At 40.8% G+C, this 288,358-nt stretch overlaps 1 protein-coding gene and 1 long non-coding RNA gene across 4 annotated transcripts; one reads left to right on the top strand and one right to left on the bottom strand.

Annotated features, from left to right (window-relative positions):
- Positions 1 to 86,567: 86,567 nt before the first annotated feature.
- PIK3C3 (phosphatidylinositol 3-kinase catalytic subunit type 3) lies at positions 86,568 to 153,810 on the bottom strand. Of its 3 annotated transcripts, XM_032095333.1 has the most exons (25): positions 153,669 to 153,809; positions 151,420 to 151,608; positions 150,782 to 150,925; positions 148,364 to 148,493; positions 144,346 to 144,432; positions 142,245 to 142,340; positions 136,307 to 136,378; positions 135,116 to 135,220; positions 134,544 to 134,636; positions 134,172 to 134,357; positions 132,712 to 132,866; positions 131,402 to 131,489; positions 130,113 to 130,180; positions 126,989 to 127,094; positions 125,993 to 126,109; positions 124,335 to 124,466; positions 122,144 to 122,272; positions 121,740 to 121,809; positions 121,098 to 121,162; positions 118,736 to 118,820; positions 117,555 to 117,629; positions 109,509 to 109,677; positions 103,885 to 103,975; positions 91,156 to 91,281; positions 86,568 to 87,299 (listed from the first exon to the last, which is right to left on the bottom strand). In XM_032095333.1, exons 1-25 carry the CDS (start codon positions 153,734 to 153,736, stop codon positions 87,285 to 87,287), a joined length of 2,661 nt encoding a protein of 886 aa, XP_031951224.1. In that variant the 5' UTR covers positions 153,737 to 153,809; the 3' UTR covers positions 86,568 to 87,284. The 3 variants fall into 3 exon arrangements, with proteins under 3 accessions (XP_031951224.1, XP_031951226.1, XP_031951225.1); XM_032095334.1 differs by lacking the exons at positions 86,568 to 87,299; positions 91,156 to 91,281 and adding an exon at positions 99,011 to 99,180 and having other exon boundaries at positions 153,669 to 153,810; XM_032095335.1 differs by lacking the exons at positions 130,113 to 130,180; positions 131,402 to 131,489.
- A 5,432-nt stretch (positions 153,811 to 159,242) lies between these two features.
- LOC116437569 lies at positions 159,243 to 202,071 on the top strand. Its single transcript, XR_004237364.1, has 3 exons — positions 159,243 to 175,140; positions 199,600 to 199,708; positions 201,016 to 202,071. It is a non-coding gene; the product is annotated as an uncharacterized LOC116437569 (long non-coding RNA).
- The last annotated feature ends 86,287 nt before the right edge of the window (positions 202,072 to 288,358 follow it).

Here is a 288,358-nt window from a genome sequence, read left to right as displayed (position 1 = left end):
AACCCTGAGAACATGGGCGGTTTTAAAGCAGGTAGTTATCTGCTTTTCCTATAGGGGTAACAGAAAATATCTTACTTAGTGCACAACACTCTTGAGGCAGGAATACATTTACTTGCCAAAAGAAGATAAGTTAAATATTTTTAGGAGGCCTTTTCTTCTCGCTTTGGTTCTTTAGTGCCTTTTCATTAGTCCAGGGATTTCAATGCATAAACTCTTGCAGTGGCAGAATCCAGGAGCTCCTGACTGGACTCCTATTATGTTTATTTCTGTTCGTTAAAAAGTGGATTTTCAGGCACCATAGACCTTACAGAAACTGATTTGCTAGTTTATTATTTAGACAGGTGTAGGTACTTTTATTCTCTGTCTAAAAAGCACAAAGAGTTTCTTTATTTGACAACCAGTGGAATGCTGTATCGCTCTAGAAAGGGAAGTTGGATCAGCAGCAGAAAAACATGATTTAACAGAGAAAAAAGGTGTCTGAAGTGGCCTTAGTTCTCCAAGAGCCATCACAGACTGGTATCACAGACCACTGCTTGTCCCTGCATTTGTCACTAGGGACAGGCCAGTGTGTGGCCCCCATATTTTTTTTGGAACTTGTGCCTGTCAGGGGAAGGGAAAGCAAAATTTAAAAGGGCAGTGGAGAGAAATAATACGAAAGAGCTTTGACAAACCCAAGGAGGTTAAACATTTCCCTGGGCTGAGGTGAAGGATGTTCCTCAGGCCGTGGTAGGAGCCCAGATTCCACAGGGAACTGTGGGGTGCTTCCCTCCAGCCCCAATGGTTCTTTACTGGTTGGGGCTCGTCCCCAAAATACTGGTTGATCCATGTTTTTGCTTAGGAGAACCCTTGTTTCACACATCCCACAAAAATTCTGTTACCGCTGGACATTGATATACCAAAGGCAAGTGCAACCTTTCTGTCATTCTTGAAATAGAAACAGCTTTGACAGTTTTGGGGCATGTTACATATTCTTTAAAAATGCTTAACAGGTTAGGCTGGGGTCAGGTCCCCAGCGCCAGTTGCAGTTTTGTCTTCCTTGAACTTCTTTTGGTCTTGTGCAGCCTCTGGTCCTTGATGAAAGAGGGTTGAGTTTACATGGCCTCCTGTGAGCCTTGCTCTGTGCAGATTAACACAGCCCATATCCCTTTTCACATGCCAGATCAGCAAAGAGAGCACTATTATTGCATGTTTTCCTGCCTAAACTACAGCTTGGGTTCCATGGCCTGGTCTAAAGTCTGTTGGACCTACTGAGGTTGCAGCTCAGCTGTGGTTCTTTCTTTCTCTCTACTGAGCAGCTCTCCATGGGTCTTTTAAAACTTGGTCTGCTCATTCTATCGTGAAGAAAGTATTTCACTCCATAAGACACCCCTGTGCAACAGTGGTTTTGTGCTAGTACCTACATCTTACAGAAGCTGTGGACGTGGCCAGTTTTATTCAAGGGCTGTCAGACTTGAAAAGCACAGCAATGATCCAGTTTGAGCCAGGTGGCCTGAGCACTGCACCCCATTCCTCTGGGCACATCACAGAGGGACTGCAGCTGTGGTCACTGGAAATCGCCCTCCTCGGCCACTTTCAAGCCACTGATCTCATCACACATCTCATCCACTTTTTTTTTGTTTAATTCGACCCCCTCTGAGCTTTTTGTCTTCCCCCCCAGTCCAAGGAGCTTCATTCACTGATGTGAAACACGAGCAGGTGTGGGAGATACTCATTACCGAAGCAGACTCCAGGTGAAGTGACCATATGCTGGTTTGTTAGCAGTGACCCACACAAACTGGAAAAGTGGATATGTAGCTACTGTGCAAAGGCAATGGCATATGGAGTTCAGCATGGCTTTGTACCCAAAATGGTATTTAAACTTTCAGCCTTCAAGCAGAGACTGCAGGCTGCATGTCATTTTGCTTCTTTCTTTCCTAATTTGTAACCAGAACCTGATTTAGTAAATGCCAGAATTCAGCTTTGAGGATGAATGAAAAAGCCTCAGGAAACTAATGACCTCCTTAATAAAAGAATACGGTAACTTCACTAGATTTAATATTTCAAGTTTCTGTAAGGATTGAACTGGAAAGATTTTTTTTTTCTTTCTTTCTTCAGAGGGAAAATGAAAGCACCTGGACTTCACAGCTGGTTTCTAGATATTATGTACCGTGGTAGAAACAGAAAGTATTGACTTTCATTACAAGTCGGAAATAGGCAGGTTACACAAAGAAGAATTTTGAAATATCTGCCACAGAAGGCCAAAGGAATATGTGCCTTTCCAGAGATTGTTCTTATTTAAATGGAGCTCAGAATTTAAAAGCAAATATAAAATCCATCCCAGATGTATTTACACTCACTTTCTGGTCCCCCATACAGGAAGTTTTAAAGAATTACTGGTTTCAGCCATCTTCTCAAACTTTTTTTGTGAAGCTGACATTGCTCCCTTCCAAACAACAAGTGAGGCTGACTCTTCAGGCACAAATCCCGATCTGTTGAAGCCCTTGGGGACTCACAGGCTAAAAGTTGCTGCAAGATCAAAACTTGTCATTATCTGATGAGGAATTTTTACAAAACTTCGTATCTACTGGATCATTCAGCTGGCTAAATTACCCATGTTCAGTGCTCAGACAGGACATAAAAATGGCTAATGTCAAAGCCAAGGAATCTCTCAAAATCTTCAGCAAAAGGGTTTTCCAGCCCTGGCACAGCTGCCCAGGGCAGTGGTGGAGTCCCCATCCCTGGAGGAATTTAAAAGCTGTGAGGATGTGGCACATGGTTCATGGCTTAGTGGTGGGCTTGGCAGCGCTGTGCTAATGGTTGTACTCAATGATCTTAGAGGTTTTTACAACCTAAATGATTCTACAGGTCTATGAAAAAGGCTTTTGTCACATACTTGCCTCACCAAAGTAGACCTGGGGTGTGTCTCACCTGGGTTTGACCACACAGAAGTACAGCATCTTGCTTGGGCAGCCACTTTGGTTTCCCCTGATTAAGAACAACACATACAGATTACAAGAACTCCTGTGGATAATTAATTCTGACCTAGAGTAGTTCTGAAATAGGTGTAAATAGTTCGTCTCCAGAGGCAGCTGTCTCCATGTATTGTCAATAAATGGAATATGCATCATTAGCTCTAACTAGTTGTTGTAACTTTTTAACAAGGTTGTTAAGTGAAGCAGCTGTTTCCTTTTAAGGTTTTACTTAATATACACTTTAAATGCAGGATAAGTGAAAATGTTTTTTGAGAAACTTACTGGAACCACATAGGAAGAATTCTGACTTGGAGTTTTCCCAGTGATTTTCTACCCTGGGTCATAAGGTGAACATAAACTTAAAACCATGGACTGACTTTGTCCACCTTAAGTCGAAGCATCTGAAGAGACATTTTCCTTTTTTTTTTTCAGACTTAGGGATGGTTTATTTTGCTTTGATTTTGTAATGTAAAGTCAGAGCAACAAAGGTGAAAATTTATGTATTTTATTTTTTTTAATTCTTCCAGAAATATAGTATTTCAATAATTTTAAAAAATCTAAACAATAATATACATCAGTCAAACCAGAGAAATATTATCAATTTAAATTTCCTAGAATTCTCTGGTGATAATGCTTTACTACAAAACTCCCAAATAGACCTACTGAATGTAGAAATATAAGAAGTATTACAGAGCATATGTAAGGAGTGTGAAACAAATGAGATCTCATCCTTCTATTGAGGCTGACTGCTATTTGTAAGATAGCTTTAAAAATTGATGATGAGAAGTTTTTGTTTATCAAAAGAGAGCCAGAGGGGACTGTTGATAATCAGTCCTGACTTTAAACAGCCCATTATCCTTGATCCAAAATGCAGACCTCGTTGCACGACACAGGCAATATCAGGCAGAGCTCCACAAGAAGTGCTATGAATGCTTCCAGGCATTTTCTTCACTGAAAGACAGCTTCTAAGACCCAGGGACTAATGAAAGGGCTTTTGAAAAAGTATCAGGTAAAGTTATAGTTCACAAACCAAGTTCACATCAGCAAGTTCACTGATGACACAAAGCTGGGAATAAGTGGCGGACACCTCAGAGGGTTGTGCAGCCCCTCAGAAGAACCTGGACAGGCTGGAGAGCTGGGCAGAGAAGAACCTGCTGAAATTCAACAGAGCAAATGCAGGGTCCTGCACCTGGACAGGAACAACCCCAGGCACCAGCACCGGCTGGGGGTGACCTGCTCGGGCAGCTCTGAGGAGGAAGGACTGGGGATCCTGGTGGACAACAGGCTGTCCTTGAGCCAGCAGTGCTCTGGGGACCAAGAAGAACAATGGGATCCTGGGTGCCAGCAGGTCAGGGAGTGATCCTGCCCCTCTCCTCAGCACATCTGGAGTGCTGTGTCCAGGTCTGGGCTCCTCAGAACGAGAGAGACATGGAGCTCCTGGGGTGGATCCAGAGGGCAACAAAGATGATGAAGGACCTGGAGCATCTCCCTGATGACGAGAGGCTGAGGGGGCTGGGGCTGTTCAGCTTTGAGAGGAGACAAAGCTTGCAGAGACACAGCCCATCCCTGTGTGTCTCTGTCTGCAGGGAGGGCTCAGAGCAGGGCCCAGGCTCTGCTCCAGGGGCCCAGCAATGGCACCAGAGGAATGGGCAGGGACTGATCCCAGGAAGTTCCACCTGGACATGAGGCAGAACTTCTGTCCTGGGCAGTGACTGAGCCCTGAACAGATTGTCCAGAGAGGGTGTGGAGTCTCCCTCACTGGGGATATTCCAGAGCCCTCTGGACACAATCCTGCGCCCTATGCTCTGGGATGGCCCTGCTGGAGCAGGGAGGTGGGATCAGATGACCCCACTGTGGTCCCTTCCAGGCTTAACCCATTCTGGGATTTTGTGAAATGGATATTATACAGGAAATATTCCCACTAATGACAATGGAAAAGCAGATGCAGGAACACCAGTTCAGGCTCTAAGGTAAGGCTATTTTTCAGTACAGCTGCACAGGTGAACTTATTTAGATGCAATAAGGATCTGCAAGGTTGGCTCTTTTACACAATTATCATTTAATATTCAAAGAAAAAGAAATTTCTCTGGGGTGAAAAAACAATCATAGAACAACTAAATAGAGAGAAGGGGGAGAAAACACCCCTCATAAAAGTATCGAAGAAAAGACTTGAGGGAGAGCAAGAATTCACACTGTTGTGAGAAAAAGTTGGAATAAAGCCAGGCTGCCAGATTTGGTAGCCCAAAGTGACCTGGAAAGAAATTACATAAAGTGCAATTTATGTTAATACTACACAAAAAAATATGTGAAAACACAGTGTTTCTGTTTTAATAGTACCTTGAACTGCATTTTTAATAGTGCCCTGTGTATGTCCATGAGGGGAATTAACAATAGATAAATAACCTGAATTTAACTAAGTCAAAGCTTTAAATTCTCTTGGGATTGTTACGACCTGTCCCTGAAGGTGAGGCTAACTCAGGTTCTTTTGCATAGATCGCTTGGAGTGGGTTAGGGTGAAAAGGCACTGAATGAACAGTGTTTGTAAATATATACAGGCAGGGTTTACTTTAGAACAATTTGGTTGCCATGGAAAGCAGGTATGTAGCCATTTTGGTTGTTATTATCTACAGAGATGGAACTACATAAAAGCATAAAAACAACACCTAGGAAATGGTATAAGGGAAAAGGAAGAACAAGAAAGAAAGGACAAGAGTAAAAAGATCTTCCCAGCTACAAGACTTGATTGCTGTTATTTCAATGCCTGTTGGTCATAGTGATGGTCACTGCCTTGATGGGTCAGGGTGGAGGAAAGCCTGTGGAGTACAAAGTTTGGTGGGTAAATGTAAGCTCAAATTTATGTGGGAATGCCCAGGTACATCCCCTGGGGAGGCAGTTTTACACTGTCCTGTGGTGGAAGGCCCCAGAGATGAGTCTGGGGGCGCCTCAGGGCTCTTTGATTGTTTATGAGCCCTTCAGATACATGACCTCTCTCTCTCACCAACATAGTCAAGCCAGTTATGGCCCATAAGAAGTCATGAAAACCTTCAGGCTTACATGGGAACATCCTGATTCCTCCCCTGGAAGGGAGTTTGACACCTGAGAAAGTTGTGTAATGGAGGACATTGCCAGGACAAAAAACACTACCTCACCTTGCAGGATCTGCTTCTTCTCGTCTTCCTCCCTTATCTGGCTCTAAACTCAGCTTCCTCCTAAACAAAGGTTGGTTTTTGCAGTCATCCTCTGTTGTTCATACACTCAGCCCTGAGCTGTTACCTTGACATAGTCAGCAAAGCAAACACTGCTTTTGCAAATCGCCGATTACTCGAGCCATTAACCATTAACAGTTCAGTCTCTCACAGGGACCTTGGGAGCTTGCCAGACAAGAGATTATCTGCTGGGGACAGGAAGAAAAAGCTGCATCTCTTGAGTTCACTTGAGACTGTGAAACTGTTTTGCTACTGGTCCAAGACAGAGCCTGAAAGTTCATGACTCTGAAGTGCAGCCTTACAAGTCTTTTGAGTCAATGAAGTGTTCCTCTCCCAAACCAGAAAAGCAATTGCATCTATTTAAGGAAGGACCAACCATATTTACACTCCTACCCCAGGCATCCACACATATTACAAGGAAATTTATGAGGAATGACACCTAGTACTCTCTTCAAAACAAAACACTTGGCAGAAGAGGTTGGTAATATTTGCACTTTACCAACAGGAAGAACAGGGCACAGGCAAGTTCAGATTGCACACGTGTGTGATGATTCTCAAATCAACGCCTTAATGCTATGATACAGTGCTTGCTCCTCAGCCTTCCCTTCTCTTTCTCTGCTTCCCAAAATCACTTTTCCATACCTGCAATCACCATTAAGTCTCCCATACCTGTATTTCATATGCATCCACTCTGATTCATGTCCTTCTTTTAACTTGCATTTTGACCAAAGCATTTGCAAATGCAGTGAAAACACATTGAGACTGAGGCCATTCTTCTGTGTTGTGTATTTACTGTGCACAGACACTGCATCCTGGCTCAGAGCTGCAGTAAGTGCTGTACAATTCATTGTTCTGCACTCATTCTTTCTGATTTTACATAACTGGGTAATTCATAGCATCAGTTTTAGTAAGGCATAAAATTTCCCTTCATTGATGTTGTGTTAGGATGGCTCTACTGTGCCTTTTCATTACAGTTGTTCCGCAGATCTGAACTTCCTTTGGATCAATAACTCATCTTATGACAAGCAAGTGTTGAATTTATAGCAGGAATTTGCTAGAAAATAAAAGGAAAAAAAAAAAAAGAAAAAAAGAAAAAAGGAGAAGATTTAGAAATACGAACGAACCAAAACACCTACTTCTGATGCTATTAGAATTTTTTTTTCGGCCATTCAACAGAGACAAGATTTTGCAATTTCGAAATTAAATAAAGTTCTCCCTGTATATTCTTCAAGTAGTGTGTCACCTGTCATACCCCATAGAGGCTGGCATCCTTACCACCTCTCTGCTTACAAACACCTTTTCTTACTGTGAGTAGATCACTTCCCTATTTCCCAGGCTGTCTGATTGCCCTATAAAGTCATAGGGCAATTGCTCTTAACCCATGTGTACCTTTCACATCTGCTGCTTTCAGTCCGGATGAAAGGCTTGGTGGCCTATTTTGCTGGGGTTTGTTTTTTGTTTTGCCTGTCTCCAACACAGCTTTTTGCCTTAATAAGACTTTTTCAGTGCTACCAACTCAGACCAGCACAGTCAGGCTTGGAGAACCGCTTTGCTTGGGGTGCTCAGGGAGGAATTTTTGGTGCACGTGCCAACTCATAGACAGACTGACACCACTCTGGTGCAGCAGAGAAGATGTCATATAGCCTCACAGCCTCTATAAAATGTGGCTTTCCAGTTTCTACTGCCACCATGAAACTGCTGAGAGGAGGGCAGTGAGCCTCATATGCTCAGCCTCTCTCGCTGGTGGTGGTAGTGGCAGAAGGGATGTGCAGAGCCTCCCTAGACAGAAGCAGAAACTTCAGGAATGCAGCATATTTTGTCAAGGACACCACTATTTACTGTGCTTGCCTATTTAACCATATGGCATTGGGTGAATTCACATCTTCCTGGGATACAACTCTTAAGGAAAGCCCTGATACTGCTGCTTGTAAAGATGCAGGCAGAATCCCCGTTGTGAGACTTTGGAAACAGAGCATACTTCTATCTAGAAATTAATACAGCAATTGGTAGTTAGAAACATATAAAGGGAGTAGTTTCTACGGACGGTGAATATTTGACAACCCCCCAGAAAACATATAGCTCCTGGTTTGTCAAAATACAGACTGATTAGCATCCAGCTGTGAATATTTAAAACTTTCTTTTCGTACACAAAATACCCTTTTAATTAAAGCAATTTAGTTGGTGGGTTTTTTTAACTGACCAACATTCTGGTTATAATAGTCTGGTTGATTCAAAATTTCATCTATAAATCCTACCTCTAAAGAGAGTTGTTTTATTACTTTTTAATAGAATTTGTCATTATAAATCATCTATAGTACCATTGTGCCTAAAGCTGTAAATGAAAATGATAATTGCATTGACTGCTATACAATTTTTTATGGGTTTTACCCTTAACTTGAAGGGGTTTCCAAAGGAGACACTTAATTCTTTACATTCATTTATTGTTTTGTCTCTAACTTTTATCCTAAGTTCGTGAGAATTGCACTGAGACTTTCTAGCTCAGTGCACGAATGGGAATGAAAGTCTTTGCTAGGGGAACAGGCTGGGAGAGCTCAGCCTGGAGAATAGATGGCTTCAGGAGGACCTCAGAGCACCTTCCACTAGGTAAAGGGGCTACAAGAGAGCGGAAGAGGAACTTTTGACAAGGGCCTGGAGTGAGAGAACAAGGGGGAATGTCTTCACAATGAAAGATGGTAGATTTAGATTAAATATTAGGAAAAAAATTCCTTACTGTGAGGGTGGTGAGGCTCTGGCACAGGCTGGATCTCACTAACACTCAGGTGATGCTTTCTGTTGCCTGAATCATATTTCTCAGCAAGTGTTGTTACAGAAAATGAGAGGTGGTTTCAGTTGCAGCCACTTCAAAACCTACCCAAAGGCAGGGTGATTATGGAAAAGGAAGCAAGCACCAGGAGATTTCTAGCTGCCACTGATTTCACTGCAGGATGGTGTCTGTGCTACTAAAGCCCTGTGACTCTGCTTCCCCATGCATGAAACTGGAATACATATCTTCTGAGAACACTGATTTCAGCTTCTAAGTGATAGTTTAGAGTCGAGATTGCTTTCTGGGCTCTGCCACCAATCCTTCGTGTGCTCCAACAAATTATTCAGGCTGCCTGCAACAAGGAGCTCTGCAGCAGTGCTTCACAGGAAGAAATGCCAGTGTCTAATGGCCTCTGTTTATCTGCTAGATAAACCAGCTCTGCATCCTGCAGTTCCTCTCCTGGGACACGATGCCATTGAAGAAATGAGGTAGATGAGCAATGGGGTGGCCGAGCCAGCCACTTCTAGGTAAAGTAAAAGGAATGGTTTTCATGTAGTGCACGGGGAAATTAAATCCATTCCCAATTCCCAGCTGATCTGCCAGCTGTGTTGTGCATCCTTGCACATGTTTGCAGAGCAGGACAGCCAGAGAGGCAGAAGAGCAGGCCGAGAATCCTGACAAAGCTTCTTCTCCAGTTCATGGCAGAGTAGAACAGCAAGAACCAAGCCACAGAAAGCTGTTATCCAGACAGCCCTTACCTTCTTCTAATCATGCCATATTCAAGGTATGATGTCGTAGACGTGTGTCTTAATGGAATGAAGTTGTGTCAGGGGAGGCTTAGGCTGGACGTTAGTAAAGGATTCTTCCCCCAAAGTGTTGCTGGGCTCTGGAACAGGTTCCCCAGGGAAGTGGTCATAGCACTAACCTCAAGAAGAGTTTGAACAACAGTGTCAGCCACATGGTGTGATTCTTGCGACTGTTGTGTGTAGGGCCAGGAACTGGATCCTTGTTGGTCCCTTCCAATTCAGGATGTTCTATGATTCCAAGGTATTTTTATAATCTCTGCCCTGTGCAGAAAGATGTTCTCTCTGACAGCATTAGCAGGAAAATCTCTTTGTTATACAACACCAGCAGGGAAATGAGACCTGTGTTTTCAGACTTACAGGAATGTTGTGCACTGAGTTCCAGCTCCTGTCTTCAGGATTTATGGTCACCTTTCTAGAAAAGTCATGCAGGGAATATCAGCAGTTGAAAGGAGCTCAGAATACTAAAAATCTGTCCCCAGAGAACAGACATAGGCAAGCTGAGTCAGAGGACAAGATAGATTTTAGCTATCCATCTTGTCCATCTACCTTAGGAAGGAAATTCATCTCATCACAGGATATGTAATACTAATTGGGCTAAATCATCCCAAACTAATAGGTGCCTACCATATTCTTCATTCAGAGTAATTTTTAATAGTCTATCTTCAGCATCTGATAGTTCAACAGATAAACAGCTGGTAATAATCAAATGGTGAGAACTGTAGTCTAAAAAAGTCTGATGGCTAAGGCAGTGTCCTTATTTCCCCTGGCTGGTGGGGAATTGAGGAACTGATGCTGAAGGCTGGATCCATCCAAGACTGAGTGTGGGACTGGGTTTCCCACTGAGGTCGATGCAAGGATCCAAACAGTGCAGCCAAGGGAGGACAGCTGGGCACTGCATTCAGAGCCTCTTCTGCTTGATTTTTAAGGTGGGGACAGGGTGGTTACACAGACTGTTTGAGACTTGCAGATGGTGGATATTACTATGAGAGAGGAGTCAAGATTTGTAACCCTCCAGCTGGGAAAAAGAAATTGAGAAAAGACTGCTTTGTTTTGCAGCATTTTGCAGATTTGAATATTGTCTCCTAGTCCAGAATAAGGAGTCATAGAACAACCTTCAGGAAAACTGGCATTTAAGACTCCTGCCAACTGTGAGCCCTTGCATTTGATGATGACAGAACAGTGTTTGCTGCACTCTCCTAACTCGCAAATCCTTCCTCTTGTAGTGTTTGTTCTTACACGTCAACACCTCTAGGCCATATAGATGTGACATACGGATGCACAGACATGCCACAGACAGACTGCTATCCTTGGATCCTCTTCCTGTTTCCACAGTAACCTTACAGAAACAGCCAGCAGTCAATAGAGAAAATCAAAGGCAGGGATAAGTCATAATTTTAGGTTAGCAAGGAACAGATCTTGAATGCTGAGCGACTGATACGCAGCATAATGTGATTTAGGGTGTTTATTATGCTAACCCAGGGCAGGAGCGTGCAGGCATACGATGTGGCAATTACAGCACACATTTGCTGCTGGTTAAGCAGGAGTGCAGAGGAGAGAGCAGGTACAGAGAACTTCATGCTCACACACTGTTTAATGGCTTAATCCTCCTGCCAAGCCGAGGTAAGCTTTGCTTTGTACCTGACGCTTCCACGCGCTCATTCAAGAGGCAACACTGAGACATTTATAAACAGGTGCCCCATGACTGCAGGCACACTTTGTATGCTAAGCTTTGTTTGGGGAAAATAACGAGAAAAGACCAATCAAATACTTTAGCTAGGAAGTGTCAAACTCTTAATATGAATTGTGCTCATTAATGTGACAAGTGTCAAATGCATTGAGTCCCTTTTTTTTGGTGGCTGTCAGTATATTGATGTGTGTTTCACAAACAGTTTTACTACCAAAACTGTTTCTCTCTAGGGAGCAGTTTAGGCAACAGTCAGATGAATTACCTAATGAAAATTGAAAGCTGTTTTTTCTATTAGTCACTCAAGGGGTAGTACTCCAAGTAAGGAGCCATAACAGCTTTATTCCATTCTCCTCCAGGCCATGAAATCCCTTCAGATTCACATGGTACCGAGCGCAGGGTCTGTGGGTATCCCAGGCTTGATTTAAAGCATATAATTCTCAAATTAAGCACTAAAATAGTATCTATTGTAGCATGGTGAATCGTGTTTACAGGACCTACACTTTGAATATTTATTTAGTATTGCTCAGTCTGGTTTTGAAACAAGATCAGGTTTCATGCTGTTTGTATTAACCTAAAGATTGCACTGTTGGCTTGTGGACATCTCCAAAAAATAAAGGGAACCATAACACTAACATAAGCTCCACTCTGTAAGAAAACTGGTGCTTTGTTAGAACATCAAAAAAGTCACATTTGGGGGATCAAAGCCTATCTAACTTCACTCAGAGTGACATGTCAAATTGGAAACATAAGACTAAATATATATTCCCACTGTTTGTCATTTTAAAATCTTATTTGTCTCTCTAATACTTTTTCTCCCTGACACCAAACAAGATAATGTTGTTTTAAGATGGATGTTGATCACTACATCAGTGCTCTCCCTGGAAGGAATGCATGTGCCTAAAGCCCGGCAGGACACAATGTCACTCAGCTGGACTCATTAGCATGGCAAGCAGTTTGGCATTTACATCTCTGCACAGCTCCCAGGGAAAGGCAGCTCCAGTTCAGAGCACAGCATGTCTGTCTGCAGCTGACAATGTAGACATGCCCTTAAAAGCCAGGCCATCCTTCAAGGAGCAAGTGAAACTGGCAGCTGTGGAGAGGCAGTGGCAGCTTTTGTTGGGCAAAGGACAAGGGCAGAGTGTGTCATTCCGGATGAAATCTCTTGATCCTTTGCAGATAGTGCTTATGGCCTTGAAAAGAGTATGTATCAGCACCTGATGCACAGAAGCACAAAGGTGTCTGGGGTTCAACTTTACAAAGAATTTAATTGCCTTAGTACACAAGGACTGAAGTCATTTAATTTCTCCCTGTCATGACAAACCAAAGTAGAAAAAACATCAGCAGGAGACTCAAAATAGAATTCCTTCATCTTTTCATGCTTAAATCTTCTGAAAAGCCTTGCCCTGCAGATGTACTCAGAACACACCTCCAGCATGCAACAAGCACTGAGCTGAGCAACCACAGCAATTTCCATTGGTAATGAGGCTGATGGGAGCACCACATCCCACTCCCAGCCAGCTCTGTGCTCTGCATGCTCAGACGGAACAGAAATGATCTTCCACACCTCTCTTTGCAAAAGGGCTTTAAACCTCGAACTCCCGTTTCCTAGAGAATGCCTAGCTTTTGGCAAGAAGAGGAAAAACAGATGGCCCATCCCTGGGAATGTTCAGGGCCAGGTTGGATGGGACTTGGGGCAACCTGGGATAGTGGAAGGTGTCTCTGCTCATGGCAGGGGGATGGAACACGATGATCCTTTAAGATGCCTTAAAAACCAAGCCATTCTGTGACTCTATGATTCTAAGAAAAAAAGAGAGGTGTGTGCCTCTGTTCTTCCTGCACAAGTGTGTAATAAAGGAAGCAAGATTTCAGGTGTCAGTGAGCAAATAAATAAATATATGTAGGGATGATTTGTTTAAAAAAACCCCAAAAACAAGAAACATGAGCTCCCAGTCAGGGATGGAATTGGAGTTGGGATATTTCAAGAAAGCCTGTCTTGACCTTATTCAGGTCTCCAGGCTTTGTCATCCAAATCCAGCAGTGGGAGGGAATCACAAATATATTTTTGTGGTGGTTGAGGTGTTCTTTCTGTCTTCAGTATCTGCCCTGACTGCCTGGAAACCCAGCTGTAGGTGCCTAACCCTTCCCACCATCCCCACAGGAACACGGAACTCTGCTAGGAACTCTGCTGGGCACAGAATGCCTAGGTGTCCTTGTGGGCTTTGCCCAGTGTCTTCTCTTGGTTCCCACATGGGATTTGGGTTTTTTTTTTCTTTATTTTACCTCCAGGGTCTGTAGTACTAGTATGTTAACAACTACAGATTCTTTGCAGTGACAGCAAGGCAGAAAGGGAAATGTGAAAATTGAGGAGTCCTTCAGCATAGGCCAAAAGGCTTTTGTGTGAGCCAATGCCAAATTCCTTAGCCTGGAAAAGAAGTTTCACATGAATTTTGTCAACACAGGAAAAGTGAGAACTTGTAATTTTAGCAGCATTTTGCAGGTTTCCCCTTTCTTGGAAATCTTTCTAGGAAATCATGTGAAGGAATAACTTCACAACTAACGGGGACTGTCCAACAGAATATGCAGTGGTGGGTGATGTTGCTAAATGAACAGTAGTGCTTCTGCTTTTTCCAACAAGGCTTAGTGAGGACACAATTGAAAGACTGGCCACTTTGCAATAAAAGGCTTGAATGAGCTATTATTCTTTTCAGTCAATCCAAGGTTGCTCTTCATGAAGGAATAAACATTCCCTCTTTGACCTTAATAAAAGCAAGGAGGTCATTGTGAAAAAAAAAAAAAATCCAGGGTTTTTATCTGAAAAAAAATGTTAAAGGAAGTGCCCAAAGTGGGCAATTAGCAAACATTAAAGCAATAAAATATTGACCCTCTTTTTTCCCATCTATCTTTTCCCTCCCATTTCCAAGATTTGAAGAAATAGTAATGGTTAACAATCAATGGGTTCCTAATGAGAGCAGCTCACACAACACCCACAAAAATTATCTTTTGAAAAATCAATTAGGAAAGAAATGTGAAGAAAAAAAATATAAAAGGTGCAAATTCCTGTATTTCTGTTCATATTCCCACTCCTCACAACTTCCCCCACCTTAGAGGCAGGGAAGATATCTCCATCTTGGACAATAATCAAATAATTAAGATGTATGAGGTGTGCATGCCTGTGACACGTGAAATGAAGTATAATGAAGGAAACAATAGAAGCATGTATAAAGGGCCTTCTCACCCTTAGCAATGGCATTTGCTACCATGAACAATATTCTTAATCGGAAAAAATACTCCTTCATAACAGTCATGTTGCATACAGTGATATTCACAACACACCCAGGACGGCGTGGCTGAGGAGGTATAAAAAATACAGAAGTAATTCTGCTATGAAATACCTAGGAGATTACATCCTGCTGTGGATGTTTCTGTTGGGACTGGGTCATCGCTGTTGATCCAGTTTTCGCTGGAAAATAACATAATAAAAGTGGAATGAACACAGAATTTCAGCCTAGTTCCATAAATATAAATTATATCCTAGGACTCCTGGGTATTACTGTGTAAATTTTGAGAATTTATGAGTCTATTTCAATGAATATCACAAACTGGTCAGGAAACAGAATATTTCCATGGCTGCAATGAAGGACAAATTTTTTTATACTACCTCTGCCTTACCCATCCTGGTGACCTTTACCCATCCACCACCTCAGCAAAAGAGTCTGTCCGTTTAATTTGAGGTTGATAGCATAAAAAGATTGGCTGCAATGAACACCTAGAACGAGGTATAAAGATTTTGAACTGAATGAGATTGGGAAATGCAGGGACTGCATTTTCATCTACAAACTACCAGGCTTGATGTGAGGGCTGTGGGGATAACCAAAGAAATCTTCACAACATGCTACATAAATAATGATGGCTATGATGCCATCTGAAGCTAGCTCAGATTAGTCCTCTTTAACATTGCCAGGCAACAACTAACATAGGCAGAGTGTCATTGGAAAAGAATTAAATCTGAGATTTCCATCTGGCTAAAATACAGGATGATGGTGGGCAATTAGACCTTATCCACCACCCAGACAAGCAGGGCAGGAACAGAAACATCCATCCAGAAAAACTGAACGCCCTCCTACTCTTACCACTCATGCTCTGCTTTAGCATCAGGGTGTCTCAGGCTTTAAATGAAATGTCAGATTTAATTTGGCTCTGGATGCACAAGATATATGATTGCCCTTGGAGAAAGTTGATAACTCAGCACACTCTGTGTCAAATGTGAATCTACCCAATAGCTCACTCTATAAAAAGCACTACCCTGCTTTCCCTCAACTGTGCAAGCCAGGCCTGCCTGCAATTTACACAAATAGGTCCATTTTGAAAGAAAACCTTCCTATCAGAAAGCAGAAATGACTTATTGAAAGTTGACTCCCAGTTAAATTTCCAAATGGCAGGGCTGTACATTACATTAGAATTCCGTGGCGGGGAGGCCGTTACCGCGCCCACTGCGGATGGCTCAGCAGCGGGCGAGGAATTATATTAAATGGCACATTTGGATCTCTGCGAGGCTCACTTTGGAAGCTCTCATTTGGAAGCATGGTGTACTTTCAGAGAGTTTTTAACTGCTTGGAATCCAAGCAGGGCAGAAAATACGGAGGAGATGTTTGTGATTATTGACAGCCTTAGCATTCTTTACAACATCTCCTGCATCTAAATCTGTGCTGAGAGAATGGAAAGAAGAGCTGAAACCATTTGCAAACCTTCTGGATAGGATTATCTTTTAAAATCAGTTATTTTCCATGTACACAAGCAAACTAATGGGCCTGGTTTTAAAAATCTATTTAGAAGAAAATAATCAGAGTATAACTTTGTTATGCGTCTGTACTTGCTGTGTTCACATGACACTGGAAAGATTTTTTGCCACTGAATCTTTTCTGCACTTATACCTGTTGTTTTGCAGTCATCACTCAGAAAATATTACTTCGGTTTAAGTATTTTGCATTTTTTTGGTGTGCTTTTGACCTCTTATGAAGCCTTTATTCGGAGCTGAAATGCATCATGTCTGTTCCTCTACTGGCATGCAAAATGCACCAGGAAAAAAATTCAAAACTTTCTACCTTGCCATTTAGACTTTGCCATTTTTGAAAGCCATGGTGGTTAAATGTAGAGTCAGTGACAGATACTGTGCAGAAAGACATAAATAGATAGGCAATATCCTTGTCACTCACAGAACATGAGAAATGCCTCATAAGCCCAAATAAAAGCTTGCAATCTAGGCTCTGTAGAGATAAGGTTACATATGTGACATTTTGTCATTTTGTTCCAAGAGCAGTGGATATCAAGTTTTACTCCTATATCTAAAAAAATCCCTTCTTTCTTAGTTAATTTAGTGAAGCTCGTGCTTGAAACTGACAAGATATTCAATTAAAACAGCAGTCTATCCTCATTTTCTTCTCTTTCTTGAACAAAGTATTAGGCCCCTTTCTGGCATTTCTCCTTTGCTTCATCTTCTTTTCTGCAGATGGATATTTTTTTTTTTTCCCACATCATCTCAGTGGTCTTTTGTGTCCTGAGCTCTCCATTTCCCCATTCTTTCTGTCCCACCTTTCCAGTCAAGCCCTCCATGAGCAGCTTAACTTTTCACACTTGAAGAAGACAACAACAATTTTCTTCTCAAATTTCCATTTTCTGATCTACCTGTGTAATTCATGGCCTTCTAGAGCCTCTGTATTCTTCAAAGTAAGAGCTCCCCGGGGTTGAAAAACTTCCAACAGTAGCTTTTAATCTCTGTTTGACTCTGAATTTAAGGATGACATGTACTGTTTAACTAGGTTGTTAGGTCTTAAAATACCTCAGGAAAATTCAATTCACTTAAGGGTAGAGGAAAGGATCGAAAACAAAAGAGAAATGTTTATAAATATCATTAATTATGTTGAATTTCATAGAAAAATAAGTTAAAATCATACTGAATCTAGGTCTCCCTTTTTTCTACAAATGCTGCCATGTATATAAAATCCATGGCAAGTCTCTGTGCAACTCTCAGGAACATTTGAAGTTGTCATTTCCACTGGCCTGCACTTTTAATTATGTGGTCCTTTTATACCAGTTCATTTATTTCTGCAAAAACAATGCTCTGTACTCCTTGTTCCTCTGCAGTCCTTCCTGCATACTTATTCCTATGAAATAATTTCATTACTTTGAAATAATAGCATCAGTGCAGAGACAAACAATAATAGGTCATCACTGCAGCATAGGAAGCTCAATCTACACCCTCCTCAAAATCTTTAACAAAATAGAAGAAAAACAGATGGCTTTGCAGCATGACCAGAAGGTGAACAAAGCTATGCCTTTTCCAAAGAGCTATAAGATTACTGTTTTTTTTCTCGCTAGGCCGATATTGATTGTATGTTCCAATTTCATTTGGATATTGAATTTGTTTTATTGGGCAAACAGCTGCAGTCTCTGTTCTCCATCCCTTACCAAATATTATTTCAAACTTCCTTTGAACTCACATTGCGTGAGTGTGACTCTGCTGTACTCACAAGAGATTTTCCATCATGTGGCCCTGGTCTGGGATCATGTATCTGGTCCAAACACAAGTCAACACATGGATTTTACTGAAATAAGCCTCTCCTGTGTCTTCCTTGCTCTGTTAAAGAGTCACACAGTGGTTCTCCTCCCATCTGCTTCACAGCACCAGTGGACTGCCATGCAAGAGAGCTGGATTGCTGTCACTAGATGAGAAAACATGCTGCCTTAATATTCTTGTCATAACAGTTGGAAACTAAAGTTTGTGTTGTACCTAAAACCAAAGGAAAGTAATCATTAAAATTAGAGGGCTAATAGTTTTCTGTCACCTCTTTGAAAAATATTGGAGTTGATCATTCTTCTTCAATCACAGATTTAATCTGCCTTTTTTTTTTTGTTTAATTATTAATTATTCAGAAATAAATGGTGTATTTAGACAGACCTTTTGAGCACCAGTTCACCTGACTTGCTTTAGTTAATAATCTCTAATCTATTCCCTGTGGTGTTTCCTCAATTTTGTTTGACACAGCAATACAGAGCAGATGTGGAACACAACGGGCATGGAGTCAGAACAGGTACAGTTCTAGGCAAACTAATGTCACAGAACTGAAGAGATATAACTCCAGCCATTTCCATTTCCATACAGAAGTGCACAGGAAGAAAGACTGCTAGGATGTGCAGTGTGGTTGTTTGAGTATTTTTGGGTTTGAAGATCAATCACGGCCATGAAGCAGCTGGGAAGTGACACTATGGAGAAGTAACACAATACTGCTCTCTGGATTTCAGTCTGTTTTCTTAAAATTATAACAAATCTGAAGCATTAGTATGATGTCTTCAAAATCATATTTTTTTAATGTTTTGAAATGTTTAGATTTCAGCCTTTGTTTAAAAATTATGATATAGAGGAAGAAGCATGGCTTTGAACAGTTTCTTCAAAAACAAGTTCAAAATATTTTACTCCAAAATGTCCCAAGAGGATGCCAAAATATTGTCAGAGCTTCATCCCTTTGTCTGACTACTCTTTCCTTGCAGTTTCTCTGAAACACTGTTGTCATAATGTAAAGACACATTTTGATTACAGTGGGATTTCAATTTTTTGCTCATGATTTCCAGGAACATTATTTCAGGAAGTTTTATTATCCCAGTCAAATGAAAAATCTTTTGAGGATGGTTGATAAAAGTTATTCCAGATCCTGTGCAAAGCTAATTCTGTGAAATACCAAGAGTGTATCAGAAACATAATAAGGTAAAAGTATATATTTTACAACCTATTCCATTTATTTTTAATTTCATTTATATGTCTTGCTTTTCTCTCTAAATATGGACTTATATCAATAGATGTTTAGGATATGTTAGAAAATATCTATGTTTTTAGAAAATATGGAAGGGTATTTTGGAATTAGAACTATTTTTTGTCTTTTATAAATCGGAACCTCTTGTTTTTAAAATTTAAAACAATGTATAGCTGAATTTCATTTTTGGTATAGTATACATTATATCAAAATTTTCCATTGATATTAATTAATTAATAAGAATAATTTCCCATCCTGCCTCAGGTCCATATGTGTGTGTTTTTGTTTCCAGGAATGATGTAGCACAACTCCACAATCACCCTAGAGATCATGTTATTTTGAGGAGAGGCTGAGCCTTGAGCAGAGAGCTCTGAGAGGGAACCCAATCCCTGTGTGTCCCTGTCTGCAGGGAGGGCTCAGAGCAGGGCCCAGGCTCTGCTCCAGGGGCCCAGCAGTGGCACCAGAGGAATGGGCAGGGACTGATCCCAGGAAGTTCCACCTGGACATGAGGCAGAACTTCTGTCCTGGGCAGTGACTGAGCCCTGAACAGATTGTCCAGAGAGGGTGTGGAGTCTCCCCCACTGGGGATATTCCAGAACCCTCTGGACACAATCCTGTGCCCTATGCTCTAGGATGGCCCGGCTGGAGCAGGGAGGTGGGACCAGATAACCCCACTGTGGTGCCTTCTGTGGGGACCCATTCTGTGAGTCTGTAAATAATATTTGGATCCTCATAGCTACATATAGGAACCCTACAAATTCTTTCTTAGTCTCACTTGTGAGGTTTCTCCAAACACATCTCAATTTTACCTTTTTCAGTATTTCTGTGTGACATTTCATTAAGTAGACTTTAAGTAAAGGATATTCTCTAGCAAAACCAACAACCAACCTAACTAACTAACTGCTTTTCTTGTCTTCTTGCCCTGATTTCTGCTGTTAATATTTTACTTTCTATAAGAAGACTCAAACTTTAAGAGGCCATCAAAAAGAATTCTTAAAAGGTCTATAGCAGAAACTGAAAGTGTTATTAGGCTATATATTAGGCTGTATAACACAGGAAAAATCCTGTATTTGAAAGGCTTTCAGTCACTAGAATACTGACAGAAAGCTAGTATACTTGCAAAATGAAACTAATTACTATGGAAATAATCAGCCAGGACAAGCATTTATAAATTACTTGCAGATGTATAACAAAACTGCAAATCTTTGCCTCTCAGTATGAAAGGGGACAGACTTAAAGTGATCTCTGTTTCCCATCACTCCCCCAGGATCTTTGTGTCTGTGGAAAAAGCACAAAGAGGTGAGCAAACCTTTCATATTCAGAGCCACCCATGGAATATGAGAGTCATAAAATTTGACAGATATAAAAATGGAGGAAATAACCATTACGTTCTGATACATTACTGAAGACACGCAAACAGAGAACAGACCAACTAGGTTAAGTATTGGTATAAATTAAACAGAAAGCACATTTGTTCTAGCACTGGCCTTTCAAATTGAGAGTGATGGCATGATTAAATAATTGAACCATCTCACCTTGCACAGTCAGACAGAATTCCAATAAGAACAGTTATCCCAAAATGGATGCAGAAGAGCAAATCAAGCTCTTCTCCAGCTAATACAGCAATCTGCAGCTTGACTTTCTTGCTGCCTTGTGGATGTAAGTGGGATAAGGATCAATGGGTTGTTTTTCTTCAATTTTGCAAATGTGTCAATTACTCCATTAGGGCTGATCCCTTCAGCAGTAATTTTCTTTCTGAAGAAAAGGTTTCCTGATTGCTCATGTCATGCAGTGCTGCAATAAGGTGCTCCTAAATATTCCTAAAAATTAATTCCCATGTTCACCCAACAAATAATTTAAAAACCAAGCATCATGTCCGTTGCCTTGAAGGCTTGTTTTTTTTCTCAAGAGCCTGTCATGAGCTCTGGGCATCGTACATGCTGTGTAAGCAGCAGCAGCCACACCAGCCAAAGGTGTCCTGTCACTGAGATGGGAACATCCCCTTTGCAGCACAAGGCTCAGGATGATCATGTGAGAGCTCATACACAGTCCTCTGAGCCACAGCACAGGTCCCTGTGAAAGTGCACAACTGAATTCTCACTTCATATAACTTATCCCTAAAAACCTCCAATGAAAAGAATTGTTTCAAGGGTAGTCTGCCTAAGTTACATCCCTTGAGTTCTGAAATGCTAGTTTTTTCCTTTTTTTTTTTTCTAAAATTTAACCTAACACACTCTTCTCCTATAGTACTTTTGTAATAACAAGTACACTTAGGAGGGGTTTTCTCTATGTACCTGTGATTACAGGTATGTACCTGTGATGGTGAGGATAAAAAAGAGGAAAGGAAGGCGCTCTGTACCTGTAATTACAATCACACAAGACCTTCCGTTCCTCCTCTTTTACCATCACCACTGCTTCTTGACTTTCACTGACTTCACAAAGCTCAATTCATATAGTTTAATGGATTTTATGGGCTGTAGTTGCAACCTTTCCTTGTAATTTTCTATTTTACCTGCTGTATTGTGTCAGGCTGGAGTGAAGTTAATTTTCCCCACAGCAGCACTCCCAGTGCTGTGCTGTGCACTGGGAGCCAGAAAGGTGTTGATGACACCCCAGTGTTTTGGCTACTCTGAGCAGCGCTGGCACAGCACCAGTGACATCTCTCCAACATCCCCCTGAACCACTATCCTGGAGATGAGCAAGATCTTGGGAGGGGACACAGCCAGGAACACAGACCCAAACTGACCCAAGGGACATTCCATACCATCTGACATCTGTTCAGCAATAAAAGTGAGGAGAAAGGAGACAAGGGGGTTCTTCATTACTACATTTGTCTTACGTGTACTGAAGCATAACTTCCCATGAAAGACAGGTTGGACAGTTAAAAATGTCAAAAAGATCCCTGGTCAATGCAGGGGGTTGGACAAGACGACCTTTAGAGGTCCCTTACAACCCAAACTTTTCTGTGCTTCTCTGATTTTGTCTCTGGACATCACCTTGCCGATGGGAAGTAAAGGATAAATTTTCTGCTTTCCCATGCTTCTGTGTAATGTTTTTTGCTTTTGCTGTACTAAAATACCTTGAACCATGATGATTTTTTGTTACAGTGTGGGTACTGCAACACGTGTATCAGACAACGAGGCCCGTGGAAAGAATATGTATAGACTGATTCTTGGTAGATATTTTCAGAGATGTTTATTTTCCCAGCTCCATGGCTGAGGATACTGAGGAAACTGCTGCAATAACGGGACCCGAGGGTCCTTGCCCGCGCAGGGGAACACAAAACAACCAATGGGGAACGAGGCTGACCAGGGGCAGGGAAACCCCGTGTCTCCCCCCCAGGGCCCCTCTCCCAGGGGTACATGGCAGGGGGGGAGGAACCCCAACAATTTTTATCATCTTATTTTCTTCCCTTCTGTCCAGCTGAGGAGGGGACTGTTTGAGCAGTTTGATGGGCACCTGGCATCCAGTCAGGATCAACCCACCATAGATATTTTTTCATAGTAAATACAGATATATTTAGTTATTCTTTCCTCATGGAAAACTAATGAATCATTATCCTTTTCTAGCTATATGCCTACTTTTGTCCTCTTTAAGCTCATGAAAAAGACTATCATTGAAGTTCTCTGCATCAAGGAGATCTTCTGATCCTGTTGCTGCTGTTCTTTCTCTGCTCTAAATCTTTCTACATTGTTGTTTTAATGACCAGTGCATGAAGAAATATTATTAACTCTTCTCCCTCTTCAGTCTCTTTTTTCAGTTCTGCAGCTGTTACTCATTCAGGGTTGTTGTTTGGTTTTTGGGTCTTTTTTGTCTCTGCTTTGGAGTTTTATGGTAGTTTTTCTTTTAATCAATCTGTACAAAGTTCTTTCTCATCCTTTCCTCTCTCCTGGTGGTCCAACAGAAGTCTGAATTTGATCTTTCCTTGTTCCTGGTTAACCATCATCTTAGTATTCATATTTCTATATCCATCTGCACCAAGCTCAGAGAGTCAGAGAGAATTGAAGTATTTGTAAATTAATTGTGGAAAATAAGTGGCCAGTGTTACTTGGTGGATTTTTTTTTTTTTATTTCCACAAGTAGGGAGTATGGACGGTGTGTTTTAGACCAGAAAAGAGGCTGAGGAGGGACCTTATTGCTCTCTACAACTCCCTGAAAGGAGATTGCAGAAAGCTGTGGGTCAGTCTTTCCCGGGTAACAAATGACACAAGAGGAAACAGCCTCAGCTGTGGCAGGGGATGATTAGGTTGGATATTAGCAAAATTTCTTCACTGAAAGGGTGGTCAGGCACTGGAACAAGCTGTCCAGGGAAGTGGTGGAATTGCCATCCCTGGAAATGTTCAAAAGCCATGTGTTTGTGGCACCTGGGGACACGGCTTAGTGGTGAATATGGCAGTGCTGGGCTAATGGTTGGACTTGATGATCCTAAAGGGCTTTTCTGACCTTAAATGTTCTACGATTCTTTGAGGACAGCCAAAACGTCTACTTTCTTTAAACCACTTATAAATATTGCCAAGATAGTTGAATACCCTGAAAAAGTAAAACAGTGTGGAATTTTTTCCTTTCTTCCTTGTTTCCCATCATTCCAAACTGAAATTATATCTTCACTCAGTGTTCTAACAGTGTGGCCTGTGCAACAGCTGCCCCCTGAGAAGAGGTGAGGACCTAAGGCTCATACCTTTCTAATTAGTTTGGAGACTATATGACAGGAAGTAAACCTGCAAGAATAGAGGGATGGGGAGAGGTAACCTTATTGTTCTCTCTTCTTCTTAAGCATTTAGGACTTTGGGATGCACTGCGCATTCCTCCTCTCTTTGTGACGCCTGTGACAGTTCCCTGGGGACACAGCTGTCCCCGTGCCAGGCCTGCAGCACTGCAAAGCAGGAACATCTCCTGCTAAGGGAGTGCCTTGGCAACAAATCGGCATGAACAGAGACTGAGCTTATTGGAGCAGTGGACTAACATGGCAAATACTCAGCTGGCTTTAAAGAAAAGGTATTTAAACTCCACAGAGGTGTTCATACTTGACACTGAAATTGCCCAGGGAACCACTGATGCATCATGGCCTTCTCTTCATAAAAGCCAATTATTTCCAAGGTTTGACACAAAGCAGTGAATAAGCTTTTGACATTTTGATCAGAATTATTGTTAAACAGAGAATTCTTTACGCTTTTGTGTCATCTTTTGTAAGCACGAACCACTCATTTGTGTCGAGCAGTGACAGTGAATAGCCTATGAAAAGAAAATGTGCATAGTAAGGGCTGCTCTTTACCTTACAGTTCACTTATGGATCTGTTCAGGGTTAGAAGAAAGGAATAAGAAGAGGTCTGAGATCAAGAATTATGTCCTTTCCCTCCATCAACTAGTCAGCTGGTAAGGGAATAAAGCATCAACTGTGGGCATTTAGAGAAGTAGCAGGTTTTGACAAACTATATCTTAGGTTCTGAAGCTCCATTTATGTTGCACCAGAGAGCAGTTCAACTCAGCAGGCAAATTAACGGTTTTCCCTCTTCTTGCACCAGGTGGTCATCTGAAACCTAACTACTAGCCCCACATGACAGTAGACATTGAGGACAGCTGGCAAATTAGGCCTTAGGGCTGCTTTTGAAACAGTGTGGGTGTAATCTTATTCCATAAAATTATTAAGACAACAAAAGGAGTTCCCTATAGAGAAGAATTACTGTCAGGATACGTACAGAAATGATTCTTAGAGGCTGAGCTCCAAGTGAGTAATTAAGTGCAACTTGTTTTATGAAACAGTAAAAAGTAACTGTATTTTTCAAAATCCTTTGAATTTAACACGCAGAAGATAATGAGTTCACAACCTACCTATTGTTTTCAAAGACTGACTCTAACCTGCATGAGATTTATTTCAAGATTAAGACACCTGAATGAGGATGTTCACAGGTCAGTGGGGATCTGCTTCGTATATTCAGTGGAGATTGAGCCATTCACCAAACTAGTGACGGTGTCAGGCTTTAGTTACCTATATGCAGGTCTCTGGGGACAGGAAACCTTTGTGGAGGATGGCATCTGCTATATGGGAACAATTCTGAAAGTCAGTTAGTCCATGCCTGAGGACATCTCAGATGGTTCTGGGTATCTCTGTGTGAACAGCTGAGTTCTAAACCACCACTGATCGCAGCAGGAGGTGCACCTGGACACCTCCATGTTCATTGGCTGTTTTAATCTGGAGCTAACTCTCATGCTATTTGGCTCAACCCCAGTGTCAGTCCAGACTGGTGGATGAACAGACCTAGAGCAGCCCTGCCAACGATTTGAGGGTGCTGGTGAGTGAGAGGCTGGACATGCCCCAGCCATGGCACTCACAGCCCAGAGAGCTAAATGTGTCCTGGGCTGCATCCAGAGCCCCATGGGCAGCAGGGGAGGGAGAGGATTCTTTCCCTCTGCTCCGCTCTGGTGAGACCCACCTGGAGCACTGCATCCAGCTCTGGGGTCCCAGCACAGGAAGGATATGGAGCTGCTGGAGCGAGTGCAGAGGAGACCACCAAGTTGATCAGAGGGATGGAGAAGCTCTGCTTTGAGGAAAGGCTGGGAGACTTGGGGTTGTTCATCTTGGATAAGAGAAGGCTTTGGGGTAACCCAGTTGCAGCCTTCCAGTACCTTAAGGGGGCTTATAAGTTAGATGGGAAGGGACATTTTACAAGAGCCTGGAGTGACAGAACAAGGGGGAAAGACTTCAGACTGTAAGAGGACAGGGTTAGATTAAATATTAGGAATAAAATTCTTGACTATGAGGGTGGGGAAGCATGCAACAGAGAAACTGTGGCTGCCACATCCCTGGAAGTGTTCCAGGCCAGTATGGATGGAGCTTTGAGCAACCTGGTCTAGTGAAAGGTGTCGCTTTCCCTGTCAGGGGAACGGGAATTGGAATTTGATGGTCTTTAAGGTCCTTTCCAACCCAAATCATTCTATGATTCTCTGATTCTATGAATTAAGAAAATAGTTAATATCACAGTTAAAAGAGCCCTTAGTTTCCAAGTCAAGAGGGTGTAGGGTATGCCCAGCCACTGCCCTGGAGGGACGTCTGCTGAGATAAGGAGATGGAGCAATCTCCCAGCAGGACCCCCCTGGAAAGGCAACCGCTTTTCAGTTATGGTGAGAAGACAGACCCCGAATCCTCTGGGAGACCCTATGTAGATCCTTTGTAGCCCATTGGCCTTTACCCTCTGACACCCACCCCCTCCATCCCTATAAAAGCTAGCCCCCCACATCTGCAAGGGCAGAGAAATGCTCATCCCTGGCTCCCCTTCGCCAGAGTACGGACCAATAAAGCTACTTCGTACAGAACAGCTACACGAGCCTCTCGTCTCTCTCTGGTCTGGTCTGGAGGCTGCCCTGCAGAGCTGAGCTGAAATCACAAGCTGACAATCACTAAAGAGCTGACAGCTTCTGCACGGGCCCTCCTAGTCAGCAGCTGAGGGAAGACACCGGACCTTGGGAAGGCGATTCCTTTCGGGACCATCTCTCTGGACCGGTCACCTCTTCCTTGGTCAGAGCTACTGACCCCTCACCAGCTGTCATAAGAGGGTGTCTTCTGAAATGTAAAATTCCCAGTGATTTAGGTTTTTATGGCTATTTCTGTGCTCTTTTAGGAGCATACAGCTCAAGTACGGTGAGATTGGATCAATCACCTCAAAGTTCACTGGCTCAAGCTCATTGCACCTCTATTGTGTGCAGAGGCAGAGCAAGAGCAGGGTTTGACCTTCAACTTTTTCTTCTGCCTTTCTACTTGCCCTCTATACAGTGCAGAATATGAATAAAGTTTAGGTAGCTCAGACTATCTGAGCATTCATGTTGGAATCAGGACCAAGAAAACACAGGAGTTTGGTGTCACGACTATTTTTCAGTTCCTCATCCACAAAGAAGAAATTCTGAGGGTTTTTACTTTCAATAATAATCTTTTTGAGTCTGCATCATCTACACATTATGTTTTTGTGCAACATCCAGTGAGAAGAGCCCCAAGCACTTTTATAAACCTTCCTCCCCATTCCACAGATGAGTCAGACACATAAATTCTCCTGGCTCCACAGTGAGCTGGTCTTTGTGCTTTGAGCAGTATCATTAAATCCCATATTAGGACTTAGCTGATTCCTCCATGGTGACTGCTGCCTCTTCTCAGGCCAAAGAGCAAACAGCCAAACCCAGTAGATGTGTCCAAATGACTGGAACTTATTTCCACATGACTTTCCCTTTAAACAGATCTATTTGCTCATTGCCTCTTCTGATTCACTTTTGCCAGCTGACCACATGGAGCTGAAGGTAACATTTCATTTCAAATGTCTTTGTGTGCTAGTTTATTCTAATGTCTGTGTCTTTACCACATGCAACAGAATGAAGTACAAACATGTTTCAAACTGTTTTGTATTTTTATGTGTGTCTACAGAAAGAGCACCTGTCCTCTGCATTGCTGTAATGCAACAAATAAATAACAGAATACAGAGATGGGAAGAGAAGTGAAAAGTTTATTCAAATTGCAGGCTTGTTATACAAAAAGAGTTCTAAATTACATTTCTTAAAATTAGGGATGAGTAGTATGATGGCATAGTATTTTCACACTTACCTGGATCTCAGCTAGTTAGTAATGCCTCAGTTATTGGATTCCATTCAGTGCATAATCAGGTCCTAAGCTATATCTCCCAGTCAGTGCTGGGGCATCAGACACAGCTGATTAATCATGCCTTCTAGCCCTATCTAAAATCACACAAGGTGTTTCTATTAGCTTGTATTAGCACATCAATGAACTGGCAGTTGTTCTTTGAACAGTTCTACAGACATTAGAAAGAGCTATCAGCACTTTAATAGGTTAATGGAAGATGACTGTCTTTCCTCCCTAAAAAAGAGCCAGAGTAGCATTTTTGCTCTTAGTAGCTTATGCACATAACAGAAATGAAATAACTGGACACATCAATTTGCCTGCACACTTCTGAACACACAGTAATGATATCCTGTATTGAAAAAAATAAAAAAGCCAATTATTTTTTTCATCTGGGTTAACTTTAAAAGTATTCCAATATTATCACAGAGTCACAGAATGGCTTTGGTTGCAAGCTCATTTCATTCTACTCCCCACCATGGGCAGGGACACCTTCCACTATCCTAGGTTGCTCCAAGCCCAGTCCAACTTGTCCTGGAACACTTCCAGGGATGGGGCAGCCCCAGATTCTCTGGGCAGCCTGTGCCAGGACCTCACCACTCTCACAGTAAAGGATTTCTTCCTTATATCTAACCTAAGTTGCCCTCTTTTAGTTTAAACACATGGTTGCTACTGCTACAGGCCCCACTAGAAAGTTCCAATGACCATCTTTCTTATTAGCCCCATTTAGGCACTGGAAGGGGTTCTAAGACCTCCCTGGACTTTTCTCCAGGCTGAATACCCCAGCTCTCTCAGCCTGTACCCAGAGGCGCTCCAGCCCTTGTGGTGTTTTATAGTCTCCTCTGGACTCGCTCCAACAGGTCCTTGGGGACCACAGAGCTGGATGCAGCACTAGAGGTGGGGCCTCACAAGAGTAGGGCAGAGGGGCAGAATCCCCTCCCTCAATCTGCTGCCCATGGTGCTTCAGATGAAGCCCAGGACATGGTTGGGGCTTTCTGGGCTGCCAGTGCACGTGGCTGGGTCATGTGGAGTTCTCATCCACCAACACCCCCAAGTTCTCCCCAGGGCTGCTCTCCTATTCTCTGCCCAGCCTTTACTTCTGATTGGGATGGCCCTGACCCAGCTGCAGGACCTGGCACTTGGCTGTCTTGGGGTGACTTTATGATGTGTATCCCCTATCACTGCCCAATGCCCAAAATTAATTTTGTGTCTTTCTGTGCCTTTAAACTGATCCTGAGGGGGGATAGGAAAAAAACTGAGCAAAACTTTTCAAAGCAGTTGTTCAAGGACACAGAGATATACACACAGACTCCTCTGCATTCTTCTAACAGCAGCAAGAGCGGAGGAAGCAGCTTGCTTGCTTTTCAGCCAGCTTTCAGCCTCTTTTCTCTGGAGAGAGAGATGGAGAGTTGAACTTTGTTTTTCCTGGGGCTTTGGTTTTTTCCCTTCTTTTTTTCTGGACTGTTTCAACATCAGAAGACATTGGGAGGATTTTTTTCATCAAGGCCCCGGAGGAGGGCCCACCCCATCTCAGCTCCGAGGAGGAGGAGAGAGACTACCTAAGGAGGGACTCTGAAATTTTCCCAGGTTTTCTCTCCACAGCAAGAAGTTTTATTTTTTAGCATTATTATCCTTTTCCTGTGTGTTTGTTAAATAAATAGTTTTTATCTCTTTCACTTTCCTTCGAGGAAAATTGTTTTTTCCTGAACCTGGTGGGGGAGGGCTGGTTGTAACCTGCCTTCTATCAGAGGATATTTTCCTCCAAATTTGTCCAAACCGGGCAAAAACACCAATGAAGTGTAGTGGTTTGGATCAAAATATCCATTACTTACTTATTTTCCTTCTGTGAGATAAGAATTAGGAGAAAGCAAAGCAGGCACAAAACTTAAAAGAATATAAAGTTTATTAACAGACCGAAAAGAAAGGGAAAAAAGTCAGACTAAACCTCCGGAAGACTTCTCCTCCCCCCACCTTTCTCCCTTCTCCCACTGACAACGTAAAAAAACAACCCTTGAGATTTTTTCAGTCAGTTTACCACCTCTATAATAATCTTTTTCAGTTCACTTAGGGAGAGGAGAGTGCTCATGCTATGGAAACATCTCCACAAGAAACAGTTGTCTCATGGCTTTGGTATCACAGCAAGACAGCTGCGTGGGTTGGTTCTCTGCTCATATGTGAAAGTCCCTTCCCTTACAGCTTTCCCCACAACTGCTTTCGAGGGTCCAATCTTGAGATACTGGGGTACCATTTTAAGGATGACCTGTTCAGAAGCAAACGTTCTCTTCACCCATCTCTGGGAGCATCTTCATCTCTAGGAACAGAGGTCTTCTTCTTCCCTGGAAGCAACGGTCTTCATCACTTTCATCTCTCTCTGTTCAAGCTTCTCATCAAATCACAGCTACTTCAACATTTCCATATTTCAGCACAGGTACTTTTGCTCACAAGTACAGTTTGAACGCTCCACCTCCCATGCTTTCACGAAATTACAATGGGTGCTCTGATGTCTCACAGTCCATCACCGCCATAGCTTTACAACAGAATTTCAGCTTCTAGGCTTGAAGTACCTCCTCTTTCTCCTCCCTCAGGGTTTCAGCTCTTCCTTCTTCCCTGACTTTGGTGTTTTTATGGTGTTTCCTTCACGTGCCTTCACTTTTCCTCTTCCTCTGACTCGGGAGAGGATTGATGTCTGCAGGCTTCATCTGCTCTGGAGGAATCTTACAGCACTAAAAGGGTTGATCTCACCCAGGCCTTGCAGCTGGAATTCACCTCTCGCTGTTGCTCACACGATCTTTGCCGGGCAGCGGCCTCAGATGAATTTCGGCTGCACTGGGTGAGGGCTGGCCTGGCCTGGCCACACTGCGGGGCCACCCGCACGGAGCAGGGCCGCGGGGGCTCCAGGGTGGCTGTCTCCTGGCTGGCCTGGCCCAGACTGAGGGGGCTGCTCCGGGTGTCCAGCGAGCAGAAGCGGCTGAGATCTCAGCCAAGCCGCCCCACGGCCGACCTGGCTGGGCCGCCTCGAGCAGGGCCCGGCCCGGCCCTGCTGGGCCTCGCCGCGGGCCCCCAGTTACCTGGAGAGAGCCTTCCTGGGCTTTGTTCGTTCTTAAATGTAGATCACAGAGGCGTGTCAAGCTTCTTAAATGGCTTTAAAAAGTTTTAATATGCAGACTAGCCATTGTTCGGTTCTATTGGGTCTGGAGGAAGCTGTAAGCATCTCTTTGCAAAGAATCACTTCCGTGGCTGATGGAGCCCTCTTTAACCAAAAACCCAAACTATGCTAAACCATGACATTGGCCTTGCTGAACTTCATGAGGTTCGCACAGTTCCACCCCTCCAGCCTGTCCAGGTGCCTCTGGATGGCATTCCTACCTTCCAGCATGTGACTGCACCACACAGTTCAGTGCTGTCACCAAACTTTCTGAGTGCCCTCGCTCCCACTGTCCATGTCCCCGACAAAGGTGTTGGACAGTACCGGTCCCAGTACTGACCCCTGGGGAACAGCACTCATCACAGGTTGACACTTGAACCACAACTTGGACACTTGGACAAAAACAGTCATTGACCGCAGCTCTTTGAGTGTGGCCATCCAGCCAATTCCTTATCCACTGAGTGGTCTATCCATCAAATCAATGTCTGTCCAGTTTAGAGACAAGCATATTGTTCAGCACACTACCAAATTCTCTGCACAAATCCAATCACGTCATGTCAGTTTCTCTTCCCTCATCCACCACAGCTGTAACCCCATCACAGAAGGCCACCAAATTGGTCAGGTGTGATTTGCTTTTAGTGAAGCCATGTTGTCTGTCACCAATTCCCTCCTTATTTTCCATGTGCCTTAATACAGTTTCCAGGATAATCTGCTCCATGATCTTGCCTGGCACTGAGGTAAGACTGCACTTCCCTGGGTCTTTCTTATTTCTCTTTTTAAAAACGGGTGCTATGCAGCCCCTTCTTCAGTCAGTGGGGGCTTCATTCGAGTGCCATGCCTTCACAAATATGATGGACAGTGGCTTAGTGATTAATTTCACCACTTCTTTCAGGATCTGCAGTTGTATCTCATCAGGCCCCATGGACCTTCTGTTTTCTCAGATGGTCTCAAACCTAATCTTTGACGATGGGTAGTTCTTCATTCTCTCAGTTCCTCCCTTTGCTTTCTGCAACTTGGGCAGTGTGTCTGGAGCACAGGCAATGAGACCTCCTATTTCTGGAGCCCTCTGGAGCACATTTTCCCTTATCTCTCTCTAATCACCAACATACCTATAGAATCTTTCCAAGTTGCCCTTTATGCCCCTGGCCAGGTTTAATTCTTCCAGGATTTATCTTTCCTAGCCTGATCCCCGGCTCCTCAGACAATCTCTCTGTATTCCTTCCAGGCTACCTGTCCCTTCTTCCATCCTCTGTAGGCTTCCTTTTTTGTGTCTGAGTTTGTCCATGAGCTCCTTGTTCATCCACACAGGGCTCCCGGCATTTTTGCCTGATTTCCTCTTTGATATTCCCAACTGAAACATCAGGGGAAAAAAAAAAATCAAAACCCAAGGAACAGAAAAAAAGAGTGCAAGATCATTACAAAAAGAACAACATGACCGGTTACAGGAGTGGAAAAAGCCTAAGGCATTAAAAACAAGCTTAGTCCTTTGTACTTGTGGTACAATGGGACTTTTTGACGGGTTATCACTATGATACCAAGTATATAGGAAATTGGTTCTATTGTAAAACTCTGAGCCTTCAGAAAACAACCCTTACAGGCACCTTTAATCTACTGAGGCACACAAAGCCTTCTTAACTCACCCGTGCAGTGGTTTGAGTAAAACATGCACCTGCAGCTGTGTTTCCTCTGAGGTCCTAGGTAAGGGTCAGGCTTTTGCTTTTGCTTTGTGACTCTGACTTTTTTGCACTTGATTTTCAAAATAAGAAAGAATTCTCAATTCACTTCATTATCCACTAACTTGGGGCATTTAAAAATAACCTGGTTAACTGACATCCAAGATAAAACTATGAAAGCTGGCAACAAGTTATTTACCTATATCACAGTTCAGAGCTTCAGTCTGGTATATAAGGGGTTTTACTCATGAAGGTGTCCTTGCACATGTCAATGTAGAGGGTTGTCTTGTATAAGTGTTACCAAGCCACCAGTGAAAAGCCATTCATTTGGAGAGTAGAAAGAAATATTTATTCTACTTTGTAATATTAGGATTCTTTTTGGGGTTGTTTTTTATTAGCTGCAATTGAAATGGTAGTAGTTAATGCAGAAATCAACAGAAGTCCAACAAATTCTTGGGCTTCCACATAACATTGTTCAATGTTAATGTAAATAGGCACAAATTCCAAGATTTTTTAAAGCCTACGTAGCTCCACTGAGTACAGTAAAAAGTAAGTTTGAGCCAAATAAGGACGTAAACTATGACAAGAAATACCCAAGTTGCTTCACATTAGTGCTGTTGCAAAGCACCTGTTATAAATGAGAGTCTGTTTCTGGAGATCCAACCCCCAAACTCACGTTCGCCTCATTCACCCTTTCATTTTATACTGCCATAAGGAGAACAAACCTCAGCCAGGACTTTCTGACATCAAAACAATGATGTGAAACTATCCTAAACTATTCTGGGGTTTTTTGTTTCATGGTTTTGGGTTTTCACTGTTTGGGGATTTTTTGCAATTAAATTAACTGGGTTTAATGTAGAGTTTTTTTGCTGTGATAGGACTAGAAGAAAGGAAACCAACATGACTAAAGGCAACTCAATGTAAAAAGGTTGAATTCTGGCTGGGTGGAGTCGAAAGGAAACCTTCCATTGGCTTCAGAAAGGGTGGGATTTCACCCTGGAACACTGTGAGAGAATGAGAAAAGAGAGATAGAAAACATATCATGACTTCTGAGACAGGGGAGACCCTCACAGGTAATTTCTTCTCTCCTTCATGCACAGAAATCTGCTCACTTAGGATCCTTGCTTTATTTGAAAGCTGCATTTAGCTGCAGTTGCCGGCTGAGAATGCTTCAGAAGATGACAAGGTAAAAAGCTCAAAACCAGAGTTTAGCATGTGGAAGATGTGCCTGAACAGACACAAAGACACAATGAGATGTGATGTGGACTTCCCAAGGGACTGAAGGGCCACCAAGTCAAGAATGCCTTTTATGCAAAATCCCTAAAGACCTATTTGCTCCTTAATCTGCTGAAAGCCCTCAACCTTCTGTCCCACACACTCCTAGAGTTTCTTCTGCACCTGGACACCTTCAATTCCTGCTCTTACTCCAAGGAACTTTTTCAGTGAAATTCCTTAATTCTTTAGCTTAACTCCACCTTCCTCTCATCAAAATTCCTTGTCCTGCTAGGGGTGGTAGAACACCTCCTCCTGCCTTCAGGCAACCACCTGCATCCCCCCCAGTGTCTGTAGCCACCAATCTTGGTCAAGAGCCATTTCCCCTGAATTTATCAAGACTGCAAAAAGATTGCATAGTACGCATCCCATTACACTTGTAAGACTCCAGCCACCAGCACTTGAGAAATAAGTAGCTCCTGTCCTACACAGAAAGTCAGAAGGCGCTGTATGGTTAATCAGCTCTCTGTTAAAACATGTTAAAGATATTTGAACAGTTAATTTAAAGTGGTTATTGGAGAGCCTGATAGTCAGATGGTGAGCTGGTGTGGCTTAATATCACTCTGGTCTCTCCAAAATGTGTTTTAATTTCTCAGTGAAATGACCATATTACATTGACTTTTTGAGTATTGAAAATCATTAGAAGTTTACATACTGACTCTTAACAGTGGAATGTAACCTTAGAAATAGTCAGGTTTATTACAATTATTTATTTAAATAATAGTCAATATTACAACCTTCTGATACAGCCTGCAGAAAGATAACAGTTATCAAATGCACCTTATTTTCTTGAAAAAAATCTGGTTTACTCATGAGACTTTTTAAGATCAATCTTTATATTCTTCATCTTAAATTTTGTAATCAGCAGCTGGGGTATCCAATATTGTAATTACATGAATGAATATTTTTGCCATTTTTTCATTACTCTAAAAGAAATATTGTAAAACACACACCATGGAAGTGGTAAGGTCTATCATGAAAGTTTGTGGAAACAAAAGTAGTGGTTGAGCTGTTGTAGCTCATGTCTTAATCATCATGTCACAGAATGGGTTGGGTTGGAAGGGACTTTAAAGATCACCTTGTTCCAACCCCTCTGACCTGGACACCCCTCACTAACCCAGCTTGCTCAGGGCAGCCTGCCCTTGTCAGAACACTTGACAAAGCCTGGCCTTGAGCACTACACACCAGGAGGTTTTAGGACTCACCTGCCTTTCTTCCATGTCAGCTGTATCCCAATTCAATCACAGTGTTTCACTATTCATTATTTACTTTCCTCAGACCTTCATAGACATATTCTTACCCCAGAGTACTTTATCTCTTAACTGCTTCAGTATGAATGACACTTTGTCCTTACGGGTCATTTTCCCTCTTCTTTTTGTCCTTGAAATGGCAGCAAATGTATTCACTTCTCCTCTGCAAATACTCACACCCACTCTTGAAAGTCCATTATTGAAATCAGCAGTACCATCAGCTACAAACTTTTCTTTTCATATTCACAGTTCTGAGACCTTCAGCTTGCAAAACAAACCAGAGACCCACCATGGCAGTCACTTATTTTATTTTTGTCTTGCAAAGTTCAACTGTTGTGAGGAAAATATCTGCTGGATCCATCACAGCAAAAATGAATTTTTTCTAGTGATTGCAGATGCATTGAACTTAATGTGAAAGAAACTGATAATCATGAGACAAAGGAAATAATATGCAGAAGAAAAACTTTCCTAGTGAGCTGAAATTCATACTGATATCAGCAGAGGTGGGTAAGGATTATGATTGCAGTGCTTTTATAAGTAATTACCCTCTCTAGATAATTGAAAAACTCAGCCTAAATGGTTAACAAGCTGCAATGCCAGTCTGCATTTCTCTAGCACATTACAGCTCAGAAGTACACAATTAAACTTCATAATATCTTGAAGAAAAATATGTGTTTGGATTAATGAAAAGATTATTAGTTCCTCAAAAGTAAACAACTTCCGGTTTTAATTTTGAAGTATGAGACATCATCCTTCATTTCACAAAGATTCTTTCCTTCCTGCTGTTTTGAGCTTAGGTCTATTTGAATTCTCTGCTAGAAGCCCTAAATGAGAGACACTTTACTTGGGCTTCCTACAACATTTTTTTTTTTTTTAAGTGACAAGCTTGGAATTGGAATTAGAAGATTCTTTAAGGAAAGTATTGGAAACACACAGAGTGTTTGCTTATAAATTCCTCTGAATTAAGGAGGATTTTATTACTAATGGCAATGAAAACATCCTGTCATTAGAGAGTGATTTTGAAGTTATTTAATAGAAGAAAAATATTTCACAATTTATTTTATGCAGTAAATCAGGAAAGGTAGACCCCAGAGCTGAGTATCAATAAAAAATTCAGGCAATTAACAAAATAAATACAGTAAATCTTTTCTGATATTTCTCCTTTTAAAAAAATGAACCAAAACTGGTTAAGCAAATAATGTAAGGGGTGTTTATGACATTCAAAGCATGTTGCCTGAGGTTACCCTCCTTTCAAGCTGGCAGCTTGCAATTTCTGACAGCAAATGACAAGACTTCAGAACTTGACTTCACCTTGAAGACTCTGGAAATCTTCATCGTCTGGAGGACTCCCTATATTTTACTTCTTTATTTCCAAATCTGATGTTTAATCTCATTCCACCCAAGCATCCTTTCTCTGCCATTCATCTTGGGTAGCTGATCTAAGACAAGCTGATCTGAAATGTGGTGAGATAGAAGTACAGTAGGTTCCATCCCATCTCTGTATCTTTGTACAACTAGTCCCAGTTCTCCCTTAAAAGCACTCTTGGGAGAGATGTCCCGCATCTTTTCCCACATCTCCTATTCCAATTCTCTAAAGGCAAGTGACCCAATACAGGAACAACCATGGGGATGTTTCAGTCCAGTGTTGTGCTGTTAAGTTTCTCTGTCTGTACTCATTTTGAAGCAGATGTGAGTCCAGGTCTTTGTATCTAGAAGCACAGGCACCAAGATGAAGTCACCAGTGTGATTAGTTGTTTCACCAGGCCGTGGCTGCAAAGTGGGGATTAAACTCTTTTTGCATCAGCAAAATTATATGAGGTGACATGGAGAAATGTGCATTATGGCTGGCTGTGAGAAGCTTAAACTGAGGGATAAAGAGCTGCAGAGGGCAGCTGAGTCCAGTCTTCCAGAAAGACTGTCAACCACAGAGATGCTAAATCACTGAAGGATGCTTAGTCTTGCTCCTGACACTCTCGACTGAATTTAATAATGGCCTCCCTCTACATATTTCTCAAAGAACAAAACAAGATCTAAATAGCAGAGTCCATTGTCACTCCATATGGTGAAGCAAGGCAAGATGGACAGGATCCAAAACACAGAGCAGATGATTTGCTTTGTTCTTCTTCCACCAGCTGCAACAAGGAAAGCAAGAGGAAGTAAAAATATGCGCAGAAGAGAAAAAATATTTGTCAGAAGACAAAGGAAAGTTTTTTGCCAAGCCTGTATTATGACCTGACTTTCTGATAGTGAAGGCCCGGTTTTATTGCAACTTCCACTGCATAGGTCATAGAATCATTAATGTTGGAAAAGCCCACTAAAGTCATCAAGTCCAACCATTCCCTCAGCACTGCCAAGCCCACCATTAAATCTTATACCCCAAGTGCCACATCTACACGACTTTTAAATCCTTCCAAGGCTGGTGTCTCCACCATCCTCCTGAGCACTCTGGTCCAACACTTAACCACCCTCCCAGTGACAAAATTTTCCCACTGTCCAATCTAATCTTTCCCTGGTGCAACTTTAGGCCGTTTCCTCTCCTCCTGTTCCTGTTCCCTGCGAGCAGAGCCCGACCCCCCCCCCGCCGGCTGCCCCCTCCTGTCAGGGAGTTGTTCAGAGCCACAAGGTCCCCCCTGAGTCTCCTCTTCTCCAAGCTGAGCCCCTTTCTCAGCTCCCTCAGCTGCTCCTGGGGCTCCAGCCCCTTCCCAGCTCCATTCCCTTCCCTGGACACGCTCCAGCCCCTCAGTGTGTCTGTTTTCCTGAGGGGCCTAAAACTGAACCTCCCAACCAGATAACACTAACTCTACTGCCTGGTGAAAGCATGGCAGTAGAACAATTTCTCTTTCTCATGTGATAATGAGCCTTTTAATGGCAACTGGAATGCCCTATCTGCCATCATGCAAGTTCACAGATTTTTAATACTTCTTGCAAAAACCTATTTCCCCACATCCATCCCCTTTAAGTTTTATTTCTTGGGGGCAATATGTTTGCATAGTCAGTTTTCCAATGGAAATATTATGAAGCCATAAATGGTCAAAGACATTTTGATTTCTAGACATGATCGAAAAGAAGTCTAGAAAACCTTCTCTATCAGTCTAGAGAAGCAATCAGTCCCAGGGGGCATTCTGTGACTGTATGCTTTTCCCTTGTCTTTTAATCAATAAGTAGAAATTTATGTTATCTATTGCACTGATACATGCAAAAAAATCCCCAGCCTAACCCAACCCAACCCAACCCAACCCAACCCAACCCAAAAAACAACAAAAAAAGAACCTTACTGAAGAACAGCAAACTGTTCAAGCAGTCAGAAGCCAACAAAATGTCATATTGAAAGTTAGAGAGCAGCACTTTCTGTCTGTCAGCTGGAGCACTGCAATTCAGGGCAGCAATGGCAGAGGGCTGCATGTTCCATGAGCAGTGTCTCAGAGATGTTACCAAGCAGGTTATATCTCTTTAGGATAAAATCTGTGCAGCAGCTGGGGAAGATGCTGTAAAATTCTTTAGCACATTGTGTATAATCCCCGTGTTTGTGGGTAATGCTTCGTTTTGTGCCACACAGTGCTTAGTGCAAATGCCAGAGATTAATGTGGCCTTGTATTAACTCCCTACATCATGACTAATAAGTCTTGTGCCAGCTACTCCTTCCTTGTTTACGTGTATCAGTGACTAATATGTTCTCACTGATATCTTAGTTTTGAGAACAGAGATAAAGTGTTGGAGTAAAGAGTGATGAGAAGTGCCTCATAACCCGACCACATAATAGAGATACTCCCAAGGAAAAAGATTCATCAGAAGGTCCAGGGTAATAAGGGGGAATTTTGAGGAATGGGATATTCCCAAACAAGCACCAAAGACCCTCAAAAGACCCTTACTCATATCCAAATAAGTTCATGGAAATAATTAGCACGTATGTAGGTACCCAAGAAACGTAATATATAAGTAATAGAAATGTGATGAACAGGTTCTAGTTTCATGAGTATAACCTGGTCTGTTAGATTGCTGTCCATGCTTTGAGGAGAATTCCCCATGCATCCAGCACTGTCAGATTTCTAACACAGCAAATTGGTTGGAAGAGTTTATTTCCCAGTTTTCAGTGCCAGACACAGTGAAGCTGTCACCTTTTCCAGATTCACTAGTCAGAGAACAGAAATATTACCCATTAAATTTTTCAGTGAAACTGGCAGTGGGTATTGACACAGTATCACCTCTGCTCTAGTGTTGCTGTGTTATTTGGTTGGGGTTTTGTTGGCTGGTTTTTTAATGCAAACATTAGGGGGAAAAAATTAGTAAAATTAGGTGAATGGAACGGCTTCACAAATTTAATTTCTATCTGTGTTTGGTTTGTGTGGCTAGATTTTGGAAGTGAGGGGGGGACTACAGGGGTGGCTTCTTCAAGAAGCTGCCAGAAGCTTCTGCCACATCCGAGGCCAAGACAAGCCGATTGTAGTCAAGCCTCTGAGATAATATGTTTAAGAAGGAAAAAAGGTTATTGCATGGATATAATTGCAGACAGAGAAGAGTGGAGTGAGAACACATGAGAGGAACAGCCCTACAGACGCCCAGGGCAGTGCAGAAGGAGGGGCAGGAGCTACTCCAGGCTCTGGAGCTCAGATTCCCCTGCAACCCCTGGAGGAGCCTGTGTTGAAGCAGGGAGACCACAAAGCCACAAAAGAAGTTGTGAACCCGTAAGAAGCCTGTGCTGGAGCAGGGTCCTGGTAGGAGTTGTGACCCTGTAAGGGACCCACTATAGAGGCTTAAAAATCACAGTTCCCTGTTTCAAACAGTGTTAAGACCACAGAAGGGCTTTGCCATGAGATAAGCACAGAAAATAGCACTGGAATGGTGATGGCTCCAGGCCTGGCACATCCTGAGTAATATACCCAGAGAATGGTCCCCACTGCAGCAAACTGTGTGGAGAGGCAGCTGCTTGCACACATTTCATTGGCCAGGCAGGGATCACCCTGAGTTATGGGACAGATGTCACCTGCAACCACCAATAAAAACAGAAGCACAACCCCTCATCCCAAATATGCCCTGAATATGGATTCCTGGAACTTGGACTGTAAGTTAAGTCAAGAAGTATTAATTCCTTTGTTTGCTAAAATGTATAAATAATGAAAAGCTCTGGACCCCCACCACTGAGAATCCCAAGGTGAAGAAGGACCAATGGAACACTGCTGGATCCATGGGTGGCGATATCTTTTCTATTTAATCGTCTCTCTCTCACCCTCTCTGTCCCCGTGTACTAGTTTGAAAACAAACCAGTGGGAGGCACTAAGTCAGAATAACAATTTAATGGCAATTAAAGAAAAGGGTAAAAAAAAAAAAAAAAAAGGTAAAAGAAAACACTGTCAAAGTGACAGAGTCAAGGTACAACCTGACACCCTGTTAGGCAGGGTGGTGGTAGCAGTCTGGTAGAATGGTGGCTGCAGTCCTCTGAAGCAGTGATCCTGTAGTAAAACAGTCTGCTCTTCCTCAGGAAGTCCAATGGTGGCTGTGTAGCTCCTGTCCTCTGGAAATCCAGTGGGAAGCCGGTGTCTCTGGTGTTCAGCCTCAGCTTATATCCACGCTGGGATGCTTGGTTCCTCCCTCTGGGTGGAGCATCTCACAATGGGGTAACAAGTCATGAGGCAGAGTGTTGATTAGGCTCATTAACAGAAGATAATCTGGAGGGAGTTATCTCTGAGTCAGGCGGCAGGACAATGATGGGCAATTAACAGAAAGATAGTCTGGGGGGAGGAGGCAAGGAAACACTGCCCCACCTGATTTTAACAGCTGATGGGGATGGTAATAGAATACACTGCAACCCATGACATTATCCACCCCTTATTCTATTACCATCTACATTATCCCAAATCAATACCTTCTTAAACTCTAAAACACACATACATATATATATATATATATATATATACACAGTGAAACCTACACACCGTTCTCACCTAAGATTAGGTCTCCTTGTGGTACACAACGAGTTTCCCCATCTTTCTGCATTACCCACCAAGTGCAACCAGGTCCTTGAGCAAAGACAATCCCACGGATGGGTTTGTCTTTGCCTGAGGTGGGATTAATCCAAACAGTCTTTCCTAAAATACCTCTCAGGTGTACCACAGGGACTCTATCTCCATCCACTGTGTGCAAGGGTTCAGACTCGGCAGGACCAGCTCGATTGATGGACCCTCGGGTATTGACTATCCAGGTGGCCTTTGCTAAGTTCACTTCCCAATTTTTGAAGGTCCCCCCACCAAGTGCCTTTAGGGTAGTTTTAAGTAGTCCATTGCAGCGTTCAACTTTTCCAGCAGCTGGTGCATGATAAGGAATATGATATATCCATTCGATACCGTGTTCTCTGGCCCAGGTGTTGATGAGGCTGTTCTTAAAATGAGTCCCGTTGTCTGACTCGATCCTGTCAGGGGTGCCATGTCTCCACAGGACTTGCTTTTCCAGGCCCAGGATGGTGTTCCGGGCTGTAGCATGAGGCACAGGGTAGGTCTCCAGCCATCCAGTGGTTGCTTCAACCATGGTCAACACGTAGTGCTTGCCTTGGCGGGTTTGGGGAAGGGTGATGTAGTCAACTTGCCAGGCTTCACCATATCTGTACTTTGACCATCGTCCACCATACCACAGAGGCTTCACCCGCTTGGCCTGTTTGATTGCAGCACAGGTCTCACAACTGCGGATGACCTGTGAGATGCTGTCCATGGAAAGGTCCACCCCTCGGTCACGGGCCCATCGGTATGTTGCATCTCTCCCCTGATGACCAGAGGCATCATGGGCCCAACGAGCTAGGAATAATTCTCCCTTGTGCTGCCAGTCCAGATCCACCTGTGATACTTTCACCTTGGCAGCTCGGTCCACCTGCTCGTTGTTGCGATGCTCTTCATTAGCCCGACTCTTGGGTACGTGCGCATCCACGTGTCGAACTTTCACGGTCAGCTTCTCTACTCGGGCGGCGATGTCCTGCCAAATCTCAGCGGCCCAGATGGGTTTCCCTCTGCGCTGCCAGTTGGCCTTTCTCCAGCGATCCAGCCATCCCCACAGAGCATTAGCTACCATCCATGAGTCGGTGTAGAGATAGAGCCTCGGCCACTTCTCTCGTTCAGCGATATCCAAAGCCAGCTGGACGGCTTTAAGCTCTGCAACCTGACTCGATCCACCTTGTCCCTCGGTAGCCTGTGCAACTCGTCGTGTGGGGCTCCATACTGCAGCTTTCCACTTTCGATTAGCGCCTACAATTCGGCAGGAACCATCAGTGAAGAGGGCATAACGTCTTTCAGTCTCCGGTAGCTCATTATATGGTGGGGCTTCCTCAGCACGAGTCACTTGCTCTTCCTCTTCTTCAGAGGATAATCCAAAAGTCTCACCTTCAGGCCAATTTGTTATAATTTCTAGAATCCCAGGGCGATTCGGGTTTCCAATACGGGCACGCTGTGTGATGAGGGCGATCCACTTGCTCCATGTGGTGTCGGTGGCATGATGCGTGGAAGGAACCTTTCCCTTGAACATCCAACCCAGCACCGGTAGTCGGGGTGCCAGAAGCAACTGTGCTTCAGTGCCAATTACCTCTGAGGCAGCTTGGACTCCTTCATAGGCTGCCAAGATTTCCTTCTCTGTGGGAGTGTAGTTGGCTTCAGACCCTCTGTAGCTTCGGCTCCAGAATCCCAGTGGTCGGCCCCGAGTCTCACCAGGCACCTGTTGTTCTGCAACTCTTAGCAGTCCCACGGCAGAGGGGTCATCTGAGAGGCCAGGCAATGTACTCAGTTGTCTGATATCTTCTGTCTCCACAGCAGCTATCCCAAAAGCCCAACGATGTCCTTTTGGGTCCTTGAAATATCCATTTCTGAGATAGTCTATGCCGAGAATGCACGGGGCCTCCGGGCCAGTCACGATGGAGTGTTTCTGCCACTCGTTCCCAGTTAAACTCACTTCAGCTTCCAGTACAGTCAGCTGCTGGGATCCTCCTGTCACCCCAGAAATAGAAATGGGTTCTGCTCCCACATACCTTGATGGCATCAGAGTACATTGAGCACCGGTGTCAACCAAAGCCGTGTATCTTTGTGGGTCAGATGTGCCAGGCCATCGGACCCACACAGTCCAAAAGACCCGATTCTCCCTTTCCTCTACCTGGCTAGAGGCAGGGCCCCTCTATTCCTGGTCATGTTGCATGTTGCTCCCTTCCGATGAATACGTTCCTGAGGTCCCTTCAAGAGGATCGGTCATATTATCATTCCGGTACCGTCTGGAGTTCTGTGTGCGGGAGACCGGAGCAATGTTGACTCTAGATGCGCTTCTTGTGGTAGCTGTCCCTCTTTTTAGTTCACGTACCCGAGCTGCTAAGGAGGAGGTGGGTTTTCCATCCCACTTACTCATGTCTTCTCCATGTTCCTGAAGGAAAAACCAGAGGTTACCTCGTGGGGTGTATCCTCTCTCCCTGGTTGGGGGTCGCCGGCTCCTAATGGCAGAGACTCTTGTTGGTTCTGGTGAGATCTGGTAAATCTCTTCCTTAAGTTCCTTTTTCAATTTCTGATGGCCTTCTTCAATCAAGCTCCGGACTTGCTCAGCCAAAAGACTTGTTTCCACGGATGAGACATGGGTGCGAAACGGGGCTGTGACGGTGTCCTCGTAAATCCTCAGTTTGTTCACCAAGACGCCCACCCTGTCCTCACCTTCCCTCCATTGCAGCGTTGCCAGGTAACGGGAGTATATCTCTGGTCCAAGGCGTGCGAACCTCAACCACATCTGTGACGTGCACTGGACACCATCTGGGCTCTTAGGAAATCTCTCATCTTCTGAGAAAATGATCTCCAGCACAGCCAATTCCCTCAGGCACCGGATACCTTGTTCCATTGTGCTCCATTTTCCTTGGTGCACCTGGAGGTCTTCTTTACAAAGGTACCTGTCCCTTACACTTGTAAGCAGTCGCCGCCAGAGGCTGAGGGTTTCTTGGGTTCTCCCGATCCCCTGGTCAATGACCACATCCCGGGACAGAGATCCCAGTTGCCTGGCCTCACTTCCGTCCAGAATGGTGTCATTGGCTGCAGCGTCCCAGATGCGAAGCAGCCAGGTCAGGATAGACTCGTTTGTCTGGCGGGTGAATTCCCTCCGCAGGTCACGCAGCTCACCCAGGGATAGTGATCGAGTGATGATCTCCGGTTCTGCTTCTTCTGCTGGGTGCGAAGGTCCTGCTGCATCCTCGTCAGTCACTATGCGGACTGATTTGCTTTTTGATTTCTTCTTCTGCACGGGGGCAACTGCAATCGGTTTAGGCTGTTCTGGTTCAGTGATGGTTTGCATGGGGACGCTGACAGTGCTTTTGGTTCCCTTCTCCTCTGTGTCAGTCTGCGTGGACATGGACACTGTTGTCTTGCGTCTGGGTTCTTTCTCCTCTGTGTCAGTCTGCGTGGACATGGACGCTGTTGTCTTGCGTCTGGGTTCTTTCTCCTCTGTGTCAGTCTGCGTGGACATGGACGCTGTTGTCTTGCGTCTGGGTTCTTTCTCCTCGGTGACAGTCTGCGTAGACATGGACGCTGTTGCTTTGCATTTGGTTCCTTTCTCCTCTGTGTCAGTCTGCGTAGGCATGGTGTTTGTTGCTCTGCTCTTTTTCCCTCCCTCATCCTGAGGATGCTGTGCCATAGCTCTGATTCTAAGCATGGTGTACATGGTGCAGGCTGTACAGAGAAGACAAAGCAGAACTGACAGCAAGTTTATGCCGTCTTTGACATCCAGAGGGAATTCAATATTTTCAAAAACTGCTGTGTCTGGCCTGAAAGGCTGGAAGAAACCACTCTCTACTCCTCCCACCAGGGGCTGGGTGCGATTGTTGAGGAGATCCCAGACATAGGAGCCCAGACTAGGACAGCCAAACAAAACTGAGTATATATTCCGAATGGTATTCATCGCCTCACAGGTTATTATGCTGTAGACATAATAAACCAATAAAGCAATTCTCATACCATTTCCTGGTTTTAACAGGAGTAATACAACAGGCAGGTAGTTCCCCATGTGAGGAAAAATATAGAGAGCAAGATACAGTACCCATGCAGACCAGCTGAGCACCATGGTGAATAGATTTCTGTTTATACAAAATTGTAATTCTGACTTTTTCTCAGAGCAAGCCCCACATTGGGCGCCAAATTATGTACTAGTTTGAAAACAAACCAGTGGGAGGCACTAAGTCAGAATAACAATTTAATGGCAATTAAAGAAAAGGGGAAAAAAAAAAAAAAAAAGGTAAAAGAAAACACTGTCAAAGTGACAGAGTCAAGGTACAACCTGACACCCTGTTAGGCAGGGTGGTGGTAGCAGTCTGGTAGAATGGTGGCTGCAGTCCTCTGAAGCAGTGATCCTGTAGTAAAACAGTCTGCTCTTCCTCAGGAAGTCCAATGGTGGCTGTGTAGCTCCTGTCCTCTGGAAATCCAGTGGGAAGCCGGTGTCTCTGGTGTTCAGCCTCAGCTTATATCCACGCTGGGATGCTTGGTTCCTCCCTCTGGGTGGAGCATCTCACAATGGGGTAACAAGTCATGAGGCAGAGTGTTGATTAGGCTCATTAACAGAAGATAATCTGGAGGGAGTTATCTCTGAGTCAGGCGGCAGGACAATGATGGGCAATTAACAGAAAGATAGTCTGGGGGGAGGAGGCAAGGAAACACTGCCCCACCTGATTTTAACAGCTGATGGGGATGGTAATAGAATACACTGCAACCCATGACACCCCGCCACCCCACTTCTTTTTTATTTCTCTCTCTCTCTCTCTCTTTCTACCTCATATTTGCTGTTAAATAAAATCCATACTATTGTCTTTGGGATAAGGTCTTGTTTGCACCTTAATGCGGGTAGAGGTGTCTCCGTAAAAATCAGGTCATAACATCCATGCTGGAGCAGATTGGGCATGAAGGATCAGACCCTATGGAAAAGTGACCCACTTTGGAGCAGCTTGTGGATAACTGCTGCTGGTGGGATGGACTCACTCTGGAAAAGTTCATGGGGAACTGTCTGCTGTGGGAAGGACCTCGCACTGGAGCAGGGGAAGGACTCCAGCTCCTCTCCTTGAGCAGCAGCAGGAACAACGTGTGATGAGCTGATCATAACTCCTATTCCCATCTCCCTGCGCTACTGGGAAAGGAGGGAGAGCCTGGGAAGGAGGGGGGGTGGGGGAAAGATGTTTTTTATGATTTGTTTTCCTTCTCATTATCCTATTCTGATTTTGATTGGTAGTACATTCAGTTAATATCCCCAAGCTGAGTCTTTTTTTTACTGTGACAATAATTGGCTTGTCGTCTCTTCTGGTCCTTAACTCATGAACCTTTTTTTATACTTTCTCTGCCCTGTCCTCATGTGAAGGGGAGTGAGAGAGTGGCTTTGATGAATGCCTGGCACCCAGCCAGGGTCAACCCACCACACTATGAAAAATAAAATCTGTGCTTCTTGGACCACATTGCCATGCTGTTGAAGCAATGGGCAAGGCCATCATTACAGCGTTTTCCTTTATTTTAATGTGTGAAGAAACAAGTAGTTTTCTACCATCATTCTAATTAATTAACATTTTCTAAGGCGATAACCAAACATTTTGTAAGCCTTTGTAACATGCTGTGAGACAAGTCACACATGTCTCTAAGGTCATGTCTGAAATCCTACAGAAACACGTCCAACACAGCGCAGCATCATGGAGTCATAGAGTATCTCATCATGAGGGTACAGATTTAATTGCATGATTGGATCCAAAATAATGCCCCAGGATTTCTTACAAAGCTCCCCCAGCATCCTCTAAGGCAGGCACTTTGCCATCGAGACTCATCCAGGCTCATCCAGGCCTGTGGTGTAGCTCTGCAGCTGTGACTGGCTGAAGCTTTTATGCACTGGCTGAGTCCTACCTGTTGAAATTTGGTTTGCAGAGGGGTAAGCAAAAAGTAAATAATCCATGTGTAACATTCCAGTTCTGCGGGAAATGCAGCCCCTTTAATGATCCAGCAGCTGGAACAAATGACTGCTCACTCATAACATACGCATTGCAGTTGTCATAGAAACGCACTTAGCAACAAAGAATCCTTGACCTTTTCCCCATCTGTTTTGAATCTTCACAAAGGCACATTAATTTCTATATATTGATTTTTCCTGTTTTTTTTTTTCTCCCCACCCAAATGCCACATTTTGTGTGGCTCCCAGCCAAAGTCTTCCATAACTTCAGGGGCAGTACTGCAGAGGTCCTGTCTCTCCTTACCCCTGTTCAGTGTGGAGCACCAGCTAGTTCCTGACAAAAAGTGTAGACTGGATGTTAGAAAAAATTTCTTCATGGAAAGTGTGGTCAAGCCCTGGCAAAGGCTGCCCATGGCAGTGGTGGAGTCCCCATCCCTGGGCTAGTGGTGGGCTTGTCAATGCTGGGGAATGGTTGGACTTGATGGTCTGAGAGGTCGTTTACAACATAAACAATGCTATGATTCTAGATAAAGATAACTGCAAATTAGGCTGTACAACTGGCTACTCCACCTCAGTTTGAAATCAACTCAGAAACTTGAAAAACAATCTGTTTCAGTTCAGGAAGAGTGAGGGAAGCTCAGGGCTCTGTGGTTTTGGGTTAACCAGTGCAGTAAGAGTCTGTAATTAGATCAGAGCATCCCCTTCAAATGGATGCAGACCATCCAGGAAACAAGACTATATTATCAAAGGCCAACGTGTATATAGCAACACCACCGTGATGAGAACAGCCTTGCTACAAAGGGCATCACTAAATTCCAGGAAGAAACAGAGATGGATGAAATTAATCCAGACTCTGAGTAATGGTGAAATCACTGCATGTTCTGAAGGCACAGAGATTTTAGATAAAGCTTGTCCAATGTGATCACATTAGCCAACAAATTAGATCCCCAGAGTTTGGGTGTTTTTCAGCATGTATCATCCCCATGTTTGCCATTTGAGATAAATAGAATAAAACTAATCACAAATTATCTTAAAATAATAAAGGAGAAAATAAGTATTTTTCCTATTTAAGTAATTTTGGAAAGATTCTGGTGCTTAGTTTACATTTTTTTAAAAAATTTTACAGCTTCTCTCAAATTGATGATGTTTATAGTAGGATATTTTCTTTTCTCCTTGTCTTTCCTCTCCCCAAAAAATTATGTAATGAGGAAAAGAAAATGGTTCTGCACAGATATGCATAAACAGACACACAGAACTTGAATATCTGCAAAGAAAAAAAATAAGAACTTTGAAACACCTAGTGCTGTTATGATCCGGTTTAAACCCAGAAAAGAAAAGCAAGCTGAGTCTCTGTGCATAAACCAGAATGAACTTAGAAGGTTCAAAATATTCCCAGAAATGAGATCAAAACCAAACGAGGTTAGATGTTGATGCCAAAAAATGGATGTATTTTATTTAATAGTAAAAGCAGCAAAGAGAAGGGAAGAGAAAAGAAAGAGAGAAAGAAATGGAAAAAAGAAGTGTGCGTGGGGGGTGGGGGAACAGGGAGAGGTGGCAGTGGTTGGATGGAAGCACATCACCCATCCGAGGGTCCCAATGACGTCTCGTTGTTCCCCTCCATCTGGTCTGCTGGTGGTGAGGGTCCCCCGTCACCGCTGTGGCCACGCTGCCACATGCCATGCCACGCTGCCACACGCCAAAGAGTGCAGAATTCCGTGGGTTAATGCACACTTTGGGCCAGGTGGGAACGCCCACGTCCTTGCAGGGGCTGGCTTGACACTGTGTCCCTTGCAACACTGAGGGTCTGTTGCATCATCTCTGGTGTTCTGGTGCAGGGTCTGGGGACTCCTTTGAGGGGAGCCCCTGTGATGGGCCATGTCACCCCTTCTGCTGTGGATAAGCTTCCCCCCCCCAGTGAGGACCCCTCAGCTGGGCTCCTCTGCACAGTGGAGGATGGGCAGTCATTGCGTCTCTGACCAGAGGCTTTTCCCAGATACCCAGAGCCTCTCCTCCCTCCTCCCCTAGGTGAGAGGTCTGTGTGAGCCTGGCAGCTGATAGCCCTGGGGCTGTGGTCTCCACCTTGGAGGTGTTAAGCCTGTGCTCAGTGAATGTCCCCAGCCCTGAGTTGTTACTTTATTTTATCTTCATCAGCGAGTGATGTAAGGCCTCAGTCAGGGCCCCATTCAGGGTGTGGTAGTCTGGGTTTGAAAGACAGAAGTGTGCCAAGGAAGGCAGGAGTCTCCCTTGAAATGAAAAATTGCAACCCCCCTTCCCTCCAAGTTATTATAATTTTGAAATCAAGGGGCTTTTAGGCAAAGATATGGGAAATAGGAATAACAGTTCTTTACTGTTATACAAATATCTCTATGTGTATAACCAGTCAAACAAACAGCAATAACTATGGCAGTAACAGCGAACAATCACAAACCCAGTCCCAGCCTTCTCGGCTGTCGGGCCCTTTCCCCTCGGGTGCAGTTCCGCTCGCAGCCGGCAGGGGCGCTGGCGGCTCCCGGTGAGCAGGGCAGGTGCGATGGTTCCCCCGCGGCTGCAGGGGGCGCTCCGGAGCGAGCTCGGGGAGCACGCGGCACCGGTGCCCTGGGATCCCGGGAAGGGATGGAACAAAGGCTTCACAAACCCCTGGGCAGCTGATCCCGGTGTCCGGCCGGACCCTCGGGAACAGCAGGCTGGAATGGCAGGCTGGAACGTCAGGGACAAGCACAAATCCCGGGTGGCAGACGAGATGTATCCAAACTGCGGAGCTGTGGTGGGAACCCCCAGAGGTCTGGGCAGGCAGGGTGAGTGGGGCTACAACGTAGCGAAGGCTCGAAGCAATGGCAGGGGCAGGGCGGCCATGGCCCGGCTCCCAGCGGGGCAGGGAAGGCGAGCTTGGGATCCCAGAGTTTCTCCGGTAGAAGGAAGGCAGCTGAAAAGAAACAGAAACCTGCCGTGCTGATGAATTCCTTCCAGCCTCTCTCTCCATCCACACGCCAAGAACTAACAGCCCACAAGCCCAGGTGACAAAGAGTAGCCGGTTGGACCCCTCCGTCAGTGGCCAGGTCTCTTGTTTCTCCTAAGCACCCAGCAGTTTGTTGCCCTGGCAATATATATGGGGAAAATTCCTCAAGAGAAAAAAGAAAACTGAAGGGGATCTCCCAAAACCCCAACAGCGGCAGTCTTCTCTGCAGCTTTTGTAACACAGTTCTAAAAGTCCTTCAAGAAAATGTTTAAGTCATAAATTCTAATATCTCAGTCTCTGACAAGTGCCTCTTAAGAAAAATTATTAAATAGATCGTTTTCCCATTAAAACAGATTTTTGAAATATTTTCAAATGACAATTATTACCCATCTTAAATGTGTTCTGAATTACACAACAGAGAAAGAATTGTGTAACAGCAATGACAAGCCACTGGCAGCTTTATCAAATCTCCCAAAGCAGTGGATCACTGTCAATATTCAACACTTTTCCTGCACCACCACACTTTCTTAGTGTCAGAATTTTTATCTGGAAAGGAACAGCACGGGTTGCTGTGATCTTGGAAGTTGGTTAGGAATCACCTCCTGGGTTGTTTGAAGACCTCAGCTTAAGTAATGCTGATGAAGGAAACTTTTGTCTTGGTTGGAGAAAAATAACATGGCTAGAAGTCACCTTCCATTTTATCTGCTCTGAGAGTACTAAAAGGTAAATAAGGGAGATACAGAGGAGGAAGCTTGTGGAGAAAAAAAAAATTCATTTTTAGAATTGAGAAGTCCTGGGTTCTAAGCTCTAAGTGGTTTGTCTGCAGTTCAGCTAAAAACAGATGGTGCATGTCTGGGTCTACTGTATTTTTTAATGCATTAATAAATTGCATTAACAAATGCAATGAAAAACAAGCAGAGCAGGTAAAAGAAGACAATGGCAGTGTAGAGAGAGAAGAGGTGGATTTTCAGAGCTGATGATTGCTGATTTTTACATGAGCTGGCTCGTGTTCAACTTTTTTTAAAATGTTTGTGTACGTATGTAAATGGAGAAATCAAAATGATGGCTTGAGTTCCCATTTGAAATTTATCATAGTGGTGTATCTGCAAATCAGTTCCTGAACGTTGATTTTGGGCAGCTCTTTCTGAAGAACTCACAATCAGAATCTCAAAATTGATTGTTTTGGCCTCAACCCTAATTCCATTTGTTAATAGAGGTCAGAAACCCCTGAAATCCTCTGACAAGTTGGATGAGGTTCTGAACAGCCGGGTCTAGTGGAAGGTGTCCCTGTCCATGGCAGGGGTTGGAATGAGAAGATCTTTCAGGTCCCTCCTGACACAAATTCTATGATTCTGTGATTCTGTGATTCTGTGATTCTGTGATTCTATGATTCTGTGATTCTGTGATTCTGTGATTCTGTGATCTAGCCCACTTTTACATCATCAGAGGCCGAAGGTGAGTTTTCCATGTGCTTTCATGGAGCTTGGCCCAGCCCTCTGCTCAGACAGCTGAACAATCCCATGTGATCCAGTTCAATGATCCACTATCTTCAGTTCTACAGCACTTTTAATCTTGCTGGTATTTAAACTGCGAGTGTGAAAAAGCTACAGCAATTGCAGATACCCCTGTTTATAGGGATTTAATGGAAAACTTCAGCATAAAATTCACCAAGCAGCATCTTGCTATTGGAGCAGTTACATATTAAACACCGTTAAATGTGATGGATATCACAGCACACAACCTCACATAAACCTTTTGGCAAACTTAAACAGGGAGACAAACTCCTCTCCAGAATGGGTGGGACATTGTGGCACAGTTTCTCCACCTGTTGTCCTTCCCCATAACACCAAATTGCTTAATCATGCTCACAATACCCTCAAAATATACCACCAAAAATTCTACTCAGTTCCCCAACTCTCTTTCCCCCACACCCTATGATAGGTCCTGTATTCATGCAGGCAACACAATGCCACACAGAACCCTGTAATATTTAGTCTGAAATGGTTTTGGGGACAATTTATTTGGTTGTTTCCCTTTGGTGAGGTTCAGAGGAGGGACAATGGGATGACCCATTGATGGTCTCAGGAGAAACCAATTGTGTGTCCTTCTTCACCTCAGCCTCCGCAGAGCTCTGCTTACCGTCATTTGCCCTTAATGAAGAAAAACCTATCAAAAAGGCAACATAAAAATTCCCTTCTTACTGCAAATAACACATAGAGAATCTGTGCTAGAAAGAGAATATTTGCAATGGACAGTGAGTTCATTCTCTGTACAAACTGGAAAGGCCAGGCCAGTCCTGATATGAGATGAGTCACATCTATTGCCTGCATCCCCCCAGGCAATATTTACCTGTTCAGCCTCACAGACCCCCGTTCCAGCACTCCCAACGGGGTCAGCAGAGCCACCTTGAAACAAAGTTCTTTGTTCCCTTCATCAAGATTTCATCCTGGACTGAAACAGGGAAAGGTAATTTATTAATTTGAAATCACTGTATAAAATAATTGCATTTAAAATGCTTGCCATAATTCTCAGAGCATGAAACATGGGCCTCGGAAGAACAGCCCTAGAGCTCCTTTGTGTTTTTAGGGTCTAGTGAGGGCCCAGGGAATGGTAATATCTGCTATGTGTGGAGAAATAGCCAAGCTTGCTGACACACAAGATCTTCTCTGAGCCTGAAAGAGAAGCAGCAACCGTCAGTGTTAAATTCGGGTGGAGAACAACTGTTCTGTGTTACACTTGATATTGTAAGCAGTTAAATCATCTGGGGGAAAACGTTGCTGGTATCTGTACAGCAAAAATTAGTGTTCACAGGGAAAAAGGTGATAATCCTCTACAGGGAAAAGCAGAGCCAGTGACTCATCACCTTTAGGAAATGTGGGAGGTGGAAAAGGGAGAAGTAAAACAAAGCACATGTCAAGCCAGTGTTTCTCCTGAATCCAGGATTTTTAGTGTTTAGTGAAGTTCTGAATTCCAGTTCAGACATTTGTTTTTTGAACAATTTTGTGTGGGCTTGTTTGCAATGAGTGGGGTGTAGAGCAGATTTCCCTTGAGATTCAGGACTGGGAGGCCAGAGGTTATGCAGTGAGAAACCCACTCTCCCTGAGAGCCTGGTGCTTCTGTCCCTCACTGATTTCCTTTAGAAGCCTGTGCCTCTGCACAAAGCTTCCAGGAGAACACATTTTGCATGGGAGGACATACCTTCCATTCAGGTATTACCCAGGTGTCTTACAGGAAAAATTTACAAGTTTTGAAGGCTGCATCATGAAAGTAATTTATTGTGATGGCTGTGAAAATATGTTTTCAAACATATCCACTCTTCCAGGACAGCCTGGCTTCATCCAGAGTGTTGGCTTTTGGGGGGACAGTTTCCAGGAGCTGGGGAATGCTTTGAAATTTACAGAAATATAGGAAAATACATGGAAAATCATTGTGTATAAAAGACAGCACACAAAGCACAGTGGAGCAGAGAATGGTAGGATCCTGTTGACCCTAGGAAATGATTCCTACTACCTATGTATATTAAAAACACAAGCAAATATACAAATAATTGTGTACACAGAGTTTTGTTACACCAGTGGATGATATCAAATGGCTCCAAGACTAAGCACAACTGAGCCAAAACCCACCTGCAAGAACCTTTCCTGCCCAGACAAGTGAGGTGAGGAAACAGCTAAATCAAATGAAGCTGGACACAGATAGTGGTGCAACTTCCCAGGACAAAAATTCCACAGAGCTGGAGGCTCCCTTCTTGCTTGAGAACATGGAGAGGAGTATCCATGACCAGCTCCATCATTCACACTACTTTTGTTCCTGCTTATTCCTCCAGGGATTATTGGAGTGACTGACTCTCATATGTTGGGATATGACCCTCCTGACAAAGTACAGCAGCATGTGATAAGCTATTGACGCAGCACATCTCATTCCATCTCCTCAGGAACAACCTGACTGACTTGTGTGAGAGGAAAACAGCCTTGGCAGGTCCTTCCCACCCTCTTGGTCACACCAAAACCAAAACAAAACCACGAAAGAAGATCAATGTGAGTGGTTTTCTGTCCTGAAAGACTTTGAATAGTGCAAGTCCACTATAAACCTGCTCTATAGTAGAAAATTGAGAGAAGCTCTATAAAGTTGAAACTTAAAAACAACATGTTTTTATGAATGGGCTAGAAATCCACAGGGTTTGAAGTTCCACAGAGTTTTTCTAGGCTCTTTTTTTCCTTCATGATGCAAGAAATTAAAAATACATTGGTCATAATTCTGATTTCACCTTATCAGCACCATGGACTGTTGCAATTACTCCTGTTGACACTAGTACAAAAGGATATTCTGACAGAACCAAGAAAGCTCAGACTTATTAAAAGCAATAAATAATTGTTATGATCCCAGAGAAGCAAAATCTACTACTCTCCTTGTTTTGTGTATGACTTCAGAGATTAGGGGACCCTGCTACTTAATTGCTCAGAGGGACACTAATCTTATAAAGCTCTTTTCCTAGCAGAAGTTATCAAATAGAAGCAGGACTCCATAACAAAATTACAGTTATTAAATTCTCCCTTTTGTTGGGAAGTTACTTGGTCTGGAAACACTTACCAAAAACACTCCTAGAATAAAAAATCGGGCTGCAGTATCAAGATCTGGAAAATTCAGATAAGTTAGAACTGAGGATTTATTTCACAGTCTGTTCTGTATGTGTATGTTATTTGGTCATATATATTTTTTCTTTCCCATAAATTAAATTTTCACACCACGCAACAGTTGAGAAAGGAAACCTTACTAAAGGGGCATGTTCTAACCAAATGGTGGTGTCAAAAATATGGTTCCCAAAATCGCTTTTGCACCTGTGGCATTTTTCAGACCCAACATATACAATTTCTGATACTGCAGTTAGTTCCCCAGTGGCACTTCAGCCTCTCCTGGAGAAATTCTGAGTAATTGCATGTTTTTAGTAAAACAGTGGTAAGAATGGGGTTTGTCTTTTTAAAAAAAGAAATATTTATAAATAGTTCTCCCTGAGTTTGTTGTGAGACATGGCTGTAGATAGCTGGGCTGGAAACCTTCAGGCTGAATAAATTTAGGGCAGGTCATTGGTACCTTGAAATATGGTGCTGTAATAGGAGCACCTATCATAGAATCACTGAGCTTGGAAAAGACATCCAATATCATCAAGTCCAACCTTCAACATATCATCCACCCCCAGGACTGCCTGTTGGCAGATGACTGGGGAGTAACAGGACCAGCACTTACGATACACCCCCAAAATGTTCCCCCTCTGCTTTCACTGAAAGGCAGGGAAGGTAGCTTTAAATGCTGGAGACACCATCTGTGCTGCTAATAACAGCTACAGAAATTAAGGAAGGAAGCTCCTTGATCAGGCTGTGGGTTGTGTTCTACTTCCTCTGAACCTGTCTATGCAGTTGCCAGGACTGGTGCTGTTGGTGCCACCACGTCCCAGGGGATGCACCAGGCAGAGGTGCCTGCCCAGGCTCTGTTCAGTTCAGCACAGCTCATACTGCCTTGGATCCATCTCTCAAACCCAGACCGGAACAAACCATCCGACTGCTGGATGGAATGGGATTTGCTGTGGAAAACGTGGCTCCTGTAGGCTGCTCATTAATAATTATAGCATAATAGAAAGCACACAGCTAATTGCTGATCCCCTGCTATAACCTGATAGATTAATAGAAGCAGTACTTTCTTCTCAGGAGAGAAGGCTCACTTTCGCATTACAAAAATAATTAAAGTGTAATCAAGTGCTGAGAAGTCACCCAGGAGGTCTGGGCATAATAGCCCACACACATGTTTTGTCTTTTGCGCCCAAAACTGCTCACAAAGCACCAAATCTGTCCTGCTTTCAGGTCCTGATCCCACCCTTGCACAGGAGAAAGGGGAAGAGTGACTTCGACAGGAGAGATCTGCACTTTTCACGTTTCACACAGAAAAGCAGGCTGCAGTTCCCCTCAGCATATTTTTCCCTCTCCTGGGTCACTTCAGCACTAAATTCTGTTTGGTGCAGGTGTTAAAGATTTAGGTGCCTTCCTAGAACCTAAAATAAACCCTAAGATTGCTGCAGCTCCAAAAAAAGCAGCACAAACCCCAAGGTCTAGACTAACATACCAATAAATCTACTTGTGGCTTTTTTTCCCCCCACTCTAATTACTCTTTAAACTCATAAATAATTTTAAGAGGGAAGATCAGTGGAAAATTTCCTCTCACACACTTATTTCTCTCTATATAACCAATTTTCAGCTTCTTGGCACTCCAGGGTGAAAATTACTGCAATTCTCATTGGTTTTCTTCCCTGTGCCTGTGCATGGAGGCAAAACTCCCCTGCAATGACCATGTTGTTACTCACAGGGCTTCAGACTGGATAACCTCGTCTTAAGCAAGAGGCAAAAACCACTTATTCATATATCAGTCCTCTTTTTAAAAAAAAAAAAAAGAAAAAAGAAAGCAGAATGCATATCTAAAAGTTAATTAAGGTCATAACAATTAGGAATAGAAGACAATTTTCATGCTCTTCATTTTGGATGTTCTGTTTGGATTTTTGGACAGAGAGGAACATATTACAAAAATATTAACTCACTAAAACACCAAAGTACACAGGTTGAATTTCACAGATTTTAAAGGGGAAAGAAAAGGAATAATTACTTTATCCCATCTGAGTTTTGGCATTCTACAGACCATTGCCTGTGTCTTCCATATTTTACCCTGATCCCACACCTCAGTTAAAGGTAGGCATTTCAGTCATTGAGAGTCTAAACTATTCTTTCACAGAGGTAAAAGGAAAAATAAGATATCGCTAATGCCAAAGGCTCTTCAGTTACCATACCAAGATCTGTTCAGAATGGGAGTCACAAAATAAAGGAAAAAAAAAAAATTAAAGACTCATACTTCCTCCAAAATCTGAACCAAAATGGCAATTCCCAGAAAAAACGTCTAGGGAAAGCATCTTTCAGGACCTGAACCCAGAAGATATTTGGCTCTGGGTGCATGGACAAGAAACAGTCCAGGACTCTGGCAAAAGAGGTTTCACCTTAGAATTCTTCAATACTATCCAATTTGGCCAATGCCCTTGGGTTCCAGCTATGCTGAGGTGGTCTTCATATTCTGAACCATTTCTATACTTCCTGTTGAGGCTCCTGGTTGATCTGATTTCTTTGGCTTTATGTCTTTAAGATCCTTTATCTTTGAGATTTTTAAGAATATTGTTATATCGAAAAGTATTGAAAAGGCATTTTGAAATGCAATGCATTCAGTATCTCACAGAATTCCAGAATGGGTTAAGGCTGGAAGGGACAACAGTGGGGTTATCTGGTCCCACTTCCCCTCTCCAGCAGGGCCATCCCAGAGCACAGGGCGCAGGATTGTGTCCAGAGGGCTCTGGAATATCCCCAGTGAGGGAGACTCCACACCCTCTCTGGACAATCTGTTCAGGGCTCAGTCACTGCCCAGGACAGAAGTTCTGCCTCATGTCCAGGTGGAACTTCCTGGGATCAGTCCCTGCCCATTCCTCTGGTGCCACTGCTGGGCCCCTGGAGCAGAGCCTGGGCCCTGCTCTGAGCCCTCCCTGCAGACAGGGACAGACAGGGATGGGGTCCCCTCTCAGCTGGGGCTCCTCTTGAGGCTGAACAGCCCCAGTTCCCTCAGCCTCTCGTCATCAGGGAGATGTTCCAGTCCCTTTGTCATCTTTGTAGCCCTTTGGATCCACTCCAGGAGCTCCATGTCTCTCTTGTCCTGAAGAGCCCAGACCTGGACACAGCACTCCAGATAAATGTTTTCCAAGGTAGCTCATAGTCCTCCCAAGAGCAGGAAACTTGTCCTCACTGTAACTTGTCTCAAGGAAGTATTTTAAAAATACAAGAACATGACCACAGGTCAGGAGAAAGGGGTTGAAGAGTGGTCTCTGGTATAAGAATCCCATTTTGATGTCATCAGGAATTTCTTGTCAGAGCTCTGAACAGGATATTGATTCTGATTTGGGCCAAGAGTAGAATACTTTTTTCCAGTCCCACAAATGAGAATTAATACATCCAGGGGAACTCCTTCTGAAGTCTCTGCATGAAGAATGCAAATCCCAAATTTCCGGGATTTTCAGTGGGGTCTAGAGAGTGGGTATAGAGGATGGAAGAGGCAGAAAAGCACCTGAATACTTCTTAAAAAATTGTGCCTATTTGACTTCAATTTCACAAAAATTATAACAAATTTTCACCTCCTACTCTTCTGGAGTAGAGTGGTGGTGTAACACTTCTGCAAAACTAATAGGACAAGAATTGTGTACAATATGGGGATATTCTGTAATCTTTCTCAATATGAATAACATGCTTTCACATCCTATTTTGGTTTTTTTTAAATTACTGTTTGGTTGGTGATTATTTGCATGAGATAAAGAATGTTTGAAGGCTTCTACATTAATTAAGTTTCATCTTTTTAGACTGTTCTTTACATGTAAAGGTAATTGGTTTTAGTTGTTATAAATCTTGTGTAAAATTCCTCAAGCAATAAACACAAGCTGTATCTCAGTAATTGTCTATTGACTACACTTTCCAGTATGAATTAATTTTCAATTACAAACTTCCTTTCTTACAGTATCAGGTTGAAAGTCTGCATTTTGAACACGTAGATATTCTCATCTTGTGCAAATTTGTCTCACATTATACTGGAAGAAGAAGAGATTCATTGAGCAACCATCAGTCTGAATATTAATACAGCATGACAATAACAGCGTATGTCAAAACTCAGGTTTCTTCCGCAAATTCCCAGACAGCAACAAAGACTCATTTCCAACCCTAATTATTTTTATTGCTGTTACATTGTGCTCCTCTCTGCTGCATCTTAAAAGTTAATGGCTTGATTAGGAAGTGGATCCTAAACCTGGCTAAACTTCCACAGCGACCACAAATGAAATCTATCCCTACTTAACTGGGAATATATTAGGGGGGGAGTATGGAAGTAAGAGGGGTCGGAAAGGATGAGCTATCACATCTCTTTCTGAACAGGACTTTCACAAGTGTTCATCTGGTGTTGGGTGCTCAGTCTGCTGATGCTTTCAGAAACGTCCCAACGTACCTACTTGCAATTTTACTTGTGTGATACTTTTCACATAAAAGCAGCTGAACCCCATCTTTAAAATCCACATGACTCACCCAGCACCACAAAGCTTGGTGGGTAGGTCCACAGGGTGTGTAAGCCATGATGAGGGAGACGCCAAATATCCTCCCACATCACATCTGGGGGAGAGATGCTGGCTTGGGGCCCGAAAACAGCCAGTTGGCCTGCTGGAGAGTGAACCAAAGCCCTCTGGGGAAAACAAAAGAGGTGCTGATTCAAATGGACAAAATGCCATAATGGACTTCTGATGCCAGAAGTGGAGGTCTCCATCCTTCTTTCTTGTCCCTTCCTCACAGCCATGAGGTCCCACCCTCCCCTGAGCTGGTACTGGACCTTTGCTGTACCAATTTTATTAAATAAAAGAGCAGAAAACTCCTACCACTCTTTCCTGCCCTGAGACAGGGGTCCTAAGAATGCCAAAGGCAGCACCAAACAAATGACAGGAGGATACACCCAGGAGGGAAACCTGGAAGGAGCTCCTACCCCAGTGCCACACTGATGTGAGCAGCCTTTGAACCCTTTCCCTCGAAGGCTGATGCATCCTGACTTTACAAAGGTCTTGTAACACTCAGAGAGAGATAATCCCATGTGGTTTCCCACTGCAGTGCCCATAGGCTTTCCGTCAGGACCCTGGGTGCCCCAGATTTCCTGTGTCTGACCCACGGGAGTGTCTTGGATGCTCCATGGCATCCAAAATGGCTCTGGACATGTATCTTTAGGCACCTGAATCTTTCCATCATCTACCTCAAGTGATCCCACTAAATTTCAGTAATATCAGTGACTTTAAAGGGCTGCATTTCATCCAAGAAAAAGGGGATATAGTAACTCTTTAATAATTGCATAAATTGTGAGAGAGCAAAAGTGTCTTCACAAGCAGTTCCAAGTAGGAACATATTGAGTGCTTTTTAAGGTAAAAAATAGAAACTAATAAACAAGAAATTTCAAGATATGTGTTCAGCACATCTGCATTTCAAATTTCTGAGCTCCTATTTAGGAATGTTAATAAGTTTAACAGCCTGAGTGTTACCATATTTCTGATAGGGAAAAAAAAAGAGATGCAATATATACACATAATATCTGTAGATTTTCACACACTTGGCCATTTATTTAAAAATAGATATTTTTCTGTTCTCTAGTATTTGTTGTAACTTGAAAAAGAAAAAAAAAGGAGAAAGAAAAAGATCAGTATTCCCTGTGCAGGAATCCTGAGAATGGGACTGAAAAGAACATGATGGTACAGGCACATAAAGTGAGGCTTGACCGTGTCACTTGACCACTGCAACATGAAAAGCTCCATTAGCGAGATTTGTCCTTTTCCTTCTCTTTTCCTTGTGTAGGATTTGTCCTTCTGTCTGTGAAATAAAGACTTCAGCAAACAGTGCCACCAGATGGGCCCTCGGTGGAACTGTACTCACTCAGTGATATCCTAACAGGAAAGGGAAGAAGAGAAAGAAAACCCCAAACTTCAGTGTTTCTATTAATTTCATCCTATCTTTTAATCTCTGCTCTGGAGTTCTCTCTCTCTCTAGCAAGAAACTGAAGGTTTTATAGTGTCTTACATAATGAGGTGAAAAAATCTTGGTTTTACTTTTCAGTGCAATAACTTAGAGCTTGCAAATTTCTCACTTGAGGTTAATTGTCTCTTCAGAACGCGTGACCTACATTGCAGGCAGGCAGAATAAAACAGTTCTGTGTACTTCTAATGGATTTATTTAAAAGGATGAGCAAGCAAATGTTCACTTAAGAGCACCTATTAGTGAGCTAATATACAACATTTTTACTGGGAAAATTAAAGACTGAACAACGTAATGGTCAAATTGAGGTCACAATTAAAATTAAATCAGTAAATCACTAGACTCAGAATGATCAAATCACTGCATGAATACAATACATAATGAAATCAAATTATGGGCTTGATAGCAGATTAAATTACTAGTCTTTGGCTTCTCCTGAATTGAAGAGAGGTGTTCTCCATCCAGGAAGGCCCCATTGGTGTTGATACCAAGAGTGTTGGCCCAACAGGTAAAGAAAGGAAATATCCTCATCTATGGCTCTGCTAATCTCCCGGTAGATTTCCCTGGGAGAAATTTAACAGACAATAATGGACACTTCGATTAAAATAATACAGGTCTTGTTGTTTGATTTTAACAGTCCCTCCTCAATTCTCACTGCTATTAACACTTTTCTGCAGTTGTTCTTAATTACCACCCTCCGTTTTTGCAGTGTAACACAGAGTCTCCCTTAGGAATCCACCAGAATTGATGATTTAGACATAGGTAAGTGGAGCTTTTGGGTAACAGTCTTTCTCTAACACAGAAGAATCCACTCAATAAACCACTAAAAGCTTCTGTTTATTTAGAGAATTATTGAGGTGACATCAATACTATCCTCACAGTGTTATTTTAAACACCTGTCAGTACAGCCCTTCTTTAAATGAATTAAAAACATGGAATTTGCTTTCAGTCGTTTGCAATATGAAATAACACAAGAATCATGCTGCTTCTGCAAAACACTAGATTTCATAAGGGCTATTTTTCTTGCTTTGCCTTTGGAGTCAACAAGTACGTGAACTCAAGTGCTCTGAATATTCAATATGGTCCAGGACTTCAGTCAATGCGTTTTAATTTTAAAGGTTTTGTGCCATTGAAGAAAACTCAAGAATCAATTTGTCCATTTCTGTTTGCCACAGAAGCTGCAGCAAAGGTAATGTCCTGAAGAAGTTAAAGGTGTTTGATAGAAAGGTTTGGTGACAATATTTCAGCCAACAAAGCAGGCGTGAGAACTTGGAAATTAAGTAAATAAATATACACTACTGAGACCTTTGTATTATTTTTTTCTTAGATAAAAATCCAGGAGCAGAAATTAATGACTGATTCTAATGGCATTTACTCTCAAAAAACTTACAAAAGTTTTTATATTTTTACCAGCATATGCTCTGTATATGATTACAACATTTGAGATGTTTTCCTCCCCCGCTCAATGGACTCTTTGCAATATTAATGAAAAAAGACAGGGTGTTCCAAACTCAGCACTACTCACCCCATTCTTCCTCTGAGGGCACCTATCTCCACGGACTACAGAAAGATGACTACAATCTAACTTGGCTTTCCCCATCAGTAACCCAAAGTTACCACTTAAAATGACGCAGCCAAACTGAATCAAAGATGAGAGGTGTGGTGGCCTGTTCCCTCCCTAGCCTTGGCCACTGCCTCGGTTTCTCCCTATTTGCTCCTGTACCCCAACCCCGCCCAGGGACCGCCCCTGGGCCCCTGACAAACCACCCCGCACCCAGACCACTCTGTCTCTCTACCTCTGAACATTTTGGGGATGAGGTGTGATTAAAGCCATCTCAAACCTTCATGGGAGACCCTTGTCTACCTTCTTTGCCATCTACTGCGTTGTAACGCTGCTGGCTGCCAGAGCCAGATCACAGGGCTGTCCGAAATGGACTCTGGGATGTGATTAATGGCATGGCCCTAGGAAACCCTCGCTGAGCTCTCAGGCAGCAGCAGCCTGCTAGGCAGAGTCCAGCGGTTAAAACGGAGAGGTTTGATCCTTCAAACACCATCTTCATTCTCTTAGAAAATATGCCACTCTTTCCATCTTTCATCACTGCAGAGCTGTGGTCCTAACTTCCAAAACTCCTTGACCAGGTAGTCCTCTCTCTTTAACAAGTGACAAAGCTTTCACAAAGAATTAAATAGTGCCAAACTGCCATTCCAGCGTCTGACTGAAGAGATTTACCCTGTTTTTAAGAGCACTTATGAAAATCTTGTGGTAAAAACACTTACAAGTATTTTAAATATTATTTTTCCCAGTTATTTATGCCATTAATTACCCGCTTCATCTGTTCTCATAGGTATTTCCTCTTAAAACACTTTCAGAAAATGAAGTAAATGTAATACATTTTTATAAAAACCAAATAATGGAATAATAAATATAAAAATGAAACAATAAAAATAACTAGTGTCTCAATACCGCAGGATTAGTGCTCAGATATTATTTCATCAGTTAAGATACAGGTTTGGGAGCCAACTGCTTAAAGAGAGGAAACACACACATTTCTTTGCCTTGTGGTATTACTGAATGGAGCAGATGACTGTGGTCTAGAAATGGGAGAACTGGTTTGGTGCTTTGTTCTGTCTCCAGCAGCAACACATCCCTTTGCTATATTCATGCAAGAAAAGAAAACAAGATTATCAAGTTTTGTTTGGCAGTGACTACAAGTATTTGTTTTGGAGCTGTGGCATGATTTTGGGACAAATTCCCAGACAGTCTCCATTTACTGGTCACTTGTTCAGTTATGAGAGCAGTTTGAGATCCCACTGATTTCACTGGGATGGGGAAGGAGGCAATGACTTTCTTAGTCAGGCACTGGCAAGGATCTTCAGGCTTCTCCCAGATACAAGAGACTTAACTCTATGAATTTGGACCACCTCTCACTAGACCAGGCTGCTCTGGGCCCTATCTAATACCAAGCTCCAAGACACTCAAACAGGCCCCTTGTGCTCCTGTCTGGCATCTGTTTAGGACCACAGATCTGCTTCCCCATTAAACGACTGACTTTGAATAAATTTCTACCTTTTAAAGTAGGTAGTGTGCACCTGGCTCCCTACCTGAAAAGCAGGCCTGCCTTTTCACAGAGAGTTACACTCCAGACTTGCTCTGGGTCAAAAAACTCTAGGAGTTTTGCTCCAGGGAGATCACAGCCTAGCAAACACACAGAGGAGAGAACCATTCCCAGACCCAAATATGCATCCCATGACAGAATTGCTACGGTCCTGGTCTGTCTCACAGGCTCTGTGCAACCCTGTCAAAGAGATTCCCTTTTATCTCTGCCAGGAGATAAAAAAGGCAGCAAACTGGGCTTAAGGAGGAAGTTTAATTTAGTTAACAAGCTTAGTTTAATTCCAAAGACAAGCTCTTTGGATGGCCACCACGACTGTGACTGTGCAATTCCAACCTGCAGTTCCTAAGCTCTGCATAGCTTCATCGGGTGCCAGGAGGGAGATAATAACTCATGAACTTCCTAAACAAACATCAAAACAGATTTGAATGCAAGAAGGTTTTGTAGTATTATATTAAATAAAATCCATGATAGATAGCTAAGTCACAGGAGGCCAGTTGCAAGCCTTTGCTGCTGTCAAGTGATTAATTTCAGTAAGAACATCAAAGAGAGGAAACAAGGAAAATGGATGAGATGCTTGCTGCCGTGGCAGAGAGAGCAGTGGGGGATTTTGCCCACATTAGAACTGCAGCCCTGTGCTCAGAGCTGCCATAACGCATTGTAATTGCCATTGTATTGGATCCACATAATCTTGACAAGTAGTAAAACTCACTTTTCTCTGGAACAGCAGTGAATAGCAGGAGGTAGAGGCATTTGAGAGAGGCTGGATAACAGTACTGGTCTACCCTTTACCACCCCAAAAACTGTGAAATCAAGTTTAATAATCACAACATTTAAAAAAGAAAATCCTTGTGTCGCAATTTGGAGGCTCCAGCTTCCTCTCAGGTGGAAATTGTGAACTCTTCTTTGCACTTCAGAAGGAGAGATTTTCATCTTTAAAAAAGAAACCAAGTATTGTTACATGAATTAGCTAACTCCTGATGTCAAGGATTAGGTACAAAGGGATCAAAGGGCATGGGAGCTCATAACACTTCTCTCACATTCCTGTGGGTCCTCCAGTGTCATTAATGCTCAGAGGAAGTTGTCAGAGAGAGACAGAAAGAGGAATGCACTCACTCGGTTGGTATTTCTTTCCATGTGAAACCTTGTGGCAACAGAAGAAGACCAGCTTTGCAGACAGAAGAACACTTCAATTCTAATTCTAGCTTCATACTGAACTTGGAGAGGCTTCAGAAAGAGCAGAGACTTCACTGAAGACTGAAGATAGAGGGAGTGTTTAATTTTAAAATGGAGAGCATGGGTGTATTGACTTTGGGGGTTTTTTGTGTGTTTGTGTTTTTTGGTTTGGTTGGTTGGTTGGATTTGTGGCGGGGGATGTTTTTTTTTTGTCTGGGGTGGTTTTTTGCGGGGGGAGAGAGGGGGTACATCATTGTCAGCTGGACAAGGGAGGGGATTGTTCCGCTCTGCTCTGGCCTGGGTGGCCTCACCCTGAGTGCTGGGGGCAGCTTTGGGTGTTACAACATAAGAAGGATTTAAAGCTGTTAGAGAGTGTCTGAAGGAGGACAATGAGGATGGTGAAGGGCCTTGAGGGGAAGCTGTGTGAGGAGCAGCTGAGGGCACTTGGTCTTGCTCAGCTGGAGAAGAGGAGACTGAGGGGAGACCTCATTGCAGTTACAACTTCCTTGTGAGGGGCAGAGGAGGGGCAGGCACTGATCTCTACTCTGTGTGACCAAGGACAGAACACCAGGGAATGATCTGAAGTTGTGTCAGGGGAGGTGTAGGTTGGATATCAGGAAAAGGTTCTTCACCCAGAGGGTGGTTTATCAATGGAACAGGCTCCCCAGAGAATGATCACAGCACCAAGCCTGACGGAGTTCAAGAAGTGTTTGGACAATGCTCTCAGGCACATGGTGGAATTCTTGGGGATGGCTCTGTTCAGGGCCAGGAGTTAGACTCAGTGATCCAGTTGGTCTCTTCTAGCTCAGGATATTGTGTGATCCTATGATGCCTAATCCTGTGGATAAACTCCACCAGCTCAGCCAGGTGGAGTCTGAACTCTCATTCCTGAGTGACATAACACAGAGTATCAGGTAGAAGAACAGAAACTGTCACTTCATGAGGTTAAAAAAAAAGAAAAATTAGTCCCAGAGTTGGCCTTTCCATGGATGGACATGCCCACTGCTTTTGACACATCTCACCTGCTATGGGTTCTCTGCTGCACTTGTTCAGTCATTGGATTCTCCCAGGTGTGAATCCAGGCTGCCTAATACTGAGGGTCCAAAACTCATTTGGAGGATGGGATACGGAAGTCTAAATTTGAAAGAGCCTCTGTCCAAATCTCCACTTCCTTCTCAGAAACAGGATTTAAACTTTTAATACTGTAACACAAGTTCTAGGGCTTTAGCAACCTAGGAGTGCCTAGATGACACTGCAGTCTGTCACTATTTGAATTGAGGTGTATGTTTTCAAAGGCCAGAGAGCTTTTGAGAGATTAATACAGCCGCAACCAATTTCACATACAGAGGTCTGGGATTTCCCTTCACATATTTGGTAAAACACAGAGCAAATGGAAACCTGAAACACCTACCAGAGAGATTCATAGATCTCGAAGGTGAATTGATCATAGCCCTCTGCAAGCATGACCTTCTGTTTAACATAGGCCATAGGATTTCACCTACTGTGGCGGAGGGAATTATTCTTTCTTTCTCCCTAACTGAACACAATCTAGCCCAATAACTTGCTGGTGGCTGAACTATAGCTTATCATTAAGTAAGACATCCAGTCTTGGTGTAAACGCTCCATTGTGAATTTACCACCTTCTTTGCCAAGCATACAAAGTGCTTAAACACCTTGACTGAATTCATTCTTTTCCATTTGAATTTATTTGACCTAACCTTCCTGCTATCCAATTTTATTATGCTTTAGTGCACTGCACTGAATACTCCTTCATATCATTTCCCTGGTTAAGACTGTTAAACAATCACACAGCAGACACCAGGGACCAAAATGGGCACTTTCAGGACTAAAATCTGCTGTACCAAGAGTCTGAGGTTTTTCAAAGGTTCTGCTCCATGGCCAGATAGTTAAACTGGAACTGACACAGAGAGACACCCTGACCCACTTGCACCACCCCTGGTGTTCTTGAGCTCGCTGAGTAAATCAGTTCAGTGAGTTCAGCCATAAGAAGTCCAATACTATAAAAGTGATGGATCAGGATTTTCTTGGCTTGCTGCCTGAACTGGGTAGGCACAGGCCTTACCCAGTGCTGGAACAGGAAGAGGCAGCTCTGACAGACTGAGTTAGGCTGTGAGGAATCTGCAGTTTTGGGGAACCACAGTAGAATTGTACCATCTGTGCAGAATGGTCACAAAACACACAGTAGCCAGTAGGTTAAAGCTGATCTCAAGATCTGAAAATGCAATCCTGAACTTGCTTCAAAGCAAACAAATCAAACCAAACCAACCCAAACCTCCTTGCTTCAACTAGTGATTCCTGAATTAATCTTCACTGTTGGTCAGGGCATTGATCACCATGCGTGGACTTCTGGTAACAAAAGAGCATGGGAGGAGTGACAATTTATAAATAGAGTTTGAAAACCAAGATGGATGATCAATCCCAGAATGCATCTTTCAGACACTATATCCTGAACAACACCAAAAAGAGCTGCTGTGTCTGAAGTGAACTAATGCAAGGCAGATTAATGAACCGACCTGAATAAAGGCGATCCATTTTTCATATTCTTCTAAAATATTATCTTTTCCCCCTTTCTAAATAAATGGCTGGAATGTTAAATCAGTTAAGTGCATCAATTTGATAAAAACTATGCAAATCTTTAAATATATAAAGGCACCATCTATAACATTGACAGTTCAGATAAAGGGTTTAGTTTTAGCTGAAAATAAAAGTTCCCAGTATGGAATGTAAATGCAAACATTTGTTTTATTTTTTTTTAAGTACTTTGTATTTTGTACTCTGACAGTTACAAATTGCATGGTTAATTTATTGAAGTTTTCTCTCACCACAAACACAGTTCTCCCTTCATGAAAAGGCTTGCTAATATTGTAGGAGGCTGGATAGAAAAGCAAAACTTAAGGGACAGTGGGAAGGAAGATAATAAACGCAGAGAAATGACACAGATTAAGTAAAAAGAAATAGCAGGCAGTAGTTCAAATTACAAAATGCTGGGAGTATTAAAAACAAATCTGCCATATGTGCCAGGAAAATGCATGCACTACACAGCATTCCTGTGCTTCCCTCCTAACTTGGGGGTCACTGTTCGTCTTTTTTCCCTTTGAAAGGGAACTGGCTATTAATTTTGTGCCCAGCTCAAACCCTTGTCTATCAAGAAAGAAAAGAGCACAGCATAAATGGACAGAGGTACAAACACCCTTTCCCTTCCCCTTCCCCTTCCCCTTCCCCTTCCCCTTCCCTTTCCCCTTCCCCTTCCCTTTCCCCTTCCCATTCCCCTTCCCCTTCCCGTTCCCCTTCCCCTTCCCTTTCCCATTCCCCTTCCCCTTCCCCTTCCCATTCCCCTTCCCCTTCCTATTCCCCTTCCCCTTCCCTTCCCTTCCCCTTCCCCTTCTCTTTCCCCTTCCCCTTCCCCCTTCCCCTTTCCCTTCCCCTTTCCCCTTCCCCTTCCCCCTTCCCCTTTCCCTTCCCCTTTCCCCTTCCCCCTTCCCCTTTCCCTTCCCCTTTCCCCTTCCCCTTCCCCTTCCCCTTCCTCTTCCCCTTCCCCTTCCCAACAGAGTCTACAGTGATATTGAACAAGGCAAAAACATAAAAATGATGCAGTAAATAAGGTTTTGCTGTTTGTTTTAACCCAAATAATTTCAGAGACCTGGTTTAAACTGCAGCTGTATCAACAGTGCTGAAGGGATGGCAGGGAACTTCGTGTGCTGCAGAAAAAATGTAGGATATAACTACTCCCAGGGGAGCCATTCAGACAAATGGTTTGCTGTGCCCATTCTGCCTGGGGAGAACAAACTTTAGGACAGATTCAGCTCAATGTGATTGTACAGCAGTTAGGACCTTGCTCAGTGCCAAAGTGTTGTGTGGTGGGGTTTTATTTCCCTGAGTTAATGTACATAAATGGTGTTTTAAAACTAGAGTCTGTAATCTGATTTTGACTTTGCAGAATCTAAATGAGGATAAGAAGAAATTATACAGGCGAAGTGGAAATCCGAGGAGTCACTTAAAGACCCAAGACAAGGTGTCATGAAAATTACTGTGAATTAGATAAATGCTCAATTTATTACTGGAAACACTTTTGTGCCTCCGCAAACAACAAAGTAGAAGGCAGGCTAGAAATCCTACCCTCTGAAGTCCACTCCTGTATAAAACAGCACAAACTTCACCTTTACAGGGTCTTCTGTAAACTAAAAATACGGAGCCCAGAGCACTTCACAGATCTGCAATAAAGTGAGCACCACCAGGTGCCTATGATGAATGAGAAGCTGAATGTATTTCTTGATATTTAGGTGTCAGAAATCAGGTAAACGGTCCAATTTAAAAAGACAGTGCCATCATATCCTCTGCAGAACCTTTTTTCTTTTTTTCAAGCAACCACTGTTCAGAGAAATAAACGACTCCTCTCCCTGCCTTTTGTGTATATTTTGTTTTGAACCTTCTCCTTTAAAGATAGAGACATACAAGACCCAGTGCACTGAGGTCTAAACCAGTTAATTAACTTTTTTTAGGGCATTACAGAATAGTTATTACTTAGAATTACAGAATCATTAAGGTTGGAAAGACCTCTAAGACCATCAAATCCAACCATTAACCTGCCATTGGCAGGTTCATAATGAGAACACATCCCCAGGTGCCACATCTAAACAATTTTTAAACATTTCCCAAGACAGTGATTCCACCACTGCCCCAGGACAGCCAGTTCCTGTGCCTGACCACCTTTTTGGAGAAGAATTTTTTCCTAATATACAATCTAAACCCCACTTGTCTCAGCTTGATTTCTTTAGGGCTGACTCTCTGCTTCTAAGACAAGACTAGGATTCAACACACATTTTCATCAGTCTGCCAGAAAAAAGCTGAACATCAGAAAGGTGGCTTGATAAACTATCAGTCTTTATCTCACAGCCTACAGTTTTGAAAGTCAGTAATGCAGACAGATGGTGGCAAAACAAGCCAAATTCCATGGGAAACTCAGAACTGACACAATTTTCACATCATTGTTAAGTTACCTCAGAAAGCAGAAGCAGTAAAACAGCTTAATATGCACAAAGCATTTGCTCAGTCTGCAAACAGCTCAAAGATTATAGTGGGTAACTCCACGGACCAAACAAACTCTCCAGGCAGATGTTGCAACATCCTACAGCAACAGGAGCATGATGCAGCAGAGCTTTTGGGTGGCTAAACTTATTTGATTAGAAACAGATACTACCCCTGGGTGGGATGTAGCTTAAGTTGGCATCGGGGGTTGGAAGGACCCAGCCCTTGTTGTGCCCAGCTCTCTACACTTTCCAATGGAGGGCAGGTCTCTCCTCCAGAAGCAGCTCAGAACAGCCTTCAGACTGCCTTTAAAATGGAGGAAATGTTAAAATGCCTCAAAATGGGGGTGAAACGAGTGCTTTAGACACTTGCCTCTATCAGAAAGGCAGGACTGATATCCTCTCTTCTCAAGGAAGGTTTCAGCTCAGTGCTGGGTCAGTGCTTGGATTCGATGATCTGGGAGCTCTTTCCCAACCTCAATGAGTGAACAATGGGGATTGAGGAGCACATACATCCCTGGAGCTCCCCAGTCCATTCCTCCCATCCCAGACTGCACACTTGGCTCTCATGGAAGGAAGCAAATGCTGCTGCCAAGCACCTGCCAAAGCAGAACCAGCAGCAGCAGCAGCAGGAGGGAGCCTGGGTGAGAAACAGCCCTCCCTACACATCACTGGGGTTTCCATCAAATCCTACTCACTGCCCTCAAAGCCCTGCGCTGAGCCATGCGCTGCGCATTTCTTTTCAGCTCCACCCCCCACTCCTTGCTGTACTGAACTCCTTAATTTAATTTTTCTTTTTGTCTTTCCTGCCTCCCAAGCCTGCTGCCTCCCCTGTCAAAGCCTCGTCTTGCCTTCAGTCCCTGATCCAATTTGCTCCTGTGGCACACCTGGGTCCCGCGTGCCGGGCTGGTGACTCCTGCGATGCTCCGATATCCCGCTCAATTGCCTCAATTATCTCCCACTGTACACCTGGGTATGGCATTAATGTGACATCTGCACAGCTCAGGGAATGTCTGCTCCATTATGGAGCTTTTCCATCACTTCTAGGAGAGAAAGGTTACTGTGCCCTTAACTGTATCACTGCCGTAGCCAGAGGGATCATTTTCTGCCTCCTTGTCTCACCTGCAGCCGTTCAAGCTTCTCTGCAGATGTTGAAACTTGGGAAAAATGGGTTCTCTCAGAGGGAGAGACCATCGAGGCTGTAGAAATAGTAATTTATTGGAAAGCTTGAAACCTGAATCACAAAGTTGCACAAGGCTGTTATAACTGCTGTGCCTTGATTGAACTTTGTGTAATCCCAGCCAAGTGCAGTTCTTGGCCCCGTTTGAGCTGTCTGTGAAGCTGAGGAGCTCCTCAGGCTGCAGAGCAGGACTTTAAAGCCTTCATCAGGCTCAGACTGCTCAAGTTGCTTGCAATAAAATGTAGACAAGGATTATCTTGGAGAGGATATGTCCAGACTTTATCATGGATATTTTCCATTGCATCCATGAAACTGCTGCCCAAATGTGCCCGGTCTTCAACGGGAGACTGAAGGACAGTGGGAAGGGCATACACGGAAGGTGAAACTACAGACAATGTGGATTGTTTTAAATTTAATATTAACAACAATAAAGTGTCTAAAAAAGTAGTTTGTTTAGTACAGATGATGAGAAGTGAGGGCTAGTCCTTTCCAAAGGTGATGGTTGTGCCCCTGGATCCAAGGTGATAAAACAGCATTTTTCATTAAGATACCATGTTGGGTTCAGAGATTTTTTTTTTTAATATAAAATCCAAGCTCCTAATATCCCTTATTCTAGGGATTGGTAGAGGAGAAATTAGCTAGCATAATTTTATCTGACAGACATCAAAGTTAAGGTGAACATTTTCAGTGCCAGAAGGTTTAGGTTATCACTTTTCACCCATCTGAGCTTCCTCACAATATAACTGCTGAAGCTGCCAGCTGGTTTCAACTATATCTGGTGGACTGGGAGGTCACAAAGAGATTTAATGAATGTATGTTTCATGGAAATGAATCTTTAATCAAGAAGGGAGACCATATTAATTTCCCTGCTGATTAAAACAGCTGCAGTGTGAGAGCAAGAATCTTTAAACAGAAAAGGTGTACCAGAAATTTTTATAATCCCCCTAGCTTTAGGAGACAAAAACCCCAAACTAAAACAAGAAATAGTGTCACCATTTGCACTTTGGCAGGCACAAGAAAATTGAGCTGAGTGACCACCCTATAGCAGACCAGTCTCTTCCATTCTTCAACACTTCCAGTGTTTAAAGAATCAGTTAGTTGTCCCAGTGCATTATCTTGTCCAAGCGATGCCCCCTTGGATTCAATCTGTATCTAGAAGGAAGCAAAGTCAACACTGTCTTTTTTCTCCTTTTGTAACTGATTGTGATTTTGCTTACTTGCATGTGCATGTCTCCTAGAAGACAGCTTCAGTTCACCTAATTCAAACTCCACAGTAGTCTCCAATAACTTTGCTGGTGTGCCTGAGGCAAATAAAGAAGCCTGATAACTTTTAATGGCTATTAAACCCGTTGTTTCCAAGAATTTTAATCCTTCTCATTAAATGTCTGTCTGACATTCATTTATCCCACTAGATTATCTGACTATTAAAAAAATAGACATCAAGATGAATGGGCACTGATCTTCTAAATCACCCTCATCCCACAATTAAATTTTTCCAAAGCATTTCAGCCCTTCACAGAAAGTCCGTAGAAGATAATGGGATCATGGAGAAAGAACTGGACTGATTCTGGAAGCTCAACTGCCTTTCCAAAATATAGAGATAGTCCCTAAGGGCTGGGAAAGACGGAACTCTGGGGTCTCTGTTTCCTTCCATAGTACTGATCAGCAGGTGCGTGCATTCCTCAACATGTAGGGAGCTTTCTTCACTCATATCACAGTTTCTGGGGGCTCTAAGCAGTGAACAGAAATTGATTTATCTTCATTTAAGTGTTAACAAGGCATGTCTTCCTCTGAACTGGAAGTACTTTAAATTCGTCACTTCTCTCAGTTAAACTTTTTTCATCCAATTTCTTCATTCAGGATAACCCTGTATTTGTCACTGTGTTTCATGTTAATTTGTATGATTTCATTGCACACAATCTCACAGTTTAACACTGAGGCAAGAACGAGCCATGGGACAATAGAAAGAAAAGGCTGTCCTAATACGGGTTTGCTGCTAGAGAAAATCTCCTGTGGAAACGCACTATGAGTAACATCTGAAAGAGGTATTCTGAGCCACAGCACAGGTGTCCTCTCCTCATCCTTTAGGAAGAAACAAAATTAAAGAAGCCCTTTTTCTAAGGGACCTGTGCTGAGCCAGTAAATCGTTCCCCATGGAAGCAGCACATCATTTTTCATGTCTCTTGGACTGTGTGATCTTCAGGCAGTAATTCCCTTTTGATTGGGGTCTTTTTTACATACTGAGAGACCACAGCACATGATTAAAGTGGAATCCCAAAATGAGCTCTACTGCCTTCAGGGGAAAACTATTTCTTCCAGAGCAGCCTCTCATGTCCTGCTGTGTCACTCTGGGTCTTTTCCTGTGGCAGATATAATTTCCATATACTATAGTTAATTTCAGCTAATCAAACAGCTCCACCAGTTGAAAACATTGAGCTGAAAACAAACCTTAACAAAATATGTATGTACAAATGTATCTGTAGTTTTGGCTTCTTTTGGAAAAGAGAGAAAACCCCAATACCCTCAGTTCTGTTTGACAGCAGGGCCAGGGTTTGCTTTCATAGCAAGTCCCTCTGTGGAAAAGTGATTAAAGAGAACAAAATCACCATGTGCTGAGTTTTAGAAAAGTCTATCCAAATCATCTGAGAGGCAATTGACTCACTGGAGTATAGGTTTGGCTTGACTGCTATGGACTAAAAGTGGTTTTACAAAGCTCTTTGTGTTCATCAACACTATCGATAACATCTTGCATGGTGCTTTGTCGGCAAGGTACAACGTGAGCTCACACAGACTGAATAATTAACAGCCAATGGGCTAAGAATAGTGGATATAGAAGCAGTTTCCAAGAGGGATTTTTTCGTTTTTTTCTCACTTGAATTTTCAGAAGAGTATTTAAATAGTCAGGGACAGGAGGGATTATATCCTAGAGGTAATTAATATCAATCAGTCATCAAAACTAGCTGCTTTTGTGAGCTCTAATGAACGAGGAGTCCAACAGCTTGGGGGATTATGCCACACAGAGAGGTTCTGGCCACGTCCTTGCTCTAGTCCCCGGAGTATGGTGGGACTTTCAGTCAGTAGACAGATTTCTGAGGGAAATCACAAAACAGCCCATGGAAAGAAGCAGTACTCAGGGAAATGATGTCAGCTTCTCGTTTGCAGCCTGGAGCCCAGGAAGGACATAGGCTTTGGCTCTTCTTCTTCTGGAGAACATTCAGCAGTAGCTGACAACTGTTGTAATGTGGCTGGTGAAAATTTGCATGACGTCTGAGTCTCCTGAAGGGCACTTTCTTTCATATTTCTTCAGAGCAAACCCATCAGATTGAGGCTGCCACAAACTGAGAGGCTTACCTGCTCTCAGAGTCCTGATTTAAGTGCTGGTGGTTTTTAAACCCAGCAGAACAGGCATATCACACTCAACCTGAGGCACAAACTTTAAGGTCAAAGAGAGTGACTGAGAGACTAGTCAAAGTGATCTGACTTAGGGGGTGGAGTCAGCACCACACTCAAATTCTGCATAAAAGCCATTTTGAGCACTTGGGTTCCTCCTTTTACTTTCCCTACAGTCGCAGCATTTAAATAAAGGCAACTTTTATCCTGCTTCCAGAACAGTTACATGTTTCTTTAGTGTACGATGCTTTAAATGTTCTTTAATTATCATCACACATAATTGAAGAATATTATCAAAGCAATCAAACTGCAGACAAAGGGACTTAGAACAGTTACAGCTGTGTTCAACCCTTCAGTCAGAACAGCATCAAGACACAGTGTACATCAGGCTCAGGTGCTGGCAACAGAAGTCAGTACTCACCCAGGCCAGATATGGGGAAAAAGAAAAAAAAAGGAAAAAAAGAAAACAAAACAAAAACCCCAAAACCCAAAGCTGGAATATTCTAAATGAAGTTAGAGGAAGGAAGAGATATGATATTCCATGGGATTCTTCCTACCCAAACAAAACTAACAGCCTTCCTGGGTTAGAAATCTGGAGTTACTCCTTTCTTACCATCTCATTTCAAAGACCTGGAGTGAAGGCAACAGCAAAAAAAGAAGGCAGCCTTTACCAATACTGAAGCATAATTGATCTGATTCCTAATCACTGCTTCACACGGACCAGCAGCACTTTAAAAACAAGATGTGTTTAATCACAATGTCCCACTGATATCAGTTCAAAGGCAGCTTCAGCTGCTCTCATCTTCAAGAGAAAACTTTCTTGCCCAGACTTCAATTAATCCCCACACTGTCCAGTTTCTCAACATTTTCAACCTTGTACAGAATCATTGCACAAAATCCTGTCACATCCACTTATTCTTCTCTGTTTGAGCACATAGGTCTTGAGCAAAAAAGGAAGTACAAAAACTCTTACCCAGGCTTTTCCTTCCCTGCACGGCAAGCCAATGGTGTAGCTGCTTATTAACTTGCTTATTTGTCAATCAAAGCTAAAGACAACCCCCAGGGTTCAATCTCCTCAATTTTAATCCATTACAGAGATAGCTGGTCTTCTGCCTTATGCAAATCAAATTCTTCCCTATTTTGCCTAAAAATTAATTATGATAAAACATTTCTCCAGCATATGCTTCAGATTTTCTTAAAACTGTGAGATTTGTTTTTTTAAACAGGAAAGTCTTCAGTCTCCTAATATACTCTTGTGTTCTGTAAAAGTCACAGATTTCCTAATTCCCATTTGACATTAAGTCATTTAAGTAATTTTATTTATACATCTATACTTTAGAAGTGCACCAAGCCTCCGAAAAGCATATTAAATATTCACTTGCGCTTGAATAGTTTTCAATATGGAATTTACCGCATTATATATTAAATATCAGTTTTTTAAAAAGCCTTGGAACTCATCAAAAGCAGATATGAGAATGGAACTTTCTTGCTGAACAAACCTGACCTCTATGCAAATAATTTTCTTCTTAAGGCATATTTTCTTCTTCTAAGACAAACACTGATTTATGTAATTTTTTCTTTTTTTTTTTTAACAGAGCATTTACAATGAAATAGATCACAAAGTGCACATGCACTGTACTTCTAAAGATGGAACCAGCTATGCAAGGTCAGCTGTATCATGTCATGTCCTCAACTGTGACAAGTAGCAAAAGTCAAAAGAAGAGTGAGACTGTGTTGGTAAGAATATATGAATATTTCCCTATTTATTCTCTCAGTTTCCAATGACTTGTAGTTTCAGTAAATCCACGAATAGTGGGTAATACTGTACTTAACTGACCTTGATAAATGTTTCTTCCATGCATTTATCTAATTGCTATTTAGCATCCACAAACACTATGATAAAGAGCTCCATAGTTCAATTATGCACTGTGTAAAAAGCTCTTTCTTTTATTTGTTTCCAACCTTTGTCTTGTTAGTTTCCTTTTGATACCATCTGTTCACTAAGAAAGAGAAAAATACAGTAATTTCTTCTTCACCGCTTTTTTCCCTTACAACTCAGGATTTTCAGAATAGCTTAGGATAGAAGGACCCTCTCAAGACCACCTGGTCCAACTCTTCTGCTCAAACAGGGCCACTTGGAGCAGGTGCTGTCCAATTGGGTTTTGTGCATCTCCATTGACGGAGATTTCAACGCTTCTCTGGGCAACCTGTCCCCAAATCTGAACACTTCCACACCTCTTGTCCTGCCACTGGACACTATGGAGAACAGTCTGACCCTACTCTTCACTTCTTCCCACTGGCTGTGGATAAGATACCCCTAAGCCTTCTCTTCTCCAGGCTCAGCAGCCCCACCTCTCTCAGCCTCTCCTTACTGAGTAAAAATCCTTCCTCAGCAAGGTTTTATCTTTCTTGTAATGTACCCATTCCACCCAGAAGTGGACATGGGACTGCAGATTTCAAAGAACTCTTTCATGTCCTTCTTCATTCGTTACTTTCCTAGACTGAAGCTCCCTGGTCCAGCTATTGGTCCTATGTTAGGAGGCATTTTCTTCCCCTGCTTATGCTTTTTACTTATCTTCCCATTCTCTAGGCCCAACCCATTTTGGAATCCATTTTGGAATGGGACAACCATAGCTTTGCTTGCACGGAATGTCTGGATGCACATGCACACATGCAGCAGCATGAGAATGTTTTCTGTACATTCTCTAATTCTAACAAATCCTAATGTTCAACTGCTCTTTGACTGCTACTGAGCATGAAAAGATTTTTCCTAAAAATATTCTGGGTATTAGAACTCTGAAATCTATTTCCTGAATAAGCATTTTAAGAGTTGGAGCTGTACAATGCCAGTTTTTCCTTATGGTGATGGTGGTGCTCCACTGAGCAGACTTTCAAAACTTAAAGAGTGCTTATAAGAAAGATGGGGACAGACTTTTTAGTAGACCTCTAGCAACAGGAAAAAGCATAGTGCTTTTCATCTAAAAGAAGGTCACTTTAGACTAGACACTAGGAAAAATTTTTTTACAATGAGAATGGTGAAACACTGGCACAGGTTGCCCAGAGAAGCTGTGGCTGCCCCATCGCTGGAGTGTCCAAGGTCAGGTTGGACAGGACTCTGAGGAATCTGGTCTGGTGGAAGGTGTCCCTGCCCATGGCAGTGGGTTTGGAACTGGATGGTCTGTAAAGGTCCATCTAAATTCAAATTATTCCATCATTCCATCATTTTGTTACAGATAAACCTTGGATAACTGTTTGCAATCCAGCACACAGCTTCATGGGGTGGAGTCAGTCTAAGGAAGGCATTACTGCCTCCTTAACAATCACATTTTTCAGACTCAGCTTTTGGAAGTTTCTTTCCAGCTCCATCTTGTATAATGGTAAGGTCTCTGAATATATTGCCTGTTTTGTTCTCCACCAGAAGTCATTTGGCGCAGTGAAGCAAGCTGACTAAAAAGATTTTACTGTGTGCTTACACAGTTTGGTTTAAAACCAATAGTTGACAGCTCTTCTCACTGTGAATTAGAAAGCAAAACCTTACTTTTTTTCTTGTATTTTCAGGATGACCAAAGTAAAAATGTGCGAGTACACATTTTCTTCACAGGCTTTTATGCAGCTAACTAGTGTCCCTTCTAATTTTACAGTTAATTTCACTGTCAAGATCTAGCTATGTTATTTACAAATGCCTTGCCATTTGGGCTTGGATTGCTGGTTTCTTCCGTAAGAGTTTGTATTATAGGAACGCTCATTGATTCCAGACCTTTGGTAATAATCACTATGCAAATGTGATGATATGATCCTTACTCAGAAGACCTTGCAGATTTAAAAGGTCAAGAGAAGAGAACACAGATGGATGCAGCGGATGAAATAAGAACCACTTGGATATCTGATACCTGATGCCAGGTGTACAGGATTTAAAGGAGGCTGGCAAAACTCTTCCTACATGTGAAATGGAAAACAGCTGGCATGATATCCATGGAGCACTGGGATGAAGTCTGTCCTTTATTGTGCCAGCAGGAATTCACCTTAATTATTTTAAATTCAAGTAAACCTCATTTCTTCAAAATTTTTTTATTTATTCAAATAAATACTAATAAGAAAAAGAATCCTCCTTCTCACCCTCAGTCATGCTGGATTTTACAGAATTAAACAAAATATGAAGGGAATAATAATAAAATTCTCAAGCGACTTTTGAGAACTGCAATATGAGTAGAAATTCATGTTTAACTTCACATAATTCATGCAAATCTCTACCTTAGGAAAGTTAATAATTTATGCCTCACTTGGCATCTTTCCACTACCAGGAACTGAACACATTTGCTATTTTAAGCTTCATAAAACACCTGAAAGCAGGTAAATAAGAGAGATCAAAGAAAGCACATCTGAAGCCTAGCTATCGTGGCAACTGGATACTATGGGAAGATTCAGAGCCCAAGCTGGGCACAACAGAACAGCTACTTGATTTCCTGGGGCCATGTAATTATCTCCTCTGTGATTTAAGCTTGGTTGATGTGCCCAGTTGTGTGAAATACGCTTGACTCTGCTCCAGCTTTGGAGAAGTTGGCATTTCTAGAATGTGGTGCTCTCTGCTGCAACATCATCCATTAATAAATTTAGAGAAAAGCAGTCTGTCTTCTTGGGACACCACCACCTCCTATGGTTCTGGGGCGGGGGGGGGGGGGACTGCTCATTATAGCTATCACAGAATCACAGAATGGTTTGGGTTGGAAGAGATCTTAAAGATCATCTCATTTCAACCCCCTGTCATGGGCAGGGACATCTTTCACTAGCCCAGGTTGCTCCAAGCCCCTTCCAGGGGCATTTGAGTGTAGGAGAAGTATCCCAGTGCTCAGTGATGGGGCTTATACTCCTTATACTTTATTGTATGTGAAGGTCTTAACTTCTGCTCTAAGTTAGGCCCATGGAAACAAAGACCTTTTGGGCTCATGGAAACGAATTTAACAAGCTGGATGAAAATGTGATAGGATTAACCCTTTCCCTGAACATTCCCATACCTGTGACTCCTCTTGGAAAGCAAGTGTGTGACTATAGAGTCAAAAAAATTAAAGCCTAAATGTGAGCTGGATGCACACCTAATCCACACCTCACAGTGAATTCCACTGCTCAGAGCCTGCATGCCCATGGCTATGACCTCCTCTTTGAGATGGAGATGGCCCAGTGCCTTGAACCTCTCTGCTGACAACTAGGAAGACCCAACTCCCTTAAAATTGTCCTAACTTCCCATGGCTGGGACATCCAGTTAGGGATGCCCTCTGTTCAGTCCTTGCAAGGAACATGCCAGTACTGGAAAAAAACTGCCACGTATATTTCAGTGTCAGAGAAATACCTACATCAAGTTCCCAGCATGGTCCACGGGAATCTATTCAGTATTGTCAGTGGAATTCAGTAATTTCAGAGTCAGCTTGTATTAAAGCAGGCACAGGGGCCTTGATCCAATTTGGCTAAAATGAAGCACACACTGCCATTTGAAATGCCCTGAGGTAGCCAAGACTGCCATGGCAGGGTGACAAAGACAACACGGAAAACATGGGTAATCCATGTTCCTGTAGAGCAATACCCAGAGTCCAGGAGGGATAGTAGTTAAATTGAGGACCTACCTTGAACAAACTTCCTGTAGAAATCCTCATCTGTGATCCAAATATAAAGCCAAGGTTGGTGATCCTTACCTGCTGGCCTGGCAAGGCAAGTGGGAAGGAAGAGATTCTTGAGTAGCTATCCAAGGGCAGTGAAGAACTGAACAGGATCCTGTAGATACTGAAACATACAGGATTAAAACATGCATGCAGCATTAATCTAGTATAATCAAAATAGGGGTAACTGCCCCAAATCTGTGTCAATGTGGCAGCAACTGCAATGGTCCAATTCCTTCTTCATGCTCCCACATTACAATACATTGTGCAAACCGAATTCAAGAATTAACCAGGGACAGCATCTTCAGAGAGTCTAATCCAAGACTGACACTGCAGTCACAAAACCCAGGACAGCCGGTAACCTGACAACCATAGCTGTGCCCGCCTTTGCCCCAGCACCAACACCAGGGCTGAAAAATGGCAATAGCTACAACAGAACTCTGTATGAGTAAAAAAAAACAACAACCTTTACTGAACAGAAGGCTCAACACTAAAAGGCTTGGGGAATATTAGTAGGTACATGACCAAGGATATAAACATGGGCAACCAAATAATGAAATATGGAGGAGCACATGCTAAATAAGCCTTTGGTATACACACATAATAGAGATGTAAGACTGAGCTGTAGGCATTCTGATTTATGCTGATTTCCAAGTTTTAAATGAGTTGTTCTTGCTCATTTATACGTCTCAAACTGTAAACGAGAAAATAATCCTTGGGACTCATAATTCTCAGTTGTTCTTGTACAGCCCCATTTGCATTCCATGAGATGATAAACTACAAAAAAAAGATCATATAGCTTTTAGCTACCCTGTCTGGATCTCTTAATTGAATGAAATAATGTTACAACATATTAAATCAGGATCAGGTACACACTAAGCTGGACGACACAGATGCAGGAAACATGTACACTGATAAAAAGGCCTGCAACATGTCTTTTGGCTATTGCTTGCTGAAAAACTGCTGTATTTCAGTTCAGCTTTACTTGTGCATGTACAATGAACTGTAGGATTAATTAATGAAAGCACAGAAACATTTCATTTTTCCTGTTTTTACTAGAGCTTTATAAGACAGAAGAGTGGAGAGAACTGCCAGAACACAGTCTGACAGGAACAGAGGTTCCAGCAAATACATTTCTTCAGGCACCTTTGAGCTCTAAGGCATGGAATAAACACAAGCCAATGAACCAAGTCTGAACATGAAGTGCAATCAAAAAACTGCTATTTGGCAAGTTATAATGGCTTCCCAGATCCATCTCAAATTAAAGCCCCAAGCTGTGGTACTTCTTGTGTGAGACAAGTTAAAAATGGGTTCTGCACCACTGAGTTTACAGAGCTGGGAGGGAAATCGAAGTTCAAGAAGCGAAAAATCTTCAAGGCCAATGGACAACATCCCATGATTGTAGCACAGAGCCCTCGGTTCTCATTTCAGAAGTAGCATCTGTCAAGTTAGAACAGGAGCTGAGACCTGTCATCTCCTTGTTTGCAGAGTAAGATGCCACACAGCACCTTGTTACTGGCATGCTGCAACTTGGAAAAGGTAAGTGCAATATTGCCCAATATCCTTGAAAAGATACCACCTACAGATTTTAGTAAATTTTGTGGATTAACTACACAAAACACCTCTGAACTATACAACCACATTTTTTTTCCACATTCAGGATTTCAACAAGTACAGGTCTTACAGGTCTCTGTAGCCAGGTGTCTGCCATGTAGTTTTCTTTTAAGACAACCTCATTCACCGTCCCAAGGTTTGTAGCTGCGCTCTCCCTTGGAAAAACAGAACCTTACCAGAGACCTCAGCTGAACCACTCCTTTAAGGATCGAGTTTCCTGCCATGCCAGCACAGTCCTCACCCCTGAGGTTGGTGAATGACTCAAACAACCATCATTGCATCAACCATCCCCCCTTCACCTCCCTAGGGTCAGAAAATTCATCTGAGTCTGTCACTGCAGGGATCAGGGCAGTTATCTACACAAGAATGGCTCCCAGCAGGGACAGACAAAGGGAGAAAAATTCCAAGTTTAATCTGAAATGGAAGCTGCCTACTTCAGGGAATACACTCTGCTACTAGACCAGCTGTGCTTTCATCAGAAATCTCTCACTTGTATGTCAGTTAATGAAAGTACAGCATTAGAAAAATAACAAGACAGCTGAATGCACTGAATGAGTACAACTGACATCACCAGATAAGGGAAAAAAAGAAACAATCCAGTATTTACTGGAAAATAAAAAAAGCTCTGTCACTGCCCTGAGGACACAGTGTCCCATCACAAGATGCTATGCTACCAGGTAGGCAAGATGCACAGCCATCCCTCTATACATGCACCCAGGCATGGAACTTAGGTTACCCCACCTTAAGTTCAAAGGGAAGAAGTTTGTGGATGGTATGTTAAAAGCAGATTCCACCTAATTACTTCTCATCTTCTTAGCTAGAAAACTTTATGTATCTGTGCAAGAAAATAAACTTACTTAAAAAAATGTCATTTTTCTTTTGTAACATGAGTTTTTCAGTCAGGTGAGAGACACATCAGCAAGAGATGTTACATTAGACCTGAGAGAGAAAACACTTTGGTTACAATTAACTTTATAATCTGACACCCAGAGAAGTAAGTCACACCAAAAAAAAGACTCAGGCAAATTATCTTCCCAGTTTAGAGACAAAGCAGTTTGTCTGGCACTGCAGGATGTGTATCTGTATGAAATACCTATTACATAATCCAATCAACATCTAAACACTCAGCAAGACAGGAAAGTGGAATTATCTGTCAGTCACTGTGGGGACTACAGGCTGGACCACGGAAGAAAGGATTCCAGAGCGACCCAGAGTGCCCACACTGGTTCAGCCACACCTTCACATCACTTTTCTTACACTGCAGGTTATATTATGTAAACTGCCACCTTCTGATCCCGCACCACTGATGAACAGGGTAGGGAAAAATTTAGGACACTCTTCACCAAGGGAAGTAAATTCAAAGTGGTTAAATTTTGCACAGCTTCTAATTGCAGAGAAGTTTTATTTGGAATTTAAGTACCTCCCTAGGGTACAGCTTAATTCCCTTTGGAAAGAACTGTCCCACACACAGCTGAAGTGATTAATGCCTGTGTGTAGATGAACTATGAATTCTTCCCCAAGAAGTGTTCTCACTGTTTCAGGTTTGAACCTAGGCAGGTGAACCACTTCACTGTTAATACTCAGGAAGCAACTGGGATGCGCATTTCATCCTCCAAAATGAAATTTCTTTCCCCCTGGCAGGGTCCAATCTAAATGACAGGACAGGAGGACACCAATATCACACTTCAAAGTTACACTACTACAAAGAATCATCACATCCACTGAAGAGGTTACAAAAATGTATTTTAACACAACCCACCTGCAATCTGTTTTCAATGACTCCCTTAAGACTCCTTAAATGCAGACGCTTCAGATACTTCATAATAACCACAGTATTTTACCATCTGCTGATGATACCAGGTCTTGTGAGTAAAACCTCTCCTGACTACAAAAGGCAGGCCATTTAGACTACCTCTCTTCTGCTATCCCCACTCTTCAAGGAGGTGTTAAGATTCCCATTCACTGTTCCTCCTTCCCTTTTCCAAAGTCATTATTCCTGTAAAGCCTTGCAAAAGCACTTTTTATTTTAAATTGCACACAGCAACAACAAAACCAGGTAACTGTATATATGAACAGGCATGCTTCTTGCCAAAAGGATAGAGGCCTTTTGCATTGAAAGCACAGAGCACATTAACTTCTGTCTCATTCCCCTAGCCTACATTCCCCCAAAATACTACTCTGGCAATTATTGTTTCTTCACCCCCAAAAGAAAAGCCTACTGTGGCACTTTCTGTTCCTGATGCACTGGTAGTTGAAAACAAGCAATGACAGTAGGGAAGGAAAAATGAAATTATTTCATTTGCTTCTCCCACCCTCAATCCCAAAGAACCACTAGAGAGTCTGTAAGAAAATCAAATCAGGATGAGACCAAGACAAATGCTGAAAGGCAAATAAAGCACCCACAAGGTAGTTTTATTGTACTTTTTATTTCTAGCTATATAAAATACAACTGCTGGTCAAAATAAGCCCACGGCAAAATTACTGACTGTTCTACTTCTTTTGGTCTGTAATGCTTCCTGGAAAGAATTAACAACTTGTGACAAGTTACTCTGTGGCACAACTGGCACAGCCTGGTTTCCTACCACACACTGCACCACGCGTGGATACAAGTGATGGAGCTCACCAAGCTCACCACCTCGCTCCATGCAGAGCTGCGTGTGTGTGCTTACCCCCTGCTTATGCACTTACACAAACAGAACTGCAGGGCAAAATCCTGTCTGACATTCCCGTGGGGACCTTCAGGGGTTCTACCTTTGTGAAACATACAAGAATTTAATCTTTAAGAACTGTAGTCCTAAAGACAGAATTTTCAGTAGCTATTCAAGGGACTCAGAATTTATTAGAGACAACAGACACATAATACACTCATGGTATTATAGTCATATCAAGCCATGATAGATAACCTATCACACATTTTAACTCCAGTAAATCAACGATTTAGATAACATACCAAAAAAAGAAAACCTTTCATTTCAAACAAAGTAACTTTTTCCCCCTCAGTACCCCAGCTTGTTTTTTCTTAACTGTCTGTTTACTTTAAATAAATGATGCCACATGAAGTGCTAAGAGCCATCAGATTTTACAAAATAAAGTCAGAACTTTGTATAAGACTATTAAAAAAAATAAACCTATTTATGTTTTTAAATTTTCCACAATACTTGGTATTTAGAAGAAAAGGCTTTTAAGTGTAAATTTACTTACATCTAGTATGTTGTAGCAGCCTCAGTACTGTCCTGTTCTTCATTCTCTAAGGGTTTGTAAGAGCTAGGAACAGAATATGCACATCAGCCTTAAAAAAGCCACTAGCTGGATGAGAGACACATCCAGTTAGTTTGTCAGGGCTCACTGTTTTAAAAAATTCTTTGGAAAATACACTGAAAATATATGCAGTAGGTCACTCAACATGCAGCAACACGGATGAACACACCAGTTGGACTGTTTTCCCCTGATTAGGCAAGCTTTTCTGTTTCTGTGCCTGATATTCTCCATTTAAAATGTGGACAGCGAACTACAGTGAAGTCAGGCTCTTCCTAAGTCTTACCTACTGTAATCACATTCCACTTGGGTTCACATGCATGTACTCACTTAAGAGTACAGTTAAAATAGGCTTTTGCGTAGTCCAGCATATGAACAGGTTAATTTTAAAACACAAGACATAGTGAATAACCATGCATTAATTCATAATATGTATATAAAGATCAATATTTAACAGTTTATAAACATCTCTGCAAAGTGAAATGTGCTGTAGGATCAAGTTGATGACGCCTTTTGGGTTTTAATAAGGAGACAACCTTGGCCTGTCTGGTCAACTGGCACACAGTGAGTCATGCCCATATCCTTCATAATTAGACTTGAGCAGGAGGAACAGGAAGTTTTCTTCAAAAGAAACAGAGGAAAAATTCTACAACATATACAGTTGAAAGGGCTGCAGGATCGGAAACAAGAACTCAAGTCACATAAAGTGTGGCTGCTTCCTAAAGATCAGAAGTTGTCTGAGCACGTAGGATGCACATTTGAAAGATATTAAAAAAAGGAAAAAGACCTTTTTTTTTTTTTTCAGAATTGTCTCTGACCGTCTGAGAAGTCCACGCTCTCAGAATTTTACTTGGAAGATACCACAAAGTACCCTATGTGGAACAAATTCATGCAAAAAAGAGGTAGTGAAGAAATATGTAAGTCTGACAGAAAAAACCCCCAACAAATCACAGGAAAATGGTAATTACTACTTCTCCAAAGAAGAGTGAGCTAAAGGTAAGACGGGTACTACTGTGACTCCTCTGTGGCATTGTGTGTTTCCAGATAACATGAGCCCTAAGCAAGTAGGGTAATGCAGTTCTTAAATCACCAATACAGGGGAAAAAAGGGGCAAAAGCACAAAGCAAGATTGACTCACAAATACCAGTCAGATTCACATTTAAATCAGTCCCTCTTATCTTTATATTTGCAAAGGATTTCTTTCTGACTTAAAATGTTATTTAAAAAAATACAGGAGTATTAGAGCGCCCTTTGAAGAGAGCCACACATTTATGAAGAGCTAATTACATTGCTGATCATACAAACTAGATTCATTACGAACTCAACATGTGGCACAAAAGTCATTTCATGAGAGGCCTTATTCTAGCATCAAGTGAACTGAGAAGTGAAAATCCTTGCAAAAAGCCAGCAACTATAAATATAATCCTCTAGTGTGCCATGTCTCAGCAGGTAAGATTAAAAAGACAAAACAGAACACCTCAATTCTGCAACAACAAAGGTTTTATTAAGATAAAGAATTTATAATCACTGTACAGAAAACATTTAGAGTTAAAGCGTGAAATACTGAACTGCTCACTGTGCATTCCTGTTGCTGAGCCTGTTAGTGATCATTTAATTGGCTGCCTACAGCTGGGGTAACTTATCAGCACTTAAAAACACTTTAGTAAGCAGGCAAAAAATGATTGTCCGTTCTGAATGATAACATTGCCCAAGGCAGGAAATAAAGGATCATATGAATTACATTTAAAACTTACTCAAGGAACAAAGTGGGTGGGGAGGGATGAGAGGGGATTGCCATAGTTTTGTGAGGGGTTCTTCTGCACCGAGGAATTGTAGCTTCCCTGCTTCAGCTTTGTATCTACTTCTATTTTTAAATAAGAAAATATATTAACACATACAAGAATTCACCATTAAATCCAACCTCTTCCAGTTATCTTTGGCTTGAGAGGAAGTTTCTTACTTCAACCTTTGAGGCTCCCAACGATGGTACAAACAATCATCTTCCTTTAAAAACTGGTTGGTTTTAAACCTTTAATGAACAGAGACTCAAAAAGCTTCTCTACCTTCTGAGTTCTCAGTTCTTCATGCTAATAAATCTGCAATTTTTTCCTTCCAAAACTGTTTGGTGAAGATCACAAGGGCTTGAGAAATTTGCTGTCTTGAGCAGTTGCTTGTTTCCACCATAAGCAGGCAAAAAGCTTATTTTCTCCAATACTAAAAGAAAAGAAAAAAACACACAGCACAGAGATTACTCAATCTGGTTTACTCTCCAAGAACAAATGTTATGCTCAAATTGAACTCTGTTTAAAAACATGGCAAAATGCCTAAAGATAGATCATTTTCACAACCTTTCATGGGAAAAAGCAGCATGGAAAGCAACTCTGTATGCCCCTTCACAAATTATTTCATCCAATACACACAATCTTGCTGGTAAACATTCCCTATTTTATTTTGGCATCCAGTAGGAAGAAAAACAAAAGTCCTCTGCTGAGGTGCCTGCATTCTGTGATGCAGAAGCACTGGTATTGCAGCCTGGAGATATTCTAAATCCATGCAACTTCTACAGCTGAAACTGAGTTTGCTCCTAAACAGGTATCAGTCAAGTATAAATAAACCCTCAAAACTGTGTTACACTTTAGGTGAGACACCACAAGCTTTCACTTTCCTAATCACTGCCTACCACTTCAGCCCTGAATGCAACTGACTTGATTTGTAAATTTACAAGGGAAATAAAATGCAAGATTAGACACTTTAACTGTAGATTGTTTCCTTCCTCTGCAGAAGTAAATAATGCTGCTAAAATGAAAATGACTCTCCAGGGAGAAATGGCTATCCAGTCTTCATTAGGATCAACTAAAATTAGTATGCACTTTTTCCTCCTCTTGAGAACTATTGTACAACACCATTAGCTTATTCTAAATGCTGAATTTATTTACTTTTGAGACAACGTTTTTTTGATAACCATTAAGAAGGAGACAGGCAATGCATGAAAAGCTCTGGAAAATATCTGATAAAATAACAGATTAGAGACACATTAGAAACTAAACTAAAGGCTTCATAACACGGCTGTAAACTGAACTCAATTTAGAATATTGTTATAAAAGAACAATACTGAGCTGATTCCAAAACATCCAAAGTACTTTATCCAAGAGCTTTACCTACTGCAGAGTGACATATAGAATACTGAAGCACCATGGTTACTATAATAACCAACCTTGTTAAAAAGCTCTTAAGTGCAGCAGTAGACTGTACAGATTCCTTGCAAGCCTATTTCAGAGGCAGTAAAAGAATAAATATCTACTGATAAACAAAAAATGTGTCGAACAGCATTTTAAATTAAATACTGTGTAGCATTAGGCCAAATTTGCTATTTACATTTGTGTCAGAAAACCTGTGTAACGCTGGGGGTTTTTCCAGACAACTATGAAGAGCAAGGCCACTGGCAATTCAACGCAGAATTATAAATGAACAAACTGAAAGCTTCAACTGGCCATTGGGTAAGATGACCTCTTTACAGCAAATTCATGATCCATTAATTGTTTTGTTCAACGATTTGCAGACTCCATGAAAACCACAACAGCGAATTCTTAGGAGTGCCTCAGACAAAAAGGAAAGAGAATGATTTTCACTGATGAAGTACTAAATATCGCTAAGAAACATCCTATTTCACCCTTAATATAGAGAGAACAGACATTAATTACACTTACTTTTGATGGGTTTTTTTTTTTTTTTTGATTTTTTTTTTTTTTTTTTTTTAATACATGAACAGGGCACAGATTCTTAAGACTTGCCAACTGGTGATTAATCTGTGTCTATTCTTTTTGCATCCTCCTCACACTTGCAATCCAGTATCTTTGCAGGAGAAAGCCTGCAAGCCTAAATTTTTTAGAGCATGAATAAAGGCAATAGCTGGAACTCCAAAACTAGCATCACATGGAGTGAAGAGATGCTTTAGCACTCACAAATCAGGACACTTGTTTTTCATTCTAGGCACCAGATGCCCAAAGCAGAAAGGAAAGCTAAAAGCACATAGGTTGCACACTCTGCAGCAGTGCACAAAGATTGCTCAGAGCCACAGGAATATGCCTCTGTGCTGAAATTCAGCATAGAGAGGTAAAAAACCCAAAGCAAGATAACTAGATCAGGCCTGCATTAGTGGCTGTCACATCTGCGTGTTTGGTATCCGAAGTGTAGTACACCAGTGGGCTTGCACTTTAACTCCCAAATATATGAATGGAAAACGCAATCAGTGCCTGCTGGAATGTGTGCCAGCTTTTTGCTTAGAACACCATTCCCGGAAGCCAGAATCACAGAATGGTTTGGTTGGAAGGGACCTTAAAGATCAGCTAATCCCAACCCCTCTGCCATAGGCAGGGACACCCTCCACTAGACCAGGCTGCTCAGAGCCCAATTCCACAGAAGCCTGGAGTAACATTCTTGGCTACTTTTAAATATTCTGAACAAATCTGTCCTGTGATTTTAAAAGCAGTGTTAACAACTGAAAAAAGATCAAGCAAAAACAAGCCTGAATGGAAAAAGAAAAGGTCCCCTGAATCAAACCTGTAAACTCTGACTTACTAATACATTTTTACAAATGCAGTAACAATTATCTTGGAGAGTGTGGCAGTCACCTAAGGCCAATGAAGTGAAAAGACATGTCTTAAAAAAGTGACTGTCCGTATGTGATGAAAAGAAAGGTCTACACTGGACAAACTTAAAACTTCAATTTTGAATATTTCTAATAGTTTGGGGTTTTTTTATTTGAAGCCTAAGGTAGATGCAAGGCATTTTTCACTTTGTCTTATGAAATTACCATCCTCCTTCTGAAGTTCAGAGTAATCCACAGTGAATGACAACAAATTTTGCATCATTTCCACATAATTACACTTCCTTTTTTCACATCTCATGAAAGATCACCTTCATTGAATATATATATAGATGGAAATGACATTATTTCTTCTCATCCTGCACTATAGTGAAAATAAAAACTAAGCTTGAAGAAAAGAACAGATGCTTTTTACCAAAATGGATAGCCATAAAAATAGTTCTCCTCAGTTCATATCAGAATTTGATAAGCCTTTTGAAGAAAGAAGCAATAAAAAACCCAGGATAATGACTGGCTTTTCAGAGCAGTTTAATTTTTCCTCTTAATTCCATTTCTTGTCATGAGTCTAATACCTAAGGCAAACAGTGTAATATCTTAAATCCCTGACAAACACAAACCAAATGTCAGATGGTTTGAAGGAAAAAAAAAAACATTGGAAATTCAAAGCAGAAATGCTTTTGTGAATACAGTTTTATCTAACACGAGAATCAAGTATTTTATTGTCTTATTGTGGATTGTAGTAAGAGCACAGAGTAAGATGGGTTAAACACTTCCTTCTTCACACAGGGTATATTGTAATAACAAAAATAACAGAGGCAATAGTTTATTGTCAACCCAGATCATCAGCAAGAAGGCTGCTGTATGGTCTTCCTGGAGCTTTCTCTTCTCCAGACTGGACAATCTCAGCTCTCTCAGACTGTCTCCCTAGCAGAACTGCTCCATCCCTCTGATCAACTTGGTGGTCTCCTCTGCACTCACTCCAGCAGCTCCATATACTTCCTGTGCTGGGACCCCAGAGCTGGATGCAGTGCTCCAGGTGGGTCTCACCAGAGCGGAGCAGAGGGAAAGAATCCCCTCCCTCCCTTGCTGCCCACGGGGCTCTGGATGCAGCCCAGGACACGTTTGGCTCTCTGCGCTGTGAGTGCCATGGCCGGGGCATGTCCAGCCTCTCACTCACCAGCACCAAATCGTTGGCAGGGCTGCTCTAGGTCTGTTCATTCCCCAGCCAGAACTGACCCAAAAACTGCCTTGTCCCAGGTGCCAGACCTTGTGTGACTGCTAAGGAGTTACCAAAATTTTCTAGGATGAGCTTGCTCACCAGTCCTGACAGCTAAAACACAGTTTTAACTTGTAGGAAAATGAACTACAATGTCACAGTGAAGTCATGCTTTAAACCTACCACTTGCAACCTCTCGCCTTACTCAGCTGTCACAGAGACCAGCAACTGAGAAGGAAATATCTCACCTGTGCAAATTTGTGTATCTGCTCCACCACAGCTGCGAAGAGGGCATGGACACTTTCATCAATTAGACTCTGCATATAATGAACAGCTTCTTCATCAGACAGGTCCAAACGAAATTTGTCCTGCACCTGGAATGGGAGTGGAAATGGCTACATTAGTTCAATGGTTAAAAACATGCATTATTCTATCCATGTATATAGTGATTTCGGCTGTGAAAGTTTAGTGGAGAATCTCTCTTTTACTTCTAAGCTACAGCAGATTGTTGGAAATGTACAATGTTATTTAAAACACCTATTTAAAATCCTTTAATAAAAATAGTGCTTAAATAAGCAAGAAACAGTCCTCTCATTCAAACTAGTAATTTCAAAGCTCAAGGTCAGAAAGGCAAGAGAAGCACATGGAAATACAAGCATGACAGGAGAAAAAGAGAATACATTCAACATTCACTGGAGAATGAAATGCCACTTGAGAAAAAACACACAACTTTGCATATTAAATACAAATTTGGAAGAGTCTGGATGATCCTAATGATTTTTGAAAGAACGTAACAGTTCCTTACTCTAAACCTGTTTGTCTTTCAGAAACTGTAACGCAGTTAAGTAAATAATACAGAATGGGAAGAAAGTGTGAGCGAACCACCTCTGTCAAAACTGACCTTTGTGTAGCAAGTGTGAATTTCATTAACTTTAATTGTATCCACCATCCATGAACAGTTGGTTGGAGACACTGCTAGCCCTTACATGGTTTTTCCTTTTGACAGCAACATTGTACCAGTAACACATTCTGCTTAGTACTTGCAACTTGTGAGTTAAAAGCTGAATGCACAATAATTAAGAATATGGCAATACCTATACTTTCCTATTTCCATCCTGGCAATGCCAAGAACATTTATGAAGGGGCAGTAGATGCCTTTCTGTGACTTCCAACTAATTCCAAGAAAACCACTCAGAACTGATCCAGATGGCAACTTTCCCTAACAGACAGGGCTACCCAGCCCTAACTCCATTGAGCCTGGTTTTATCCCTTTCCCTCTCCAAATCTCTTCTGATGAGCCTAGATCCTAGCACTGCCTAAGCAGTACTATCCTCATCATTTGAAGTACTAGTTACCTTGAAAAGTAGTACTGGTAACAATATGTAAATTGCCCAGCAAATTCACATTAGTTGCAGAAGATTTATTGCTGCCATGTAGTCACATGCTTTATTCTCATAAAGATAAATCTCAAACAATGCAAGCTCTTGTGGAGATGATAATATTCAAGTATTTCAGCCTCTTGCATAATGAACTAGATAAAATGGTATCAAACAAACTCTTTTACCCTATCTTTATGCCAAGTCAGAATGTTTCACATCCTAGGTAAATTGTTTCAAAGATTAATTGTCCTGTTTAACAACTGTGACTTATTTGCTATCTGAATTTGTCCAATTTCCATCTCAAACAGTTGAGCTCATTAAAACTTTTTATATTAAAGAGCTGTCTATCAGAAATCTCTCTCATATAGGGAAATATCAAATGATTTGTTTCTTAACCTTCTCGTGACTGTGACTGTAAGACAGAATCTTAGTCTTTCCTGAACATTTTCCATGAATTCACTGTTTTTTAGCCATTGACAAAAATGTGAGCCAAGTTATTTCAACAATTTCCATAATAAGGTTGAATTTGTGAGATGATATTACCTTTATGTCTTATTTTGTATGCTTTCTATGCACCAAGGATACCACATATTCAACCATCCTCTTTATGACAACAAAAATGCTCCAAGATTTCAGTGCAGTGTTAATTGATTTCAGTTTACTGTAACTCTGTGTTCCTTTCAAAGGCAATATATTCCAAAATAGTGCCCTTCAGCACTGTAATAAAAAGGCTAAGTTAGCCAGCACAGTATGTAAAGATTATAGAATTACAGAATCCTTTCTATTGGAAAAGAGCTCTATAATCATGAAGTTTCTTCACTCAAAATACCATTGTAACTCTGTTGCTGGGCTGTTTGAAGTAAGCATAAAGTGAGTTTTTCCTCAACTTCCTCTCCAAAAGCTGTTTGATCAGTAAGAAAGAATGGATCAAGCCAAAAAAGTTCCAACTTTCAATGAAGCATGTTAACACTGAGAGATTCAGCAGATATTCCAAGAAGTTCTTGTTATGAAGAACTTTTATCTTCATAACAAACAGGATGAGAAAGAAGTTTATTAACTCCCACATCAGAAATTTTCAACAGTGAATGACGCACAGTAGAATCCAACGGAATTTAATGGACTACTCACATGCCTGCAATTATGCGAAACCTTAAATACATCCCCAAATTACAGCACAGATTTCTTTCAGATCTATTTTAGTGCTCACAGAAAAGGTGATGTTAATGAGAATTCAGGAAAATCATTAACTCCAATTTCAAAAAAAGAAAAAAAATCACCGTAATGCTCTTTTACACAACTTTAGTAATCAAACACTTTGGCAATCTTCTCATTTGTTCATGCCAGATCTTCTCAGAATTTTTGCAGTTAGTTACATCAAGATGCAGCTTCATTCTATGGAATTAATGACAAATTAAACCCACTTCCCACAAAACACACTGGCACACTGATATATATGCAAAGAAATTCACCCATGGTTAGATCTTGCAATCAGCTGGCAATTAACAGAAGGATCAAATGATGCCCAGTATTAGATCTCTGCATGCAAGTTTTTCAGCCCTGCATTAAAACTCATTGGTGAAACCTAGATGAGAAAAATTACAAATTACCTCTTGAGCTGAAACAGCAGCAAGATTAATACACACTGACTTACAGTTCCTGTAGGAAAGCAATAGTAATTCGTAATTGAAATCTCTTGAATTCCAATGTGGGATGAATTCTAAAAGCCTGTAGTTTCTCACAGAGAAGATCAACAGAAGAGATTTTTGCATGGTGGTAAAAAAAATGGTGAATTTGGGGGTTGAAATTCTGATGAGATACAATTATCTCACTCTACACACTTACAAATGAAGACCACCATGAAGGCATCAAAGATGTCCCACCTGAAGATTTACTTATAGCTCCCACTTTGATACTTAAATCAAGTGCACTGTTATAGTTCAGGATTTGTAAAACAGAGGAGAAATAAGCTTGATGAATCTAGCTGAACTTCTGCTTTGTTTCCAGAAAAGGAAACGTTAAACCCCACATGATACACAAATACTGGTTTTAAACATTAAATCTCAATAGAAGAACTTGAGTGTTCCAAAGATGAAGAGGTTCAGTAAGTATAGTCTATCAAGATACTGACATTCAATCTGAAACTAAAGTTGTCTACTTCCTATCCCCCTAAACAGTGGATAGTTTAGAATCAAAGTGTACAAAAAGCAGATTGAAGAGTTATATGAAACTGTTTGACTAGAAATTTTGCTGTACTTCAGTTAAATATTAAGCACTTTGTAAGGAAGTTCTGTCAGTTACCCTGATACTGCTTCTATTTTTGAAAAGACAAAAATTAAAAGGGGAAAAGAACATCAAGGACAGTTAAGAAAATATGGGGGAGTGAGGGTGGGGGGAGAAGCATTTAATGGCTTAACTGTTAATGAAAAAAGAAGATGATCATCACCTGCAGCACAATCTCACAGAGGATGGGAACTAAGCAAGGTAACAAACCAAAAAAGGGGAAAAAATATTTTACAGCAACAAGAAGAAACACTACTTCACACCATGATTATCCCAAAAAGCTAACTCAGAGGAAGAAGCACAACATCTACCAGAATAACAGGCAACATTAACTGATGGCAAACTCAGACTCTGTTTTTTTCTTTGAAGTATCTTCACAAAGAACTAAATTGAGTATTGTATGGAAAATGGCATCAAAGATGTCCTATGAAGATGATTTGACAGAAAACTCAAAAAACTCCCAGTAACCCCCACAGAACTGTGTAAAATACAAAGAAAAGGAAGACAAAAAGAGATGAAATATTCAAGAAAACACTAATCATCTTACTAAAAATGGTAGTTAAAGGTCTGAGAAAATGGCAGGCCAGTGTCTTCATTCAGCTGAATGAATCTCCAAGTTCAACCTTCTGTCTTTGGCTATTTTGTGTTTCTGGAAGTGTGACAGGCTTAGGATTGAGAAATCATATGAAGACACAGCTGGGAATAGTACTACTGTGGGTAAGTGCACTTCCCTGTAGAGTTCCAAAGTTTTCACTTGAACATTTTGTTCCCCAAGCACAAGACTGCTCCCTCCCTTCTACCAAAGAGCAGATTTGTATGGACTTTCTTTTGTCCTCAAATCTGACCTACTGTACAATATGGACCACAGTCACCATTTTAAACTCAGGAATTTTTCTTTTTCACTAGCAACCATCTTCTCACTCGTAAAACATTACCTGAAATGGATTAGGTACTTAAGGCTAAAGGTTATGACTAACTTTAGAAATTCTGTGGATGCTTTTATACTCTTAGAGCAGCATCAAAATCCATTTTCCATGAACACTTGTAGCTCTGTTTTGCAAAATTACTGAAGAAAGTAGTAATGTGTTTTGAGGTGACACAGAAGGTGTACATATGAGAACCCTTTCTCAACCCTGATAAGTTTTCAGACAAATTGCAAGTCAGCCATTCTGAAGACTGGTGGCTGCTCCAGTATTCTTTCAGCAGCATTAAACAACACTGCTTGTGTTTGATGTAATTTTATCACACTGGTATGGGATTGCTCATTCTAACTTCAGCTGCTTTAATGAGAAACTTCAGTGTCCTTTTCCAGTGGCTCACAATATACATGGGATATAAGTACTACTAAAACCTGACAAAGATCAATTAACAGCAAAAAAAGAAAAAATAGTAGAGTTTTCAAGATTATTTTTACTGTTTTGCCTTGTAATTATTATGTAGTCAGCATGCAATATTCATGTGGCAGAAATGGGCATTAAGTGCTTGGCTTAATCCTTACCGCATTTCATCTTTTTCAGTAAATACTTTCCTGCTATTCCTGTTGCTTCCTGTCCTAACAACTCACACCATAAACTATACAGATGCTTTATTTGCATGAACAATTTTGTCTGAGAGACTATTCTGACAACAGTCTTTGTTTCCAAGGGTTCAATTTGAACAAAAGGCGGTAAACAAGCCCATGTAGACTTCTCTAATTTTTTTTTTTTTTTTTTAAATAAAAGACAACAAAGATGTTAGCGAACATGTCTAAATTGAACTTCTGTGACAATCAGGGTTTCAGCCACTACAGTACTCAAAGGTGACACTGTTCCAGCTCAGAATCTTATCATACTGGCCAAAAACTTACAATCAACTAGAGACTGTGATATAAAGCAACAGAAGCACAAGAGTGTTCTCACACTTGGTTCATGATTTGGTGTTTACTCCAACTTTAGTATTTTTTCAGTATTTTGAAATGAATTAATATGCATGAAAAATCAACAGCCTAGAAACAAAAAAGCTGGGTGTGCAGCTGCAGCGTCATTACCCAAATGGACAGACAGATGAACGTCTGCTGAAGCAAAATAAGCTCCATGTCAATGTGACACTTTTACAAAGCATAAACCTCCCCAGAGCAGCAAGAAAATACGACTACAGAAACAAACAGACTCTAACCAAGAAAAAGTGACTTTACTTCTCCTGTAAATTTCCTACTGGCATTAATAAATCTCAGGAAGACTTCCTAGCACCACCTTTTAACAAATACTGGTATTTTCGGTCAGGTGCAAAGGGACAGATATCCACTGTCTAAAAAGGCTTATAACAAGCTCCAACTTAAAAAGTCCTTTCCATTTCACTAATTTGGGAACTCAACTCTCAATTATCCTTTGGCTGACTGGGGAGCACAGGGGAGGGGGAAAGCAGTGTGAGTTTCACTACAAGACAGATTAAAAAACCCTGGAAAAATTAGCTCAGGTTTAGAAAAAAGTTAGCTCAGAAGCTTTCTGTACCTCCAGCCACATCTCTGCTTCAGGTTTTATACCTGTAGAACAAAAATAACTTCACTTTGATGATATATTTAATGTTAAAAGAACAAAACATGTCTGCTCTCTCTTTTTGCTACTTTCCAAACAGTTACACTGATCATTTTCTTATCAGTGAGCCCCCATCAGTGTTTACACAGCCTTGGAAACACAGAGGGTGCTCTCAGTATTACAGCCCACAGATAGATGACTTTCCTCTCTTCTGGACAGCTTGATTTCAGCCTTTTCTGTGTATATCCCAAGGTGCTATCAAAATGAATGGGGCTACTTTCACAAACAGCAGTTAAGCTCCTGCTTATGGGAGCCAGGTATTTGTGCTGTCTGTACACACAATAACCTCGCCTGTAATGCAGCATCTTTGCAGCACCTTCTTTAATCAATGGACATCTGAAACAGAGCTCAGTCAATCAGGACACTGTCCTTTAATGCCTGCTGAGTCCTTTGTCTGCCAATGAATCACTGGTCCCTGATGACTTCTCATTTAAAGGTCAAACCTGCTATGAAGGACAGATAAAAACCATCTGGCTTTCCTGTACAAAAATAAAAAGCCTTTTTAGTTAGGAGGTGACAAATGCTGAATCCATTAGCTACATCTGAAGAGTGATAGTGCACCTCTTCCTTATGCAAAACTGGCTACATAATTGACTCCAGATTTTAGTCATTACTACTTAGAATTTATAGCACTGGCTAATTTTAAAAAGCCCAACAATTAGCAATTAGGACTGCAGCTGTCCTGGAAATGGAAAGCAAGGAGCAGTGGCAGGAAAAAAAGTGAGTGTAGAAATATCTTCATTGTATTATCAGTTATGCATTGACAAGTCAATATAAAGATTTCAGTCCAGTCTTTATCCTGAAATCTGAGAAATGGAAAAGCATATGCAAAGAGTGGAAAATTTAAAGGCAATTATCTCAGAGGCCACAGAAAGGGAGACACAAACTGAGGAGAATCCTCCGCTACTTTTCAATTTAATTTCATTTTGTGACATTTTTGAGCCAGGTTTTCAGAAAAGCCTAAATCAGAGAGTGGCAGTAGGAGATGATGTCATGAACTGTGAGATGAAGCACACTATACTGACAGCTTTCTTTATAAATAGTATGGAGAGGACAAAAGGAGATGAAAGGATCAAAAAGGCAACTAATTTTAAGCTTTGCAGTTACTTTTTCTTGATCAAAAATTGACAAGCTTTTTACTATAAAACTAAACATCATGATTTTGAAAAGGTTTTCTCCAGGTTTGAGGAGACAATTTTGTGCAGTTGATAATACCTGTTTTCTGGGGTTTCCTATAGGAAAAAGTAGCGATCAAAACCTGGAGTGAGGGAAGTGAGTCAGTACAACAAGCTTTTCTTGCAACTGGAAGGTACTGCCTATTTTTCCATAAATACTGGGTATACTCACTGGGTGATATTGTGTATACCCACTGCCAGCGGATAGCTGGTTCAGAAACCAGTTTTCCATATGCTCCCCAAGAACAGTTGTGAAACTTCAAACAGAGCTTTGTTTGTTTTCAGGTCAATGCTGACTCACACATTTTCAGTCCAATTTTAGCTGTGAGAATGCACTGTTAAGGTCAACACTGATTTAATTTCTGAAAACAAATGCTATTCAAAGCAAGTAAGATGGTACTGCCAAATTCTGATGTGCTCTAAATCTGTATCTTCAGGTGAAGCCCTCAGGAATTTCTGTTTCTTTTCATGGTAGCAGGAAAAATTTATCCCCATTGACATCTTTCTCTGGTAAGTAAAATCGGTTTGTGTAGTTTGCTCTCTTTTGAACAAGAAGAATGTGGAAGTTCCTTCACGGAGGATAAGAACAGAGCACCTAGATGTGCTTACACGATCCTGTGCCAATAAACCTTGTCAAAGAGGTGCAATCTGTACTTATTTTACAGACCGTTGTACATGACACAAGCTGCTGTTCCAATTTTGCCTCCATTCAATCTGTGTTTCTCGCACGACATTTCACAACTTTTGGACAGAAACAACACTTGGACAATATGCCTTCTGTTAGATTTTAAGCTTGATTATACAATTGCATTTTGTCAGTGAGTTCCCTGGGATATGCCGCTGTTATTAGATGGTAGACGATAATTCTGGAAAAAAAAAAAAAAAAAAAGGAGAAAAAAAAAAAGTCTGTCTGTGTTCCTCAGGTTAGTAGTTATAGTCTTTAAGAATATTTTCTCTACTCAGATTTTTCTAAAAGGTCTAATTTCACATATCAGTATGAAATTCTTAAATAAATGTAATCACAACTCAATTCAAACAAGGCCTCACAGAAGAGGACATGTTTCACTGAAGTTTCCTTATGATCTTACTTGGTTTCTGTCTTTGACTGAATGTAAGAAAGTCCAAGGATGCTGACTTCCAACATCTTCTCTTAACTAACTACTGAGCATCCCATTGCCTATGCACTACAGACCTATGCACTACAGGAAATGACAAGAGACAACACAAGAAATCAAGACATGGAAAATCAAAGTGGTATTCTTTATTTTATTTCAATTTATTTTATTCTACGCATCACTACCATATGCTAAATGCAAATTTTATTTTTATTTAGAATATGTATATGATTACTAAAATCAAAGTTTCAGTCTGGCTCTAAGAGCACAGTCGATTATTTGATGGAAGTTTAGAAAAGGGGAACGCAGAAATTATTTCTGAATGCAGTTTTTATACCTTACTGTAACCAGCAGGCAGACACTTCCTGCAAAGCACCTCCCTGCCTACTGGTGGCACAGGATGCCCCTTTGTGAAGACAAAGATTAGACTGGGAGTTCAGCTACCATCTGATATTGTAATGCTTTCACTTTGAGGAAGCAAAATTGTGACCATTAAAGTCCTTCTTTAGCAATAGCCTTTAAAATAATTCATGCCTACTTCAAAACAGCAGCATAGCTATACCCACTGAAAAGTTCCAGTATCAAAGATCTCTATGCCAAACAAATTGTTTGACAAAATAATTGCAGTGTAGTATTTCAATAGGAATTATAATTTATATAATATATATGGAGTACTTCAATAAACAGTCCTTTGTTTCACAAACCCCAAAATTACTCTCCTTGCAGTTTAATCATAAAACTAGTACTCCAATTAATCTCCAAACTGAGATAAAGCTAACCTATCTTGTCGCCTGCGAGCACAGAGCCTCAATGGCTCCAGGACCCTAAAGCAAAACAAGGGCTCTACACAAAAGTGAGAATGAGTGCTGCAACTACAGCCCCAATGAGGAAAATGCTGGCGACAAACTTCACCTCCACTCTTCACCAGGACACCTTCTTAGATACAGAAACACTTGTAAATCTCCACCTTTGTCTTCCATGAAAGTGATACCATGGTTGAAATGGCTATTGACTTGTCTCACACATCAAAGGTAATTTAATTTTGCAGGTCAGTCCAAAATGGATCTTTACCTAATTTGAGTCTGTTGAAATATATATGGATTTTTTGTTAAAGCTTTAACGAAAAAAATAAAAATCAATTGAGATGCTGAAAGCATTTATTCAATTTTCCTACAACAAAGTACAGTGTTACCTTGTTAAATGACTGAACGAACTTGCCACTCACCCCAAGAGATGCAAGGCACCTTGTTCCTTTTTTTAGTTAGTCCCAACAAAGCTTATAACTGACTTCAGATGGGGTAACGGGTATTTAATACCCCAAACGAGTTTTCTAGCACGGTTTTTAAAAAAAACCCGAACAACAATGACCTGTTATATAACAGATTAAGGTCATTCTGATCCTAGCCCATTTACAGCTATTTTCAGGGCTTTTTTTTAAGTGAAATAGTAAAATGAAAAATTGAGAATTAAAGAAAACAATTATTGTCCCAGGAACTTTGAACATTGTCATATGCATCCAGTAAATCATAATATCAACAACTATTTTATGGAAGGCTCCTCTGCTCACCCACTCTTTAGGGATCCCAGGATGATGGATTATTTTTGCACAGATTTAAGGAGTATATTCAAAGGATAGCTTTGAACCAAAAAGACCAAATCTGAACTGTCAACAGGGATCAGAAATAGATTAGCTGTCAGAAAAAAAATTGAAAGTTCATATAAAATAACAAAACTTGAGAGAGCTGAACTATTTGTCTATCTTCCTTACTGTGGGTTTGGTTTTGTTTCTTTTTTTAAAGGAACAAGCACACTGTAAATTAACTTAAGAGAACCAGGGAAGTCGGATCTTTCCCTCTCAAAGTGATTTGCATTCCTTATCAGAAACACCTGCCTTACTGGTTCAGTTCTATCTGCTTTCACATTTTAAAGCCTCTGTGAATGGACTGCCTGGAACCTCCCATGAGGATAACAGTCACAGTTCACCAAGCTGCAGCACTGTCAGAGCTCAGGATCCCAGTAACTAATTGCTGCATTTCATCTAACAGTGATCTGTCATGTAACAAGAAAGCTTTTCATGAGAAGAAAGCACTTCTACTTTGTAATAGAATTTAGAAGTAGCAAAGTGGATCTAATTCAGCATTCAGGTGGTCAGAACGCGCGCTGGTAATGTCATGCTTGTGGGTTTGATCCCACATGGACCACTCACTCAAGAGCTGGACTCGATGATGCTTGTGGGTCCCCGTCCAACCACAGAATATTCTATGATTCTGAATTTCCTTTTACATTTTGCTGTCTTCCATGATCTCCAAATGCACATGATGCTGTCATGCTTTATATAATCTTGATTTTTAATTATTGCACATAAGTGAACTGTAACATACTTCTCAGCTGTAGAAAAGACTTTCTGGCTTTCAATTCTGTATCTTGATTTGTTAAGTCAATAAAATTATATTGGAAATTTAGAGAGAGTAAAAGAGTTTTAGAAGTGTCTGAAATACTCAAATATGGCCATACTAAAACCATCCTTTACAAGTATTTTACTTACAAGTATTTTACAGAACCCAACATCCTATTATCATTAATTACTGAAAGCATATACCCTTGGACAGCATTTCTAGAGAGTTTTCCACCATAAAATGCAATGCCAAGATACTAATAAGAAACAAGGATATTGCATATTAATTAGCAGCAAGTGCTGGAAGACTCTTGGTAAAAAACATCAGAGCTCACAAGAATGCAAGGATGAACAACACTGTCACATGAGCAACCTGGCCTAGTGGAAGTGCCCCATGGCAGGGGGTTGGAACGAGATCATCTTTAAAATCCATTCCAGCGCAAACCATTCTGGGATTCTGTGATCAAATGACAAGGAACTCTGCAGTCACAATGAGTAAGATTAAAATACACTGCCAAGTCTCAAACTTGCTTAAAGAACCAGCACTTCTGAACTTCTATGAAACCACTGGTTTGAACTCCCGATGACTGTTTCAGTCAACCACAAACTTGGCCCAAATTTGCCTCTGCTCTGCCTGTTGATGCATTCTTCAAATTTTACTAGGATTTATGGTGCATCTATTTGTAAACTTTGCAATCTAAAAGATCTTCCCCTCCTTACTGTATCATGCATTGTTTCCAAGGGTAGCCAGAGCCAAATACATCTTCTTTATAAAGATGAAATTCATAAGATAGGACTTGCATACTGTTGGGAAGATCTCTTTCTTGCGAAGAAGGTGTCTCTACAAAACTGTAGTTACTTCCAGAACCTGGCAGGTATTGAACCACTTCAGTTGTCTACTTTAGGCTTTTTTCTCTCATGTTCTATGTAAGTAACCTATTCAATCTGTAGGACATATAGGGACAGAGGTGAGGTTCAAATATTGGTAAGAAGAAATAATTTGCTGTCATTTTCTCAGGAAAACAGTCAAGTGGAGGGAAGATTGTAATTTTTACCCCAAAATGCAGCACTTGTGGCTAACTTAGCTTCCTGGAAATGAAACTGAATAGCTACAAGAACTCTTTGTAACAATTCGAAACCAAGAAACTCTAAACAGAAATGCTTGGATCCTTGAAGGGAAAAGGAAAAATTTGTGTGAGTCACAATTTAGTTTTAAGGAAATTATATTAGAAGATGAAATATTTATTTGAAGATTCTGAATCTCTGCTATCATAGCTTATTGAAAACAGTGAAGAACAGCCTATCTGGGAGACAAACCGCTTCTTGAATAAAAATTACACTGAATTAATTTCCATTGGATACAAAGGCTCCACAAAGTCTTTTGGGGAATTACAACAGATAGCCCTTCACTATAAATCAGATTATAAAAAAGCCAACATTTGTCTAAAACGTAAGTGTAATGAAATCTAGATGAACATGTATACAGTATTTTTCACGTCAACTGTTGCTCAAACACCAAATGGGGAAGAATGACTCAAGCTGGTGTAAAGGACAAGGTTAGAATTATGGGACACAAGTCTGTCTTCAAAATAAACAAAAGTTTCTTGGTGATGAAGATATACCAGCCTATTGGTTTTAAATCTTTGATAGACTGGTTCTATTTCTAGAATAAGACTAGTTTTATAAAACCATCCATGACTTAAAGGTCTAGACTAGATTGAACAATCTTTCATGATATAGTCAGTGTTGACCACTTCACTTATCCTAAGTTTGATAAGGTGGGAACACTATTTTTAGCTAAAATACCCACTGGAACAGAGCAGAGCATGCAGCATTGCATGGACGACAAAAAGCCATTCTGTATTCATGGGCACATATGCTAAGTGCTCTCCAAGTATACTCTCCTATCTTTAACTTCAATGATTCTAGAAATTGCTCAAAGCTAATAAAACAGGAGCAAGTATTTCCAGGTGAGACACAAATAAGTCATCACGACTGACTGAAAATTTCATAGTGAGATGACCTGGGTTACTGAAAGACAATGAAAGCTTCACCGTTACCTTTTTTACAGTCTTGTCAGGTTCAAGAGCAATATCTGGAATGTTGGCATCCACCATGAGGGAAAATAGATTCAATATCAAGTTGGAATACCTAAGCAGAAGAGCAAATGAGGTAAAGCACTTTGTAAACTGTACAAAAGACATTTTGTAAACAATTTAAGAAATCATCTTACAGTGAACTGCTAATGCTTCAGAGATCCCTTTTTAATGCTTTAATTGAAAGTATTTATGTTAAAGAACATAAGATACTGACATTAACTATAACAGTTTAACCTTCAGAATCTCTCAAACTGCCAAAAGTGAATAAAGTGCTCTGATTTTGTTACAATTTTCCAAAATTGTCAGAACATTTACTCAGAGACACATCAAATATAAACTGTGATATATTTTAAGTTTTAATGCCATTTTCTACCTCTGGTAGGACAAACACGCTAGAATACTGATTCAAAGGTTATTTTTTATTAAGAAGTCATACAGCAGCATGATATATATTCAAAGAGATGAAGTCTTCATAATAACAGAAAAATTATTTTTCCAATCACTGCAAGGGCTTTTGACATAACAAGTTAAATATTTGACCAGATCCAAGTCATCAGTTGCTCAGTTAAGCTCCAATAATAGTGGTAGAACAGTACACTTAGGAAGTACAAATGTCATCTATAACCATTAAAAGAGACAAATCACGGAATAGTTTTCAGCTCTAAAATGGTGTTGGAAGCACTCATGACTATTTTTTCTAAAGAACACCATTTTGCCCTTGCAGAAAATTAGCTGTCAGTTGCTTTTTCAAAGCACAATTTTCAAGCTGTTCAACACAAACTGAAACTCCCCTTCCTCTGCAAAAAGATCTAGTTCCCTTTAAGACACAAAATATGTAACTGACTTCACCATGTGAAATATTGCTTTGGTAAGAGAACCAGGAGCTTCACAGATGACAGAAAATGAATTCTTAGCAGCAAAACTTGTTTATTAGGAAGCTGTTGAATATATATCAGCTGACAACCACAAGGAATACGAAGTATTTCAACTAAATGAAAGGTCTGCTTCATAGCTGTATTTTACAAAGTAAATATTGCTCAAAAAACCATCTCTCTAGAAAAGCTTAATTCCAACAAAAACTCTTGATGCTTAATTATTATCTGGAACAAACACTACCTAACATATTCCAATATAACTTTTAAGACATTATAACAAGAGCACCTAAAATCAATGGTTTGGCTAGAAATCTTCAGTGCCTAATTTCTTTCAGCAGTTCTGCTTCACTTTCCCAGGGTCAGGGGGCTAGAGTCAGGAAAATTACTTTTATGACAAATTAAAAGAAATGAGGTAAAGCTAACTCTACCATTTTGTTTCGGGTCTGGCTAAGAAACCTGGCAGTCAGTCAGGTTGCTCTGCTGCTAGAAACAGACACCACAGATTTTAATGAATTTTTCTTCTGCTTGCCTGAAACCAGCAAATCTCTTTTTAAACGCGCTTAAATGCTACAGGTACACACTCTCAAGTCTCTTCCTACATTATTGGTACTTTCTGTCAATAGCTTTCCCTTCAAACTGACCCAGAATCCAAAGTCTCAGAGTTCCTTTTGCTCTTCAACTGCCTAGAGGATAAGAGCTTACTACAGGATATCAGAGCTATTTATGTGATGGAGGTTTGTAAAAAAAGATTTTGAAGGTCTAGGCATCATTGTTAGATGCCAGTTAAGAGATGGTTCTGTTCCACACAATGAAGTCTTCTGATTCTTGATGCATACGATCATCTGAAGAACCTCATTTGGGGGGGGGGGAAAAAAAAAAAAAAAAATCAAGAAAAAATAATTCTGAGGGGGAGTATGGAGTGGAAAAACCCCCTAAAAATTAAGGAAGAATTGCTCACTATATTATCGACAGGTCTGCCTTCTGCGCCTCCCCCCAGCATTTCTGTAACTCAGTAGTCAACTGCCATCCTTCTCACAGGCACCATCTTTGGCAAATAAGCCATGAGGTTCACAGCTGGGGAACTGACAGGCCAAACTCATCTAAGAGGAGAGATTTTGCTGAATCACCTGAGTTAGGAGTCTGACTTGTAAAAAGCAAACACCTTTGTCAAGCGGGGGATATCACTCATCTTTGACATCTATGTTACAAAGGCCTGTGGAGTGGCTGACATCCATCCACGTCCAGAACAAACTCTGAACCAGGTTTTTCTAGTTTTGAGGAGGTTTAATTAAGTACCTACACCCAAACCTAAATCCTTCTCACATAATTCTTTGCTTTCCTCAAACTCAGTACAAATTAACTCACAAAATAAATGAGGATTCAGCTGCACTGAAGGTTGATTAACTTCTGGTTTGAACACGAGGTACTGTTAAAGAAATTCAACAAAAACCTACTTCTACCTAGAAGAGGTCTCATATATCAAATAGAAACCCACATCAGACAAAAGGTCAAATTCTCATTGCTATGTTTTCTGAGAACAGCAACTTTTGTTTTGAAGGAGTTAGTATCTCAAATACCTGCTTGATCCTCAGCATTCTTTTATTTATTTTTTTTAATACTTACCAGCCCTTTGCATATAGATGTCCTAAACCAATCAAATATTTAGGCTGTTGACTTTGCAACACTCTACCAAATTTGAAGCTACAAACATCCACTGAAAAGACAAGGACAGGAATGTATACAATTATCTGCAGTGCCAAACTAAGGCCCTGCTTATCTGGTCTAACTGAAAAATTCCTAAGTTTAAAATGCCTTAAGGATATTACTTTTCTTTCAGTGGAACATGGGAACCTCCACGACTCATTTTTCTTTTCAAGAGCATGTATACTCCCTAATCATTGTCATGGCACTGTTAGCTATAATAAATGACATTTATTCTTCCCAAAGTACTTTCTTGCAGTCCAAACTCAGTGAATACGGACCTGATCCCACTCAGCTTCACTTCTGCTCTTCCCTCTTCACCATCTAATCCCAACTTTTAGAAGACTATCCAGACCCTACACTGCCTAGCTACAACCCTTCCAAAGGAACAGCACTTCCAAAGGAACAGCACAGCTTTCCACTTGTTGCCTACAGCGTTTCCATTCAGATCTGGACAGCACCCTCAATCCACTAAATTGAGAACAGACTGGGGAAGAACTCTGCTCCAGCCAGCTGGACAACCCCATCCACACAGAGAAAAAAATCTCAGCCCAAACTACTACTTCTGTCCCCAGTTACCTCCTACTCCTTTGCCCTTACCTATGCCCACTAACTCACACTGAACAGCAAACTTCTCACAGGACTAATGCAGGGGAACCCTTGGAAGGAATTCAGAGGGAACAAAACAATCTAGAGCCTCACTCTGGAAAAAACACTCTGAAATGCTGTGACAGGATTCTTTGCTGCAACAGATTACCCAGAGAGGGTGTAGAGATTCCCCTCAATGGAGGTATTCCAGAACCTTCTGAACATAACCCTGTGCCATGGGCTCTGGAATGACCCTGCTAAAGCAGGAAGGAAGGACAGATGACCCATTTTGTGATTCTGTGGAACCTGATGAAGATGTGTAAGCAGTGAATTGTTGGTGGAAATGAAATGCTGACATGCAGCTGGATTTAAATATCTTTAAACAGGCTCAGCAATTACAACGAAAGCATAAAAGCCTGCCGTAGCCCAAGTGAAGATACAAGTCCTCCTGACAGCCACAATTTGCCCTGAAACACATTCAGAATGCAGCACCTGCTCCTTCACTACAGCACTGCTGACAAATGCACACAACTGATTACTGTTGCTCAGAAAAGTAGAAAGCATCTCCCTAGCCCCTACTCACCAAGAAAATCCCCCAAACTAACTAAAAAACATACAATAATGATCATATGCCAAACTGCTTACAACCAGAAACAACGAACAAAACTATTCTTTCACTTGTAACTTTAAAATTCCTTACATTTTTTTTCACTATGGAACATCCATTCCACCAGGAATCCTGATACAACAAGATACAGTACTTGAAATATGTAGAGAACCGGTTATTCCCCATGGAAATAAAGAACTAAAATAACGCACAGTCTGATGGAGATGACAGCGTTTGCTATCAGAAGTTATGATTTCACACTACTCGGCCAGAAAATGCGTCTGTGAGTGGGTTTCTGTCAATATGCAGAACTGTTAGAACTAAAGTGTTCCACATCCAATTATTCTTTTTTTCAACAAGTATTCTTAATTATTTTTAGTTCTATCTGCTTAAAGTAATAGTTACAGTAATTTTAATATTATCATACATTATCTTTGTTGAAAGCCTTAAGGATATGAATTCAGAAACATTTAAAAATATTTTCCTATTAAAGTGAACAAATACTGGAGATGCTAAAATTACAACTACAATTCCAGACATTAAAAATGAAACCATCTTGATTTACAGTTTAGTTGTATACCCAAATTACCACTATACTACACAGTTAATGACGATCTTTGTAGCAAATCATTACATAAATTAATTCAATGAATAATCTTTCACTGACACAACAGACGTTTCCACTGAAACAGCTAGGTTTAAACAATAAAAACAACTCAAGTATATGACAAATAAGAAATACAGCATTAAAAAACAGCTTTAAGCAAAGTTCAGAAGTTGGATTGTTCTCTGAAACCACAAATATTGCTTTCTGATAACATGACACAGTTTTTTCAAACTGTTGAATGGCTTTTTAACTCATTAATAATGTCAGTTTCTAGACCAACTCCTTAGTCTTCCTCCTCTTATCAAGTGAAGAACTACATGCAGCATTTTATTTTGTATCAGTGGCTGCTTTTCATATTACATATACTTTTCACATAGGCTTACCATATTTCCAAATTCTTACACATATTCAAAGGTTTACATTAGGTGATCTATGATCTTAAAGTGAAAATCTTTCCTCTTCATTGAAGACACGCTAAATGAAATGCCTGGACAGACCAGGAGTGCTTACCTGTGTTCTGTTCAAACAGAACAAGTATGAGCTACTTGGCTTAGAAAGTAGATGGGTAAGTAATACAGTCACTGCCAAAGAATGAAGCAGATTCCAAATTTAAAAGAGATCTGAGACCTACCAATCTGTTGATCCACAGACACAGATTCGAAAGAGTTTTTAGCTGCCACAATTCTGGGTATTTAAAGAAATTTCTAACATGCTGGATTGTCACTACAAGTTGCTAATTTTTGTCCCACAGGAGCTGAACTGAACTAAGCATATGTGTGTGTCATCTCCAAGCCAAAGAATTTGATCATCACTAATTTGAACCGGAGGAGAATAGAGCAGCAAATAAGTAATGATTTAAATTAAAATGACAGTTCCTTCATCATCAATAATCACAGAATAAGAAGCTTAAGGGCAAAAACATACCCAAAATTAAATATAATTTAATATCCCACGTGAGTTATGAAATGAAGCTATTTAAGCTATTAAACAAGCAAAACTGGGAGCTTTAACTTGCGCAATTACATTCACTGTCCACATTACACCAACACTGTGATGTTTTCTTTCCTTTGTTTCATACAAATTCTTGTGTTCATGTTTAAACAAGCTTTGAATTTTCAACAGAAACATTTCAGCAATTCATTTACTCATCTCCTCTCCTGCTTTAGAGTGGCTCTAATGAGTTTTGGCACAAACCCAGTGCTGTTACCTGCGGAGGTGGAGAAAGGCTGTGTAGCACTGCTTACGGAACTCCTGGTACTGCTCACTCTGGGTGCCTCCCATGCCTTCCACCATCTCCTTGTTCAGCTTCATCGGGGGAGGAAGGGGCTTGGGGTCCCGGCCCAAAATATAACCAAAGTCAATGTGAAACAGTTTACCTGTAGAAGATGGAAAGGCAAACTCTGAACATAATATCAGTTCTTGATGCAAAACTTAGAAAAATAAAATCATCAAGAAGATAGTAAGCAGCTCCCAGGAAGTTTTCTGTAAGGTTTATAACAGTAAATATTTTATATTCAGCTGTTAACTTGAAATGATGGTTTTAAAGAAGTAAAGTTGATTTCAAATTCATTAAGAGTACTAACAAGATCTGTTTTCCTGCTTTTTTGATTTTTATACATGTTGAGTATATTCATAAAGACTGAACCAATACTGAAACTGGTCAGTAGATATTTAAATGCACAGTTTACATAATAGATACTACTAATTCTTTGCACATTCTTTAGAATTTGTTAGCAAATTTAAATATTAATACTTAAAGCAATGCAACGTGTGTTTCCCATTTAGTTGCTGTGGTATGAAATACGGTAAATTTAACATACAACTAATATAACAAAGAGAAAGTAAGACTCATAATCCTATGAACAATCTTTCGAAGAACTGAACAACAAAAGACTTCAGTGCTATTTCAAAAGTCTTTTGAGTTGTTCAAGTAGGGTCAAAAATGATCAGAAGTTTTGAAATACACTTAAGAAACATCACTACGACTCCAAATTTGAAACTGGCTCTCAAATCCACCAAAAAGTTTGTCATAGCCTTTTCAGTACTAAAATGAATTGCATCAATCACTGCCTTTCCCTTCTCAGTTCAACTGACTGCATTTAAAACACTTCTGCAGCATTAACTTGACAAAAACTTGTATATGCCTCCTGTCTTCAAATGCACAAGGCAACTGCCCTTCCTATCAAGAGCCTGCTGTGCTGCTCACCATAATGTTCATACATTTACTGGGGAAAATTCAGAGTGCTCTCTTTCAATATTACTCAACAATGCATGAGATGTTATCAGTGGCAAGATGAATAACTGAACTTCTCTTAGTAAACTTCAGTTTATGAGCAACTTCAAAAAACGTAAAATATTTGGATTAAATATTTTATAAATACAGAAAAATTATGTTAATAGAAATAAAAGTAGAACAATTCATAATTCTTAGGTGGCCACTTTCTTAGGAACAGTCTTGACTCAGTTAAGTGGAAAATATTCTCCATGTGAAGCAAAAAAAAAATCTTTGAAAGTGTTCTACAAATGTATTTTCAGTTTGGAATGTGTAATTTAAACAATGACTTGGGCCACACCAGAGCTACATTACAAAAAGATGGTGAGACTTCAGATATGCATGCAGATAAAAGATAGAAGATCTTTTAAACAAGAAGGCAGAAAGTTATTAGCATGATTGTTATCTAGACAAACACAGACAGCAGAGAAGATACAGTCTTGTTTCAGAATTGTGCAACTGAACAGCATCACAGACAGGGGTGTATTTGCTATGGGTTATTTTAACCTGCAGCATTTGTATTCATTCTGAGATTTTCATAAGATTAGATTATTATTGGTGCTCTTGGAAAAAAATGGAGCAGTCATATTTTTCAGTTAATCACCCCTCTGACTCTTTCATTGAATAATAATGTAGTATGAATAGAAAAGGCTGCTTGAGATCTGTCATAAGCACTCTTCTTCAATCCAAGAAACGAATTCCACAACAGTCCAATTTCAAAGAGAGATCACAAGGATCCTGAACAAGAGGCAAAGTATTTGCTGATTGATAAATGCCACAACCATTACATTTTGCATAACTAACTGCTATAAAAAAGGTGCCTTCCTTCAATACATTTCTTCTGGGCTGGTAGAGGAGACTCTTTTAGAGCTCATTTTTGTACACCAACTTTTTGAAGCAACCACATATAGAACCCTTCCATCATTAAGCTAGAAAAAATCTTTAACTAAAAAGTTTTGGGGACCTGCTTTCTGTTCAGTTATTCAAACCTGCCACCTTGAAGAGTCAAGGGACAACATTTTGAATAAAACAGTAACTCTTATAGCAGTAAATATTTTTTTTTTCAGTTTTCTTTGGAGATAGGGAATAAAAGATGATAATTAATAATTTACATTGGTAACAAAGACATCTAAAACATTCAAAAATATTTCAACAATTGAGTGATAGACACTTAGAAAGAGAGATGAGGCCAACCTGCACTAACATTATAGCTTTCCTAGCTGTACTTCAAAATTCAGCTGATTTTTAGGCTGACTCAAAAGCTATGTACAAGCTCATATTTAAATAAATATATATAAAACATTTAAAACCTGTGTACTAAACACAAACTTGACTAATTTTAATCCAGCTCCTGCAAGATCAATTAAGCCAGAACACCATGTTACAGAACAGGGACAAAAGGCTCTCCCCGGTGCCTGTCAAAAGCTGCTACACCAGGAGCAGCCCGAGGGAGCACTGCAGGTCTAGAGATTTCTACAGAGAAACCTGACTCATGTTACCCTCGAGGACTTAACAGCTGAAAAGTAAAAAACAAGCCTGCTTTGGACAAATTAAATTGGCTAGTTCATTAGGAAAATTAGGTGATGCTTATATTCTTATTTATGTTAATAAATAATAAATTTATCAAGTTAACAAACTCAATGATTATAATTTTTTTAATACTAAGACAAAAAGCTTGCAAGTATATGAAGTGATCATCTCAAGTACCATTTCTATCAGGATGTAACACTGAATATTCCACTTTCATTATATTAATGAATGTGACAATTCTTACCGAGCATAAAACCAATTGCAAGAATAAGGGGACCTCTGGAGGACACCTGGCCCAGCCTCCTGGTTGAGCAGAGACACTCAGGTGCCTTAGCCAGGGCCATGTCCAGACAGTTCCTGAGTATCCCCAGGGACAGCCTCTCTACAACCTGTATCAGTTACCTCCCTGTGAGTAACAGGTCATACTCATATAATGGTACTTATATACAGTAAACACCTACCCTCCCAGTACTACAGCCTTCATGTGAACTTGGTGCCACACTACTTTTCCTAAAAGCTTTGAACTACTGTGTTTTACAAAGCAATTACATGTCCTGCCTTCAGTAACAGTGTGAGTGTCATAACACACACACTTCTATCTCTTAGACCATCACATTTTACCATGACCAAACTTCTTCAGATTTATTAAATCTTACTTTAAAGGGCTCCTAATCTTCAGACATTCCTATACATTACAGACAAAACTGGACCTCTGCTTTGATTTAATACTGCTAAATGACTGCTAAATCATAAAGGTGAGGGGTTTTTTTGTTTCAGTCATGATTTAAACTAAAACCAGGAGTTACTTAAGGCAACAGGTGAAACAGATCTCATCTTTTAAAACACCGCACTAGAAATCATCCTGCACTCCCCATTTATTTTACTGTAGAAAAAGCAAGACACAAGGCATTTACTGACTTTAAGAGAGTGAGAAGCTTCCAGGACTAAACAGCATGGACATATAAAATCATTTAAATCAAAACCTAAAAGCTGATACTGTTGGGTACTTTTGAGCTTTTTTTTTTTAAATTATTTTATTCTATGAGTTTGACTACCTTTTTCCACTCACCACCTGGTTTTCTAACATAGGGAATAAAGAGGACAGGCCACTGGTTACTTCAAGGAAATGGCACGAAACATGGAAGTTACTCTGACTACCAGTCAGGGCATCAGGGATTTCAAAGTCCATCTGACTTCCTTTCAGCCTTGAGAGTGATCTTTGATTAAGTGAACCATGGACCTGTAAAGACTAAAAATTGATACCTGGTGTTTGCAACAGCCAGTAACACCTGTCTGCATGTGGAGAGGGTGATTTGTCCATCACTTTCACTGTTAATACCTAGATTTTAATACAGGAGAAACTTCCTATAGAGCAGCACAGCAATTGTTTCATTTTGCTAGGAAAAACTACTGAAAACCAGACAGAACTCTGAAAACCTTAAACAAAATGCAGATAACAAAGCAAATTAGATGCAATTACTGAAATAAAGTAATTCTGGTGGCAGTTGTCTCTTAACAGTAAAAAAGCAAATTATTTCAAACTACTGTGTTCCCATTGTTAGGGAAGAACAAAAAAAAACCCCAACAAACTGAAACACAAAACCCTCCAGAATTTCACTATTTTTTCTGTAACCCTCAAGCACCACTATTATTTTAACTTGGCCTATATAAAAAATGTACAGTTTAGTGATTATTTTAACTGAATTCCTATTTTAAATTCGAAGCAATAGGATAAAAACTCCTCTTATGAAAACGACTGGATGGATGGGGTGTTTTTCTGGCTTTCCCAGGAAATTCTGATGCTACTGTCAAAATTTCTCTTTTGCTAACAGAGCATTGGCATGATGAAAAAATCAGAATGCCTAATTTATTGTGATAATTTTCATCAGCAGCATCTTACAACTTTTCCAAGAGTACACAACAATGAAAGTAATGTGAATTTTTAAGAACTTATTCAGGATAGAGGTTTCAAAGTCAGTATGCAGCAACAGATGGACGTAAAGTTTATCACTGTCACCCATGTAACTGGTAAGAGCCCAGCTTGTCTTAAGCATTACATATAACCCACCTCTCTCCCCCAAGCTGTCCATTCTCAAAATGCCTTCCATTCAGGCATATTATAAGAAAAAAATAAGTCTGATATATATGTTCCTAGATGACAAATGCTGTTCAAGCTACCTGGAAGAGAAAGTGTTTTAGCAGATCAAAAGCTAAAAGGTTATGTTCTTCTTGCAATAAGCACCATAGAAAATGGAATTCCAGAGAGAAATCTGAAGGACAAAAGTATGCATTAGTTTTCATTTTTTTAAAAATAAGGATGTCCCTCTATCAAGACTAGTAACATATAAAAAAATCTTTAAAAATTGTATTTTACATACTACAGTATTTTGTAACATTAATAAATATATTTAACAATGTACTTGTCTAAGTACTGATACAGAGTGAATGTTTGAATCCTACAGGTTTTCCATTTCTACCATCTTCAGACCTGCTCTGGGATAGATTTTTTTGACTGAAAAACAGGAAGTACAAACACATGGTGTCATTTTATATATGAATCTGTTCAGGTCCTTGCTGTTTTACCTGACAACGCTCTCTAAGCAAGACTGAAGAATAAATGTGGTGTCAACTGGTGTACTTCACACTGAAGAAAAACCACACTTCTACCTCTAAGGATTAGAAGACAGCCCAGTTCTTTCATCTATTTACACGATGCCAAAAGCAAATGTGGTTTTCAAGTTCTGGGCACCCAGTCTTTGACCTGCTCTTAGATATCAATAACCTCATTTTATCCATGTAGCAATTTTCCCTCCCGGTACAGAGCAATTTCAAGTGTACGGCTCAGATCAAAACCCCTGTACTTTGGGAACTCATACTGGGAACTTGAATTTTCATGCAGGTGACCAAAGGTTACTGAAAGATAAGCTGGCCATCACTAGGGTGAGAGTAAGCATACAAAGTCACTGCTACTCAAGAAACCCATTTGAATGTCTAGGATATCCTAAAATATCTACACATAGCCTGGACCTTTGTGAAAACTTACGGACCTTTGCATGTTTATAAAGCAAGTTGAAATTATTAAGATACTCTAATGGGACAGGAGACTTCACTTATCTATGAAAGTTGAAATACTTTCTAACTCTACTTATGACTGTACTAACTGCCTTGCATTTACAAAAGGCTTAGCAGATATGAAGACATCCGTATCTGGGTATTTTGTTAGTACCTAGACGCTGACTCTACAATCAAATCAGAGAACATAAGAACTGCAGAACAAAGTGTTTTCAGGGGAAGGCATGGCATAATTGCAATATACTAGCCCTGTGGATATTCCATGGAAGTTAACTGAACATGCTATACCTCGTATATCACAATCCAGTTTCACAACCAGTGAGATCTTCCTTCCAAGGCAAGTAAAGGAACATTAACTGTTAAACCAGATGCCAGCTTCAATAAATAAATCAGTCTGTAATCCTAAAAGGAGGCACTGATGTTGCCTAAACCTGGGCACAGAGCTGAAAAATAGTGTCTTGTTATTTACAAGTCACAGTAGTATCTGCTACAGATTTGGAAACAAGATTTTAAAACACAGAGCAATTGATAATGCATTTTGTCTCCAGGAGAAGTAGAATGTTCAAAGTTTTCAGAGAAAATAAATATCCCTATCATGCAATACTTACTATGTAATGTGACCTTTAGGTTACCAGCCAAAGCACATTTATGAAACTGATACAAGTATTTTCTGTAATTTTTAACATTACTGACAGATAAGGATGTTTTGACTGAAGGTTCCCCACATCTCTTTCTAAACACACTTTTACAGCTGTCCTTGAAGTATAATGACACAGCACTTAAAAATCTGAAAATCTAGATGTCTTGTTTAAGACTACTACTACAAAAAAAGTCACTCGATTTCTAGAACTATAGGCATAAAAGAGTAATGAAAGACAGCAGAAATTATTTAATTAGGTAACTGACATCTCATGCAAAAAAATTTCTAATGTGTAGGAAAAAATTTGTTTCTATGAACTTCAGTATCCATTGCTTAATATTTAAATTATACTGTATCTAGTATAAGCACAGACATCTGTATGTTACGAGGTGATGCACCAATTCTGTTGGAAGGAGTCTTAAGAGATGTGGCTACATTCACCGAACTGAAATGTTGAGCCAAATAAAATGTAATCATATACAAGAAATATGTGAACCCACAGGTGGTACCCAGCATTCTTTAGCCTACTGGAAACCTTCAATTCATTAAATAAGTATCATCAAGAAAGCATGTATATAGAGACATATAATTTTGAAGGAGGTACTTGGAGCATGATTCTTTAAGAATGAAATTAGCTTTTTCCAACTTAAGGCTAAAGGATTCTCAGTAGCAAGAAGCAAGCCTTGGTAGCAAGTCTTTGTTGTACTTGGAACATAGGGAACATTACAATTTCTCTTGATAGCTCACGACAGCTCTCAGTTTGTGACAGAGCACAGGTTTTCAGACTTGGAATGTACCATGGATCTGCACTGCCCTCTGCTGTACTCCCCAAATTCTTCCAGCAAAGCAACTGCGCTGTACTTCTTAACACAGACAGGTAAGACGCACTTTACCCCAAATCAAAACACTAAGCTATTACTCCCGGCACGCAAGCAGAGCCTGCTATGAAAAGATTTATATTCACCACCACAGATAAATGAGACCTCTCAAGACAGATCTTTAAATGACTGTTTCTACATTTTCAAACAGCTAAGGTAAAACACCCATGCTTTAGTTGTTCCCCCATGAGCTTAGAGCAAGACCTTTTACCCTAATCATGGCCAGTTGTTAATCTTTTGCTCTTTCAGACAGACTATCACGGTGAAAAGCAGTATATGCTTCAGCTTTACCTGTAACTAACAAACATTCCATGTGGATGGTCTCTTTTTCCAAATAACATTTTTTATTTAAATGTTTCTCATTCAATAAATGTTTCGCTTCATAATAAACACTTAACCACAACTCTTAATTCTCCACCACTATGTAATGAAGGTTTTCAAGCAATGAGAACTCCTAGGGAAGCGGTAGTTCAAAAGTAAGCAAGCAAGTAAAAATAAGCCGAACAAAAATTCAAAAAGACATTCCCCTATAAGAATTGTTATTTGTCAAAACTTTGTGAAGCTCATGCAGCTACACATGAACTCATTTTCAATGAAAACACTTGAAATTCCCTCTATCCCAAAACAGTGATTATAATAGTTGAAGTAGCTTTATTTTCACATCCTTCATTTCCTCTAGTTAAGAAATCATCTTCTTCTTAACACATTGGAGCAAATATTACCTTAAATGAGACAATATAACTTACATTTTAAAATATAATCTAATCTGCAGTACTCAGTGGGTTATATTCACAAGGAAAATGCAACACATTAGAAATTAAACAACTGTGGATATAAAATTATACTGCTAAAAAGAATTACCTGTTTTTGTTAGCAACAGATTATCCAGATGTCTATCTCCAACTCCAAGGATGTAAGTAATCACACAATAACCAGCTGTAACAAGTAAATTGTAAACATCAATATAAGTACCTTTCTTGGAGAGCAACAAGTTCCACACAATTAACAGCAGCATATTACATTATCTTAGCTCTAGTTTACTAGCAATAAATACACCACAGAGACTTGGGGCAGGAGTGGTGCTGGTGAAGAATAATCAAGATTATCAGCACTATGAAGAATATTTGAAGTAATAAAACTCTGAAACTTATTCTGTACTGCCTAGATTTTAATTTCTTACTATACAATTACCTAATTACTTACTATACAATTACTTACTATACAATTACATACCTAACCCTAAAAGACTAAATTCTTTCAATATTGGGATTAAGGTACTTCAAACAAAGGTGAAATATTCTGAGCAAAGTGAATGTATATGTTCTGAACTGAAGATATTTTAAGGCCACTGTAAACAGGCAACAGGCATTGATATGAGCCTGGATATACATGTCAGCAGCATTCACAAGATCAGCAGTGACAAAGAGCAAACTGTTTTAATTGTTGCTTTTACCCACTAACCAGAAGAGCTTGAAGCAGCTCTGAAGAGTGCACCATCAGAAAGAGAAAGGCAAAGGAAAAGATATTGTGGAGTCACACCTGAATAATCTTTTTTTTTTTTTTTTTGTTAGAATGGAAGTCTTTTTTAATTTTATAGACAGCAAATGTGGTATTTTAACATGGCCATCAGTATACTGAACATGAACTACACTACCATTTTTCCTTGTCATACAAATGTAACCACAGCCCCCAAAACACCTTATATTTTCAAAACCAATTAGAATTTTGATACACATGATTTATCATTATCTAAATGCTTAACATGTCCCTGCATTCTGAAGACCCCAACTCACAATGCAGAGTGGGCAGAGGTAAGATTATTGCTAGAAGCAGAGAGTATTTAACTCATACTCTCCTTCAAGAACCACAAAGAGCAGGCTTGTGTGTAACATGCCAGGCTCAAAATTATTCTTTTCACAGGACTTCTGACAGCAAGCACATGCACAGTGCCCTGTCTGCAGTCACCTAAACTGAAATATCTTAACACCTCATCCACCTCAGACTTCCCCTAAGAAGTTACCAGCTGTTAGACTGTAACTCACCACAGCTCTTAACATACGTGTCCATCACTTCTGCGCTGATTCCATGAGGGCCAGTCTCACTAGGGGCATGTTTCCTGAAGAAGTTCTGGGGAGAATGCCATGAAGATATTTATTTATTCCATTAGTTACTTCATACACACATGATATGAAACTGGGTCTTTAGAAAAAAACAATACTTAAATCAAGACCACACATGGCCCTTATTACAATCTGTTAAACTAACAACCACCCCCAAAACACCTAGCAAGATCTAATTTAATATCACTTTATTTATATTCTGTCTCAATCATCACATTCTTATACTTGACACAGAAATTGAAAAGCAGTTTCCTTTACTAAGTGTTTCAGAAAATTAACAGTGAACTGAAAAGTAACTGATCAGTAACTATGAGTGACAATACTTCCAAAGCAAACTGTTTAGGTCATATCAACAAAAACTAAAACAGGATTAACAGTCCTGCTGTATAACTACATTTGGGCAACATGCTCTTACAGGGTTTATCATCCTTATATATCTCCCTATTCCTCAATAAAACCAACTGCTGCTACTGAGTTCAGAAAGAAAATAAGCCTAAGTCATCAAATGGAAAACTCAAATTTCCTGTGAAATGTGGACAGGGCAAAACAATCCTCTCATCAGCCGTAAGAAAACTCTTAACCTTCTTGATTAAAAGAAAACTCAATTATATCCAAGCCTAAGCAAAGTTTCTTCCAGTAAGCAAAATCTAAGGAAGCACTCTAAGAGGAACATGGTAGTCCCCTGAATGGTATGTGACTAAAATCATAATGAAAAATTAAGACAATTATGTCTATGAACTTCTAAAACATGAACTTTAATTTTAAGGTTGTTGATAAAAGGTAAGTAACATTGAAACATCAAAACACCTTTTCTTTCCTGCAGGTGTGCGTTTTACCAGGCAGTACTGGACTAATTGCTTTAAATCTTTTAGTAATTAATATTTATATACAGTGCTCATCTTTACTAGAACAGCTGTGAAATCCAAAATGAACATTCATAAAGAGTGAACCAAACTTCCACAATACCTAAAAGTGTTCAATTACTTTTCATTTCCTTGGCCTACAATGCCCAGCTATATTAATCATGCCCCAGCACAGGAAATCTCATTCTTTTGGCACATTACTTAGATTAATAATTCTTCACAGGAATATTGCTCCTTATGTCAGCACAGCAACTGAAACAATAGGGTACCTATTTCCAGTCATAATATGATGCCTTAAGTAATTGAAAAATAACAGTTTCACAGGCATTTCTAAACATACTATTTTATAAAAACATGTAATGGACTGAATCATGAATAGTACACTTCCAAGATCACAAAGGATTGTCAAGAAAGCACTTTACTATCTGTGAGATTATTGACTGCGCAGATGTACCTTATCACAACCTCTGTGGAATCGAAAGATAAAAAAACAACTTAAGCAACTTGATGCTGGTCATTGACCAGTGATAAGCATTACTGTGGTAAGTGTTTGGTAAGCTTATTTGTTAAGAAAATGATAATGAAAAATGATAAACAATTTAAATCTTCATATTTTTAACAGATATAGTTCACAGGAGCTGCAGCTAGTTTGCTTTGGCTCACAGTTACTGAGCTACAAATACAAACTTCAGTACCATCCACAAAAAAGAAAAAAATTACCATGAAAAATCAAATCCAAATAAATATGCTCTATTTTCATTAAAAAACCTATCAGCTACACACCTCATATAGCAATTTGGTATGTTTTTATCCAGCTGTGCGCTGGATATGTTTGGTATGTTTTACCTAGCTTGTGTGCTGTGCTTGAAACCAGTAAGTTTTGTGTGCTACTATTTAGTTATGTGTCTCCACTCAACTCCATGAGAATTAAGAAAATCTGCTAACAAAACCAAGTTACAGCACCTATACATCCACTTTTGCAGGAAAACAAGCTTCAGAAATTATATTAATGAATTATTTAGTTGTTTCATCCAAAAAATTAAAAAATTAATCAAAATTAATTTTGACAATGTCAAAAGTTATGAATGAAAGACAAACATTCTGAAAACATGCAGAAAAACGTGTCAGGTGTATTCCACTCATCATTATGACAACGCTGGGATTTCAATATCATAACTAAACTCCATTGTAATTTATTTAAATAGTGCTACTTTTAGAACATGAGACACTCAAGTGAGCATTTATGTACACCCTTTTAAAGTTAAACATCTGCTGTAATAACCCCAAATGTTTCCAGCTGTAATATGTCTTCTAACAGACCAAAGAATCACCTGAGAGACCGAAAGAATTTTGCACAAGATCTAAGCCTTCAGCTCACACTGTTTGATCAGAAGACAATTTACAACTCCCCCATCACCTACCTGTATAGTTTCCTCAGTAGCAAGAACTTCTGCAACTGGTACTGACGGAATAAACTGCATGAAACCTGTGACAGAAAACAGCCAACTTTCAAGCTACTCTGTAATACATGTTTATGAATGGACAGAACTAATACACAGTCATTCCACTGCTTCTCATAGGCAAAAAACCTCACTTTTTTCCCATGTTCCAATCTCCTGCTTTCAGTATTTTTAAAACAACTTGTCATTAACACCAAATTAACTTGCAAAAGGTGTGTTGTTACAAATTTTCAGGATAAGAGATGATTAAAGTAAATTGAAGGCTTTCCTAAATATTTATCCAGAATGTATCCAAAAGCAGCTAAGTTTGATTTTTTTTTTCTCCTCCATTTCATGCAAAGATCTCTAAATAAGAGTGTTAAGTTATTTGTTCATGATCACACAGAAAGCCAGCAGCAAAGATTGATAACTACATTGTCACATACTCCTAAATCCAGACCAGGCTCCTTTTATGAAAATGTTTGAGTCACCTATGGAATAGGTGTGGTGCCTCAGACTGTTTACTTCCATGGCTTACACTGTAACAAGAGTTTTTACACACTAAGAACACAGGGAAGATATTCTTCTCCATACTGTATTTCTAGGAAATAAACGTATTCATACCATGTTTCGTACTAGTTGCCAGCACTTTATAGGGCGTCAACTTCAAATCCAGATTCTCTTTCCTTAACAGCTGGAAAAAAGCAATATACAAAGGCGAAGATGAATTCAACAGAAAGGCAGATTCTATTACTAAAAGGATGTGTACAGGACATTGATCTCCACTGTTATTCACTGAAACTGATAATGAGTGAAAGCCTGTTTGGCAATTTTTTTTTTTTTTTTTTTTTTCCTTAATCTACACAGGGTAATTGTATGTCTATAAAGAAAAGAAAAAAGCCACCAAGATCTGAGAACTCTGGAACATATTAGCAATATAAGCTGCATTAACACAGTTTAACAGTCTTGCTTTTGACAAGGAAAATCAAGAAAACAGGACGACAAAGATGTCAACTGATAAATCTCACCTTATCCATGAGTGAAATAATCTGAAGAATAAGTTGATCTTGACGTAAATCATCACCATGCTTAAAAATTACAGGATATTTGCCTCCATCTTCTGTCTTGAAGAACAACTGAGCAGGCATTAAGGCACTCTGGAAAAAGAAATATTCTACTAAGCTGGTTCACAGCAGTGCTCATATTAACACATTGCTACAATGGAGCTCAGAAATGCAAGTATTTGCATTGTATTTGTGCTGCCTCAGCTGTTAAGGGAGTACCATTTCCACTCACCAAAAGTGTAACTGTATTTTAAAAAGAGAAATACCTTAATGCTTTTGTTCCTTTTTTATCAAGGATACATTCTCCCCTCCTGCACCACCACAGTAGCAGAAGAGGAAAGGACAGAAGTATTCATTTTTTTTTCTGCGTGCATGTAATTACAATCAACAAAGAAGTACCATGCAAAAGGTCACAACGAAACAAATTTAAACTGATCAGATCAAAAAGAGACACAGTTATAGGATAAGGAAGAAAGAACTCCTAGGGGCAAGTCATCTTAAACAATTAATTGCTTCCTTAATCTATGTAGCAAAAGCAAAAATGGCTTTTTACCTTATTGTTTGAGAAAGCCCATTTAATTGTTTGCAATTTTTCTGCATAAAATGGGTCAAAGGGGATCAATTACCTACATGAATGATACAATCTATTGCAACTGACCCAGTCACTTCCCTCCAAAGCAAACCAAACAAAAATAATTGAGGATACAGAGTTTAATATTGAGCAGTTGGATTAGATTTTCATACCAGTATTCCAAAATTATTACATTCCATAATTAAAGGCAAAATTATTCTTTACATAGTCCTACAAAAGCTAATGTGATGTCCAAGAGCACCAAAAATTAATAATTCTTCCCTTTTTAAGTCTGTTTGGTTTTTATGCCATAGGCTAGAATGAGATATTAAATGGAACTATGTGAGCTTTCAGAATCAGGAGAAGAAAAAAATCTGATTTTGAAACAAATTACTTCTCACGTTTTTGGTCCTACATTTTTGCATAGTTACAGAAGACCAATATGTAAAAGACTGCCTTGAATTTGTCCTGAGGAACTTCAGCTATTATTATTGATAGGAAACATTCAGTTGCTGTTCCAGCAATCTTTTTGTCCACATTCTTTCCCCAGCTCTTAAATCATACTCGCACAAAACGATGACTCGAGTTTGCAAAAGTTTGCTTTCCTGACAAAATCTTTTCAATGTTGCCTCCAACCAAAGGTGCAAGAGCATGCAACTGCAGAAGCCTATCCTTCAAATGGACTATAACTTGGTATAGAGAGATGCAAGCTAAAACTGGTAGAAAACTATGCAAAAAAGATTCACCTCTGATTTTAAGTAAACTCAAATTATAACACAGTCAAATTATAATAAGCAGCCTTATGAAGCTACCGCACATAATAAATTCAGGACCTATCAGAGATGACAGATTAACACTGGCTGTCACAGCAGCCTGTATGAATTTTTTAGCTGGCGAAGTCCTCCTGGATGTAGGAGTGACTGGTACGGCAAATTTTGGTCATCTTAAAATTAGACTGCAGTCACCTACAGGAACTGAACACAAAGTTATAAAAAGGTCCAACACCACTGAGCATAGCTAATAACTTACACTGCAAACATTAACTTACATTTCAAGCAGTAAAATAAACAAAATAACCACAGCCCTTTCAACACTACATCAGCTGTTTTATGGTCACAAGCAGCTGCTACAGTTTGGTTTAAGGATTTACCAATCATGGGGCCACAGGATTTACCTGTCAACTCACTGCAACTGCATAAAATGGACCACCTTAGTGCTTTCCACTCTCTATGAACTTAAGCTTTATTTAGCAATGGAACAGACCCACAGATCTAAATGAGACACAGCACACCTGCCTTGATTTGCATGATTTTGATCTTAAAGCGGTACTCCTGTTGAACACAGGAACAAAATTCAGGGAAATTCTGAACTTCATAATCTGTATCACTCTTATAAAAGCTGCTTTAAAGTTAAAAACTTTAAACTGAAAAACAAAATAAGGAGTTGTTTAACCACTTCAAGAGCATGCTACAGTTTCATTTTGCCTTGACTATTTCTGTCCCTTTAAATATTTCAACTGATGTTTCTAAGCTCAGTGCTCACAAGATTTGTTTGTATTTCAGCTATTCAGAAGATCTCATTTACCTTGAAGAGTGTAGCTTTTTCAGGGATTATTCCTTTAATTTTCACCTGAGGTTCCAGAGGAAGTGGAATAAGTTCCATATCTGCTAAATTCATCTTTTCATTATCAGCTAACAATGCCTGAAGCCTCTCATTCTACAAGAATGAAAATTTGTTTAAGAAAAAAACCCACAAAACATAAAATACATATTAGGTATATATAAAGTCCATAAACAAAGGATGCATTACTAACAAATATTCAATTTTTTATATGCACAAAGAATCAAGGTTTCACTCATAAAATCCAGGAAAATAAAAACTCTCTACTTTTAGTAATATCAATAAGAAAGGAGATATTCCATGTAGTGTTAGTACAGTCAAGAAATTTTCTAAGTTCCAGATATAATAGTATTAGAAAAATTAATTTCTAAATTGCCTGCACAAACCACAGGATGATTTGTTTTCCATACCAAAATTAAATGTTAGTTATGCTTCAGCAATTGATTCAAGTCTAACTCAGAAACTTTATATCCCTCGATTCCACCAAGGAATTCCCTACCACCAAGGAACCAAATAGCCAATAGCCTGCACTAATCTGATTTCCAGGCTTGCTCTACATTCCTACATCTGTAGTTAGCAGAAACACAACACTCATCAATTTTTGAGTGCTTTACACTTGGTGCTCTACATAGTAAAGGTTGAATACATGAACATCTCTAGCTTTTTCCTTTACTGAATATAACAGACACAAACAGACACCAAGAGGCCCACAACTGTTAGGAATACTTCTAGTGGTTAATTGTTGCTAGCTAGGTTGCAGTCTGAAAGTAAAAGCCAAGTGTTTCTTAGTTCTACAGAAATTTCCTAAAAGAATATAAGCTGAACACTACCAATGTATTGCACAAGCAGAAAATAGAATCTTACAAATTGGAAAGTCCTCCTCCTCTTTTAGCCTTTGTTACTGATACACAAAACAAGTTGTCTCACTTTTGTTAATAAGTGTTTTATTTTTCTATATAAATACACCCCATACATTTAAAGAAATCATCACGCTGAAACATCCATGTTTAAAAATACTGATGTGTGTCAAAGGAAAAGGTAATATATACACAAACAGAAATTCCTCTGACATTTCCATTTCCTTCCCATACCCGCCTGTCAGGTTCACTCAAAACACTTCAGCTAAGAAGGACAAAGTTTCTTCAAATGTATGTGTAATAGAAAGTCTTTTCCTCAAGACCCAATAGAAAGCAGAGTTCTGATAAATACCTTATAGAAGAACAGTTTTGTTGCTCTTGGAACAAACAAAACCTTGCTGCTAACTGATTTTATCTATCCTGGCATATTACACACATTACAATAACCTGATACTTTCCCATGTCCCCCACAACATGTTCAGTTATATCATCAACTATTTAATTATTTGCATATCTTTCTTTTGCCAAAATATCCCAAGAGTGTTCTCAAGGGCCTCTTCTGTTTTCTATCTTCAAACTTTGAAAACACATTGGAACTTTGAACTACGAAAAACTTTCCAAAGTTTGCTTACAGTTAACCAAAATTAGTACAGAATGATGGACAACTGTTATAAATCTCAGCGCTAAGGAACTTTAATGAAAGGCTAACATTCCTACCCATTTTCAAATTCAAGCCACAGACAGGCTTTCCAATCCTTTAGTTACCTTTTTCTTACGATTCCCACTTTCACGCTGCACTGCCTTCATTACATGAACCAAGCGATCTACAAATGTCTGCTGGGCTGCCAACAGCGAGCGCATAACTCTGACAGACTTATCACCCTAAGAGAATGAAAAGAAACAAAATTAGTTCCTTGTTCCATAATTATTTTATCTAGAAATCATTCCTTTTTTCTTAGACCTTTGGGCTTTTAAGAGATTAAGTGAATAATGATCAATTTCCTGTCAATTCAAAAGGTATTTTCTGTAAAACACAATCACAGTCACTGTAGATGGTAATCAATTATCTGACCTAACAGTGCATTTCAATTTGCTTCAACAATTTCAGTAGTGAACAGTCATGCATGACAAAACTATTCACACAGCCAAAATAAGTTAGTAAGGATAAGTACGAAACATTCTTATGAAGCGTAGATTCAAGTAACTCCCCTAAAATTGGAAATAGTAACACTAAGTGTGAGAGAGATGAAAATCAGGGAAGACTGCATATCTGCTACAAAGTAAAACTTCCAATTCACACACGTTTTTCCAGCTTTGTTTTCGCTTTTTTTCCCCGCTCCTCCAGCACCCTCTGCTGCCGACACACAGAACAGCAATTGCTGTTTCAGAGTTCCCGATCGGCCTCTCCACTCACACTTGAAGGACAAGAGTTTCCAACAAAGAAATAGTAAACAAACCACAATGATTACACAAGGCTTTTAGAAGGTTTTAGATCCAATGTAAGGCAGAAGGTTTTAGAACCAGTATGTTACTAACAGGAACAAGCAAAAGAGAAGAAAAGAGTTCTCAAATTCGTTCTTTTCCTTTTTGGGAGTTTCTTCAGCTTACTACAAATTCAAAATTCAAGCAGAAGTGGAAGCTTTTATTATGGCGTGTGACATACATACACAAAAAAACCCAACTCATCCTCTTAGACACCTTCACCTTTTAAATGAAGTACTATCCCAGGCCATTACATACTTCCTTACACAGAAGCGTTACCTTCAGCAAAGCCTGACTGAACCTTCTCATCACGTTTAAGTACATTTCATGAGTCTTTGGGTCCCTCTGCTGAGTATCTTGGTCTTCACACTCCACTATTACATACCTGCAGCATAAAAACAACCCCATTTATACCATACTCTTGGAGCTACACAATTTGAGTGGAACACAGTAGCCCTGTATTATAGACCTGATAAAAATTAAGACAATCTTTGAATGAGATCTTTAGCTCAAGTAACAGCTGCACTCTTCCAACCTGCACAGCCCCAAATTCCATTTGGATCAGGAGAGTCTATAAAAGTTTCTGCGGTTTTTCACTTACAGAAAAGTGTCATCACTCAAAGATGACATGCCTGAAGTCCAAATCTTATGAACACTCCAGACAAGAAGTACAACTGAGCATGTTTTCCACTGTGATACCACCTGTACATAATGTAGTGGCTGCAAACTTGCTATTCAAGAGTACCTGCAATACAAGGAGAATCTCACCCCACCTGCTCCCTGTTTTACCATTAGAAACAGTGGAAGGAGAGGTATTGTTCCTAAAGCAGCTCCACAGAGTCTACATGCCAGTTTCCATTATTAAAATTATGAATCAGATACAAAACTTAATAGTACAATCTGGAACACTTATACTGAAAATTTATTTTGATGTTAAGCAGTCATTTGGAATGCTTTTGTGTAAATTTCTACTTGCAGCACTGACAAGAAAAAAGTAGCTATGTATTGAAGGTCGTCTTTCTGTTGGCCAATGTATCTCCTAATACCACCCAGCAAAAACATGCAATAAACATATAATAAAGTAAAAACATATAATAAACACTGTTAAAAAAATGAGGAAATTAGCATTTCAGTCAATTTTCAAACACTGCATTTGGATTCAAAAGTGACTAATTCAGGACATTCTCTTGGACATTAACACTGTCATCAAGAATTACACCTTCCTTATGTGCTTGTGCAGAATCTCTTTGTGACAGAGTAACTGTGAGACAAGACTAGAGGTCTGTCATGTGCAGCTGATCAGATTTGAGTAGTCTTATTTATAAATGCACAATATATTACATCCACTAAAATAAGGCAAATGTAACTTATTCCATGTGTGTAACCAATGAAATCTGTAACTAAAGATTCCTTCTAGGGCTTTGCTAATGCACTGTTATAAACTGTTCCCTCACCAATACGTGTATAAAAGTCTGTATTTTACAAAGTCTGTGCATCTAAACTTCAAGGAAAAGGGGAAGTAATGAATTGAAACGTGCCATTTTAATCTTCATTTTTTAAAAAGCCCTGGACAGTTTCTCAAAGCTATCCTGAAACAAGGAGTTAAGAGTAATGCTTCATACTTGGGTAGGTGTCAGAAAAAGCAGTAGCACTGACTTCTGAGGCCACTGTTAAAGGACAGGATAGCTTTACAATGACAAGTGACTGAACACAAGGTTTCATTTTCAAGGGTTATTGTACTTTTTCCATTGATTATTTCAGGTACATGCTGTGTCTGGATAGTTGAAACATACAATTGATCAGCAGCCATGAGGATTTATGGCTGCGTCACCTTAAACAGTGGCTGCAACATCTGTATTTTGTCACTGAGAAATTGAGATGTCTGGAAAGAAAACAAAGAATAAATTGACTAGAGTTTTTGTCTTGGTAGACTTTTCTTGGGTGTTTTGTCGAATTTTTTTAAGTCATATGTCAAAAACTTCAGAGTTATGGACATTTGAACTTTCTGTAGACTGAGTGTCTGAGATGTTGTATGAAACGCAAGAGAATAGTTTCTATCACCCTGATAGAAAATAAGCTAAGATACCAACTCTTATCTTAATGAAGAATATTTGATTAGGTCAAGCACTTGGATTCTACTCACACCAATTCAGCCTGCAATTATTTTAATCATTTATATTTAATAACAATTTTTAATGAAGCCCAGCATGATCTTTGACCACTGCAACAGAAATAACTACTGTTTGCAAATGTACATAGGTCATGAACTTAAATGTCCTAAAATTCCACTTACTAAAAATAATTAAACAATAAAACTTAAAAAGTTATAAATAGAATCTCTCAGCATAGTTTATAGGTTTCTTGTAAGAATTTTATAAGAACAGTTTGCTATGTTTACATCACATATCACACTTAGTTTCCAATTCACAGCTTATCTGTGGTTAATGCTCTTAGCACACTAAAATATGATCATATGCATTAGCATTTTTAGTTATTTGATGAAGCTACGAAAGTTACAAATGAGAATCATATGACTTAGGTTTAGCCATGTAAAAGGTACCTAAGCTCTTGCTTTTAAAATACATGTGTATATACAAGTAAATAGCTGTGAATATTGTGCACATGCAGATATTTGTACATTAGTACACACACAGACAGACACTTTCACACAATACAGCTCTACTCATCTCAGCTTGCTTCAAATGAGAAAATTCCTACCTGCAAATGCTTGCCTGGAAGGCTTGCAGATTACTAGTTCAGGCATCTAATTTAATTCTTAAACCACTGAGATGAGACAAGATCCTAAAGCTAAGCAATCCTACCTCTCTACTGTATAGATGACCTAATAATTACAACTTCTTACCCTTAAGAATGCATGTATGCAATGACATTTTGTTTGTGCTCATAATCACAAATGGAAAAAAAAAATTAGGTTACAACAAAAAAATCAGTGCTTTATGAACCTTCATAAAATACACCTTTTATTAATATTTAAGTGCATAACTTCATTATTCTAGCCAACAAATTATAAGCACAAAAAATTACAAGCACACAGACAGCAAAGCAGCTCAAAGGTAAACTTAATCTCTGCCCCAATACCACAGACAACTTGAATGAAACTTTTAACACAGTTAGGCTGCTTTTTGTAACACTGTAACCTAATGTCCTAAACATCACCTTCTTTTGTGTAACACTAAAGCATATTTCTGCATTTTTAAAGCCTCCTTTTATAAATTACCATGTTCAAATGCATGTTGTTTTAAATCTACTACTTCACCCTGACAAAAACTGAGATTCTGAAGCTCTCAAGACAGGTCATCTTTTGTTGAGCATCCTTCTGGGCATTATAGCTTTGATTTCAGTTACATGTTGATACAGTATAAATAAACAGTTTCTAACATACCAGTACAAGTAGTTTGCCAACGTGGAATTTTTGCATGCCCGTGATATCAAGAAAGTGCAAAGGTCTTGCTGGAAGGGATTTAAGAACAGAAAAAAAAAAAAAAACAAAACAAAAAAACCAAAAAAAATGTTATAAAGAAATCTAAGCATCTGAGAGAGAGATAAAGTTAAGGAAAAACACCAAGTAAATATAAGAGTTGTGAGAGATATATTCCCTTCTAGAATATGAGTCCAATCCAACCTAATATTTAAATCATATTAGTTTAAATATTACTTTAAATCCAGCAACACCACTATAAGTAAAAGGTCTGCTACTCCAGTGATGTATTTATCAACATATAAAAAGCACAATGTTCTCCAAAAAGAAACCTTTAATGTAATTTCTATTTATGTCACTCTTTCTTCCTATGCCATTACGTCTTGCTGTAAATGCTGTAAAATTCAATCCCCAAAGAGATTTGCCATTCTGTTTTGTATCCAGAGCATCTAACAATCTTGAAGGTGTTCTATGTTTTAAGAAATCTGTATAGGATACACAGCATTTAGCTGCTTCTTTAAGGTGTAATAGTCCAGCTAGCAAGAAATCTGTGTATCTTTACTGATATGCTGAATTTGAGGCTTATTTTCTATGCAATATTAAGACTCAAATAGGACAATTTGCAACAGAGAGTGGATCTTTAGTTCAAAGACCAATTAATCCACATATCAGATTAAAACCAAATTCCCTCAAAATATCTTTACCTTCTATCTTTCCCTTCCTCCAGTCCCATTCCTATTACTTGTCTACTTCTGGGATAAACCAAATATAGTCCTTGGCAGAAGTAAATCAACACAGCGTCTCACTTAGGTTCAAAAAGGATGACATGCCAAAGAATATGGCTACAGAAAGAACAGATTGCAGAGATTGGAATATTTGGACAACTGTTTTCTATTAAAAGACTGTTTTAAAACACCTCAAACACATGCAGTTGTCAGTGTCTAATCAGTATGTGATAGCCTTTGCCGTAATTTTCTCCTTTACAGAAGAGTACTTTAATTTCATGAAGAGTTCAATTTCCAGTCCCCCAATTTTGGATACTGTGATCATGTACATAAATAGACGCCCTGTAAAAAAAAATCAGTTAAGCTATTGCTATTTTCGTGGCATTTACTTTTAATTTATATTCTTTGGGCACTTTAAATATTCAGGAAGATACACCCAAAGGATCCAAATATTCACAAACAAAAGCAAGAAACAGTACCAGGTCACTAGAAAAGTACAATAAATACAAGGTAAATCGTCTGACTTACATCAAGGTTTTCATTTTCTGCAAGCTCTTTTGTCTTAGAAGTAAGAGGTGGAGAAGAAACAGGTGGAATAGGACTCATAATCTGGGAACTACACAAAGGAAAGCATGTAATTGGCATGATTCAAAGTTTCAAAGTTCTTGCTTGGGGGCCAGGGAGCATGCACGGAAATCGCAATGAATTTCACTTCCAGAGCATAATAAATTCAGAGAACTGGAAAAAAAGTATCTTTGAAGGTATCATCCCAACCCTGGTTCAGAACAAACTGCGTGAACAGCAACTTTGGCAGCTGCAGTCCTGCAGTTCCTGAAAACAGCAAAAATCTGTGCCTAGAAAGCTATACAGTTTATGCCTGTGAAGGACATTCACTTACAACAAACTTTGCATTTTATTTCATCTTCCATACAAAATAAGCAGACACAGATAGGAATTTAACAAATCTGCATTTTCAGGAGCTTTTTTCAAATGCTGTAAGATGAAACTGCTAATACACAACACCTGCAAGCACTAGTCTTTGTAATGCAACTATGCATAACGTAGTAGACAAATGCTTATTTGCAAGGCAAAGTTTTCAGATGGTGAATTTACCTGAAAGGAAGTAATTAAATAGCTCTCCTAACATCTAAGTATCATTGCAGCCTCAAAGCACACTTCCCACCACACTCACTTTTATAGCTTTGCAGCAAGATCAATGAAAAGCTGTAGAATTTTAACACAAAAAATACACTCTCATGTTACAAGTCATTAGAAGCTTAAGACCGAAAATCCTTAAAATCTGTAATAAATAGTCACAGAAGACTTTCGTTACCAAGTTCGTTTGCACTTTGCTTAATATTTTATTCGGTACCTTTGGATTCCTGCAAGTATACAGGAAGTGTGCTTCCACAAGTCTCCCCCCACACCTTTTTTTGCAGGAGCAGGATGAAATTTCTTTCCACTTCAAACTGACTGGACTTTTAGAACCACATTCTCTGATGAAAGTGGTAAGTGGAACCTCATGTAACTTCAGTGAAGACAACTTTTGCAAGTACAGAAGGATGCAACGACGGTGTTGCTCTACAGAAGCTTTCTTCCTTTTGTGCAGTAAGGTCAAAGGCCACTACTTCATCACTGCTCTGTGAACTATGTGTAATCAGGAAAAACTCAGTTCATGAATGCTCAGGATTTGTTGGGGTTTTCTTAGGTTTTTTTTAACGTTTCAGATTATAAAATAACATGTTCAATATGCAATTCTCCCCTAAAAAGAAGAAAGAATTTGATGGCTTAGAATGTTACATGTTTCTGCCTTTCTGCTCAAAGTCTAAGCTTCTTACCTGTCTATTTCTGAAGGATTAGATCCAGATGTCGTCATCGCTTCTGACATGGAACCTTGACTGTCCCTCTTACTAGGCTCCAAGCCATTCTTTATGTCATCAAAGTTTTCGTATTTCAGTGCTTGGACTAACTGTAGCAGGTACATCAGCAAATCCTCATTTAGGAAAAAAAAAAACAAGTGAAATAAGGGTATCAGTCAAAACAAACTAGAACTCCTTCTGTTTACAAAATTCTAATTTACAGATAAACTTAGTCAGGGTTTAGTGACCTCTAACAACACAGAAACTGATGTCTCTGTAACAAGCAATATACCATAGCAAAACTGGTGTTGGATGCAGTTTGGTTCCCAAAAAATACTGAATTATCATTCTATTATTCTCTGTTACTCAAAGACAGTAAGTGCTAATTTAGTGAATATTTAAGTGCAATTACTACGCTAAAATTCTCTTTAGATAAGCAGCACTAATTGCTTACAGCATCCACAGAATAAAGCTTTCAATTTGTGTCTCACAAGAAGAAATTTAAAATTCAAGCATAAAACCTAGGCTATGGTATCAAGAACAGAGATTCTCTGTTCTCCTATGGACTATTTGTTTTTTATCCTTTGTGTAGCTGGGGATCTACGAGAAAAAATACATATCTAATCTATTTTAGATTGAAGAACAGAATTTTAACCACTTGCTGTTTAAAATCAACTTGTTGCTTTTACTCTTCAACTTGTTCTGTTTAGTTACCTTACCTTACACTTTGTAAAATGTACATTTTTAAAGCCAAAGCAGTATGACCTTGGCTGCTGAAGTAGGCTTGAAAAAATATGATATATTTATGCTCCCTACTTTAAACTCTATTGATTGCCAAAGATTCAAGAGTTACGGTAAAACATTCAAACGTGGGTTTGCTTTTCTTTTTAACTGTCAAAATAAAATAAAATATATAAATCACTGAAATTTAACAGATGAGATTCTTTCAAGTGGGCTCTATTCATAATCACAGCTCATCACACTCTAATCAGTATACAATTAGAAAAACCTCATTTCCACAGATGCTCTTCTACTCATTTTCTTTAGCAAAAGAGCACGATGATATACCGTTTCAATTCACGACATGGATCTGCTGAAAATCTTTCAGTTGACTATTTAAGTTCAGAGCAGTCCCACAGGTTAACAGTCAAAATTGATCACTGTTTTTTGGTGAGAGCCTACTGTTGCTTTACCTTGTTGAACAAAACCAGCTACCACTGGCTGTTCACATTAAGACAATTATCGATGTGTGACACTTAATAATGTGAAGACTGCTCCCCAAAAAGATTACAATTAATAGCAACGCAGTGAATTCTTTGTTTTCCTTCACTAATATTCACTTAAATGTCTTAAGAAGTAGCAAACATTTCAAGGATTCAATGACTCTAAAAATCTTGAGACAAGCTGATTTTTCCATGTACCCACAGACCAGTGAATACCTCATCATCAGCCTGCTGAAGCCTGGCAACAGCATAGCGCCGCACCGTTGGGTTGGTGAAGTGAGATGACAGAAGTTCTAGAGAGTCTTCCACATCCATAGGCTTCCATTTGCCCAGAAGCTCCAGTGCTTGCTTTGCCTCTTGTGGTAGATCCCAGTTGACACACTTCAGGAATTTTGTCAAGGCCTAAACAGGAGATTGGACAATTCATCAGTAAAAAGCCAGCCATAAGGAATTATGTCAAAAATTATTGTCTCACACGAAGGTAGAACTAGATTCAGATTATATTTACGTAAGCACAGACCTGGAAAAGCTTACTGATACAAGTGACAAGGTCCCTTCCAGCCCAAATCATCCTAGGACTCAACTTACCTTCTCCTGATGAGTAAGGTAATATCTGAATTTCCACACCAAATCCTGCTCCTCATACGTTAGTTGCTTTGTCGGTGGATAACTCACTATGATCTAATTGATACATAGTCAGAAAGTGAGTTTAAAAATGTGAACAGGCATAATCAACAAGTTAACAAAGTATACTGTGAGAAAGCACAACACTGACAACACACAAAAACAGCTGAGAAAAAAACCCAAAACTTTCCAACAACACAAAGTTATGGCATCATGGTGATGCTCCTCAGTTACATGGTTGATTGAATTGACAGTGCAGGCAAACAGAGTTGCTTTAAGTGTACCACTCACACCTACATGACATGAAAAAAATACACATTCTTAACCTCCCAAAATGGTTAAAAAAAGAAAATTAACAAGCACCTTGTGTTCCTGAGTTGGGCCCTTCTAACTAAGCACTCTTAAGAAGCACGGAAAACATTTCATTCATGATTTTCTAAAAACTGAAATTAACTGCATTTTCCTTAAACTGTCTCCATATATTATTACCAACCTACCTAATAAAATTGAACTTAGCCATCATATGACTGACTTACATTAAGCTGATCTCGTGTAGTTGCATTAGGCTTCAGGTCATGATCAGAAGGTCCACTTCTTAAACTTCGAGCAAGTTTGTGATGTTTACTTTCTACTAAGTTCTCCTAAACGCAGAGGGTAAGTCAGTATTTATAAATACTAAATTTCAGACAAAACTACTATTGAAATTAAACCATCCAGTGAAGACTCACAAGTCTCTTGAAAAATGCATGGCAATAAAAATTCAAATCTAAAAGTACAGCATCTTATGGCTTTCGTTTGTTTGTTTTACAAAAAAACTCCTTTAATAATACGTGGAGGGTTGTTGGGAGTTTTGAGTGTCTGTTTCAGTTTATGACTTAACATTAACAAACTCCACCTCGCCTTTCAGTGAATTGCTGCAAAATGTAAGCGTTTCAGTCAACACATCCGTGATTGACAGCACTCAAACGTGCTAGGCACTTCATAAACATTTTCTTTAGGATGATGTTTGCAGCATAAAGCTTTGTATGCAAGAAAAACATCTCAAAAACTTGTCCCACTGTTAATACCATGTTAGCAACAGTAGGAGCCACAATAGGAGCCACAGTGCCATCAAGATTTCAGCAGCCAAGGCAATTTCCAGCATTGTCAGACTTGCTCTTGCAGTGTTAGATTACACAGTGCTCAAACAGTGTTGCCAGTACAAGCCCACTTACATTAAGGTTCCCAAAGCTGCCAATACCAGTCCCACTGAATTGGCATCCACAATAATGGAAATCTTTTCTAGAACTGTACTTAGGCACTGTCTACATGAAAGACAACATACAAGAGAGTGCAGGGAGAAAATACTTTAACAGAGGAAGTCACCAAGAGTTACCACACCAGTCTCTAAATTCTACATTTTTCTTCTTCAGCTCCCTGTTACCTTCCCACCCTCTGATCTCTTTTGCCAACAATCCCCCTTGTCTGCTTTCTTACACCTCAGAAGCAAGCACACTAGGTATGGAAAGGAGGAGGTGAACATAAGCACTAAATCAATTATTTTATTTTAATCTAGCAGCAGCAGAAAAAGAAAAAAAAAATAAAAAAACCCACCAATATTTTGCAGCTGGTCAAATATGTCTTTCTACTGGAATTTTAAAATACTTAAGATGGCAAGCTTTCTTCTACATCTATTACAAGTTCAATAGTAACTCTAATACAGATGGCATTACATGGAGCATGCTTACCATAGACATCTGAGGATCTGGAATCTTAACAATTTCAGGACTTGTTAAAATTGGAGATGACTCATCACCATCCTGAATGACAAAAAGGTGAAGGCATATTAAACACCTCCAGTTTTAGGGAAAAAACATATCATATTAATGCACTGTGAACTCTACTACAGTGAAAGAATGATGCAACAGCTGACAGTTTTAAGAGGAAAAAAGAAAATAATAAACAGATTATTTTCCTTGTTTGTCTTTTTCCCAGATGACAAACTATGTGGCAAGACAGATGGAAGTTCACCAGAAGAGATGCGGCTTGACAACTCACTACTATGCTGGCACGCAGGTGAGTGGAGAAATTTGCCACTATTGTCACATGTGTCCTCTGGAAGTGTGAAGAGAAACAGAAGAAAGGTCTGCAGTTCCACCAAACCCCAACAATTTCCTAGGAAAAACCACCACCTTGCAGTGGTATCTCCTAAAAGTTCAACATAGACTAATATAGCAAGATATATGTGACCCTATCTATCAGAGGTTCTACATGCTTAGAGTCTAATTAGTGAGCTGCCTGAACAATGGAAGAGAGAAGCTAAAAGATTCCTGTTTGAACCAGACACAAGAAAAAAAAATTAAAAGCCTGCCACCACATGACAAAACTAGCAACTCTGTCTTCCAGACACACAGCAGCGTGGTTTTGTGCTTTTTAACCTTACGAGGGTAAGTAAGCATTAATAAAAGCTATGAAAGAAGATTTCATTTAAAATACAGAATAAAACAGTCAAACTCAAAACAAAACGAGATCAACATAGTATATGTGCTCTCCTATATTTACACTTAGTCTGTTTTCATTTCTTTTGTTGTAAATTTCAGATCAGAATATTTTTGACATACCAACACTTCCCTCAGTAACAGTTTGGAGGTAACTTGCTCAGGTTTCTTTCTACCTCCACCCTCTTTTTTTTTTCCTGCTTTTCCAATCACATATGCCTCTTGGGACAGCTTTACTTTTATACTTTTCAGAGACAGCTTTCAAAGGAGAGGTTGTTTCAAGAGGGAGAATCATTAGTCACTAACATGATACATGAGTTAAAATTGCCATTAACCTCCCAGGAGAAACATCTTTTTTTCCAACTACATAAATTTTGTGTTGCTGACTACAGTAAAATATTTCTTATTAATAAAATGCTTCTTCAGAAAGACACTTTTAATTGCATTTACTAGTGTCCTATCCCTTTCTGAAGTAAAAATTTTGACAAAAGTCAAAGTAAAAGCAGTAAGAACACACTCATCCTTCCTAGTTAAGGGAAATAAACATACAGTCTTGCCTGTGGCTGGTGATGGTCACAGAACACAAGCAGGTTGCTTTTCTCATTAGTCTTTTTAAAAAAGCATGCATGCAAACATTGAAGAAGCAAAGATGACATTTTCTTACAGTATCTCTGCTCTAAATGCATACTTCCTAAATAATGAACTTAGCTCTGACCTCACTGCACAGAAATAACAGTATCAAAGTATTTCCATAATAACAAAATATGCTGCACCACTAACAGTAGGCTGAACAGAGATGGAGTCACAATGCCAGATCAGCATTCACACTGCACTGTGCCTCTGCCATCTCACCGGGCAGAATGCTCAGATCATGTTACTGTAGTTTCATAAAGTCTAACTATATAAAAACCAATGAAATTGTTGCAGGTGGGGGGAATCCTTCTTTTCATAAACACATCTGATGACAGACTGATTTCTATCTACCAATTCTTTATTTTTCAATTCAAAACTATAGTAAGGCTGCAATCTGACTTTGCCTTTATAAAAACAACAAAGGATTCCAATGTCCCAGCGACAATTCTCCACTCCATTTAGAACTTTCACATGAAAACCCTGTATGAAAAACTTGACACAGGAGGGGATTCAGTAGCAACAAGCTACTAAGTTGCTACTAACAAGCATTTAAACTCTGCTGAGTCATTTATAGCATCCATGCCCCATGAGGATTCTCTAGGGATAAGCAATAGTAACACCCATTGCTGTATCTTTCCCTCAGTGGGGGAAAAAAAAAAAAATCAGATACATTCACTGTACAAGGAAAGGTTTCAGACTGGTAAAAGTGGAGCACGTACCCTACAGTTAGAACCCTGTGGCAGCCATTCAAAATTCAAAACACACTAGGATGAGAATGACAAAAGCACTATTGCCTAAAGTTTGCTTACTTACAAAACAAAACAAAAAAAAAAAAAAAATGAGCATGACCTTCCAGTGTGTCATGTCCAAATGTTTATAAATGAACATTAAGGAGTTTTTTTCCAAGACTAATGCTAAAAGAATGATTTGTACATTCATTGCTGGCAACTCTTTTAGGAAGGTTTCAAAAGAATCATGACAATGACTGTTTATTTTAAACTCTTTCAATGCAGTCAGATCATGCTGAAGAGTGAAGCTCACAAGTTCTACCTGTTCAGTTCAAGCACCAGGAAAACCATTCCTAGTGTTTCATTGCATGACAGAACTAAGCCTTAAGCTCAACCAAAACTTGCTGTAAGACCAAGTTTTTCCAAGTATTCATGGGAAAAATTACTGTGTCAGGAGTGAACATTTTGAAACAGACTGTTTAATGAAATACTCAAGATGGCACAATGGCGTTAGTTCTCCTGTGAAGGATGTCAGCTGTTTAACTACCCTTCCGTAACTCTCTGTTATATCTTGAGAGCATCATGTGCAGCACCACAACCCTGACCATACAAACTTACTAAACCAGTGCCTAAATTAGCACATGAATTTGGACAAGTGAAGCCTTTTGAAGTGTCTTTCCTGATTCATGCCCATGTAGCCTGCTTTAGTTCATGTCATGGAAATCTCAGAAATCCCTGACATCCTGCAACTGCCAACAACCACGTGGGATGTGATGAAAGCCAGCCCTGAGCACAAGAACAGTCCCTCAGTGAATCCGCTCCTCTTGGCTGCCACACTTGCCTAGCACAGGCAGAACCTGAGATGACCTGCTGTTTTGCCACCACGAAACGAAAGCAACCTCAATACTAAACAGCACTAACTTGCTTTAAACTGCAGTGTTACAGAGCTCTAGAGGTATTTCACTACAATAAGGTCAGTGTGTGTGACTTTATATAAATATGAAGAGTCCATTTAAGACAGTCCACAAAATTTGCAGAATTTTCCAAACCAGCAACATTCTTGCGTACTTGCCTGAAAATCAGTTTAGTAAGGAGGTTCTATTTATCTTATTCTTTAACCAAAACACCATTTGAAGTAACACTGATGTGAACCAACATCTCCCCCACAAGAAATAAATGGACAGACAACCAGTGGTGTAGACACTACTTTTTCTTCCTTTAAATCCATGAAAAGGTCTCTGATAATCAAATTTACTTATCTTTTTTAATAAACTGGATGTAGCAGTGCAATCATTTACCCAAAGACACGTTTCTCTTGAAACCTGCACAAAAATACATTACTGATAAATGCTGATGTTATTTGTGCTTGGTAAGTCACACTGAATTTCTGCCTAAATGGAGAATCAGAAGTGATGCTGTCATTACTAGCAGACCCTATCCTTCACATCTTGAACGCTGCATTAAAATGAAGTTAACACAGAACATGGGAAGAGACACTGCCACCTCACTTCATTGTAATTGAATGTCAAGTCAAAGAACCTCAAATTCTATCAGCCCCTGTTTAACAGGCTAGTTCTTCCTAAACACTCGAAAACAAATATATCAACAGAACTGTGACAAGTAATCTCCACTTGGAATATCAGTCACAGGCAGGTGACAACAGAACCTTCTTTCATTATGCTTGGTGCACTGGATTGGTGATGCCCAATACATAGACGGCAGACTGTAATTGGAAGCATGACAGAACTGAGAAAACAGGCACTAATTTATGTACCATTTCCTACTGCTGTCAGAAAGGGGTCAAGAACTTGTTGGAAAGCTACTTTGTATCAACAAATGCATCAAACTGCAGTTAGTTATAGCTCTAATATGTACTATTACACATTCAATTACTTTATTTCTGCAAGAGCAACCAGTACAAGAAATCTGTTCCACGCACTTTTAATATGCTTCAGAAACATCTATGAAAAGAAAGATGCATGCCTGGAGTCTCAATCTCCTTTCCTGTATCGTGCACATCTATAAAACCACAATGATGGAAAAAAAAAAAGAAGTCATGTGTGTAAATCAGGAAGAATTCATCTATAATGGCAGGCTGCTGGAGGTAACGGAGAAAAATCATTTTTAGGAATGTCATGTTCATTTATAAAAAGAAAAGAGCCAAGAGGACACAAACACACATGCTCATATGTTTGCACCTGTGAAAGGTATAGCATATCCTCATGTAAAAAGACAGCTGTTAGTAAACAGTTCCAATATTTTGATCGTATTCTGCCAGGCTATCCAGACAAGTATTTCCTTGATTTCCACAGAAGTAAATTACTTCATTTTGTTAATGGGGAAATCTGATACATTGTAGGTTTCATTGTGATTTGTACCTTAGGAGAGTTTTGCAACAGCACAGTCCTCTACAATTGCTGGTTCTAGGATATGTGTACAGAAGCACTATGAAAAAAGCTATTCTAAAGGTGAAAAGATTTTGAAATGTGTAGAGAGGTCTCACTGTCAACTACAGTCCCCAAAAAGAAATACTAAACAGCTAACCTAGATAGCTGCCTAAGACACACTTTCACTAAAATTACCAAAATTCACCAAGAAACTAAACTATAACAAAATAACAAAAAGAAAATCAAATCAACAGTCCCACACGACAAAACCCAAAAAAAGCCTCAACCAACCAATGTCCTAAGAAAACACTCCTGAGAGTCAAAAAGCACCAAGTCTTAACTTGAAACATATCAAATACTTGAAGCAGATTCTGATCTGTGTCTTCTCAGATTTGTTTTTTTTAATCCTGCTTTTTGCTATCTGTTACTGTATTTTTCACTGCCTTCTTCAAGAATTTTAAATTAGATCACAGCTCTTTCGGTCCAGGCCAACAGGTAGTATCATCACATACACAGAAATACTTGTAATCCATTTTCCATTATATTAACATTTTGTGTACTGAATTAAGCTTTTTAAAATTCTTAGAATAAATGCTGCTAAAAGTTAGTGCCTCTGGTCTCAAGAGTACTCCAGTTTCTTTTTCCACCTTCTTTCTCTCTCCCATAAAGCTGTACTATTAAGTAATTTGCTGACTTTTTATGAATCTAAACACGCTGAAAAAATTAAGAAACTCTTTTCTTTGAAACCAGATTATAGATACACTGCTTTTTCCATCTCAGTGAGTCTTTCGTCATACACAGGTCCTTAAAGAGTACTGATAATGCCTTCCAGTATCACACTGATGTCTGCTAAACTCACTGTTAATCCTCCATCCCATTAAATTTTAACTTACGAAAAATAATGAGGGCATTGCTTTTCAGATCTGTTTCATAAAGAGCAAGAAAAGACACAAGACATTCCAATCCAGAAGTGTTTTACTTAATTACTCCACCGCATTTTCAGTATGGAAGACTAAACTTCTTTATTTGTTCATTTTACAGAAAATGTTCACCAGCAGAGCTTCTGTGCAAAGTTTTAATAACTCATCTTTTATAAAGTTACCACTCAATACAGGTACATTTCTTCCTGATCTAAGTCATAATTTTACATACCGCTACCCTGAAAGTACTGTTGGATGACTGAAGGAGCTATAAATCAGAAAGTTTTTAATCATTCACACTTGTTAAATTCTGTAATCTTGAACTCTATTACATAAATGACTGACATCTGCAATCTTGTTGCATCTATACTGTTTGATTTGTATGTACATAAATAGTTGCCACTGACAGCTGTCTGCTGCTACACTGCAGCAGAATATTTCATCTCAGCAGAAAAACCCATTCATTTTAGGTGCATATGCTGCTTTTTAAAGACAACCATAAAACCTGCAGAGCACATACCTTTTCATAGTAAACTATTCCATATTCTTTATCATCGCACTTGACGCAACGGAATTCAATCATCAGGTACATAAAATTGGAGCTTCGTTTTTCCCTCTGAGGAAAGAGCCACCACAGATGCGTATCATTTATTGCAGGGCATCAATCATAAGCATTCTCAATACAGCAATTGCCCTACTTCCTTTGTGCTGTAACTGATTAATTAGGTTATCAGCTGTTGTAGCAGTTATTTAGTTAATCATTTCATAGAACTACTTGAGACCATATCGCCTCCTTCCTGACATTCTTACTACCTCACATTCCCACTTCATAATACACATTCACATTTAACAGACGAAAACCTATTTTCATCAGCAGTTTCCAGCTGTGGGCTAAAGGTATTAAAAAATGCAATCCGGAATAATCAGATGACCACTGGGTAGTTGGTGTTTGCTTTTTTTTTTAAACTAAATCATTACCCATAATTATGCACACCAAAGAAAAAAACAGAAGACATGGAAAAAGCAATTTTTTTAAACCAATACCATAAAAGAGACAAAATCAAACTTGGACTACAAGATTATATTTCCAGCTTATTGACTTTCACAGGAAGATTTGCTCGTGTATGCATTTTTAAAAGCTTTATCTAGAAAAATTTGAGCTTAGAATTTTAAAATCTAGATGGGAAACAAGAAAAAGTTTAACAATGAGTAATTTCAGTTCATTTAATGCATTCATAATGGCTTGACTTTCCACCATAGGCAAAGCGGTTCTCTATTTAAAGCACAAGTCTAGGAATTTTTGTTTTGCTGTACTTTTACTGTCAGTGAAGAGGAAAAAAAAAAAAAAAAAAAAAGAGGAGAAGCTTATTTCTAAAAAACATCAACGTATTTGTGACGTTTATAAAAACACAGATTTCAGTTAAAAAAAGAATCTGATTTCCAAAGCTTTAATTACAGATAAGACAACAAAAATCTCAGCAAAAACAAAAAAGAGTTCTTTGCTGCAAGATGAGTATAACAAATTAAACAGTTTGAGCTGATTGTGCCCAATGAGGGTTAAAATCTCATTCAGGCATTAAATTATCAGATTATTCTCTTTTTTTAAAATATCCATTCAAATCTTACAAATGTCTTTTCTCAGCACTCAAAGTTAAAAAAAATAAAGTTGAACAAGTCTGAAGCCAAGGAACAGGTCCTATGTCTAAAAAGCTTCCCATCACAATCTAAATCCTAGAGCTAAGTTAGTCATGCCTAACAGTGTTTGTTCCAAGCTGTTCCAAATTATTAATAAAGTCTGTCTTCCATGATCAAGTTCACTTGAAGCTGAAAACAGGTAAGACAGCTATGTACCGTGGTGGATGAAACGCTGGACGTAAGCTGGCCACGTGCACAGGCTGCCCCAAAACCAACTCTGTGCTGTGCTGCTCTTCAGCAGGGCGGGCAGCAGGTCATGAGAGGGGACTCTGCCCCTCTGTGCTGTGAGACCCCACATGCAGAGCTGAATCCACTTCTGGGACCTCAACACAAAAAAGACGTGGACCTGATGGAGGGAGTCCAGGAGGCTACTAAGATGCTCCACTGCCTGGAGTGCCCCTGCTGTGGAGACAGGCTGGGAGAACTGGGGTTGTTCAGCCTGGACAAGAGGAGGCTCCAGGGCCTTTAGAGACCCTTCCAGTTCCTAAAAGGGACCTGCAAGAGAGCTGGAGAGGCACTTCAGACAAGGGCATGGAGTGAGAGGACTTTACTGTGAGGGTGCTGAGGCACTGGCACAGATTGTCCAGAAAGATGGTAGAAACCTCATCTCCAGAAATATTCAATGTCAGCCTGGATGGGGCTCAGAGAATCCTGATCCAACTGAAGATGTCCCTGCTCACTGCAGAGGGGTTGGACTAGATGGCTTTTAAAGGTCCCTTCCAAACCAAACTATTCTGTGATTCTCATTGGTGCTAAAGTAAAATCAACTTCAGGCTTCCAAAGAATTACTTTTTCCTTTATCATATGCACTAGCGTTTGAAGAAAAGTAGGACAAGCAGTTAAGAGTTAGTCTCCTGAACAACTGAAGGTTCATATTAGCAAGATAAAACCCCCCAAAATTCCAAATCTGATGTACAATGACTTACCTCATTGATCATTTCTATTTCTCTAAAGGTGAGTCGGTCCAGCCAGTCCACCTTCACCATGTGACCTTGCCGATGAGACTTGGTGAGCTGCATGAAAAAAACATGATAACAGCTAAATTGCTCAGTGCAAGAAAAAGAACACAAAAATTGCAACAGAGACACTAATATGAAATCAGAGGAAAAAAATAAAGGAACTGAAAAAAACCTCACCTTGTACAGCATACACATAGTAACATAGTACACACCTTGTAAACGGACAAACCACAACATAAAAATAAGTCTACTATCTAAAATACCAATCCCAGCAAAGACCATAATAATTATCCAAGCACATCACCTTTGCATTTTTAACATAGCAAAAACAGGAACATATTTTTAAACTAAAGTCATGTGAGAAAGACATTCCATTTTTTGTATTACTATATTTCATACAGTAAAACTCACCAAGCCAAACAAAACTAAAGTATTTCAAAAACTATCCATATTGAATAATTCTGCCCTTGTCAGCCTTACCTAAACAGGTTTCCAGACTGGGTCTGTAACTGCATCAACTGAAGATCTTAGAGCAAGTCACAGACAGTTTGCTCTCTCTTTCTTTCAGTCATCTGATAAGTAGCTCAAGTTTTATTGCTAAGTTTACAAATTGCTGTAGCAACAGCAAGGAAGTTGTTTAAAGGACTCATTAAGAATGGAAGATAAGATGAGAGCATACTACTTGCAGTTTCAGATACAGTAACACAATTGTTTATGAAACATCCAGCAGCAGACGACACAAATGAGAAGATCATCCCTTCAACTCCTAAGAAATCACGTGTTCTTCAAAAGAAATCAGTAATTATTGCAGAATGCAAAAGATGCAGAGGGACTAGAAGACATGAAGTTCCTTCATCTCTCAGAGAAATCAGTATCTGCCTAGAAAATAGCTAGCAAAGAGACCCCTCAAAATTATTCTTCTTAGGGTAAAGTTTACAACCATTATTGCATTATAACTTTGTTCTGTGGCCAGCCTGCCCACCCGTGAGTATCTAAATGGGAACAGGCCATACAGTCACACCCACTGTCACTTCTTGCCCAGCTGTGGGACAGGCAATATACAGAGACCTCAGAGAGTAGGAATGGAAGGTATTGGACACAGGAGAACACAACAGCAGCCTGCTGCTTCCACACAGAACTGGAGATGGTATTAGTACAAAAAAACAACACAGAAGATTTAAGACTTGGCATACACTGGGAGATGTCCAGGTTGCAGTCTGTCAGATATGTGCACTAGACGTTTCACAGCTCAACACTAGAGGTACACCAAAAATAAAATTTACTATTTTAGTAAACATAAAGAAAATAGAGAAGTAAAGAGTTTGCACCAATTGTACTGCTTCGTTATTCTCTCTCAAATACCCACTAAACTGATGTCTTAACAGTACAAGCACAACTATGTTGGGCTGAAGTCTATCTAACCAAAGTCTTGGGGAAAAAAATTTGGTCACAAATTCTTAGTTCATTTTCTTGTTCACTGCACTAGAGAACAAAGAAAATAGAAGTAATATTGTATGTTTCAGAAGAAATTGATTAATATTTTAAACCTCTAAACCTGCCTTATAGAGGAAAAAAGTCATAATACAACAATTTATTAGGTCTGCGTACAAGACCTGGAAGATCTGTGGGCATAAAGATACACATGAAAAACTGTTGTCTTGGATTAATATTTAAAGCTTAAAATAAGAGAAAAGCTAGTGTATCCCCATGAGGGAAAGAAGCATTCATCATCTGCTACTAAGTAAGATGCATCCCCTTAGATAGTATCTCAACATTATCTAATTTCATTCAGCCAGCAGAAGGTGTGAGGGAAATGAATGGATCAGAAAGAACTTAAGAGTACTTTAAGCATAAGTAGAATAAATTAACACACCACTCACAGCAGAAATATCTTAATGTCATTAATGTTGGAGCATGATAAAATATTCCACTCTCTTTCCATTAATATTCCTTACTATACAAAAAATCTGCATTCACAATGCTTCCAGAATGCAAAGCCATGGCTTTTTCATCAGTAGCAATTTTACTAGCAACGTTCATGTGTTCTGTGAGAGCACAACCATATCGCACCTCAACATGAAAGGAGAGACTTGCCACAATATCAATTATTTAAGGCAAAAGGATGCAACTCCTTGACCAGCCAGACACTGGTTTTATATAAATTCTGCGTAATTATAAAAAACACATACAGACATAAACTCAGAAGCATGTCAAGAGAAGAGTTATCTTTTAGATGGAGAAAAGATCTTTTACAAGCTCTTCTCAAAAGTTACCTGTTATCTGGAGGAGTCTAGTTTGGGCTCTGGTACCAGATATCAATCAATAGCACAACACTGGACGAGTCTGTTCAATAAACAGAAAAAAAACCAAACCAAGAACAACAAAGTCCACACAAACTCACCCTGTACGTACCTAGTCCTAGTTCTTTTACCTGTATTTAAATATACCTTCACAGAGAGTAGTATGAGGAGTCATTTAGCAACTGATGAGTAAGACACAGAAAAACTGAAGCTGATTGTGTTTGAACAATGGCTACTTAGGAATGACACATCACAAGAACCTCATCTGCTGTGTAAACAGCTGTGCAAATGAAAGCTCCCATAAACACACTACCCAGAAACCCTACTAATTTCCCTAGTGTCTGACGGTAAAATGTTTTTATAAAAAGGAGCACAACAAAATATCAGTGGAAACACTCATCCTTCAGAAATTAGCATCTCCCAAAACAGCTTTCAGAAGAATGGGGGCAGTGATGTTATTAGCTTTCTGTTAGCCATTAACTACAACTCTCAAATGGGATGTGAGAGAATTCCCTCCTATTCCTCAGAGGCCTTGAGCCATCATCTTCCAAATGCAAAAACAACAGGCTAAAACAGAATGACCTATTTTAAAACTGAAGTAGTCTACTTTATTTGTGCTTTTTGAGCTAGAGAGTGTGAGTGGTAATGTTTGCATAACAACTAACATGAAAAGGATGGCATACACTGTCAAAGCCTTTCTCAGAAACCCACTGCATCCATCATATTACCATGTGATGAACTGTAAGCAAGACTTGATCTTTAGTGTCTGCCTACAGAGATTCCTTAGGCCAGAGGACATTTCTTCTACTATGATCAAGAAATGGGGAACCACTGGCTTTAATAAGCTCCCCATTATAAATTCAATGAAAGCTACACTAATAAAACAGGGACCCTAATGAAAGTTAGTTTACTGCTGTCATAAATCTCTAAATGAGAAAATGGTTCTATCTTTCACTGGGAGTTGCACAAAGGTCTGGATAAAACCTGGGAGACCAAAATTAAGAAGAAAGCTCACTGAGTAAGTGGACTGAGTGGTTTGGAAAGCTTAGGGTAAGCTTACCTGAATAATCAGAGATCAGCTAGTAAAACCATCCAGTAACTAGCACACTCTGATCAATTCCAGTAGTTTTGATGGCAAGAATATACTCTGCCATCAAAAGCTTGGAGGCAAAAATACTAACATAAATATTCATGAGCTTAAATGAATGAAACTTGGGTTAATTTTTTCAGTTTTATTCAAGCTCTTTCTAATGTAGAGGTATGTCACACATTTCTGAACACTACACCAGACAGCCTCAAAGTTAATGGATGGCTTCTGAAAGAAACCAGACTGTCCTCACAAGTTACTGTTAAGAGATGTTCTTATTAAACCTGATGAATTTTAGCTTTAAGCATCCTCAAGGCATATTCATGTTTTAATTCTTTACAAAGAATTCAAATCTTAAGTTGTTCCAACAGAATGCTGTGTGTATTAGAAGGTACTTAAATGTCCCCTTTTAAAAAACACTTCAGAAGTAATTAAATATGACCTGCTTTACTCCTTTGTATAAATCCTTTGAAACACCTAAATAACCAAAGGAAGAGAGCTCTCATGTGAGAAAGAAGAAAGGAAGCTGTCTTCACTTCACTCCAGTGAAATGCACGCTTGTCACATACATTTTAAAGGTTACTTGCTATTCCATTACCTTTGCCAAGCGGCTCATTTGATCTTCAGAGACTGTACTGCTGGTTCTCCCAGGAGTTTTGGTGGGCTCTGAGCCATCAGCTTCTACGTTGGGCCAGACTTTCAAGTCATGCATTCCTTGTCGAAACATACTGCAGGGAAAAATGCAGAATCACTTCAGTAAATTCAAAATAATACAGCTGTCAGTAATCAAAGTTCAGCAGCAGCTGCAAGAAAATGAAGGGGCTTCTTTTGCCAAAACTACAAAATTGCATAATTGAACTCTACTGCAAAAGTGCCTTGCACCTTGTGCCCTCTACAGCCTTTATTTTACTGGAACATGGAGTTTAGAAGAAAGTTGTGAAGCCTGAGATAACTTACTTGGCAAGTGGAAGTAAAATAGGTCACTCCCAAAGTCAGTGGGGTGGTACAAATGCAAATTGAGGAGAAAACTCAACCTTCACAGTTTTATTATTTGTAATGGAGTGTTCCTCTTGTATTCTTGTATAACGAAAGTATTCCTCTTGACTTGCAAATTATAATAGTAACTCTATGTCAGCCAGTATGAAAATAATCAACTAAAAAACTACCTTAGTTGCATTTGAAGATCAATAAAAATAAAGCAGCCTTCTGAGCTGCCAAATAAAAAAAAATATATATACCAAGCAAAAAAAGCCACAACCGTCCACACACCACTTTCTCCACCAATGCTTGAACTTGAATTGATAATTGAAAGCATGCAGTGAACAGAAATTTGCAGGGTAACTGACCACATCTTTTCTGTGCAAAACGCTGCTTCTCTTGCATATTTGAGCTGATCCACCCATAAAAGATGCCCCAAGAAATAAAGTGCATTACCTTTGCCAACAAGAGCTGATCACCTAACTCTAACAAGTTCAGGTAAATACAACTGATAGGAACATTTTAAAAAGTAAACCATTAAAAATGAGAAATAACAATTAGAAAGACTATCTGATCTTGAATTTACACTTTGTGGAATACTACTGCAAAGGTTTTCATTTACAAACTACAAAATTCAAAACAGTTTTGTTGGTTTTTCTCCATCTACTTCATCCAAGTCCCACATGATGGAAGTAAGACTTATAAATGAAATTTATTTTTATCTTTTTCCAGGTACTGTGCTCTAATGCTTTAAAAGCTCCCAGCAGTCTTTGGGGCACAGTCCAATTGATCCAGTTCAGTTTTTTGCCCTAAGGCAATGTCATTCTTTTTTGTCTAAGCAGCATTCTCAATGAGAGAGATACAACCTCTCTCTACAGTCACTTTCTGCATTCAAGCATCATTAGAGCAGCTTTCCTAATGATTATCTAAACTTTTCCTGCACTTCAGTATAACCTTATTACTTCTCATCCACCGGCAAGACAAAACAGGCTATTTCTCCCCATTTTCCAACACTAAGTACACATTAGAAAAATGTTCCTACGTTCTTTTTTTCAGCCTCACTAGGTTCAACACCTCCTCCATCACACCTGTTTGCTAGATATTCAATGATACAGACTCCCAGTAGTCAGAAACTTAAACTTGAGTTGGTTGCAAAGAACAGAACATACCCCAGCTGAGCGGAAAAAGAAAGGATAAGAAAGGAAAAAGGATACAGCAGTGTCTCTGATGCACATATTTGTAAACTGTTCATGTAGTCAATGTTGTTTGCACATTTTACAAGAGCACGACAATGCTGAACCACACAAAGCTAAAGAATCACTCTAAACTACAAGTCTCTTCCTCTGTTTTCCTCAGCAGCTGCTCCCCACTCTGTATGTGATAACAATCAATTGCAAAAAAAAAGTACCTGTGCCGCATAATCTTCCTTAGACCACAACCTATTTTTCAGTCACCTTTGCACTTAGGCAAGATCCTTTCAAGGTACTGTTCACCTTCCAGCACACTTATAATCATTCCCACCTTAGTCTTACCATCCACAAATTTACTGAACACACCCTCTATTGGATCACAGCATATTAACTTTGAAAGGTGCTGATTTACTGAGTGACATTTTATTCCCTATAAATAACACTGCTTTCACAGACTAATTGCAAGCCAATTAAATAAACTGTTTTAAGTAATCAGTACTGGCATCCATGCATTACAAGGGTGTAGATGTGATTTCAGCACTTGCCATCTTAAAATCCAAGCTTGTAGATCGTAAAAAAAAAAAAAAAAAAAACCAAAAAAAACCAAAGCCTAAATCTGGTGTTTTACAAGAGAAGACTTATTTCATACAACACTGCAGCAAGTGTGAAATTACACTCAGGAATAAATGGAGCAAATCACCTACGTATCTTGATTTTTCAAACGTGGAATTGTTAACCTAGTTACCTAGTTTACAAAGGATTCAAAAACTTAATCCCTCATAACCCCTGCTACCTTACTATTCACAGGTGAGCTTCAGATGTGCACCAGAGAAGAAAAAGCAGTATACCCATATTTTCCGAAGAGCGAGACCGTTGTTCCTCCCACAGGAATGGCTTTACCAGGTCCATACACATCCCAGATGGTCAGAGCCACCTGAGCATTGCGAGGCAAGTCTGGATACTTCACAGGCAGTTTCAGCCACTCGTTCCAGCTGCAGAGAAACACTATTTATTAGTCACAAAACTTTAGAATTCAACTTACTCTCTGTTAATTTACACAACCCAGATTCTCCTCAGAGTAAAAATTTCTTAAGGCAGATGGACTGTCTTCCTGTGGGCTTTAACCATACAAACACCTGTCTGAAGCATGAGTAAAAGGCTACAGACCAAAAGAAACATACTCTGGCTTGATGACTGTGTAGCAAGGATCAGGCTGTCAGCAAACAGCATGAAAATGTGCCACTCCAGGCCCCAGAAGTTACTTAAGCAGCAAGACATGCCCAAGCACACAAGTAGCAATTTTATCGCTTACCCTTTACACAAAAAGGTTGGTTTTGTGCTGTCAGTATAACACTAACCATATAGACACTTGAAGAAACATAAGCCATTTTGTAGAACACAAGAGAAAACAAATCTTTGTGATAGAAACAAAAACTTGATGCCCCAGTAACTAGGAGGAATATGAAATAAAAGGCAAGTCACTTACTTCCATCTAGTGCTAAAAGCTTTGTAGGAAGTTCTAACTGGAAGAGCAAGAGGCTTCCCTTCTGCAAACACCTGGCAAGTTACATACAAGTCAGAACAGGTCTCCTGGTACAGTCCCGAGAACTTCAGCATTGGATCTTCTAAGAGAGCTTTGTAGCTTTTCTGTTCTCTTTTCCCTTCCAGACTTCCTCTATGGGGGAGAGGGCAAGGGAGGAAGAGGAAAAAGAGAAAACACAAATAAACCCAAATTTATTCTATCCATAGTGGAAATCCTATTGCATTTCCGTAGCTTATATTTAAATTACCCAGTTCTGAGGCTATTTTCACTTTGCATTACTTGCTGGTAGTGAAATCCAAACACCAGAGAGGAACTTGGGATGTAAAATGCTGAGCAAACACAAACTGTATTATTGCCGTACTGATTTAGGGAAGGGTGGGGGGAAGAGCAGGGAAGGCAAGAATTACTTGTTTGTCTTTTAAATGGAGGTAACTTCTAGTACAACCTGTGGATTTTCAGACAGCCCTTAAGTAGGGCAACAATAAATGAGATTACATGTGCTGCTATTATTAAAAAAGACAAAATAAACATCAGATTACATGTGCTCTGAACACTATTCGGGAAAAATAAAACAAAACAGCTATGGTAAGTAAATCTTAATTTTTAATATCTATGAAATGTATGACTGAATTTGGGAGTCAATCATCTCTCCAACCTACAACAAAATAAAGTTCACTTAAGCAGATTGTTAAAATAAAATCCGGTTAATGCCTTGCAACACTTTACTACTGTTAACAGGAACTGATGGAATTTCTCAGGCTTCAGCTATACCACAATGAAAACAATCATGCACATTAGATATCTGACTGTGGATGCACATCTTAAAACAAACAAAAAAACAAGGAACTGTAGTGGTGGTGATGGGAAAACATGTAAGATCAATCTTCCACCAAACAAAAATCTATTTGTTTCACAAAACTACTTCAGAGTAAACAAACAAGTTACTTGCAAGGAACTGGCACTGCACATTCTAAGGATGACATACACTTCTCTGTGCTAAAATAAAAAAACGTTAGTTATAATTTTGCTTGGTGGAACGAACTGTCAAAGAGGTCACATGAATCTGGCTCCTGATGGCACAGAACGGTCTGGGCTGGCAGGGAATTTAAAGACGATCCAGTCCCAACCCCTGTGATGAGCAGGGCCACTTTCCACTACCATCACCTGTTCAGAAGTCAAACAACCCTGAATAAGCTTCTCCAAGTTAGTTTGACAGAAAAGTGGAACATACTTTAACACAGCACCATTGGGTGCACTACATTTTAGAATCAGCATCCCTCCTACACAAAACTTCCCATTGCTGTGATGAACAAAAGTAGCTTAAAAAACAAACCAAAAATTACATCACTGTGTGGTAACTCCAGCTTCAACAAAAGTGCTTCCGCATGCCCAGGTAGGAACATATTTATGTGCTGCACCACCTGGATCTTCCTACAATAAGGCACCCCACTAAGAGCACCGTGCTCTCACAGGAGCATGGAAGCAAGCAGCAAGAGTGTCACCAGTTTGTCTCCTTCCCTTAACACTGAGGAGCGAGCTCTGACGCCGTGCTGGCCTTTCACTTCCTGAAGGAAACTTATCGGAAAGAACGGGCGAGAATATTTACAACAGCATGTAGTGACAGGACAAGGGGGGATGGCTTCAGACGGAATAGCTCTAGATTAATTAGAAAAAAATTCTTTACTATGAGGGTGGTGATGCACTGGCACAGGTTGGCCGGAGAAGCTGTGGCTGCCCCATCTCTGGGAGCGTTCAAGGCCAGGTTGGACAGGGCTTGGAGCAACCTGGGATAGCGGAAGGTGTCCCTGCCCATGCAAAGGGGTGTAACAGGACAGGCTTTAACGGTCCCTTGTAACGCAAACCAATCTGTGATTCTATGACAGGTGAGAAGCTATGGGAGCCTGCACTGACAATTGCTGTCTTACAGCACCTGAGGACACGGGACATCTGACACGCGCTCGCAGCACAGCCCCAGCTCGGTCCCTCGCCCGCCCCGTCCCGCCGTCTCCCCGCGGGCCGGGACGCTGGCAGGGACGCGGCACCCGGAGCTGAGCCAGCACCGCCTGTCCCCAGGCACCACCGGGCTGCGGCACCAGCGCACCCCGCCGAGGGGTTGGGCGGCCCGGTACCCCCCCTCTTCCCCCCCAGCGGCAGCGACCGCTTCCCACTAAGCCCCGACGCAGCTCACTCACATCTTCAGCTGCACGTTGATGTCCAGGTCGCAGCTGTACACATAATAAAGCCTCTCAGTCTCGCCCATGGCTGCCGCCGCCGCTGCTCCCCGCCCGCCCCCTCAGCGCTCGCGGGCAGCACAGCCGGCCTCCCCAGCCCCGCTCCGAGCATGCGCCACTGACGCCATCTTGAGTAAGGGAGGAAGGAGCAGTGCCGGCCCTTGACCAAAATGGCCGCCGGCCCGCGGGGTCCCCCCACCGCCCCCACCACCGCGGGTGCGCGGAGCGTAACATGGCGGCGGCAGCCCTCAGTAGCGAGATGGCTGCGGCTCCGGCTGCGCGCGGGATGGCTCCTGTGCCGCCTGAGGGCGGAGAGGGATGGCGCCTGGCAACAGCCTCATAGAATCACAGAGTATGCTGAGTTTGAAGGGACCCACAAGGATCGAGTCCAGCTCCTGACCCTGAACAGGACACCTCAACTCTGTGGTAGGAACCGTGTGTTTGAGAGCATTGCCCCAGGGCTTCTTGAACTCAGACAGGCTTGGTGCTGTGACCACATCCCTGGGGAGCCTGTTCCAGTGCCCAACCACCCTCTGGCAGAAAAACTTTTTCCTGTAATCCAACCTAAACCTCCCCTGACTCAGCTTCATGCCATTCCTCCAGGTCCTATTGCTGGTCACAAGCGTGAGGAGATCGGTACCTGCCCATCCTCTTCCCCTCATGAGGATCTTGAAGACCACAGTGAGGTCTCCCCTTAGTCTCCTCCAGGCTGAACAAACCAAGTGACCTCTGCTACTGCTCTTAAAACTTCACCTCCAGACCTTTCACCATCCTTGTGGGCTCCTTTGGACCCTCATAGAATAGTTTGGGTTGGAAGGGAACCTAAAGCTCCTTGATTTCCAGCCTCCTGCCATGGGCAGGGACACCTCCCCCTAGCCCAGGGCTCCATCCCCTAGACCAGGGCTCCCCCCAGAGCTCAGAGCTCTATCCAGCTGTGCCATTATTTATGAACAGAACTTCAGAGGTAGTAACTTTTCTAGTAAAGCTCATCTATTATGATTAATTAAGTAGTTTACATACGTGTTCAATAATCTCAGCTCAAGGAAAGGGTCTTCACCAGGGCAGGGGTCACACAATGATTCTACATCTGGCAGACACAACCAGAAACTGCCCACAACTAAAATATTGTAAATAACGATATGATTTCAAAAATTATTTAGTGTTTTGAGAATTAATACAGACAGTGGGCACTTTTAAGTGACAAAAATATAGATACTATGTGCATATAGTCATTATTATGCTATACTTGCTCTGTCTATGTAGGCAAAGCAGCTAGCACTGACAAACAGTTTTGTGTTTTGATCCATCACAGCTGCTGAACTTCTCAGGACTGCTGAACAAAAGTATAAAAATGTGCTATTTTGGTCTAGTTCACTATACTTAGAGCAGTACTGGTCCTGAGGAAGGACCCAGACAGAGGTCTCTCTCCCAGCATAGCTCAGACTTAAAAAAAAAAAAAAAAAAAAAAAAAAAAAAAAAGATAATTATCACCTGGAAACAGCATTTTCTCTTCCATTTTCACATCAGGACAGGGTTAACAGGTGGATGTGGAAGGACATCTCAGCTAGTCCTCTTCTCCTGCAAGCAGCTATGAGGGAAGAGGCCAAAGCAGGGGAGTGAACACTTCTTTTAAGAGAAAGAGGACTTTTTTTTCCCTCTCAGGTGCTGTGACCAGAAAGTCTTTCCTTCCTTTCTTTTTCTACAAAACAAACAGGAAACTAGAGAAGTTCCTGACCCAAAACCATGTATCACTAAAACGAAGTCTTTGCTTTCTGGCACTACCACGCTGGCATGTATCATGAGTGCAAAACATAACTTAAATATAATGAAGTTAACAAATTCCTCGCAGTAAAGGTGATCTTTTATCCATATTTTTCTATCTTCATTCTCTCCTTTCTGATCATATTTACAGTTTCAACAGCCCTGGTAGTTGCCATTCATTTGTTGCTTGCCTTATAATTTTTGATGGCTTTTGTTTGTTTGTTCCTTTGGGTCCAGCCCTATTTTTTGTTACATAAAATCTCTGCTTTCCCTAATAGGAATAAACAAGCATATTTTTCTTCTTGGGTGTGAAGAAAAAGTAAGACATAAAACTGTAAAAATTTAAAAGACAAATCTCACAGTTTTAAGGCTAAGCAATGTATGTCTGTGTGCACAAACAGCAAGTATATTCATTTGTGTGTACCTGTTTTGGTATGATTTTTTTGTCAGGAAAAATTAGAATTTTTCTCAATGGAATTAGTAGTATCAGTCACAGTCTATTTTTCACCACTGCAGGCATTTTTGGGTCATTATTGAAGCTTTGTTAAAAAAAAAAAAAAAAAAGGGAAAAATATAAGGGGAAAAAAATTATAGCAGGCCTCTGAAATCAACATTAAAAAAAGTTTTTGAAGTGGTTTATCTCCCAGCTTTTTCAGATTCCAGTGTGTCTAACTAGATAAGCAAATTAGGTGAAGCAAAAGAAGAGAAAAATGTTTAGGAGAGACATTTTTGACAATAAAATTGAAGAAAGATTCTATTTCAATCAGAAATGTCACTTTCTACTACTTTCTCATATTAATAACCTTACATTTCTAGGTTCTCAAATACTGCCACAAAGGCAGATAGAAAGAGTATTTTTCACCTTGAAGGGTCCTGAAGCACCTGGAAGAGGCGGTAATGAACATCCAGAACCATTGCCTATGCTCTGACAGCTCTGGCTGGAGGTGACGGGTGTCTGTAGTGCCACACACCTGCAGCAAGTAGAGCTGAATGGGGCCCTTCCCTGTGGAGCACATGCAGAGCTAGATGAGGACATTATCCTGTTTTACTCTCTGCTGCCACTTCTGTATGTCCTTCGGGGCACTTGACATTTGTGGCCACATCCTTACTAAACGATAAAAAGCAGCCACGGTGGGCTGTTGCCCCTGAGTTGAGTAGTTCATATGACTCACAGCTACCCTCTCTTGATTTGCCCCCTGCAGAGTGGTCCATCCATATCCCAAGTGGTCCATCTCTTCTTTCTTCTAAGCTTCAGTGACCACTCCTGTGGCCAAAATACATGATTATTTATGTGTGCGTTTTCCAGCTCAAAGTGCCTGATGTCGTAGCAGACACTGTGTGAGGCTCTGGCTCAGGTTTCCCAGAGAGGTTTTGGATGCCCCATCCATGGAAATGTTCAAGGCCAGGTTGGACGGAGCAACCTGATCTAGTGGATGGTGTCCTTGCCCATGGCAGGGGAGCAGGGGGTTGGAACTAGAGGATCCTTAAGGTCTCTTCCAATCCAAACCATCATCTGGTTATATGATTGCATGTGATATAAGGGTTGTTTTACTGCCTTTGGGAAGGTTTTTTATAGTGTGATATCTAGGGCACATCATGAGGGCACTCTGTGGTGGTTGCAATGTTTCTGTTTTTGGCCTCTTGAAGTAGGGTAGGATTGTTCCAAGTGTTGTGTTTCAAACAAGATGCATCTGTTCTCCTGTTGCTGATCTGCAGCACACCCATAAGCAAACTCTCCTGGCATCTCTGGGTTTCTTCCTTGAGGAGACTAATAGATACATCCCACAAGGGAATCTGGGAGTGAACTGGTGGGCACACTGTACAGGCAACTGCATATATGTCGATAGCAGGAGCAAGTTCTGGAAGCAAACCAGAGTGTCAAGATTCCTGGTGCTCCACCTGCATTGTGAAGCCAATTCTGACCTTCATTGTGCCACCAGAAGAAGGGGCATGTGTCCCTTCTAGGCTTGGGGTGAAGCTGAGAGAGACATGAGGGACTTTGAGGACTTATTGGTGGCCAGTTCCTCCTGCTTATGACCCACAACCCCATTTCAAGGAGTTCTGTGTTCCAGCAATGCCATAGAAATCAGTCTCCTGCTCCAAAACAGCCCTGCCTGGCCCAGCCATGGACTCCACTAAGCCAATTCCCACTCTTAGACTAATGTCCCATCCCCACAGAGGTGCCTGATGTCCCAGTCTGGACCTGCCCTGGTGGCACTGCAAGTCTTCCCTTTTTTCAGGTGGATGCAGTGGGATAGGTCCTGGCTTTCTCCCCCAGGACAGCCCAGACACATGTTGCTGTAGTGCTCTAACATTTACCTGAATGTTTGATCTTGAAACACCGATGTAACTCAGCATATGTAAGTGTTTACAAGTTCTTTGGAAAAAAGTATATCAAGAGAAATCGATTTTTTTCTCCTGAAGACTATAAGTAACTGGCTAGCTACACCAACGTTTAGTTACTTGCTGCTATTATGCCATTCTTGTCATTGGAAAAAATATAGCAAGCATGAGATTGACACTCTTCATTGCTCTGCTCATGCATTAGAATCTCCCCCACCCCTCTTCTGGTTTTCAGTCTGATAGTTTGTCAGCTCCCAAAAGTCTGATGAGGTGAAGCGTCAAGAAAACAGTGGGAGCAATAGAGAGGTCTGCTGCTGACACAATTCTCTTTGGAGGGAATGGAGCTATTTTTCTTGTTGTGAAGCAGAAGTGTCGCTCGCAGTTCACATTCGACTGATAGACACAGAGAAATATGTAACCTCTCAATCCCACCAAGAAAAATATGCCATCTTCCAGAGGACAATGCTGATTCCTCATATACCATCTACTTTCTGCTAGAGGGGCTACCACAATAGGCAAGGGGACTGATCAGATGTTCAGCCAGGTCCCACGTTCCTTGTAAAGACTTTCAGCAAAGTTGCTGAAAGTAGCTGTGTTGTCAGACTCATTTTGTCTTTCCTGAATGTGGACATCTGTCCAGTAAAAACTGGACTGAGACAACTAGGAAGTATACATAACCCTTAGTGCATCTGTCAGATGATAATGACTTTCGGTCACTAATGAACTGGAACAAAACTGACTTGGCAACTGCCTTTTTTCCCTCTAGTAATATCCTGAGAAAGACTTTTCATGCTGGATGTACAGCAGAGAGAGCTTCTGCTATTCAAATAGTGATGGTCAGGTTTTCAGAACCACAATGGAGAGGTGGGTAGCCATGGTTATTGTATTTCATTTAAAAGTGGATAAGAATGGAGTTTTAGAAAAGATCCCTTCCCTTCCCTTCCCTTCCCTTCCCTTCCCTTCCCTTCCCTTCCCTTCCCTTCCCTTCCCTTCCCTTCCCTTCCCTTCCCTTCCCTTCCCTTCCCTTCCCTTCCCTTCCCTTCCCTTCCCTTCCTTTCCCTTCCCTTCCCTTCCCTTCCCTTCCCTTCCCTTCCCTTCCCTTCCCTTCCCTTCCCTTCCCTTCCCTTCCCTTCCCTTCCCTTCCCTTCCCTTCCCTTCCCTTCCCTTCCCTTCCCTTCCCTTCCCTTCCCTTCCCTTCCCTTCCCTTCCCTTCCCTTCCCTTCCCTTCCCTTCCCTTCCCTTCCCTTCCCTTCCCTTCCCTTCCCTTCCCTTCCCTTCCCTTCCCTTCCCTTCCCTTCCCTTCCCTTCCCTTCCCTTCCCACACCTTCCCTTCCCACACCTTCCCTTCCCACACCTTCCCTTCCCTTCCCTTCCCTTCCCTTCCCTTCCCTTCCCTTCCCTTCCCTTCCCTTCCCTTCCCACACCTTCCCCAAATGTATGTTTTACATTTATTTGTAAGTACATTAAAAGGTCGTTGATTCTTATACTGTAGATGCTGAGTGATTTTAAGTGTATGTAAGAAACAGTTCTTTTGGAGTTAAATTCAAACCTCGTTTTACCACTTGGGCCCAAAAACTGATTCTTCTCAGTTCTAGCCTTGGAACAAAGCTGTCCTTGTAATGTGTTCAGACAAATTCAGATGTAGATGATAGGGAGCTGGGAGTAGATGTCCAAGGTCTAACAGAGAGTGTTCAGCCAGCAGTATATACCCCTGCAGGGAGCTGGGGCTCTCACATAAGGTGGCTCTGTGGATCCTGATCCAGAAAACACAAATTAATGTGTAAAGTTCTAATTGAAGACTTGGAGCACCAATTGCTTTGGTTTGTGGAATGATATTTACCTAACAAGATTCACTTTCCACCTGATTTTATATTTTTCTATTTTTCCATGGCTAAGTAGTACAGTCCTAGTGTATGCTCAGTCTATTCTCATTAAGTCACCCTATGAGTAAACAAACCTTCTTAAGTTCTTGTTTCCCCATCCTTGTGTCCAAAAACAACAGCATCATTCCTTGTGCTCAGATGAACCCAGGACTTGCTGGTGTCTTTTCACCTACTCAGTCCCATCTTTTGCTGTTACCAGCACCAGCTGCTCAGTCTGTCGCAGCAAGTTCCACTTTACAAGCTCCACTAAGACCATGAGATGGGTGTGCTAACTCCTGGTTAGAAACAACCTTTTTTATTTTGACACAGACATAGAGGTCTGTTTTTTCTGAGCCCAATACAGATTAGTGCTGCATTTTTGCTAATTTAAGGAACCAGATCCTCACAGTCTCCACTTGCTCCTGGGACATTTGTCATACCAGTCAGTCAGCCCAGCCCTCAGTTGCCATTGATAGAACATAAAAATCAAAGAATCATTTAGGCTGGAAAAGACCTTTGAGATCATCAAGTCCAAATATTAACCCAGCACTGCCAAACTCTCTCCTAACCTATGTCCCCATGTTCCACATCTCCGTGTCTTGAAAATCCCTCCAAGAATAATGAAATTATGGAGAAGATGGGCACTCTGGTTGGCCTTACAACTTGAGTTCTCCAGGGAATAGGTAGACATGAACAAGAGTATTATTAAATGAATTCTTGATAATGATGAAATATTTGTTCTAATCCATTAAAACAAGGTGTGATTTTACCTTTTTGCTCTTAGTATGCTCAGGTTTCATCACATCAGCTGAATATGAAGCACTGGATTTCTTTAAACACTGAAGTTGTTGAAATGACAGCAAAGCTCCTGACTTTCCTTTTGTTATAGAATGAGCCTCTGCAATAACTCTCTTTGGAAGAGTCCCTGAACTCATTCATCTCTATATAACTTGAACTCAATAAAGTTGCACTAGGGAAGAGTTTGGCCCATTAACTTTAGTTTTCTAATGCTGTTTAGTCAATAAGCCATATAATTCCCAAAACAAAGAAGGGGAAGGAATAATAGTAATAGGAAACATGAAATGACAGCACAGCCAATTCAGAAGGGAAAAAAAAGAAAAAGCGGAAGCTGAACAAGAATACTGAGTCAGGTCATCACCTAGAGAAAATCAGTGAAACTTCAGTGAAATCAAGTAAATTGTATTCCATTACCTCAGATCAAGTCCTAGCATGTAGTTACATAATTTTAGGTTTTTCAGTTCTTTCTCCCCTGCCCCCCATCATAAAATTTGTTTTTCAAAAAAACCCAGTCTGCTAGATTTTGCAAGTTTAGTAGTCTGTTAACTGAGTAAGTAAAGATATAATGAAAGCAATAAGTGCTGAAACATCACACATGCAGTACATGCCTCCAGCCAGTTCAATTTTATGCCTAAGGAGACTGGCAGAGTTCCTGCTGCGATTCAAATCTTATGTCAAATTTATAAACTTGTTTTCTCCATTCTCCTCTCCTATCCCCGTGCCCCATCAATCAGAGCTTATACCTGCACAAAAGGCTGATCCATCATTAAGGAGGCAGGTTGCAGCCAAATGTAAATTTGCACTTAAAAAAAAAAAAAGAAGGAAAAATACTCATGCTGCAGGGCAGGGTCACCCTCTGACCCTAGGCAATCTGCCTCTCAGTCTGCAGAACACAGGCTAAAATAATGTGGCCGCCGAACAAGCAGTAAACTTTCCTGCTTCTGCCTTTTTGAAGATTCTTGGAGTTGCTGCGTCTGCTGGCTGACACTCTGTCTGACTTTTAAAATATGAAAATCTCCTCCATATGCATTGAGCTCAGTTTTCTACTTAGCATTTCAAGAGCCCTAAGGACCTTCAGGGGAAAAAAAAAAACAAAACAAAAAAACCCCCCCATATTCTGAATTTTCAATTTTGATGACAATTTGCTTTCCCTACAGAATGTGCAGAAACAGCTTGAAAAACTTGTCAGCTGCACTAAAGGAAATGTTCCTTGCCATGGGAATGAGGGCACATCACTTTCAACTAACTTAGGGAAAACAAGTTTGACTCTGCACCCCATGCTTCCCCAAAGTAGGTGAACATCTCTTTTAGGTTGTTCCAAATAAGAAACAACAATAATAACAACTTTACAAAAAAACCCAAAAACAAACCAACAAAATGAAACAAAACAACCTCCATAAACGTAAAACCCACAAACATAGGTTTTGACCATACAGTAAAGATAAAATTAAGTCCATCCATGCATCCATCCATCCATGCAGTTACAGAAGACTCCATTTTCATAGCATCTAAATACAAATAAGGATTCAGGTCATAAAAAAAAGATTGTTATTTTCTTTTAAATTAAATTGCCATGTTGGAATATGTAATTTTCCCTAGTCTGGGCTGGTCTCCCCTTGCATTAGAGTCAAGGGAAGGAGACAGTAATATTCAAGAGCAAGACAGCGACACTCACCTTCAATAATTGTGTGAGGTCAGGATGTACCCCCACTGCAGTCCTGCTTTTCTCAAAAAGCTTGTAAAGGGAACCTAGATGACATACTTGTATTAAACCTTGCTTTTATAAGCTAATATTAAATGGGGTGAATCCCCTCCTTTAGCTGAAATTTATGTATTTCTTCTGTAACCTCCACATCACTAAAGGGCATGCTGGAAGTGTTAATTCTTCAAGCACCAGACATGTCCAGATTTTTCAGGGTGTGTTGGATTTTGTAGCTTCTGTGCCACAGAGGAAAGATGCTGGGGAACTGGGAAGTTCAATGTTTTCCTCTCCAACCAACATTAAGGAAAAAACCATAATTGACCCTAAAGTGTTCATGTACAAGTTGTGGGGGTTCTTGCTCAGAAAACCCAAGGTTACAGAAGTCACTGGATTTCATTAGTCTGGATGCTCAGTATTTGGCCTTCATTAGCCATCTCCAGCCAGACGAACTGCAAGCTGAGTTAGGAACAGGGACGGTAAGTCTTGATTGCAGGGCTTATGTTCCAGCATTAGACAGAACTTACCTTTAAACTCCTGGTTTTAGACACTGGACTGATGAGAATTGGGGGGTTTTTTGTTTGTTGGTTGGTTGGTTGGTTTGTTTATTTGTTTGCTGCTTTGACATTATAGTATTTCCATGTTTTACATGGGCTAGATGAAGTGTATGAATTGTAACATAATTTAGTATTTCTGCTGCTAATCCTGGTTTAGCTGTGACACAGACAAATCTGGTATTAAGCAAAGAAGTTGTTGCATAAACACACCAAATTCTGCCTCTCTTCCTTTCACTGGACTCAGAAATTGACACCAGAGCAGTCAGTTAGAATATGCAATTTATGCTGCAGGCTATTTAAATGTTTTAAAATGGGAGCGTTCATTACTAATGCCTTCTCTAACCTTTTATTCAGGGTGAGATGCAAATAAAGCAGTGACTGATAAAGGGAGACATGAAAATGAATATGTATGTTTGCATAAGCTGTATTTCTTTGCTGTTGTGGAACAAATTCTGCTCTTAGTCCCATTTAAGCATCCACTGCTGATTTGAGTGTAGTTATGAGCATGCAGCTGAGGCCAGGATAAATCCTTACATCTATCTATTGAGTGATCGAACCATATTTATTATGGATCCCATTTCCATATGGAAGTGAAGCAGGCCTTGATCTCAAGGGCAGGCTCTGCAGCCTTGCCACTACAGCCCGATGACATGATACGGGTATAAGCCTCACTCCAGTGGGTGCTCATGTTGGCTACAAAGGGAAAAAAGTCCCATGTGCCTCTGCAAAATCCTGGGGAAGAGTCAGACACCAGCAATTAGAAACCTGTTATTTTCTTTTAGAAAGTATTTAATAATAAATAGAAGTGCTAAGCTCAAAAAAAGCAGGTTGAAGATTCATAATCAATTTTGTCATTGCTTTTCTTTCTTATTGGTAGGAAAAAAATTACGCACTTTTCTCCCACCCTCAGATAAGACTAGGCTTTTGCACTCTATTAACCCCAGGGACTAAAAGATAGACTGTTTTCTAACAGGTGAATTTGTGGTAGATAGCATTACCACAAATGCCAAGTCATTAAACATGTAATTGGATTTTTTTTTTTTTTGCTATCTTAACTTTTCTACGTTATAAAGGATCTTTACAAATTAATGACAGAATATGAAGCTGCCCTGAGAGCTGTTTGCCCATTAAAAACAGGCATGAAAAACTCCTATCCCCATCACATAGAGAACTATCCCACCAATTTGCAATTACTTCTGCCACTGACAGTTCACTGGATTGTTAAGTTATATTCTGCACCATGCTGCTTAAAGTAGTTAAGTCAGGCAGGTATTTTCTGCTTTTCTTTTTTCTTTCTTCTTCTTATTTCTAATTTTTTTCCCCTGATTGTGAAGCAATTAAGCTATGTCAGTAATGAAACAGCAGAATTTTAGTACTATAAAGACACAGTTATTTTAAAGATGGATCCCTGGAACTCACTGAGTAAATGTGCCTAGCACCCTGATCCAAAAATGTTTCTCTGAGTCTGTTCAGGACCTCCAATAAAAGCCTGTCCTATGTCATTCACAGATATAGAGAGGCAAGAAGCCTTAGTAAAAAGCTAAAGAACTCACTTCTGCATCAGATAATGACAATGATAATGTTAGTGTTAATGGTAATTAGGAAAAGGATTCACTGTGGCTTTTTTTCTGCCATTTTATGAAAACCTTCAATTGAAAATGCAGTAAAAGATTAAAAAAATATCACTTATGTCAAGAGCTGGAAACAAAAAAAATCTAAGGCTTTAGAAGCTCTTTGATGGGAAAATCTAAGTGACAGTTGTGTTAGCTTTACTATTAGGTGGTCTAGCCTTTAAACAGAAGTTTTAATGGCATTATTGGGAATTGAGTATGTCAGTGAAGCACCCTGTGTCCATGGATACCCCTCTATGAGTTAGAGCTATTGGGGCAGTTGTGTTCTGTGCGCTGTGTGTGGTTTTACTTCTCGCTGACCTCATCTCCTTGAGGTCCTTGTGATGTATCTAGTAAGTCATCTGCTCTTTGTAGGTTGGTGATTAAGTAACACACAATTCAGAAAATTGTAATATACAATTTCTATGTTTCAAGTGGTAATTAAGGGAATGATTTAAGAGAATATTTATTAAATAGAAAGTAACCCATCTCAGCATGGCCAAGGGTGAGATAACTAAGATGTAAATGGACTTTATAAAAACATTGTGTCGAGTGTGGGCTTTCCGTCCAGGTTGCTGGTAGGATTCCTTTTCAACCAGTTCTGTGGTATCACTCATGAGCTTAGGAGGAATTGTAACTTAGCAACTTCTGATTTAAAAAGAGAGATCATCAGTTATTATTGAGGGAGGGGAAAAACCTGTGCTTCATAGAAGTTGTGTGATGTCTATGAATCATTACAGTGATGCAACTACGGGAAAGGCAAGTACAAAAAAAATCTAACAGTAACTTACAGGCACTAATGGCTACAAAAAGACAAATTCAAAATGGAGTGGCTACAGAGAAGAACTATTAAAATTAATAGGGGAATATAGAACTTATTTTATGTGGAGACATTAAAAGAGATTGGACTTTCAAAAAAAAAGGGGCAAGACCAAGGCAGGAGAGTAATAGTATTCCTGTATAATTATCTTTCCTCATGGGAACAAATAGTTTTCAAGTTAAAGAAAAACGATGAAAAATGCAGATAGGTGCAGATAAATTGCATATCTGGGTGCAGCTGTCCTCTGGACAGAGAGTGCTGGGAACACCTACGTGCAATTTTGAAGCATCCTCTTTGAACATCACTGTGTCTTTACAGTACCTCCTTTACCACATACACTCCATGTATATATTTCAGTGCATCCTAATAGATGTCTTTTTTATAAGTCTGAACTCCAGTAGGTCTCTCAAGTAGATTAATGCTGAGATATTGCTGGATAAAGTGGTGTTTGTACTGGAAACAGCAACTCGTTCCACACTGGTGAGGTTTTCAGGATGTTTAATTTGCCAGACTTTTTCTTTCTCCGTCTTCAACTCTCTCACTGCAGTCTGGTTTGATATTTTCAAAATTTATCTTGGCTCTCTGATTCTGAGAACTTAGTTTGGCCCACCCAACTAAACAGGAGAAAACAACCAATGCTTTAAGGTGGTAAAATGCACTTTCTCCTCTCACCGTTTTTCTTTTCCTTGTATGCTGTTCTCACTCATTTCAGTTCAAAGATCTCCAGGCAGAGGTTTGAGTTCAGGTATTCTTTCATTTTTTAACCTCATACTTATTTACACTAGTGTGATTACAAGGTGGAATGTATTACTAAACCAATGGGAGATGATTTAACACCCCTTTCCCGGGTTTGGAATGATTTGCCAAGACTAATAATTTCAGAGAATTACTGTTTTAACTGCTCATGCTCCGTTCAAGCACTCCATTGCTACTCTGCAGAGCTGTATACAAATAATATAATTTTATAATGAGTGGAAAACCTCCTCCTCCAGCCTGTAAATTAATAGTTGAAATTTACTCTTGAGCAGACAGCTCATGTCTGGGCCAGTTCACACCTGGTATCACTTCAGGGCTTGTGTGAAATTCAGGCAGGCCATAGGCTTTGTGCTGGGTTTTTAAGCAAGGTTATTTTCACTCTGCATCGAGCAAGTGCAGTCATATGTTTCAATAAGGGACTTACCCATTAGCATGTGAAAATGTTACTGCTAATTTTACACCTTGAAAACAAATCAAGGTTTCACAGTTCGAAAGCAGAAACCAACCAACTATAAACTGTCAGATTGACTGTGATCTCAGAATTGAATAGGTCTATTTGTTCTAACAAACAGTTAGGCCATTAAATTGCAAAGCCTTCCAGTGTTTGTCCAGGTAAATAAGGACACATCCAAATTGATTATCTGTTGTTTGGAGGTAATGATACGTAATAAACTATTTGCTCTGGGTAACGTAACAGAAATGTGCTGTAGGCCACAGATGTGCCATATCTTCCCCTGTAAGAGCAGGAACTATCCACTAGCTGTAGTCCAGGTCTCCACATTCCACCCTCCTGCCCTCCCCACCCCTGCAGGCAAGATGCATTTGCCTGATGAAACAAATGTGTACATTCTTCTTGCTCCCATAACCCTGTGTGATGCCCCTGCTTCTGCTGATGGGGATTCCTCAGAAATCTGCATGTGGGTACATCGGCAACTCGCAGAAAAAGACTTCAGGGACATTAAGTTTGATCCTGTTCTTTCTGGTGTCATTATACTCATTTGAAAAAAGAATATCTGTCATCACAGATGTCAGATCTACTGGCTGCCCAGCAATAAGTCTTGTGCTTATGTCAAAATGTCTCCAGCAGAATTTCTAGGATGAAAATTCACAGCTCAACATTAGGCAGCAATTTATGATGTATGATACAAGCAGCATGAGCAGTATTCTATCAGGAAAAGGGGGAATCTCTAAATTTTGTCAAATGGAAAGTAGTTAAATGATGCTTTTCTCAGTTAGGAACTTAACTGACTTTTTAAGCTGTCATATAAGAATTCTTTCCATGCACATATTCTTAGTATCTCCAGAGTTAGACTATGGTTATATGCAAATATGGCTGAAAATCTCATTGTTGGGGAGAGGGCATAAGCAGCTGGGACTGAGAACCAGGGGCAGAAACATTTTCCATCAGCAGCAGGACCTTCTTTATGGGATCCTGCTCCATCACTTGTGACAAACACCAAATTGAATGTTTGTGGGGACAAACTCAGAGAGGGTAATAACCCGTGCTGAGGCAGTGTGAGAATGATAAATGTTTTATTGTCTTTATTTTTCTCACATCACTTGCCTGTTAGACTTACAAGGTGAAATTAGTAACCTTCTGTGGTGGAGTTTGTCTTGCCAAATTTTAGCTGACTGAAGTATTGAGTGGGATATTGTGTGTAAATAAAACACTTGAATTTAGACACCTAGAGATGTTTATGCCCAGGTTGGTGTTTGAGCTGTCCTTACAGCGCTGCCTGTGGCTCCTGAGGAGCTGCTGGAGCAGAACAGCCGAACAGAGTCCTGGAGCCTGGAACAGCACCATCCCCTCACTCTAGGAGCTTCACTGACTGATGGGTCTCTGGCACATCAGCAGAGCAAAGCATGCAAGGACTCAGCTCATCTTTCTTAATTTTAGACTGCTGCTGTGGTACCCTCCTGCCCTGGGCTGCCAGTCATGCAGAGGAGAGTCTCTTGAAGGCTCTTTATGAGGAGCTTGACCATCACTGGAGGTCGATGGCAAGGAACATGACCTGTATCGATGAGCAACCTTTAGAATCAGGGAGAAGACAGGTGTCTTAAACATTTTCATTTAATCTGTCATAAATGTCTCTTTTAGAATGAGACAAAATCTAATTTCTCCCAAACCATTGTTTAAAGGGGACTGACTGTGATTACTTAATGGACATTTGGAGCCTTGTGCTGGAAGAGAATCACATAGATTTGGTGGAAAAGAGGAGGTCCCCTTTCCCTGTTTACGGTGTAACTTTGCTGATATCAGGAGGGCAACACAATGGGTATGTTTAACCAATGTCCACTGACATAGAAAGCAAGATAACTAATCAAACAAGTGAACCAGGCTTATCTCTCAGCGATCGTGTAACAGATGGCAGGCAATATGGAAAGGGGAACACACAAAGAGAGATATTATTATAAGATAGGTAGATAGTGGGAGCAGGACTTTCAAAAATAATAAATGGCTCAAATTGAAGGGCAATTCTCAAATGCATATTCAGAGACGTATGTGTTGAACTCTTAATGGAAAATCTTAAAAATAAAAAGGGAATGCAGGATCATGTGTTGACATTTATTTTCTATCTGTAAAAGGAAAAAAAACACATAGATTTTTCCTGAGCCCTCTTTTCTCTGAAGTTGCTAAATATTGCGGTGGAACTGAGATGATGTAAGTAAAAAGACATGAAGATTTTCTTCCAAAAAAGGGAAAGAATAATAAATGGAAGAGTATTTATTTTTATTTCAGAAAATGATAGCACTAGTTAATCTCTTAAAAGATGAGAAATCTGAATTAAAAGACCTTCCAACAACAGAAATGCAAATATGTTTGTAACCACTAGATGGTACTTAAAGCACAGGGTTGGGATGAGTTGCTCTGCTGTGAGATGTGCAATGAGGGTATCTGCGTCAGAGCTTAGCAAAGTCGAGGTTGGTTTTATTTTTTCCATATCCAGGAGGAAGGGGGGGAAAAAAAAGAAAACCCGAAACTAAATCTCTTCTGTGCCTTTTTTTGACTTAAAAAAGAAAAATGGACGTGGCAAAAGTGTTTCTGATTAGATTGGTACAAAAAGATGATGCATTCTTTCTGGATGAATCAGGAGATATGAGGTTCTGTCACTCTTTAGATATAGACCTGAAATACTAAGCTTAAATTTATAGCCTCTTGAATGAGCCACAGGACTCTGTTTACTCATAGAGTAGAATTGGGTGCAGTTCCAGCAGTTCTTCTGTGTGATCAGTTACTTTATCACCTTGATCAGTTCAGAAGATACAATAACTCTCTTTTTTAATACATCCTACTACAGTAGATCCTTTATCAACCTGCTTTGGATTTAATCACACTTCTGGGTCAGGAATCCTCTCCCCATCTGTCTCTTTCACATACATGCGAGCACATGCCTGCACAGCCCTAAATGCCTGCATGTTACTTTTTGATTTTTTTTGAAATTTTTACATGTTCTGGAGGAAAGGCTGGAAGAGATAGGGACCAGGTCCAAAGAAGCGACAGCTCAATTGCAGCAGCCCTGTTTTTCCCATTCTAGTTTCCAGACACAACAATCTATTTCCAAAAGGAACTAGGAGGGGAATTTCCATCTATAAGAATGATATTTCAGTGGCTACCTGGAAATTTAAAAGTGTATTTGGCTGCAGATTTTGGACTTTCAGTCTGACTTTATAGCATGAACTCAAACATGTTGTTCTCTTTGTGCTGGGTAACCTCTCCCATTCGGTCCCAGGCTCAGTAGTTTAATCTGGTGCTTTGGTTTGGCTTCATTCCTCACATAAATTTTTTACAGCAAAGAGTAGCACTGGAGAGGTCAGTGAGATTTTCCAGGAAATCATGAATAACAAATGTCTCTCCATGGTTCCTCCCGATGAACACCCTGCTGTGCAACGGGGAGCATTTCTTCCTGACCTCTTCTGCCTGTAAGCTGTCCCTGGAGGTTTGTGGATCGATATTGTTGCTCAATGTACATGCAAAGGTTAGGCTGATTCTTATTCGCTAAAAAAAAAATGCCACTAGGTCTTTTCTAAGAGTATCCAAAACGATTTGTCTCTGAGCTATTCTGTGTCATTGAGCTCTATACTCTCCAAATATTTGCTTGGTGTCTCTGATTATCCAACAACAGCAACAAAAACCAAACCAACCAACCAACCAAAAAAAAAAAAATGCAACAACAACAACAAAAATAAACCCAAACATTCCTGAGATATCTTTATACAAACAACCATGAATGACAGTAAGGTTGGAAATGTGCATCTAAAAATGTTATAAAGTGTTAAGTGATCCAGAGAGTAGGGAATGACTTTGTTACCTAGGCCTAACTTTTCTTCAGGAAAGGTCAGTCTGTGTCTGTTGCTTCATATTTCTTTGCCTGTCCATAGCAAACTTCATCACAGCAAACCAACACCTTTGGGTCCGATCTAAAGCTCCTTGAGCACAGGACAAGTTCTCCTGGAGGACAAAGTCCATTCGTTAGTTTTTGGCAGCTGCTGTGAGCAGGAATTTTCACAAAAACAAAGTTTCAGGAATAACTCTAGCATTGATCTCATCACTGAGATTTGCTCTTGCATAATATCTTTGCACCAAAAGGTTTGGCTTTGGTAATGAGACGTACGAAACTTTTGAATGTGAGTTTTACCCTGCACTTCCTGATTTTGACCAGCTGTTTTCTGGGAATTACTTTTTTCTAGCATGAAGGTTGCTCAGAAGTAAACTTCTGGGCAGTTTTTATTTTGTTCCATGGTGTTTTATGAAGATGCACCCCAGCATCTTTAGAAGTCTCACACTGGTTGTATCTGTTGGCCAGTTGCATCCTATAGCATCAAGAGGGTCAAGGAGCTGCACCTGGCACAAGCATGCTGAGAACACTTCTGTCTTTCTTGCAGTTGGTAACATCTGGTTTTTTTAGTTACAACTTTTCTCCAAGCCCCTGAAATTCCTTTCACATATTTGTTCCAAAGCTGCACTGCTCTGAGCTCATCCATGGAAGTATTTGCCATTTCTTTTTCTGAGAGAAAATCCTATCTGTTCCTGTCTGCCTGCTCCATCTGCCTGCCTGATCTGCTGCTTCATAATCTGGAAGAGAATACCTTTTGGGTTGTTTCATATATATTTGGTAACCACTGCAGAGCTTTGCTGGAAGGGGCCAAACTCCTCCACGATGGTGAAACTTCACTGAATTCAGGTAGGTGTACAAGATGAATCAGATCTTCCCTTGGGACCACTCCAGATACAAAATGTGTAGATGTGTGTGTGAACAGGCAGAGATGGGGAGGGGAATCAGAAGTAAGGTTTTGCAGAGATTGTTCCAGGATGATAGTAAATCATACACTCACTCCTGCACTGCACAGAATGTGCTAAAGGAGAGCAAGAAAAATGAAGGAATACACAATTCTGCCCACTTCAGCAGTTAGGCTTTTGTTAGAATACTCTTAAGCAATTACAAAGCTGCCAGGACTGTTTAATTAAATATGTAAGTATCAGTACAAAAAATGCAAGCAACACTTACATCATGCCTACAAGGTCTTATTGTTCTGTTTATTTTTTACAGATGGATATTTTTTCAGGAACAAACTTGCGAAATGTTGAGAGAGAGAGAAGAATGTAGAGGGAAGTAGTAAAAAGAAATATGGATCCTACAGGAAAAGTGGCAGTGCTTATATTTCAGAGAGGCAAACAAAGTACAGTGCATATGTGACAAGGAAGTATGACTTGAGTTCCCTACTTAAGGCTTCATTGAAATTGCCCAGTACTTGAGAGAAAACAGATGACAGAGTAATTAGAGATGGTGCATACAATCTATCAGTCACAGTCTTGAACTTCCTGTAGCTGATTGGAATGACCAGATTATTTTTTATGAGTAGACCATATATTTGGGGGGGAATGGGGAAAGGAGGAACATAGCTGAGCACAAATAATACCTCTTTATTTGCCTAGAATCATAGAATGGTTTGGGTTGGAAGGGACCTCAGAGAATTTCTAGTCTCTCCCTGCCGTAAGCAGGAATGCTACCCACTAGATCAGATTGGTGACTCAATGAAGCCTGAATCTTTAACTCCCAAAAAAACTTGTCTGTAGATGTTCAGGTGAGGGGAGGCACAGCCATCCAGCCCCTATGGCTCTGCTGTTCTTTCTGGGACAGTCTTTGCACACCCAGGAAAGTATGGGACTGCTTTTGCTTCCAGTTGAAGAGGGGTTCAACTGTCTACAATTTCCTGCGTACACTAAAGCTTTGCCTACAGACCAGGCAGGTTCCAGAAGGGCTGTGTCCTCACAGGGTCTTACAGGCTGCTGACTTTTTCCTAGTGGAAAAGCTGGTACAAGATTTGATCCCAGGCTTCTTTTTCTTGGCATTAATGAGATTAGTAAAAAATTTGCATATAATCCATATTTTAAACTGCAACTAGGGTGGGGTAGGAGAATTCTGGGACAAAGTGGTACAGTATATAGTTTATATCATCTTGGCTAAATTATGTCAGAAATACAGGTGCAGTCACCCTTTTTCTGAACATCAACATTTTCGGAAAAGTTAGTGTGCTAGATGAGGCAGCCAAGGCATGCTTCCTTCCCAGCTACCAATAGTGCAAAGTATTTTGATTCCACTAGGCAAAACGATTTTTAATTGCACTCAAATCCATCAGATACTTTCTGGAAATCATAACTGTGCCATTGTTGTGGGGGTTTTCTTTTGCTCGAGAAGGGGGATCACTTCTGCCCTGCGACTCACTACTCACAGCCTTGAGAGATGTACCTGCAGGTGCCACGAGTGTGTGATGACTCCCGGGCACAGGACTTAGGTTCAGTAAGAGAGGTGTTTTGGTCTAAGTGTTGGAGTCCTGGCTTGAGTGTTATTTCAAAGAAAGATAATCACCACAAACTCATATGGTCTGTATGTGAGGTTCTCCCATAATTTTACGTGAGCTTCATTTGTCCCCATTTAAGAGTGTGAACCAAGAAAGAAAAGGGGTATTCTTACACCAGAGGAAAATGTCTGCATTGTTACTTGGGCATGAGCCTTTCTCAGTCTCCACGAGGGGCAAATAAAGAGAGGTTAAGATGAAATAACAGTTGGATTTGTCTTTCAGTCCCTGAAAGCTGTGGCTATAGTTTTCAGAGAGGCTAAAGGAATTAAGTGTATATTTCTTTTTCAAGTAAAAAGTCCAAATCTCAGACATAAGCCTAGAAATTAAATGTTTTGCATGCCATATTTTAGCCTCAGAACCAATCATGTTTTGAGTTTATCCATGTTCCTTTATTACCTGAACAATCCCGTAGCATTTATTATGCTAGTAGCAAAATCTTATGTTAATTTACAAAGAGAAAAAATTGGGGACATCGTAAGCTCCCACACAGAAACGCTGATGAGGAAACAACTTAGCGTTGGGTTCACTTTCTGTGTTTTCCTCAGAATGTCTCAGGTGGAAGATGCAAAATGAAAATGCTCTGGTGATAAACACTTGTGAATGGTGAGGAAGGACACTATAATTTCAGGTGTAAATCCGATATCTTACCCTGCGGATAGAGGGAGAGGATTGGTTCCCTTCACGCTCTTCTCATACCCCCAACCACCCCCCATCTTCAGGAGCTATATCCGAACCCTCCATCTAAACCAAAAAGCTTTATCTGTCCCTTAGTGAAACATCTTTTATTTGCCAACTTGTTTTTCCCACAGACTCCCGCTCCCTTTTGTGTTTGCGCTAATGTTCGAATGTCTACACCGCGTAGCCGATGATTATTTGTGAGACAGAGTGAGTTAATGCAGATTTGCAAGCTGTTCCCATTTGTTAAATGTCAGAAAAACACATGCAAGTCACTGGCTTTAGCACTTAGCTGCCAGCTGGCTCTTCTGAAAGGAGGGGACAAATGACAGTCTATCAAACAGCATGCTTTCAAAGAAAGAGGAGACCTGTTCCAGAACTGCAGCTTCAGAGACTCTTTTAACAACATAAGCAAAACTGGGAGCCAACCTCATTTTTTCCCCCTGGCTGTAATGAACACATAGCTTAGCGACAGCATTCCCCCACCCCCAGTAAAAGCGAACTGGAATTACAAAGCTTATGAGGAAAAAAAGTGTCATTTTCCCCCTCTCTCTCTCTTTTACTTTGAATTTTATTTATTTTTATTGATTTCTTTCTTTTTGGCTCAAAAGTAAGACCAAAAATGCCAAAAGGGAAAGGAGTGGGGTACTGAGATCAGTCACAAATCTCAGAAGATTGCAGGAAACTGTGCCAAATGGAAGTGTTTATCCATGGGTAAGTGCCCAGTGTAGATTAACATATTTTAATTATGGTCTCTGGGTTTGCTGCACTCCCTGAAGAATACATGGTTTAGGCCTCGCTGGTGAGCCAAAGTTATCGGGGGGAGGGATTATTTTTGGTCGTGCATGCTGATGGGGTGCTGTGTCCTCGCTGTGCCCGGAGTCCCGAGACATGCCTTTCTCCCAGAGCAGATGCTGCAGGATGGCGGCGGCGCCGGTTTCTTTGTGCCACCCGACATGCTCCGACCCTGACCCGGAGGCCAGCGCTGCTCCGCTGTGGCTGCCAGCGTGGGGGCCGGGGCACAGCTCTGCTTCCCGGGGTGATGTCCGCCGAGACCTCCGACATCACCCGCTCATTAGGATGTCTCTGAACAGCTGTCATGGGGTGCTGACTTTTTGTCACGGTCGACAGCGGTGAGATTAAAGCAGGTAGCTGGAGGCTGAAAAACTCCTTGTTTTGTTACGAAGCCCTGAGTCATCTAACGCTGTTATAAATATTAGGTGTCAGATTTGGATTCACAGACTCACTCGTAGCCTTGGGTAGATCCCATTACAAAAATGGTCCAATTTATTACAGCAGGACTATTTGTATACAAGATTGCCATCATTGTCAAGATATCAAAATCTGGCCTGGTATGTTTAATGTTTCATAATTAACAAGCTGCATCATGCCAGTGAACGTCTTCCAATTATAGAATAAGATTTTGACATTTTCTATGGTTTAAACTCAGTGCCAGTTAGGACAGGGCTTTGGGAAGAAAGAGTGTGGTGCCAGGCAAGGTCCATCTTTTCTTCTCTGTTCTTATTTTAAGCCAAACATCCAATTTCCTTCCTATAGCAGAAAGAGAGAGACAGACCCATGAGGAAGATAATTCATGTTCCATAGCTTACAGAAGAAGGAGTCTCTTTGCTTACCTCTGTCACTGGAAGGAGCCCAGGTTCAGTGCTACCTGATGGAATGGGAAAAACTAGGTGAGATGAAACCTTTTCCAATTGCAAACAGTGCCTGCAAAGCCCATTACTCTGTTGCTCATAAATTCTTTTCAGGAACACTCTCAAACAATTAATTTGGTGCCAAAGATGCTCTCAATTTGTCATCTAAACCACATGACCTTTCAGTTTTTTAATCCATGGGAATAATAAATCTCTTGATCTCTATGCTTTTACCCTGAAAACCTGCCCTGGGCACCCCTGAATTTGAACAGTGGGTTGGCTAACTCCTGACTAAATCCCAGTGAGATCCAGGAATTAGGCAAAGTTGAGCCTCTGAATCTGATAGGTATAACTTGAACCATCCCTGATGTCTTCAAGTTCAGCACAAGGCCTTACTTTACTCAAGGCCCCTTTCATAGATAAAAAAGGTCTAGCTATTTAAACGAAAAAGTGAGATATCCCAGGTTCCAGGCTGTCCTCATTCAGATGAATATGAAATAAGAGACTTCAATTGCTCTAAACTTCTCATTATAGTCTCAAACTCTAGGCTTTGAGACTGTCTGGGGAAAAGGGCTATAAAAGTTATTGTTCTGCAGCTGGAGGAATCTAACCCCATTTTGAATTTTGAATGCTCAGGGTCTTCAGAGCTATGTCCATAGAGGTATTCAGAGATATTTAGGCACCCAACTGCTCTTTGTCTCAGTGCCTTCATCAAGAGAGATCACAGTCTGCTTGGATGTAAAGCGTAACAGAAAATGAAAGCACCAAGCAATATCAGCCTGTGGAGAGAGTGAGAAGACAGTTGTTAATCTGAAAATTTCCTTCACATTAGATTCTTATTATCTTTCCTTTTGCACCATAAACTGTTCCCTGCAATTGTGCTTGGGATCATTCAACTGAAAAGAAAAGCTCCCCTGTCCATCTGCCTGGCAGGACTGTCCAAAGGTACCTCCTTTTCTCCTTCCTTTCCTCAGATCTGGCTGGTAAAGCTTATCAAACAGAGCATTATGATACAGTAGCCTCTCCAAACCTCCAAAGTCTGACTCTGAATACTGAGATCCCTGAATTTGTTGCATATGGCACACCTGCATTTTTTGTGGATTGAAAATATTGCTAGGGAAAGACCAAATTTGGCAGCCTGGGAGAGCTGAGACTGCTACAGATCCACACCAGAGGTCCCACGAGTCCGGAGACAGAGCGTGTATTCCCTGCAGGTGCACAGGCACACAAACATATGTATTTATACAGAGATGGATCCAGATCCGTACACCTCAAAGACACTGCACATACACAGTCAGCACCCGCAGCCCTTCATGTCCCCTCTCTGGCTGGTCAGGGTGAAAAATGTGGATCCACCAGTAGCTGGGCTCAGACACTTAGTCTGACCAGTAGCTACCTGGGAATCCCAATCTCCCTCATGTTGCTGGCACCTGGTCCTGGGAGGACCTGAGGCTGCGGCCCCCCTCCAGGGTGGTACAGACACCTTGCACACACCATCCCAAACACAAGAGCACTGGCCAGTCCTATTTACACAGCTGACTGATTTATCCCCTTTTCCTTCAGTTTCTGCTTATTTGGCTCTCCCAAACTACTTTGGCCCTCCCTTTCCCCCCTTTTTCAGTTTTCTTACTTCTTCCAAATATCACATAAGTTCCATCCTATCCCAAAACACTCTTCTCGTGCACCTCATAATGTGCCCCTGGGTACTGACCTCTCTCTGTCCCTGAGGTGCTCCAGAGAGCAGCTCCTGTGACTCACTAGGGTGGGATGATGCTCCTTATGGGCACCCCTGGGACGAGGCATGACAGGGGCTCATTTCTTCCCTGAAGTTATTTGGGTGCCCCTTCCTCACCATTATTATGCTCTGGGCTTCTCTGTGTGTGTGTGGAGATGAGCCTTTTATTTCACTGCCTGACAAATGCCTGCTTTGTGACAGGATTTTCTTGTTGCCTGGGTAGATCCTTCTTTGTCTCTGAGGTCTGTAAGCTCTGTCATACTTTTCACATGAAGAGCACTGGGGTGAGTAAGCCCTTTCCCTTCGTTTCCTTGAAGAATGTCAGGCTCAGACTTAAGCAGCAAATGCTGGTAACAGCAGCATGTGGTTCATGTAAGCAACTGGCAAGACAAGACCAGCCTACTAAATGGAGTAGGGTGTATCTGCGGAGAGTGTGGGGATCTGGTCATCAGCTCATGGGCTTCTGACCAGGTGAAAGTCAGCATCCCCACTGGGCAAAAGGGTTATTAGTGCTAGATTTTTCTTGAGGCATCACTGTCAGTAAGTAATGGCAGCAAAATACTCAACAGTTAAGGGCATCAGATATGCACAGACACTTCATTTTTAAGTGCACGTGAAACACAGATTTTCAAGGATGCATAGATTAACGATCTTCCTCATGTTCAGGTGAAACTGTGCATCGGTTTGCATCTATTGTCCCTTGTCCTATTGCTGAGCACCATGGAGCAGAGCCTGGTCCATCCTCTGACACCTCCCTCCAGACACTGAAAGACATTGATGAGGTCCCCTCTCAGTCATCTCTCATAAACTGGAATTTTAGACCTGGTAAGAGCCACAATAAATATGGTAGAGAACAGGCAAAACTGAAAGCAATGTTCTTACTTACCATTCATCCTGAACCCTGTTTTGTCAGCATGGCAGCTATACTTTGAGACAGGATGGTGGTAAAGTACATATTGTGATTGAAAACATTATTTTCTCATTTTACTGCTTCCTGTGCTAGTTGAGGGAGGTTATCCTGGGCATTTGTGTTCGATACAGCCTGGAGTGCTGTACATTGAGCCAGCTCTGAGTGAGGAGGCTGCAGGACCTCAGTTTACCAGCACCAAGCTGGGATGACCTGTCTGCTTGAGCAGCCAGAACTAGCCTCTCTTCAGGTGGCGATGCTGCAGTGCAGACGCTCGGCTATTTTGGAGCTAATTTAAATCTCTATCTCACAGTGATGTTTTATGCAGAGTAGGCTTATGCTTAGGGCCTGATACATAGCCCATAGAAATGGATAGGATACTTTTGACTGTGCTTCAGCAAACTCCAGCTAAATCCCTAAGTTCTCCCCACCTCACTTTCCTTTGTTGAAACAGGCATAACCACCTTTTCTTAACACACTGCCCATCTTGCTCTACACAACAGATAATTCAGGGAGGGAGAGAAAGAGAAGAGAAGAGAAGAGAGAAGAGAAGAGAAGAGAAAAGAGAAGAGAAGAGAAGAGAAGAGAAGAGAAGAGAAGAGAAGAGAAGAGAAGAGAAGAGAAGAGAAGAGAAGAGAAGAGAAGAGAAGAGAAGAGAGAAGAGAAGAGAAAAGAAGAGAAAAGAAGAGAAGAGAAAAGAGAAGGGCAGATGGTATCATCTTAATGCAAATAATAAATAATCAGATTAATCCCTGCATCATGACAAGAGTTTCATTAGGTACAGAACTAAGGAAAAACACTGCTGTGTTCCCCAGGAGCAAGTCAGAGGGGAATGTGATAAAAAGTGCTCCCAAGCTTGTTTTTTTTCATTTTTTTTCATTTCTCTTCTATTTTTTTTCCTCATTTGTTTTATACTGGGGGTAGAGCAATGTGGCAGAGCAAAGACAGAAAATTACAGTGCTTGAAGTCAACTTCTGTGTTTAAGAGATTTTTGTCAGCATCTCACGAGCAGGGTGACCAAATGCTCACATTGTAGGGGTCTTGTTTTCGTGATCTGCATCCATATGTCACTTAATCAGAGAGGCACGATTGTGGACTAAAGCAGGCGGACCTGAAATATCAGTGCTCAGGTAGGAGGAAAGTTCTCTTTTCCCTGACTTTTTTAGCTGAAATGTTGAGCTCTTTGTACTGCTATTGCTGCTTCTTGGTTGCATTGTTTCTATTTCTGCAGTGTCCTCGTGCCTGTCACTGCCTGGACCTGGTTCAATAAACACATTAGCCACATCTGAGAGTACAAATATTTCTTCAGAGGCTTAAATGTCTATTTGAACATGTGATTGCAGCAACTGCACGTGCAGTCGGAGCCAGCCCAGTATACACCATCAGTACTGACATGTCCAAATTTAGAAAGATCATAGGAGGAACAACACCGGTGTCAGATGACAGGGAGCACAGACTGGCTGCATCAATGGGTCTGCCAGAGGTGGTCCTGTAAGTCACATCAGAGGTGGGGTGGGATTGCCAGTCACTGGAAACCCTCTGTGTGGAGGATGCAATTCATGTCCAGCATTGGCTGTGCTTCTCCTGAGCATGGCTTTCCATCTGCTTGCTCCTAACCACAGACTGGGGGTGTCACCTCTTTCCTTGTTGATGTAGTGGTGGCACATGCAGCAAAAGGCCCATGGTGGCATTTGTTGCCATACTGCAATCCAAAAAGTCAGTGTGGAGATTTCCTGTTGGCAGATACAATAAGAGAGGAAATTCATCTGCACATTTCCAAACAACATTCCCTTCTTTTGCAATTCTGAAGTAGGGGATTTCTTCCAGTGCAACAGCAGCTAGTCAATACACACTATCACAAACAGCACGAACTGAGGAAAGTGAGCATTAATATCTGAAGAATGATTAATATTGTGCTTTACAGAAAAGTTTTCAAGTCTGAATTCCCTGTTAAAAGCTGCTTGCTTCATTACAGAGTTACCAAAATAGGCAAAGAAAATATTCCTTGCTTATCCCAAGACTCCTTAACTCCTGACAATTTTAATAAATCAAGGAACATTTGTAAGTACTAAATGTTAAATGTGTATTCGCAGTTAATTTTTAATCAGCTAACAACAGTGATGTGTTAATTGAATGCCATTAAGAAACCATAACTTGATGCATTAGCTATTTTTCTATGCAGAGGAACTTTTCCCAAGGCTTTCAGTTGTTGCCCAGGTTGCTTTTGAAAAAAAGAAAAAGTGTTTTAAATGTGTTTAGACCTGGACTGTTCAAACCCTAAAACTGAGCCAAGTTCACAGGGTTAACTGAGGTTTGTAGTTCTATGAACCTGAGCTGAATTTTAAACAAGACTGGGCTAAGTTTCAATTTATCTTGTGCCTTAAGGTATGACTTGGAACCTACAAAGTGATCATGTAGGTTCAACAGGTAGACTTCTGATTTCAATATGAATTGCTTAATTTTTGGGATGTCAAACAAAAGATTAAGCATGGAAGGGTGACATCCACCCATCTCTGAACTTGTGAAACTTGCTGGTTTTACATCCAGCTTATCAGCTGGCTTCTCATTGGTGTGAAGTCAGTAGAGTTGTGGTGCTTTTATTCTGAGTGAGAATTTGCACTAATGCCTTGATCACACATCTCCTGGATGTAGTGCAACTAGCTGAAGAAGATGCTGCTCTCTGTCTTGCCCCATATATTGCCTTCTGCTCCGGCTGGCCTGTGGGATGGACTATTTGTGTTTTCTGCTTCACGCTTTTTTTTTTTTGTGAAAGCAAACTAGATTTGTTTAATCAGTCTTATTAGGAACTCTTTGCTAACCTGGCTGGATCTGAATGTCAATAGGCACTGTTCATATAAGCAGCTGAGAGAAGAAGTCTCATGGGACAACTTTGGGCAGAGCTAATGGGAATGGGCTGAACCTACTCCTTTGGCCAGCTATGGTACAGATAAAAAAGAAGGTGGTGATATCCCCACATTCCTCTCCGTACATAGTCCTAGCATGAATGTTTTACATATTTCTGAAATAAGTCTGATTAGAAATGCAAGGAGGAAAGGGGGAGGAGAACTGTGAGACAAAAACAGCTAAGTTATAAATATCTCTATTTTTAGATACTCAGATGAAATTTGATATGGGGATTTTTAGTGATGGTAATCAGGAGAAGAATGAAGGGCATCAGTAAAGATGATTGAAACCTATCCAACAAAAATAATCTACTGCAGTTGGCTCATTTTCTTTCTGATGTTATGCTCAATGAAATGAATTTAAACTGTTTATTTTACAATTAACATGCAATGTGCATTTCTGAAGTAATTTATGAGAAACAATTTTCTTTTTATGTGGGGCTGCAGCAGACAGAGAGCAGAGATTCAGTTCACAACGTCAAGGTGAAGCTCCAGGGAGGGAGAAGGTGCTTTCTCATATATGAATTTTGCCACTTTCCATAAGAGTTGTGTGCCCTTTCGTGTGTCTTTGCCACAATAACCTCAGGATGCCAGGAGGGGAAGCTGGAGGAACAGGATGAGGGATGTCAGGCTCAGGGGCACCTGCTACTTGCAGTGTTGCAGAGAGCATTGTCTGGTTCATGAAAGTCAGAGTACAATCAAGGCAGACATTTGCTATTAAGTTAGAAACAGACTGAAGCAGAAATGTGGGAAACAGTCTGTCTCATGAGAGGCCAGAGCCATACATTGCTGAGTTCCTGAGACATTTGTGTCCTGTATAACCAGGTCTCTTCTGTGGCACCCCAGCTGCCAATGCAGTGTGTATCACTGGACAAGACAGAGGTAACACTATCCTTTCTCACAGTCTCACCTGTAAAAACCCTGTCTTCATGCTGCATTAATAACCATTATCCATCCCCATTCTCCAATGTGCTGTCAGCAGCATGGATGAGCTGATGATCTGGGCATTATCCTGAGATTTCAGAGTGTAAGGTTTGGTTCCTTGCTCTGTTATATATTTCCTCTGTGACCATGTGTAAGTTTCCTCCTAAGGGAAATATGCTGGGTTGTAAAAGGATCTTGAATCTTGAAGATAAAGTCTTAACAAGAGTCAGTGGCTGGAAGCCAGGCAAATTCAAATGGGGGAAAAAGGTGCACATTTATAGTGGGGAAGGCAATTAGCTCTCAGAACAAACTACAGAGATGAGGGAAATTCTCTTACTTTTGATGTCTTCAGTCCAACACTGAAAAGCAATTGTAGCCAAGTACAGGTTAAGTTTAAGCAAAAGCATTTGACTGGGTTTAGTGCAGTTATAATTGTGTGGCAGTTAATAGCTGATGATATCCAAGTGGTTAGACTAGGTGAGCTAATGCTCTTTTTCCAGGCTATGCATTTCCTGAGCCTATAGCACAAAAGAATTCTGAAGGACTATGTCCTGTTCTCAACTCAACATTTAAATAAAGCAAATTTGCCTCCATAGGAAATACCTGGTGTGGAATCCATCTCACCTCACTTAAGTTGACTAAAAGTGAGCCACCGAGCAATTAGTTATCAAGGTTTGTGCTAAAGTTGATGGCAAGTGCTGGCACATGCCATGAGTGTTTTGGCTGCCAGTAGTGCAGATACTAGATGGGCCCTCTGGTCATGCTCTCTCCATCAACTAGAAAAGAGCCTAGATTAACTTGGGCCTGATGATGATCTTTTAAGTGGATGAAGTTGGATGAGATGAATTCCAGCGTGTACACCCCTAGCTCATATGTGTAGCAGCTGTACTGTTGCCTTCACTCTTCTCATAACACCTCTCCTTCTATTTATCACAGTTGCAAGACATTCCTACGTTTCATACCCACCCCAAAACGACTTTCACTTTACCAAAATCAAGACCGACCCCAGGGATTAATTGCCCTCTGAAGATGTTTGCCTCTTTCTATTATCTGTGATGGAGACCGGGTGTCTAGCTCAAGCTTAAGTCATTTTCTGTCCTAAATGATAGGTACAATCTTGTAAGAGATTGAAGAAACCCCACTATGTTTCATCCTAGCTGTGCTTGAATTTTAAGAGATGATTTTTCAAGGAAATCTGAGATTCGCCCAGATGAGTGGAAACATGCTTATATTAAAAAGAGGAGTGAGAGGAGCACCTCATGTGACTTCAGCTGTCAAAGAGTTGTAACATAATCATGTGAGGCCAGTGATGTTGGGTTGACATCTCTAGAATTGATGTCACCAGTTCCAGATGCCTGTCCCAAGATGGGGTCAACCACTGAACAAACAAGGCTTAATTCACTGTCTTCAAACACCTTTTTACTGATGCACTCCAGATAAGGGGAAACATTGTTTTATTTGGCTGATGAAGGAATTTGGAACTAGGGACCAAATTCGACTTCAATTTTTTAAGTCAGCATGCTAAGTAAGAAGTAATCCTATATTTGCTGCTTAGGCAGGGATGAAATAGGCACCTCCAGAGGGTGATTCAACCCAAAAAAGGTCAGAGTCACCTTCTCTAAGAGTATCTTCATCTCCTCTCTTTCAACTATAGAGAAATACAAGGGTGACCATGACCTAACTTAGAGCAATTAACTAAATAAATAAAACATAGACGATAAATCTGTACCAAAAAGTCTTAAAACCCAAACCAACTGAAATTTTCAGAAATCTTCATCTATTAAAATTTTGTTGACATTGCTGGAAAGAAGATGCATTTTAACATTGGCTCAAATCTCTCCATGTGAAGATATTTATATATTCATCTGTAGATACTTATATGTTTATTTATATGAATATTTATATATGCATACAGATAGTCATATATATCTCTCACCAAGCAATCCTCTAATTAGGTGCAGTCAAAGAAGAGCAGTATTACAAGAATTAACTAGAGATTTGGGGTAAGTTTCATGGGGTAGGAGCTCAGGTCCCAATCCAGCAAACACTTTTTGTATATTAATAGCATTACAGTGCAATTCATGGTAGCAATTATGTAATCAACTTATTCTATATCACACTAGACCCCATCATGCTAGCTAAGGTACATATATATTATATTCAGTTATAAGTCACATAGAGAAAAATCATTTAAAAATGCTGCTAGAGGGACTCTTTTGGTGTGGAAATTTCCTGTAGCATTTTGTTGTGATTGGGCATTTTTGTTGTATTTATTGGCTAGTCATTCTTTTGCTGTCTGAGGTAGCACATGGTAATCCAGAGTATAATCCAGAGTATCTGCTGACAGACATTTAAATATTGTCTGTTTATGAGCCTCTGTGATGTTTTCCATTTCAGAATTTTAATTGATGTTCTTTCCTCCAGGGAATTTTCTCTGCACAGTTTCAGCCTTGGGTTCACAGATTGCCCCTAGGACTGGACACGTTTCTCCACCCATATGACCTCTTGTGAGAAACAGAGCAAATTTCCAAACCAGTTCTCTCATCTCATCTGCCATATCCCTTTGACTCCTCTATGGTCTACAGGGGGAGGGTAAAATTCCTTCTTCCAGTGCCTGAGATGCAGTTCCTTTTCCCCCAGCATCTCTCTACTCCTCATCATCAGATCTTTTCTCCTTGTTGATAATGCTTTCATGGCAGCCACTTCATAGAGCTCATACAGCAACCTGAACAGAGTGGTCTCTTTTGATTTCCTCACTCAACAGGAAGGGGACATCTGGACCTACAATGGGGGAAAAAGGCAAGGAACCACTTTTTGGGACATTAAGGAAAGATGTGATTTTAGCCATCAGCATTTCATCCCCAAACTAGCTATTTTTGCCCCAGGTACAATCGTCACTGACTCCGTCATGCTTGTGGTGTTGTACACCCAAACCACAATGCATTTGGAGAAGGAGGTATTTATTTTCCATGCCCAAAATGAACAGTAGAAGTGCAGCTTGCTGGATGCCAGAAGGGAGTTGGGAGCATTTGAGCTCAAGATTCAGGAGCATATCTTTCTCTATTTAGTGGGTAGGGTATAATTTGATCTGTACGGTCAATTCACTGTAACAGAGCATGGATTGCAATTTTTTCCACCTACAAAAGCAAGATTTAATACTGCTAGGTCCTGGCATGCCTGAGCATTTCAAAAGACATGTTAAAGGTCCATAAGAGTTAAGCAGATGCCCACCTAACAGTATGGGTATTTTCCACAAAGCTCAAGGTCTTTCATTTGTGGAATAGTACAGGTATGCTGATGGCAAACTTTGATTATCCCTAATCCTCTTTTGTCTGCAGGGGAATAAATCAGAAGGAACGTGAAGCACACAGTAAAGGAACTTTTTTTTTTTTTTTTTTTTTTTTGTACTGAGGAATATTGTGCTGTATATTCCTTACCCAGCAAAGTCAAGGATAAGCAGATTTTACCTTGGTTTGTATCTTCACCCAGAAAGCTGTGGATAAACTGCCAGGTCTCACTGCCCCTGATGGGAAGAAGGAAAAAGCTTCTTTTCCTGGTATTAGATTTTCTAATATTGCTTGTCTAACAAAAGTTATTTTGTCCTGGCTCTGTGCCAGTGAAATGAAACTCGTGTTCATTATGGACTCTTTTCCTATGTCCCTTATTCTTCGGCAATGGTATTAGCAGATACAAAATACTGTGGTTTGGATTTAAAAATAACCTTCTGTTTTTATCCACCTTTCATGCTTGAAAAGAAATTTGTAAATTGTCAAGTTGACTTAATTTTTCCTGTGGACTTGCACCTATTTGCTGTAATAAGAATTTCCCCCTTGGGTTTCACTCATCTCCAGCGTGTGGCAGGAAAAAGGGATTAGGATTGTATTTGTCTTCTTTCTGAAGCCAAAACCCTTTCAGCAAGCCTGCTATTAGTTCTGGCTGCCAAAACAGCATCTTAATGCCTTACCTGAGAGTCAAGTATTTTATATTAAGTTAACTTTTGCCTCTGCTGACTTTCAGTATTCTATTTACTTTGAAATCCTCATTCCTTATGGAGCTTACTATTGTTTTATGTGCACTGAAACCTGTATTATGCTCTTTGGTTCCTCCTGCTAACCTGGCAAAGAAATGGGGAAGGAGTCTTGGGGCTTCTTCTTTATCCAGTAATGGCCCATTTTAATGAGTTTATCCTCTGATTTGGAGAGACTCTTAACCCTTTGGCACCAAGAGATGGGCTTTCTTGACACTAAGTGCTCTGCAAATGCATTTTTCTCAGAGCTGTGGGCCACTGGTACCTGGGGGTATTTAGACAGCACTTAGCAGACCCATTTATTTGCAATACAAAATAATGTTTTGTTTACAGCATCCTCCTCACAGGGCATTAATCATAAACCACCTCATTCCAGCTGCAAATTCTCAACCATCCAGAGGGGCGTTTTTATCACTTTTTTGTCATGGTATAAAAGATCTCTTATGTCCTGTGTTAGGAAGAGGGGTGTGCCCATCTGAAGTTCTGTGTGCAGATTTTTCTGAGGTGCCTTGCAGTTTTGGGAGGTTTCTGTAAGTTCAAGCTCACAGACAGCGACATCCAGTACATAAACTGGATGGGCACTGTTACCCAGCTCTGACCATCACATGTTGTCAATGAAATGTCTGTCACAGTAATTTAGAACTTGGCCATCAAAAGGGAAAGAATTTCTATCTTCAAACTACAGACATCTATTGTTTTACATGAAAAAATCAGCTATAAGCTGATTATATTACCTACTTCAGCAATTATCTATTTTTTGCTAAAGGACATAAGTCAAAGTTGAGCAGTCATGATTTCTTCCAGGGGAAGGCTGAGTTTTACATTCCTTCTGGCCAGTCAATTGGAATATTTCTGTGGTGTATAGCATCACTTCATCTAGTGATCACAAATGTATCAATACATTAGATAGATAGGTCCATGTATTTTAATATTTTCTGTCTATAATTTTGTCAATGGATTAAATGGAATTTTTGAAGTGGTCACAAGACATATTAGTTTCCTTTTTTTGAAGGTGAATGAACTGACTCAAGGAAAATTGATGTAATTTAACCCAAGGGGATACACTCTGAGTAGTATAAATGTAGATATCATTTTATACTGTCTATGGCACATAAACATCCACATGTGAGTGTTGTGGATGTGTCTGGATGTGACACAACTGGACACAATGGGCCTCTGAACCACGCACTGGGTGAGCCAAACCCATCCATCTTTCTTTTCTTTTAGTACAAGAAAATAAATGAACTTGTTACTGGCTATACGATTTTTCTAGTAAATCTACTTAAGTAAGATTTTTTTATTATTATTATTTTAATTTGTATTTCCAAAACAGATTAATATTTGCTTGTTTGAGATTTTTGTCGTGAAGAATTTGTTAGAAGTTTTAATCTGTAATTTTATTTTCCTTATTTTATCTCTGCTTTCATTATGGAAAAATGGGATAGTAGGGGGTTGAAAATAGAAAGAAAGGGATATAAAGGAAGAATGGTGAAGGGAGGAAATGTCCACTTTAAAAAGGGAAAATTTTCAGTAGGAACAAATCATTAGGGGGCAAAAGAGTTTTCATAGAATCACAAAATGGTTTGGGTTGGAAAGGACGTTAAAGCCCTTCTCATTCCTCCCCGTCACGGGCAGGGACACCTTCCACTATCCCGGGTTGCTCCAAAGCCCCATCCAGCCTGGCCTTGGACATTTTCAGGGATGGGGCAGTCACAGCTTCTCTGTGCCAGGGCCTCACCACCCACACATCCAGGAATTTCTTTCAATATAAGCCTACTTTCTCTCACTCCCTGATTTTGAAAAGGAGGCAGTTTTGTTAAAAGCTTCTCTTTTTTTGAAGATTTTTGTTTTACTTTACTTTCTTTTGCTGTTGTTTTCATCTGTATTTCAAAACCTTCCCCTTGTGCTGCCCCCTGATGAAGTCCTGCTGCCCTGTTGAAGACGGCTGGGCTTGAATAGACACTGACTGGTCTTGCTTATCATATCTTGTCTGCTGTGTTTTTGGTGGAGTTGGTCCTTGCATAGCCTAGAGACTTGCAGGCAGCTCTTTGCTGCAGGAGCATCTAAATTGCAGCATACTGTACTGAACAATAACAAAAATAGTGATAATCGTTGACCAAACCATTAGTGCTTTTAAGAGATACACTGAGATACCTAACTCTGAAGAACTTTTGTGCCTGGGTTTAGCAGCTACTTCTTGTGGTTTTGGAAAGACCTATAGCCCCCAGTTTTGGGGCTTGCTGCTTGCACCATCTTCAAGCAGGATCAATCCTTGTGTGTCAGCATTTCTGCAACCTGACAGTAATCAATGTACACTTTAATTGGATCAGATAGTCTCCTTTTTTTTTTTTTTTTCCCTCCCCCCAATTTATGAGTGACAATTTCTCTTTCTACAAGATTGAGTTTTATATTCACCTGCTCGGGAAGCATGATATCTGCTCCCTGGCATGTCATATAGCATCAGGACCGTCTACTGTCTTGCATGAGGTTATTATGACAGGTTCCTGTGTTTTTGTGGCCTGGCTCCATGAAGCATGTCACATTTGATGAATGTCTGACAAACGTGAATTGCTATTTGTAGACTTGATTTAGATGAGAAGGAAGTTTTGCTTGGAGAGCTGTTCCCCCTGGATGTGATCTGATTCCAAGCCTTTCAGTTCAGGACAGTCAGTCTGCAGCCCTGACTGAATGATGGGTCGATATCCAATAACTCATGATCAAAAGCTGAAGTCTTCTTAATCAGCAGAGCTTGGGTTTCCTTCAGGGGATGAGAACACTGTGCAACGAGTCTGACAGAGATGCTATTTCCAATTTCTTTAATCTGAGGACATTACAGGCAAAGTTAACTTGGCATTAAACATTTCTTACATTAATTACCACAGCAAGATGAAAAATAATAGAATATACATTTTGGTGCTCAGTCAGTTAAGACCAAACCTGATTCATTTTAGGTCAAAGCTCTGCAATTAGGGTTGGTTTTCTTTAGGATGTGTGGTTTCCATTTAATTGAGCTATACTATCTGCAAGTTAACTTTTTTCCTCCAACTAGGAGCAAGAGTCTTAATAATGACAAATGGATCTAATCCATTGCCTTTCATCGTGGTATCGAGGTACAGAGCATGAAAATTTATGACAGTCAAAAGATTTTGCCATAAAAAACCCTGCTGTCTCCTGCCTAGTTGAGCCAGCATTGGAGATTTCTCTGTCTTCCCTGTTGGTATGAGTCAGGTGTCAGACTTGGCTTCAGCTTTTCTTTGGGGACAGCATCTGTCAAAAGTGCATGACACACAGAGTGTCTTCACATTTGGCCAAGATCTTCCTGAGCAGTTCAGACCTTGTGAATATTAAATTGCAAGTTTGCCTTCTCTTTTCATGGTTTATTTATTTTACAGAAGGCATCTTCTCTAGTTTAATGATCAAGTGATTTTTCAGGCATATCATTTGCAGTATTCAGCATTACTTATAGAAATTTGTCATTTCTCTGATACTGCTTTGTTAAGTTTGTCTCGGAGAATTAGCCCATGTGTCTGCCAGTTGAGGAGAGGAGAAAAGAATTTGGCAGAACTTTTGCCCTTCTGAGTCCTGAGCCCTAAAAGGAGGGACAGCACCATGTAGACATTACATGTGGCAACAGGGTGACAAGGCAAAAAGCCTTGAGGGTCTGAAAGTGAAAGACAGGCAGCACTGGCCAGAGCTAAACATGATGTGGGGAAATATTTAATGACCAGTGTTTCTGCTAAGTCTGAGACAAGTGCCGAATCTTATCCTTAGTTAGCCAAACATTGAACCTACAATTTAAATGTCCCTGTTGACCAAAGTCATTACCTCTTTTTAACAGATGGAAAGGGACTCTGCTAATAGTCAAATTGTTGATCACCAAGTTTCCAGGGTACGGTTGGGATAAAGGCAGTTCTCCCATGAGAAGGAGAGCTCATTTTGTTTGTACCTGTAAACAGACCATGGTCTGACACTGTTGAATAGCTCATGCCAAAAGCCATCTAGCTTTGCACCTTGTCCTTTACATTTCTTCCTGTTTTTAACTGTTACTCATTTTTACAGCTCCTCAGGTGTGTAAGGTTTTCTGAGCTATCATAAAAGCCAAGCGGTCCCAGTCCATTAGTGACGCGTAAAAGCTGTTTGCAGTTTTATGTCTGCTAGTTTAATCGACTTTTCTGCAGACTACCACATGGTGTTCCTTACATTATATCACACTGAGGTATAGCAAGAGAGCATTCAGCATCAATAGGATCAAAGCACAATGAGCAAGAACCATTTGAAAACTGAAGAGCTGCTGTATGAAAAGCATTTCCCTTTTAAGCTGGTTTTAAGGGGCTTAAGACCCTTTCCTGCCTCTTGTTGTTAAAGGTGGGTCCAAGTGGGACAGTCTCTCACGAAAATCAGAAAAACTCCCGTAGAACAACATGTATCATATTAGAAAGAAAGCTTGCTTGATAGCAAAAAAAATGGTACTGGGTTACTAAGAGAGATGTGTTATATCTAAAGCCCACAGTAGAAAATTGGGCCACTGATGTCATTGTCTTGAATCAGAGCATCTCTCTGGCTGAGAAAAGAGGAGACAACAAGAAGCTTTTAAGTAGGGAGTGGAGGATGACACAGCCTAATGACTGCAGCACAAGACTGTAGGTCTTTCAGTTGTCTTTTGCTTAGAGAAAGCTGAAGTAAATCTTTTCAATAACAGGCATTAATTCCTGAAACTTTGACACGCTGATGTGTCTGAGAAGTCACAGAGTTCATACATGGATTTCTAGTGGTATATGGTCCCCTTAAAGTTAGAGGGAACTAAATCTACCTGCTAAATAAGGGGAAAAAAAACCCTATTCTATAAAGAACTTCAAGGAAATATTTTAACATTCAGGAAGATAGTCTTCAAATCATTTTAGATACTCCTCTGCGAACATCAGCTCAATTCTTAGCAGTGGCTGAAATGGTTGATAGCATGTTAGCAATGAATAGGAAGGGAAACAGTCACTGAATGGAAAAATCCTGGGCTTGCAGGGTGATAGATCTCCCTGATATGGGCAGGAGGGGAAATTGCAGGCTACAAGTATAAAATGCTGCATGCTGTTATGCTGTTTTGCTTAATGCACTTAACGGAGAGTACACTCTACCATTCTAGTTCAGCAGCACGGTCTTGGGAGTAAAGATTTGCCTGATCAAACTCAGTTTACTGACAGCCTTGGACATAAAGACTGCTTACCAATACCAGCAAAGTACTAAAAAAAAAACAAAACCAAAAAAAAGCCAAACCCAAAACCAAAAAAAAACCCCACCAAACCAAGAGAGGAATAATTTGGGTCAAGTCTTGCATAACTGAATTAGCAGAATGGGAGTCAGCTGTGGAAAATGTAAGATGAATATTTTGCATTTCAGCGCCACTAAAACGGCAGAGGAGGCGCTCAAAAGAGAAATATCAAGAAATATGCCTTGATACAGAGATGGTGAAGATTTTTCCTATCATGTAGGTAGATGGTAGGAACTCTGAGTCTGGTTTTCAATCTGTTATGACAGTTTGCATCACTGTTGCTCCATTTACTCCAGATTTACACTTCAGTTAGCCTAGACAAGCATGAGGATTCCCAAAGTCCTATCTATGTTACTAAATGTTCTCCGCATTTCAGCATTCACCCATGTGTGTCTGGTGCATATCCTGTGGTTCTGTAGGCTGAGATGCTGTAGTGTTATTTCCCATTCAGTCATTTCATTATTTATCTGTCCCTGGAGGAGGATTTGTGGAAATGGCATTGGAGAACTGTCAGCACTTATATGTTCTTGTTTGCATCCTCTTGGCAAAGTGAGTTCCAGATCAAGCAAAGGACGTGCTCAAACTGGAATTCATATTCCAGGTAGGCATATTTACAAAGAGCAAAGACTACACACTTCTGAGTTTTATATGCACTTGGAGGGTGGGAAGGAGAGAAGGATTTTAGTTTTAAGAGCATGGTGCAAAACTATGATTTAGCCTTCCTCAGAAGATCATCAGATGACTTGTGTTTCCTGTGAACATCAGTGCAGAAAGGGTAAAGCAAATGGGTTTTTCTTCTCATGATTCGTTTTGTTTTGCATCTCATTCTGGCTTCTGAGAGTCCAGATGAAACCTCAAGAATTTTAAAACTGTATAATTAGTCTGGAAAACACGGAGGAGAGTCTCATGTGGTGATATGTACTGAAATAGAAAGGCTAAATTAGCAAGTCCTTCTCACCTTGTGGGAAGAGCACTTAGCAGAAGATGAGAGCTTTGCTATCCATGTTTCATTCTCCCCCTGACCTCTCCTATAACTTTGGCCAGCTGCCTCTGTGGACATTTCCTTACTCATCTTTTGTCTCACTTGCCTGTTCAGCTCTTCAGGGATGCTCTGACTCATGGCATGCTCAGCTCTTACCAAAATGGCTGTGCTGGAGTTTGGGGAACTGATGTCTCACATCCCTCAACTCCCTAAGTATCCTCAACACATCTCTCAAACAAAAAGCTGGTGAAAAAAGTAAAGTAAAAGACATTTTGCGTAAGGTGCAATTTTGGCATTCTTCATGAAATGTACTTTGTAACAAGGGTGAACAAAGACTGACCTTCATAATGGTAATGAAGCAAAGCAAAAATTGGAAATTTCCTCCTGGGTACTGTCTGAAAATAAATATTTCTTAATTGTTCAGGTATCTAAGAAATGTCTTATTAGTTAATGTATTTCTGGGTGAATATATAACATCTGTAATTTCCTAAGAATCTAGATGTAGTATTAAAAAGAGAAAAGGCAGAGCAATACAGCAATATAGCAAGACCTGCATGTGCCAGTCACTTTGTCAGAATGGAGCTGAGTGATTTTCAAATGGAGACCCCCAGACCCTGGAGACAGCCACAGAGACATTTCAGGGAAGACTTTATCTGGAAAATAAACTAACTATTGGTGGAAAACACCTCTTCCACATGTGGAGGTGATGCCTGGTGATCTGGGGGCAGAAGATACAGCATATTTAGGTTCTGTTTCTGTGCTGATGACCCCAAGTAAGCAGTTGAGCCTCTTTTGGCCTGTTTGTCCAGCAAACTTTGTAAAAAATACTGTTAATAAAGCAAAAGCAGGAGTCAAAATGTCACACAGAGTAAATACACAGGGAGAAGACTGAGACAGCCAGCTCTGGCATCTCAGTATCAGAAAAAACGGACACCTGACAGCAACAATGTAAAACAGGGTGGTATTCAGCTCTACATTCAGACTGGGTGGGTTGAATAGTGCTCCATATGCTGCTGACTGAATCGCTGCTGAATATAACAAAAGCTCAGGCTGCCAAGCTCAGCTCTAGTCTTTAGAGATAGAAAAGAGTGAAAGCCTGAATCTATCCCAAGTCAGTCACTCTTCAGTGGCTAGAGGGAGGTTAGCTCTGATTTGTGATCCAGAACTCAGCTACACGCTGATTGCTGAGAGCTATCCAGGAGGAAAAGAGAGGCAGCATCCTGCCAGGGCTCGCTTTGCTGCTCAGCCCTCTTCACTCAGGCTGTCCTCCTTGGCAGGGAGTTGAGAGTGACTCCCCACTTCCAGTTTGTGGCAAGCTCTCGTAAGAGACAATCATGGTCCTTTCCAGGCTATGGGAGATCCCAAACTCCATCAGGTAATCCCTGGCTTGAGAGAAGGTGGTGATGTGCGCTTTTGATTTCTGTAGTACAGCTTTTCCTCCCAATGAATTAACTTAATGTCAATACTAACAACAGTCAGTCGGTTGGTGTTAGGAGCCTGATCTATCCAGCATTGTTGTCAGCATGTTATAGATCATGTAATCTGTCTTGGCTCTGAACAATCAATATATTGCTCCTGAATTTCCTTAAAACTGATGGAGTTGAACCAGTCATAGCAAAAGTGGAAAACATTTGTAAAACTTACCCTTAAGGTGCACAAACATTAGGATACCCTCCCCGCTCTTCCTCTTCATGGAAAGCAGTGAAGATAATGGCTAGATTCCTGTCTCACAGGTGTTTAATGAGGTTAATGGCTCCTTTATAACAGTTTGAGATCCTTGAATGGAAAATGTTACTGCAGACCTAGGCATTGCATTATTATTCTTCCTTATCCTTTTTGAAAGGGGAACATACCCTTCAGAGTGTTCTGTTTTGCAACTGCATTGTTATGGTTGTTGGTGTATAAAATTGGTGCTCGGTGTGTATAATTTATAGCCTCTAAAAATGATAAATAGCCTGAGAAAGAGGAGGGATCTCTGTGTTCAAGTACTAGAAGTTTCAAGATGAAAGGATATTTTTGGGAAATGGTTTATAACTTCCCACAAACTATAATTTTATCTGCTTCTTAGCAGTGCTGTTTCTACTTGCACTGATGGAATTTTTGGAGGTATCCTAGATCTGATCCTGCTGGTGGACTCTGTTCAGGACTCTGCAGTCAGTAGGAATGGAAGATCTTGAACATCTTCCAGAAAAAGACTTAAAACCTCTATGGGTTCAGATGCCATAGGCATTAATGGTATCAGCAAGATCTTTTTTATAGGGATAAACTAGAAATTAATATATTTAGCCTGAAAAAGGTGACAAAATTTGTATATATTAGAGGAATATGGCTGTGGAACTTGCCTGCTGTTAGATGCAACTGGACTCAACAAGGTTTGCGACCGTGTTCAGTATATTTATATGTGTGACTAAATTATAAACTTTCCTGAGAAAAACCCCAGGGAACTGGACTTCATCCTTTTTAGGCTAGATTTCTGATCTGCATCTACATTTGTTACTGGACCTTTCATTTGCATTTAATGGGCTGACTGTGTTATGTTGTACTTATTAAAAACTAGAACTTCCCAAGTAATTATTAATAAATTGATATGCTTGGTCATTGGTTGAGGAACAGTGTCAAAAATATATTAAGTCATGAATTAGATTAGCTTTACTATGTATTCTAGGAGCTATTCCCAATTAAGGACACAGGAAGGTAAGGCAGGGCAAAGCAAAACAAAGAAAAAAATTAACTAGAAACTGTCATCAGTAACAAGTAAACATGCTATGGGTTTTGTTTCTTTTATTTTGGAAATGCCTTCAAATTCCTATGCACTTTCACTGCTATTACTGTAACTAAAACATTATCTTAAGATTTTAGATTTCATTGGTATTGATCTCATAAAATGCTGAGCATGTCTGTGATGTTAATGGAAGCTGAGACTATTCAGCAGCTCACAAGTTCAGGCCCAAAATGGTTGCATTTGGTTATATAAAATGCATCAACCTCCTAACCTCATTTTACAAAAGTTTCACATTGTTACAGAATCAGCTTAAATGATTCCATCCTAATGGAGCTCTTGAGTAGTGGTTACCAGAAGCTCTTTCACAGGTCAGCAAAACACTGTTATGTTGATGGCTCCTGCTGACAGAGACTAGCAAGAAACAAGTCTTCATGGAAGATGAAATGCATATTTCATTGGAGGAAGTAGAAGTGTTGCTTTGTATTTCAACTTGCTCAGACCTATACTGCAACATTTAACCTCGTGGTAACTCTGTTCTTTCCCCTATAAAAGCGTGAAGTATTCACACAAAAATAAGCTTTTTTTGTCATGAAAATGGGATGAATATATGAATCCAAAAGAAATCCAGTTTAGAAAACTTCTAAACTTGCTAAGATAATTTGCAGACCTCAGACAGTGCCGATTGTAAGAAAAAATGTATAAAGACAGCTTCATCTGTGTGTCAGCTGCAATTGGTATAAACAGATTTCTGAATTATCCTGTTAGACCTTCTACGTCAAAATTATGTATAAAAGAACTGCTGATGTCAAAACCCGTTAGGATTTTTTGGTGAGAAGTTATGGTTTATGTAAAGTAAGACTTTTGTCGGATCCTGACAGGTTTATACGGCCAGGAAATTAAGGGAGGAGGATGAGCTGCTGTCCCTGGCCTGTGAGGTCCATGGGTAGAAGGGGATTGCATGATGTCCCTCCTCCAGGACACATACAAGTGCTGATGGAGGTGAGGGCAAGTTTCTCCATGAGAAACTTTACGGGTCCACAAGGTAACTACTTTCCATCTCACAGACACCTCAGGGCATAAACATCTGCCAGCACCCTTCCAAAATGACAAACTGTATCCGAAGGCTGTGGAAACTAACCTGTTACCTCAGCCTTTGACAGTGTCCAAAGGAATCTGGGCTCCGTTTACAGTGGCATAGAGAAATTCAGCCCTTGCAGGCAGTGGTTTAAATACACCAAACTCATACAATGCCAAATGAAAGCAAAGGTGGCTAATGGATCATCAAGATTTACTCAACTGGTCAGGAGCAAAACCCAACCCTCAGGTTGCAGAGCAATGTTATGAACTCCAGACAGAGGTACCCCAGGGAAAAAGATCCTGTAGTCAGCTCTGCAGAAGCATTTAGGTGCCAAATGTCATTTGAAGCCCACAGAAGTCAATAGTCAACGAGATGCCTCGCCCAGAGGCAGATGTCTGCATGTCTTAGAATGTTTTGCTCTCCAAGTTAATTCCACTTTCTTTCCCCTGGGTGTTTTGAATCATCTGAGACAATCTTGGGTGTTTAAGAAATCCACATCACCATGTCAGAAATGGACTAGGATTTATGCGAGCCTGCAGTTTTTTTGGAATGGCAGTGAGGGACCACGGGCATGTCCTGGAGTACTTTGAATGAACTCAGGTTTCTACATGAGCAAGCGAGCAGTTAAAACAGGGAGTGCCTGCTGTGCTCTCTGCTCTACCATTAATAAAGTATAATGAGTGTGTTCTGTTGTTTTAGCAAGAACTGTATTTTAAATATCACTCTCCATCACTCTCCTTTTTTTCTTTTTGTTTGTTTGTTTGTTTGTTTGTTTGTTTTTGTGATTTTTGGTTGGTTGGTTTGGTTTAATTTTGTTTTGTTTTTTAAAACGTTCCAGATATCTAAAAGTTAAAACAGAGCTTTCCTATTCAATTGCCTGGTTCAATATTTGTTGCAAACACAGGGTATGATTCTTTTCTTTTGGGCCACAGGTTTACTCATGCCAGTGTACAAACTCCAGCTTAGCTGTTTACATTATTGTCTATGTATATATATGTATATATATAAAAGGAAAAAAAACCCAGCTAATCTCCTGTTTCTGGATTTGTTTATATTCATTGTTTGTCTCTTCTTCCTTTGTAAGAAACATTAAACAACAGTAACTCATTTGTTCTTAAACTTTTGGTGACCATGATCAGAGTAATAAAAGGGAACTTTCATAAAATTACAGTATTCAGGAACCTGCAAGGAAAATTAACGCTCTTATGCCACTGACCCATTTATATTAATGGTTGGATATACTGAACAACAAAAAGTCAACAAAATCTCAGGAAACAAAAAGGGGTAAAAAACCAATTTGTTCCTCATTAAGGTGCTGGAAAAGTCCAAGATAAACCTGTTTAAAATTGATCTGATAAGCTGGGGAGCTCTGATTCACTGATGTGTTTTTCCCTGCTAATGGTCCTTTACTAATATTTATCCATTTGAGTAACTATTAATCTCCTAAGTTGAGAAACTCTACAAATGCAATTTCTAGAGCATTTAACCTTTCATGTTTGCTGCCTCCAGAGTTTGGGTCGACTCGGATACCAAGCACTACATTTTACTTTGTTTCTATGAGCTCTAAATTGCTAAAATATTGGCACAAAGACTATTTAAAACTAGATTTCTTTTTTTTTAAATCCTGCACATGTATATGATATTTTTCCTGAAGTGTAATGAAGTTGAATTCACTTTTGTTTTTCCACTTTCTTGCTTCTGCCTGTTACTGAAGCTCTTTCAAATTGCCATATGCTTGCAAGTGTCATTTTTTTCTTCTATAATTTGACATCCGAAATGACCAGAGAGGTAACAGCTCAGCAGCATGAATGTCTTTCTAATGATCTCTCAGAGAAAAAAGAAAAAAAAAAGAAGAAGTATCTCACTACAAGCCTAATAATTCTACTGTCTGGCAATAAATCTTGATTTTTAAAAAAATGAAAAATTTCCATAAACTTCCTCATATATGCAGCCACTCAAGTTTATCTTTTCACATCAGAGCTTTTGATTCTTCTCTTTTTCTCATTCTTCCTTTTTCTTTTTTCCATTTTTCTTTTTTTTTTTTTTCTTTTTTTCCCCCTATCCTATTCTGGCCATGACAACTAAAGGCTTTTGAAAAAATGGCCAGGGCTCTGAACAAAGCCTGTTGTTGCAGGTAATTGTTGAAATATCAAGGGTATTCCGTCCTCCATTACTTAAGCTTTCATTTGTGGCTTTCATGGTTTTGAGGAATGTTTATGGCTGACAATCCTTTCTTTACGGCTCTATCCTTCAAGCTCTGGCTGATACTGCTGAGAATGACCGCATGAGTGACTGATAAAATGTCAAGATGCCATTGTTTCCAGGAGAGTGTTTGGGAGCAATAAGATCCGTTTCAATTTATCTCACCCACCTGACTTTAAGGCTTCAGGTTATACTTCTCGAGCTGCTACGAGGGATAGCAAAACAAAACTTCCCCCATCCCCTGCAGCAAATACAAAAGTTGAGGCCTTTAAGTACTCTGAGATAATATTATGCAGATGGGTCGTAACAGCAGCAATGCTCTGACATTGGAGATATATTTCACAAAGCACATCGGTACAATATTTGGGACTTAATTCATAATCTCTGTGAAAGCTGGTTTATGGATCATAATAACCATGTTTTTAAACCTGTGAAATACAGCAACAAAAAATCTCATTCGCGAGGCAGATGGTGAAGCAGGGTCTGTGGAGCAACAGAATGAGAGAGCTTTACAGTGAGTTTCAGAGAGTCTTCTGCTAGGATTTAGCCCTTGCCAAGGCTGTACCACTTCTCAAATGGTCTTTGAGGGTCGCCAGACTACTGATAAATCCAGGTGAAGAGAAGGCAGCAAAACCAACTGCCAAATGAAATAAATAAAAAGATGAATTAGTATTTTGCATAGATGATTTTGCAGTGCAATTACTCTAAAGCCATTACACTCAAATTAAATAGCAATCACTTGATGTAATTCAACTGTAAAGTTTAAGTGGCAGTTTTGTAGGATGTGGATTTGAGTTTACACAGGGACCGGGACAACTTGGGGTTTCTTCCTGCCTGGGACTTGTGAGAAGAACTGACACAATCATAATGGTGTTAATAATAGCAGCAAAAAACCCCACCTGTTTAATGTGATCATTCTACTTTATCAGTTTTTTAGTCTCCAATCCTATAGAATCAAAGCACAGTTTGGGTTGGAAGGGACGTTTAGAGGTTATCTAGTCCAACACCTCTGCGATGACCAGGGACATCTTCATCTAGACCAGGCTGCTCAGAGCCCCATCCAACCTAACCTTGAGGGTTTCAAGGGATGTGGCATCTATCACCTCTTCAGGGAACCTGTTCCAGTGTTCTTGCCGGTCCTGTGGCTGTGTTCAATCCTTTCCTTGAGAAGGCAGTGACCAGCCCAGCTGAGACACCTCCTGTGCCTGAGGATGGCACTGGAGGGCTGATGGGTGCTCAGGTTTGCCCTTGGTAGGGCAGAAGGGTGGTTTTACAGTGAAGGGAAAACTGCTGCTCTGACTCAGCTTTCCCAGAGACATTTCTGATACATCCTGTCCAATGTGTAAGCTACTCATATGCTAAAGCGATTAATCTGAGCTACAAGGATGTAATTAACTGTCATTTAACTAACAACAGCAGTTAAACTAGCATTTAAATTTGCTGAGGCATAGATTTGATAAAAGGTCCTGAGGTGTGGCAGAACTGCTGAGGCTGGCAAAAGGCTGGTCCCAGTCAGGTTTAAATTAACCAATCTGTTTTTAGAATCTCAGTCTGGTTTAGAAAAACCTTATTGTAGCCAGACTCCCTGGAAGGCTGTTCTTCAGATCAGCTTCTAACTCAGGCCATTTTATTAAGAACATTAAAAACTGGGCTGAAGTTTGAGCACTGCGCATATTTTCCTGGAAATTTTAAAGAAAACATGTTTCCCTGAAATTATGGAAGTCACAAAGTAACTCAAATTTTCTCCTTTTCCAGAGAGCACCATTGTTCTTGCCAGATTTGAAGTTCATCTGCCATGATCACCGAGGCTACTTAGTGTCTCTGAAGACCCTCTCAATCTTCCTGAATCTTGACTTTCTACTGTGTTAAGTATAACTTACTTCTCTGAGAATGAGTAACAGGCCAGGCAAGTTCAACCTTGCTGTAGTTCTCAAAATATTTTTCTTCCTGTGCTAACCTTAGGTGCTCTAAAATTATTTTTATTTTACCCTATTTAGAACACTAAAACTTGCATTTTGGGGCTCAGAAGGACATACAAGGTGATCAAATTCACTTACTAGATACCATTTTTACCTTCCAGTGACATTATGGGCAGCAAGTAGAAAGCCTATCAATATCCCTGAACCTGAAATGGAGTCCTCATGTTATTGCTCCTAATTGCATCAATTAGTCTCTTCCAATACCAGGGGCTCGCCTGCTTTAACAGACAGGTCAGATGAAAGGTGGAAGGGGAAGTCAAACTGGTCACAAAGCAAATTAATGACAAAAGCAGCATTCCTGACTTCCACTCCCATACTATGGCCACTGGAGCATTTCTTGCCTTGCAAGACCAAATGCCTGTGCTAATGATAGCTCCTGCCTTAGTGATACAAAAGTTTCACTCAGGCTTGACCTATACTGGGATTAATAATGAAAATAAAGGTATAGATTAATCAGGAAAATGGTGCTTCAAGCTGTCTAAGGATCATCTGTGGCTGCTGCTGGGTTTGACTCTGCCCTGTATGCCCATTCAAGTCATCCTGGTTAGTTTGGGTGGCAGAATCAGGTCCAGGAACATTTAGCCTTATGCCAGACAATAACTTACTTCCTGAGCATGTGTCATCTCTCTAACCAGATACACTTTAAAATAGAGCAGTCCCTTATCCTACAAAAAAGGGGTGGTTTTTTCCCTTTTCTTATGTGAATAAAAAAAAAAAAAAATAATAATTGAAAACCACTTACCTGGTCAACATTATTTCATAGGGTGCTGAAGTATAAATCAGACACAGTGCGACCTTCATAGAAATTTCAGATTTATTTACAGTGGTTTGCACTGATCGCTTTATCTACAAGGAGCTCAGTTTCCCCTTGGTGACTCATAAGTAATGTGGTCCATGCAAACCCGTGTAAATAGATCCAATATTTCAAGGAAGGTCATGCTATATACTCTCTTTGTTTCTCAAGAATAGATGATGGCTTACTGCAGGGCTGATACGACATTCATCTTCATGAGTGAGGAGGTTGATTGTGTGGCCCAAAGGGCAGTAGTCATGGCTGGTGGGCACCCAACAGGAATGAAACACACCCCATAAAACTCTCTCTGTTTTTGTGTCTATGTGATGAAAGCTCCTTACTCACCAGATAGTCTGCAGAATACTCTATAAACGGTAAAGAACAGTTTTCTTTCCACAGGAGCAAGAGAACAGAGATAAATCCTTATACATCAGGACTGAGAAGACCTTAATCTTCTATGGGGAAGCAGGAAAGTTCCCTCATGAGAGAAATGTCTTGAAGCTTCTTCTGATGCCTCCTTGATCCCTATCAGGTGGCATACTGGATCAAATTGACCACTGGCTTCATGCAGTCCAGCACTGCCTGTATCCCTTCTCTTCTGCAGACAAATTCTGATCTACAGATTGGGTATATCACCTGGAAAAGTCCAAATCCACCATGCTCTTGGGCTTTTATTGTCAGTTTCATGTCTATTTTTGTGATTTGTTTCAAGGTCTTACCTTTTCAAACAGCAAGACATCATGAGACACAGCTTACCATAACACAGCACCAATGTTTGAAGAGTTCCCAGCTCAGTGTCACAAAACCCACTGGCTAAAAACGTGGCTCAGACCATGTTCTCAGAAAGAACATCTAATGAAGTGATGAGCATAAGCATCTGCTATCTTCTTCTGCTGCATTTTTGAATCATGGTGTAATGATTTTATCCAACATATCTAGACAGTGTCATATTTCATCATCTAGGTGGTATCATATTTATCCAAGCATTTCCATTGGCAATACAAATATTCTGTCTTATCTCTGAATTTTGTTTTGCATCTAAAATGGGATTATTTTTTCTTGAGGTAGTGATCTAGGATTCTGAAAATCAAGATTGAACTCACTGTTTTACAACAGATTTTCCAGGTGAATTTTGTGGAACTCTTTAAATTAACTGGAGAGAGCACTTCCAGGTAGTTGATACCCACAGCTGATTTCTCTATACCTCAGTTTCTCACTTAAAAAGTGTGATAATGTTATTTTCTTTACCTGTTTGCATTCCTATTTATATCTTAGCATTGCCTATTAGACCTCATCTGTGTTGATCCTACTGTAAGTGAAGCTAGTAATAAAAATATCTTCCACCCAAAAGAGAGATTTTGGAAATGAGCAGTGGCACTCAGAAACAAGGATATAAATTTTCATCATGCTAACAATTTAATCACTATAAATAAAAGATTATCACCATGTTCTCAAGCCTGTCCTAGAATACTTTTAGGACTACATCTGTGAAGGAAATAAGATGCATAATGCCATTGGCCCGTGATATTTTAATCAATCCCTGCTCCATGTGTTTTCCAATCACTGTAACTGTGTAACTGCCTGCAGCACAGACTGGTAGTGTATGAGTTTTTGTCATTTGGTCCATGTTTATTTTTAAGATAGATGGGGAAGACAAATAGAAAAGCCCCACAAGGCAATAATTCCGCTGTTCAGGAACGCCAGCCAGGTCAGACAGCTGGTGAGGAGAAAGGTCAGCTCCTGCTGACTTTTGCAGTGTGTGGGAGAGAGACATGGAGAGCATGAAGATCAGAAGGTGAGCACGATGCCCTCAGAGACAAAATAGATTACTTTAGGGTAAGGGAACATAGAAAGATTATTTAATAAAAAAAAATATCCCCAAAAAAACCCAAGACTGCTGTTCAGAAACAACCTGACTGACCTCAGAAATGTCAACAACTAGAAGAGAAGTGGCCAAAGTAGGCAGGTAGTCGTTAAAGGATTTCTAAAGATGCAGAGTGTGGTATATGGGACTATGAGAGCTCTGCTGCAAGTGAGACATTTGGGACTGGCCTTGCACACACAGCATCTCCTGGGAACTCCTCTTTAATATCAGCAGGGAAATTGCATCTTATTTGGATAGCCTTGTGATGTAAAACTGCTTTAATTTTAGCAGGGGAGTTGCATTTTGTTTGGATTCCCTCGAAAAGTAAATGAGCTCTATGAATCCTGCAAAATGTTTTCTGTGACTGGTCTGTCAAAAGTTTGGTGAATACTCTGCAGTGTCACTCAGCATCCTATGCAGGTTGTTGTTTGAAAAAAAGAAGAAAAATTGAGTTTCATGGACATAGACATTTGCAGTATTTTTTTTTAAAGTGGGTGTGTGACTTTTCTAGTTGGCAGATGTGTAGACAAAACCTCATCTATGGTCAGGATTTTGTAAATGGCGTGTTATGGAATTTCTGAGGTGTCTGATCCTGACTCCTGTAAAGAAGAGATGCTGGGGCAGGCAGATAACATATGAGTACAGCTGGTGAGATTTCACCTGTAAGAATAGCTACAAAAATAACGATGCTTTGCAAGTCGGTATCCGTTGGCAAGACTAGTGGTCACCATGACAACATGCTAAAATAAACATGTTTTTTTCTCAGGGATGATGGGTCACATAATCAAAATGAATGTGGAAGGTCCTGGGGACAAAAACCCTGACCACAGCTCCAGGGCCAGTGCTGGCTGGCATCCTCCTCATCCTCCCACCCTTTGGCCCCAGCACAAACCTCAGGCTGATGCAGTTTCACAGCAACTTTGCCATGCTGTCACCCTGTGCTGGACCCACCAGACTGTGCTGGGCTGTGGGGTCACAGGAGTGGACAGAAGCTGTGACAGCTTACCTCACCTCGGTATCAGGGGGTGATTGACAGGGATGCTCTGGAAAGTCACACTAAGTGCCTTCTTCCCTGTCCTCTTCCCAGAACATCCAGCTCACCTTTCACCTGGTTGTTGTAATGGGATGTGGTTGCCTCTGCTGGGAAAAGAACAAAATCGAAAGTGAGAGAGCATGGCTCGGGACAAGCATTGCCTTGCTATGGCTGCCTCCAGTCTGTGTCTGCTGGGGGGTGTCCGGTCCCTGCTGTTGCACAGCAGTGGGTTGTGCACAGGAGATGCATGCTAGGAGATTCAGTGGGACAGTCTGGTGGCAAAGTGGGTACATTGGTGCTCCAGCTGCCTCCTGCGGCAGCACCCAGCAAACAGAGATTTGCAAGCCTTTACCGAAGCATTATGGCACCAGACAATTTTGTCTGCTGTGGAGACTGGAGTTGATGTCACAGGAATAGAGGGAAAGCAAAAGACAGTTTTGACTCAGTGCATTGTGGGTGCTGTGACTGAGGCAAACCTCTCTAGCAGACTAGAGCAGATGGAAAAGAGAGCAGTTGAGAGAGCTGGGGCTATTCAGCCTGGAGAAGAGAAGGCTCTAGGGAGACCTTAGAGCCCCTTCTAGTGCAGAAGGGGGCTCCAACAGAGCTGGAGAGGGAGTTTTGAAAGGGTCCTTAGTGATAGGACACAGTAGAACAGCTTCAAACTGAAAGAGGGCAGGTTTAGATTAGATACTGGGAAGAAATTCTTCCCTGTGAAGGTGGTGAGGCCCTGGCACAGACTGCCCAGAGAGGCTGTGGCTGCTCAATCCCTGGAAGTGTCCAAGGTCAGGTTGGATGAGGGATGAGGCTTGGAGCAACCTGGTCTAGTGGAAGGCATCTCTGCCCATGGCAGGGGGATTGGAACTGGATGATCATTAAAGTCCCTTCCAACCCAAACCATTCTATGAAAAAAAACCCAAATAAAACATAACAAACATAACAAAGCAAAGAAACAAGCATAAAACCCAAAAAAAATCTCTGCAGAAGAGGAGAAAACTGGATGCAGCTGCAGAGCACAGGAAATGCTGAGCAGTACAGACATCATGGGTGTGCTGAGCAGCAGAGAGCTGCAGGCAGGAAAGGAGTGTCTGGTGACACACAGATGGTTCCCTGCCTGCAGAGTGTTCAGCAGCAGGCGGGTTAATTTAGTGGTGTCGCACTCAGAGCATATCCAAATGTTCCACTGGTCGCTCTTGAGTTACTCTATGTCTCAGGTGTACTCTTCAAGTATTTTAAAAGAGGCAATGATTTTTTTTTTTTTTTTCTGGTAGCGAGTACATCCAGGCAGATATAATTTTAATATAAAAGGGAAGTTTACTAGAATAGAATTTAAGAATATTAAAAAGGGATTTGGTTCCGAGAGAAATATTAGCAGTAAAGGCAAGGATAAGGATTTTGGAGAAATTTAATTAAAATTTAATCTTCTTTCTAATTAAATTTCCTTTTAATTAAACTTAAAATTAAATTCGCTTTGTTTAATTGGAGGAATTTAAAAAGTATTACCTCAGAATGTCAATCATTTTTTTTTCACACTATAAAAAATAGTTTACCCTGGTTTGTCTAGTTTAAAGGATGAGATTTCACATGGAGTGGGAAAAAATAGTAATAAAAACATAACATTTAAATGTAAATCAATTTACTTCTCAGTTATCTTCCACCTCATTTCCTTCTCCCCCTCTCCCGTTCCAGCATGCTGTAAATGAGGACAAAATGTTTTTCCCTCTCAGGAGCCTGTCTGTGTCAGCAGGGAATGGCCTAACCCTTTTGACATCTGGGCCACTCACTTATTACAGGACAGAGCTCTGGGCCGTGACAGTGCTTTACTCTGCTTGATGCCACTAATTTTCCTGCTTTTCTAGTCATAATTTCCTCTTTTTTTTCTGTTTGTTTGACTTTTTTTGGTTTTTTTTCCAGTGAGAGGGAGTCTTGGGGATGTGAAAAGAAACAAAGGAACAGAAAGCTGTTCCAAGGCAGCAATGCCTCAGGATGGCTCTGCACCAGCATCACTCAGTGCTGCCCTGCTGTCCTGCACCTTCCATTTGCCTTTTAAGCCCCCTCCCCACTGTCTTCCTGCCCCTCCATCCCTGTTCTCCAAAATGCCAAAGTATGCCTCATTTTGCCTTGAGTTCTGCTCCTCCTGCTTTCACCTTTGATCACCTCTCTGCTGGCTCACAACTCGTTCTCTCTGCTGAAAGCTACCTGGCCAAAGCCATTAGTGACCTCCTGGCCTGAGCTAAACCAAAAAGTGATTTTTCTGGTCTCAATTTTCTTGATCTATCTTTCTCTCTTCATCTACTTAGTCCTCTTCTGCTTCCACTTTACTGATGTGGATGACTCTCATTGTAGATCAATGGCTACTTTTCATGGCTCTTGCACCTAATTCCTCTGCTTACAGATTGGCATCTTGCAGTCTCTTTTCATATCCTCATCTCTCCTCTTGGCCTCAGTCAAATGACAACTCCCACTGTCCCTGCCTTTTGCTGTTCCCCTCTACCTTCCAGGCCACTCTCCATCTGTATTTCTTCTGCTCCCATTTTTTCCCTCATTTTTTCATATATGATGTTTTTGGCAGTTTTGTTGTTGTTGCTTTTATTTTTAAACTCTTCTCTCTTCTGTATCCTAGTGTTGCATGTGTCTGCCATCACTGCAGTCAAAGGCAACAGCATCCAGCTAAGGTTCAGGTCATGAATCCAGTGAACCAGGGCTGATCAAACAGAGAGGTCACTCCCAGCCTACTCCTTTCTAAACATGCAAAGATGCAGTCTTCAATTTTACTACAAAGAAGCCCTGGGACCTCAGTACTGCCTTTTTGTCCACCTTCTTAGCTTGAGACACTCTTCAAATAATCTCTGCCCTCAGAAGGAGAATCATACTTTGCGCTTCATTCCATTGAACCCAGCTTTTCCTCAGCATCGATGTTGTCCTGGGTACAAACAGAAGCAGTTTTAAAGAAGCTGAAACTTTGGAGAAGTTGTGGTAGACAAGGAATAAAAGAAGCAAGGACCAGAAACTGAAATGTTGCCAATAAACTAATGGTTGCTCATTTCTGTGCTTTGCTGCTTGAGCTTTGAATGGCTGATACCACAGAAATATGAATCAAAGTAAGCTTAGTGGGATGTCACAGTAATCAAGATGGGAAACCAGGGAACTGGAGAGTGTCTGAGCCTGAATTTGCCAAATCAATTGATAAAAACCAGTTTTCTCCATAATAACATAATCAGTCTCCTCTCTAAATAGTTCAGGTGCTGAAATTGCCTCCTGTTCTTGAATTCATAATAATAAGAAATAATAAAAAGCTCAAGCAAAAGGATTAAGCAAGAATGAGCTGTGTGTACGTGCTCTATGCAAATGGGTGACACCTCTGTATTTATAATTCATTGCAAGTGGTTGAAGGTAAATAGATTTTTATTTTTATTCCCCATGAATCACTCTCATAAGCAGGAGCTATCTCATTCGAACATTTTCCCCCTCTTGTTTTATTTAAGTTGAGAAGAAAGTAAACAGATGACTGTAGCAACTCCTGATGTCAGACTGTACAAGATGCTGATGCTGAGGCTGTAAGACCCTGTTCAGATAAATCCTTTCTGCTCTGTCTCAAAGCAGAGCTGGGGCTGGGGACCTGAGGACAGGGCATAGAAGAGGAGGGCAGCCCCCCAAATTATGTTGGCTTGAAAGACTGTGAAGGGGAAGTTAAGAGAGAATGATGTTTAAGATCGCTGTCATACTCCTCTATTTCCTATTGGAAGACCTAACATTATTTCTTTATGTAACTAAGCAAAACCATAAAAGCAGATCAGCCCATGAAACTGTGAAGAAGCATATTTAGGGAACCACAGTATGACCTTAGTAGGAACATTATGTATAACAGGGCTTAGGAACAAGAAAGAGGAAAAAAGAATTCAAACAAACACTTTTATCTTGATGACCCTTAAATGAAAGGACAAGGAAACAGTATGATCAGCTAGCAAAACATTGTGAAGATAAGAGCCCTTTGTCAGCACAGAGGGCCTGATTCTCCCTTCCTTTGTCATTTGCATCTGTGCAAGGAGAATGACAAATTGCAGGAAAGATGCCACAAATCAGATCAGTTTAAACCAGTTCCTGGCTTTGCACGTGCTTTAATGACAGTACAAGGTGAACAGACTTGACTCAGTCCCAAAAAACAATCAGTTGATCTGGAACCTGAGCTGTGGTTGTATTAAGTGTCAAAATATAAATTTTCATGTTGCCAGAATAGAAACAACAACACCGTACTGCAATAAAATGATAAAGGGAGCATTGAAATATCGTGAGGTACTTAAGTAAATATTTCCTTAAAAGTACCTAATTAATTTTCAGACTTCCGTTTCCTTTTTGGCATCTTAGGATACTAAGATATTTCTACTATGAGTTGCTTTCTTTTTTACACAAGTTCAGTTTTATCCCAATTATCCACCAAGTAAAAACAGAAAAAACCAAAAAAACCCCCAAAGCCCTTTATAGTATTTCCACAAGACTAATATAAAGCAGATGTATCCTGCTGAGTTCACAGTATATTTTAAACAAAATGACCCCAATGTTGTGCTGGATCTTACAAATGCTGATATATATGAATATGAATACCTTTCCATGGGGGAACATTCTCAGGAGTATCCAATGGGTCAGTCTTTCCCTGTTTGAAATGGTAATCATATGCACGGGGTTGTTTTTCAGTTTCATTTAGTTCTTTTTAAAGTGTTTATTTTTGCAACACCTTGTCCTATATTTTGGTATTTTTCCTGTGCATTTCTCAAGGCAACTAAAAATAATACACAACAATGTTTAACTCTTGTGTAGCTTTGATAGGTAAAACCCCCAAAAATATGGGTGCACATTGGCTGCTGCCTTGTTGCAGGTTTCCAGATGTAAATCATCAGATGTCTCTAAGGCATAAGGGAACACCTGCCCAATTTTTTAAAGTATGTTTAAAGTTCTGATTCTAAAAAAGCACAGGAAGTACATTTGAGGAAAATTTAAGTGCCATGAAGGCAAAATCCACCACTCTTCCTTCCTTCCTTCCTCCCTCCCTTCCTCCCTTCCTCCCTTTCCTCCCTTTCCTCCCTTTCCTCCCTTCCTTCCTTCCTCCCTCCTGCCTCTCCTGCAGTCTCCCCTTAGAGGTCCCTAAGGATGGGATTCAGCCTAAGTGAGGGTTTGAGTGTCTGTGCCTGTACCTGAATTCAGAAATCTATGGTGTGTCAGTGAGTGGTGTGCTGTATAAATCTACGTGAATTGTAACCAAAAAGTCTAGATGACACTTGCATTCCAGGATGGAAATCCCAACTTCCACCTGGCCCCTGCTATAATCTGGAGACATCTGAACTCTGCGTAAGCCCTTGAAACATAGAGAGAAAGGATAAAAAATTTTCTTTTCTCCCCCAAATTTATTTTCTTTTAACTCATCCACCTGTCTCATTATAAGAAATTTCAGTTTCCCAATGTAGTAGGCTTGAGGACCTACATAATCCCATAATTCAAGCCTACGAAATCCTGACATGAAAACTGTTGAGTCCCAGAATTGCCCTCAACTTCTGTGGTAAGTGATGTCCACTTTTGGCATATGACAGAGGTCAGCTTTGTCCACGGAATCACTCACTGTGGGAGCTGGACATCCCAGTTGATTTGGTAAATTATCCTTGTAGAGAAAGCTGTAAGTGACCTTTCTCCAAATTTATTCATAAAGGTATGAAAGAGAAATTCAGGTCCAGGAGCATGAAGCCTATTTGTTGCAGCAAATACATTTTGGACAAAAAATTTGGAAGGTTCCCTGGTGGAAGATTCTCTAGTAGAAGGTGTCCCTGCCCATGTCAGGGGCTTTGGAACTGGATGTTCTCTAAGGTCCCTTCCAAACCAAACCATTCTATGATTCTGTCATTCTGTGAAAAAATAACTGCCTGTATTATACTATATTATAATGACAATATTACCCTGCATTGGACTAACTGTAGGTAGGTATTTAGGGTATTTAATCCTCTCAGATTTATAAAAAGGCAGTATTGACTTTGTGCCCCATCCAGGAAGGAGGCAATTAGGGTGGGCTTACTCCATAGCTTTCAGCCACACTCAACACAATTCGTACACAGTGAGTATATTGAGTTTACAACACAGATGTGTAAACCAATTATTTCTTCTAATTTATCTCTTTTTATTATTGAAAGAAAATATTTGTCCCACATAATAATCCAGCTATCAGTTTTTTGGTGTGCACCAGGTTGGCAAGAGAAAGAAAATAATACCTCTGACTTTTCTCAGTATCTCATTTTATTTGGAAAATGGGTCTAAGTCACCAAGTTATTTTGAGCATTTTGAGGAATGTTACTTTTTCCTCTTGATCTATACCCATACCCATATCAGCTGGGATAGGAGGAAGGATAGAAGTTTAATTTTACATGTCCCAGTTATGTACTTTGACTGCAAACCGAAATGCCCCCTCCCTTCCTGGCAGTGTACACTGAGGTGGGGTTTTGACAGTGGCCTTTAATAGAGTTTCAGGAAGCATGGATGGAAAAGACCTATGAGGTCATCTAGTCCAGGTCATAGCCAGAGCAATAACTCAGGCTGTTCTTACCAACAGAGGTGATGGTACTCAGTGGCAAGTCAGACATAAATTCTGAGTCAAAGATCCCTAAGTTTTGCAGCATGAGATTCAAGAAGATGAAAAGTCTGGAGCAGCTTCAGTTATTTCTGATAGCGGTTTTTATTAAATTATTTATACAAACATGAATAAGGTAGTATAAAAGGGGCTGAGCATTTAACTATATTTACTTATCTATTTAAGTATAAGAGGGTTGGTTTGTTTGTTTTATTTTATTTAAATTACTGTTCCTATGTCTGGATTATGAGGGACAAAGATGGAGAAGTTGGCTTTTTCTAAGGGATTGTGGCACTTTGAGTGGTGTGACAGGGAGGAGAGGGTTCAGGGGTCATATCTGTGTTGGTCAAATACTCTGAAAGAGCAAAACTTTAACACTTATATTTCTGCTGTTACTAGCTTTTTGAGCTATCTGTCATCATGGATGTGCCCAGTTCTCACCTACTGAAGCTGATGTATGAGATTGTTGAAGATTCAGGCAGGTGTTACTACATCTGATCTCACATGTTTTTCATATCAGGATTTTGTGTGACTCTTTCTTCCCCCGTGGTTATGAGCTCTGAAGCATTTTCTGTGTTTGGTTTTTTTTTTGGTTTTTTTTTGGTTTTTTTTTAATAAAAACAAACTGTGGATAGCAGAGAACAACATTGCAGCATGTGGCAGGCTCTCAGCCCCTCCTAGATAGTTATTCAAAGGCCTTCTGGATGTCCAGACATGCTGATCTATCCACCAAACCTCAGATCTTAACTGTCCCGCAGGAGATAGATATATATATTTTTATTCTTTTCCCTTATATATGTGCAAGGGATGCATCACCCAATCCACAGAAGAGAGAACACAGACCTTTCCCAAGGGAAGCAGTGGAAGGGAGAGGAAGAAGAGGGATATGTTCTCTCTTGGCCACCCCTTGGGAGGAGGACAGAAGATGGCACAGTGGTTGCATCATGCTTGGCTGGCATCCCCGTCACAGCATCAGTGTGCCCACGCCACGCTGTTCAGGGCTGTGTGGGTGTGCTGTGCTCTTGCTTTTCCTGGAAATTTCACATTTGTTGAAATGAGCATGCATATTTAAAAAAAGGTGTGTGTGGGAGCTGATGAATCACGTCTTCTGTCAAGGACTCCAGACACCCAACTGAAGCACTGCTGAGTGTCTGGAGCTCTTTACTAATCTTTATTCTTGTGCGGGCTTTAATTTCTCACAGAATTTTCCTTAGCATCATACAAAGATTCCTTTTATCAACTGCTTTCTCAGCTCTTTCCCTTTCACCCACCCAGCCATGCTCCTCAACCCACTTCTCCAGAGGCACTTCCTGATGTTCATCACCTCCTCTTTATTTAACATCCCAGCTACTCATTTAGTGGTTCTTCCACAGAAATGCTACAATTAGGGCCTTATTCAAAGCTCTGCTCCGTGACACAATATTACTGATTTACAAGTGTGCATCCCTGGAGCTTGTGAGGTGACTGGTGCCTGCTCTCCCTGGCTGCACCTGCCACACTGGGAAGGATACAGGGAAGGAGAGAGATAGCATGAGCCAAGCAGAGACCACTTAAGCCTAACATCCTCCCTAACTCTGACTCAGAGGTTGCCCCAAAACTTAGGAGGTTTTAGCTGGTTTTGCCCAGACAGCAATAGGCAGCGCCATGGAGGGCAGGTAAAGGGGATCCTATTTTTCCTTGAGAATCCTGTTCCAGATTTGGGTTCACTATTTCTCTCTATAGTTTCCTTTAATGAGTTTGTAGACAGGTGCAGGGGTTTGTCTTTTCTCCCAGGTAACAAGGAAGAAGAGGAAATGGCATCAAGTTGCTCTAGGGGAGATTTAAATTGGATATTAGGAAAAATTTCTTAATGGAAACATGTTGTCAAACATTGGAACAGGCTGCACAGGAAAGTGGTGAAACCGCCACTTATGGAAGTGCTCAAAAAAACTGTATTTGTGGTGCTCAGAGACATGGTTTAATGGTGAATATGGCAGTTAATGGTTGGAATCCGTGCTCTTAGAGGACTTTTCCAACCTTAAAGATTCTGTGACTATAACTCATGGTCCTTGTCAACTATGAACACCACCAAAGCTTGCCAGGGAAAGGGAGTTCTCTGAAGGACCAAACACAAAACAACTGTGATGTAGTAAAAACCTATTTTAAAAGCAATATAAACCCCTCACAGGCTGGGGTGGGTAGATTAATTTTCCATATTTGTATTACTAAATAAAGCAGTGTTGGGCAATGCCACTTTATGGATTAATTGCACCAATAAACTGCAGGTGCGTTTTCCTCTCAGGAAAGCAGGCACTCCCACAAACCACCTCTGAACTCTTTTTGGGTGTTAGTTTTGGGCCAGGAGTCCCTCCCAAGGGGCAGTCGGGATGTAGCCACCCACTGCAGGGGGGCGGAGGGTTCAATGCTGATGTGAGCTGTTGCATGCCAGCTGGCCTCAGTGTCACACTGTGGGCTAAGGCAAATTTAATTTAATAGCATGGACAAAGTCACAAAATCCAGCTTTTCAGCAGCCTAATCAGTTTGGACAGAGGGCTGCTCTGGCGTGGCCGTATTGACTCTGGTTTGGAGGATGGCTCAATTGGTCCTGTCTCTGATCTCCGCTCAGGCTCCAGTGCCATGCAGACAGAGCTTTGTAGCGTCTGCTTTCCATTTCCAGAACTAAACTCAAAAGTCAATGGTAATTTTCTTCAAAGGGTTGAGATTCACCCTTTACCTTTTGCCTTTGAATTGTTTATTAAATTCTTGAATTTTTCTTACAAATTGTGGACACCACTTAAAGGCTTGCAGTCCTAGGGACATCAAATACCAACCCTTCTGAGGGGGAGTAAGATGTTTTTCATAGCAACTTGTAACAATCTGTTTCCTAGTACACACAGACTAAGTGCTGTTTTAATAGCTTTGACTTTTGGAGCAGAAGCTCAGTGAGTTGTAATTAAAGCTGGTCATTTGTTTTTAATGAAATCATATTCCAAGGGAAAAAAAACCAAGTATACGCAACTTTGCCCAAATCAAAACTTGTTGTGAAAATGTGCTGATTTCAGTGACATTTTTTATGGGAGTAAGTCCAAATGAATAATTTCAATCTTCCCCTTGCATTTTGATAACGTCAGAATGTTTCATTTCAAGAATATTGAAACATTTCATTTTAGCAATGCAGTAGGAAAGAGCTGTGGAGTGCCAAGTAATCTTGTCTTCAGGATTTGGAAAGCAGAGTTTAAAGTAACAAAAGATGGTGGGCCCCAAACTTGTTCCTTCAAAGCCTGTTCAGGCTTGATTTTCCCTGTGTTCCATATATGGTGTCCTTGATACGTCTTGCGAAAGCTGCAAGGAAGGAATGCAGAAGAATTACTGGAAATCTGGAATTCATAATGAGAATTGAATTTTTATCTAAGGAAAAATAATGAGAGGCTAAATAAATAAATAAAAATTAAAAACCAAACCAAAACAAAACAAAAGCCAAAACCCTAGAGAACACGCAACTAACCAAATTTTCACTTTGCAAGTATTTCCCTTTGTGTATGTATGCTGGGGAAGATTTTTTTCTTGGTTGGTTTTTTTTTACTGATGGTTTGTTTGTTTTTTTAATAGAATCAAATAGATCCATTTATTTCAGAAGATAGGAAGCTACTCAGAAGTCACAACTGACCTCCAGCTTCATGTTTTACCTGAATTCACTTTCCTGCACAATCAAGACTTTCTGGCCTCTTTGGTGATCCTCCCTGCCCAGCTCTTCCAGGAGACGACACCGTGTGAACCCCTAGGGGTGTTCTTTTCTACTCTGCCATCAGTGAATCTTACCCTCCAAATCAGCATGGTTTCAGTGGATTTTGTGTAACCAAGATAACTTATAGATGAGCAAGAGTCTTATAAAAGGGTATCTAAAGAAAAACAGAAACCGATAGAAATTAATGGAGGTGAGTGACCTAGAGTGCAGTCCTAGAAAACTAAAGAAAACTATTTAAACCCTATAATTTAAAAGAGATTATTCAAGGAGTGTTTTGAATGAACTAATCAATGAACATTAGGAATCTTAAATCACAATTAAATTTCATTATTTGTCATCATTAACCCAAACGAGTTTGTTTTCTTTTTAGCTGCCGCACTTGAAATCATTTGGAATCTAATTGGAAACACTGAAAATAAATTAAATTGCAAAATTTACAGTCACATAGGAGAGTTTTTTAAAAAAAGTCTCAAATGAACTTTGCTGACGTTTCCTAATGCCCATGAAGTCAGTGGCTTGGGCTATGGCTATGGTTGAACATACCATGTGTTTACGTGTCTCCAAATTACCTCTAAAGATTTCTCTCCCCCGGAGAGCCTCCAGTTTGACCTGGACTTATTTCAGCATCTCACATGGCTTTAGTGATCCATGTTTAACTTAGTGCTCCCACACCTCTATCCCTGGAAGGGTCTAACTGGTGGATTTAACCCTAGTTAAGTCACAATGATATGAATCACAGAGAGCTATGATTGAAGAGCAAAACTGGCCTTGGTCTTGTCCTGGAAGGAACATCAGGGGAGAAAGTATTTTTTTCTGGCTGCTTTGTCAAGCCACCTCATCTCCTTGCTCTTTTTTGTAAATGCTGACAAAATCAGAGATGAGAAAGTACGGAGCAGGAAGACATCATGACATTGGAAAGATGGAAGTAGGCTTTGTGGTTGGCTGCAATCAGAAAGGTTCACAGTCTCCCCCTGCCCAGTTTCACTGGTGGAGCGATACACGTAGTTTTGGGTAAGGGGGGATTTAAATATGAGTTTCTGTCATAGCTGATTGGTTTGCCAGCTTGATGGGATAGTCCTTTCTGAATTGTCAGTTTATGAATATATAATCCTTTAAGGCACATGTAATCGGGAATTAATTACTTTTGCTCTTTGGGAGGACGTATTTAGCATTTCTTTAGAGTTTTAACACTTTCTTCCATTCTTTTAATTTTCTTTTCTGTCTATTTAATTTCAACAGTTTTTAATATGAGTGGAAAATCTATTTAAAATAGATCAAAATACCTGCGTGTCTCTTTTTTTAATCTAAATATGGATAACTCTCAGAAAATTTCAGATCTTAATAACCACTGATGTCATTGTCCATCTTTGACAGTCTACAGAACAGGGAATTTTATGCTCCTAAGTTTATTAAGGAAGCTATTACTTACTTATTAAATGCATCATGAATTCTGCTAGGAATAACAGTATGCTAATGTTCAAATAATAGCTTATATTAGTAACTAATGATCACCTCTAATAGTCCTGCTATATTTGTGTGCAAACCACCTTCCTATTTATAAACCAGCTACATAATGTGTCTGTTATTTGAAGCTTGCATTTAAATACAACACACTTTCAAATAAGCAAATATATTTATGTATCCAGGTGCAAGAAGACACGGGCTCATTTCACTAAGCTGGGCAGATGGTGTTTCACGTGGAACTGAGATCTATTATCTGGTTGGAGCTCATGGACTGGGAAAGACTGTCTCTGTCATGGCTGTCTATCTGGCTTGGTTTGTATCAGGCCGTTTGAAGAATGTCAGTGGGCTTAATTTTCATTTCATCTTCTACCAAAAAGAAAAAAAGCTGCAATGTGAATTCATGGTAGCAAAGTGGCTGGAAGCTCCCTCTGTCATCAGCACTGTCTCACAGTGAGGAGAGCAGGATTCTCATTTTGTGGGAGCCATTCATACTAGGGCACTGCTTTTGCTGCTGGTCCCCACCTGTGGAGATGCAGCTGATTAATGAATAATGAGCAGATGATGATGAGGAGCCAGAGAGACACCAAACTACCACAGGGGTGCTGTGGAGGACCAAGGCTCAGAGAGTAATGGAGAAGGACAATTAGCCATGTTTTCCTTACTGTTACATTAAAGCTTTTGAATGTCTTGAATCCCTTTAAATAATATTGATAGAGCTTTTCAAGAAATTTTACAGTTGTTATCCTTGTGAATTTACTGAGGACAGATACAGGTGAGAGAAGAAAGCTCAGTCAGTTCCTGTGGTCTTGGAAACCAAATTCTATACATTATCTGTCTACAAGATCGTAGGAAAAATAATTTACTAACATCCGTTAACAAATGTGACGTGATATTTTTTCTTTTTCTGTGAAGAAACAGAAATTGCTTTTGATTTTATGTTAAATCCCCTTATTCTAGATTTGGATGGGATAGAGTTAATTTTCTCCTTAGTTTCTGGTAGAGTGCTGTGTTTTGGATCTAGTCTGAGAATAAGGTTGATAACACACTGACGTTTAGCTGCTGCTCAGCAGTACTCACTCCAGTCAAGGAGACTTTTCAATGTCCAGTACTCTGCCTATGAACAGGTACAAGGGTCAGCATGGCCAGGAGAGCTGGACAAAGGGATGTTCCATATCACAGACCTCATGCCCAGTATATAAATTGGGGGAAGTTGACCAGGAGGGGCTGATCACTGCTTGTGGCTGATCTGGGCATCGGTCAGCAAGTGGTGAGGAATTTTCTTGGGCATCACTTGTTTGTTTTGGGTTTTATTCCTCTCTTACCCTCTCCCCACTTTTCTTCTTATTCATTCTTCTTCTTCTTCTTGTTATTATTAGTGTTGTTATGATGATGATGATTATTATTATTATATTTTATTTTATGTCAAGCATTAGACTGTTCTTATCTCAATCCATGAGTTCTACTGTTTTCTGATTCTCCTCCACATCCTCCTGGGGACACAGGGAAGGAAGTAAGCAGCTGTGTGGTGCTTAGTTTTTGGCTAGGGTTAAACAACAACCCCATCAACTCATTAAATTGAACATTTAATAAAATAATAATGATTCCTTTAAACCTAATACTACATATTTATAATTCCTTAAGCATCACATATGTATAAATATATATATATACTTCTTCAAATTTAAGAAAGGGCCATGTAACTTTGTCCCAGCTACAAATAAATCACTGTAATTGTGTTAAGATGCATTGTCACATCAGACAGAGGGTTAGGCCTTCTAACAAAGCTGCTGCTTTTTGACTTTACCATTTTGAATCATTCAGTTTTGACTTTCAGGTTACACTAAAATACATCTTTGATATGCTAGACAGAATGAGCTGCTTAAATCTCTCACTGCAAGGCATTTCTCTAAACTCTCTAATATTTTTTGCTGGCTCTTCACTGCATCCTTGACAATTTTTCAGTATCTTTTCAAATGTGTTCTGATATCAATCTCACCAGTGCTATAAACAGAGGTAAAAATCATCTCCCTGTCATGCTGATTTTGCATGCTGCCAAATTCCCTGCACCCACCTGTTGTTTCCTATTTTTGTTACCAGTATTAAAGAATGGCTTCATGGATACCTCAATAAACCTGAAGGACAGTGATTTGCCACCCAGAAATGGGAAAGAGTGCAAAGCCGGAATTCACACCTGGGTTTTCAACCAGACCCAGAGAAACTACAGCACAAAATGATAAGTTTCAAAGTACAGTGCTTTGGGCCCAATTCCAACACCAGCGGAAATGCTCCAGGATCTTCATCCACCACCCACTGACACTTCAGAGAGATACTGCTCTTCTATAGGTTTTGTGTGGATGATTCCGTATAGATGTCCCAGTGCTTCTCAAATGTTATTACCTTTCTTTAGTAACTACACTCAGACTTTGGGTTCCCTTTTCACTCAGGGGACAGAAGCATCTCCAAGGCTGGTTTACCCTCTCCTCCTACTGTTTACTTTCTGCCTGACATCTGCTAGCCTCACCTGCTACTTCTCAATTCTAGCCTTGGAAAGAAAAATTAAATCTTTCTCTGCTTACCTTTGCCAGGTCATCATCCCTGGTTTTAAGACCAGTAGAAAACATCCCCTCTTTTTTCTTTTTCCTCAGGCTGAGCCCCAGTCTTCTTTGCTGTTCTCTAATATGAGTTGTTTCATAAATTTGATCTTCCTTGAGCATTCCTTGCCATCAAACCAATAATTCCCCTGAAATCTAAACACAACAGACGCCTCTCAGGTAAAAAAAAAAAAAAAAAAAGAAAAGAAAAAAAAATCAGCAGTGCTACCACTTTTTGAACAGAAGACTCCTCTTAGTCCCTTGAAATGCACACGAGTCCTTTTCTTGGCTTCAATCTATGAGCTCAGTACATAGAGGCATACAGTCAGATCCTGGAGTGAAAAGCTGCACTTGAAAAGTGTAAAGAAAGCAAAAATTTGAGAATTTCCCATTATGGGTTTAATCCAGATCCTTAGACATTAATGATAGCGTTTCTTTTAACATCAGGGTTTGTTGGACGAGGCCCAGACTGTCTGTAAAAATGCTGAGCATATCTTTTATTGAACATTTTCTTATTTAATGTGCCATTTTCTGATGTATATTTGATAAACAAATTTGTTACCAGAAGCGTTCTTGTTACCAGTGACATTTAAACACAAATGCAGATTTATATATGAGTAATTGTGTTTCGAGTGTAACTGTGTGCATAAGTCAGCATTTTGCAAATGTTACAAAAATGTACAAGCCCAAGCAGAAAAAACTACTTGCCCATCTTCTGCTACATTTGATGTAATGAAAGGTAATTACCTTCTAATCACACATTAAAAGAAAGCACTCATCTTGGATAAGACCTTGATTGAAAGTCTGTTGAACTTAATGGAAGTCTTTCAGTTGTTTCTGGTGAAAGGTGTCTCAGGCTTTCAGGGGGAAAGGAAGATTTTGTGGCACAGCTAAGAGATCTTTTGGGACTAGAAATAAGGGATTGTCACCACAGTGTTTAGGTGTTGTAGGAATGTCTCCTCTTCTGAAAGTCTTGCCTTTGGCACTCATCTTCTTGTTGCACTAAGGTAAAGAAAATGCTGTTGACTGATATCTACCAGAGGTGAAAATCCAATCTCACTTATGTCCTTGCCATATAAGAACATTTAGAAAAGAAATACATGTCCTTAAAATGATATCAATTCACCTTACATGACTAAGAAAGAGACCATTTCTAAAGGATATTGATTAAAATGGAAATACATTCAAATAAATGGATTCTTAGCTTGAAATAACCTTTGCAGTAAGTGAATGGTCTATTTTGAAAGTATGATGGGTGTTCTGAGGGGCACTACTGTATCTTAATTTTATTTCATTGCTATAGAGAGTTTTCTCTGTTTATGAAAATGCTATGCAAAGTGAGATCTATGGATTTCAGAATCAGGAGGAGCAGGAAATTTTTTCTTAAAAAGACATTTGCCTTTCTTTTTCTTATAATTCTTTAGTATCACGAAAGACCAGAGCCAGAGACTCAAGCAAAGATGAGTTTTCCTAGGCTCGAAATCAAACATAAAATAAATACGATTCCCTTTCCATGAAAGCTCCTATTTTAAATGAGTTAGACAATGAATGGGACCAAGGAAGCAGTAAAATCCGTTTTGTAGTGAGGGATGCCAAGAGATCTTTATCTGAACAAGTCCAGAAAAGGCATTAAAGGCCTTTATTGGGCAAATCTGAGCTCTACTCTGAATGGACTGATTTTACAGTAAATGACTTGATAAGCAGAGAAAAATCTAAAGAAGGGATGACTGAAGATTTGGGTCTTCTGTGACTTGGGAAAAACACTTTGAAAGGCTGATCACTGCACCACAGTCCCATGGTGATCTGTGTCCATCTCTTTTGCGTCTCAAAGATGGGTTTTGCCATTGAGACTGAACTGCTGTGTGGGTGCAATGCAAAAATCACAGGTCAGAGAGGGCAAAGCCTGAGGTTGTTGCTTAGCCATTGTGGATCTCAGGTGATGAGTCTCAAGTGTCTTCTGTCAAGGTTGTGTGGTACTTTTCTGAGGAAAACAGAGGTGCTTGCGGGTTCTTGGATACTGAGCTGTTGGAAAGATACTCGGAGACAGGGACATAGATTCTACAGATTCTACAGAAACTGTCTGGTAATTTGTTCATCCTTTTCCTGGATCAGTCTTCACTTTGCTGCAAAAGTCTATACAAGGGCTAGGAACTTAACTCACACCTACCAACAGCTCTTTGTTGAAAATAAAACATATGGAAGAGTGATGTAGAACTTGAAACCAGTTGTGAAAAAAACATATCAATCTACCGAGTCCTCCTCCATTTCAGAAATTGTCTGAAAAGGGGCTAAGAAGGGGCTAAAAGGGGCTAAGAAGCTAAATGTGAGTATTTTGCAACCCCCAAAATGCCAAAATTTTTATGAACTTTAGGGATAGTCCACGAAGTGTGGAATCTAAAACACTTTCTGATAGATTACAGGTGCATAGGATGTGTGAAGGCATAATGCATTTCTGCTTCTGATTAAACCAGGAGAATCCACAAAGGCTTTGCAGACTATCTGGTAAAATGTAGATACTGCAATGGTAGATATCACAAAAAAACACAAGAGGTTTTTTGCCACAACCTTGTGAACTACAGAATTTAGAAAAATTGAGGTTTCACCAGTGAATTTGCCAGGAAAAGAGTTTGCTGATGACAGTAATAGAGGTTGCACTGAAACTCTGTTTCTAAGGGTCTAAATACTCCTGGTCCATCCTGTTGTGCTGCTGCTCTGGGAATCTTCCCAAGCAAAGACACATTATACTATACTTTCAACCAGTCATGTCATCCTTTTGTACATGTACATGGCACAGGGTTTGGAACAAGATGGTTTTGAAGGTCCCTTCCATCCCAAACCATTCTGTGATTCTGTGGTTCTATGTCAGGGCTGTCTTCAGGTGTGTAACTCTAACTGCTCCCTTTGCAGGTCAACCCCCATTGTGTCTCTGTGCTGGCTGTTGCGGGGCAGAAGGTCAAACCATCCCAGCCAGGGAGGGACAATCTCCAATAAAATATGGAGAGTCTTCTTGGCCCTCCTTTGGTTGCTGATGTATTTATAAAAAGATTTTTGTTATCTTTTACAGCAGTAGACAGATTAAATTCTAGCTGGGTTTGGCCATTCTGATTTTCTCCCTGCACAACCTAACATCTTTGTCGTCCTCCTGAGTTGCCTGCCCCTTCTTCCAATGGTCCTAAACTCCCCTGTTATTTTCCTGAGCTCCAGCCAAAGCTCTGTTCAGCCCGTCTCCTTTCCTGCCTATATTTTGGCACACGGGGATGGCCTGCTCCTCTACCTTTAGGATATTCTTCTTAAAGATTATCCAGTCTTCCAGGACTCCTTTGCCCATGAGGACTGCCTCCCAAAGGACTCCCTCAACCAGGTTTCTGAGCCAGCCAAACTGAGTCCTTCAGAAGTCTAAGGAGCAGCTGTGCTGACCTCTCTCCTTCTCTGAGAATGGAAAAATCTTTCATTTCTTGGTTGCTGAGCCCAGGACAGCCTTCACCCACCACATCTCCCACCAGCCCTTCTCTCTTCACCAACAACAGCTCCGGTGTGGGTCCTCCCCTGGCTGTCAGGATGCCAGGAAGGTCTCCTCCACACACTCCAGGCACTTCCTAGATTATTCCTCTCTGCTGTGATGTAATGTAGTGTTTGTGAGACTCTTCCCAGCTGCTTATAGAATATTTTGTCTGTCTTCATCCTGGTTGGGTGGTCTATAACAAGCTCCCACCAGGAGATCTGCTTTGTTTGCCCTCCTCCTGATTCTTACCCACAAACAGTCGATACTATCATCACCATCATTAAGCTCTGGACAAGCAAAACACTCCATAATATACAGGGCCATTTCACCACCTTTTCTTCACATCTAGTTTACAGCTCTTCCAATGAACCCTTATCACCCTTGTGCAAAGATCCTTTTTCCTCTTTGAGAGAGGCATACTCTGTCTGTCACCAGCAGGTCTGGTTCTGTGTTAACCGACCCCAAATTCTGCTAGTGACACCAGGCTTGGTGCCAGGTACTGATCTTGAGAATACTACTTGTGCTCTTGATCCCTTAAGTTGTCATCCCAAGGCCCCTCAGGTCTCTCCCGATTGCCACTGGTCTTGTTATAACTTCATTGCTGCCCATGTGGAAAATCCATAATAAATAATGGCCTGAGGGCCCTACCAAAGCAGGGCTTGCTCTTTACGTCACTAACCAGGCCCAAGGGAGGCAGCAGCTTCCTAAGGAATGGGCCTGGTCTGCACACTGGGCCTTCTGTTCCCTTCAGAAGGGATCTCCTATGACAGTGACCCATCTGTTTTTCTTTAAGGAGTGCTTTTGGTGCAGGACATGGGCCTGATTAACTTCAGTGACACCTCCATGCTGGATGAGCCATCATCCTTTTTGTTGTTTGGTTCTACTGGCAGCGCCTCCCACCCTCTGGGCCAGAGTGCCTGGGGAGGGGGCATGATCTCTGATGAGACATTCCTGCTGTCACTGGAGCTTGGCAACTGCTAAGGCATACATATAAACATATATATCAGGAGTGTATATATCTATCAGGAGTATATCCTCACATTTCTAATTGTGTGCTTCAAAATCTTGCTAACATTTTGTCTAGGGCAGGAAAGATAGGTGCTGCAGTTTTAGCAGATGAGTTCTCTGGAAAGGAAAATATTAAAATAATGTTTCATAAGAGACAGGAAGATTCTGAGAAGCACCCTTGTTAAATTTATGAAATCTCCCATATGAATCCCATATGAATAAAGTGGCTTGTGGGCAGACAGATATGAATCATCACACAAGCTTCTGAAATAAATGCACTTTTGACTGAAGATGCTCAAAGTTGTTCTCTGCACCTCTTTGTAGAAGGCGAGGGAAAAGAATGTACACACATTAAAAAAAAAAAGAAAAAAAGGAAAAATAGGTGCTTCGACAGATCTCCTGGGGATATACATGTGGGATTTTTCCCTTCTAAAAACACAGTTTTTAGAAGATATGTACTTTAAGATTTTTATTCATAATTCAGCTCCTCCAGCTATCTGCTTTTCTCTGAATTGCCTCTAGTTATCCAAAATCTTTTGGACAGTCCTTGCCCAAGAGCAAACCCACAGTCTCAGTTGTGGTTGGCCTCCTGACTTGTATATATACATAAAGAAGATACAAATTTATACTTCCTGGCATTATTTCTGTGCAACAATTTCTGTCTTATTCATGGCAAAGTTTTGAGTCAGGAGGTCTCAGAACTCGCAACATAAGCTTTTATAACTTTTACCAAATTATGGCTCAGTACCACTATGTTCAGCCTTGCAGCATTTTAAAAAGGTGCTGAGTGAAGTCCACAGCATTGGAGCAGCAAAGAGGCACTTCGATTGCACAATAGCTTAGGAGTTAACATATTCCTTCCTCTTGAAAGCAGTTTCCAGGTGCCTCAAAGAGGAAAGTGCTCTGTAGGACTAGCCTTGGTTTGGTCTTTCCAAGCCTGGATGGAAGAAGAAATGTTTTGGAGAATAGGATGGAGGAAGGGTGAAAAGAAAATGCCCAAGCTGGCCAACGGTTGTTTGCTTTCTGGTATGGCAATGTTCAGAATTTGATGCAATTTGTACAAAAAGCAAAGGAGGTAAATTGTAAAGTTTCCCTTCTAGAACATTTGTCTGTAGTAAGTAAGGTTCTCTTCTAAGTGCTGTGGGTTCAAGCCCATCAGGCAAAGAAATCGATGTTGTCCCTCTCTTCTCTAGTGAACACTGTAGTCATCACTCTGGGACACACACATGCAGTGCTGATTTGTTCATGCTCCTGTCAGTCATGCCTCTGCCTCCCTCTGTCCCCATGGGCACAGTGAAAACTAAGGTGTATGAAATTATACAGAGAGAGAATATGAGGGATTATGGGCTTTTTGAGAGCAGCTTGTTTGTTTGAGGGCCCAAGGACTGCACCCTTAAAGGTCTGGTTACCTGCCAGTGCCTCAAAGGTCATGAAAGAAGTCACAGGGATCCAAAATCACAGGCTCCAGCTCCTAAAGATGTACCTCAAATCGCAAACTGTGTGGCTCAGAGCTGTTAGAGTTTCATATATTCTGTGTCTTGGGAAAGGAATGGAATCATAGAAACATTAAGGATGGAAAAGACCTCCAAGATCAAGTCCAACCTTTGGCTGAATAGCACACGATGAAGTGCCATATCTACTTGTTTTTTTAACACTTCCAAGGATGGTAGCTCCACCAATTCCCTGGGGATAGATAAGGTGAACTGAACTGGTGGCTAGGTTTCTACATATGCCATTGTTTTCATAGCCACATCACATTGCAAAAAATGTTTATTTTCACATCCATTATTCCCTCTAGACTTATTTCAATGTTACAGCTTGCTTTCAGCTTTTCCTTCCAGCTGCCTTTGTGTTTCAAATTGTCTTTCTAAAGATTGATCTAATTTTGTTATTTTCTTCTCTTATTTCTAATTTCTCTAAATCTGCCAATACTATTGCTCTGCCCTGACGTGGCTCGCTAGTCCTCCCAATTGAACATCATCTGTAAGCTTCATTAGTGGGCTGTTTGCTAACTCGAGCAAAGGGATGCTTATTTTCTTATTTTCTTTTTTACCAAGTGCTCCGTATTCCCCCATCATTCCTCACTGAGCCATAACCCATTCTTTGCGTCTGCAGGAGCTGGAACGAAGGAGAAAACTGCCTTCCTGCCACTCCTGTAGCAGGACATCTGTACCTTGTCAAAGCCCTTGATGTTATCATGCGTCAAGGGAAAGTAATGCAAGTCAAGAGTGAAACTTGTCAAGTTTGGACATGTAACTTGGGGCTGTACCAGGATTAATTATGCCTTCTGCTGGTTTTACACACTCATGTCATCAATAAATTCTAATAAACAGGAGTAGGATGTTCTTATTCATGTCATTCCAGAGGAATTAGAACACAGTAGTGTTATTTAGCAATGCAGATGTTTTATTATTGTGTTGTTTATGTGAAAGTGGATATGACATGAAGAGGTATATCAAATGAGCAATAGAGAGAAGCGAGCTGTGCTCCCTTTTTGATTATGCATATTTATTCATACTGCAGAAGTTACTGCATGTAGCAGAGTTTTCTAAAATGGATTGCTCAGTTTGGAAACCTAGCCTCCTCTCTTCCCTCCAGCCCCCCCTTTCTTTTTTTTTTATAAAGTTTAGTTATGTCAATACTACCTTTGTACAGTATTTATGAGTTCCTTCTTTAAATTGCACCTTAATTGGTTTAGTCACCACAATTGCAAAACAGGAACCTAATCACCAGAAGCTAAGTAAGCAGAAAAAAAATAATGATTTGGAGCTGTCTGTCTACTGCTGCCGAACAGACACACTGGGCACGGTTTAAAGCTATAATTGCATTGTAGCACTGGCTTGCTGTTCCCAGCACATGCATAATGTAGCTCCCAGTTGTAGACCGCCACATATCCTGCTGTATTTACCCTCAGATGCCAGTGGAGCACATGCCACCCACAACTGCTGCTTCCCAACAGTGTAAAACTGTCACATTTTCAATTAGATGCCCCAAAGCACTTTATTGCCCACTGGAGGGTGTAGTCATATCTTGATGGAGGAAGATTATGGGCTAAATACATCCAGAGTAGTTCTCTGCAGGCTGCAGCAGAACTACTTTGGGAATGAATTTGGATGAATTACGCTGTTCATTCTCATGGTCATAAAACAGGGCTATGCACTGCTTCTTTTTGAGGACACGAATTCTTGACCACAAACATTTGGGCCAGTATACAGCCTTATTACTTCCCTGAACGGTTCCACAGCTAGAGAACACAAAAAAAAAACAGCTGGAGACCCTGCTGCCCTGCCTGTACCTCTCTGCAGCTGTGTGTTGCTGTGCAAATAGTTACTGCAGAGACAAATTCTGCCTCTGCAGACCTGTGACAAATCTGCCTCTCGACTTCATCTTCCTTCACCTCTCAGGTTTGTCTTTGTGTACCTGCTGTCTGTGCACAGAGGCAGTTCATACAAACCTTCCACAGCCATGATTTTGAATAAGAAAAATGATTGCATTTAAAGGCACTAAAGATGTACTGGACCCCAGTAACCCCTCCTAAGGCAATGTTGTGCACTGTTGAGCCATCTCACATAATCTTGTGTCTAGAGAAGGCTGTGAGCATGTGTGTGGATAGGCAGCTGTTAATATGTGAGCAACCACTCTGGCAGATGCATAGAATTTTGTTAAGCCAATGCCACTTTATTATATGTCTAAGTCTAAAACTTCAGTGGAGAAAGTAAATAGTCTACACCTCAGTGTTGAAAGTTTCAGCAGCATCTGGCCAAAGAGGGAGAAGATATTTTGGAGAAAAGATAGGAGAAGGATGTGTAAATGTAGAAATGTTAGTCACACTAAAATGAAACCCACTGAGGCCAGATTTAATTGAACCCATAAACACATGTATGATTTCAGGAACAGGCAGTTTATTCACCTGTACAGCTGATACTTAAGATTTGTGTAAGTGAAAACATTTTAGGTTCCTCAAGGGGAATTTCCATTGAATCTTCCTCTAGTGACAGGCATGGCTCAGCTCCCAGTCTGGATACCTAAATGAGCCTATGCACATCTGTGTCTACATATAACAGTTTGCGTGTGAGCTCCATGTCTGAGCTCCCACTGGAGTCAGTGGGGATTTGAACAGTGGAAACTAGAGGTGTTTGTCTGATCCACTGGTAAATGTCTTCTTCACAAAGACCTGAATCACTTTTAGCATGCCTTTTCCTACTAGATCTCAGAGAAGACACCCAAATATCTTGTTTTCTGAATCTGTAGCTACCAAAGATTTTTTTGAAAGTTTTAACTTTACCTTTTCCTTTTTTTAAAAATTTTATTTTAACTCAAGACAGCATTTATTCATATAGTTTCTCTGTGGTACCACATGTTTGCTTCAGTAATTAACCTGTCCAGATGAGCTATGTTTTACAGGGTTTATATTGCTGGTGTACTTAGGAACTTTGCTAAGCCAGAGTTCAAAATACATGTTTAAGTTGTTTACAAGATCAGGGCCTTGCTTAAATAAATGTGTGTGCTAATTTGAGCCTAATTGGCTTAATATTAACACCACATGACTATTAAGAATCGATTTAGTTTTAACACAGAGCATCACGTACATATCTAATTTAGAAAGCCCAGAGAAACTGAATGCAAACAAGTCTGAGAGTGTAGCAGTGAAGTTACAAATTTAAGCACACAAGAGCCAGGGTACAGAAACAGTGTGGATCTTCCAGCGTAGCAATAATAATTCAAACATATTGTATCTATATAGTATTTTTATTACCAGTCAGGCTATTAAACACATACTTAAATCTATGCACGATATGCAATGTGGGCAAGTCTATTGTTCCTCTGAAAACTATAGCTTTTTCATTTCCTAATTGCAGTTTCATGGCACTGCCAAGGTTTTGTGTTTAATTTATATAGGGATTTCTGTGGTCCTTAGAGCTGTTAATAGAATGGATTCACAAAGACCCCTACTATAAGGAAGGCAAGGCTGGTAAGAATGCTATTCATCATACCACCTTTCATCAGCAGGATTAAAAGAGTTTTTATCTACATTTTGCAAAAGGGAATGGAGTCACAAAGTGATGACCTCATTTACCTACTGCTGAGCAGCAGGCCAGTGGAAGCACTAATAATAAAATCAAGGCCACCCAGGTCCTAAACCAATGCCTTCAGTTATGCACAGGATGGGTTATGAATCAGATATCTATATATAATGATATCTGACTCTGCAAGGTCAATATAAATGTACAGGGCCAGAATCAAGGCAGGTCTGCTCCTAGGACCTGCTGGTTTGAGTAAATATAGATGTAACCTCTCAGTCAGACCAGTCCCTTAGGTGCAGGTACAGTGTTTATACAGTGCATCAAAAGTGTCAAACATATGCCTTGCATGGATCTCCACATAATTCATAATTGACAGGATTTCAGCTTTCTTTTGAAGGTCCCCCTTGTTTTTTTGCTTTGCTAGAAAACAACAAGCAAGCAAGCAAACAAAATCCTTTCCAAACATGACATAAATGAAACTTTTACGTTGCTGTGATCTCAGGTTTCAGGCTGTCTGACTGTCAAAAAATTAGGTCTCTTAGCATTATAGTTTCATGACCTGGCACCCATTAGCAAAACACTTTAAGACATATCTTACTTGATTTGTGCAGTAACAGCAAGGGCTTTCTGGAAAGGCAGGGAGCTGAGCATGAGTCCAGTAAGTCCCAAAAAAGAACAGCGATTATAAAATATCTGTGTCTGACCACTACAAAGAACTTGCTCAGGGCTTCTCAAAAATAGATGGGAAAAAGGATTTGTTATCCCAAAGCTGAGGGCCAGGGCCAACCCACAAGTTACCCAGAGAGCTCTAAGGCACCTTCAAACATTGCAAAGCAAATATTGCACAGTCCCAGAAGTCTGCTGTCAAATATCCCACAGTATGTTTGCTTTGCACCAACAGACCCGTGGCAATCTTGTTTCCCTCTTACCAGTTAAAAAGTCCTGGTGGACCATCCTGAGTGTCTTGAGTGGGGCCTTCAATGGTCCATCACTCAGAAATCAGAGAGTTAGGGCTGCTTGTACAGATGTTGTTATCCAGCTTTCCTTTGAGTTTGTGAATCTGGGTATTTAATTTGTTACTTCTGTTTGTTGCCCCAGTCTTTCATAGTGGATGCCATTAAACTGATAGCTCCACATACTTCATTCCACACATTCATGCCACGTTTACCCCGATTTGAAGTTAGTGCATGTCAGACAGGGCTGATGTACTAAATAGCTTCAGGGCTGAGGCTTGATGCTGTACTAACACTGTGATGGACTTTCCAGCCTGGGTTCAGTTGCACTGTTTAGATTAAGCACCATAAAATTGCATTTACCTCTTTCAAATGCAGACAGGAAACTGTGTGTCTCCCTGGGGGGACCTGCACCACTGGGAAAAGGAGTTATCCTGTGCCTTCAGCTTTCTGCTGTGCTTCACAAGCGTGAGGAGAGGGATGGACTAAGAGCTCATTAGAGGAGCTCCATCTGGCCAATATACAGGCATGGGCTCAGACTCAAAGGGAGATCACAACATCTCCAAAGCCAAATCGTCTATCTATTATCTTTCCCAAGCTTCCTCAGTGTGTGACTTGGTGCTGCTCCAGCACGGAGCAGCTGAGCACCACAGAACACCCCAGGCAGCCATTCTTCAGCAGAGCTGCAGTGCCAGTGGGCAGTGCAATGCTCAGAGTAGATTAGCTCAGCTGGCAGGGGTGTCAGCTCCTGGGCTTGCAGCAACCCAAAAATCAGCCTGTGTGATTGATGTCACCTGTTTGAAGGATCGACATCTAGTGCAGGATGGTCATATGAGCTTCTGCTGAAAGTTCCTTCTCCCCTCCTTAGAGGCCAGAAGGGCCTTCTGAAGACTCAGTCCACTCTGAAGAAAAGCAATGTGAACCAGCTTATGGAAAGGACTCTCTCTACCTTGCTTATAGGCAGATCTAAGTAGCAGTGACCTATTCCACAGTGGGTAGCGAAGTGAGATGAATCCCACCTTAACTGGGAATCAAATTTTACAACTGGGGGAGTCCATGGCACCCACCAAATCTGTGTGCTTTGTCCAGGAGCCCATTTCTTTATTTCCCATAAGCCAGTGGGAAATATCAATATTTTGATATGCATTTCCTTCTTCTTAATAGCCTAGAAAGAATAGATAACTATCATAGCTACCCTTGTGCCATGACTCTATTTTGGTCATATTTTCAGACATTTCCTAGCAAACAAGTTACAACTTTAAGATATTCATGTAGTCCATAAGTTCAGGCTTGAAAATGGGGAGAAAGAAAAAAATAATAGGTTGTCAGCTGTCTTTAAAAAAGTGCATGCATCAGGAGAGAAAATAAAGACACTATTGCTGTGCATAGGAGACTTCAGAAGCATCCAGATAATACTTACATCTGCTTTAATGATTCCATTTAAGCTGTCATTTTCAGCATTTACCTTGCAGCATTCAAAAGCAACTACACTTACATGTTCTCAACAGACTCAGTGCCAGTCTGAGATAGAAGGGGGAAAAAAAACTAGAAAAAAGAGGAAAATGAAAAGTGCCACACAGTATATTTCAAAGAACAAATTCCTTGCGGGAAATTAGCAGTAATTTTGGGGCCACCACTGTTAAAGAGAAATAAGTTTCAAGAGAAAAGTGAGCAGTAACAAAAGGCAGAAGCAAAGACAGGCTCATTTCAAGGCTTAAAGAGGAACAGGGAAATATTTTGAAGCAGGAGCTCTGGAATCAGTGTGGTCTTAGTGTGTGTAAGACCCTGCACGAATCATGTCACCAGCTTTGCCTTGTGTGGTTTGTACCACGAGAAGCCGTGAAGCTGTGCTCACACCGGCACTCCAGAGCTTGAGTTTGCCTCCACACATGGAGCTTTGTGGGTGGAGCTCTGGGCTGGGGTGTGGTTTAAGTTCCTTGTTGACACCGCTTTTCTCTGTGGCCTTGGGCGAGCTGATAAGCTGCTTGCTTGCTTTGACAGAGGTGCTCTTGACACGTGCTCTGTTGTGCTGTGATTTAAACCCTTCCACCCTCCTCTCAGCTACAGATTGTCTATCCCTGATGCCCCGAACCACAAGAGGATGTGTAGCCTTACTTCAGCCTCCCTAGTTCACATCCCAGCACCTCAGATTAATCACTCTCAAGGCTGGTTTGCGCTCCAGTGCCATGGTTCAGACATGCAACCTCTGCTGCAGGAGGAATAATGCCTGGAGTAAAAGCTAGCTGGAACCCAAAGGCTACACGAGTTGGATAATGCTGTTTTAGAATCCTAGATCTGTTAAGGTTGGAAAAGACCTCTAAGATCATCGAGTCCAACCATGTATCATGGAATTGAAGACTCATTAAATGGTTTGGGTTGGAAGGACCTTATCAATCATCTAGTCCTAATCCCCCTGCCATGGTCAGGGACAGCTTCCACTAGACCAGGTTGCTCCAACTCCCATCCAGCCTGGCCCTGAAAATGTCCAGGAATGGGGAACCATCAGGTTCAACCACATCTGGTTGAATTAAGTCTCTCATCTGCAAAAATGGGTTGGGAATGACATCCCCATTGTCAGGCTGCTCTCCACACACCAGAAGACTTCTGATAAACTCTGTACAATCACTGTAAAGCTTAAGGGAATCCTGGAGCTTATGTCGTTTAAATTTACCTTTCAACATTCATGAAACACCCTGGAATTGAAGCTCTTCCAATTTCTGTTGTCTTGAGTCTGTTTACCCATCTATTTCACTCTCATAAGATCCCACCTGGATTGTTGCATCCAGCTCTGGGGTCCTCAGCACAGGAAGGACATGGACCTGTTGGAGTGAGTCCAGAGAAGGCCATGAAGATGCTTCAAGGGCTGAAGCATCTCTGCTATGAGGAAAGGCTGAGAGAGCAGGGGTTGTTCAGTCTGGAGAAGATCTCCAGGGAGACCCAGTGCCTAAAGTGGTTACAAGAAAGCTGGAGAGGGACTTTGGACAAGGGCGTGGAGTGACAGGACAAGGAGGATTGGCTTCAAACTGAAATTAAGTAGGTTTAGATTAGATATCAGGAAGAAATTCTTGACTGTCAGTGTCCTGAGGCCCTGGCACAGGCTACACAGAGAAGCTGTGGTTGCCCTGTCCCTGGAAGTGTCCAAGACCAGGTTGGATGGGACTCTGGGACAACTGGTCTAGTGGAAGATGTCCCTGCCAATGGAAGGGGGTTGAAATTACATGATCTTTTAAGCCCCTTCCAATCCAAACCATTCTGGGATTCTGTGATGATTGATTCATGGAAATGTTTGCTTTGCTGTTGGGGAGTATCTCTTCAGTTGCAGGTTTCTAAGAGAAGACAGGAGATTAGAGGTTCATTCTCATTTTTGTACCATGGAAATAGGGGGCTCAAATGCTATCAGATGTTTCTCTGTAGCCAGATAATAAAACAGATGAAGGAGTTACATGTTACATATTTATTGAAAGATTTCCTTACCTGGTACCTCTTTGAAGAATTCATTTATAACCAGAGATTTTGGAAATTTAGGTCCTGTGTTTGTGGAGTAAGTGGAATATCTGAGGTTAAATGCCAAGGGACCTCCCTAGGCCATGGAGACATTAATGGCATCCTGCTGCCTGCAAGACACACTCCAGCTACAGAAATATGTGAAATTAGGAACACCACTTTCTTTTCTTTTCTTTCTTTGGATCCCCTCCAAATTCACCTCTCTCTTCTCTCTCTGGATGCAAACCAAAGACAGTAGATGCTGCAGCATGTATCCTCAGGAGCGCCGCTGCAGATTAAATGCCTGCAGCTATTGTGCATCCAAAGTCTCTGATGGAAAATCCTTTCTGTGACAGAGGAAAATTCAAAATCTAAATATAAAATGGAGCCAAATTACCTACTCTTGCTACGGGAAGTCCAACATGTCATTACAGACTGGTTTACTTGAGAGTGTCCAATTTAATGTGCCTGCTTTTTTTTCATGAAAAGGAAGAAAAGATGAAGAGAGAAAAAGAAAAGAGAAAAAGAAAAGAAAAAGAAAAGGAAAAGGGAAAAGAAAGGAAAAGGAAGAGGAAGAGGAAGAGGAAAAGGAAAAGGAAAAGGAAAAGGAAAAGGAAAAGGAAAAGGAAAAGGAAAAGGAAAGGAGTCGATGATTTTTTATCTCTGGAGCAGGTGGGAAGTGGACATTGTAATGCAAATTATTCGGGTTTCCAGACTCTGGTCAGGGCTGTGGGGTGCAGAACTTCATATTAAGAAGAGATAAGGGGTCTGAGCCACTGCCTGGAGTTTCCCCTGGAGTGGCCCTGGTAGCTGTTTTAGAGGCAAGCACAAGAAACCCTGCAGAAGGCAGATATGGAATAACTGGCCTACAGGGAAGTTTCTTCCTCAGCTTCGTTAATTAGAGGCTAGCTAAAGTCTCTAAGCATAAGGATTTATATCCTGGGACCAAGCAGTGCTGAGAAAGAGCTCCTGGTCTTTGTCTGGGTTGTGAAGTGTCTTCTTCCCAGGCAAGAAATATCCTGGGAGATCTCTTTGCTGTCAAAAATCAACGTGTGGTCAGGCTTTCTGGAGTGTTCACAGTTCTCCAAAGGAGCTCAGCATTTCCAAAGGGCCAGGGTGGGCCTTGGTTTTGGGTCTCCCTCTTTACCTCCTTGCAGAAGCAGCTGTGATAGCTCCCATCTGTGGCTGGCTGCTCTGAGATACAGAAAATGGGAATCTGGTATCAAGGACCCATGAATTCTCAAATAGCCTATATTTGTCACTGGCCATGGCAACGGTGTTGTGGCAGCTGTCTACAAGGACGACCTGTCCCTGTTCAGCATTCACCATACCATTACGGGTGAGCTATGCACTGCAGGTCCCTCATTCCCCATGGTATCCTGAGTCAGAAAACTCTCTAAGGAAGGTATTTCAGCCTTAAATGTTGTGCGTAGAGCTGATCAGACCAAAATGTTGTATTTTTGTCAGAAAACTTGAAGCCAGTTAAATGACATGTTGTAGGAGCAGTTAAAAATGAAATCCATCTTTTCAATAAAGTGCAGGCAATCTAGTCTCAAATTTTCAGAAGAGGAGGCATTTTTTATTACTTCCAAGTAATTTTTCACAAGGACTCTTGTTGTTATTGTATAACAGCATTTTAAAGCAAGTAAATGTTTTTAAAACAAATTGTAACAATTTCTATTTATTGTCAGAAACATTTTTATTGACCAAAACTATTTTTTTTGCCTTATTTTTAAATTATGTCTCTCTAAAAATATTGTTTTTCAGGGTGGAAGAGGGCCTAGACTCAATTCAAGGCAGAAAAAAACTGTTGAAGTCTTGCAATGTGCTTAATGAAGAAGGACATCTGTTTTCCGTGTAATGCTAGTATAGAGTTTTCAGCACTTTGACAGGTGGGACCTGTAACTGATGGGGGTGATGAGGAGAGTGGGAAGCACAGAGGAGACAGAAGGGGGAGGAGATATGAAAGTGCTAAAGATGGCCAGCTAGTGACAAGAGGGAAATATTTTCTTTTATGAAAGAAAATATTAAGCCAATATTATTTTCTTTTATATTTCATCAAAAGAAGATTTTCCAAAACTATTTGTAATTGAATTTCTGGAGAACTTGGTGTATAGCAAAATAAGTATGTGTAAATCAATTCCAAATTTCATCTGCTTAAACTAAGTGGAGACCTCTTTAAGAAACTATTTTCTTCTTGCCTTCATAAAACAAGACAGGAAAAAAAAAACCCTTAAGTGAAAAAACAGAACAAGCAAACAACCTCCTTTCTCCCCTGAAATTACCCTCAAAACACAATCTTTCAGTATAACAAAAAGTTCTGCAAATGCTTTCTTAACTAAAAAACCCATCCTTTTCTTGAGAAAACGTGTATAGACAAAATTACACAAGCCAAACTGATAAATACAATTGAGCTGCTGTGATGTTAACTCAGAGCTGATCGATTTAATTTCTGATGTGCCACAGGAACATTTGTATGCAGTCAGTGCTGGCTACGACCTGCCATAACTTGCTGCAGCTCCTGGATTGCAGCTCTGGGCTGGTCAGTGCAGGTGGACATGGGCTGATCTGGGCTCCTCTGCTCTTGCTTCTGTCTGTCCGACTGTGAGATCACCAGCTAACGGCGACAGGCTGTGCCCAGGGAAGGCAGGATGTGTTCCTGGCACAGAGCTGGAATTAGGGTGAGGTTTCTGAATCCAAGGTGCACATTGCAATGGGATATAGAAAAAAAAAGGAAAAGGTAATTTAAAATTCTGGTTATTTACTCGAAACAGGCACTTATGAGACCATTTCCAAGACTGCATCCAAGCATCTTCCAGTAATTAATAATGATTTTGAATAAATGGTTCACTCTTTCTTTCATGATTGCTAATTTGGGATCTGGGTCACAAAACTGAGCACAACCCGCTGGGAGTCACTGACTCTGACAAACTCATCCCTACTGGGACATTTCTTCATTCAAAAGCCAGCAGATGAATGGGTTGAGGCATGAAATGAGCAATTAATTCCACCCAGACGTCATGGAGATGATGAGTCCATACCTACATTTCAGTGCTGGAAGGCACTTGGATACAAGAATGGATTCTGAGCTTTTTTTTTTTTTTTTTTTTTTTTTAAGATAAAATTGTCTGTCTGCAAAATGGCTCATCTGCATTTAGGCTGGCCTTTAAAGTTTTCTGGGGTGGGGTGGCTGTATTCTTGCTCCCCATCCTCTCTAATTTTTTTAATCAGGAGCCTGCCTGCACCACACCATTCGTAACTGCCTGGGAGAGCTGTGACAAGTAAATTTCAATCTCTCAGTGGAGCTGATATTCTTAGAGCTTCAGGAGCAGTCATCATGAAGGGGAAAGCTGTGAATGCCAATAAATTATTGAAGAAAGCAGGAGAAATATTTCCTTCTGTTGACACACTGGCATTCACCTTTGGGAATGTAATCATGGGAAAGGTAGGCAATCTTTTGTCGTAGGAACCTTTTGCTCAGAAAATTCAGTCTTTTTAAAACCATAGTAAGGAGACTGCAAGTTCTTAACATGGGAGGGATATTCAAGGTATAGGGATGTCTGGATCAACTGTGCATCATTAAAACGTGCTCCATGATACAACATGAGGTTTTTGGACATAAACCACTCCAGCTCCCTGACCCTGTGGGCCAAGATCTGCCCAGGAGTGGAAGGGTTTTCCATGAATAAAGCAAGGCAGCCTTGAAAAAGTCATAGTATAATCAGGGAAGAATGTAAAACTCAGATGAGGGCAGGAGGCTGAAGCCAACAGAGACCTGTTACTCTAAAACAGAGAACGAGCAAGGGCATGTTTACCAGGAAGAACAGTTCCTTCCCTCATAGACTGTACCTCAGGGAATGGGTGGGAACAGGACTGGAGACCTGGGATTGTGCAGGGGATGCTTCTTCTTGCCTGGAACTGTGTCCCTCCCACCTTCTGCCATCAGTGACAAAAACAAAGCTTCTCAGACCCAGCAACAAGGAGGATTTGTTCCTCTGAATTTTGAATTCTGCTTGGAAAGTCATCAAGTTAGCACTGATGTTTTATTCCAACATCAGAAATGGCAGGGAAAAACACCCAGGAGCTCCCTGGATTTAAATCCACAAAATCAGCTCCAGTTTTGTTGAGACAAGATGAGTGAATAACCCTCCCTCCCCAGCATCATATTTGGCTCAAATCACCAATTTACTGGTTTACAAAAATCTAAAACTGCGCCTCCGGCAAATTAAGGGATTACGTCAATCATTCAAGTCCAGTCTACCTGACAACAGCACGCAGCAACAGGGCAAAAGGTTTGATGCTCTGCTGGAATGTGATAAGGAGAAAATGCCAAATGACACATAGGCAAAGTTATTACCAGTGAGATGAAGACAAACTGGAGGGAGTTCAGAGAAGTGCAGCAAAAATGATTAGAGAGCTGGAGGGGTTGATTTACAAGGAAAGTTTTACAAGAACAACCGTCAATATGCACAGCAGGGCTGAGCAACATCTGAGGGGGAGAGGGAGCCCACTGCAAATGTCTGAACAGCTCAAACACCCAGGGAGGAACAAAATTACCCCAGGGGGAAATAACTAGGATAATGGGTTGAAATTAAGAGAGAGAAGATAAACATCAAAATAACGTCTCAGTGGAAAGACTGTAGAATAATCTAATATGGGAAGACGTGGAAGTCCAAACCAAACAAGCTGTAAATTCCTTCCCAGAGACTCTGCAGATATAAGCATCAGCAACAATTAGCTTTAGAAACCCAATATTTCTAAGCTATAAGTATCAAAGCTTTCAGGGGAAGCCAGGTGTGAGAAGCCATTTAAAAGGGATGATTTCCAGATAATTCAGTGACAACTTTCTTGCTGCTCAAAACCATGTCAGGGAGGAGATGGAAAAGGCTCCTACTTTCATTTTAGTGCATGAAGTGAGAATGCTGGAAACCCCCAAAAGTGCAGGTTTGGGAATGTGGTCACTATCATACTCCCTGATGAATAGTTTTCCAGTTGAGATAGTTGGTTTAAATCTGCCTCCAGTCTGGAGTGACTGGAAATCAACACCAGATAATAGCTGCTTGGTAGAAGGTGTGACATGAGTTAATGCACTCAGGTGAATTTCTACTGGCTATTGGACATGTTCTCTCACTAGAAATGCTTTGAACAGCAGGATCAGCATTAAATTAATGTGTATGCTGACAATCTTGCCAAAGAAATCCAGAAGGGGGTGGACATTAGTAATGAACTGCACGTTCACCTTTGGAGTGAAGTCATTAGCAAGGTAAACTTTACCTCATGGGCTCTGAACCTCATCTTCACCACCACTTCACCCAACTCCTGCGTGGGATATCAGATTGCAAAGCAAATTGTTTGGTGTTTTTCCTCAGGATACTAGAAAAACTTGTAATTAAGGAAAAATTGCATTACAGAAAATTTGTTTTCTAGACACTATTGTTTTTTAGATAACTCTTTTCAGGCTGTTTCACTAGCAGGACAGGCATGAGCAGTTTTTTTTATGTGACAAAATACATCTGGTTGTACAGAAGGTAGTAATACCTGCAATGAGTAAGGAGGCAGCATGGGAATCTCTTGCAGAGTAGTATTTGAAGGTCTGGCTGAGTAAAGCCACTTAGGCCATTTCTAGTTTATTGTTGTTACACTTTGGTGTGGCTTTCCAGTAATTTATAGGGGTGTTTGTTGAGTTCATGAGCTCTTGAGACCTGCATCCAATAAAATAGTGATGTACTTTCTCTTGACTGAAGGCAGAGGCATATATCATTGCATGCAGTGGGTCTGATATCATTTTATGCCAGTTGGGGAAAAAGGCTGTAAGACTCTAACTTAGTCAAAAGAAGTGGAAAAGTTTAAAAAAAAAAAAAAGTCAATAAAGGACACTGCGGTGTGAAGGGCACTGTTTTGTTTCTAGTTTCTTCCACTTGACACATTAAGTTAGCAGACAAAGAATTTGGTAGGTTAATCTTATCCTTTTCTACAATATCCCATGTTAGTTTATGATCTCTTTCTGAACTTGATATAAAGCCATGGAAGTTAATGAGCAGCTATTAGATTTACCATTATTTATATACACTTATATATTCACATAAATTTTCATCTGTATTTTAAGATTTCCAAGATGGAGAATATTAATCCTTTATGTCCTTGCAGTGCTAACAACAATATAATTTTAAATTTAATTAACATTTTAAAAAGTTGCCCCTACCTCTACCATTAGCCTCTTCCCCTCTATCAAACAATAACTGACGAATAAGACTTGGTTGATTAGCTGTACAGAAGAGAAAAAAAAACAAAACAAAAAGGAATGAGGGTTATTCTTAAAATGACTTCTTTCTTTCCACCTACAGACTAGTCTAGACATTCCACAGTCTGTCAGCATGAGGGACAACCCCATCATGTAGAAAACAACCCAAAAAGAATACCGTTTTCTAGAGTGACTCTGTGCATCTCTATAAAATAAATATAAAAGTCACCTCCTTGCAAAAGACAAAGCCAGCAGTGCCTTTGTTGGCTCTCTCAGAAGTCTCAGCTCACTCCCACATCAAGAAAAAGGACCCAGAGACCTCTCTGATGTCATATCATCTGGTGGCACAGCCCACGAGAATGACTGAAAGATGATCTTCAGAAGTAGCACAACAGGACCCCAGCTAAGGACAGCCCAGCTCATGACCTCGCAGCAGCCAAGGCTGGGGCACAAGTGATGGGGCTTTGCACATCCATGTGAAGCACCAGATGATTTCAGGGAAGCAAATATTTCTGTTGGCCAAATGTTCCTGTTAACTTTCCCTGGCCCTGGGACACAGTGGTGCGGAGGCATCGCTTCCACCCGGCTCGGGCTGCTCCATTACATGGGCAGAAGGTGGTGCTGGTGGGGACACAGCCAAATCCCAGCAAGCCCGGTGTTGCCAGTGAGCTGTTCTGGCCACAGGCCATTTGAAGGGAGGAGGGGTGAGTGGAAACTTTTGTTTTGTTTGTTAAATTCAGCTTGGGATTTCCCAGTGACTGCTACCAGCGGAAAGTGTTAGCATATGAATTATTTAACATAAACTCAGGGACTGTAGTAAGTCGTCTTACTCTCTGACTTCTGTGGAGATTTCTTTAGCTGACAGATGCTGCAGATGCATTTTCCAGTCCTAGATTGTACCTCATGGTGGCCCCAAAAAGTCTTGAGCATAAAAGCAGGGAGACCTTAAGAGAAAAGGGTTCTTGTGTAGAGAAATCAGTTAGGATTTCAAGCATATAATTTCTATCATTAAATCAGTTTTAAGAAAGAAAGAGATCATAATTCAAAAGAAAGGTCATCTTTGATCTGTCTCTATCTCCTTGCTTTCTTTTTACTCCCTTTGTTCAGGAAAGGAATAAAACCCACATTATTACTCAGAGGTAAAGCCTTAAAGGGAGCACGGGCTATTATGGATGCCCCTGCTGTATTTTCCCCTCTCTATATGAAATCAGGGAGCCTTTCTGTTACCAACGGTGAACACACCTAAGTACAAATAAATGTTGCCTTGAAGAATTCACAAGACAAATGTGGAGATGGAAGAAAGGAAGCTGCTGCTGAGATGGGGAACTGAGGCGCAACAAGGTTAAGTGGCTTTCTGGAGGTCGCTCTGGAAGCCTAAGATCGAGCTGGGAAGAGAACCAAACTCTTCTGAGTCATCATTCTCTGACAAGCCCATCCTTCTTCTTTTCCTACTAAATGGAACAATCCTGCATTGGTTGGGGTATAATGGTCTACATGACCGGGTAGGTCTTTTCCATTTCCAATGTCTATGATGAGAGTAATTCTGCTTAATGGGGATGCAGTCATCTGGTGCCAATGGTTAAGTGTTGCTTAACCAGGTGTTAAATAGGTATGAAATTCCAAGCTCTGGGCTTTGAATGCAGAAGTTGCCAAATGAAAATGAAAATAAAATAAAATAAATAGCAAGAAGGAAGAAAAAAAAGAAGAGAGAGAGAGAGACTAAAGGAAATGCCCTGGAGTATCAGATCCATATGCTTACATACATTCTGTTGTTTTTCTTCTACTCCCATATTTCCAAGGGGGTTTAAATAACATGTTTACTTAATAAGGTTAACAGACTACAGAATACCCAGCTCTATTTAAGTACACTCCTCCTCCTTTCTCTTTTTATTTTTTTAAATATGCAATAGCTGTTTTTTTATCATCTGTCGCTTTCTTTTGCAATGTCACCTTTAACTTGCTGCTGAAACCCAGTGTTCTAGTGAGCTCTGCTTTCCCTGTGACGTGTTTATTTAATGTGTATTAACAGCACTAGCAATTGTAGGCAGGCATCAGGCAGGTAACGCTCCACCTTTTTGTCTTAAGTTATTTCCTTAACACTTTTTTTACTGTCTTAGAATTTTCTATAGAAAGTGTATCTTGTGTCTTTATACATGTTACTTTTATGTACTTTTTCATGTGATTAGTGGCTCTTCATCCTCACTGGTTTTTTGTTTTTTTAGAGGGAGAATCTCACAGACTTCTTTTCTTTCTGCCGGGGAATCTCACACTGGTCCGATTCTCACATTTCTTCCCTTCAGTGCTTTAAAGTTTGACACATCTGAAATCCATAAATTATTTCACAGCCATCAGTGTTTCTTCCCAGGTTAAATTATTTAATGGCATTGTTTTATTGAAAGGTTCAGATTAGCCGCTGACACTTATTGACAGGAAGAAACACACCCTTCCACAGAGATAAAATATATTTTTTATTAAAGAAGGGAGTGAGGTAGGATTGGGTTCCTGTCTTCTTCTCACATGAGGAGAAGGAAATGAAGACATTTGGCCCTTTAAATGACAGTGTGCCATGGAGACATAGCACTGTCTTTTATTCTCTCCCTTTCCCTCTGACTCTGAGAACCTTATTTTAACATACTCGTTTCACTTCCTCCATCCTTCAGGTTCTAGTCTTAATCCCCAACAGTAATTGCCCCACGGAGAGTGGAAGATTAAGGGACTGCAGCTGAAGAATGAAGCTCTAGGCTTTGATTTCACTGGGTTTCATTAAGTGACTGGAGCTGCCATCCCAAGGATTTGTAAAGCTTGGCAGCCCCGGCACTCCCCTGTCCTCAGCCAAACCCACACTGGAGGGGTTTCCTTCTGGGTCAGGACCAGAGCAACACCACAAATCTGACTGGTATTCTGCTTTTCCTTGGCAAGCAGCAATTTGACCCCGGGTTGCTCCAGGAATTTGCTGGTGTGAAATGCACAAGAGAAAAAAAAAATCAGCAAAAAGCAACAGAACACAAAACTCTTATTTGCAGCATTGAGCCCACAGGCTCAATCAAAAGAAAAATAAAGCACACACATGCAGACACACACTCATATATATGTATGCACCTGTGTATATACAGAGCAAGAACTCATTTACATAAACAGAGGCATGTCATTTTAGGAAACAACACTCTTCTCCCTTGATTTCAGCAGACCCTTTCTACCTTTGCTGTGCAAAATTTGACACTTCACTGCAATGCTACAGAGAACAGCACAAGTCTTCCTCATGAGGGTGTTATGAATTCAGTGTTCTTGCTGCTTCTTTCAGAATTTACCTTGGAAGAACTGACTGAGTTTGGGGATTCACCCCAAATTGCTTACAGAAGCATCAGAGCAGATCCCCAAGCAATGTAAAAAGGGTGGCAAGGCTGTGCTCTGTCCCAGCGTGGCTGTTTGTTCTCATGCAGAGGGGTGTGCCAGGGTGGAAAAAGCTTTTCGGGTGATTTAGGTCTCTGCAAAGGAGGTGGCAGCGGGTGTTCTCTGCAGGACAGGAAAATGGGGGTGAAAAAGTCACCACTGGCTGGCCCAGGCAACACTTTGGGATTCCAGCCTCAATCCATGGGACCTAGTTTGGTTTACATCATTATTGGGTAGACAGGAGGAGGATTGGTACAGTCCCCTACCCTTGTTTCCAGCAGTATCTGCTGCACCTGGGACACTTTAAATTGCTGCCTTCTGCCTGCATGGTTTATCTCTGCCCAAATAATTCAAATCTGTACAAAGCTGGCAGTACAAGCAGTAATAAAGTTCATGGTGGTTTTGCAGCAAGTACGTTGCTGCAAACCACCTCGTGCATAGACCTTCGGTGCTGCAATCCCCTGATCACCAAAACACAGAGAGGGAAATGCATAAATGCATTAGTGACAGCCCTTTGGACTCAAGAAGGCATGAAAAAAACCAGCCTGAAACTATTCTACACAATTTTTGTCCTTTGTCTTGATCCAGGATACATTTTGGTTACTGAAAGACTCTTTCAGGCAGACACTTCAATGACATTTTTACTACAAAGATTTTCTTTTTTTTCCTTTGCAAAAATTTGTGCAACAGTCTGGGACCCAGTTTTATTTGAGCATCTATAAGATTTTTGTCCCCTAGTTTGTGGAGTATTTTGCGGGGGGGGGGTGGGGGTGGGGGTGTTTTTGTTGTTTTTTTTAAATTAAGAAATAAAAAAAGAAGGAAAAAAAGAATAGAGCTTGTTCGTGAGGCTTCTGGTAGACGGAGTCAAGTTTCCTCTCTGTCTGGAAAACACAGGGGCTTGATGCTCTGTGCCCTGTTTCTGTGAAAGAACTACATGCTGGTGAAGCTAGTACCAGACCCATTTTCCTTTCCTATGAGTCTTTTGAGAAATTTTACCCTTAACCAAAATAAACCCTCTTCCCCCATCTTATTTTCAAGAAAAAAAAAAAAAAGACAAACTATAAAAAAAACCCCAAAACAAAACATGTTTATCTGAAATAGTCCTAGTGTTGGCATAGGAAGAAAAGGGATCCCTGGGTGATGGCCCAACCCTACAAGGAGCCAAACACCCTGTTCTCCTTCTGAGAGCAGAGGATGCAGCTACACCCAAGCAGTGTCTGGGGTACATGATGCCCTGCAGTATGTGTCCCCAAGAAGAAAACAAGGGAAATTAAAGAGGTGGAAAAGGATGCTAAAGCTGCTGTCTCATTCTCCACTGAGTATGTCTGTTCTCTCTCCAAACTGAAAGGAAAACATCTATATTTCTGTAGGACAGCTTAATGCATCCGTGAGCGGATAATGTGCATTACAGCCTTCTATGCTATTCTCAGAAGAGTGCTCTAATGCCCTGCTTATACGTAGGACACACACATCTGTGAGGAAAAATACTGTGTCCTTCGATTTCATCTTGAATTTGTTCGAAAAGTAACTCCGTGCTTGCAGCCTGCCTTGCAGGAACGCAAGAGGGAAAAAGGCAGCAGAGCCCACATCTCCCTGACTTTTAGGTTAAAAATTACATTAATATGGCAAAGCTTCTTTCAGGACTTCATCATTTCCACCAGTGGAAACGAGACGAAGGCCCCAATCACATATGTGCTCAGACATGCAGAAGCAAATGCCAAAATGAATTAACTGGAATAGCTCTATTAATTTATGCCTCGGCAGTAATGACCTTAAGACACAGAAGAATTATATATTAATTTGTTTCTAGTGTATAACACTGCTAAGTTAACACATTTAGGACAACACACTTCCCTCACCTCCTGCTGCGGAGGTAAATGAGGCAGTATCTGATGGTGACAAACCAGACCGGCTTTCCACTAGATGGCAGCTGGTGCCTGCACAACCTCCAGGCATATTTTGGTGCAGCAAATACTTTTTTCTTTTTTTCAGTGCTAATCATCTCACAAGCTGGAAAATGGGCCATTTCTCTCCTCCCTCTCCCCCTCTTTGTTGCTCACTTATTGGGGAGGAATGGGAGAGAATAAGGGGAGGGCGAGGGATCACTTGACCGGCACGGTTTTGTATCAGTCCTCCATCTGCTGCGGAGCTGGCCTGATTATTTTTAAGCCAACATTGGCTCTGTGCGTGCAATGGGAGAGATAAGACCGTGTGTGTGTGTGTGTGTGTGTGTGTGTTTGTGGGTGGATGTGGTCAGGGGGAGAGAGAGAGGCTGGTGCTGAGAAATTTTTCCAGAAGACTTTGCAGCAGGGATGGGTGGCAGGCTGAGCTCCTCAGGGAGGAAGGGTTTGTGCCCAGGTGAAGGGATGGGATCTGTGAAGGAAGGCCACGGGGTGAGATGGGGAAGAACACCCCTGCACATCTGCATCAGCCTGAGGGAAGTCAGTGTCAGCCAGGGAGTTGAATGTCCTAAAGTTTGACATCACACAATGGGGAACACAGAAACAGACTCATGGAAACACAGAAGCAGAGAATGGTTTGTGTTCGAAGGGACCTTAAAGGTCATCTCATCATCTTGTTGTAACCCCCCCTGCCATGAGGAGGGACACTTTCCACTAGACCAGATTTGCTCAAAGTTCCATCCAGGCTGTCGTAAATAAACCTGATATGAGCAAAGGTGCTGTCCTCAAGCTTTGTCCCTCTTCTGGCCTGGGAATGAAAGGGAAAAAAAGCATCAAAATTGATACAGAGTTTGCTGCTTTTCAACAGGCCAGTATAAAGCATTCTAAACACTTTTTTTGTCTTCTGCCCCTGCTGCCTTCTCAGTCCAAAATAACAATTGTTTGTGCAGAACTTTTCACTTGAGACTCTGGACCTTTCCATAGTTCCTAACCAGCTTTGTAAATGCTTTCCAACTTGTGTGGAGGGAAACTGAGGCACAAGGCAATGCCTTGCCCAGTGATGATATATGTTTTCTTTTTCTCCCTTCTGTATGATGGGCATTGTAGCAGACCAAGGTGGTGAGGTCCCTCCTACTGCAGCCTGGACAGGACAAGGCTGTGAGGCTCCCTTGAGGCAAAATCTCATGTTTGGAGAAGACAGACAAACATGCCGTTGGTTCTGAGCATTAGATTTCTCCATTAGGAGAGATATGGAAGGTTAATTTTCCCCTTCTCTGAGAAGCAGGTTGCAATCAGCAGGTTTTGTTCTGAGCTGATGTTATGTCCAACCTCCTCTCCCCACCTCAGCCCCCCTGGCCGTGCTGAAGTTTCTCCCTCTCTCTCCAGACCTGCTGCTGCATTGCCAACACTGGCCCTTTCTCCCCCATTCTGCTGCTCCTCCGCAGCAGCTTTTCAGTCAACAGATTGTTACAGTTCCACTCCTTACCTCCTTCTCCTCCTCTTCCTCCTTCAAAAGGGAAAACAATGACCAGACCCCAATGACAGCATCTCTGCAGCTTCAGTGTGTCTCCAGCTCTTTGGCTGCTTCCAAAAAGTCCAATGCATCAGGCAGGAGATGCTGCAACACACCAAATCTCCTCTGACTAATTTTGCCTTGACTTTCTCAATTCTTCCCTCATCTCCTGTCGTTTGTAGTTGAGTGCCTTCCACTAGGTCCCAAGACGGCTGATTTCCTCCCTCGAGGCATTGCCAGCTGCCATATATGAGTTTCTCCTATAGAGATTGAATGAAAACATATACTGTGCTGGAGTGTTAACTTGTAATGCAGCTATCAACAGAAGTACATATCACTCTGGGTGGCATTAGTCAATTATGACAGAAAGCCCATTGGCGACACAAGTCAATTGATAATAAAGCATAATCTCTCTTCCCCCCGTCACATATTTACCAGCCATGAACTACTGTAGCATATTTCCTATTCACAGATGAATGCTCCAGCCATTCAGATGGGTATTTTTCAGAGCTGAATGCAATCTAGGGGGTTAATGGCTCCAGTGCAGTGGTCTGAGGATAAAGCCACTGCAGGTGCACAGCTAAACGGGGAGTTAATTGGGTAGCAGGTGAACATAAACAGAGAACACAGAGGGTGTGGAAAAGGCTTCAGTGAGGAGGAAGGACCAGTGGGAATGCGGAGCTGTAGAGCCCCAAAATAAAGACATATTGAACTTTCCTTCCCTGTGCCACAGTCTTTGTTGCACAGAACCTCTGCTCTTTGTGTATTGCTTGACTCTCCAAAATGCTGCTGCTCTTGCTGTCATGCTCCCACCCTGGGATACAGGCAGGAAGCATCCCAGCAGCTGCTGCTGGAGGACAGGGCTTACAGGGGCTGTTGGTGGATGATTCGTCCCGTGCCATGGGGATGGCACACGGACGGGAGGAATGCTCCCTGAGGTGGTGGGAATGGGCTGCTGTGGGGATTCAGAGCCTGAGACTATTCCTCTCATTTCAGGGCATAAAACCGGAGCCTGGGAGATGGAGAGGGGGGAAAAAGAAGCATAATCAAGCAGATAGAAACAGCTGACCCTGCCAGTCTTAGCTGGACAGTGCAGTGAGCCATTAGCCAGGCAGGGATGGGAGCAGTGAGGCACTGAGAGGTGAGCAGGCAAAGTGTGGGGAAGGAGAGCTGATAGGAACCACATCCAGCAGTTACAAGTACCCTGAAAGTGCCAAAAAAAAGCAAAGCCTATAGACAGGAGCACAGGTGCTACAGCCTTAGGGGATCAGCCAGTGGAATGGGATCCCAATCATCCCTGGTGAGGAATGCTCTCCCAAAGCAAGGTCAGGGCAGGGGTGCCACCACCAACCTGACCTGGGTTGTCCATCACAAGCCATGTCCAAAGGGAGACACTGCAGAGGTGACTCACCTGCTTCTTGGACTATCAGCTCCACACTCTTGTGTAAAGGAGGGTTCTCCCCCCCATCAGCTGTGCTGTAGGGCAGCAGTGCCTACTGGAAGGGCCAGCTGACCCCCCAGACTGCCACCTGAGCAAACCTCCACAGTGACCTCAAAGGCCATCTGACACCCCCCTGTGAGCTTTCTATGAATTTGGTGCTTCACTGCTACACTGACTTCCCAAAGCTTGCGACAGGGAGCAGCATGAGCAGGCAGTGCTAGGCAGGGCTGTGCTGCTGGGGTGGCTGCTGCACTGTTATTTAAAGCTAGCTGAAATAAAGTAATCCTGCTTCCAATTTTGTTTCCTGTGTCCTTAAATCAACTGCTCCAGACAGGTCAGTGGTTTTTAATCAGACAAAAGGACCAAGCAGGATTTTAAATTTTTTCTTTTCTTTGAAATTCAGACCTGGATTCTTTTAATTGGCGCAGCTCTTGGCTCTTGTGAGAGCATGTTGGTCTTTCACGCTGTGCTCCTTCAGAGTCACCCAGCTGGTGGTGGGGCACAGGGGAAGCTGTGTCCTCATCCTGCCCCACTCTGCTCCACTGATAACCTGTCATGCTCCCCCCACCCTGCCCGTCCCTTCTTTTAAAAGGTCCAGGGATGTCCCTTCCAGAGGGACTTTTATCCTGGTGTGGGATGGAGCGGAGCAAGGGGTGCTCCCAGAGACAGCCGTCGGAGCCAGGTCCTCCCAGCTCCAGAGGCGAGGCAGCAGCCAGCCACCTTCATGGTTGAGTTGCCCTTCACAGCCTGTGCTTTATCTGGATATTGATAACCCAAATAGCTCTCCTAATCAGCTGGTAATGGATTCCACTGAGAGTACCTTATTTATCTACCACCTCTCCCAGCTTCAGTCCTCTGTCTCCTTGCTGTCTCCCGGCCTGCTGGGCAGGCACCTCTTGTTTTTCAGTGCAGGGCAGTGTTCTTCTGCCACCAGCTCCTCTGTGGCAGTGCGTCCTCTCCTGTATACTGCAAGGCAGATGAGGTGTTTTAAGCCAGATGAGATGGGGGATTTGGTTCTGTTCTCACCTAATGGGGCTGCATTAAGGAGAACAAACACATCTGTTCTTCACCCTCCCTTCTGGCCACACAGTCAAGGCACATCGTGCTGTGGCCTCTTCCACGAGCAACAGGAGGGCACAAACCTCTTTGTCTTCATGTCTGCATGTACCTGCAGATAAGTGCACATGTGTATTCTCTCCTCTCAGTGTGTGTTCTAAAATTTAGCAATGTAATTTTTTTTCCATCCCCCAGCCCGTCAGAACATTGTGTCTCTCCATGTCTCTGTGCTGTTCCTCAGTGGGTGAATCTCCAAGTGTGACACAGTCCTGTGTACCCCAAGATCCATGCAGTGACCATATTAGGTCTGGAAATAGTGTCTTTATACGGCTTTTTAGACCTGAAAAATTCAGTCAGCCTCGTACTGACTCTCATGTGTGACACAGAAATGGTCCATTTTATTTGCTCTCTGTAGTTTCTAGGTACTCTTGTAGCAAAAGAGAGCTTGACCTGGCTTCAGTAGGAGCAGACTTTTGCCCTACAGGCAGTAGACAGTGTTTGGTATTTCCCTGTCCAAAGTCCAGGTGCAAAAGCAATTCCTGGTCTAGGATATGTCTGCTCTCTTGAAATACACAGGTGGGTCTGTAGATGCCTAAGTTAAGCCAATGGCTTCTGACACTCAAATACTTCAGAATGAAGAAGGGAGGTAAAAGATGTTTCACAACTCATCTTTTGTTTTCTTCTTTTCTTTCATAGTTTCTTTCCTCCAGTCAAAACCTGTATATCATCAAAGGATTCAGTGTGGCACAAGAACAGCTCATTACCTTACTGCCTCCAAAAGTTCTTTTGTATTGGGAAGTAATTTCTCTAGGAATGCTGAACATGCCTATGGAAATCTCCTTGTCACACCCAGGAGCTCTTGACCTCCTAATCCTTTTTCACAACCCAGGAAACTGAGGCATAGAAAACCAAAAAACTTCAGCTACCATCACACACCTGGACCCAGCAGGACTTGTTTTTTCTTACCTTGGAAACACAGACTGATTTACCTGGAACGGATGGAGTTATGCGACTGTAAAATTGCTCTGAATGAGGACGAGTTTGGGCTCCAGGAGTCCTGCCTCCCAAATCCCTGTTCTAAATACCACATTGTTATAAAAAGCTGACTTTAAAAACAGCGTGCACAACTTTGTGCATGGAGAAGCCAGCAATTTACACAGCTGAGCAAATTATAGAAAACTCTAAACAGGGAGTAGAAAAATATTTACACTTCCAAGGCCTGAGTGTAAATTGAAGAAGTACATCCCATTAATGGGAGTTTATGCACATTGATACATTTCATTTTTCTTTGAAATGCTGAAAATGAAATACTGAGACACAAATCTACCAGGAGTTGATCAGTGATGCTGCTTCTGCACCTGCGAGCCAGATGACATACCAGGTGAAGGAGTGAAATATATTTCATGCATTGCCTTGACACAGGGGAGGACAGAGGTGGTTGGGGTGGTTCTTAGGTTCTTAGGTGGTTCTCTTGTCATTCTACCCAGCTTTCTGTGGTGGAGTTGCCCCTGATTCCCACCAGTGTAAAAGAAGTCATAGCAGAGCTTCCCAGATCCTCTACGCATGCATTAATTTGTATCATATGAGAATCTCTTCTAATACCATTAAAAGTCAAGTGTGAGGTATAGGGAGAGGAGGACGTGCTACCAGTCAGCTGAACTCTGCTTTTGGTAATTCCTACAGTCCCAAAGATGACTCATGTCTCCCTGCTCACCACAGGCATCACCACCCTCCCTGAGCAATGGCCACCAGTGACCCCAACAGAAGTTAAATATGTGCTGGGAAAAATCAGCAGTGACGACAAATACACCAGGAAAGACAAGCAATGCTTATCAGAAGATGAGCAGATGATATAAAAGCTGGATTGTCTGCCTAAATGTTGGATTTGAGTCTGCCTAAGAACAGCTATGCTTTGGATTTCTTCTCAAGGAAGACATAGATTTCCAGTTTAATTTTCTCACCTTGTTTGTACCTTTGTACCTTCCTTATATACAATATAGCTGCAGCTACTACAGCTTCCTTACTGTGTATGTATAGTAGCTTGCTGTAGCTGCTGAGGGAAGGCCTGCAGAGCTGCCCCGATTTACACCAGTCTCATGTCCCATTTGAGATGGATGCAGCCCATTCTTGTAGCAGTACTTTGGTTGCTCTTTACAGAGTCCTGTTGTTTTCAGAGATATTTCTGTTAGCTTAGCTTTTGTCGAGGTCATCTGCTTGGTAATTTTACCTTGGAAAAACACTTTTTCAGTCAGTGATCATCCACTGATAGTTAATGCTGAACAGAGGCATTAGAAATCTATCTGGGTGTCCTTCTTTCTCCATGCTAATTTCATCCTTAAAAAAATTAAATAGTTGACTCTTTACTGGGACACTTCCATGAAAATTCTGGGAAATTTAACAGATGAGAGCAGCCTGTGTATAGAGAAATTGCCTGGGGGAGGGCCTATGCTGCTCCAAGATGCTGGGGTTACCTCCTCATTTATCAGCCTGGGTTTGGAGATTTAAGAAATGGGAATGGGATGTCTCAGGAGATGATTGGAAAGTGGGGAAGTCTGTGGCTTATACTGGGCTTGAAACAGGGGAAGGAGAAGGCAGGAAAAGCCACAAAAGAAGGGGACCAGACTGGCAGTGAGCTGGCAGTGAGCTGGAAGTGACAGGTGACAACAGGAGCAGAGCCAGTTCATTAAGACAGACTTTAAAATGTTTTCTGGCTGAAAACTCCATGTGACAGGTTGGGGAATGATTGACACCAATCAAATCCTCACCTCTCTCAACAGAAGGTGTCTGGTATAGCCAAAGTATTAAATCCCCAGCAATATCCCTGACCATAGTGTAACAGCAGTCAGAGGCAGGGCCAAGCTGAAGGGTGCAGACAGATCCTATAAATTTGATTTAGAACATCAAGAATTCATCACAGTTGGCTCACCAGTCCAGTTCTGTGGGTGAAGCAGGATTTAAGGCATGATCAATACTTCTGCCGAAGATCTTACTGCTGAGGGTGGGGAGAAGTAATGGGGCTGGACCAACAACGAGATTTAACAATAAAGAAGCTACCCTTCTGCCTTAGAGGGGAGAGAGAGGCTTTTTAGGCCTTGCCCTTCACTCTAATCTTGTCCTCTGTCCCTTCAGGACCTTTAATTGATTGTTTAGGGACAGAGGTCAAAGCGTCAATACAATTAGGTAGCTGCTGTTGGTTATATGTACATGACATCTAGAAAATGGTATGTGACAGGAGTCAGGAGGAGGAGGACAAAAATAATAAAATGAATAAAAAATTACTGGTTTTGCATTTAGAGGATGTATTTTGGGGGAATCAGGAAATTGCTAGGTCTCGTGTAACTGAACTGCAAGACTAAACTGTGAGGGTACCTCTTTCTTTCAGTGTTGAAATGCACCATCTCCTGAACATTTCTGTTCAGCCTGGTTGTTATTATTGGTGCTGGCAGCTTGGGAGAGACAAACAGTTCTTTTTTCTTCTTCCTCCCAACAATTTTTAACCTAGCCGTTGTTAAAGATTCATCATACTTAAAACCACCCAATGCTGACTTCTCATTACTCCCTACCTAAAAACACTGCAGAATCCTCTTTACAGTTATTAATTATGCTCATCTTGTAGATTGCTTTCTGGGACATAGTGAGGTTGTGGCAAAGATTTCAGTTCAGGCTTTATGCAGGAGAGCCAGGACTGCTTTCTGCCTCAATTCCAGCCCTGTGGATTGAGGATGTGGGGGAGGAGGAGTGAAGTGGGGTGCATGCCCACTTCCACAAGTGAGAGAGAAAAAGTGAGACATGAGGGGACTTCTGAGTCAGAGAGGTCCTGTGGGAACACAGAATAAACCCTGACTCACATGCCTTGCTTCATGGGTGTGGGTGAAGCTTAGTTTCAGCAAAAGATAATAAAAAGAAGAGAAATTTAAGGTAAATCCTTGCTAGAGCCAGTGCAAATTTGTTGGGGGGTTAAAATTCAGGAAGGATTAAACAGTGCCTTAGCTAGCTGGCTGCTGCTGCCCAGCTGTGTTGCAGTGATCATATTTCCCTTCCCATCTCTCTGTTTTCTAAGTGAATCACAGGGCTTGTTCTTTACATGCTGCAAGATCTCGGTATGAAATATGCTATATAATGACTCACTATAATTACCCAAGGATGAATGTCGTGCTTGCACAGTGTCCAGAATATATTTTCCTCCACAGAGGGGATATCTCCATGTCATGCCGAGAAACATGGATGGGCCAGTACAGGCTGGAAGCATTTCCAGACATTCTTCAGGGAGGCAGAGGCTACCTGTCAGCACCTTTCACAGACACTAAATGAAACAAAACAAAACAAAACAAATATTTAGATGAAAAGCCCTTTCACGCACTAAACAGAATGCCTAGAGGAGAATGTTCCTCTTCATCATTTAATCACACACAGACCTAAGCTAGAAGTTTGCATGAGTTTGACATATGAGGCTGAAGGCTAGTGGAGCTCTGAGGCACTCACAAGCTCTTACCGTGGTCTCTGGGAAGGATCACCGACGTACTCAGCTGTCAAAAAGCATCTCTGTTGTTTCAGACCTGTTGCCCACGAACTCCACTTAGGCTTTTCATTACCTGGTGGAAGACAATAAAAACCTCTTACAAAGACAGACAAAATTGCTAGAGAATCTTCTTTTCAAAAACAAAACCTGGAAGTTTAGCCTTTGGGAAATTAATTTTCTATTGAGATGTAATTTGTGAAGTTTTTAAAGAGCAACTTTGGATTTTCAGGTTTAAGAGGACTTGAAGGAAGGCAAGAAAGTATAAATCATAAAGACTGAACTTTTTTCCCCCTGGATGTTTTTCTTGACATGTTTTTGAATGCCATAAGGAATCTGTTTCTGCCTGAAAACTAGTGTTTGTCAATATATAGTATTCCTTTGCTCCTTGGAAATGTAAGCAGGAGATTAAAATTCAGATCTGTAGAAAGCATCAGAGTACATCTCTGAGGCCAGCAACAGCTCCCTTTATCTGATGGCAACACAGTGCCTAGGATACAAGGCTGAGAGTTTCTCATCCTGTCCCAAAAAGGCAGCAGTGGAGACTTTTTCAACCCATTTTAGGATGTGATACTCAGAGCACCATTTTGATAAGACCAGCTGCTGGGAATTTTTGAATCTGTGAAACAGGTTTGGGGTTCTTACAGGAAAGCACCTGATTTTTCAAAGAGTTTTTTTCAGGATAATGAGTTTTTTCTCACATGTGTGTAGCTCTCATTTTCCAAGTTATGATGTGAGGGAATGGACAGACCTTCCCTTCCAGATGCTCCATCCACCTTCACTGAGTGTGAAAAGGTCTGTGATATTTGCTGCTCCTATAGATCACACACAAAAGAATTGTACAGGAACTTGGAAGGGAAAATCAAACAGCTGCATTAGAGAAAGGGGCCTTTCAGGAGAAACAGTCCCTGCCAGAGCTGCGGTCTGCAAATACTTGGATTTTTCTTCCTTAGTTTCCACTCACTTGTAGGGATAGTTATCAGCAGGGATTAGGACACTCCAGAATTAGTGTGTATAACACGTGACGTGGCTCTAGACCCAAGCAGGAGTTCATGGCAGAGAGTAAAGTCTTCCTCATCCCCAGCCATCTTTCAGAGGAGGGTACTGCAGATGTTTGTGGTGCTTTACATGCTTAGCCAAGCTCCTGCTCTCATTTCCATCAGCAGGAGCTCTGGTGTGGGTTGAACTGGCATCAGAATCAGGCCCTTGCTTAGTTCCCTTCCCATATTGATAGAGAGGCATGTCTGTGTGCACACTACAGCGGATGAATGCATTGCTGTCCCTTGAGAAAAGAGACTCATTGAATAATCCTTTTTGTTTAGTACTATTAAGTGGACCATGGCCCTGATTTTGCTTGTTTTGCTGCTACTCCTTCGGGACGAGAGATGTGGCCTTGTTCACACCACTGACTTTCAACATGGTGAGCAAGATTTAAAGAAATATAAGCCCCTTCGAGAAAGGAAGGGTTACACGGCAGAGCTGAATAATGGGCTTTAATAGGCAAACCAAACAGTTAAATAAAAGATGCACACGGCATGCTAAAACTTAAGGAATGCATATTCAATGCAATGCATTATTAAATACAACGGTGAACATATGGGTGCCTACAATTAATGTATATAAATAGCTGATAAAATTGCTCAGTATTAGAAAGCTAGCGGCAAAAATGACCTCATATGTCAAGCAGACAAGCAGGCAGTTACCATTTTCTTTGTACACCTTACAGATGATAAATTAGTTTTATGGTCTGCATGGGGCCCTTATCACATTACAGCACCAAGTGTTTGATAAAGAAAAAAAATGCCTCAGCTAAAAATTGAACTGAAATTTGGAGTCCCCATGGACCTCATTTTTTTAACGTAAAGAATTTTAACCAACTTCCTTTTGGAAAGATTTATTGCTCTAAAGAGAAATGTGTATCTCTATCCTATGTGGTTTTATTACAACTTCTTCTCTTCCCTTCGTCTTCTTTTTTTTTTCTCCCCCTGACATTAGGTATAATATGAGACTGCTGTAACAGATTCATTATTGATTGGGGGATTTAGTGGTTACAGCAGAGGTAAGGGGCAAGCAAAACTCCTGGTTTCTGCTTCTGTCTTTTTTTAGTGACCTTGGGTGAGCTGTTTCATCTCCCTGAGACTCAGTTTCTCCATCTCAAAAACAGGGAGGAACAGGAAAGTCACCATTGGGCAGAACTATTCATTGTGCCCAGAAATCCCAGAGAAAATCCAGGTACTGGGCTTGTCCTGCAGCCTGTGGTGAGGAGGGATTCTGCAGTGGAGGCTGTACCCTGGGACACATGGTGCTGTAGCTTAGAAATTAGTTTCCTCCTTTACAAAGGGAGAGGGATGAAGAGATGAATTTGCCAAGAAATCCAGCAGTTTTGCCTCTTTTAACCCTCTACTTTTGACTGACCTTTTCCTGCTTTCATCAATCTCTGCTCTGTTGGCACATGAGGTACCTTATGGGCATATCTTCCAAACTTTATATCCCTTTTGAGAGGTAAAAAAGGTTTTTTGAGGTCCAGTGAGGGAGCTGGGAGACACTCATGAGCCTGTTGCTGAACACAAAGGCTGGTGTGTGGGGTGATGATGCAGCCACACTACCTTGATGCACACAGCATGAGGTCCAGCAGTTTTAGAGGGAGCAAAGCAGTGTCAGAGCCAGCCCATGGCTCCTTCTCCTCCTGGTTTGGAAAGGCTCCTTGCAGAGGTGGTCTTCAGGAAGTACCAGTTTCCCAGCTTTGGCAAGTTATTTTGGAGGGTTGTGTCTCCAATAAAACTCACTCCAATTATAATCCCAATTATAAACAATAACCCTTTTTTCTTTTTTTTTTTTTTTTGCCTTTCACTCAAACCGATGTTTTATCTTTTAAGGAGATACTAGGCAGAATTTTTTTCACTGTGTGGGTGGTGAGGCCCTGGCACAGCTTGTCCAGAGAAGTTGTGGCTTCCCCATCCCTGGAAGTGTCCAAGGCCAGGCTGGAAGGAGCCGGGAGCAACCCAAGATACTGGAAAGTGTCCCTGCCCATGGAACTGGGCAATCTTTAAGGTCCCATCCAATCCAGACAATTCTGGGGTTCTGTGCCAGACAATTGGTTCTCAGATGTAACACTGAGCAGACTTTTGGTTAAATATTCTGTGGCCAAGTTTAGTTATTGATGTACATCTCTGTTTCTCTGAATCTCCCCCTACAATTGTAAATAATTAGCTACTTGTGACACAGTTTTTTAGGAACTTTTGGATGGGAAAACACTGCTCACGTTTATCACTTGCTGAAATCACTAAGACATTGAGATTTAAGCTTGTGCTTAAAATTAAGCACAGAGTTAAACACCTTTATGAATTAAATTAACACATTCTTGCCATGCAATGAAGTTGAAAATACCTTTGGAAGTCCCTCTATAAAAATGAGTGATGTTGTCTTTCCCCACTGACAAATCCCTATTAAAATGCTGTACAATGAAAGAAGAATTTATAGCTGTAAACACGGCTTTGAAAGAGGGAGGCAACCTCCAGAATTTAGCAATCACATTTGTTAAGGTTTCTCTAAAGCCTAAACTCCCAATTAACAAGCAAATCATCATCAGACAGTCAGTGAATGGCAAATTCATTCTATTCAACATCTTTTCAGAAGTGGATTTTGTGCACTTATCTCCATGAAAACCCAGCAGGAAAGTTTTCCATGAGAATGATCCTACATCTGCCTGTTTTTAATGGCTGTAATGGCAAGCAATATTCTACAATTACTTTGGTGATCTCATTTCAAGCATGCAAATCATATTATTTAAGAGCCCAGCAAAAGTCATTTATTTCTTGGAACTGCCAGCTAACTTTTGTGGGGTGAGGAAGCGCTGTGCTTGGAATTAAAAGCCCTGATGTCTTGTAACCTTCTGCGGTGGAGTTATAAAATTTGTCCAACAAGGTCAGACAAGAAATCCTGAAAATGAGTCAGAGACAAAGAGAGAGAAGGTGAGAGAGCCACCACCCTATATTGCTCATTACCAAGTCATCTTGGTGTTCTCTTAGCTGAATGAAGAGTTCATAACTGGCTCGTCATATTGGGCAGCAGCTAATGGCAGAAAAAAGTGAACACAAAGTCATCCCAGAAAGACATCTGGGAAACAAGATCCTTTCATTGTCACTCTGACCATCCTGTAAAGCTGATGGATATCTTTTCTGGGTTTGTTGTAGACAAAACTCATTTTTTTCATTCATCCTGGGTATATATATACTGTTGTGGTTTTGCTAACTCATACATCAAGACGTAGATAATATCTTGCTGTCTATTTCCTGTTGGTACAGCTGTCTGTTTGTCTTTACTATCCTTTTCTTTTTTCTTTTTATGGGATGGCAAAGTCAGGCTTGTTAAGCTAAAGCTGTCAATGAATTTTTGATACCATAAAGAAAATATAATTGCCTGAACACAGCCTATTTTCAGCTCATACTTAACTTATTCATTTTGTTTCAATGTTTTTCTCTTTGCTTGTTTGTTAATTTAACCCATGTGGAGACTCACTGAATGGTGTGACAAGATATATACGACAAGAACGATTAACAAGGTATGTGATACCACTTCACTTCAGGTTGCCAATCCTGTAAAAGCCTGATAAAAGCTGCCACAAAAAAAATATACTAGCTTCTAATTATAGTGGATTTTTTTTTTTAAATAAACCTCAGCCACTTTCATTGTTCTTCTGTCCTATTTTCCTGCCTTGTTCCAGCTGCCAGTTTCTTAAGGAAGGTGTGAGTAGGCCATGAGGGAGGCAAAACCTCTTTCTTCAGTGTTTCATAGCAAAGCTTTGAAGAGTTATCCCATACCCATGTCTCATAGTCACCTCATTTTACCACAGTTACAAGGGGAAAGATTTAGTGGAAACTGATTATTAGTTTCAGAAGAGACAATTGATTTAAAAATGGCTAACCAGACTGCTGAGCAGAATTTCTACGTGTGGGAAGAGATGTAGTCCTTAACAGGAGGTCAAGAAAGAGATGCGGAGGCCTTAAGAAAGCAAAGGGAAGGTTCCTCCCTGTCATCTTCTTTCTTGAGCCTCATCCTTTCATCCTTTGTCGGCAGCCTGCTTCTGAAAGATTTCAGGGTGAGCAGTGCTCAGGTGATGAGCTGTTGGAATTGCACCAGGGAATTATGTGTATGAAAGTACTAAAGATTCCCACAGACACCTTTCCTTCCCTGTTTGGTGCATCACCAGTCAAAATGAACAATATCACTTCTGTTCTCACTCACAAAGGTATTAAATCAAAATAAACCTGGGACTTCTCTGCCGAAGTGTGCCAGACTGTTACACCAAATACCCACTCATTTAGCATATTTAGAGTACAAAGTTTGTAGCCTTTGGTTGTAGATCTCCATTCGCAAGATATTCTGTCTTCTTAGTCTTTGAAATCAGTGGGGCTTAAGCTCTTTGAAATTTTTATAGGTCTGAGACATTTACTGGTGTATTATATTGCAGAGTTATTTAACGTCTGAGCACAAGTGATTAAAATACTACATCACTTATAGAGCTTTGGTTCTGTGTTATTCACCCCCATGCTGGAGTCTTTAAGTCTGCTTGCCAGTTTAGTCATCTTAGCTTGGCCACTGTGCTTCAGTGGCTCAGTTTCAGTCAGGTGAATGACCTTGGTTCTGGTTGTATTGAGGGTTACACAAGTTTGGGGAAAAGTACTGTTCTTTATTATGTATATAATAGTAACCAAGGTTTTTCAGAAACAAATTAAGGACACAAATCTTACCCTCAAGAGTTTATGATTTGAATGGATCTATAACATGATGAATGAACACAATAGAAGCAGAGGAGGAAAAAAAATATAGGGTCAAGCATCACTAGAAAAATCTGTGTCATTTCATTGATGAATTACACATACATTTACTGGTTCTATTTCAAGTGTTATGGAGTGTAATTGGTATTGTATCTACATATACATGAAAGATGACCCAGAGATAAGATTGCTAGAAATCAGCTGCTGCTGCTAATGCAGCAAATCTGTTATATGGTATATATATTTTTATATATGTATTATTAAATCCATAAAGTTATTTAATATTTTCTTGGAAAGATACAGTCCTCTGAGTGACTGGCATCTGGCATACTCTCAGCAGCATATCAGACACTCTTGGATGACACTGGCTTTTCAAGGAATGGGGATGCCAAGGTTTTAACACAAAAATTATTTCTGCCCAGTGTGAATCAATAACTCTATTCTTTCATTAGTCACTCACACTTTGAGCCCCTGACACTTGATCTGCTTGACCTTATTTATCCCACCATGGAGTTCATGGTAAAGAAAGCCATTGACAACCAAACAGCATCAATAATTGTGATCCTTGTATCTTCCAACCCAGAAAAAAATGCCCTAAGTTAGGATTTCAGATAGTGCTGTTAACCCCAGGCTGGTTTTGATTACCAATTTTATAGGGGATAATTCTTTAACTGTAAATTATTCATGATTGGAAGGGCTTAGGAAATGTCTTGAAGATCCTAGGCACACCCTAGGGAACAGGGAAGTCATAGAGTCACAGAATCATAGAACATTAAGGGTGGAATTGACCTAAAAGGTTATCTAGTCCCAGCCCTGTCTGTCATGGGCAGGAACACCTTCCACAAGACCAGGTTGCTCAGGGCCTTATCCAACCTGGCTTTGAAAACCACAACAGCTGGGGCATCCACAGCATCTCTGGGCAACTTGTTCCAGTGTCCCAGCACACTCACAACGAAAATTTGTTCCTAATGTCTAACCCAAATTTCTCCTCTTTCAATTTTTACCTGTTACCCCTTGTTCTATCACTACAGCTCCTAACTGACAGTCCCTCTCTGGCTTCCCTCTGGGCCCCCTTCAGATACTGCAAAGACTTTGTTCCCCTTCTCAGGATATCTCCATTTATCCTCTTAGTACTTCCAGAGTGCTTTTTCCAGAGCAATGCCAACAAAGTGTACCACCTACCAAGTCATAGTGAGGAAATACAGGATAACAAGGAAATTACCATGGACTGCTGTTGGGTTAATGTGGCTAGAGTATGACAGGAACAGGAAAAGGGGTGTGAGTGTGTGAGAAAGTGTGATCAGATGAGATTTTTGACTCAATAAACAGAGCTGATTTGTTTAAGAATTAGGAAAGTGAACATTTAGAAGGATAAGAAATTTTACATAGATATTTTTTTATCTCTACTGTTGTTTTTTTCCCCAGGCTGTCAGTAGTTATTCTTGGTCCAGAACAAGCCTATACTGGAACCAGTCACTGTCATGGGCAATAAATACACACATAAACTTTTGACAGAACTTTATCATATATAACATAGACCTCTTCCCTGCCTGATGACATTCGTGAAATTTTCTATATTCACCGCTGCCAACTATGTAAATGTCTATCTGCATATAAGTCCATACTAAAACCTGCCTGTATGCAACGTTTATGTTGAGTGTTAAATTACACCAAGGCCATTTTTACATGTGTCTTCTGCAGACAAAGGCATGGTTGGCAGTTGTGTGGCTCTGGGCAAGCTTGGAAGTGGCTGTCAGCTACAACAGCCATGTAGCCATGCAAGCTTGAGGTTTGGTGTGGGCTATAAACCTTTCCAGAGAAGGGAAAAGGGGGGAAATAAATACTGTGACAGTAGTGCAGCTGAGCTCTGACATGCAGAGCTACACAGCCAGCTAAATCAAAACTAACTCAAAGTGGCTAGGTGAGTTATGGTCGGACTTTTGGCTGCAGTAAAATCACTTTCATTGGGAACATATCTAAAGTGAAGCGAGATGCAGTACAAATAAAAGTGTAAGGTGGGTTTAAAGATTTTAAGGAGTTACTGGTTTTGGAACAAATGTAAAACATATACAAATAAAAGAACCTGGAAACAGAGACATGAGGTGAGTTTTTTCTGATCTCCCATCTTATTTCTAATTAACAAAAGACAAGAAATCTTTCTGCTTCTATTAAAGTGTTGAAATGGACAGCCTAAACTGAAGAACCTCAGCTGCATTTCCCTGAGTACCGTGTGCTCATGTTTGGTCTGTCTGTCTGCCTGCTTATCTGGTTCTCCCTCTAATCATGTGAAACCACAGAATAAACTAATGGCAGCTTTCCCAGATGAAAACAAGTGTATTATCTTTTTATATTCTCTGAAGCAGGCCAGCATTTCATCATTTCACCGTGTTCAGTTGTTATGTTAGATTGTTTAATGTAATAGAATGACATGACACTGGTACACCAGATACATCAGAATTATGAACGTTGGAAAGAGACAGTGATAAAGTGTTTTGAGATACATGCAATCCTGATAGTGCTATAAGTTTCTGCAATTGATTAAAGACATTTCCCCTGTGCCACCTCATTATTACACATCAAAGGGGAAAAACAAGGGCAAACTGGATAGTGGGGAAAAAAAAAAAAAAAAGAAAAATATGTTGTTGTATCCATGCATCAGAAATCCCCCAGATGTGTTAAATTAATATACAAGTATAAGTAAGCTTGAGAGAGACTAAAATAGACTTGGAGGGCAAAAAAACTTTGTGTTGTTTGTCTTGTTGATTGACATATCTGGAAGAGAGATTATGGGAAAGCATCTGAGCAAGTAAGAAAATGACAAACTCAGAATTGCTGTAGAGATCAAAGAGCTTTCCAGCAGCTGCAAGAATGACAGAGATGCTGATGGTCCAAAATGACTGTGAGGGTAGACCTGGTGTTGGGCTGGCATCAGAATAAAACTTCTCTACCATTTGAAGGTGTTCAGGAGTAGCATTAATGTTTGCTGAAAACTAAGATTAGATTGAGCTGAGATTTTTGGCTCTCAGTTTATTTCAAGATTTCTAGAAGGAAAAAGGAAAGTTCAGAAGTCCTACTCATTTGTGGGGATGTGAATCTGTGAGGCACTCCAAACACTTAATTGAAAGCACTGATTGTATTCCAGTAATCAACAGTCATGGACTGGGGGTTTTTGGGTTTGGGAGAGCTTTGAGGTGATCTGAGAACAAATACTGCTGTCCTGAGCTCATGTAAATATCCCCCAACCTCAACTCATTGGCTTTTAAGCAAGATATAGAAAATCTGTGGAAATCACATGGATGAAATGAAGGTTTGTTTATTTGCTGAGCCAATGAAATACAAGAATGTTTGATCAAGGAAGTGCAAGAAGATGCCAGAAAATCTAGGTATGATAAGTCCAAGATAAAAAGCTCATCACAGTACATTTTATTGTCAGTGACATATGATTGTCTTACAGCCCAAGTTCACAAGCCCTCAGAGGAGCTACAGTCCTCATTGTTCAGATGATGACCAATGAGGGAGAGAGGCAAAGACATGAGATCACAGGAAGAATCTGAGTTAATTACCTAAGCCAAACCTGCATAATTTGGAGTTCAGACCCATGTTTTAATGGTCAGAGTTTCTCTTTTTCCTGTGTCATGGTATCATCCCACACCACCTTTTTCCCTCTGAAACAGGAGGCTCATCAATTACTGAAGTAATTCTTTCACAAGTGAACATAGATATGTGTAGTTTTCAAGGAAGTTTCTACCAAATGGTTGGTGGTCTTCATTGGCTGAAGCTGGTCTCTGCTTTCTCCAAGCTGCTACCATTTTGTCTGCACTGAAATGCTTGTGGGCAGACTCTGAAAGAAGCCAAAACTGGGCTCACATCTAAAGGTAAACTACTTGTCAGATACTGACATTTCTGAACAGAGTGAAAGCCCTCAAGTCAAGCAGTCTCACGGAAAAATGTGCAGCTGCTCCCCCTTCTAGTCATGCTTGGGGACTAGCAGGGGAACATCTGCCTGAAGAACTATTAGTCTGTCACCTTTTCCCATAATTTAACTCACTCTTATAGAAAGAAAATTCCATTTCACAAGTCTTTGGAGTCTCAAAGTTTCTTTCCCATTTTCAAGCCTTTATTTTTTTTTTCTTAGTATTGACTCATTCTGGTCATATGTTTTAGCTGATATTCTTGTTCAAGCTTTCAAACATCACAGCAGTGAAAACGTTTCTAATAAAAAATCTGTGTGACTTGTCTTAATGACACATCCTCCCTCTCTCTCCAGGGGAGGAGTGGGAAGACACCTAGGTAAAGGATCTACCTAAGAAAGACCCTAGAGATGTATCTGCCTTCACTGTCAAAAGAATTTCCATGTACTCAAATTTATATAGATATAAAATCTTAAAAAAGAGGATATTAACACTACTGAATGTCCTTCATTATAAGGGAAGGCAAGACTTGAAACAACACTTTGTTCATGACTCAGGCCCAATAAAGACAGGGCATTGGAAGTGTCAACCCAAGAAAATTATTTTCCCAATCATAATTAGATAAGCCTTGAGAAATAAGAGAAGATTCATAGAGTGTTTGGAGAAATAGCCAATAGGGAGCCTCCTATCTATTGGCAAGACCCTTATTGACGTCAGTGAGAGCATGACAGAGCCCAGGATGCAGCAGATGAGGCATTAGGGATACACAAATACCAAATAAAAATACCACAGGCATTTTGTTCTTCAACATTAATAACAAATGTCAACAGTCAAGTGCTGCTTCTTCAATATGAAGCTGTGATATCCAGCCAGTAGGTAATCTCTCAAGACTTCCCAGCAGCCATTTATAACCTCTGATAAGGTAGAGGATGAATTTTCTTAGCTTGCCCCAGACTCTCTCCAAAACAGTAGTTTTACTTGTGGGAGTAAAAATATGGATGGGGTCAATCACTAGTTTCATGGTAAGGAAAGTATACAGACCGGGATACTGACAAGGGATTACGAACACCTTACTTCTGTTGTCCTCTCTGTGATATCCTATTTATGGCAACTGAAAATATATTCACACAGGTAATTAAGCATCCTCTGATCTACATCTGAATTAGTCCCATGTCAGTAGAATCACAGATTATGAGTCTTGGGAAGAGATATGGACCTAAGGAAGGGATCCTGCCAGGGTAAACCGCAGAGTTTTAGAGCTCAGCTCTGTCAGAGGAAGGCATACACCCCTGGCCAAAACATCACCTTGTTCTGCATAAGGTTATAAGTCCTCTTTCAAAAGTATGTCCTTCAGTCTGGCTTTCAGGAACATGAAAAAGCAAAGATAGGAGGAAGCACCATTATTGAACAGGTGTCAGAGGGCGCATGCAGCCCCGTGTCAGCTGACATGGTTCATCTTTCATGGTTTGAAAAGTTCCATCCCAGTCTTTGCTGGTAGTTTCAGTTAAGCTGTAGAGTTTCATGTAGGGATATTGGAGGTGTAAATATATTTTTCTTTCAGCTGATGATGATGTGGGAGTGGTAGCTTGCTAAAAGGAGAGTCTGAGAAAGTGGAAATCATTCAAGTTACTGTAGAAGGATTTTCCAAGAGCTTTTTTGGCTAGAGCTCGGCTTCTCAAGTGTTTGGGAGCCTGAGTACCACTGATTGCCCAAAACTTTGTGAAATCAGAAAAAGTCCTTCTGAAAACCTGGGTCTTACTCTCACTTTACCTAAATTTACCATCCATGAATCAGGAAAAATGATGTTGTAAAAAAAAAAAAAAAAAACCACAATAAGGTCTGTGGCAAGCTCTGTGCTGTAGACATAGAGACCCTCTAAATAGCTCTGAGAGAGTTCCATGTCTAGTGCCTGAACCATCCATCAAGGACTGAGTTAACCCCCCTTCCTTCCTGTTTTGAAGTCTGGTGATTTCCCTGCATGTAGCTAGGTGCTTGGCAGCCCCACAGAGATTTCCCTCGTGCTTTCTGGTGCCGTTTTATTCTATGAATTGTTTGCACTTCAGGAACAGGAGAATGAATTGGTCTCCATGGAGTGTTGATGCCATTTCAGACTGAATAGGCTGGGGGACAGCTAACCCTCATGACAGAATAAAATACAAAGAGGGCTTTATTGGTGTCCCTCTCCCCTTTTAACCTTTTAAATACCTCTTTGTGAAGAACCTATTGTCTGCTCTTCTAAATTAAATCAGAGATGAGGAGAGGATAGATTAAAGAGAGAAGACAGGTGGAAGGGTAGCAAAGCAGCTAGTCTTAGCTATGGAAACTTTATTTGTGTTGGGAATATACCTTTGGGACTTCACTTTTGCTTGCTGTTTATGAGGTTGAGCAGCAGAGCCCTGTCTTTATCCACATGGATATGGGCGGTGGTGGAACCCTTGTTTGTGCCATCCCCTGGCAGTTTCCTTCACATGGTGTCCCATTTCAGGTTAATGACATTTTGAGTTTGCAGGTCATTTTAGTTTTGCCAGTTATATTAACTGGTTTAGCTTCACACTCCTCGTATTCATGAAAGTTGTTGAATCTCTGGCAATGCAAAATGCCCAGACTTCCTCGTTACCTTAAAAAATGCCCATATTTCTGCCTTTCGCAACACGTTCATCTTTCTGCCTCGGGCTTCTTACCACTGAAGTTTCAGACAACCAGGCACGTCCTGTCTGGAGAGGAAAAGACTAAAGGGAGTCATGATGAATGTCCATAAACACATAAAGGCATGTCCCTGAAAAAGGAGAGGAACCAATTATCCTCATTAGTCAGTGAGAACCAAAAAAAAAAAAAGAAGAAAAAAAAGAAAAGAAAGGAGTGATAGGTTCTAAATGAAGCACTGCATATTTAGTTTGACTGTTATGGAAAACTTCATAACTATTAGTACATTTAAGGCAATGAAGCAAGTCACCCAAGGGAGGTAGTCAGATCACCTTCATTGGAGATAGTCAAGGGAAGGTTTGACACTCATCCATCAGAGAAGTGTTAGAGATAATTAAATCAGTCTTGCCCCAGGCAAAAGGATGGACTAGATAATTCACTAGCGCTCCTGTTCAACCCAGCAGATTCTATATTTTTCCTTCTTAATTGGAAAGATATAAATATGTGTGTGCATGTGTGTGTATGTGTATCACAATTCCTATCAATCTCCTTTACCCATGGAATGGCTGAAGGAGTGACATTTCTTTCCTTAGCTTTATTCTCTGTGTTTTGAAAGGCTTACTCCAAACTGCCTCAGCAGCTTTTTCAGGTACCTGTTTGCAAAGTTGTGAAGAGGATTAGGTACTGGCAGCTGTTGGTCTTAATTTTTCCACCTGATTGGTTTTGTTTTACTAAAAATTAGCCCTTAAAATATACATCTAGACAGGAAGAATTGTCTCCTTGCCTGTCTGACTACTCAATGCTACAGACAGACTAGAGAAACACCTCTGAAAGGCACTTTTATTTAAAATCTGTCCCTCTCTGGAGTTGCCTGTCTCTTTCCACTGGTTTTATGGGGACCCCTGATATTGCTGATGTTATTAGACATCTAAGGACTGAAATTAAACATCCTGAGCCTGCACCTTGCAGCACTGGACAGGCTGTTTTCCCATGCCTTTGTTTCCCTGCTGATGACGCAGGGTAATGGCCATGGCAAGGCACCCAGTGTGCTGTGCATTTTGCCCATTACAATTAGCATGATTGTCTCAGTGCTAGTTTGTGCTTCTCCATCTGTTTGCAGCCTCCATCTGTTGTCTCTCCTCTTACAGTCAGGTAAGTCTAAAGATTTAGATAAACCTAAGAGGTGTGCTGTAAGTTGTCTGTGGCAGCAGGCACCTGTGCTCAGCTCTGTTCTGGGTCTGCACCACTGACTGCAGCCAGACTGTGATGCCTGACCCCATCGTACAGATGGAACAGCAACACAAGTGATGATGAGAGCAGTAGCAGTAGAGTTCCTTGATCTTGTGGTCCATGTTCCAAGAGAAGCTGCTGTGGCATAAACCATGCACTATCTCACTTTGATTGCTGGTAATCACAGAGCACTACAAGGACATCTTGGAGAGCAAATTTAGAAAGGACTTTGAAGTCTTTCAGACAGGCAAAGGATAATATTGATGTTCATACACTGGGAGAAATACTGCACAGGTAGGGACCATCATTTTTTCGGCAGCTCAAGCGAAGCATCCCTTATCACAGCTGAGGCTGAAATGCAAGAGTTAATTCCTTTTTTAAGTGTGCAAGCTGAGTGTAATTCTACCTGAGGAATCTGCTCTAAAAAGCAGCCAAAACTTTGCACAGTGAAACTTTATGGACAACAAAGGAAGGAGTTTGCTACCTCCTTTACCTTGATCTTTGCAACCCTGACAATAGCCCCCACACTGGGAGAGCTTGAGTGGTCCTTGAAAGAAGAGCCCTCTGCCAGTGTATGTGCAGGCAGCAAAGAACATCATTGTCTGGCCTCACAGCTCAGAGAGAGACTGAATACAAACTAATTGTATACAATAAATCAGTTCTGAATTAGGTCAGAAGCAAATGGAGAAAGATCTTCTGCCCTTTCATCCAGTTATTATTAGCCAGTGTGTTATTAACACCCTCCCTCTTGGGCATCAGTCCTCCCAAATTCTGTGATGCTCCAGGGTCACTTTAACACCATAGATGAGATAATTCAAGCATTTCTTTTAGCCAGTGATCTTCCTTACTTCATAACATGCTAGAGCTGAGCATAGAATCATGGAATGACAGAATATCCTGAATTGGAAGGCACCCACAAGGAAGTGGGTCCAGCTCCCACCACTGAATTTCAGCTCCTGGCCCTGCCCACAACAATTCTGACAATCCCAGCATGTGTCTGAGGGCACTGTCTAAATACTCCCGTCAGGATGGTGTTGTGACCACTGCCCTGGGGAGCCTGCTCACTGCCCAACCACCATCTGGGTGAAGAATCTTTACGTTGTATCTGACCTAAACGTGCCCATGCTCAACTTGACACCACTCTCTTGGGTCCTGTCACTGTTCACCAGTGGGAAGACATCAGCAGACCTGGTTTAGCAGAGTAAAGGTAGTAGGTGAAGATGCTGGTTCTTTATTTTCACTCTAAAGGACCTTTGGGTTATGTTATGGAGCAAGAAAGCTCACTCGAACATACACTGAGTGAAAACCTTTATGCTCCACAGCTTGTAAGAAATCATAGAAAGATACATTGAAACCCACACAGTCTCCTCTCAACAAGAGACAAGATTGTCTCTTGTTCCACAGATGCTCCTGGCTGTGACTCCATCAGTCAGAATTTTAAAAAGATCACCAGAAACATTTGGGTGAGCATATCCCTGCATCTGGTATTTCCTGTTGGCTTCCAAAGCAAAATTAGACCAGCCTCCCTCCTCCCCAAACACATATAAGTGGGGGGAAAGACAACATCTTTGTAAAGCATCCTTTCAGGCTCTAGCAGGAGGTTGAAATGTGTTCCTCCAGCTGTGCTAGATCAGAGGTTACCCAGGGCCTGTAGCACACTCCTGCCCTCTTTGCAGTGCACACTCTACATTATTCCCTTGCAGGTCACACACCTCCTGTGTGAGGAAGAATCTGACTCCAAGCCTCTAAGATGGACTGTAGGGGGTACCATAGCAGGAATCTGAGCTACATGAGTGACAAGTTTAAGAAGTTGTTAGTATCCATCTTCTGGTTTCCCAAGCTATTTAATTTTTATGATTATATGCTTTTTTCAGTGATAGGCTAACAAACCCCCGAATCCCCTGATGCCAACTGTGCTATGCAAAATAGAGACTGTTAATTTGTTGGTTAGGAAAAAAGAACATAACTGGGTTTTTTTGGCTATCATCTTGTAGATATTTAAGCATGTGCTTAACTTTAAACCTGTGAGGCATTTTTGAAGACAGTATATTTATTTACATCAGCACATTTCTGAGTCTTTATAGGATTAGGGCTGCCATTAACAGCCTCAGAATCCTGACAATGTTGTTTCCTAGTTTTGGACAGCAATAATGGTAAATTTGTGTCTGATGTGATTTACACAACCCATCATTTGGGGGACCTTTGTCTGTGAAACTATAAATCAATGGGTATTTTTTTTCCCAGATTGATCTTCAGTCTGACTCTCTGAGCTCTAACTGTGATTATGCCTGTTCCCTCTTTTCCCTCCAGGTTTTCTTGGGTGGTTTTCACAAGGAAAACACTTCTTGTCTAATTGGGACAATGAACTTTATATATATTTTTTTTTCCCTGACAAACTTTCTTTAACAATCCCTCTTATAGTTAGAGACTGCATTTTCCCATTTTCCCCTAATTACTTGAAACCATCTAAAGTAAACAATTTTAAACCAAAAGAACAATGAGCCACTTGTTTTTCTGGTGCCCTCTCCCCATTATCCTTCCATTCTTAAAACTAATAATATTGAGAGATTAAACTTCATCCTACAGGCAATGACCTATTCTTCTGTTTCATTTTAATTTTTCATATCTCCCTCCCCCCATTTTGGCTGGCAGTCCCCCCAGGTTACACCTTATATCAAAGTATACATCATTTGCTCTTACTTCTTTCTGCATGCTGCCTCTAGGCTAGGAAATTGGCAGAATGCTGCTGTTGCTGCTGAGAACTAGCCATTTTCCTTTAGTCAAATGTTTCTTAGCTTGAAAATGTCAATACAGAGATAAGTCATAAGATCAACTCTTAAATATTCACAGACTGCTTCCTTTGTTTTGTTTTGCTTCTTTCCCCAAGTCACAGTGTTATCCAGGGTAGCACTTTACTGGATGCTTTGCACATTTTCCTGAGCAGTCTTTCTCTCATTAGTGTTAAAAGAAGTACCAAGAGTTAAATTTTTCATTAGGAATTCCTGTGCAGTGTAATATCCTGCATGTATTAGATACAGAGAGATATTTCCCTTATGGAAAGATCCTATAGGGCTTCATAGAAAATTACAAACTTTCTCATACAATTTTTTAAACCACCTTGTAAAATCAAACATACAATGAAATATACTTCTATTGAGATGGTTCAAAGAAACCTGTGGAGAAGAAATAACTCTCTAATACATCCTGTAGGTTTTTGGAGTAATTTCTATAACCCTATTAAGTTTCTTTAGAGCTCTGCCAATTCCACTCCCCTGTATGTCTGTAGGCTCCTTTGGAAAGGGCACAGAAATAGGACCAAAACACTGCTCTGCCATTTCTCTCTATGGATCTATATATAATAAGATTTTCCTGCTGCTTTCAGTCCCCCCAATGGCTTGCAGAAAACTCACCATTACTCTCCTGGCTGCTCTTTTGTTTAGCAAATATGTGTAAAACAAATCGTATCTGCTACTTGCATACCAATCTGGCCCATCGTTCAGTGGTGGAAACCACCACGTACCCAGCAAATTACATCTACCAATAAATTTTTGCCTCTTTGACATTTGTTTTCACTGACTGCATTCATCTGGAGTCTCAAATCTCAGACTTCAGAGTGGGAGCAGTGCCATGCTTAAACCCATGGCACAGGAGGTTATGGCAAGCTGAATCAGCACTGGGGTGAGAAGCATGTAGGCAATGGAAGGGTTGGAGCACCAACAGTGTGTGGAAGTGAAGAAACAGAAGTTTTAGCACATTTTATCAGCAACAGCTGGTTGCAAGTCACTGACAACATACCCACATAAATCATAGAATCACGGAGTGGTTTGGGCTGGAAGAGACCTTAAAGGTCATCTGGTTCCAACCCCCCTGCCTTTGGGGGGGATTGGATATAAAGCATGATAATTTTCAACGGCACTGTGTCAAGGGCAAGTGGACTTGATGACATCACATCACACCACCCCCTGTTAAACTGTTCCTGTTGCCGCATGACTGAGAGCAATCATTCAAGTGATTAAGGGCAAATGTGGGATGGTATGGGAGGTTGGAGAGGATTGGAATCCATTCTGACATCTGCTCTATGATTACCTTATGCCTCAGTTTCCCCAAGGGATGTTTCTATGCAGTTTTGTAAATATCCATAGTTGGAACTTTAAAATTGAAAAACTAAGGCTGAACTCTAAATTTTTGCTTTGCATGAGATGGGCATAAAAATCCTGCAATCCTGTCTAAGGCAAAAAGAGCAAATAATATGTTCAGTGTTAATAATTGGTATATATTTCAGAGTAAAACCACTGATGTGATCTCACCAGCTGGTTGATTTAATATAAATATTCAAATGCAGAAACAGTTTATTAAACAGATTGGAAATCATCAACTTCATTATTGTAATAGAGCAAATACAGTATCTTGATTTTCAATAAATAGAACAATCTACCGTATGCTGAATCACTTGCTGTCTGGTGCTATGTTCTATTAAAAAGAAAATAATGCTTCTAACAGAATGTCGTGTAGCCACTCCAGGAATTAATAGAATTAGTGCAGCAACCTCAAGACAGAATATAAATATTCTATTGAATTATCAATTAAAACCCCATAGCAATAAAGGTAAACTACATCAAAGAAGAGAACAGAAATTATAGACTATTTCCCAAATTCTTGTATTAGTCTTCATCTTGAGCCTGAAATGAAAATTCTTGAGAGTAACACGTATATAATTACTTGACATTTTTCTTCTTCGAGTCATCTTAGGAAAACAAATTACATGATGTAAGTGCAGCTCTTTGGATTCATAAACTACTGGCATAATGAAGAAAACACTGGGTAGTTATTATGCATCAAGCATTCATTGATGTTAATTTTTGCTCAAAAGATTGAGACATAGATCATTTTTCAGTTTCTAATATGAGTCTGCTGAAGTTTTGCTTCCATCAAATGCCATTCACCCCTGTTGTAGGAAAAATTGTTTATTTCATTTCCCTGGTTTGGCTGGACTTTTCTCCTGGCAGCCACCTGCAGCAAAACATCATCCCTACAAATCCAACTTCTCCCATATGCCAGTTGTAATTAGCTGTGACACCATAAAGATGAAATAATATCACAAGGGGCAGAGGAATTCTTTAGTGTTGTATGTAGGGATAAGAAGAAATTGAGAAAGGGATATATCAGAGACAAAAAAAATTCTAATCTGTTAGACCCCAGGATAGTACTCACACATAATTTTAAATTGGAAATTCATGGGGATGAGTGTAGTGCTTCCAGTTCCTCTCATGTTCTCCCATGTATTCATGACACTCCAGTTTCATGCATTACAGGATTCCCTGTCTCCATGTTCCAGCTACAGCCATTACAGGACAGCACCCACCACATGGCAGTACTTCTCAGCAAGGTCTGACTGCTGTTGTAGTATAAAACAAATGATTGAGAATGCAATTTTGTAATTTTCCCAGTGTATCGAGGGGAAAAAAGAAAAAAAAAAAAAAAAAAAAAAAGGGACACCCCCCCAGAAACAAACAAGCAAAAAAACAACAAAGCAAAGCAAACAAACAAACAAAAAAAAAGAAGAAAGGGAAAAAAAGAAAGGAAAAAAAAAAAGAGAAAAAAAGTAAAAATATAGAAGTAAGAATGGTAAGAATGCAGATAAAGAACAAAACACTGAAGCACCATCCAATGGAAATAACATTAAGTTCCTGAAAACTTAGAAAATTTTTTGGTTCGATCTTTAATCTAACCCGCCCTGGGAAAATAATTTTCATTTCATGCACTCACATTTCTTTTCATATTCCTTCTCTTTTCAATCTACTGTTATTGCTGGGCTTTTCTCACTGCAAAAAAGGTGCTAACAAAGTAAGTCAAAGTTTGCAGGGATTTCTGCAGATTGAAGCCAGTGGTATCACAACAATCCCTATCAGTGGAAGTTTAAAGAAAAATGGGTCTGTCTCTGACCCTGTCCCTTTAAGAGTATTTCACTGATAACTGTTGATAAAAAGGACTGATTATATTGACTTGCTTCTTTGCAAAATAGGGGACTATAAAAATAACACTATTGTGTAAAAATTATATTGTTTGTTCTTTTTTTGTTGGATAAAGAATTTTAAAAGAGAAAAGTTTCAGTGAATAAAAGCTTTGAAACAATAATTAGAAATACTCAGGATTTTTTCCCCAGATATTTATAATATATGTTTTTGAGACTTCTAACTTTGAACCCAAATTTAAATGCAAGAATTGGTGGAATGTTTCCTTCCTTCCTCTTTCCCTTCCCCTTTCCCCTTTCCCTTCCCCTTTTCCTTTCCCTTTCACTTTCTCTTTCCCTTTCCTTTTCTCCAAAGGAATGTGTTTCTCCCTCCATTGGAATTTCAGTGCCTACTTAACCACTCTCACACTCTCTTTTATTCAATTCTTAGAGATCCCTCTAAGAATCACTTGTCACATTGAGCCACCAGAACAAGGAATTATTTCTTGGGGCCCTTCCCCTGCCATGTGGTCCTGGGAGAGGGGCCCTGGGGGGAGACACAGGTTTTCCCTATCTCCTGGTCAACCTCGTTCCCCATTGGTTGTTTTGTGTTCCCCTGTGTGGGCAAGGACCCTCGGGTCCTGTGATTGCCTCAGTTCCTCAGCAGATCCTCAGCCATGCGGATGGAGAAATAAACATCTCTCTGAAACATCTGTCAAGAATCGGTCCATATATATTTCTTTTCCACGGGCCTCGTTGACTGATAAGCGTGTTGAAGTTTCCCTGCTGTAACAAATGGTAGATAATGCAAGCAGAATGATCCCTGATCCCTACAGTGACTGATTTGTGAGTAAACTCTGGATTTCTCTTCTTGTTTTGTTTTGCTGTTCCATCTCTAAATTACGGAGGAACCGTGGAAAGACTCTTGGCTCTCAGAGCCACATATGGACATTTATCTTAAACTTGAAAAGATTCTTGAACAACGATTTGTAAATTTTAGCTTAATTCAAGCTCAAAAGGAACTGAAACATTTCCTTTCATGGTTGTTTAAGAGCTTTTTCTACATTTCTTGGGATTTAATTCTTACCAAAGACTTTTGGAAGACCATTTGGACACAGTTAATTTCTGAGTCAAAATATATGCCGATGGAAGAATATTTTTGTGAATATTATTTAATTACCGAGACTGTGGAGCAATGTCAGCTGTGTCTTGGCAAAAGGAAGCATGCCTCAGAGTCCGTATGACACAGGCCACGTGCACTGAGCGCTCTCCGAGCAGCAGCGAGGCAATTCCTGCGCACGGGCGGAGCAACGCGAGCTGTGGTGTCGGCAGCAGAGTGAGGCGCGGTGGGAGTGGCGCGACCTGGTGGTGCCCGCCCGGCCCCACACAGTGCATGGTAGAGCGAGCCCCGTGAACGCCCGACCGAGAGGGGCGGCACGCAGGCAGCAGCTGGCAGCGGTGGCGGTGGAGCGGAGCCGCGCCCAGCTGAAAAGCGCGCTGGAGCAGGTGCAGGGGAGTCATCGCTCAGGGGCCTGGCTGAGACGTGCGTGCAGTGCCAGGCAGCAGCAGCGCAGCTGAGAGCAGAGGCGGCGGCGCGCAGGGAGCTGAGTGGCGCGGCCCAGCCTGGACCACGCGGCCCCGAATGTGACCCTGGGAAGAGCGCACAGGCACGAGCAGCCCCGACGGCCCCAGCAGCACTAGCAGCTCTCTCAATTCCAACACGGGAGCAAGCAAAAGAGAAAGCAAAAACGCAGCGAGACAGAAAACAGCAGCCACTTGGAAAAAGGAAAATACCGTTGTAGTTGAGGTTTTAGGAATAATAAAATGGTATAATGTTAAACAAAATTATGGTTTTATAACAAGATGTGACAACCAAGAAGACATATTCATTCATAGAACTGCTATTAAAAAGAATAACCCTGAAAAATGCATCCCAAGCTTGGGAGATGGAGAAGTCGTGGAATTCAAAATTATACGAGGTAGAAAAGGGTTACAAGCATCGCAGGTCACTGGGCCTGATGGTGTTCCTGTAAAAGGCAGTATATATGCAAAAATTCGTAGTCATTTTAGACAGTATCTCCATTGTAAGCCCCCCTAAAGTCTCCCTTTCCTAATCCCACCTTTCCCTTTTACCCTATATCCTATTACCCCCAGTGTATTCCCAATCCGTTTTTCCACCCATGGTTTCCTTCACAAAACCATGCCTTTGCCAATTGTTTCCCCAAACATCCCTTTCCAATGCTGAGTGGGGGATGAAGAGGGGGAGGGAAGAATTTAATTATTGTTTAGAGTTCCAACAGGTACAAATGGAAGAAATCCCCTCCTGCCTCAGTTTCCCCACAAAGCATGCTCAGAGAGTTCTGTCTCCCTTCTGTCAGCCTTAAGATGTTCCAGAGAATCTGTTTGGACATTTAAAGACTCAGGAGGGTGGCTTGTTTTGTTTTGAAACTGTTTTTGTTATCTCATGTTTATCCAGTTGTTTTTAATGTTAAGTTTTAAATCTCTTTTTGTTGTTTTTTGTTGTTTGGGTCCCTTCCCCTGACATGTGGACCTGGGAGAGGGGCCCTGGGGGGGAGACACAGGGTTTCCCTATCCCCTGGTCAACCTCGTTCCCCATTGGTTGTTTTGTGTTCCCCTGCATGGGCAAGGACCCTCAGGTCCCGTGGTTGAGCAGTTCCTCAGCAGATCCCGGCCATGCACCTGGAGAAATAAACATCTCTCTGAAAAATCTATCAAGAATCGGTCCATATATATTTCTTTTCCATGAGCCTCATTGATTGACATGTGTTGCAGTATCCGCACTGTAACAATTATCAACACATATTAGATTGAGGATAGTCTTTGCTCAACTGTCTACTCACAAAGGGCATCCCTCCATTCTTGTTTAGTTAAAATTGTGAAGGTTATTCGAAAAATGGGTGGGGGGTTGGAGTAGGTCAGGAAATCCATTTCCTTGACAAACTTTAAACAGTCTAAAACAGTCTATTCCAGACTTTTCAGGACAAATTAATGATAAACAGTTGTGAATGACCCTTACTTGAGATCATCTTGATGGGAGTTTTACTTAGTGTTTACTTTTCTAATATATATGAATAATTCTAAAAATTAGGGGTTTATGATCCTGACCTTGGTATAATATGATGTACATTATGCAACATGACCCATCACAGGTTTTCATAGCTCCAATCCCCCAGTGCACACTCCAGACACCTCCTGATTTCACAGAATTGCAGAATCAGGGAATGGTTTGGGCTAGAACCTCTAACGTCCATCTACTCCAACTCCTCTACAGTGAGCAGGGCCATCTTCAACCACTCCAAGCTGCTCAGATCCCCATCCAGCCCAAGTCTGAATGATTGCTTTTTGTTTTCCATAAAATGTGCTTCCTGCACCAGAAGTTTATGTCACATACCAAGAGGAAAAACATAAAGCACACCCAAAATATTTTCACAAATATAAAAAGTAGATGATCAAAAGAAAGTATGATACATAACCTGCCTTTCCCACTATTTTCCTCCCAATGTCCGTTTCACATAATTCCCCCTGCAGCAAAAGTAATGGATATAGTTCTCCCTGCTAAAACACCTCTACATTTTAGTTGCCTCAAGTTTGTGCACAGCTTCCTTGTGCATTTGATGAAGAGAAACATCTTCCTTTGAATAACTGCAGGCAGAAGTGCTGTCAGACTCACTTAATGCTAAGAACAAGGTAAAGGTATTTGACTTTATCAGATACCTTGGGTTGCATCTGATGTTCTTGAGTCATAGAATGGTTGAGTTGGCCTGATTTGGTAGCTAGTCCCAAACTTCTGATTTTGTGCCAGACACCAGCCCAAAATACGGCCTTGGGCATGTCACTTATACTATTCTTGCCTCTGTGCTACCATCAACAAAATGAGATCTTCCTTCTCTGGGGGAACTGTGAGAATTAATTAGCTTGTGTTTGCCAGAACTTCTGAAGTGCTAAGCAAATGCTGATTAGAATAATTTTACAGGCTTCAGAGGACTGCATATCTCAAGGGATCATGTGGAGAACTCTCGATGGGGAAGTAATGCAGCACACTCAAAAATGCATTTGCAAGACTTTAGTCTATGTTTCACTTGAGTGGATTCATATTTTAAAAATCTTATGGCTCTATTCTTTCTAACCCTGCATACTTCATATCAACTTGTGTTTAATCTTGCATGCAGAGGGTGAGGAAAGTGTCTACAAAGCGGTCCTTCCTCACTCCCCTAAGGAATAATCTACTCTCATCACCATAGCATGTAACTGCAAAGACTAAAATAGCCTTGCAAAGAAATGAATGTTAAGACTTCCCCTGGGGACTTGAAAGGGGGAAGAGCAATGTCTTGACCAGCTTGTGGGGGGTTATGGCCGCGGTGTAAGGGCAGAGCAGCTCCTTTTGCCTTTTGTATTTTTGGAGCACAAGGGTGGCCTCGGGGAGTGTCTCAGTTGCTGAGAATTTCCCCGTGCTTCCCTCAGGCTTCTTTCCTTGTACAGTCCTAACAAAGGGAGACTTATTAGCTCAAACTACAGAGGAGTGCTGTTGTGGGGCTTTGGGCAAGAACTGGTTTATGTCTGACAGACTCAGAGCAGGGGCAGGGTGGGCTGAGCCTCCCTGTGCGTACCAGCGCGGCTCTGCCCTGATGCGCTCAGCAGCCTCGGGAAGCATGGGCAGGAATGAGCAGCTTTACGTGCCACAAGTAGGAATTATCTCTCTGGGAATGCTACTGGTTCAGTGCTTGAATTATTTTTTTTTTCTTTTAAGTAAAACTGAACTGTAGTAGACTTTAAAAGTTACTTAAATTTGATCTAAATGTAGTAGTTTATGCTTCTCTTCTAAAATACCTCTGTACTCCTTATATTTGTCTAGTTCTTACTCTGATTTCCTAAAGGGCTGGGCTTGGAGAGTCAGGCATTTTCAGCTGTTGAATATTAAGAGATTTTGGGTCAAGTTTTGTTCCCCTGACATGCCCTGGGCATCAGAACTTGCCCTTACAAATTAATTCCTGAACATGCTTTTAAAAACATATTATTTTCATTTTTTAAAATAAAGTTACTCAGAACTGTCCTGGATCTAGCTTACTTGCCTCACGTCTGCCCTCCCCTCAGTCTGGAGAGGGAGACTGTCCAATGGAAGGATTTAAATGTGACACACAGGAGAAGCAGAATTAGTTCCAGGTTCTGCTGGAATCGACCAGATTCAGGTCTGCTATGCCCCTTAATCTCTCTAGTCCTTGATGACTGATCAGTAAAATCTGAGTAACCCTGCTTTTCTTCTTCCCAATCATAGTGAATAAGTCAATTTTGAGAACATTAAAATTTTGTAGAATTTTAAATTGTCATAGTTTTTTGTGGGGCTTTTTTGTTGGTTTTTGTTTGTTTGTTTGTTTGTTTGCTTGTGATGGGTATTCTGATTATTGAATGGTTTGCCCTAAATAGTATTTATCTTTTTTTTCCTAAATGTAACTACTTGCTAACAGTAAAAGTGAATAAAAAAGGAAAATGTAATTTATTTTAGAAAAAAACAAAACAAAAACCTCTTTCCTAATCCTAAATTTCATTACTCAATCTTTCTGTATCAACACAATCCAAAAGTCACAGAAATAAATAGACTTCTTCCCACTTATTGAAAATCAAGCTCTGGGAAAACAAAAATCATGCTAACTGCATAAATAATCCTATTTGGGGTTCCTCGGTATCCATTCTTTAATTTTCTTTTAAGAATAGAAGTAATTCCATAAAGAAAAGAAATTCAGTCTCTGATGTGTTAATGTTTAGTTCTGCTGTTACAGGCATAATGTAGATCTCTAGTCACTACCCAAGACTCAAGTGGGATGACACACACCCTGGTGTATCCAAGAATAAAGTTAATTCCATTTTTAACAGGTTTGGGGTTTTAGGAATCTTTAGTACTCTTACATCAGTGCTGCTGTTTCTTCCTCCCCTCCCATCTCCACATTTCAACTACTCTGCTCAGAGTGTGATAACTTGCCCAGTGTCCCTTGAAAAGCTTTCAGACCCTTCAGTCTGCTTTCCTGCATTTTTGTTCTGGTTTTTTTTTTTTTCTTCTTCTTTTCCCCTTTTTGAAAGCTCTCCCTTAATGTATTTTACTTACAAATAATTCATTAGAAATTTAGGAAAGCAGTCCAAATCACTCCTGAGAAGTCTCCTCTGCTGTCGTGCCAGAACGGCCTCTGGGTGAATGTTACACCTGCATTTTATTTCAATAAATTTTGCTGAGCTGTATGTGCACCTTAAAAGACGATGTGCTTTGCAAGTTGCGAATGAGTCCTTATGCAGGGAGGGTGGCAGGGAAAAAAATTAGTCCTCCTCTTTCTTCTCTGTGACTTATTTGACCTTGAGACTTATAATGGCATCTCAGACAAAATGAACATAATCTAATGGACAGCGGGGAAGAGGGAACGGCTGGGTACATCTGTCGTATTACTGGGCTGTCTGAACAGTCAATGAAGCAGGTCCAAACCATAAGAGGCCTGTTCAGTTTAGCTCCAGGGTCTGCAGACAAGGAGCACAATCATTTATCTTTATTTACTGAACTCTGCTTTCTGTTTAAAAAAAAAAAAAAGAAAAAAAAAAAAAAGAAAAAAAAGGAATTGACAGGTTGACAAAAACCCAACTTGGCGATGCCCACTGCACTGAGATAAATGCTATTCATGCTCTGCAAAGACAAGGACAGCTTCTCATGCCCCCTCTCCCATTCCAGTAGGCACCTATTATACAACGAATAAAAGCAGCACAAGACACCTGTACACTGCTCGCTGTACTCAGCTGGCTCAGCTGCTCCACGGACAATGTTGGTGTTGGGGGTTTTTTGTGTGCTTGTTTTGCTTCCTTGTATTTCTTAAGGAGATACATATACAAAATCAGAGAAACTAATATTTAGGGTTTCATTTTTTAATTTTTATTCTTTCTTCATTTTCTCTCTTTCATTATTTCTCTATTTTCTCCTTCCTTCCTTCCTTCCTTCCTTCTTTCCTTCCTTCCTTCCTTCCTTCCTTCCTTCCTTCCTTCCTTCCTTCCTTCCTTCCGAATTCCTTCCTTCCGAATTCCTTCCTTCCTTCCGAATTCCTTCCTTCCGAATTCCTTCCTTCCGAATTCCTTCCGAATTCCTTCCAAATTCCTTCCGAATTCCTTCCTTCCCTCTCCCTTTTTTACAGTGTCTCCCTCTTTCTCTCTTCCTCTCTGCTCACAGATAAGTTGGAACAGAGAGATGCATCCCACGGAGACCGCCTGTAATAGATAAAAGGAGCACAAACCTTGGGGGAGGACTGTGGGCTCTCTTACACATGCTGCATTAAAGACCAGTCAGAAATGCTGCTTAATGGCCTAGGGTGCTGGTTTCACCCATATTTTTATTTGTTTTTGACAAAACATTAAAGCAAAGACATGAAGGTTATAGGGTGAATTCTGCTCTTTGACTAAGGAGGTGTAAATTCATTGGCTGCCAACCAATTTCTCCTGCTTCAGACCATTATAATTAAGAGCAAAAGAGAATCACAGAGATTTATATTCAGGAGGGAGGTGGCCTTTTTTAGCATTTATATTCTGAGGGGGAGATTTCCGTGGTAATGGGAGACATGAGGCATTCAACTCTCACTGATCTTCGCTGGAAGTTGGGTACCCAGCCATTCTTTCTGCATTTGATCCTCTCCCTTCCCCCAAGGTGATTGATGGCTATCTGGATAATGAAATTCACGCCTGAATTTCTGACTCTGCCACAGACTTTTTGTATGACCTTCATCAAGTCACTTCAACTCTGCAACCCATCTTTTCTGTTCTGCAGTGTGGAGGTGGCCTGCCTTGACATGGGCCAGCACCACCCCAGGCTGGTGCTGTCAAGCAGTAGTTCCCATGGACTGTCTCACTGGTTTCCCTGGGACACAACTTGCTACAGCCACTTCTTCTGCCCAGGCATGGGTGGATGTCCAGGCTGGCTGCTTCTCTCTCTGGTGCTGCCAGGCTTGATTATTTCCAGGACTGTGGAATTGCTTCAAGTCTTCAATTTTGTGACCTCCTATAAACATGAGATATATTTTCCATTATTACTATTATTATTATTATTATTATTATAGTATACTGTACTCCAGAATATGAATGTTTAATCTAGAGGATGTGCTTTTACAGCTGCTATATTTACAACCCTCTCCTAAAAAGCCTGAAAGAGGCTCCAAGGCTGTGGTGAGCCTCCCTCAAAGAGTTACTGTTTTCAGGCAATATGGTTTGCAAGAATTCAGCTAGGTTTTTTTTATATTTTTGCCAGGCAGGATGTTTTCTTTCCTGCCGCCTTCTTTCCTTCCCCATCTCCCCCCGCTTCTCTTTTCTCCAACCCTGATTCATATGGAGCTGAGAAAAGAGACAGCTGGGAAGGATTTGAGCAGAGAGGTAGGATATGTATCTGAAAGTAATTTGAATAGTTTGTGAACCATGGTGTCCATTGGTTTGTAACACCTGGCTGTGTCAGCTGTGTCAGGTTATGTCATGTTGTGGAACTCAGTTTGACTGATGCAGCTGGATGGGACCAGGCTCAAGTTGACATTGCAACAACCCAGGAAAACTGAAAAGACAATTTTCTGTGAGTGTGCCTGAAAAACCAGGAACTCTTTGCATATCCAAGCCAGCAAAGATTTCTGGCTTATCCTGAGCTAAATGTGAAGCAGCACCATGCTGGCAGTCTCTGTGCACTCAGAGCTGGGAACAGAGAGCATTGCCCAGCACTCTCCCTGATGTAGAGCTGTGTTTTACCTCCTGCTCAGCATCCTACACCTTCCTGAGCAGCTCCTGGGGGTGGGAATGACAACCTTGCCCTGATACAACAAGGTTGCATTCAAAGCAGCTCGCCTCCTTCTGTTGTGGGGGTATTTTTCAGCATTTGGCAGCTTATTTGAGAGGGAATTAAACTTCTGTACTGAAGCAGAGAATATGCCCCAACAGGCAGCACCTAAAAAAACCTAAATAAATGTGGGTGTCATCTGCTCCATATAGCAAACCCCATTTTCCTGAGGAGCTATATTTCTAATAGAAAGGAATTCTCAATACCTTTTATTTACACTTGGGTAACATCCAGTAACCCCCATCATGGCATGAAAGGTTTAAACCTGATTTGAAGCCACTGTTGTAAGGGCCAGGGTGTTTCTCTCTAAGGGAAGTGATGTGCTTACTGGTTTTAGATTCTGTAGAGTTTCCTGGAGAGACTATTGCTTGTCAAAGAATAGACAGAGTGCTCTAAACATGTAATTTCCTATTTTGCTATAATGTGAGGGGTGTTGAAAGAGAGATGAGAAAGAGTTCCTCAAAGCCCCTCTGCATAGCGATGTCTCTATTTCCCCATCTGCAAAATGCCAAATGAATAGTATCACCAGGATAAGAGGGAAAATTATCAAGTTCAGTCTGTTTGCCAGCAAGCCTGCCTCCACTAGTTTCAGTGAAATTATCCCTCTCTACAGCAAAGAAGTATGTAATTCAAACATACCCCCAAAGCGAGCACAGAATTGAGAAGCAGTAAATACCTCATAATAGAAACCTGCCATATATTTCTACAAAACAGGCTGCAGACTGGGCTGTCACTCATTTCCTCTTTAGATATACAACATACCTGGAAATGCACAAAAAAAGAAGAAAGGCTTAGAACACACTTCAGCTATTTATAGCTGCCTTTAAATCCCTGGTCATTAGAGCATTGAGGGAAATGGAGGGAACAATAGTAAAATATTTTTGCAATGCAAATTTATATTTTAAGTATGCTTTTTCCACAAGCAAAGTAGAATTATTTCCTCTTCCTATTACCATTAATGATAATTTTAATTGCATGACCCTAGCAGAAGTGCAACTTGTCACAAAGTAAGACCCACCAGAGTGAAGTAACTCATGTAAAATCAATATATCTACAGTTGTTAATATTCTATAATTTGATATATATATGATATATGTATTTGAGATATATACACCATTAGAGCTATGCTCCTTTTAAAAAGGAAAGAGTATTTTCATTTTTTTAATACCTTTTGCCCATGCAGAGTCTCCAAGGATAAAGATTTTAGTATCTGTAGGTAAATCTGATTCCGTTATCATGTGCCCTTCAGTTCTGAGTCAATCTCCCTGATAATCTCTCTAAAGCTGCCAGTTCCTGTTTGTGAGGTAAAGCAAAGATGAGAGCATTCAGGCAGGATGTAGATGGAGACACAACATAAAGAAACATTAAGAAGATGTTTTCTCTTGCCAGGATATGTCTCTGATTAAGCAAATTGGTTAAGCACGTGCTTAACTTCAAATACATCAGATATCCTTTTGCACATAACTATGCACCAGCTTAAAGTTAAGCACATTTTCAAGTGTCTCTCTGAAAGGTACATGAAAGGGGAGGGGCAGCACTGATGTTTAGTTGAGACAGACATTCCTAATAAGCTATTAGATCTCAACTAGCACTGGAAACTTTTTCCTTCCTGTGAAGCTTAAGGATTTATGTGAAGATTTTTTTTTTCCCCTTAGTAATTAATTCGGACCCCACAGCGTGAAGATTGAAAGAAAAGGACCCTATTAAGACTTGATATTAAGTTAATAGCAGGTGACAGTGACTTCATCAAAAGCCCTATGCAAAACATCAAGTAGATGGAAATTTCAGTTCTGGTACATTACTCAGCTGAGTATCATCAGACCTGCTTATCAGGGTCACAAAGATTATTTGTACATTATAAAAAGGATCTGTCCATCAAAGTTGGTTAAAAAAAATAAAAAAAGGGAAAAAAAAAAGAAAGAGATGATGTTTCCATTTCAGATTCATGCAATCAGACCCAAGCAGGAGATGATCAAACCAAACCAGGGGATGTTTTCCTAATCCCACTAATGAAAGTAACCTTCTTTTCAGGGTTCACATCCATTAAAGGATGCCTCTTGGGTGTGGGGTTCAGATAGTGAACACTGAGCATCTTGCCTGCTTATGTATGCTTGCAGTAAAGGAAAGCTGAGCAGCTGGGAAAAAGCATTGCCAAGTATCCTAAGAAGAAATATAGAGGGCTCAAGCAGATATCAAAAACAGAAAGGAAATTTGTCTTTGACACATTTAATCTTTACAAGTGACTGGTAAAGGTAATTACTTAGAATTAAACACTCTGGTTGTTTTTCATTCCCTATACGTAAAGAGGACTCTTTAATGTTGTTCATCATAACTGACAATACTTTAGGGACTGCATTTGATAATTTCAAGCTTCTTTTCAAACGCTGCTGATCTGCAGTGATTCCTCATGACTGGAGCATGATCTGCTTCTGCCCTTTCTGTTCCCTGAGGATGGACACACAGACTCAGCTTGGCATCCCTCGCTCCTCCCTGCCCCTTCAGTTTGAGACAAAGGTTCTATGGACAAGGGGAGATGGTTTAGAACTGAAAGAGGAGAGATCTGAATTAGATATTAGGAAGAAATTATTGTCTGGGACGGTGGTGAGGCCCTGGCCCCACAGAAGATGTGTCTGGCCCATCACTGGAACTGCTCAAGGCCAGGTTGGATGGGGACCTAAACAGCCTGGTCTAGTGGAAGGTGTTACTACCCATGGCAGGGAGTTGGAACTGGATGATTTTTAGTCCTTTCCAACCCAGACCTTTCTATGATTCTGTGATAAATCAAAGCATTTTGCTCTGTAGACACCCTACAACCATCCCAGAAGTTTTTGATAGAGTGTACTGAACAAGAAGTGCTCCCAACTTTAGGAAAGTTTTCACCTTGAGGCATCAAATCAGTCAAGCATCATATTTTGGTAAAATTGACCTTTTGCTATTTTTACTTTTTGTCCTGCGCAACCCACTTATTTTCTTCCTACATAATCTGTAGCAATTTTCTGTCCTTTCTTTTTATTCTTTGATTTTAAAAACAATTAATCATATTTTAGAACATTAGTTATTGGAGAAGAATGGGTCTCATCTGTGTTTACGTGCCCCTTCACACTACGAGATCCAGTGCACTTACCCAGAGTCCTGGACCACTCCCATGTTAGCACTCTCTCTTGTTAGCTGTCATTTGAGATAGCTTCACATATCATACCTGCTTTCAATTATTGCAAATTGACTATTGTTGAAAGGCATTGGGCTCCATGGACTTCTGATGTCTGCTAAGGTTGTTCCTGTGTTTTGACCTCTATGTGTGCCATACCATAAAGTGAGTTCAAAAAAATGTCTCAGGGCTCTTTTAAATACGGTGTATCTTTATCTTGCTTCTGCCCTTCTGTGTCACACAAAAGCCAATAGGACAGTTCTGATTAATACAGTAATTATGTGGTTATTAAAAACAGTAATCATCCAGGAATTATCCAGTGCTGTAAAAATCCCATAGACAGAAAATATATGAACATTTTTAAATTGAGCATTACAATTGTCTGCATATGCAAGAAGCAAAATGACACATAAAGAATTTTTAAGATCCCAAGGAAGTGCTCTGAACATGTTAAGAGAAAATAGTCTCCTCAATCAGGATGGAAGTTAGCACTGTGGAAGGAGACAGATCCTGATTCGTCCTTTTGAAAGATGTGAGTGTCTAAACAGTAGCTATTAATGAAGAGCACCAATTTATAGCACATGTGTTGGATAGACTTGCACAAAATTGGGGCCATCTGAGGAGTTTATTCATCCTTGCACAGCTCCTTCATTTCCAATTTCTGAGCCTGTTTTAATTTGTTATCAAAGTAATCGCTCGCTCCAGCTGGAGTCAGCAGTGTGTTTTGTTGTCTATGGGCCTGGCAGACTGTTCACTTTGAATAGCATTCTGTAAAGATCACCTGTTCTGCATCTGTGATGGCTTTCCAGGTGCCAGGAGGTACTGTTTTCAGATGAGAAGCAGCAAAAGGAATATGCAGACAATGCGGTTCTGCAGCTTTTCGGATCTGCATGGGTTTCATCAGCCAGGAGCAACAGACAAAGGAAAAAAGGAAACAACCATGGCAAGTTAAGAAACATAACAATGTAGAAAAATAATCTGGTTGCTCCTGAACAACAAGGTAATGTTAACTCAGCCATTTCTTAGATAGCCTGGGTTTTGAAAGGATTAACACGATCTCTATTGCCATATATTTAAATATGTATGAATTTCACACACTACTGCATAATTATAGATATTTGCATGCATGAAATACCTGTGCAAAACAACCTGTTTACTAGTTAGTTTTGAATTTAATTTAGGTCTAGCACAACTCCAATTATAGATCATTGGAGTGAGAGTCTACAAATAGCTTTAAAATAGAGAAAAAGGATATTGTGCACAGTCTTGCAGAGCTAGACCCCAAAAGCTACACCATGGAGGATCCCAGACTACAGACTGTCATCTCCTTCCACCTGAGGAAGAGAATGACTCTCAGTTCTTAAGGGAGGAGGGATGTGACTCCCTGTCCAAAGCATGGAGCTTATTGACAGTGGCCTCAGCATCATTTAGGAGGGGGAGAAGTTCTTAAAATACAGCTTATCTGCATGGTGCTCTGTGATGAGCCCAGAGGAGGGTCTGCAGAAGTCCTGCACTGATACATTAGCCAGAGGAAGGATGGGAAGCCAAGACCCAGAACTACTGGGCTGGCTCAGGAGCTGCAACAAAGGGTTTAACTAGGAGAAAAGTAGTCTGAGGCAGGAGTTCTGTCGAATCAGATCAGGAGGTCTGAGCCAGGAGGTCCAGACCAGCTCTGGGTACCCCACATTGCAAGTATAGGAGTTTAGCTTTTTTTCGGTTTGTTGAATTTGTCAAGTTTGTTCAGTTCATTGAGACGTGGCTTGGACCTTTGGGAGGTTGAGAGGCCAATTAGTCAGGATCCTAGACTCATAGAATCATGGAATTGTTCGGGTTGGAAAAGACCTCTAGGATCATCAAATTGCACCTTTAACCCAGTACTGCCAAGCCCACCACTACAACACGACCCCAAGTGCCACATCCACACACCTTTTGAGCACTTCCAGGGGTGGGGACTCCATGTGTCTGTGGCCTGGTCTCATCAGTCCTGAGAACAGATCAGCTTCTGTGTCAAAGGTGCTTGATCTGAGCTGTTGCATGAATTCTGTGACTGCACAGTCACCATCCCTCAGTCCCTTTGGTATGGCTATCTGATAAGAAGCATATCTGAAAACATTTTTTGGAGAATATGAGAGATCCTATCCTATCCTATCCTATCCTATCCTATCCTATCCTATCCTATCCTATCCTATCCTACCCTTCTTCAGCCCCAGGGTTAAATGAGGGAGTTAATTCATGACCTTGCAACACTAACTTTGCATTAATTCTTAAGATTTAAGAAAAATCAACCAACCCAAAAAAATGCTAGGCCTCTTTGTGGTTTGTTTTTCAACAGTTCCACAAGACAGGATCTGTCCAGGAGATAAAAGCTGTACAGGGCCTGTGACCTTGCTTCTGAGATTCTTTTGTACCTGATGAGCTAATGAAGAAGGCTGCTCAAGCCTGAGTCATTAAAACCTGAAAGGGTGGAAAAACAAATCTGGGTATGCCCCTGATGGCAGAATGTCAGTTTTTCACAGCTGATCTGACAAGATTAGTCAGGAACTGACCATGGCATCTAGTCTTCCAGGTGGTACTGGGTCCCACAAAATTACAGGGCTGGCAGCCATGTCTGTATGTCACGAAAAAAAAAAGACTTTTCAAACTCTGTTTCTGGGGAGTGGCAAAGGTAAGAAATTATTTTTGAACATCTGAGTTAAAAATGCTGTGGAAAAAACACAGTTCGAGGGCTGGCCTTCTTGGTTAGTCTGTTTTCAACCTTCAGGCCCCACTCAAACTAGGGTACCCACAATGACTGGGCAGTGGAGAACTAGAAGCAAAATGGAGCAAATGGGATACTTACAGTAGAAATGAGTCAGTCATGCCCATGGTGCTGGCAATATATGTCAGTTTTGTTTTTGAACTAATTGCTCACTGATTATTTCTCTTCTGAAACCCACAAGGCAAGAATTATGCTTGCTTTGAAAGCTGCATCTCACAGAACAGGTTATTTCAGAAACCAGTCAGATGAAATAAAGGCTGGCAGATCCAAAAGGTTTCACTAAGTATAAAAAACCCCCAAAACGATGTGCAGTACATCATTTGAAGAAATCAATCTACTTGGAGAAATCAAGTAGGGTGAGAGTGAGGATACTGAGAATGCAATAATACTTTTATTTGAGATGAAGGTAATGGCCAAGTACTGTTTGTAGGCATGTGATAAGTAGAAGAGAAAGATAAGTCTCAAATGGAAAAGCCACAAGTGAGTTTTCAGGTCTGTCCACACACCTGAAGATAAAGGTCAGAAGAGAGAACAGCTACCAGCTGGTACACACCACAAACATTGTTTTTCTGTGTAAAGGTCTGCTGTATCAACTCTCAGACACCACCTTAAGGGATTATTTCTTCTGCTTGTTTTCTCAACCTATCATTTAAGCTGACATATTTTTTTCAAGGGGAGAGCCGCACAATCAGCATACTGGTCTTTTCAGAGTTCTCTTAACTTTCTCATTGCTCATTCTGTGTGGCTTTCACCAGTGTCTCCTTTCCCACCCTTGCCTCTGTGACTGCGCCAGAGGGATCCACCCTCTCTTCCTCTCCTGCTATAATCTCCTTCAGACAGCAGAAATTGAAGTCTCTTCTCTGCACTGAGATCACAACCTTTCCTCCTCCTCCCATCACTAGACCCAGCTCAGATTAAAGCATTTGGGACAGAGGTAAAGTTGTTAAATAACCAAAAATAAGTTCTAATACTAAGACTATTGTCCTTCTACTTTGACATGGGGCTCCAATATTTCCAAAATATTCTTGAATGTTATTGCATTACCAAAACTTAAAATTTGCCCCAAAGTCTCCTTTCCCTCCAGCTTCCCAGATCACTGCTGCCTGATATAGAGTACACAGAAACAGGGCTACTCTCTTCCCTTTCCACAAAAGATTAAAGATGAAGAAATTAAAAAAAAAAAAAACCAACCAAAAAAACCCCCTCAAAAAACAAAACAACAAATTAATTAAGATTATTTGGTATATTTTTATTTTTATTTCTCAGTCAAAATAAATTTTCTGATTTTGAAATTCTTATTGAAATTCAGAAGTGACTCATTTTAGAAGCATTGAAATTCTTAAATTTAATAAGATAAAATGCTTTATTTCAAAAATAGCAAAATCTGGTACATAATATAAAACATATTACAGGGAAAATTATAATACAATTAAGGCATTATGTAATTATAAAGAATTAATGAAATATATAAAAACCCATTCATTTCAGCACCTGCCTTTTGATAATGTTGCAGTTTTAACACTTTCTCAGTGTTTCTCAGTGAATCACACCCTGATTCAAATGAAACATTTTTTTTTCTGATAAGAAATAATTCTGTGGAAAATATCTTGCCCAGCTTCTGTCTGCAGTATAAAATCTCCAATATAATCCATACACTTGCTGGCAACTGTAGCTGAGGCAGGAAGAAATAGCCAGACATTGAGGCCAAAGTGCTGCTCCCACCAGAAATAATTTTTCCAAGTTAAATTTGAGACACATCGAGAGGATAGCATGGCAGAACCTGGCAGTATTTTCATCCATACTGTGCGAGTTCTGTAGTTTGATAGAAGACTTCAATTTCCAAGGCTGTCATTTCAGCACCATTCATGAGTATCAGATTCATTAAAGTATTTTAACAGGTACCACAAGTGTCTCTGAACACAATCCAGTGAAGAGCAGCAAAGACATGCTTTGGTGAATTTGGCCAGGCATCATGATATGTTGGTAGCATATTTAGTCAGAAGCAGAAAATCGACTTCATTCCCCTTGAAGTAAACACACACCACGTACACTGCTGATTGAAGCAAATTAAAGTCCTAATAGTGCCTGCAGGGTGGGCTTGTGAACTTGTAACCTTCTGTTTATTTATTCATCTCATACGACTCTCAATTTCTATCTACTCTT

This window comes from Corvus moneduloides, chromosome Z (assembly GCF_009650955.1).
Source record: "Corvus moneduloides isolate bCorMon1 chromosome Z, bCorMon1.pri, whole genome shotgun sequence".
NCBI lineage: Eukaryota > Metazoa > Chordata > Aves > Passeriformes > Corvidae > Corvus > Corvus moneduloides.
Note: the sequence above shows the minus strand (reverse complement) of the source record. Positions and strands in the feature narration are given on the sequence as shown.

What these genes read in the sequence shown, in the direction of transcription:
- PIK3C3 (XM_032095333.1), bottom strand. Translation starts at nt 153,736, where the DNA reads ATGGGCGAGACTGAGAGGCTTTATTATGTGTACAGCTGCGACCTGGAC. An exon ending in CAGATCCTCAGATGTCTATG is followed by an intron (nt 135,221 to 136,306) that starts GTAAGCATGCTC and finishes CTCTGCGTTTAG; the next exon opens with GAGAACTTAGTAGAAAGTAA. An exon ending in GCCTTTCTCCACCTCCGCAG is followed by an intron (nt 103,976 to 109,508) that starts GTAACAGCACTG and finishes TCTTCTGCTTAG; the next exon opens with GTATTCCAACTTGATATTGA.